The sequence below is a fragment of the Rhinoderma darwinii genome, chromosome 7 (assembly GCF_050947455.1).
Source record: "Rhinoderma darwinii isolate aRhiDar2 chromosome 7, aRhiDar2.hap1, whole genome shotgun sequence".
Lineage (NCBI taxonomy): Eukaryota > Metazoa > Chordata > Amphibia > Anura > Rhinodermatidae > Rhinoderma > Rhinoderma darwinii.
The window spans coordinates 70,472,875-70,729,425 of NC_134693.1; the positions used below are offsets into that span (position 1 = coordinate 70,472,875).

General features: G+C 43.3%; 1 protein-coding gene across 3 annotated transcripts; it reads right to left on the bottom strand.

Annotated features, from left to right (window-relative positions):
* Nucleotides 1-80,379: 80,379 nt before the first annotated feature.
* On the bottom strand, nt 80,380-238,745 carry CENPM (centromere protein M). 3 transcript variants are annotated; one of them, XR_012849847.1, is made up of 7 exons: nt 238,580-238,745; nt 200,428-200,507; nt 137,302-137,400; nt 106,997-107,076; nt 106,721-106,815; nt 98,972-99,182; nt 80,547-80,619 (listed from the first exon to the last, which is right to left on the bottom strand). XR_012849847.1 is itself a non-coding variant. In XM_075832275.1 (6 exons), exons 1-6 carry the CDS (start codon nt 238,646-238,648, stop codon nt 80,503-80,505), a joined length of 540 nt encoding a protein of 179 aa, XP_075688390.1. In that variant the 5' UTR covers nt 238,649-238,736; the 3' UTR covers nt 80,380-80,502. The 3 variants fall into 3 exon arrangements, 2 of the variants coding, with proteins under 2 accessions (XP_075688390.1, XP_075688391.1); XM_075832275.1 differs by lacking the exon at nt 98,972-99,182 and having other exon boundaries at nt 80,380-80,619; nt 238,580-238,736; XM_075832276.1 differs by lacking the exons at nt 98,972-99,182; nt 137,302-137,400 and having other exon boundaries at nt 80,380-80,619; nt 238,580-238,736.
* Nucleotides 238,746-256,551: the final 17,806 nt, after the last annotated feature.

The window sequence follows — 256,551 nt, forward strand, 5'->3', positions numbered from 1 at the left end:
CCATACGATCCCCCAATTCACACTTAAGAAAAATATATCGTGCCTCCGCATCCATGAGAGAATCTACCATCTTACCCTGAAAGGATTTATGCAAAAATATGGAAACCCCTCTAGTCTTACCCATCGAATTACTACAATGATAGCCTACCGGGTAGTACTTATTTTTAATTATCGGCATATGATCAGTTTGGAAGTGGGTTTCCTGTAAACAGAGAACCTGGGTTTTAAGTTTATGAAAGGAATATAAGGTCTACGACCTCTTCTCTGGAACAGTAAATCCCTCCACGTTCAGGGAAGCAATATTAAATTCAGCCATTGTCCAAAAACGCGAAGGAATCCAAAATTGGACCGGCAAAGAAACCAGATTCGAGCAGACCAGTCGCCTCGATGCCCACCCCCCCCCCACAACTAACATAATTTCTCCACATCGTGTGCCATGTACAGGGGCGTAGCTAGGGGGGCAAGTGCCCCGGGCGCAACCCGGTGGTAGGGAAGGGGGGGGCGCCGAAGAGGAGCTGATCGCTGCTGACAGGCGCCCCGTATGTCGGACACCTGCAGCAGCTTAGGAAGAGCCAGGAAATTACGGCGTTCTGACTGGGGTCTGTGACGGCCAGGGAGTGGACCAGTCCAGTCACCTTACCTGTCACCTGACCTCACGTCAGATGACACAGGTCAGGGGACAGGTCCACTCCCTGCTGCACACTAGCCGAGAAGCAGAAGAGGAAGCTCCGTCCACAGCCCGTCCTGACCTGTCAGCAAAGAGACATGGTGAGTGTCTGTGTGTATATGTGTGTGTAGTGTGAATACAGTGTGTGTCTCTGTCTTTGTATGTGTATATGTTACAGTGTGTGTGTGTGTCTGTCTGTCTGTCTGTGTCTCTGCATGTGTTTGTCTCTTACATCTACTACATTATCTGTACTCAGAGAGGTATCACTGTGTTATCTGTGGTGTTACATAGGACTGCAGGTAACATTTACTACATTATCTGTACTATGTAGCAGAGCTGAGATTATAATTTAGCACAATGTGTTATCTGTGGTGTTACATAGGACTGCAGGGGACACAACTACATTATCAGTACTCATCACTGTTATCTGTGGTGTTACATAGGACTGCAGGCAACAGCTACTACATTATCTGTGATCAGAGTTATCACTGTGTTATCTGTGGTGTTACATAGGACTGCAGGTAACACTACTATCTGTATTTAGAGAGTTATCACTGTGTTATCTGTGGTGTTACATAGGACTGCAGGTAACATCTACTACATTATCTGTGCTGTGCTGTGTACATATGTGCCTGTGTGGGTATATATGGGTCTGTTTTGTACCTTTTATGTATTTGCATATGTTCCTGTCTGTGTATTTATCTGCCTGTGTGTGTGTGTGTGTATGTGTGTGTTTGTACGTCTATATATTTACCTGAATGTATGTATTCCAGAATGTGTGTATGTATATTTGCCTGTATGTCTAAATATCTGTCTTTATGTATGTACAGTATATATGTTCCAGCGTGTCCATATATGTGGTTAATTTTTGGTTTGTGTAGGGGGCGGCAATAGAGAGTCCCGCACAGGGCGCCATCCAAGCTAAGACCGGCCCTGGCTGTCACCAACGCTTGTCAGAAGGAACTCCGTCGCTGCCTGCGCCGAATGACCTCCTCGGCTTCTCCGGTAAGTCACACCAGGCAGAGCGGAGAGTGGTAGCGGTAGGCTACCGCTCACTGCTCTGTTCACAGTGTGGCGCTAAGTACAAGGGGGAGGAGTGTGGCGCTATTTAAAAGGGGGGGAATGTGGCACTATTTACAAGGGGGGAGTGTGGCGCTATTTACAAAGGGGCAGCGGGCTGTGTGTGGCGCTATCTACAAGGGGGGCTGTATGTGGCACTATCTACAAGGGGGGCTGTGTGTGGCACTATCTACAAGGGGGGCTGTGTGTGGCACTATCTACAAGGGGGGCTGTGTGTGGCACTATCTACAAGGGGGGCTGTGTGGTGCTATCTACAAGGGGGGCTGTATGTGGCACTATCTACAAGGGGGGCTGTGTGTGGCACTATCTACAAGGGGGGCTGTGTGTGGCACTATCTACAAGGGGGGCTGTGTGTGGCACTATCTACAAGGGGGGCTGTGTGGTGCTATCTACAGGGGGCTGTGTGTGGCCTCTTTAATTTATTTTAATTTATTTTTATGTTAATTACATTATAGAACTACATCGCTTGTAAAATGTAGAAATGCTTTTATACTCGAGTTACATTAAAAAAATTGTGAAAAAAAATGACACCTCATTGATTGGTAGGGAAAGAAAACATGGCGAGGGGGAAGGAGATGTTGGGAAATAAGTTGGGGGGGGGCGCCAATCTGAATCTTTGCCCCGGGTGCAGGAGAACCTAGCTACGCCTCTGGCCATGTATACATGTCAAGCAAATAGATAAGCATAACATAAATGAAAAAAACAAACCATAAAGACAGGCAAAACATCCTGTCTACAATGGACTATTATATCGTGCCTCTAAGCACTCGAATCACTAATGAGAACCCAAGGATTCTATGTGAAAACCTATGTGGAGAACACAGAAGACTGCTGTCAAACAGAAAAAATCCACTCAGAACAGTGAAAATCGTGTATGGGCCTATACTCAGCCTATCAAACCACTTCAACCTGAAAAAAGAAAGGTTAGAAACATACATCCCAAGGGACAAACCACCAATACCATGAAAGCTTCTAAGTAGGGGAAGCAACCAAGTCCGTCATGGGGCCTCAGGAACGCAGTCAAAACGTCAAGTCCAAGTATCTCAGTCAGCAACACCCCCACCCAGTCTCTATGGAAAGAAAACACAGTGATACAAAAATACACCTGTTGAAAAAATACAAGCATCACAGATGGACTAAAAGGGAGGACACTTTAACGCTCCCCTCGACCTGGAGGAGATGCTCTTTGCCTCCAACGTTGTCTCTGCAGCAGCGGAGATCCGGACCTGTCCCTCCGTCCAGATCTGATACTCTCGATGAACGACGGGCCAGGCAAAGGCAGACGATCAACTTGGAAGGACTCCCAATTCGGTAACGATACATCAGGCAGGCCCAGAGCCCGTAGAAAAGCCTGCAGATCAGCATAAGCAGACAATGAAACTGTTTTGTCCTCCAATCTCACATGTAGCGCAAAGGGGAATCCCCAACAATAGGAAATACCACGTTGTTGCAAAATGGATAAAAGAGGACGCATCAAACCTCTCTGCCGAAGTGTTCTTGCCAAATCTGGGAACAGAAGTAGCTTTGCACCGTCAAAATCGATCTCATTCTGCAATCTCGCTTTCTGCATAATATTCTCCTTCAATCCGTAATAGTGGATCCGACAGATAACGTCACGCGGCCTCGAAGAATCAGCGCATTTAGGCGTCAAGGCCCTGTGTGCTCTATCAATCTCAATGTGGGTATCCACAGGTCAGCGTAGCAAGGTGTTGAAGATACCTGTCAGTGTAGGAATCAGATCTGTAGTACGCGTTGCTTCCGGCAAACCGCAAATTCGTATATTATTCCAGCAATTTCTGTTCTCCAAATCATCCAATTGCGACTGCAGGTTGACATGCTGCGAAGCGGACACCTTCTGAGCTTCCTATAGTGAGTGTAAGGAAGCAGACATAGACTCCTGCAGGGATACCAGCTGCACGACTTTAGATTGCTGAGTAGAAACCTCCACTTTCACCACATGTAAGTCACGTCTCCACGCCAATTTCAAGTCCTTGGCCAAAGTGTCCATATCCCGTTTGGAGGGAAGGAGCGGCAATAGTGCTTGCAGTTCCAGGTGCCCTCTGAGAGTCTGAGCACTGATGTCAGGCGTCGGCAAATCCACCATCAGATGTCCCTGGAAATAAGGCAATGGAGACGTTACCTCTACTGGAACTGCCCGAGATCTTTGAGGTAAGCACATCACTGGGGGTACAACCCCATCATCCGAGGATGTGAGGTCTCCATATCCAGCAGAGCAGTACCCGGTGTATTAGGGGACAGAGATGGAGCCTGCAAGAACAGTCGCCCGGGCACCAAAGCATAAGACAACAGAGCTCCTGCATGAGCACGTGGTTTGCCTCCACACCATCTCCCTCCATGCTCTCCTCTCCCACCTCCTCCGCTCTCAGCACAGGGCGGCCACCATCTTGATTCGGCCTCGTGGAGTCTCGAGCATCTCTAGGTAAGTGTCTCCCCAGCTCTCCAAGCGGATCCTCACTTGCCTTGTCTGTCGGGATCCCATCCATCCACTCTCCGGTCCCAAGGGACCCGGTCTGCCCCTCCAGACGAGCATTCCGTACAGCATTCTGCTCAGCACACACTGCCGGAGAGTGCAGTAATGGCAGCGGTGCTGGTCTGTCTGACCCTGGATCGTTCTCCCCCATGTCGCCGAGCGGCTGAAAAAAGTTTAAAATCGGGGCATCCGAACCCCCTGCCATCTGGGACCCTCTGGGAGTCTTTTTGGTGCGGGTCTTCCCCATTTTGCAGTGGGTTTGTCACCGGAAAGCTGAGGCCTAAGCGGAGCTCACCTCACCCACGTCTGCTCTCCAGCGCGCCTAGCCACTCCCCAATGTTTTCTTTTTTATATACTATGTCTTTTTTTCTTTATACAAAATCAAATACACTTGATACAAATTTCATGTCATAGAGAGTACTTCCAATCTGCCAATACTTTATCACCCCCTTTCCTCCCTCCTTTCCACTCCGCACCCTATTTGGGCCCTATGGTCCTCATTGTTTTACGTCTCAGCCATATTAAATTGAAAAGGTCTAAAGTTATTTACTCCTCCGAAAAGATTTCCTCAATTAGTCTCATCCACCTCATATAAAACTTTCTACTTTTTTGGGGGTTTTTCTATCATTTATTGATTCAATCATTATAAGTTTCCTTAAAGTGTTAACAAAATGAGCATATGTAGGATGTACTGGTAAAATGGTTCATGATTACCTTCTTAGCTGCCAGTAGTATCAAATGTAGACTTTCATTATTATAATAACAGTGCTCTATCTTTCCATATTCAGTGTAGTCAGAAAATCAGAATTCGCTGGCAGGGATTATTACCGATATTTAGGCCAGAAATTCTATTGACTAAATTTGCCAAAATCTCTTGCCAAAATATCTGTATAATGGGGCCTTCTCATATACAATGAAAGTAATCTGCTTTATGTAGGTCGCATTTCAGATACTTGGCTGCGTATCCGGTTACATATTTCTGTAAAGGCAGCTTAAAGTCATATGGAGTTTGATGCATAGTCTTCCATCCTAGTTCTCTCCATTTTTCGGAACTTATTATCATTCTGATTTTTTCTATAACCCTAAATGATTCTATCATATACTTCTAGCTTCAAGCTATTTTTTAAAGAATCTTTAAGTGAGAATATACATTAGACATGTTTCTCTAACTATGACCTATTTCTATTATGTTATTAAATTTTAAGTAGTTATTGCTCATTGGTCTTTAATTTTTATGAGTTAATTCTTTAGAGATTGCTCATTTGCATATTGCAGGAAGTGTAAGGATGGAAGACCATATTTATTTTGTATTTCACTAAAATATACGAGTTTTCCCCTTCTATCAAGTATATCCTTTAGCGTTTTGAAACCTTTATAAGACCATTGTTTTTTAGTCTCCTTGTGAATATAATGATATGTTTAAAACCTGGGCAGGCGTAGATCCTCATATTAATCTCTAAATGAATTGGTAAATTATATAGTTTACATATTATTTTCCAGGTTATATTGGTGTCTCTAAAGATCATTTTTTTTCTTGCTCATTAAGGTTTCCGGCCTTTCTTCTAAGAGGTAGGCCTTCTAGTAATATAGGCTGGGCTAGTGCTTGTTCTATGGGCAGGTTGGTGGCACTGCCCCTCAGAGGGTGGTATGAACCCATTTTGTCACCAAAGGATTTGATGTAGGGCTAAATCGGTTCACCCTTTAAGGCCTCATGCACACGACCGTAGCAATGTTCACGGCCGTGATTTTCGGGTCGGCCGGCAGCGGAGTGTCACCTGTGGGCCGTGCAAATTCCATTACAGTCCATTATTTCCTATGAGCCTGGACTGCAGAATACGGCCGTAATAAGACATGCCCGTTCTTTCTGCGGTCCGGGCTCCTGGGCCATGCACGGACCCTGGAAAACACGGTCGTGTGCATGGCCCCATAGGAATAAATGGGGCCGCAATTCTCCCGTGGGTTTTCGGGGAATTGCAGCCGCAAAAGCACGTTCATGTGCATGGGGCCTAACCACTATACCAGAATCTGGACTTCGCTGCAGGTGAACCCCAGGTCGCTACCCCCAGAGTAGTCCCCAGTGGTGGCAGCCAACGTAACAGGTGAAGTGTAAGTAAGCAGGGTCAGGAATAGCAAAAGGTCAGGACAGGCAGCAGGCAAGGACTGTCAAATGTACAGGCACAGGTCAAACACAAGTGATCCGATAAACAAAATAGCAGAGATACGCTAGGAACAGTAGGAAGTAACAAATGCAACAGTAGGAAGTAACAAACACATGAAGAGGAGGACCTGAAATACGCAGGAAAAGCTAGGTAAATTCTTTGGTGCACACTGACCCTTTAAGAGGTTGAAGGTCTGTGAGAACGTGTATACTAGAATCCAGGGCAGAATTCCGGGAGCAGGTAAGTGAAGCACAGTGGCGGGGTGGTGCTGCCAATACAGGATGGAGAGATGGAGCATGAATATTTTCTACAGGTTTCCCAGGATCTCTCCTTCGGACCAAAATTCTTCCAATCAAAACGATACAACAGTTTAACTCTCGCCCTCGTGGCACCTAAAATTTTGTTTACCTCGTATTCGGTGTCTGGACAAGAGGTTGCAGCAGAAAGAGGAGTCTTTTTAGAAAACCTATTCAGGACCAGCAGCATAAGGGAAGACACATAAAGGGATTTTTAAACACTGAAAAGATGGAGTTTGTAGGAGACAGGATTGACTATAGTCAAATGTTTTCAACTGAAGGAGACTGGTCCAATTGTCTTGCAGGCAAGAGATAAAATTCCTGAGAAAGTTCTGTAATACCTCGTTGATCCATGCCAATTGTCCATTAGATTGATGGTGGTAGGCAGATGGTATAGGTTGCAAAGTTCTACTTAAAGAGACTCTGTCACTAGTTTAGTAGTGCCCTATCTCCTAGCTAATCTATTAGGAGCTGTCACACTGATAATGTTAGTGAAAATTGTGTCCCAAAACGTTTATTATTTTAAAAGTTATGAGATTTTTTCTAAATATTTAAATGAGCCTTTATTAGACAACTGGGAGGTAACAGCAGTAATTCTCCTGTGGTGGAGCTACCTCACAGTCACGGACGCTGTCCTATAAGCATGGAGCTGCTTCACACAGTGTGAGAGACTGAGGCTGGAGGGAAGGGGGATCACTTCAAATAGCCATATCTCGGGCTGTGGACCACTTAGAACAGTGCTTCTAATGGCATATGAAAGATGGTCACCGTGCTACGCTGTTTCAGTAACTCCCATTCACTTCTATGGGAGTTACGGAAACCGTGTAGTTCAGCGAGCACTCAGCTATTCCTGTAACTCTCGACCACCTAACCAGGAAGTGGCCAGGAGCCGAGTAAGCTAGAGAGGTGTTTAGGTGTTTTAGACATAGGTGCGGGTCCCAGAGGTGGGACCTGCATCTATCTGACCTTTATGGCATATCCTGTGGATATGCTATAAATGTCCAAGATGGGAAAACCCCTTTAAGTAAATCTCTCTATTCTTCAAGAGCCAATTTAATGACCAATAAATTTTCTCGGCAGAAGTGAAGGCCCGGAGAAAAGTCCACATGAGATGGTTTTTCCCTTATCTTTTTTCTGGTCAAGAACTGTGCCCACTCCTTCAGATGAAGTATCCACTTCCAGAATTAATGGTTTACTTGGGTCTGGTCTATGAAGAAAGGAAGCTGATGGGAAGGCCTGTTTGAGACTGAGAAAATCGGATTTAGCTTCAGGTTTCCAAATTTTAGCATTAACCCCCTTTTTGGTTAGAGCTGAGATGGGTGCCACAAAAGAAGATTAATGATGAATAAATGGAGGGGTGTAGCTATGTGAGCGGGTGTGCGTAGGTCCGCTCTGCTTTAGCTCTATTCAGCCTGGGATATAGCACACCATGTGACAGCGATCACGTGACCCTCCACGGGACACTCCCTGTTAGCATTACCAGCCTTGCTACCCGCCTTGCTACCAGCGCTGCTCTTGCAAGATTCTGGTTCTCCCAGTCATGCCTCAGATTCGACACTACTTATCCCTCTGCTTCTCCCTTGGCCTCGATTTTGGGCTGCTTGTCTGGGAAATAAGATTTTAGTGCTGGAGCTGTTAGCACTATTGAGCATTATTGTTGGTGCTGCGGGTTCAAGTGAGCATTATGTATTGAGTACCGTTTATTGAGTGCTATCTCTGTTTATTGTCGGTTGTTGGATGCCCCTTAGATGACTGTCTGTTGTTGATTTTGACTACCATTGATTACCAGGAGGTTACAGGAGGAGGCTGCATGGGACGCTCTGACTGTTACTGCTGCTATATTGCCATTGCTTTTGCCACGTTGTTAGTAGCTTCTTGCTACATAAGGATTTTTGGATTTAGTATTAAAAAACTTTGAAAGTGCTAAAGCAAGAAAAAAATAAAAAAAAAGTGGTGGTTGACGTTTTCACAGCTAAAGCTAAGTACTAAATTTACAAAAAAATAAAAAAACATCTTTAATCTTTTATTTTATTGTGTTTCGTGGGTGGCAGCGGTATACAACAAATGTGCAGGCTGTGAGATAAAGTATAGGTGGGAGAAGTGAATATGACATGGCAGAAAGGGACTAGGAAGGGTAGATCGTCCATGCCTACTCCAGTCACCACCCCAGTTACCACGCCTGTAATGGTTAGAAGAGTGGATAAAGTTAAAAAGGCGGCTGCCGCAAAACTGGGTAGATTTGCATTGGTATCCCCAGCTGCGGTTTAAAAAAAAAGGGGCTTGAAGGAGGCAGATGGGAAAATGTGGAAGCTAGAACTTCTCAGCTGGAAGATACAGTAGATGTGTTACAAAAAGAAATGAAATCACGAAAAGGAAGTAATAAAGACATGAAGCTGAAAATTTAAACCTGGGGAATAGGTCTAGAAGAGCTAATTTGAGGTTTCTAGGTTTTCCAGAGGGGGCGGAAGGCTTTGAAATGTTTTCCTTTTTGAAAAGGTGGATTACAGACAGAATGGGAGAAGAGGCATTTTCTATTTCCAATTTTATAGAGAGCACATAGAGTTCCATTCGGACGGATCATTTCTGGAAACAGACCAAAACAGATATTAATAAAAATGGTGTCATCTAAAGATAGAGACCTTGTCAGAAGATCGTTCCGAAATGTGATGAATGTGGAATTTGAAGGGCAGAAAATTATGTTTTTTCCGGATTATGCTGTGGAGACACAAAAAGATTGTGCAAAGTTCATTGGGACAAAAAAAGTGCTGCGAGAACATGGGGTTAAATACTCAATGATGTTTTCTGCTAAACTGAAAATAATATGGAAGGATTCATTTCTGTTTTTTTCTGATCCAGAGGAGGCTAAGGAATGGGTGTCTGTAAATTTAAAATCAAATAAGTTGGCAGAGGCAGTTAGTATATTGTTACGTCTATGGCCGCGGCCCGCCGTTCTGACTTACCCTCCAACGGCCGTGGCCATGGACACGTGAGTTCTCTGCGGCGTCTGTGAGACGCCGGCACTCACTTCCTGGATCTGAGACTGTCTCCCGCAGGGCGCCCGTGCGTGCGCAGCCTTAAAGGGCCAGTGTGCGTACAATTGCAGGAAGTCTGCAATCAGTCTAGAATGCTGCGGGACTATAAAAAGGGCTCTGCTCTCTTGATCATTGCCTGAGTGTTGTTGTTTACCTAAAGTTTGTCTTGAAAATGGTCTCCTAGTGTTTTCCAGTTCCCAGTATTACCCATTCCCACTGCCTGTACCCTGTATTCCGTGCTACCGTGCCTCTGTGCCGTCTAGAATTTAAGTCGAGTTGTGTCTTCCGCTGCATCTACTGTGTCACACCCCGCCTGGTGTCAGTCTACTGCCGGAGCCTTATCTTCAGCCTGAATCACTGCTACTGTCTGCATTGCCTCAGGTACCCTTTCTGGACTATAGACTTTGTACTGTACCTGTTTGGCCAGCTGCTATCCCGCTACGCGGTACGGTGCAGTGGGTCCACACCCTGAGCCGTGACATATATGAGGCAGGGGTATAATGGTTGGTGCGTAGATTTAAAAAAATTGTATCAAATAAATTTACTAAAAGTAAAAAAAAAAGTTGCATGGAGTTAGAGTTAGATAGTTAGATAGTGAAAAGGAGTCTGTTTAGTGATACTTGGTATGGGTGGGATGGGAGTTTTTTTTTGTCTCCAATTATTTCTCCTTACCCTCATCTGCTTGTCGTCTCTTGGAATATTAGAGTTATGGGCTCTAGATTAAAAAGGGTTGCTATATTTTATCTTATTAGGAATTTTCGCCCTGCCATAGTTTGTCTTCAGGAGACCCATCTTGATAATAACTCACTTCATGTAATAGAAAAAAAATGGGCAAAGAAATCTTTCCACTCAGTATTTTCCTCTCATTCAAGAGGTGTATCAATTTTGATACATAAAGATATTGGAGTGGAGATTATCTCAGTTAAGAAAGACTAAGAGGGAAGATTTGTGATCTTGCATTGTTCTTTGCATGACGAACCTTGGGTGTTCGTTAATATTTATAACCCACCACCATTCACGATGGAAGTGTTTATAAACATCAATGAACTTATGATAGATAAAAGACACTGTGCACTTTTGATAATAGGAGATTTCAACAGGGTTATTGATGCATCCCATGATAGAACTCATTTATTAAATAGACACAATAAACAGGATAGAAAAGGTTTGGGAAATGTACTAGAGGAATTTGGGTGGATCGATGTTTGGCGTAGTAGATACCCGGTGAGTAGGGTATATTCCTGTTACATAAAATCGCACAATACATTATCACGAATTGATATGGCTATATGTAATCAAAAAGCACTTCAAGATATTGTTAAAGTTAAATATAAAGCGAGTGGAATTTCGGACCATTCACCTCTGACAGTGGTATTAAGAAAGGGGGATAATTATGGGGGTAGGAGATTTAGAGTAAACAATAATTGGTTTGTTATGGTGGATCATTGTAAAATTAAAGATTAACTTATCTGGTTCTTTAAGGAAAATGAAGGTTCAGCATCTACTGGGATGGTTTGGGATACTGCAAATGCAGTGATGCGAGGGTTCACTTTGAAAGGGATTTCTGAGATTAAGAGAAAATTAGTAAAGGTGGAGAGGGATGCTGCAGAGAGGGTTAGGCCTGATTTACACGAGCGTGTGCGTTTTGCGCGCGCAAAAAACGCTGCGTTTTGCGCGCGCAAAAGGCACTTGACAGCTCCGTGCGTCATCCGTGTATGATGCGCGGCTGCGTGATTTTCGCGCAGCCGCCATCATAGAGATGAGGCTAGTCGACGCCCGTCACTGTCCAAGGTGCTGAAAGAGCTAACTGATCGGCAGTAACTCTTTCAGCACCCTCGACAGTGAATGCCGATCACAATATACACCAACCTGTGAATAAAAAAAGACGTTCAAACTTACCATGAACTGCCTGCTTCCTCCACTCCGGTCACCCGGCCGTTGCCTTGGTGACGCGTCCCTCCCTTGTCATCATCCGGCCCCACCTCCCAGGATGACGCTGCAGTCCATGAGACCGCTGCAGCCTGTGATTGGCTGCAGCCTGTGCTTGACCTGTGATTGGCTGCAGCTGTCACTTGGACTGAATTGACATCCCGGGAGGTCGGACTGGAGGAAGGAGCCGGGACTTATCGGTAAGTCCGAACTTCTGTTTTTTTTTACACGTATATGTATATTGTGATCGAAAGTCACTGTCCATGGTGCTGAAACAGTTTAAGTCTTTCAGCACCGTGGGCAGTGACTGTCTCCTGACGTCGCGTACCCGAACATTTTTTGCCGGGTTCGGTCAAAACGAGTTCGGCCGAACCCGGTGAAGTTCGGTGCGCTCATCTCTAATTTGACACTCCGTTTGGATGTTTGTAAACAGAAAAGCACGTGGTGCTTTTCTGTTTACATTCATCCTTTTGACAGCTCTTGCGCGAATCACGCAGTTCGCACGGAAGTGCTTCCGTGCGGCATGCGTGGTTTTCACGCACCCATTGACTTCAATGGGTGCGTGGATGCGCAAAAAACGCACGATTATAGAACATGTCGTGAGTTTTACGCAACGCACTCACGCTGCGCAAAATTCACGCATCGTCTAAACTGCCCCATAGAGTAAATATAGGTGCGTACGACACGCGACACGTATATTACGCTCGTGTAAATGAGGCCTAATAGTGGAAGAAAGAGCTATTCTGTTGGATCGGTGTGAAGTAATTAGAGAAAGTTGGGGAAAAGCCCAGACTCTGTATAAAGATATCTTAAATGCCAAGGCAAATAGATAAATGTTGCAACAAGATCAGAAATATTTATCAGAATCCGATCTACCAGGTAAGCTCTTTGCATTAATGGTCCAGGCTCAATATAGTCAAAAAGCGTGGGGGTAATTGAAAAATCCAGGGGGGGGGGGTTTGGTCAAGGACCCAAAATTGATAGTTGAGGAATTTGCTTGTTATTACGCCAATATCTATAAAACAAGAAAACTGTTGGAGATGGGGGAGATAAGTGAGTGTCACGGGCACAGCGTATGTGAACCCACTAGGTCGCTCCGCCGTAGCGGGGAGGCAGCTGACCAGGTCACAGTCTATGCGAAAGTCAATGGCAGACAGTAATGCTTGGGTACCTGAAATAGTCCAGATGGTGGCTGTGGCTTCAGCACGGATGGAGGCTGGTGCGGCAGGTGGCGCCAGACGTAGCGGGCAGTATCCGATATAGCAGAGGACACTGGACGTGGCAGAAGACACTGGACGTGGCAGAAGACACTGGATGTGGCAGAAGACACTGGACGTGGCAGAAGACACTGGACGTGGCAGAATACACTGGACGTGGCAAACGACACTGGACGTGGCAAACGACAGCAGGTACAGTAGACACGACTCCAACGCTGGTAGGCACAGGAACTAGAACAATACGGAATACAGGAACGGGTAACAGGGCACGGGTAACAACTGGAACGGGGAAACACTAAGGGACCATTTGCGAGACAGACTGGGATAGACTAACAACGCTCAGGCAAGGATCAGAAGGCCTGGGTCCTTCTTAAAGACCAGGAAATCATGGCAGTTGATGATGATGACGATCCTTTTGTGCGCGCTCTGGCCCTTTAAGGCCGTGCGCGAGCGAGCGCGCGCACCCTACGGGACACAGCAGGACAGAGCGGAAATGAGCACTGGCGTCTCCTATGAAGGAGACAGTGGCCAGCGTTCACGGATCCATGGCTGCGGGCGTCGGGAGGTGAGTAAACCCGATGGCCCGCGGCCATGGACGCTACAGTATCCCCCTCTTACGCCCCCTCTTCTTAGAACCAGAGCGAGAGAGGAACTTTTTAATGAGAGCAGGAGCTCTGAGGTTCTCTTCTGGCTCCCAGGACCTCTCCTCAGGACCAAACCCTCTCCAGTCCACTAGAAAGTCCAGTCCAACTAGAAAGTCCTTCCTCCTACCCTTTTGCAGTCCAGGATCTCCTTTACCTCGAATACTTCAGAAGGACCGCTGGGAGCAACTGTGGAACTAGAAGTCTTGCTGTAGCGGTTCAGGACCACTGGTCTCAGGAGGGACACACGGAAGGAGTTAGGGATTCTTAGGGTAGGAGGCAGCCGCAGTTTATAGGAGACAGGGTTGATCTGTTGCAGAATCTCGAAAGGACCAAGGAACCTGGGAGCAAACTTGTATGAGGGTACCCTCAAGCGAATGTTCCGAGAGGAAAGCCAGACTTTAGTCCCCGGAAGATACTGAGGCGGCTCTCTTCTCTTAGTATCTGCCTTTCGCTTCATGCGATCTACTGCCAGCAAAATAGAGGACCGGGTCTGTTGCCAGATTTGCAGGAAGTCCCCAAATGCAGAGTCAGCAGCGGGTACCTGAGATGAAGTCGACACAGGAAGAGGGACTCTAGGATGTTGACTGTACACAATATGGAACGGAGTGGAAGTGGTGGACTCACTTGTGTGGTTGTTGTATGAGAACTCGGCCCATGGAAGAAGCTGTACCCAGTTATCGTGCTGTGAAGAGATGAAGTGGCGGAGATCATTTTCCATGATCTGGTTGATACTCTCAACTTGCCCATTGGATTGGGGGTGATAGGCAGAGGAAAAGTCCAAACTTACATCCAGGAGTTTACAGATGGCTCTCCAGAACTTAGAGGTAAACTGAACCCCCCAGTCGGACACAATGTGAAGAGGCAAGCCATGCAAGCGAAAGATGTGTAGAATGAAGAGACTCGCCAGTCGGGGAGCAGAGGGTAGGCCGGTCAGCGGGATAAAATGTGCCATCTTAGAGAACTGGTCCACCACCACCCAGATGGTGTTGCATCCTGCTGAGGGAGGAAGGTCTGTGACGAAGTCCATCGCAATGTGCTGCCAAGGGGCACTGGGTACAGGCAGAGGTTGAAGCAGACCGGCAGGCTTGGAGTGAGTCACATTGTTAGAGGCACACACCGTGCAAGAAGAGACAAAGTCCAGAACATCTTTAGGTAGCATGGGCCACCAAAAGTGATGAGCAATCAGGTCTTGTTTTTACGGATACCAGCGTGTCCAGCCAGTTTAGAACTGTGTCCCCAGCGGAGAATTCTTTTTTTGTCTGCCACCCGAACAAAAATTCTCCCCGGAGGGATGTCTCTAAGCTGCAGAGGATTAGCGGTGACAGTGCAGGATGGGTCTATGATAGTCTGAAGGGACTCCACCGTGTCCTCCGTCTCAAACGATCTGGACAGGGCATCGGCCCTCACATTCTTGTCAGCGGGACGGTAGTGGAGCAGAAACTGGAAACGAGTGAAGAACAGTGACCACCTGGCTTGACGAGGATTCAGTCTTTGAGCGGACTGAAGGTAGGTGAGGTTCTTGTGGTCGGTGAAGATCAGGATGGGGTGAGCTGCGCCTTCTAGAAGATGTCTCCACTCCTCCAGGGCCAATTTGATAGCCAGTAGCTCCCGATCTCCAATGGAGTAATTGCGCTCAGCAGAAGAAAAAAGTCTTGAGTAGTAGCCACATACCACTGCTTTTCCTTTGGAGCTCCTCTGGAACAGAAGTGCACCAGCACCAACAGAGGAGGCGTCCACTTCCAGTGAGAACTGCCGAGATACGTCAGGGTGATGGAGGATTGAAGCTGAAGTGAAGGCTTTCTTGAGGCTAATGAATGCAGACTCTGCCTCTGGAGTCCACACCTTGGCGTTCACATCCTTATTGGTAAGGGAAGAGATGGGAGCCGACAGAGAAGAAAAGTTCGGAATAAACTGCCTGTAGAAATTGGCGAATCCCAGGAACCGTTGTATGGCCCTTAGGCCTTGAGGACGTGGCCATTCCAGGACAGACTTTAGTTTCTCAGGGTCCATCTTAAGGAAATGGTCCGAGATGACGTAGCCCAGGAAGGGCAAAGACCTCTTTTCAAAGGTGCACTTCTCCAACTTGGCATATAAGCGATTCTCTCTTAGTCGCAGAAGAACTTGACGAACATGCCTCCGATGGGTCATCAGATCTGGGGAGAAAATTAAAATATCATCGAGATAAACTACAACACACATATAGAGGAGATCTCGGAAGATATCATTAACGAACTCCTGAAATACTGCTGGAGCGTTACACAGTCCGAAGGGCATCACTAGGTATTTGTAGTGCCCATCGCGGGTTTTAAATTCCGTCTTCCATTCGTCACCCCAGCGAACCCGGATTAGATTATAAGCCCCCCGCAGATCTAGTTTAGAAATTTTTTTGGCTCCTTGTATGCGATCAAAGAGCTCGGAAATAAGTGGCAACCGGTATTTGTTCTTGACCGTGATCTGATTGAGACCACGGTAGTCAATGCGGGGTCGAAGAGATCCATCTCTCTTCTTAACGAAGAAGAAGCCTGCCCCAGCCGGGGAGGAAGATTTTCTAATAAAACCCCTCTCCAAGTTCTCCTTGATATAGGCTGACATCGATAAAGTCTCTGGCAAGGAAAGAGGATACACTCGTCCACGGGGAAGAGAAGCATTAGGAACCAGTTCAATGGGACAGTCATAATTCCGATGTGGAGGCAACGTCTCAGCCTCTCGTTTGCAAAAGACATCCGCAAAACTGGCGTACTGAGATGGTAGGCCGGAAAGTGACTGAGGCAGTGGGGGCACAACAGGACGGACTTGTGACAGGCAATGGCTATGGCATCTGGAACCCCATTGAAGAACCTCTCCAGAATTCCAGTCAAGGGTCGGGGCGTGTAGACGGAGCCATGGCAGACCCAGCAGGATAGGATTGATAGCCTTAGGTAGTACCAGGAAGGTGATCTGTTCTGAATGAAGAGCTCCGACCCGTAGTGTCAATGGCTTAGTGATGAGCATGATCGGATCAGGCAATGGTAGACCATTCACAGAGGCAACTGCCAGGGGTCTATCCAGACGGACTGTGGGTAGATGAAAACGATCCACTAGATCCTGCTGGATGAAATTAGCAGCCGCTCCAGAGTCGAGATAGGCGGAGGAAGGATGTGATATCTCTCCAGTGACGATGGCCACAGGAATCGATAATCTGGAAGAGGTTTTAATGTTTGGAGACGTTCCACCTAGAGTTGCCTCTCCAATCAACCCTAGGTACTGCAGTTTCCCGGTCTCTGTGGGCATTGGCGCACAAAATGACCCTTGAGGCCACAATACATACATAGTCCAGAGGAGCGTCTTCGCTGCTTCTCCTGTTCAGATAACCGGACTCTGTCTACCTGCATGGGTTCTTCAGGTAGCGCACTAGGAGAGGACAATAGTGGTCTCTGGACCGAGGGTGCTGGTCTGTGGACCCGGCTCTCCTGTCGAACCTCTTGAGAGCGCTCCCGGATTCTCATATCAACCCGGGTGGCTAAGAGGATGAGGGCATCCAAGGTAGAAGGAAGGTCGCGGGCTGCCAGTTCGTCCTTGATGTGAGAGGACAGTCCCTGCCAGAAGGTCGCCACCAGTGCCTCATTGTTCCATGCCAGCTCGGCTGCTAGGGTACGGAAGGAGATAGTATACTCCCCTACTGTGGAGCCTTCTTGCTTGAGGGTCAATAGAGTGGCTGCTGCAGAGGATGTTCGACCCGGCTCCTCGAACACGGCACGAAAGGACTGCAGGAACAAGGCTAGGTCCGAGGATACAGGTCCTTGTTGCTCCAAGATTGGGTTCGCCCATGCCAGGGCCTTGCCAGCGAGGAGGGAGATAATGAATGCCACTTTGGCCTCCTTGGAGGGGAAAAGATGAGGCCGTAGCCTAAAATGAACCGTGCGTTGATTGAGAAATCCTCTACATGCTCAGGGATCACAGTCGTAGCGAGGAGGAAGAGGCAAAGGAACTGTGGATCCGGAACAAACAGGAGGAGCATTGGCAGTGGCACAGCAACCGCCTCAGAAGGAAGAACCGGAGGTGGAACAGCGAGTAGATCCAGGCGGACCATGATAGAATTCACTGCCTCAAGGAGTTGATCCTGATGTGTGCATAGGTCATGCATCTCTGTCTGAATCTTCTGGACTGCGGTCTTGGGCTGGCCAGCGGGTTCCATGGCCTGAGCGTACTATCACGGGCACAGGGTATGTGGACCCACTAGGCCGCTCCGCCGTAGCGGGGAGGCAGCTAACCAGGTCACATTCTATGCGAAAGTCAATGGCAGACAGTAATGCTTGGGTACCTGAAATAGTCCAGATGGTGGCTGGGCTTCAGCACGGATGGAGGCTGGTGCGGCAGGTGGCGCCAGACGTGGCGGAAGACACTGGACGTAGCAGAAGACACTGGACGAAGTCACTGGACGTGGCAGAATACACTGGACGTGGCAGCAGACACTGGACGTGGCAAACGACAGCAGGTACAGTAGACACGACTCCAACGCTGGTAGGCACAGGAACTAGAACAATACGGAATAGAGGAACGGGTAACAGGGCACGGGTAACAACTGGAATGGGGAAACATTAAGGGACCATTTGCGAGACAGACTGGGATAGACTAACAACGCTCAGGCAAGGATCAGAAGGCCTGGGGCCTTCTTATAGACCAGGAAATCATGGCAGTTGATGATGATGACGATACTTTTGTGGACCCACTAGGTCGCTCCGCCGTAGCGGGGAGGCAGCTGACCAGGTCACAGTCTATGCGAAAGTCAATGGGATGCATTTGCGAAACGCGCGTCGGGTTCAGCAGCGGACCCCCGGTCTTTGATCTCCCGGCTATTCCCGTACTCTTCAGGTGTATGTATATTGCCGTTTAAATGTGATTATTCTGATTGTATTCACTTCTATTTATGTATATATGTCAATCCGTGCAAAAGTTTCATACTTAGTACCTGCTCTAAAATTATTCATGCACTTTAGCATTTTGGGGGATCGTTTGACCGGATTACTATTTGGTTGTCCTGCTGCGCTATTGTTCCTATTCCATCTTTTATCCTGCGAGGGTTATGCTATTTTATTATGTTTAATGTTGTCTGTTTGTATTTGTTTAATCGATATTAATAAAGGATTTTTTGTATTTTTTCAACTATATGGTCGTGACCATTTTTTCTTCTTTGGTTTATTCACTTGAATAGGAGCAAAGCAGCAGTACTGCAGCTCGGCCGTTATTCCATGACCGGAGCCATCTGCTTCCGGCATGGACGTTCGGTGCCCAGAGGCAGCTGGAGCAGCTGATCGGTGCAGGTTCCAGGTGTCGGACACGCACCGATCATATACTGATGACCTATCCGGTGGATAGGTCATTAATTGTCCGGTAGTGGAAAACAACTTTAAGTATTGTGGATAATTTAGCTAGATCCATTTAACCAGTTCAGGACCAGTCTATTTTGAGCCTTCAGGACCAGACACTGTTTAGCCATTTTTAGCACGCGTTAGTTAAATGGCTATAACTTTTTGATTTGTTGGGCTAGCGACGTGATTTTTGCAATGTTTTTTTCATAGACAATGTAGGTTTTTTTTTAATCATTTTTATACACATCCTTTTTGCTATTTTAGAATTTTTATTCTTAAAGTTTGAAAATAATAGTAAAAAAAATAAGCTTTTTTTTACTTTCCAGCTATTTGTTTTGCTAATAACATAGTTTAACCCTAGAATAGACCTATTATTTGTGATCGTCATTGTCTACCGTAAATTTTAATATATTACATGTCTATATTAGGGTAATTGGGTCCGGGCTAGCTTTACGGGAATGATTGGTGTGGGAGGGGACGTTTTTTTGGGGTGGGTATTTTATGTGTATTTATTATTAATTTTTTTTGCACTTTACTTTACTTTTATTTTTTTATTACTATGGTCTGTCCCTCAAAGGTCAAAAAAGACCTTTGGAGAACTTTATATATATTTTTTCTTTCTTTTACCCCATGTTTTTCCACTGTAACTGGAGCTGCACAGCAGCCCCAGTTACAGGGGAGATCAGCCCTCTCATAGTGATGATTGTCACTAATAGGGCTGTGCTGGGTCTAGTAAGACTCAGCAGCAGTCTGTCACTAACAGCATCCGGCGATCATGTGAGCAGTCACATGAACACCGGGACCAATAGAGATAGCGGCGCGGCCGCTGCCTCTATTCCTATACACAGCGTTCATTGAGCGCTGTGTAAAAGAGATCGGAGCAGACAGAAGCAGCGAAAGCTGCTTCTATCTTCTCCTCAGGGTCCCCGGCAGTCACTGACTGCCGGAGACCCGACATTCAGCTGCCCGATAGCTCGGGCAGCAAGTTAAAACCCGCGCCGCAACAAGTCTATGACGTGGGTTTTAAGGACCCTGACCGCTGGACGTAAATACACAGCCAGCGGTCGGGAACTAGTTAAAGTCCGTGAGCAAAGATAATATATCTAAGGGAGACTGTACCTCTCGAAGAGTCCATTTTTAAAACTTGGCATAAAGATGATTCTCTTTTAAGCCAGGGTCACAAACACAGTTTTGATGCAGTTTTTGTGGCAATTTTTTGAGCCAAGTCAGAATTGGATCCAAAAGGAACAAAAGGAAAAAAGAAAAGACTGATGCATCTCCTTTCTTTTGTATTCACTACTGTTTTTGGCTTAAAAACCGGAGCCAAAAACTGCCATAAAAACTGCATCAAAACTGTGTGCGTGATCCTGGCCTTAGACTTTGCAAGACCAGACGTACTTTTTACAATTAGTATAAACATCTGGGGGACAAAACAATAAAGTCATCCAAATAAAGGACAACACAGCAGTATAAGGGTATGTTCACAGTGAGTTTTTTGCAGGCAGAAAACTCTGCCTCAAAATTCCGTTTGGAATTTTCAGGCAGATTTTGATCTGCCTGCACGCCGTTTGCCGCGTTCGTCGCTGCATTTTTCACCCGCGCTCATTGAGCGCCGCGGGCAAAAACGCTGCGAAATGCGCTTTCTCTGCCTCCCATTGTCGTCAATGGGAGATCAGAGACGTAAACGCCCAAAGATAGGGCATGTTGCTTCTTTTTCCCGCGAGACGGTTTTCCTGCTCGCGGGAAAAAAACGCCTCCGCCTCCCATTGAAATCAATGGGAGGCATTTTTGCCCATTTTTGAAAGTTGCAAGTTAGGCTTGAACATTGTTCAAGATTGGATTGTTCCATTCCCATAATGGTAATGCCCAGGCCAGCGCCCCACCAGATAGCAGAGGCAAGATGCTTATCTTAGTTCTGTCAGAAGCAAATTGATGTGGCATCAAAATGAAAACTCATATGACATTTAGACTAAACATTCTGTAACAGTTGGTACAAGTGATCCGAGCAGACAGGTTGTCTAGATAGTTCTTGAGCCAGGTCTGAAACTTCAGGCAGAGTTACTTTTGTGGGGTCAATGGCCAGAGCAAACTGTCATGGGGCCAGCAAAGGGGGGTGAAAAAACCACTTTGTCACCAAGGGTTTGAAGTAGGGGTAAACCGGGGAGCAGATTCTAAGTTAACCCCTGGTATTCACCATTTAACCCCTATACAGGGATCTAGACTTTGCTGCAGGGAAACCCCAGGTAACTACCCCCAAAGTAGTCTCCCTTGGTGACGGTCAACCTACCAAGTGAAGTGCAAGTTAGCGGGGTCAAGAATAGAAAAAGGTCAAGGCGGCAAGGTTCATAATGGGTCACATAGCAAGTGGTTAGGGCAGAGGTTTGTCAGTAGTCACTAGCAAGAGGTCAGGGCAGGCGGCAGGCAGTAAAGGTCAAAAGTACAGGCATAGGTTAAACACAGGTAATCCAATAAACAAAATAGAAGAGATACTCTAGGCAGAACCAAACTGCTCTGGCAAAAAGCACAGGGAGGGAAGGACGTTAAATACCCTTGGTGAAATAATTTGGCCCACACTGGTCCTATAAGAGAACGAGGGTCAGCGTATGCAGGCACTAGGACCCAAGGCAAAATACCAGTGGCATGAGAGAAGGTAAGTAAATTAAATAAAATTCATTAAAAAATGAAAAAAAAATTCACAGTAAAAATAAATTTTTTTTTTTTTTACATAAAGTGTAGAAAATAACACTCATAAATGGTATTTTCGTGATCATAACGACACGAACCATAAAGTTAGCACGTTATTTAAATCACATGATTAACGCCGTACATAAAAAAAATAGCAAAAAACGACGGGGTTTCTTTTTAGTTTTTTCCCTAAAAATGTATAATAAAGTGAATCAATAAGTCTCATCTACCCCAAAATGGTACCAATGAAAACTACGCCTTATGCCACAAAAAACAAGCCACCCCTAATTCCCCACCTTTCTTTTTATTCCTCCCCTTCGTACCTTTCCTAGCTTTTCATTACCAGAATGGTAAACACAATACTAGGTGTTTAACCCCTTAATGACCGGCCTATTTTAGACGTTAATGACCAACCCATTTTATAAGTTTTTCCATCGTCGCATTCCAAGAGCTATAACTTTTTTATTTTTGCGTCGACATAGCTGTATAAGGTCTTGTTTTTTGCGGGACAAGTTGTATTTTTTAATAGCACCATTTTGAGGTACATATTATTTATTGATTAACTTTTATTAACTTTTTTTGGGGGGGGGGGGGGGAATAGAAATAAATCTGAAATTTCGCCACTCTTTTTTGCGTCCTAAATCTACGCCGTTTACCGTGTGCTATAAATAACAAAATAACTTTATTCAGCGGTTGTTACGATTGCAACGATACCAAATTTGTATAGTTTTTGTATGTTTTACTACTTTTACACAGTAAAAACGCTTTTTTTTCAAAATTATTTGGTTTTGTGTCTCCATATTTGAAGAGCCGTAACGTTTTTATTTTTTTGCCGATGCAGTTGTATGGGGGCTTTTTTTTTGCGGGACGGCTTGTAGTTTTTATTGGTACAATTTTGGAGTAGATGCGACTTTTTGATCACTTTTTAATCACATTTTTTTAAAGTCAGGATTCACAGAAAACAGCAATTTTTCCAACTTTTTTTATTAAATTTTTTACGGCGTTCACCGTGCGGGTTAAGTAATGTAATAGCTTTATAGTCGGGGTCGTTACGGACGTGGCGATACCAAATATGTGTAACTTTTTTACTTTATTTTGGTTTTTTAATACTAAAGCAGTTTGTAAGGGGAAAAAGTGGGTTTTTCATTTTTTTTTGACATTTTTTTTTTATTAACTTTATTAAACTTTTTTTTAACTTTTTTACTAGTCCCACTAGGGGACTTCACTATGCGATCCTCCGATCACTATTATAATACACTGCAATACTTCTGTATTGCAGTGTATTATGCCTGTCCGTTTAAAACGGACAGGCATCTGCTAGGTCATGCCTCTGGCATGACCTAGCAGGCATTCGCTCCAGGCAGACCTGGGGGCCTTTATTAGGCCCCCGGCTGCCATGGGAGACACAGACACTCGGCGATCTTATCGCTGGGTGTCGGTGGGATGAGAGGGAGCTCCCTCCCTCTCTCCAAAACCACTCAGATGCGGTGCTCGCGATTGAGCACCGCATCTGAGGGGTTAAACGGGTGAGATCGATACTAATATCAATCTCACCCGGCAGAGCAGGGACGCTCCCAGCCCTCAGCTACCTCTGGCAGCTGAGAGCAGGGAGATTTGACAGCTCCCTGCTCTGTTAACTTATTCCGATGCCGCGACGTAAAAAGTTTATGGCTTCGGAATAAGGCCCGTTAGTGACCGACGTAAAAACACTATGGGCCGGTCACTAACGGGTTAACTAATGAATATGTAGACCCAAATGTGAATCAGTGAATTTTTTTTGACGCAAGGTCTGATATAATTATTGATATTATATTGCACCTAAATACTGGAATAACTAAGTTATTTCCTTGTAACTCTTGTTTAAAAAAAAAAGAAATTTGTGAAAATCTTAATAAAAACATTTACAAAAAAACAAGCCACATATGGCTACATCAACTGAAAAATACAAAAGTTATGGCTTTTGGAATGCAGCGATGCAAAAACAAATAATTTTTGTTTAAAAGTGTTTTATTGAGAAAATATATTAAAACATAAAAAATCTATACATACTTAATGTCGACGTAATCATACTGACCCACACAACAAAGGTAACACCTCATAGTGAACAGCGTAAATTAAAAATTCCAAAAACAATGCTAGAATACCTGTTTTTTTCCACTCCCTCCCAAAAAAAGTTAATAAAAGCTAATAAATATGCCATTGAAAAATTCAACTTGTTATGCAAAAAACGAGCCCATTGCATGTATGCCAATGTAAGGCAACACCAAAATGATGCAAAGTTAAAGACATAAAGACACATGGATACATCCTGTCCTCGCCCTTTTATATCAAATGGAAATTTTCTTACAGTCAAAGAAATCCAACCAATAATGCTACATGTCTTTAAGGGCTTATTTAGGCGAACGTTATATACGTCCATGCGACGCGCGTGATTTAAAAAAAATAAATACATTTCAATGTTTCAGGTGAAAAAAACAAAATCCGCCTTTTTCCCATAATACTTTTTTTAATATTAAAAAAAGGAAAAAATAAAAAAACTTATACATAAATGGTATCGCTGCATCCGTAACAACCTGAACTATAAAACCATCATGTAATTTATATGGTAAAACGCCATAAGAAAAACATTTGAAACGCAATGGCAGAATCGCTGTTTTTAGTTATCATCTCCTCCCAAAATAGAACCAATAAAAACGAGCCATTACATAGGTAAGTCGACGCAAAAATAAAAAAGTTATGGCTCTTAGAATATGGTCAGCAAAAATAGTAAGGGGAAAGGGGAGGATAGTATGTTGTTTTATTTCGTTTGAAAAATAAAAAATAACTTATTGAATATAATTTGACAAATTATTAAAATGTCTAACGTGGGTATTCATATACTGAGTGCAGTTCAAGGTAGTCGTTTAGATCTTTCTTCTACAGCGGCAGAAATTAGGTAGAATCTTTATTGTACAGAGAGAATTGTAATCTAGCTAAAGAGGAAGAAAAAGCACTTTATTCCCTAGCAAAAAGGGATGATATTATTATAAAAAGAGCAGGGAATACTATTCTTATGACTAAGGAATACTACCTGTTTGAGGCTTTACGACACTTGTCGAATAGAAATACATACTCTAAACTGAAAAGTGATCCCACCCGTTTCAAGTAAAGTTACAGTCATTTTTGCGTAAAAATTTTGAAATCAGCTTTTTATCACATAAAACTGCCGCAAAATTATATCCCCTCTATCCACAGAGACTAAGTTGGTACTTCTTACCCAAAATACACGAAACCTTAAAAAATCCCCAGGCCGCCCGATTATTTCAGGAGTAGGCTCCTTATGGGAGCCCTTCTCTAATTATATCGACTTGCTTTTGAGACCTAACCTGAAGAATATCCCCTCCTATCTCAAGGACACAAACTATTTCCTGAATGTCATTAGAACATTTAAATGAGAAGAAGACATTCTTCTAGCATCAATTGATGTTGAAAGCCTCTATACAAGAATTCCACATGACATAGATGTCGAGACAGTTAGGAAAGTCCTTAAAGAGGCTCTGTCACTAGATTCTTAAATCCCTATCTCCTATTGCATGTGATCGGCGCTGCAATGTAGATAACCGTAACGTTTTGTTTTTTTTTAAAACTTTCATTTTTGGCCAAGTTATGAGCTATTTTATATATATGCAAATGAGCTTTGAAATGGACAACTGGGCGTGTTTTTTTTCGTATGTCCAAATGGGCGTGTATTGTGTTTTTAACTGGGCGTGTTTACGTGTATGACGTTGACCAATCAGTGACCAGTCAGCGTCATACACTCCTCTCCATTCATTTACACAGCACATAGTGTTCTTACTAGAACGATGTGCAGCCAGGACAAGTGTCCTGATAATGAATACACATGACCTCCAGCCTGGACGTCATGTGTATTCAGAATCCTGACACTTCTGAATCTTTTCTGTGAGATTCCAGCAAGCCGTGCGTAATCTCGCGAGATTACGAGGTAAACGAGATTTCGTTTCCCTTGCTGGAAATCTCACAGAAAAGATTCAGAAGTGTCAGGATTCTAAGTACACATGACGTCCAGGCTGGAGGTCATGTGTATTCATTATCAGGACACTTGTGTATGTGGCTGCACATCGTTCTAGTAAGAACACTATGTACTGTGTAAATGAATGGAGAGGAGTGTATGACGCTGACTGGTCACTGATTGGTCAGCGTCATACACGTAAACACGCCCAGTTAAAAACACAATACACGCCCAGTTGGACATACGAAAAAAAACACGCCCAGTTGTCCATTTCAAAAGCTCATTTGCATATATATATATATATATATATATATATATATATATATATATATATATATATAAAATAGCTCATAACTTGGCCAAAAATGAACGTTTAAAAAAAAACAAACATGTTACTGTTATCTACATTGCAGAACTGATCACATGCAATAGGAAATAGGGATTTGAGAATCTGGTGACAGAGCCTCTTTAATTCAGCGAGTAAATGTGAAAACTACACAACATTTGTATGTGATGCCATCAATTTTATTCTTACACACAATGCCTTTAAAGCATAACTAAACATTCGATCAACTTTTTATTTTCTAGCAGCATGTGTAATATAAATATATTTTGTAATATACTTTATTAATGAAATTGGGGTCCTTTTTGTGTTATATGTGTTTTAAATGGCCACTCTGACACTTTTCTACCACATTTTATTTCTTGTATTTCTCCTGTTGCTAGCAGAAATCCGTACACCGTTTGAATGTATCAGTGTATGGATTCTGCTGCCTAGGAGTACGGGTGGGTGGTGGCCCCATCCTGACTCAGATGTGCACGCCCCCATAGTGATGTCAGGAAGGTCTCTCTGCCTCTATACACTACACAGTTCTCTTTAGTGTAACCTGCAGCAGCAGAGCGCATGGAAGAGACTGCGCACTGGTCTCTGTGCCTGGATGATTCTCCCCCTTCCCTCAGACAAAGAGTCTCACGACACTGTAATCTGAGCTGCTAATTAGCATCAGAAAAGACTAGGACTGCTCCGTCCCTCCCCCGTACCCCCCCCCCCAATCACCCTGCCGTCCTGTCTTACCTTCCCTGCACTTGCCAAACTCTGATTCCTTTCTTCTGGAGTGTGCAGAGATATTTACATCTCTGTATATAACGTGTTTTGCTGTGCATAACTCTGTGCACGCTCACAGTAGTGTAGTTATCACCTCAGAGTTCACTGCCCATGAAAGATACAGATAAATCGTAACATCACACACAGTAAGACACGCCCCTAGCAACTGCCAGAATCAGGAAGTATGAGAAAATAGATGTGGACGGTTTCACAAGAAAAAAATCTGCAAAAAAGGTACTTTGAAGTGAAAAAAAGATCAAGTCCTGAAGCCCTACAGCGCCATGCGGTGTGGTAGAAGAAGCTGGCCATGCACCTCATACAGATGGCATTGTACAATGCGTACATGCCACGTCGATGTGCAGGCCAGACGGGAACTTTCCTGGAATTTCAAGAGGTGATTATCAAGAACCTAATCTTTAGTGACCAAGAAGGGGGGGAGGGGGCACCCAGTACTTCTGGAAGCGAGGCCACACGCATCGTACCAGGGCAACACTTTCCAGGAGAAGTTCCCCAAACTGCAAAGAAGGGAAAAAGTCAAAAGAGGTGCAAAGTCTGCTATAAGAAGGGGATAAGGGAGGACACAATATATCAATGTGACATGTGTCCCAAAAAACCAGAGCTCTGTATGAAAGAGTGTTTTAAAATTTATCATACATCCCTTGGTTTATAATTTACCCCAATTTTACTTACCCAGATGTACTCCGCACAGCTCATCCCCCCTCGTCTTTCCCCTCTGGGCCCTGCTGTGTGCCCAGGCAGCTGATAACAGCCACATGTAGGGTATTGCCGTAACCAGGAGAACCCACATTACAGTTTATGGGGTGTATGTCTCCGGTCAAAATTCTCACTACACATCTAGATGAATGCCTTAAGGGTGTAGTTTTTAAAATGGGGTCACTTCTTGCGGGTTTCAACTGTACTGGTACCTCAGGGGCTTCTGCATACATGACTTCGCACCAGAAAATCCCCAGTAGGTCAAATGGTGGTCTTTTCCTTCTGAGCCCTCCCATGGGCCCAAACGGCAGTTTATCACCACAAATGGGGTATTGCGGCACTCAGAACAAATTGTGCAACAGAATGGGGTATTTTGTTTCTTGTGAAAATAAGAAATTTTCAGCCAAAACGACATATTATTGGAAAAAATTAATTTTGTTTTAATTCCCAGCCCAATTCAAATAAGTTCTGTGAAAAAACTATGGGGTCAAAATGGTCACATTACCCATAAATGAATTCCTTGGGGGTCATTTCTGGTTGATTTCCATTGCTTTGATACATCTGGGGCTCTGCAAATGCGACATGGCAACCAAATTTTACCACGAACATGAAGCCCAATGTGTCACGAGAAAACAATCTCAGAATCGCTTGGATAGGTTTAAGCATTCCGACGTTATTTCCACATAAAGTGAAATATGTCAGATTTGAAAAATGGGCTCTGAGCCTTAAGGCCAAAACTAGGCTGCGTCCTTAAGGGGTTAAGGAATATCAAAATGTTTTTGAGATTTGTAAACAATATCTTCATAGTATGTTCCGATACAGAGACAAAATTTTATCTACTTGTTGATTATCTGAATACAACAAATATGATGAATATGAAGTTCATGTCGAAAATCAGCTCTACAGCAATAGAATTTTTGGACGTTAAGATCAGAATTAAAGAGGGTAACTTGCACACAGAAGGTTTTAGAAAACCAACCTCAACAAATTCCCTGCTTCATTACGACAGCTTCCATCCACATCATGTCAAAACAGCCATCCCCTATGGCCACTTTATAAGATTGAGATGTATAAATTACATAAATTACGTTCCTAGAACAGGCCAATGATTTGAAAAGTCGCCTTCTGGAAAGTGGTTATCCGAACCCCCTTTTAGAAAAAGCCTTAGAAAAAGCCTTTAAGAAAAATTAAAAGGATCTGCTGAACCCCAAAATAAAAAGAGAAACAGAAATACTGCAGAGGATTGTAGATTTACATTCACCTTCAAATATAATTCCCAGGCTCAAATAATCAAAACACTATGTTTAGACATTGGCATCTAATTGAAGATGATCCAATTTTAACCAGTTCAGGACCGGGCTATTTTGCGCCTTCAGGACCAGACACCGTTTAGCCATTTTTAGCACGTGTTAGTTAAATGGCTATAACTTTTTTATTTGTTTTACTGATTTTTGCGACGTTTTTTCCGTAGACAATGCAGGTTTATTTTTTTAATCGTTTTTATACACACCTTTTTTGCTATTTTAGAATTTTTATTCATAAAGTTTGAAAATAATAGTTAAAAAATAAGCTTTTTTATGTTTCACCTATTTTTTTTTGGTAATAACATAGTTTTACCCTAAAATAGACCCTTTATTTGTGATCGTCATTGTCTACCGTAAATTGTAATATATTACATGTCTATATTAGGGTAATTGGGTCAGCGCTTGCATTACAACAATGATTGGCGGGGGGAAAGTTTTTTTTTGGGGTGGGTATTTTATGTGTATTTATTTAATATTTTTTTGCACTTTACTTTACTATTTTTTTATTACTATGGTCTGTTCCTCAAAGGTCAAAAAAGACCTTTGGGCAACTTTATATATATTTTTTTCTTTCTTTTACACCATGTTTTTCCACTGTAACTGGAGCGGCACAGCAGCCCCAGTTACAGGGGAAATCAGCCCTCTCATAGTGACGATTGTCACTAATAGGGCTGTGCTGGGTCTAGTAAGACCCAGCAGCAGTCTGTCAGTAACGGCACCCGGCGATCATGTGACCAGTCACATGATCACCGAGAGGAATAGAGACAGCGCCGCTGCTGCTGTCTCTATTCCTATACACAGCGTTCATTGAGCGCTGTGTAAAAGAGATCGGAGAAGACAGAAGCAGCGAAAGCTCCTCAGGGTCCCCGGCAGTCACTGACAGCCGGAGACCCGACAGTCAGCAAGTTAAAACCCGAGCCGTAAAAAGTCTATGGCTCGGGTTTTAAGGACCCTGACCGCTGGCCATAAAAATACAGCCAGCGGTCGGGAACCAGTTAAGAGAAGTAGCTCTGAGAAGACCCCTAGTCTCATTTATGAGGAGTCATACAATTAAAGATAAGCCGATTCACTGATTCCGATAGCACTTGGCTAGAAAGATTAATCCCGAAGGGGAATCATCGTTGTGGCAACTGCACGCAGTGTAGATACAACCTCCAAGCAAAAAAACACTTAACTTCGGAGGGATAATCCATAAAGTTCAGCAATTTATTAATTGTAAGACACAATTTGTCATCTAAATCATCTTTTGTCCTTGTGGACATCTATTATGTAACCGAGAAGGATGTGGTTGTCGAAGCTCACATAGAGCTCCACCCATATAGAGCTCTGTCCACAGCCCAACCGCCAGATAGCTCCGCCCACAGCCAGAAGACTGTGGAAGGAGATGTGAGTGATTAGTGGCGTAGCTATAATGCCCCCCTCTCACACACAGTATAATGCCCCCCTCCCTCCCATACACAGTATAATGCCCCCTTCCCACCCATACAAAGCATAATGCCCCCATCTCCCTCCCATACACAGTATAATGCCCCCATATGTACGGACCTAATAGAAAAATAATAACATACATACTTACCTATCCCCGTTCCCCTGCCAGGTGGAGGATATTTCTCTTCCGCGCTGTGCGATGTGAGTGACTCGTGCAGACAGGCGCGATTACGTCACTAAATTGCGCCTGCCTTCTCCGACCTGCTCACAGTGCACAGGAGGCAAAGGATCCTCCACCCGTCATGGGAACGGGGATAGGTAAGTATGTATGTTATTTTTCCATTTGGTCTGTACATTTGTGGGCATTATACTGTGTATGGGAGGGGGCATTATACTGTGTGAGGGAGGGTGGGCATACTGTGTATGGGAGGGAGGGGGCATTATACTGTGGGGGGCAGCTATGGGGAGCAATATGCTGTGTAGGGGCAGCTATGGTGAGCATTATCCTGTGTGGGGGCAGCTATGGGGGGCATTATACTGTGTGGGGGAAGCTATGGGGGGCATTATACTGTGTGGGGGAAGCTATGGGGTTAATTATACAGCGTGGGGGCAGCTATGGGCGGCATTATAATGTGGGGGCAGCTATGGGGGCGTTATACTGTGTGGGGCAGCTATGAGGAGCATTATACTGTGGGGGCAGCTATGAGGGGCATTATACTGTGGGAGGAGCTGATAAGGGGGCATTATACTGTGTGGGGGCAGCTATGGGGGGCATTATACTGTGTGTGGGGGCATCTATGGGAGGCATTATACTGTGTGGGGGCAGCTATGGGGAGCATTATAATGTGTGGGGGCAGCTATGGGGGGCATTATACAGTGTGGGGGCAGCTATGGGGAGCATTTATATATATTAACAGACCAATGCATTCCTTTTGTTAGCAAACTCGTGTAACAGGTTTTCTATACTAGTTACTATATAGGTAAGACCATAAGATGCCTGTATGTCGGATATAGGGAACACTGTAAGTCAATTGCAACATGAGGGGGAGCTCCCCGGTTAATTGATCATATGAGAAAAAATCATGGGGGAGACTTCTCATTTCTTAGGTTTGCAGGAATTGAATAGGTCCCAGTCAATGGAGGGGAGCACCACAAAATAAAAGATGGGTTATGCGCGCCAATGCGGTGGGAGCGGACGATCTGAATGATAATAACAATATGGCAGTTTGATGCGCGGTAACGTTTTGGGATTCTCCCATTGGATTGGCTCACACGAAAGGGTTGGTCTGCTGGGACTTTCAATGTTGTTTACATATTACTATGGTGATAGCAGCTGGTGGGGGTCTAAAAGGATGTCGGCAGCGCCATATTTTAGGTCAGAAACAGCGTTGGTTAGCACGAAACAGTCTGTAACCTATCATGCTGTCTGCCTTGTCCACCCTAAGAAGCACTATTTAACCCTTTGCATGGCAAAACAAAAATGTTTTTTTTCATCTGGATGGGTGAGTGCCGCTTTTCCATCTTTCTCACTACAATATATGTCAGTATTCCTTGCCTTTATGCTGAGCACCACACATAGTAGATACAGGAACCCCTGATCCAAAATTACTTCACACCATATCTGTGGATATATCACCCAGTGGTGCCAACTTCTCCTTACCCACGATTGAGCGCAGATGAACCCTAATCCTGCACTCACTTGTGGGACAGAAATCCGCCAATATTAACAATTGTGACTTAACAACACCAGAATATAGCCATCTATCTGTGTCAGATCATCTAAATTTCTTATCAATTTCAACAAAATGAAACAATAAATGGCTTACATAGCCAAGGAGACCATGATTTATATGCAAATATTGAAAACAAGCTGTCTTGCTTGTAAAGGAATGTCTCACTGCGCTGAGAGTGTGACCAAATGGACTAAAAGCTATAGCACACCACTCTACTACATAATATGTAAGTTGCACAATACCCATATGTCTATTATCTTAGTTTAATTAATTATAACAACTATGGAGTATCACGTTGGGTCCGTGGACCCACTGGGCCGTACCGCCTTGACGGTATGGCAGCTGGCCAACAGGGTGCAGGTCACAGTCTGTAGTTGGGATAGTGTACCTGTGGCAGCTCGGACAGAAGCAATGACAGGCTCGGCTGGGACTTAGGCAGCAGGCAGACGTCAGGCGTGGTGTAGCAGGACAGGCGTGGAATACAGCACAGACGACTACAGCTCAGCACGTCACTTGACTAGGTAGCACGGGATACAGGATACAGGTACAGGAACGGGGAACACTGGTAACTGGGAAACACTAGGAGACCATTTGCTTAGATAAACTTAGGGTACGACAACAACGCTCAGGCATGGGAGGAAGGGGCTGGGCGCTTCTTATAGTCCAGGGTACTCATGGGCTAATTTTGACATTAAACTGCGGTGCGCATGCTGGCCCTTTAAGAGCGGGCACAAGCGTGCGCGCGCACCCTGCGGGACCCGACCAAGGTAAGTGGAGGCGAGTGCTGGCGTCTCCTGAGGAGGAGACTGGGGCCAGCGCTCGCAGACCCATGGCTGCGGCCGTCAGGAGGTGAGTGAGCCTGATGGCCCGTGGCCATGGACATGACATGGAGAATGTAGTGAGATTAAATTTCTAACTACACCTATGTATGCATATGAGCTGGCAGCGACACCTCACTGGGCCACGAGTTGTAAAGCCCAGCAGTGGAGCGGCGCTGTCAGCACTAGCAATAGCTGTTTTAGATTACACATATAGATACACTTCCTGCGGTCTACGCTGCATGCACAGCTCTCCCTCGTACGTTCACCCTCCGTCTCAAAGAGTGAGAGTGATGGGAGAAACAGCACTAGTCGTAAGGTCCGCTGACCGCTATGTGGCAGAGCGGAAGGTACAGCTCTCCTATTCACAAACTCAGTCCGCTCTCGTTGGTTGCGGAAGAAGCGGGGAGAAAGGGACATTGTGCATAGACATAGGGAAAGGGGGTGTGCTGATTTGATAACTGTGCTGTTAAATATTGAACTTGTACCCTAACGTTAGACACATTAAAACTAAGCACCCAACGCACGTTTCACCGGCATTTCCGTCTTCTAGGGGTGGCGACCACTGGACTAGCAGCCCTTACAAAGTTTCATTATCGATTGGCAGCTACAAGAACATATATATTTTAAGAATATATTTTAGGGGCACCATGTCAGGTTTGAAAAGGTCTTATGGTGCCAAAACATAGGAAACTGCCCCAAAAATACACTATAGAGTAGAAAGCGACTATACATGGGAACGTTTCGCCCAAACCTTTTCCTTTGTCATGGTTGCTGTATGAAGTATAGTAAAAGGGCCTGCTCGCTGTGATGGCGTCTGCCAGACGCTCCCTGTGGAGATCAGGGTTTGGCCGAAACGTTCTTATGTATAGTCGCTTTCTACATGACATGAAACTAATGTGTGAATAAATCCACTTTTTTGCAACAAAATCTCTACGTATTACTTATATCCAGAGTAAACTAAGCAGTGACAGATCTAAGCTGTCATTGGTTTGTTTACATCACGTGGTTCCAGCTTATCCCCAGGTCACTGGCCCACTTTTATAGGTAGGCCAATGAACGGAGTTAACCAGGCACCACGTGATGTAAACTCATTAATGACAGCTTAGAGCTGTCACTGTTTAGTTTACTGAGGCTTGTAAGGGGCGCAGGATAACCCGAGATGCACCAGAATTTTGGCGCATCTCAGGGTGTGTTTGCCACTAAATGAACCTAGTGTGGGGAATACTTCAGATACAAAGGAGTCTTTATGCTAGGAGTTATTAGTGGTCATTCACCTAATTTATAAAGTAGGTAAATGATCGCTACTAACCAGTTTACTAGCGATCATTTACCTTGTTGTTGGCGTTCCTACGCCATCCTCTAATCTAGTGATGCAGGCCCGGTCTCTTCTGACCAGTCCTGCTCCAGCGGAACGACGCAGGTGGCGTGATGTCGTTATAGCGCCGCCTGCATCACAAGAAAATGGTGAGGCAGGGAACAGATGGTTTCCTTGCCTCACCAGCGCTTTCAATTGTATCCGCATCGAAGGATGTGGACATAATAGTGTGTGCCCCCTTCTTCTGTGAGTGACTTGACCGTCGCTCATTCAGATCATATAGTTTATTTAAAAAATAAATACATATATATGTTCATATATGTACAGGTGTATGTACGTGTATATATGTACATGTAGGTGTGGTATATATCAGTGGCTTTGCTATCACCGGGCATCCAGGGCCTAAGCCCCGGATTTTTGGCCCAGTGTTCCGGATCACCCGGGCGACTGCCACATTTAATTGAGGATGCAGATAGATTTGAATACTATGACAGAGCAGGAAACTATCCGCTTTCTGCTCTGCCATTCACTAGGCTGCAGCCTATAAGACGCTGGGATAGAATCCCTGCTCATACTGGCACGATGACATCACTGGATTGCGCCGGCCTACACAAGGTTCCAGTCTCGGCGTCTTGTAGGCTGCAAGTCTGAGGAGGCTGTGGAGCTCCGTTTATCATGGGAACGGGGTTAGGTGAGTTTTTTTTTATTTGTTTGGGGGCACCCAGGCAGTATATACAGCGGGGTGTGACACTATCTACAAGGGGTGTGTGTGTGGCACTATCTAAAAGGGGGGCTGTGTGGCACTGTCTACAGGGGGCTATGTGTGGCACTATCTACAGGGGGCTGTGTGTGGCACTATCTACGGGGAGCTGTGTGTGTGGCACTATCTACAGGGGGCTGTGTGTGGGGCACTATCTACGGGAGCTGTGTGTGGCACTATATACAATCGACTGTATGGCACTATCTACAAGGAGTATATGTGTCACTATCTACATAGGGGTGTGGATAGCAATACCTACAGGGGGACTGTGTGTGGCACCACACGGGGGGGGGGCTGTGACACTATATATAGGGAGCACTTTGTGGGGCACTCTCTTCTGTCTTTGATTAGATACCCTAGACATAACATTGCTTGGGGCCTCAGAAATGCAAAATTTGCCCCTGAGGGTAAGTACAAGGATACTTACTGCTGGGACCCTGCATCTAAGCCTATCATGTATGATACTGACCGCTGGGACCCTGTATCTTAGCATATAATGTCTAATACGTCAATAGCCACCATGCCAGCTTCAGGTAAGCGATATGCAACTATGTCTTACAATGATGTATGTTAACTAGTATTACAACAGGGATATACCTATACTTGGATAGTGGGTAGACTGATACCATATAACTCTGCACTAGGTTGTAGACTTCTAAACTCCCACTTTGTGGTGCTATTTACCTGTTGTTAGTATAAATTGTTACAACATATAGGCTATGGTGGTGAATTGATCATCTCAGAATGTCTGATTTTAAGTATGTTTTAAATTGTATGATTTTTGTATAGATATCTTTGGGAGGGTATTCCATCTGTGGAACAATAAAATTATTTTGGACTTACATATGTCTGTATGACAATTTTTTCTTGTGTATACATGTATATGAGACGTATATAGGTTTTCTAATGTCTAATACAGTCTGCTGAGGCAATTTATCCAATTATATCCAGTGGTGCAGCTATAGGGGCCGTAGTCTTATGAAATCTCTGATAGATACATACATATATATATATATATACATATATATATATATATATATATATATATATACCTCCCAACTTTCAAGTTTCACAAAGTGGGACAACCGATGCAGCGTGGGTAGCAAGGCAAATTTTGTCCTTTTAAGCCATGCCTCTAATCCCGCCCAATTCCCGCTCATACACACCCAATTCAGCCCGCACAATATCATGCTCCTATAGTGCCTCCCACTCAGTATAATTGAAAATAGATATCCCTACACAGTATTAAGCCAACATCAAAGCCACCAAAGAGTATAATGCCCCCATAAATGCACCCATACAGTATTAAAGGAACAGTGTCAGTTTGATTTTAGTGTTTTATTACAAACTTTTATATTTATTTGTGTGTTTGTGTTTTACTTTTTTTTATTTTTGAACTTTTTCTTCCCTATGGGGGCTGACATTTTTTTTTCCATTTCTGTATGTGTCGATTAACGACACATACAGACATGGAATACGGCAGCTACAGTCCCATAGTGAATGCGAACGGGGCCCGTTCCATCCACTATGCTGTACGCCGTCTGTGTGGGAACGGCGCATGCGCTGCTCCCACACAGTCCAAGTTGAACTGTGCGCCATTTTCCTGTAGACCGGAAGTCGCGGCCGGACAGTAAGATTACTACTTCCGGTCGCGGCTTCCGGACTTGTGCACTTGGAGCGGTGGTAGCAGACGGAGCGGACGGACCGGAGGGAGCGGCGGCGACTGGAGCAGGTAAGTTATTTCTGTGTATGTAAGTGTTTTACTGTGTGTTTACTAGTGTATGTAAACCTACTACACTGTGTGTTAGCTCAAAAAATGGCGACACACAGTGTAGGAGGTTTGACCGTTCAAGCCCCTCGTTTCTCCCGGCACTAGCCAGGATAAAGGAGGGGGGGATTCTGAGAGCTCACTAGAGCGAGTGAGTTTTCTCAAATTTTGCAGCATAAAGCAATGTGGTTGCTTTACCACATGCAATGCTGCAATTTTGGGAATTGCTCCATCTAGTGACCAGCACTGGGAAATATTATAAATTAGAATCTAATTTATAATATTTCCTGACTCGTGAAAATTTTTTAAAAAATTAGAACAATGTTTAATCACCTATACACTAATTGTTTAACTAAAAAAAAAATACATTTTTTTCTAGCGTCACATTCCCTTTAAGCCAACACAAATGCCCCCATACCGTATGATCCCCACACTCATGCCCCATGCAGTATAATGCCCACACAAATGCCTCCATATTGTATAATGCCCACACTGATGCCCCCATGCAGTATAATGCCCAAACAAATTCCCCCATACAGTATATAGCTGCCCCATACGGCATAGTGCCCCCATAGCTGCCCCATACAGTATAATGCCCTTATATATTCCCTCATACAGTATAATGCCCACACAGATGGCCCCATACAGTATAATGCCCGGAGAGATGGCCCCATACAGTATAATGCCCCATAGCTGCCCCATACAGTATAATGCTCCCATAGCTGCCCCGACAGAATAATGCCCCCATAGCTGCCCTTATACAGTATAATGCCCCATTGCTGCCTACAGTATAATGCCCGCTTAGCTGCCCTTATACAGTATAATGCCCCTATAGCATCCCCCATACAGTATAATGTTCCTTTAGCTGCCGCCATACAGTATAATGCCCCCTTAGCTGCCACCATACAGTATAATGCCCCCACAGCTGCCCCATACAGTATAATGCCCCTATAGATTGCTCTATACGGTATAATGTATATACCATATTGTAACCTTAACTCCCAACCACCCAACCAAAAACCAAGCCTCTGAAAGTTGTTACGCGGCTGACGCCATCCACAATTACTCTAATCCCATCCCCCAAAAAAACAGAAACAAAGAAACAAAAAATAAATAAAAAAGGAACAAACAACATATCCAACTCTCTCCTCCCATCCCCCCACCCCTCCACGAATGAATACATCCAACATCCTATTGCAACCAGCTTCCCCACAACTCCTCAAACTCTACCTTCCTACTGTTTGCTAGGTAGATTTTTTTCTAATCTAATCTAAGGGGATTCCACTCCTAGCGGGATCCCCAATGGAGATAACAACAGTGAGGGGGGTGTAGCACTTTCAACAGGGTAGGGTGTGTGGGGTGCTATCTACAGTGGGGATTGCACTATCTACAGGGGGCTGTGTGGCCATTGCTACCTACCACCAATGATCCAGCAGCATGTAAGGGACTGCGCTCCTTCATAATGTCACGAAGGAGTGCCAGCGCGCTCCTCCTTCGAACTGCTCTCTCCTCTCCCGAGGGAGCTTCGGTGCCCTGCGGGCTGTAGTTGACAGCCTCAGGGGCCATGTGTTTGAGAGCCCTGATATACACACATATATCTATACACACACATATATACATATATGTACACACATGCATATATATATATATACACTACCGTTCAAAAGTTTAGGGTCACTTCGAAATTTCCTTATTTTTGCAAGAAAAGCACAGTTTTTTTCAATGAAGATAACATTAAATTAATCAGAAATACACTCTATACATTATTAATGTGCTAAATGATTATTCTAGCTACAAACGTCTGGTTTTTAATGCAATATCTACATAGGTGTATAGAGGCCCATTTCCAGCAACCATCACTCCAGTGTTCTAATGGTACATTGTGTTTGCTAACTGTGTTAGAAGGCTAATGGATGATTAGAAAACACTTGAAAACCCTTGTGCAATTATGTTAGCACCGCTGTAAACAGTTTTGCTGTTTAGAGGAGCTATAAAACTGACCTTCCTTTGAGCTAGTTGAGAATCTGGAGCATTACATTTGTGGGTTCGATTAAACTCTTAAAATGGCTAGAAAAAGAGAGCTTTCATGTGAAACTCGACAGTCTATTCTTGTTCTTAGAAATGAAGGCTATTCCATGTGAGAAATTGCCAAGAAACTGAAGATTTCCTACAACGGTGTGTACAGTGTGGACAGCACAAACAGGCTCTAACCAGAGTAGAAAGAGAAGTGGGAGGCCCCGCTGCACAACTGAGCAACAAGACAAGTACATTAGAGTCTCTAGTTTGAGAAATAGACGCCTCACAGGTCCTCAACTGGCAGCTTCATTAAACAGTACCCACAAAACGCCAGTGTCAACGTCTACAGTGAAGAGCCGACTCCGGGATGCTGGCCTTCAGGGCAGAGTGGCAAAGAAAAAGCCATATCTGAGACTGGCTAATAAAAGGAAAAGATTAATATGGGCAAAAGCACACAGACATTGGACAGAGGAAGATTGGAAAATAGTGTTATGGACAGACGAATCGAAGTTTGAGGTGTTTGGATCACACAGAAGAACATTTGTGAGACGCAGAACAACTGAAAAGATGCTGGAAGAGTGCCTGACGCCATCTGTCAAGCATGGTGGAGGTAATGTGATGGTCTGGGGTTGCTTTGGTGCTGGTAAAGTGGGAGATTTGTACACGGTAAAAGGGATTTTGAATAAGGAAGGTTATCACTCCATTTTGCAACGCCATGCCATACCCTGTGGACAGCGCTTGATTGGAGCCAATTTCATCCTACAACAGGACAATGACCCAAAGCACACCTCCAAATTATGCAAGAAATATTTAGGGAAGAAGCAGGCAGCTGGTATTCTCTCTGTAATGGAGTGGCCAGCGCAGTCACCAGATCTAAACCCCATAGAGCTGTTGTGGGAGCAGCTTGACCGTATGATACGCAAGAAGTGCCCATCAAGCCAATCCAACTTGTGGGAGGGGCTTCTGGAACCATGGGGTGAAATTTCTTCTGATTACCTCAGCAAATTAATAGCTAGAATGCCAAAGGTCTGCAATGCTGTAATTGCTGCAAATGGAGCATTCTTTGATGAAAGCAAAGTTTGAAGGAGAAAATTATTATTTGGAATAAAAATCATTATTTCTAACCTTGTGTGGCGGAACGGGTGACGGTTACAGGCATTGTACCCAAATAAAGGTTAAGCCTGCCGCAAACCGTCGCACTCCCGCCATCCGGGTGCCATAGCTTAGATGGCGCCCGGTGCTAGATGGGGATATGTCCCCTCAAACTGCATTACGTTATGTTTGATAACCAGTTGATTTATATTATATTGTATTCAGTGCTGCTTCACTGTCCTCCCCTCTAGGGTTAATCTTACACTGTAGGAGAATGAGTCACAGGCTGCAAGCGGGAACTTGTCTGAATGTAAATAAGAAAAAGGAGGGGGCAAGAGCAGAAAGCACATGGCCTGATTCCTGAGGGAGGGGTGAGTGAGGGAGATAGTGGTGCTGTGTGAGATCTCCGTTAGTTCCTGTCCAGGAGAGGATGAGATAGCAGTGTGAGCTGCAGGCAGGGGCTATCTACCTCAGATATGGTACCTGACCTAGGGACAGTAATAGAGGGCAAGTGCTGGAGTCCCATCTAACTAAGGAGGATCTGGAGACACCCCAAAGGATGAAAGGTACAGTGGAGAGACCCCATAGTGAGGTAGCCTGTCACATCCAGCCCAGAGGGGAGAAGCAACGGTGCATTGTTTCTGTGTGTGTCTGTCCCTGTTAATAAACGCGCCTCTGTGGCTTGTCCCCTGTTAATCTGTGTCGCCTGAATCTATCGCCCACATTCTCTTGGCGTAAACCGACCCCCACTGACCCGGTTTCACCACACCTTGTCAATGTCTTGACTATATTTTCTAGTCATTTTGCAACTCATTTGATAAATATAAGTGTGTTTTCATGGAAAACACAAAATTGTCTGGGAGACCCCAAACTTTTGAACAGTAGTGTATATATAGATATATACAACATATATATATATATATATATATATATATATACACACATATACTGTATATACATATACTGTATATATAAATATATATACTCAGGCGTGGAGAAGCAGGACAGGCGTGGTATACAGCACAGCACGGCTACAGCACAGCACAAGATCAGGATACAGGTTACAGGAGCAGGGAACACTGGGAGCAGGAAACACTAAGGGACCATTTGCAAGATAAACCTGGAATACGACAACACCGCTCAGGCGTGGGATGATGGGGCTGGGACCTTCTTATCGCCCAGCGTGCTCTGGGAGCAATTAGCTCAATCTCAAACATGCATGCGCTCTGGCTTCTTAAGTCTGGACTGAGCTCGTGAGCACACCCTGGCCGTCACTGTGGAGCAGGACGGCCATATGTGGAGACATCTCTTGAGAGAAGGGCGTCAACTGGATGGAAGGAGTTCGTGGTCAGCGACCACGGACGTTACAATACATATACATATGTAAAAAACCCTCTAAAAACAAGGGGGCACTCCCTCCGTCTGGAGAAAAAAAGGTTCAACCTGCAGAGGCGACAAGCCCTCTTTACTTTGAGAACTGTGAACCTATGGAATAGTCTACCGCAGGAGTTGGTCACAGTAGCTACAGTAGATGGCTTTAAAAAAGGCTTAGATAATTTCCTAGAACAAAAAAATATCAGCTCCTCTGTAGAAATTTTTCCCTTCCCTTTTCTCATCCCTTATTTGAACTTGATGGACATGTGTCTTTTTTCAACCGTACAAACTATGTAACTATGTAACATTATATATATATATATATATATATATATATATATATATATATATATATATAGCAACAAAAGAAAACAGCAGCACTCACTAGACCTGTGTGCGAGTGTCCCTATTGAATATCTGAGCTCGAGGTTGTTTATCGTGTCTGGACGATATATAATTGTGATCGTAGGTGTTATCCCACGTATATACACGACCCGCTTGGTAATCCGATTGATCACGGTGCCATTTTCTCTTTTTTGTTTCTTCAATCTCAATTCTTACTTTACCCAGGGTTGTATATAATTTCTCCATGTGCATATTATAATCATCAGAGGAGATGAGAGTCTTTAACCCCTTAAGGACGCAGCCTAGTTTTGGCCTTAAGGCTCAGAGCCCATTTTTCAAATCTGACATATTTCACTTTATGTGGTAATAACGTCGGAATGCTTAAACCTACCCAAGCGATTCTGAGATTGTTTTCTCGTGACACATTGGGCTTCATGTTCGTGGTAAAATTTGGTCGATATATTCAGTGTTTATTGGTGAAAAATTGCAAAATGTAGAGAAAATTTTGAAAAAATTGCATTTTTCAGAATTTAAATGCATCTGCTTGTAAAACAGACGGTTATACCACCCAAAATAGTTACTAGTTCACATTTCCCATATGTCTACTTTAGATTGGCATCGTTTTTTGAACATTTTTTTATTTTTCTTGGACGTTACAAGGCTTAGAACATAAACAGCAATTTCTCATATTTTTAAGAAAATTTCAAAAGCCTTTTTTTTAAGGTACCTCTTGAGTTCTGAAGTGGCTTTGTGGTGCCTATGTATTAGAAACCCTGATAAAACACCCCATTTTAAAAACTAGACCCCTCAAAGTATTCAAAACAGCAGTTAGAAAGTTTTTTAACCCTTCAGGCATTTCACAGGAATTAAAGCAAAGTGGAGGTGAAATTTGCAAATTTCATTTTTCTTGCTGAATTTCAATTTTATTCATTTTTTTTTCTGTAACACAGAAGGTTTTACCAGAGAAACACTACTAAATACGTATTGTCCAGATTCTGCAGTTTTTAGAAATGTCCCACATGTGGCCCTACTGCGCTCGTGGACTAAAACACAAGCCCTAGAAGCAAAGAAGCACCTAGTGGATTTTGAGTCCTCTTTTTTATTAGAATATATTTTAGGCAGCATGCCAGGTTTGAAGAGGTGTTGAGGTGTCAAAACAGTAGGAATCCCCCAATAGTGACCCCATTTTGGAAACTACACCCCTCAAGGAATTCATTTAGGGTTGTTGTTACCATTTTGACCGCACAGTTTTTTCACAGCACGTATTTGAATTGGGCTCTGAAATGAAAAAAATGTCATTTTTTCCAATAAAATGTCATTTGTGATCAAAATTTCTTATTTTCACAAGGAACAAAATACCCCATTTTGTTGCCCAATTTGTCCTTAGTGTGGCAATACCCCATTTGTGGTGATAAACTGCCGTTTGGGCCCATGGGAGGGCTCAGAAGGAAAGGAGCGCTATATGTTTGTTGGAGTCCAGATTTTGTTGGATTGGTTTTCGGGTGCCATGTCGCATTTGCAGAGCCTCAGAGGTATCAAAGCAATGGAAACCCACCAAAAGTGACCCCATTTTGGAAACTACACCCCTCAAGGAATTCATTTATGGTTGTTGTTAGCATTTTGACCACACAGTTTTTTCACAGCACCTATTTCAATTGGGCTGTGACATTAAAAAAATGACATTTTTTCCAATAAGATGTAATTTTTTACCAAAATTTCTTATTTTCACAGGGAACAAAATACTCAATTTTGTTACCCAATTTCTCCAGAGTGCATCAATACCCCATTTGTGGCAATAAACTGCCGTTTGGGCCCATGGGAGGCCTCAGAAGGGAAGGAGCGCTGTGTGTTCTTTGGAGTACAGATTTTGCTGGTTTGGTTTTCGGGTGCCATGTCGCATTTGCAGAGCCCCAGAGGTATCAAAGCAATGGAAACCCACCAGAAGTGACCCCATTTTGGAAACTACACCCCTCAAGGAATTCATTTATGGGTAATGTGACCATTTAGACTCCATAGTTTCTTCACAGAACTAATTTGAATTGGGCTGGGAATTAAAAAAAAATATATTTTTTCCAATAATATGTCATTTTAGCTCAAAAATTCTTATTTTCACAAGAAATAAAATACTCCATTCTGTTGCCCAATTTGTCCTGAGTGCGGCAATACCCCATTTGTGGTGATAAACTGCCGTTTGGGCCCATGGGAGGGCTCAGAAGGAAAGGAGCGCTGTGTGTTCTTTGGAGTCCAGATTTTGCTGGATTGGTTTTCGGGTGCCATGTCGCATTTGCAGAGGCCCAGAGGTATCAAAGCAATAGAAACCAACCACAAATGACCCCATTTTGGAAACTACACCCCTCAAGGACTTCATTTATGGGTGTTGTGACCATTTTGACCCCATAGTTTTTTCACAGAACTTATTTGAATTGGGCTGGGAATGAAAACAAAATTATTTTTTTCAAATAATATGGAGTTTTGGCTGAAAATTTCTTATTTTCACAAGAAACAAAATACCCCATTCTGTTGCGCAATTTGTTCTGAGGGCCGCAATACCCCATTTGTTGTGATAAACTGCCATTTGGGCCCATGGGAGGGCTCAGAAGGAAAGGACCACCATTTGGCCTACTGGGGATTTTCTAGTGCGAAGTCATGTATGCAGAAGCCCCTGAGGTACCAGAACAGTTGAAACCCCCAAGAAGTGACCCCGTTTTAAAAACTACACCCTTAAGGCATTCATCTACATGTGTAGTGAGCATTTTGACCGGAGACCTACACCCCATAAACTGTAATGTGGGTTCTCCCGGATATGGCAATACCCTACATGTGGCTGTTATCAGCTGCCTGGACACACAGCAGGGCCCAGAGGGGAAAGACGAGGGGGGATAAGCTGTGTGGAGTGCATCAGGGTAAGTAAAATTGGGGTTAATTATAAACCAAGGGATGTATGATAAATTTTATAACACTTTCATACAGAGCTCTGGTTATTCGGGACACGTGTCACATTGATATATTGTGTCCTCCCTTACCCCCTCTTATAGCAGACTTTGCACCTCTTTTGACTTTTTCCCTTCTTGCCAGTTTGGGGAACTTCTCCTGGAAAGTGTTGCCCTGGTACGATGCGTGTGGGCTCGCTTCCAGAAGTACTGGGTGCCCCCCCTTCTTGGTCCCTAAAGATTAGGTTCTTGATAATCACCTCTTGAAATTCCAGGAAAGTTCCCGTCTGGCCTGCACATCGACGTAGCATGTACGCATTGTACAATGCCATCTGTATGATGTGCCCGGCCAGCTTCTTATACCACACCGCATGGCGCTGTAGGGCTTCAGGGCTTGATCTTACAAGTCCATCCCTCCCATGTACCTATTGTAGTCCAGGATGCAGTCTGGTTTGGGGGTGGCCTTTCCTTCATATATCCTAAATCTGTAGGTATACCCTGATGCACTCTCACAGCTTATACATCTTCACGCCATACCTTGCCCTCTTACCCGGCAGGTACTGGCGGAATTGAACCCTCCCTTTAAAATGTACCAGGGACTCATCAATAGAAAAACACTTCTCGGGGGTGTATGCTGGGGAAAACCGGGCACTGGAACGGTCTAATAGGGGTCTCCGTTTATACAAACGGTCAAAACTGGGGTCATCTCGGGGTGGGCACGGCTCATTATCAGTATAATGTAAGAAGCGAAGTATTGCCTCATTTATTTATTTTTTTAGGTTCCAGTTCAGTTCTGAAGTTGCTTTGAGGGGCCCATATATTAGAAACCCCTATCAAACACCCCATTTTAGAAACTAGACCCCTCAAAGTATCCACAACAGCATTTAGAAAGTTTATGAACCCTTTAGGTGTTTCACGGGAATTTAGAGCAAAGTAGAGGTGAAATTTACATTTTTTTTTTGTCAGAAAATCCTCTTTATACCATTTTTTTTATAACACAAAAGGATTTATCAGAGAAACGCAACTTAATACGTATTGCCCAGATTCTGCAGTTTTGAGAAATATCCCACATGTGGCCCTAGTGCGGTAATGGACTGAAGCACCGGCCTCCGAAGCAAAGGAGCACCTAGTGGATTTTGAAGCATCTTTTTTATTAGGCACCATGTCCGGTTTGAAGAGGTCTTGTGGTGCCAAAACATTGGGAACCCCCCAAAAGTGACCCCAATTTGGAAACTAGACCCCTTGAGGAATCCATTGTAGTTTTCTTGGGGTGCATGCGGCTTTTTGATCAGTTTTTATTCTATTTTTAGGTAGCGTGGTGACTAAAAAACAGCAATTGTACGATTGTTTTTTTTTTCGTTTTTTTTTACAGCGTTCACCGTGCGCTATAAATGACATATTCACTTTATTCTGCGGGGCGATACGATTACGGCGATACCAGATGTTTATAGTTTTTTTTTATGTCTTATGGCGTTTGCACAATAAAATACGTTTTGTAAACAATCATTCACTTTTTGTTTTACCTTATTCTAAGAGCCAGAACTTTTTTATTTTTCAATCAATAAAGCCGTGCGAGGACTTATTTTTTGCGTAACGAACTGTAGTTTCGATCAGTACCATTTTTCGGTACATGCGACTTTTTGATCTCTTTTTATTCCATTTTTTGGGAGGTGAAGTGACCAAAGAATTGTGATTGTGGTTCGGTTTATTATTTATTTTTTTTACGGCGTTCACCGTGCGGGATAAATAATGAAATAATTTTGTAGTTCAGGCCGTTACGGACGCGGCGATACCAATTATGTATAGTTTATTTGTTTGTTTATATATTTTTATTAATAATAAAGGACTGATAAGGGAAAAAGGGGGATTTTTACTTTTAATACTTTTAAATCTTTTATTTTCTTATTTTTACACAACTTTTTTTAACTTTTTTTTTACTTTATTACTTTGTCCCACTAGGGGACATGAGGGCAGGAGGCCCTGATCGCTATTCTAATACACTGCACTACTCACTGACAGCAAGCATAGTGGGTCCTGACGTTGTCAGGACCCACTAGGCTTCCGTCGATGGCAGAGCCGGACGCCATTGTTTGGTGTCCGGTTGCCATAGTCACCATCGCCGGCCGCTATCGCGTAGCAGGCCGGCGATGGCAGCTTAACCCCTAAAAAGCCGCGATCTCTATAGAACGCGGCTTTTAAGGGGTTAATCAGCGGGGACACAGCGATCGGTCCCCGCTGTAGGAGCTGTGACAGCTGCTGAACAAGACAGCAGCGTCACAGCTCCTGTATGTGTCGGGAGGACGGCCGAAACGGCCGTTACTCCCGAGACGTACTATTACGGCATGGAGCGCGAACGATACAGCTGCCATGACGTAATAGTACGTCAAGGAGCGGGAAGGGGTTAATGTTTCTTCTAAGCTGTTGATTTTGACCTTAAGTGTAGCCAAATCTCTTTGTAGAAAATCCATATTGAGTAATATAGTGTCAAGTGCATATTTACTTGCCAGTTGTTCATATTTATTGCGAAACTCCTCATGCTGCATGTGCATAGTTGGTTTCAGTTGAGACCTCATGCCGCGGGGAACCATGCTTGATAAAGGTCCTATTGTTGGACAGAAACGTCGCTGTTTGTTGGCTGAATAAACCACTTTATTTTCACCACTTTGAGTGCTGCAAGATCTCTACTTATATATATATATATATATATACACACACACACACACACACAAAGTGTGTCTGTATATATATATATATATATATATATATATTCACACACACATTTATTTATATATATATATATATATATATATATATATATATATACATACATATATATTAGAATAATGCAGGTATCCAGTGATGGCAGCTTTCAGCACTTGTCTGTCTTTACTCTTGCCTTGCGGATGATATCTGTAGAGATACCAGGGGATTCTGTGACCTGGTTGGTTAAGCCACTGTGCTAGTTCATGAAATGTAAGCTCTGGCACGGCTTAATAGGAGCACAAAGATGGCAGACCTGGGGGTCTTCATTAGGCCCTTGGCTGCCATGACAACCATCAGCACCCTGCGATTGCGTCACGGGGGAGCGGGTAGGACATCAGAGGGGTTTAGATGCCACGGTCGCTATTGACTGCAGCATCTAAGGGGTTAAACTAGTAGGATCCTGCTCATTGCAGTGAAGTGCAACTTATGAAGCAGGCTCGGGCCACAAACCCGCCACATACTTTCATTCACAGAGTTTGCCGTAGATGTCGGGAAGGGGTTAAGGAAGGCCTAATTGTGTCTTAATCACCGCAGGACACACCTCTTAATCAGTGAATTCAGGTTTTTCATTCAGTTTCTTTACCCCAGGTGTATAAGATCAAGCACATAGCCATGCAGTCGCCTTTACAAACATTTGTAAAAGAATGAGTCGTTCTAAAGAGCTCACTGAATTCAAGCGTGGTACTGTAATAGGATGCCACTATTGCAACAAGTCAGTTTGGAAAATTTCTTTAATTCTAGATATTTCACATTCATATGCGACTGGTATTATTGTAAAGTGGAAGTGTTTAGGAACCACAGCAACTCAAGTTACAGAGTGGGGTCGCGAAGTGGGGTGCTAATAATGCATAAAAGTTGCCAACGCTCTGCTGACTCAGCAGAGGCGTAGCTAGGTTCTCCTGCACCCGGGGCAAAGATTCAGATTGGCGCCCCCCCCCCCTCAACTTATTTCCCGACATCTCCTTCCCCCTCGCCATGTTTTCTTTCCCTACCAATCAATGAGATGTAATTTTTTTTCACAATTTTTTTAATGTAACTCGAGTATAAAAGCATTTCTTCATTTTACAAGCGATGTAGTTCTATAATGTAATTAACATAAAAATAAATTAAAAGAAAATAAATTAAAGGGGCCACACACAGCCCCCTGTAGATAGCGGCACACTCCCCCCCCCCCCTTGTAGATAGTGCTACACACAGCCCGCCTCCCCCCTAGTAGATAGCGGCACACTCCCCCCCCCCTTGTAGATAGTGCCACACACAGCCGGCTTCCCCCCTTGTAGATAGCAGCACACTCCCCCCCTTGTAGATAGTGCTACACACAGCCCGCCTCCCCCCTAGTAGATAGTGATACACACAGCCCGCTGCCCCTTTGTAAATAGTGCCACACTCCCCCCCCCCCGCTTGTAAATAGTGCCACATTCCCCCCCTTTTAAATAGCGCCACACTCCCACCCCTTGTACTTAGCTCCACACTGTGAACAGACCAGTGAGCAGTAGCCTACCGCTACCACTCTCCGCTCTGCCTGGTGTGACTTACCGGAGGAGCCGAGGATGTCATGCGGCGCAGGCAGCGGCGGAGTTTCTTCTGACTAGGGTCGGTGACAGCCAGGGCCGGCCTTAGGTTGGATGGTGCCCTGTGCGGGACTCTATTGCCGCCCCCTACACAAACCAAAAATGAACCACATATATGGACACGCTGGAACATATATACTGTACATAAAGACTGATATTTAGACATACAGGCAAATATACATACACACATTCTGGAATATATACATACATGTAAATATATAGACATATAGACACACACATATATATATATATATATATATATATATATACACACACACACACACACACACACACCGGCAGATAAATACACAGACTGGGACATATACAAATACATAAAAGGCACATATATGCAAGCACAAAGACACATTCACAAACAGACCCATATATACGCACACAGGCACATATGTACACAGCACAGATAATGTAGTAGATGTTACCTGCAGTCCTATGTAACACCACAGATGACACAGAGATAACTCTCTAAATACAGATAGTAGTGTTACCTGCAGTCCTATCTAACACCACAGATAACACAGTGATAACTCTCTGAGTACAGATAATGTAGTAGCTGTTGCCTGCAGTCCTATGTAACACCACAGATAACACATTGTAGCAGAGCTGAGATTGTAATTTAGCACAATGTGTTATCTGTGGTGTTACATAGGACTGCAGGCAACAGCTACTACATTATCTGTAATCAGAGTTATCACTGTGTTATCTGTAGTGTTACATAGGACTGCAGGTAACACTACCATCTGTATTTAGAGAGTTATCTCTGTGTTATCTGTGGTGTTACATAGGACTGCAGGTAACATCTACTACATTATCTGTACTGTGTAGCAGAGCTGAGATTGTAATTTAGCACACAGTACAGATAATGCAGTAGATGTTACCTGCAGTCCTATGTAACACCACATATAACACAGTGATAACTCTCTGAGTACAGATAATGTAGTAGATGTTACCTGCAGTCCTATGTAACACCACAGATAACACAGAGATAACTCTCTGAGTACAGATAATGTAGTAGATGTAAGAGACAAACACATGCAGAGACACAGACAGACAGAGAGACACACACACACACACACACACACACACACACTGTAACATATACACATACAAACACAGAGACACACATTACACACTCACCATGTCTCCTTGCTGACAGCATCACAGGTCAGTACGGGCTGTGTGTGGGCGGAGCTTCCTCTCTGCTTCTCGGCAGAGCACAGAGTAGAGGCAGATGCTGGAAGGCTGCAGCACGGGAGTAGTCCTGTCCCCTGATCTGAGTCATCTGACCTCATGTCACTGACGTGAGGTCAGGTGACTGAACTGGTCCACTCCCTGGCCATCACAGACCCCAGTCAGAACGCCGTAATGTCCTGGCTCTTCCTAAGCTACAGCAGGTGTCCGACATACGGGTCAGCTGCGATCAGCTGCTCTTCGGCGCCCCCCCTTCCCTACCACCGGGTTGCGCCCAGGGCACATGCCCCGCCTGTCCCCCCCTAGCTACGCCCCTGGACTCAGTAACTGCAGAGTTCCAAACCTCCTCAGGCATTAACATCAGTACAGAAACTGTGCCCGGGAGCTTCATGGCATGAGTTTTTATGGCCGAGCAGTTGCATGCAAGCCTAACACCAAGCACAATGCCTAGCATCAGATGGCGTGGTGTATAGCACGCCGCCATTGGACTCTGGAGCAGTGGAAACGAGTTCTGTGGAGTGAGAAATTACTCTTCTCTATCTGGCTATCTGATGGATGAGTCTGGCTTTGGTGAATGGCAGGAGAAAGTTAGCTGCCTTACTGCATTGTACCAACGGTAAAGTTTGGTGGAGGAGGGATAATGCTATCGGGTTGTTTTTTTAAGGGTTGGCATAATGCTTCAGCATACCAAGACATTTTGGATAACTGTATGCCTCCAGCTTTGTGGGAACAGTTTGGGGTTGGTCCTTTTCTGTTCCAGCATGACTTTTCAGTTTGGTGTGAAATAACTTGACTGGCTCGCACAGTTGAACACCTTTGGGATGTACTAGAACGGAGATTGCGGGCAGGGTCCAGCCATCCAACATCAGTGTCTGACATCACAAATGCTCTTCTGGATGAATGGGCAAAAATTCCCACAGACACACTCCAAAATCTTTTAGAAAGCCTTTCCAGAAGAGTGGGAACTGTTTTAGCTGCAAAGGGGGGACCAACTCCATTTTAATACCTATAAATTTAGAATGGGATGTAATAAAAGCACTTGTAGGTGTAATGTGTAGGTGTCCCAATACTTTTGTCTATATAGTGTAGCTTGTTTTTTTGAGGAATGAGTTGTATTTTTAATGACACCATTTTAGGATACATTTAATGTACTGAATAACTATTATTAGTTTTCTTTGGGGGAATGGAAAAAAATACAGCAATTCTGCCGTTGTATTTTGGGACTTGTTTTTATGATGTTCACCATGAAGTATAGATCACATGTAAACTTTATTCTGTGGGTCTTTACGATTATGGCGATAACAAATTTATGTAGTGTTTTTTTATGTTTTACTAGTTTTTCACAATAAAAACATATCTTTTTAGTCATAGCAGTTTAATTTTTTCGTTGTTGAAGTTTTATGTTGGCTAGCTTTTGCAGGACGAGCTGTGGTTTTCACAATTTTGGGATGCACACCACTACTTGATAAAATGTTGTTTTGCTTTTGTTGGGATAGGGGTTGTGCAAATTTAAATTTTGGCAATGTTTACTAATTATTTTATTCTGCCGTCCACTGTATGGGATAAATAACTTGGTAATAGTAACGGTCGTTATGGTTGCTGCGATGCCAATTATGCCTATTATGTACATTTTTTATATAATAAAACATTTTGTTTTTTTACATTGGATTTTATTTTCTGTAAACGATATCTTTTTTCAACAATTTGTTTTTAGTCCCACAATAGGACTTGTGATTCTTTGATTTATGTAGTGCAGTGTTATACTGACAGGCAACCTATAAGGCTTAGGCCCTATTCACATGACAGGGATTCTCAGCCATGTTACGGACGTTTTTTGAACGGCCGTCACACGGCCGCAGTAGGAACAGTAGACCCAAAATGGGGCTATTCACACGAGCAATTTTTTGACAACCTATTTTTGGCCGTTCTCTCGGCCGCACGACTCCCAAAGAAGTCCATGGGGCCATGTAAAGCACGGCGGTCACTCAGTGCGAAGTGCATGCGAGGAGGAGGGTATTTTTTTGCTCCCTGTAGGAGCGGAATCCCTAATCCCCCGGCCACAGTGAAGCAACAGAAGCAAGGTCTGTGTGGCAATAGAATTGACCGCTTGCAGAAGCTGATTCTGGCGTGATCGGAGATCTCGAATGTCCGCTTGCATTGCTTGGACTGCCATCTTGGGTTAACCAGTGGGATCCATGGCCTGAGCATATATGGGCAGTCATGTCAGAGACTTCTCCTGGAGCGGTCCCCTACTCCTAAAGTGGAATCCCCGGCGCGGTGGCCGGTGTTTCCGCTCCAGAAGAAGTCCCTGACTTCACTGTCCATATATGCTCAGGCCATGGATCCCACTGGTTAACCCAAGATGGCAGTCCAAGCAATGCAAGCGGACATGTGAGATCTCCGAGCACGCCAGAATCAGCTTCTGCAAGCGGTCAATTCTATTGCCACACGGACCTTGCTTCTGTTGCTTCCCTGACTACCTCTCAAGTTGCTGCTTCATGTACTCCTAAACCCATTATAACTCCAGTCAGTTCTCTGAATTTATTTGCCACTTCCACCTCGTTACGATGGAGATGCAGGAACCTGTCAAGGCTTCCTCAACGAGTGCAAGATCCATTTCCAGCTGCATGCACAACTGCTCCCTTCTGAACAGACCAAAGTTGCCTTCGTTGTCTCCCTACTGTATGGCAGAGCTCTGGCATGGGCGAACCCTATCTGGGAATGTGAGGGGCTGGAGTGTTCCAATCTGCAGCTGTCTTAGAGACTTTTCACACAGTGTTTGAGGAACTGGGCCGTACATCTTCAGTCTCTGCTTCACTTCTGACAATCGGCTAACGAGAGTCGACAATAGGAGAGTACGCCATACAGTCGGCACTTTGGCAGCTGAGCTCTCTTGAAACAACAAGGCCTTGGTGGCAACCTTCTGGCAGGGATTAGCCAGGGAAATCAAAGATGAACAGACAGGTCATGATCTCCATTCTACCCTTGATGCCGTGATTCTTCTGGCTACAGGTATCGACATGAGGTTCCGAGAGCACGCCCAGGAAGCCCATTGAGAAAGAAGGTCCTACAGACATCTTCAGTTGTCGTCCATGAAGACTTTATTCTTGTGGACAGAGTTAGACTGTCGGACCAGGAGCGGCAGCGCAGACATTCCACTAATTTATGTATGTACTGTGGCTGCAAGGGTCATTTTGTGCGCTAATGTCCCCAGAAGCTGGGAAACTGCAGCACGTAGGGTTGATAGGAGAGACTACCCCTGGTCTGAAAAATTCTCTTCTAAACTATCAATTTCTGTAACAATCTCATCAGGTGAAGAATTGCATTCTGTTTCCGCTTATCTGGACTCTGGAGCGGCTTCGAACTTCATCCATCATGCCTTAGTAGACTGTCTCCACTTGCCCACGACTCTGGAGAAAAAACTAAAAGGGTCTGAAGATTTTGCGAATGCACTGTACCTTGTTCCAGCGGCAATAGGCGAGTACAGGGGACTGACAACTGCATTTTCTCCCTGTATATACATGTCTGTATATTTCTACATTGTTGTATTCATATGCTATTATGCTCAAACTGTTCTATACTACATTTGACTTGGCATTTAATATGGTAGTGAAGGACAAAATATTCAGCACCATTAGTAATTCCTTGGGACTACTTACATGTACAGCAGATGTTTTTTTATGATTTTGTTTTCCTCTGCTGAACTATATTTACCCTTATATAGGGTTTTGAGTATATATTATGGACTCCTCTAGTCCATGTTACCCTGGCCTTCATTATGTTATTTTGAATTCGGACCCCGTTTGGTCTACTTCTAACTTATGTGAATTTTCCTAGAGTCATATGGAATATACACTGGCTTACAGGACATCACTGTACCACCGTTTACTTTGAATTTCACATTGTATTTATGTATATATTTTGAATATATTATTTATTGCATGCATCACTGATGTACTTTCTGCATTTGGTGCAGTGTTTTAGAAAGGCCATATTTGTAGGCCGAAACGCTACACACAATTCTGCCACTTTCTGAATAAATCCTTCTTCTGCATATCAAATGGAGTACTCAAGTTTATGTTAATAGTCTTGGTGACACTTTCAGAGGTCTTGTGAAATCCATGCATTGTTGAATTAGAGCCTGGGACAGATTAACAATGAGGCAAATGGTGCTATAGCTCCAGGCCTTTTCAAAATAAATGGGCCCATGGACTGAACAGCCCTCCGGTCCTTCCCAACCAGTTATTAAAAAAAACATAGCTTCACGGAATCAGGAAAAAGCAGGATCCTGACTCGGTTCCCCCTTTATTGTATTTGCGTCCTTAGGCTGCAGAAACAATTGAATGGTCTCACTTTGCGCTGGTGGGTGCAAGGAAATCATTAGCTTCTTGCCCCACTATTCGGTGCTTGTTTTGCAAATGTGTGATGATGTAATCACGGCACATGCGTTGTTCTGCTGGAGCAGGTCTGGCCAGTAGAGGCCAGGAATTAGTCGCTTGATGACAGCATTGGAATGGGGACAGAAGAGTATGTAATGTTTATTTATTTTAGCGTGCACTCTGTGGCACTATCTACAGGGGCACTGTGTGTGGCACTTTCTATGTGGGGCAATGTCTGACTATCTACAGGGAGCACAGCATGTGACACTACAAAGGGCACTGCATGTAACACTATCTACAGGGGCACGGTGTGGAAACTTTCTACAAGGGGCACTGTGTGGCACTTTCTACAGAGGGCACAGCATGTGGGCATAGTGCATTTCTTTCAACGGGCACAGCGTGAAACACGCTTTAGCAGGTATTGTGTATGTCTCTTTATTTTCACGGGGCAGTCGTGATTGAGGTTTGGACCGGATGGAGAAGAAAAGGAATCAGAGAAAATGTCACCTGTGAGTCACTGATTGTAAATGTTTATTCTGCCTCTGATTGATTAGTACTGAATTCACCGTATGATCTGAAGTGAGATGAAGGGTGGTACAGTTATTTTTTTGTGAAACAGCAACTCTCAACATATTCTTACCATTGTTCAGGCTATACTGGGAGCTGTAGTTTCACATGGTGCAAATTTATATGGCAGGGGCTAACCAAATAATTTCTGCACTAAGCTGTATTTGTGCTGGTGCTGTATATATGTACTAAGTTTAGTTCTTGTTCTGTATTTATGTACTGAGCTTGCTTCTGGTGCTGTATTTATGTACGGAGCTTGGTTGTTGTGCAGTATTTATGTACTGATCTTGGTTCTGTAGTTGTGTACTGAGTGGTTCTGGTACTATTTTTATGTATTGAGCTTAGTTCTCATACTGTATTTACATACTGAGTTTGGTTCTGGTATTGTATATATGTAGCGAGCTTTGTTCTGGCACCATATCTATGCATTAAGCTCGAGTCTGGTATTGTTTTTGTACACTAAACTTTTGTGCTCACGGGTTGTGTCAAATAACCTGGAGATTTGCCGCAGCATGGTGCGCACAGTGCACTGCTTTCCACTTTTCTCACAGAGCACAGCCGAGTCTACAGAATGTGCACTATTAGGTCTATACGTAATTGAGGAGTTTAATATAACATGTGTGGGTGGAACTCTAGAGACCAAGCGGGAGAGGGTGTGCGGACACAGAAATAATACAAGAAGAAAGAAGTAAAACTGCCAGTTGTTTCACAACAATTGTACTTATTTACTGCACACAGTCAAATGCAAAAAAAATATTTTTAAGTCGAACAGTGGAGGAGGAGCATGTAGGAGCGTGACGAGACTCCGCCCTGTGTTCCGGTGTGTGCGCTTATGCGGAAGCATGTGAGTGCTGACCTCGCTGACTGCCTTGGGTGAACACCTGAAGGCTGATGCTGGATACAAAACTATCATCCGGACATGGGAGATGGGTAAAACGGACGGTGGTATATCACTATTTGCCGTCTTAGTGCCTCTTAACCTGCTGCAGGACTTGCAATTGTGCAGGAAGACGAACGGAGCATGGTAAGGTTGGTGGAGTGCTCTATGACTAGTGCAGTAGAGCCTTTACGGGCTTGTATCTTTTGCTGAGGCTCGTCTCCCATGAGATGGAGTTTGTTATGTGAACGGTGGCGGTGGGAGCAATAGACTGTGAAAACTGTCAAATGCCGCCGAGCTAGAACTGATACATGTTGAGGCGGCATTATTTTGAGGAATGTAAATGGCCTGGATTATGAGATCAAGAAATATTCTTTTTGGATGTGATTGTTTTATGTATTCCTCTTGGAGATATATGAGCTGTTAAAACAGCTGAAACTGGACCTATTTGCTGTTATTTGGACACTTGATATAGAGTTCCAGGTTTTTGTTGAACAGAAGGTTTGATCCAGTTATATATATACATGCTTAACCCCTTCCCTCTTTAGCCACTTTTGACCTTCCTGACAGAGCCTCATTTTTCAAATCTGACATGTGTCACTTTATGTGGTAATAACTCCGGAATGCTTTCACCTATCCAAGCGATTCTGAGATTGTTTTCTCGTGACACATTGGACTTTATGTTACTGGCAAAATTTGCTCGATATGTTCAGTATTTAATTGTGAAAAACACCAAAAATTAGCGAAAAATTTCAAAAATTAGCATTTTTCTCAATTTAAATGTATCTGCTTGTAAGACAGGCAGTTATACCACACAAAATTGTTGCTAATTAACATCACCCATATGTCTACTTTAGATTGGCATCGTTTTTTGAACATCCTTTTATTTTTCTATGACCTCACAAGGCTTAGAACTTTAGCAGCAATTTCTCACATTTTCAAGAAAATTTCAAAAGGCTATTTTTACAGAGGCCAGTTCAGTTGTGAAGTGGTTTTGAGGGCCTTATATATTAGAAACCCCAAAAAAGTCACCCCATTTTAAAAACTTCACCCCTCAAAGTATTCAAAACAGCATTTAGAAAATGTCTTAACCCTTTACACATGTCACAGGAATTAAAGCAAAGTAGAGGTGAAATTTACAAATTTCATATTTTTCTGCAGAAATACATTTTTAATACAATTTTTTTTATAAAACAGAAGGTTTTACCAGAGAAATGCAACTCAATATTTGTTGCCCAGTTTCTGCAGTTTTAGGAAATATCCCACATGTGGCCGTAGCGTGCTACTGGTCTGAAGCACCGGCCTCACAAGCAAAGGAGCACCTAGTGGATTTTGGGGCCTTATTTTTGTTAGAATATATTTTAGGCACCATGTCAGGTTTGAAGGGCTCTTGCGGTGCCAAAACAGTCAAAATCAACCAAAAGTGACCCCATCTGGGAAACTAGACACCTCAAGGAAATTATCTAGGGGTGTAGTGAGCATTTTGACCGCACAGGTTTTTTACAGAAATTATTGGAAGTAGGCCGTGAAAATTAAAATCAACATTTCTTCAAAGAAAATGTAGGTTTAGCGATTTTTTTTCTCATTTCCACAAGGACTAAAGGAGAAAAAGCACCGCAAAATTTGTAAAGCAATTTCTCCCGAGTAAAACAATACCTCACATGTGGTAATAAACGGTTGTTTGGAGACACGGCGTGGCTGAGAAGGGAAAGAGCGCTATTTGGCTTTTGGAGTTCACATTTAGCAGGAATGGTTTGCGGAGGCCATGTCACATTTACAAAGCCCCTGAGGTGACAAAACAGTGGAAACCCCAAACAAGTGACCCCATTTTGGAAACTATACCCCTTGAGGAAATTATCTAGGGGTATAGTGAGCATTTTGACCCCACAGGTTTTTTGCAGAAATTTTTGCAAGTAGGCTGTGAAAATGAAAATCTACATTTTTTTCAAATAAAATGTAGGTTTAGCTAATTTTTCTTCATTTCCACAAGGACTAAAGGAGAAAAAGCACCATAAAATTTGTAAAGAAATTTCTCCCGAGTAAAACAATACCCCACATGTGGTAATAAACGGCTGTTTGGACACACGGCGAGGCTGAGAAGGGAAAGAGCGCTATTTGGCTTTTGGAGTTCACATTTAGCAGGAATGGTTTTCGGAGGCCATGTCACATTTACAAAGCCCCTGAGGGGATAAAACAGTGGAAACCCCCCACAAGTGACCCCATTTTGGAAACTACACCCATTGAGGAAATTATCTAGGGGTATAGTGAGTGATTTGACACCACAGTTTTTTTGCAGAAGTTATTGGAAGTAGGCCCTGAAAATAATAATCTACATTTTTTCAAAGAAAATGTAGGTTTAGCTAATTTTTTCTCATTTCCAGAAGGACTGAAGGAGAAAAAGCACCACAAAATTTGTAAAGCAATTTCTCCCGAGTAAAACAATACCCCACATGTGGTAATAAACGGCTGTTTAAACACACGGCAGGGCTTAGAAGGGAAAGAGCACTATTTGGCTTTTTGAGATCACATTTAGCAGGAATGATTTGCGGAGGCCAGGTCACATTTGCAAAGCCCCTGAGGGGACAAAACAATGAAAACGCCCAAAAAGGGACTCCATTTAGAAAACTACACCTCTTGAGGAATGCATGTAGGGGTGTAGTGAGCATTTTGACCCCACAGATGTTTCATAGAATTTATTAGAATTAGGCAGTGAAAATAAAAAAACAGTCCTTTTTCTTCAATAAGACGTAGCTTTAGCGCAAATTTTTTCATTTTCTCAACAAATAAAGGAAAAAAAGAACCCAACATTTGTAAAGCTATTTCTCCCGAGTACGGCAATACCCCATATGTGGTCATAAACTGCTGTTTGGGCAAACCGCAGGGCTCAGATGGGAAGGACCGCCATTTGGAGTGCAGATGTTGCTGGATTGGTTTCTGGGCACCTGTGGGCCCAAAACAGTGGAAACCCCCCAGAAGTGACCCCATTTTGGAAACTACACCCCTCAATGCATTTACCAAGGGGTGTAGTAAGCATTTTAACCCTGCAGGTGTTTTGTAGAAATTAGTGTGCGCTCAATGTTGCAGAGTGAAAATGGGATTTTTTTCCATAGATATGCCAATATGTGGTGTCCGGCTTGTGCCACCATAACAAGACAGCTCTCTAATTATTATGCGGTGTTTCCCGGTTTTAGAAACACCCTACATGGGGCACTAATCTTTTGTCTGGACATATGACAGGGCTCAGAAGTGAAGAGTACCATGCGGAGTGGAGGCCTAATTTGGCGATTTACAAAGTATTGGTTCACAACTGCAGACGCTCAGATGTGAAATAATAAAAAGAAACCCCTGATAAGTGACCCCCACTATGGAACTGCACCCCTCAAGGCATTTATTAAGTGGTGTAGTGAGCATTTTCACCCCACAGGTCTTTTCCATAAATGAATGCGCTGTGGATGGTGCAAATTAAAAATGTATATTTTTCCCTAGATATGCCATTCAGTGGCAAATATGTCATGCCCAGCTTATGACGCTGGAGACACACACCCCAAAAATTGTTAAAAGGGTTCTCCCGGCTATGACGATGCCATATATGTTGAAGGAAACTGCTGTTTGGGGACGCTGCAGGGTTCAGGGCCGAGGGAGCACCATTTGGCTTCTGGAGAGCGGATTTTGCTTGGCACTATATTTGTTTGAGTATTGCTGGTGTTTTATAATGTGGGGGTACATGTAAGCGGGGCGGAGTATATAAGGGGCATAGTCAGGTGGTATAAAAAAATAAAAATAATCCATAGATGTGTGTTACGCTGTGAAGCAATCCTTTCTTCACAGGCCGGTGTCGCACTGATAAATGGTGTCATTTCTTATCCCCCTTTTGGTCCACACTCCGCGCCTTTGTAGTTTGGGGGAATTTTGCTGGGAAAGTATTATCCTGGTATAATACGGGCACCGTCGCTTCCAGCGGATATGTTTGGGCCCTCCCCTTCCTGGTTCCCTAATTTTAGGTCCTTGATAAATCGCCTCTTGAAACTGAAGAAATGTTCCCCTCGGGCACAACTGCATATTTTTTTATTTCCTGACTTATTGGAGCCATAACTAATTTTATTTTTCATAGACGTAGCGGTATGAGGGCTGGTTTGTTGCGGGACGAGCTGTAGTTATTATTGGTACCATTTTGGGGTACATGCAACTTTTTGATCACCTTTTTATCCTATTTTTTGGGATGCCAGGTAAACAAAAAAACGCACAGCTTTTTTCGTTTTTTTATACAGCGTTCACCACGCATTATAAACTACATGTTAACTTTATTCTGCGGGTCAGTACGATTCCGGCGATACCTCATTTATAGCACTTTTTTATGTTTTAAAACTTTTTGCACAATAAAATTACTTTTGTAAAAAGAATGTATTTTTTCTGTCGCCAAGTTGTGAGAACCATAACGTTTTAATTTTTTTGTCGACGGACGTGTATGAGGGCTTGTTTTTGCGGGACGAGCTATAGTTTTTATAGGTACCATTTTTGGATACGTGCGACTTTTTGATCACTTTTTATTGTAATATTTGTAGGGCAAAGTGACCAAAAAACAGAAACTCTGGTAACGTTTTTTACGGGTTTTTTTTACGCTGTTCACCGCGTGCAATAAATAATATAATATTTTGATACCTCAGGTCGTTACAGTCGCAGCGATACCAAATACATATGGTTTATTATTATTTTTCAATAATAAAGGACTTGATAAGAGTAAAAGGGGGATTGTGTTTTATTTGATTACTTGAAACTTTTATTGTTTTCAAACTTTTATTTTTTGCACTTTTTTTTACACTTTTTTATACTTTTTTTACACTTTTTCTCAAGTCCCACTAGGGGACTTGAAGGTCCAACGGTCAGATTTTTTTTTTTCTAATACATTGCACTACCTATGTAGTGCAATGTATTAGATCTGTCAGTCATTCACTGACAGCAAGCCGTTTAGGCTTCGCCTCCCGGCGGGGCCTAAATCGGCTTCCGTAATGGCAGAGCAGGAGACCATTGTGTCTCCTGTTGCCATAACAGCAGTCGCCAGTCCCGATTGCCTGTCAGGGCTGGCGATCTGCTAGTAACCGCTACGATGCAGCAATCGCTTTCGATTGCTGCATCGAAGGGGTTAATGGCAGGGATCGGAGCTAGCTCCGGTTCCTGCCGTTACAGGTGGATGTCAGCTGTACAGTACAGCTGACCTCCACCGCTGATGACGCCGGATCAGCTCCTGACCCGGCGCCATCTTGCCGGCAGCTACGGAAGCCGATCAGGCTCCGCCGCCGGGCGGATCTTGACCGGCTTCAGTGCTAGGCAGACCGGGAGGCCAGTATTAGGCCTCCGGTTGCCATTGCAGCCACCGGAACCCCGGCAATTTCATTGCTGGGGCTCCGATGAGCTGCAAACACCTTAAGTGCAGCGATCGCGTTTGAGCGCTGCACTTAAGGGGTTAATGGCGGGGATCGAAGCTAATTTCGGTCCCCGCCGTTACAGTCGGATGTCAGCTGTAAGATACAGCTGAGATCCGACGATGATGGCACCGACTCCGCTTCTGAGCCGGTGCCAAACGTTTGACGTACATGTACGCCATTTTGCGGGAAGTCAATGCTTTCCATGACGTACATGTACGTCAAATGTCGGGAAGGGGTTAAACGGTATGTAAAGGAAAAAGGAAGTGAATTAAAGTGGAGCAGGCGAATTATGAGGAATTGGATCAAAATGTGGACTAATTAACGGTCTGGAACTTCTTCTAATATAACATTGTATGTTAAGTGTCATAAACATTTAATTATTAGTTTTTCAATTAAACTCATGGATGGTATTGTGTCTTAGGGCTCTTTGGATCATTGTAATCAATCTCAGACACCTGTGATAATTAGTTTGCCAGGTGTGGCCATTCAAAGGAAAACTACTTAAGAAGGACGTTCCACATTATTAAGCAGGCCACAGGTTTCAAGCAATATGGGAAAGAAAAAGGATCTCTCTGCTGCCGAAAAGCGTGAAATAGTGCAGTACCTTGGACAAGGTATGAAAACATTGGATATTTCAAGAAAACGTAAGCGTAATCATCGTACTGTGAAAAGATTTGTGGCTGATTCAGAGCACAGACGGGTTCGTTCAGATAAAGGCATAATGAAGAAGGTTTCTACCAGACAAATTAATAGGATTAGGAGAGCAGCTGCTAGAATGCCATTGCAAAGCAGCAAACAGGTATTTGAAGCTGCTAGTGCCTCTGGAGTCCTCAAGGTGTAGGATCCTCCAAAATGTTTGCAAGTGTGCATAAAGCTATTATTCGGCCACCCCTAAACAATGTTCACAAGCAGAAACGGTTGCAGTGGGCTCAGAAATACATGAAGACTGGGGGCGGAGCCTGACCGCGGAGAGTGATGACAGCTTAGTCTCTCGGCTCCTCACACACATGATCCAGGATCACTAAAATAGCAAGGCACGAACTCGAGAATGGTGAAGATTGGTAAGCCTGATACCAGGGAACAATCAGGGACGCCAAAAACCCACAAAGGTCAGGCAGACCTGGACAAATTCTTAAAAATGAAGCCGTCCCAGAAAGCCAAAATGGCGCCGCCCGCGACTATAGAACCCAGACAGGAAGATGACTCGGATGATGATAGCGATCAGGAGTCCGTCGCTGCCTCCACATCCTCACGCCAGGAGAAAGCTCCGATCTCCCGAGCATACCTAAAGAAAACTATAGTACAGGCTCTAACGCCGATGATGAAGGAACTTGCAGATATCAAGGCGGACGTCCGCCATATTGGAAACCGCGTGGAGCACCTGGAGTCTGTGGTCACTGACTCGGTCAATTACTGTGACTCACTGGGCCACAAAGTGCAGCAGCAAGAGGCTCAACTTAATAAAGTGATGACACTCCTGGAGGATCAAGAAAATAGGAGCAGGAGGAAGAATGTAAGATTCAAAGGCATACCTGAATCCGTGACATCAGAGGCACTACAAGCGGTGGCCAGGAAAATATTTGCTGATATGCTGGGACAGGAACGTGCTTCCGCAATTGTGATCGAGCGGATCCACAGGGCACTACGCCCTGCACCGAGGGCGTCGGAACCCCCAAGAGATGTTGTATGTGGCTTACTCAGCTTCTTAGATACCTCGGCTATCCTACAGGCAAACAGGACACGTGCGGACATCATGCTGGATGGCGCGAAAATTCAGCTCTTCCAGGATATCGCAGCCTCCATACTAGCAAAACGCAGAATGATGCAGCCTCTCCTTCTTAAGTTACAGGACATGCGGCTCACATACAACTGGATGTATCCCTTTGGCCTGGCCATATTGAAAAATGGTAAACGCCTCATCATTCACACTCCAGAGGATTTACAAGACACCTGGGAAAAGCTAGGAATCGCTCCTATGGAAATCCCTTCCTGGATGCCGGCCCATACGGACTTACATTTGCCGAGTCTACCACAGCTCACACCATGGGCGACGGCGGGAAAGATGCGATCTCCCAGGTCCAAGAAAGGTCAAGCGAGAAATGAAGATGGAGATCTTGCTTGAGTATGGACTTCCATCATTGACCCCACATGGGATTCGTATGATATATTTGCCTACTGTATACTATGCATGGGAACAGTGAGTATGTTATGGCAGGTTTGCTGAGTTCTCTTCATGTGTCACATTGATGCTTTCTACTAGTATCAAATAGTGCATTAAAAATAATAAGAATATGTATATTGCCATAGTGATCCTGGATCAGGTATCGGCTCAGGGTTGATGTTTCTCTGTACCCCACACTCTAAGATGAGATACGGCGCCTCCAATGTTATATGTGGTTTGTGTTTCATTAGGATACTTGGTGCTGTGCCTTCTTTGAGCTATGCATATCTGGATGCCCCAGGGCCTAAGGGTCGTGAGCTCCCACAGGGGGGACTGATCCTTGGTCCCTGGCTGCACTCCTTTTCATTGTTCACTCGATGTTTCCCCCTTTTGTATGTCTCCTATGCTACCTCTACCTTTCACTCCGGTCCTTGCAAGATAGATGTGATATTGCTACAGTTCACTATGATACAAAGATACTCTGACACCAAGTGGTGGGTGAATCCTGCCCACCCATGTGGCTGTGTACTATATGATCCTTGACATTCCGCCCCCGTCTGAATGTTATCAGGGGGGAATCTCCTACCAGGTTCCCTATGTCAGGGTCAGCTTTTAGGATCCCCCAATACCGTTGTAAAATTGATCTCACCTCTGCACTGGCAGAGTCAAACGTACCAATGACCCTAATGAGATCATCATCTTTTTGCTTTGGTCTGGGGTTCAATAAGTCATCCCGATTGCACCCCAAGGCATGCTGGTAGGCCTGTCTTAGGATGTGTCTAGGGTATCCTCTATTCATGAATCTATTCTCTAATTCACGTGCTGATGTTTGGAAGTCAGATAAAGTTGAGCAATTCCGTCGTGCCCTCAAATACTGACCCTTTGGGATCCCCCGTTTCAAGTTCATCGGATGGCAACTCTCCCATCTCAGTAGACTATTAGTAGCTGTTTTTTTACAGTGCATACTAGTTTGAATATTGCCAGTAGCAGTTTTAGATATCGATATGTCAAGAAATGTAATTTTGTTAACATTTATCTCTGAGGTAAAGAATATACCCTTGTCATTCACATTTAGTATTGCCACAAATTCCTCAAATTCACTTTTAGTCCCTTTCCACAGTACCAAAATGTAATCAATGAATCTAATCCACAATATGACATGAGATGTCCAGTGCTCCATCATCTCACTAAAGACACATTCCTCTTCCCACCAACCCAGATATAGGTTGGCATAAGTGGGTGCACATGGGCTCCCCATCGCCACTCCTCTGAGTTGGTGGTAGTATTTCTGGTCGAACAAAAAGAAGTTATGCTCAAGAATAAATTTTAGCAAGGAGACAATAAATTCATTATGGGCTTTAAATTGTGTTCCTTTCCCTTTTAGGAAATGTTTAATCGCCATGCATCCCTGATATAGAGTGCCTCAACGTCCAGGGACGCCAATAGTACATCATGATCACATCTTATGCCATCCAACCTTCTAAGAGCGTCCATCGTATCCCTAATATAGGACGGAAGAGACACTACAAATGGTCTAAGAATCTTGTCTATGTACAAACTCGCATTCTGCGATAGACTATTGATTCCAGACACGATGGGCCGACCCTTTAGTGGAAAGGTCCCCTTGTGAATTTTCGGCAAACTATAGAAAGTCGCAATTTGAGAGAATTCAGTCAATATGAAGGTCATCTCCTTTTCACTAATAAGATCCAGAGATCTCGCTGGACCTAAAATCCCCTTTAGTTGGTTTTTAAAGATCACAGTGGGATCCGATTCTATCACCCTGTAGCACTGTTGATCATGCAGAATTGCATAAGACATTTTTTTATACATCATCCTGTCCATGACCACGATATTGCCACCTTTGTCAGATGGTTTAATAATAATCGTGTTATCATTCTCAAGAGAGCGTAGGCCTGCCATTTCCTCCCTAGTTGTATTGAAATCAACTAGCCTAGAGTCCTCCAGCAAACGAAGTTGGTCCTCCACCACCTTAACGAACACGTCAATCGGGGTGTTAACGTTTAGGGGTGCAAATTTAGTAGATGGAACCCTTAAATCAGTGAAAGGACCTCTTTCTTCCTCCCATAGTCCCTCAAGTAGTCTAAGATCAGTCAGATCTTCTTCCGATATACCCAACTCCATACATTTACGTCTATCATGTGTCCTAAAGAATTTCTTCCATTTTAATTTCCTCGCAAACAGATTCACATCCTTCACCCAGGTGAACAGATCGAATCTGCCTGTTGGGACAAATGATAGACCCCTCCTCAGGATGTCAACCTCTTCTTTCGATAAGAGACGTGAGGACAAGTTAATCACCTGAGATTCCTCATCATCCCTGAAAGACCTAGAGGCTACCCTTGCCTCTCCCTCTTTGATTAGGCCGAGTGGGATACCGACTCTGTTCCATCCCCCCTCTTTGTCTCCTTGGGTGATTCCTCCCATATTCGGAATCAGAGTACTCCTGCTCCGATGATGAAATATCTGTGTCAGGTTCATGTGAGGTTGTCATTTTCGTGCTATAGTCGAACACCCTCCCCTCTTTAAAGTTTCGAGTGTCGCGCACAAACTGGAAGTGTTTCCTTTCCTTTATGTGTCCTGTGAATTTTTCCACTGCTATTTGTAAAACACTTTCTTTCCTCTCATATTCTGCATTGCCTGAGAATCTCTGTGCAGATGCTATACTGTCTTTTAATTCTTGGTTAGTTCTAATCAAACAGTTTATCTCCTCCTCTAATAATATATTCATGAATCTGAGGGAAGATTCTATTGACTCCTTTTCCCATTTCCCGAAAATCATGGCCATGCACATGGCTCCGGTCATGTGCATGAAGCCTTAGGTTTTCCAGAAGGGGAGGAAAAAGAGGGATTGGAAACTTTTGTCCAGAATTGGATAAAAACTAAAAATAGAGCTGATAATTTGACTCCCTTTTTTAGGATAGAGAGAGTTCATAGAATTCCCACCAGAGCCCCCTTGTCCGGCTCTAGACCTAGGGCAATCATTGCGAAGGTTCAGAATTCCTGAGATAGGGACAATATATTGAAGAAGTCCAGGGAGCTGGAAAATCTTTACTATAACAACTCAAGAATAGCCATTTATCCAGATTATTCATAAGACACCCAAACCAAAAGACAAGCACTCAGTCAAGTTAAAAACAAAATTACAAGAGGCAGATATAAAATATTCTCTGTGTATCCGGCAACGATGAGAGTTTCTCTTCACATGAAGACATTACTAAGTGGTTGGACTCTGAAGGCTTGAAATAGTCAGGAAATAACTAATAGGAACACGTGGGATCATGCTTGGATGAGAGACTTGTTAAATAAGACATGTCAATATGGAGGGGGGAAAGGGAGATGGTGGCCGGCCTGGTAAATAGAAATAATAAGCACACATTAGTCGGTATGGTGTATAATATTTTTGTATGTTACAGCCGACACTTCACAGTAACTAGCGGGATTGCAATCGAGCGCAATCCCGCTCATTTAACCCGTTAAATGCTGCGTCAATAGCGATCGCAGCATTTAAATCACTAGAAAGACGGGGGCGACCCCCTCTAGCAGCTCATCGCGCCCCCCGTAATGCAATTGCGGGGTGGCGATGGTTGCTATGGCTGCCTGGGACCTAATGAAGGCCCCCAGGTCTGCCGTCTTTGTGCTCCTACTAAGCCCTGCCTCTGGCAGGGCTTACTAGAAGCCTATCAGAAAGACGATATACTGCAATACATTGATATTGCAGTAAATCGTGCAAGCGATCCAACGATCGTTGGTTGAAGTCGCCTTGGGGGACTAAGAAAAAAAAAGTAAAAATTACTAAAATAAAAAAAACTACTATGTAAAAAAAAAAATTTTAATTTAAAAGTTCCAAAAAAAACCCTTTTCTCATTTCCCCCCAGAACATAGTAAAAAAATAAAATGAAACATAGTTGGTATCGCCGCATACGTACAAGTCTGAACTATTACAATAGATCATTACTTAACCCGCACGGTGTACGTCGTAAAAAAAAAAAATTGTAAACACCAGAATCTGTATTTTTTGGTCACCTCATCTCCCACAAAAAATGGAATAAAAAGTGAAAAAAACCTTGCATGTAATGGTATCATTAAAAACTACAGCTTATTCTGCAAAACCACTTAATCGACGGAAAAATAAATAACCTATGGCTCTCAGAATTTGGCGACACGTAAATCGTATTGACCCGCAGAATAAAATTAACATGTTTTAATTGCACAGTGAATTCCGTAAAAACAAAATCGGTTTTCATTTTCTACCCTACAAATTCTTTTTTCCCCGTTTCCTAGTACATTATATGGCAAAATAAATGGTGCTACGAAAAACTACAACTTGTCCCGCAAAATTCAAGCCCTCATAGGACTATATAGATGAAAAAATAAAAAAAAGTTATAGCTTTTGGAAGGTCGGGAGGAAAAAACTAAAATTTAAATCTGAAAGTTGTTTACGACGGGAAGGGGTTAATGTCCCTTGATAAAAAGGATTTAATACTGCATGATGAAATCAAGGTGAATTTTAAATATCTGGAGATACAAATATCAAAGGACTTTAACCCTTAAGGACGCAGCCTTGTTTTGGCCTTAAGGCTCAGAGCCCATTTTTCAAATCTGACATATTTCACTTTATGTGGTAATAACGTCGGAATGCTTAAACCTACCCAAGCGATTCTGAGATTGTTTTCTCGTGACACATTGGGCTTCATGTTCGTGGTAAAATTTGGTCGATATATTCAGTGTTTATTGGTGAAAAATTGCAAAATTTAGAGAAAATTTTGAAAAAATTGCATTTTTCAGAATTTAAATGCATCTGCTTGTAAAACAGACGGTTATACCACCCAAAATAGTCACTAGTTCACATATGTCTACTTTAGATTGGCATCGTTTTTTGAACATTCTTTTATTTTTCTTGGACGTTAACAAGGCATAGAACATAAACAGCAATTTCTCATATTTTTAAGAAAATTTCAAAATCCTTTTTTTAAGGTACCTGTTCAGTTCTGAAGTGGCTTTGAGGGGCCTATGTATTAGAAACCCTGATAAAACACCCCATTTTAAAAACTAGACCCCTCAAAGTATTCAAAACAGCATTTAGAAAGTTTTATTAACCCTTCAGGCATTTCACAGGAATTAAAGCAAAGTGGAGGTGAAATTTGCAAATTTCATTTTTCTTGCTGAATTTCAATTTTATTCATTTTTTTTCCTGTAACACAGAAGGTTTTACCAGAGAAACACTACTAAATATGTATTGTCCAGATTCTGCAGTTTTTATAAATGTCCCACATGTGGCCCTACTGCGCTCGTGGACTAAAACACAAGCCCTAGAAGCAAAGAAGCACCTAGTGCATTTTGAGTTCTCTTTTTTATTAGAATATATTTTAGGCAGCATGCCAGGTTTGAAGAGGTGTTGAGGTGCCAAAACAGTAGGAATCCCCCAATAGTGACCCCATTTTGGAAACTACACCCCTCAAGGAATTCATTTATGGTTGTTGTTAGCATTTTGACCACACAGTTTTTTCACAGCACCTATTTCAATTGGGCTGTGACATTAAAAAAATGACATTTTTTCCAATAAGATGTAATTTTTTACCAAAATTTCTTATTTTCACAGGGAATAAAATACTCCATTTTGTTGCCCAATTTGTCCTGAGTGCGGCAATACCCCATTTGTGGTGATAAACTGCCGTTTGGGCCCATGGGAGGGCTCAGAAGGAAAGGGGCGCTGTGTGTTTGTTGGAGTACAGATTTTGCTGGTTTGGTTTTCGGGTGCCATGTCGCATTTGCAGAGCCCCAGAGGTATCAAAGCAATAGAAACCAACCACAAATGACCCCATTTTGGAAACTACACCCCTCAAGTAATTCATTTATGGGTGTTGTGACCATTTTGACTCCATAGTTTCTTCACAGAACTTATTTGAATTGGGCTGGGAATGAAAACAAAATTATTTTTTTCAAATAATATGTAGTTTTGGCTGAAAATTTCTTATTTTCACAAGAAACAAAATACCCCATTCTGTTGCGCAATTTGTTCTGAGTGCCGCAATACCCCATTTGTTGTGATAAACTGCCGTTTGGGCCCATGGGAGGGCTCAGAAGGAAAGGACCACCATTTGGCCTACTGGGGATTTTCTAGTGCGAAGTCATGTATGCAGAAGCCCCTGAGGTACCAGTACAGTTGAAACCCGCAAGAAGTGACCCCGTTTTAAAAACTACACCCTTAAGGCATTCATCTAGAGGTGTAGTGAGCATTTTGACCGGAGACCTACACCCCATAAACTGTAATGTGGGTTCTCCCGGGTACGGCAATACCCTACATGTGGCTGTTATCAGCTGCCTGGACACACAGCAGGGCTCAGAGGGGAAAGACGAGGGGGGATAAGATGTGCGGAGTGCATCAGGGTAAGTAAAATTGGGGTAAATTATAAACCAAGGGATGGATGATAAATTTTAAAACACTCTTTCATACAGAGCTCTGGTTATTCGGGACATGCGTCATATTGATATATTGTGTCATCCGTTATCGCCCTCTTATAGCAGACTTTGCACCTCTTTTGACTTTTTCCCTTCTTGCCAGTTTGGGGAACTTCTGGAAAGTGTTGCCCTGGTACGATGCGTGTGGCCTCGCTTCCAGAAGTACTGGGTGCCCCCCCTTCTTGGTCCCTAAAGATTAGGTTTTTGATAATCACCTCTTGAAATTCCAGGAAAGTTCCCCTCTGGCCTGCACATCGACGTAGCACGTACGCATTGTACAAAGCCATCTGTAGGATGTGCACGGCCAGCTTCTTATACCACACCGCATGGCGCTGTAGGGCTTCAGGGCTTTATCTTACAAGTCCATCCCTCCCATGTACCTATTGTAGCCCAGGATGCAGTCTGGTTTGGGGGTGGCCTTTCCTTCATATATCCTAAAACTGTAGGTATACCCTGATGCACTCTCGCAGCTTATACATCTTCACGCCATACCTTGCCCTCTTACCCGGCAGGTACTCGCGGAATTGAACCCTCCCTTTAAAATGTACCAGGGACTCATCAATAGAAATACACTTCTCGGGGGTGTATGCTTGGGAAAACCGGGCACTGGATCGGTCCAATAGGGGTCTCCGTTTATACAAACGGTCAAAACTGGGGTCATCTCGGGGTGGGCACGGCTCATTATCAGTATAATGTAAGAAGCGAAGTGTTGCCTCATTTATTTATTGTTTTAGGTTCCAGTTCAGTTCTGAAGTTGCTTTGAGGGGCCCATATATTAGAAGCCCCTATGAAATACCCCATTTTAGAAACTAGACCCCTCAAAGTATTCACAACAGCATTTAGAAATTTTATGAACCCTTTATTGCCCAGATTCTGCAGTTTAGAGAAATATCCCACGTGTGGCCCTCGGGTGGTAATGGACTGAAGCGCCGGCCTCCGAAGCAAAGGAGCACCTAGTGGATTTTGAGGCCTCTTTTTTATTAGGCACCATGTCCGGTTTGAAGAGGTCTTGTGGTGCCAAAACATTGGGAACCCCCCAAAAGTGACCCCAATTTGGAAACCAGACCCCTTGAGGAATGCATTGTAGTTTTCTTGGGGTGCAGGCGGCTTTTTGATCAGTTTTTATTCTATTTTTAGGTGGCGTGGTGACTAAAAAACAGCAATTCTACTATTGTTTTTTTATTCTATTTTTTTTACAGCGTTCACCGTGCGCTATAAATGACACATTCACTTTATTCTGCGTGGCGATACGATTACGGCGATACCAGATGTTTATAGGTTTTTTTTATGTCTTATGGCGTTTGCACAATAAAATACGTTTTGTAAACAATCATTCACTTTTTGTGTTACCTTATTCTAAGAGCCAGAACGTTTTTATTTTTCAATCAATAAAGCCGTGCAAGGACTTTTTTTTTGCGTAACGAACTGTAGTTTCCATCAGTACCATTTTTAGGTACATGCGACTTTTTGATCTCTTTTTATTCCATTTTTTGGGAGGTGAAGTGACCAAAGAATTGTGATTGTGGTTCGGTTTATTATTATTTTATTTTACGGCGTTCACCGCGCGGGATAAATAACGAAATAATTTTGTAGTTCAGGTCGTTACGGACGCGGCGATACCAATTATGTATAGTTTATTTGTTTGTTTATATATTTTTATTAATAATAAATGACTGATAAGGGAAATAGGGGGATTTTTACTTTTATTACTTTTAAATCTTTTATTTTCACACATCTTTTTTTAACTTTTTTTTTACTGTATTACTTTGTCCCACTAGGGGACATGAGGGCAGGAGGCCCTGATCGCTATTCTAATACACTGCACTACATGCGTAGTGCAGTGTATTAGAACTGTCAGCTACTCACTGACAGCAAGCATAGTGGGTCCTGACGATGTCAGGACCCACTAGGCTTCCGTCTATGGCATAGCCGGACGCCATTGTTTGGTGTCCGGTTGCCATAGTCACCACCGCCGGCCGCTATCGCGTAGCAGGCCGGCGATGGCAGCTTAACCCCTAAAAAGCCGCGATCTCTATAGAACGCGGCTTTTAAGGGGTTAATCAGCGGGGACACAGCGATTGGTCCCCGCTGCAGGAGCTGTGACAGCTGCTGAACAAGACAGCAGCGGCACGGCTCCTGTATGTGTCGGGAGGACGGCCGAAACGGCCGTTACTCCCGAGACGTACTATTACGGCATGGAGCGCGAACGATTCAGCTGCCATGACGTAATAGTACGTCAAGGAGCGGGAAGGGGTTAAGGAATTTGCTGAAAATCTATCGCCGTTGGTTAAGGAATTGGAAAAAGTCTGGGGCGAACTACCGATCTCCAAATCAGATAGGATTATATTGATCAAGTCAGAAGTTATGCCTAACCTATTATGCATATTTGGAGTTACTCCGGTATGGATACAAGATAGGAAATTTAAGAAAATTATAGCAATCTTTAATAAACTGATTTGGGGACGGAAAAGTGTGAATTAAACTGGATTATCTTTGCCCTATAAAGGATAAGGGTGGTTTAGCATTTCCAGATATACGGTTATATTATCTAGCTGCCCAATTACAATATATTCAAGAAGGTGATCAGGCTGAATTCCTGCAGTGGATTTTGGCAAAAGCTATAGGTTGTTTTTCAGATTTTTTGGGAAATGCTAGAATCAGGGCAACTAGACATTGGCATAATGGAAAATATACCTACAGCTGATCATTTATATAACTGTTGGAAATGTTTAGGAAAAGTGATCGGTAGAAGTGGGTCAATAGAATATTATCCTTTATGGTATAACTTGAGAATAGGGGATTGTGAAGACTTTCAAGAGCTAGCTCTAATGAGATCCAAAGGGATTAACTATATCGTGGATGTAGCCTAAGATGGGAGAATAAAAACTTGGGAAAAATTGGCAGCCAAATTCAATTTAACAGGAAAAGAAAAGTTCCCTTATATACAATTAAAACATGTATTTGACAATCCTGAAAATAAATTTATTCTCAGTAGGGACCCTTTAAATAATTTTTATAAGTGGTTGAGAGAACATAAGTATGGGAACAAAGCTATTTCAAGAATATATAAATCACTTTTGGAGATAAAAACGGGGAAAGTTAAATTCAACATGTTTGGAAAATGGGAGAAGGATCTGTTTGGACTAGGAGAGATTAAATGGTAAAACTATATATAAAGATATTCCAAAAGTATCACTAATTATGAACCATCAGTTGATTCAGTTCAACCTAGTTCATAGATTGTATTATACACCAGCTTTTTTGGAAAGATATATAAAAATAAAATAACATGCTGCCATAGATGTGGTGAAGTTATAGCTGATTATTTGCACGTTCTTTGGAAGTGCACTAAAATTGTTGATTTTTGGGAAGCTGTATTAAAAGCTATTTTGGAGACAGAGTTATAATTTTGTTCCAACCACGATTGGTTATATTTGGGGATAATTTTGAGCTGAATATCTCGAGAGAAAAAAAACAAGGACTATTGAAGTTAGTTTATCACTAAACTGTTAATAGTTAAAAAATAGATATCTAGTTCAACCCCAGACATTAACGAATGGACACAATATGTTAAAAAAAAGAAAATAAAATATGAGCAATTATATGATAGTAATTATGATCAGATGCAGTCTAAAACTTACTGGGGAAAATGAAATCGACTGATTGTTTTTTTGAAATATGTAATTTGTTTAAATCCAGACCAGTCTAAGGTGGGTGGTATGGGAGGATAGAAAGGGGGGGGGGGTTGTAAATATAAATGTTATGTTAAGATTGCATTTGTATGTAAAGTGTTTTATATGGAATCGAATAAAAATATTAAAAATTAAAAAAATATAACATGCGTGGGTAGGTAGGTAGGTATGTTTATCTAATTATATATGCAGTGTGGGAATCCAGTTAAACATTCTGGACAGGGAGCCATACAGGTTAAGAAAGTTTAAAGGGTATAACTGATTAAATAAATGTTTCTGTATGTAAGTCCATATTAATATATAGTGTATTTGAAATATTGTAATTGTTTAATTTGATAAGGGGCCCAAATTTGTGGAACACCAAGGGAACTATGGTTACCTAATCTGTCACTGGCAGGTAAATGTCAAGGAAAATGTTCTACATTTTTGGTAATAGGCCGGCTTGGAGTAGTGGTAAAATAGGATAAGAAACCTGTATAATAGTAGTTATACATTTACATATTTTCAGTATTATAGAAGTTGTAGTTATATTTTCGTACAAAGGGGCAGTATAATAGTTATATTCCTGTACATAGGGGGCAGTAAAGTCGTTATGTATTGTGCCCCCTATGTACAAGAATATAAAGGGTACCATTGGAAACAAACAGTAATAAAACAAGACTGGGTAATAACATATAGACAACGAGGTAAGAGTGCCCTGTTTGCAAACTGACAATGTATATCCATGCCCCCCATGGTGCTGGCCACACCACCATAACACTAGTCACCTCCGCTCTGGCACGGTGCTGATCACAATAGTCCTGTCATAATTTTTAGCTCCAGGCTTACGTGACCCTTAATCTGGCACTGTTCACAGCTGTTTTGGCAACATGAGCGAGGCCTATACAATATTAGTCAGGTGGTTTTAATGCTATGGCTGAACCTTAAAAAAAATAACAATTGTTACATAATATTACTCAATAAAAATGTTTGTGTAATTAGGTTTTTGCCCTTTATGTGCCGTTTATGTTTCAATGTTAACCACTGTGACCACATCTCCTCATGAGTGTAATTGCCCCACGTTTTTAAATCCTATTTTATGGAATACTTGCATACCTGATGAATGCACCAGATTGGCACCATAACATGTATACAAACAAAACATATGCTTATGTATCTTTGTAATATTCTGGCTCATACCCAACAGCACCCGTGATTCCTGTAATTTTTTCTGAATATTCATTACTGATTGGCGGACATACTTGACTTACGACGCACGAGACACACACACACACACGTGGAGCAGCAGCTTGATCCTTATACAACTGTTAAAGCTTTAAAATGGTGGTATGCCTGGTTTTCACAACCACATCACATGAGCATATTGGCTAACAACATGCAAAATAATACTGTATTATTCTTTACAGTTTGCACTATGGAGCACTCCGTCCACTTTTTCTTCTTATAGATTTCTCATTGTGTGGCTACTTTACTCACAACCAAGTCTGCTCCACATCTCAAGTGCCAGCCACTGGGTGCTGGATAAATGAGTCATGACAGTATTACATTTGTATCACATTCAAATAAACAAACCTGATATCACAGATGGAGCTGTACATTAACCCCTTAATGACCAGCCTATTTTAGACCTTAATGACAAAGCAATTTTTCACGTTTTTCCATCGTCGCATTCCAAGAGCTATAACCTTTTTATTTTTACGTCGACATAGCCGTATAAGGTCTTGTTTTTTGCGGGACAAGTTGTACTTTTTAATAGCACCATTTTGGGGGACATATTATTTATTGATTAACTTTTATTAACTTTTTTTTGGGGGGGGGGAATAGAAAAAAACCTGAAATTTCGCCACTCTTTTTTGCGTCTTAAATCAACGGCGTTTACCGTGTGATATAAATAACACAATAACTTTATTCAGCGGGTTACGATTGCAACGATACCAAATTTGTATAGTTTTTGTATGTTTTACTACTTTTACACAGTAAAAACGCATTTTTTTCAAAATGACTTGTTTTTGTGTCTCCATATTTGAAGAGCCGTAACGTTTTTATTTTTTCGCCGATGCGGTCGTATGAGGGCTTTTTTTTAGCGGGAAGACTTGTAGTTTTTATTGGTACCATTTTGGAGCAGATGCGACTTTTTGATCTCTTTTTATCACATTTTTTTAAAGTCAGGATTCACAGAAAACAGCAATTTTTCCATAGTTTTTTATTCCATTTTTTACGGCGTTCACCGTGCGGGTTAAATAATGTAATAGATTTATAGTCGGGGTCGTTACGGACGCGGCGATACCAAATATGTGTAACTTTTTTACTTTATTTTGTTTTTTTAATAGTAAAGCAGTTTGTAAGGGGAAAAGCTGGGTTTTTCATTTTTTTCACTTTTTTTTTTTAAATTAACTTTATTAAACTTTTTTTTCACTTTTTTACTAGTCCCACTAGGGGACTATAATATGCGATTCTCCAATCGCTATTATAATACACTGCAATACTTTTGTATTGCAGTATATTACTGCCTGTCCGTTTAAAACGGGCAGGCATCTGCTAGGTCATGCCAGAGGCATGATCTAGCAGGCATTCGCTCCAGGCAGACCTGGGGGCCTTTATTAGGCCCCCGGCTGCCATTAGAGACACAGACACTCGGCGATCTTATCGCCGGGTGTCGGTGGGGAGAGAGGGAGCTCCCTCCCTTTCTCCAAAACCACTCAGATCTGGTGCACGCTATTGCGCACCGCATCTGAAGGGTTAAACAGGTGAGATCGATACTAATATCGATCTCACCCGGCAGAGCAGGGACGCTCCCAGCCCTCAGCTGCCACTAGCAGCTGAGAGCAGGGAGATTTGACGCTCCCTGCTCTGTTTACTTTATCCTGATGCAGTGCCGTAAAAAGGCATATGCATCAGATTAAAGCCCGTTAGTGGCCGCCGTTAAAAGGCGTATTGGCGGTCACTAACGGGTTAAGCTTACGTGAAGTACATTCTATGTTATTTGGGGTAGTACATTATCATGTTACCCATAGTAATAGCTGTGATTACGCTTCAAACCCACACATGAAAACATGATGACTTTAAAAAAAAATAAAACAAAAAAACAAAACCGCTAAAATAACTACTCAATGTTATGGTGTTAATTAACCCCTTCCCAACATCGTATATGTATGTTGGAAATCGGAAGGGGAAGTATAAAGTGGGCTCAGGAGCCGAGGCAATTTAATACGCAGTGGGGCTCAGCTGTATATTGAGGTGACACCCTGCAATAACGGCCATGATTGGAGATAACGCCGGTCCCAGACGCTTAACTAGTTAAAGTTGGGTTTTGACCACAGCATCTATCATCCCATTGCCCCGCTCATGGAGCGCTCATGGGTTGTCATGCTTTCTAATTGATGAGGGGGGTCCATTACATGATACCCCTCCCCCTGGGGTCATCAAAAGGCATACAGGGAAAAGAGGAGGATCATAGATCCTCCTACTCTCCCCTGCACCCTGGGGGGTTAAAGTGCTCTTACTTAATTATGGTTTGTCTGTACATGAGTCAATAAGGGTTGGAACTTAATTGTGATTGGCTCACAAAATCCAATTGTAGTTTAAACCAGAACTTTTTTGTGTCTGAATGTCCTGTGTGCGTACACTTGAAGCGGCTTAAAATGTCATTGAATGATACACTAATAAGAGGTAGGAATAGCAAGTGAAATACCCACTGAAAGTCTAATATAGTTAGCTGAACTAAATCTGTCTCTAGTCCATTGTTGTAAAACAAAGTAGATGCCCTGATTGGCTTAGCAATAAGAAATGTCTAGTTACATGAAATGTTTGGGGCTGTGAAAAATTTAGCTTGAAAGTTAAAGTGTATGTTCACAAATGCCAGACGTCTAGCAAGCAGAATGGGGGAAAAGAGGCCTTGATACTGGAAGAAAATATAGATATAGTTGGTGTTGCCGAAACATGGCTAGACTCTTTACATGACTGGGCTGTAAATCTACAGGGTTTTACACTTTTTAGGAAAGACAGGACATACAGGAAAGGCGGTGGTGTATGTCCGTATGTGAGAAGTGATATGAAGGCGAGTGTGAAAGAGACAATAGTGGGTGAAGACTGCGAGGAGGTTGAAACCTTGTGGGTGGAACTAGAAAGGGAGGTAAACACTGAAAAAAATTACTTTTGGTGTAATCTATAGACCCCCCAATATAACTGAGGAGATGGAAGGTCAGCTATATAAACAGATGGAGCGGGTTGCACAGGCGGGTACTGTAGTAATAATGGGAGATTTTAATTACTGGGATATTAATTGGTGTCATGGTTCGGCTTCAACTGCAAAGGGGAGACATTTCCTCAACCTGTTGCAGGAAAATTTTATGGGCCAGTTTGTGGAAGACCTGACTAGAGGTGAAGCTCTGTTGGATCTGGTCATTTCTAATAACGCAGAGCTTGTTGGGAATGTCAATGTTCGTGAAAACCACGGTAACAATTACCACAATATAGTTACATTTTACCTATACTGTAAAAAACAAACAAAGGCTGGAAGGTCAAAAACACTTAATTTTAAGAAAGCCAATTTCCCCAGGATGAGGGCGGCAATTCAGGATATAGACTGGGAAGAACTAATGTTAAATAATGGGACAAATGATTTTCAAATCTACTTTGGGTAATTATAGTGCAAAATGTATTCCTATAGGTAACAAGTATAAACAACTAAAATTAAATCCCACATGGCTTACACCTTCTGTAAAAAGGGCAATACATGACAAAAAAAAAAAAGGCATTTGAAAAATACAAATCTGAGGGTACAGCTGTAGCGTTTGTAAATTATAAAGAGAGTAATAAAATCTGTAAAAATTTAATACAATTAGCAAAGATACAAAATAAAAGGCAGGTGGCCAAGTATAGTAAAACAAGTCCCAAAAAATTCTTCAAGTATATAAATGCAAAAAAGCCAAGGTCTGAACAGGTAGGACCCCTAGATAGTGGTAATAGGGAGTTGGTCACAGGGGATCAAGAGAAGGCAGAGTTGCTAAATGGGTTCTTTAACTCTGTATATACAGCAGAAGAAAGAGAAGCTGATATAGCTGGTGCCAGTGCTGTTAATATATCAGTTGATATACTGAATTGGATGAATGTAAATATAGTCCAAGCTAAATAAAATAAATGTGCACAAAGCCCCGGGACCAGATGGGATACACCCTAGAGTTCCTAAGGAGCTTAGTTCAGTTATTTCTGTCCCCCTTTTCATAATATTCAGAGATTCTCTAGTGACTGGTATAGTGCCAAGGGACTGGCGCAGGGCAAATGTGGTGCCTATTTTCAAAAAGGGCTCTAGGTCTTCCCCGGGTAATTATACACCAGTAAGCTTAACATCCATCATGGGGAAAATGTTTGAGGGGCTATTGAGGTACTATATACAGGATTATGTGAAAAAAATTAGTATTATAAGTGACAGCCAGCACGGTTTTAGTAATGACAGAAGTTGTCAAACTAACCTGATCTGTTTTTATGAAGAGGTGAGCAGAAGCCTAGACAGAGGGGCCGCTGTCGTTATAGTGTTTTTGGACTTTGCAAAGGCATTTGACACTGTCCCTCATAGACGTCTAATGGGTAAATTAAGGACTATAGGTTTTGAAAATATAGTTTGTAATTGGATTGAGAATTGGCTCAAGGACCGTATCCAGAGAGTTGTGGTAAATGATTCCTACTCTGAATGGTCCCCGGTTATAAGTGGTGTAACCCAGGGTTCAGTGCTGGGACCACTATTATTCAACTTATTTATTAAGGATATAGAGGATGGGATTAATAGCACTATTTCTATTTTTGCAGATGACACCAAGCTATGTAATATAGTTCAGTCTATGGAAGATGTTCATGAATTGCAAGCAGATTTAAACAAACTAAGTGTTTGGGCATCCAGTTGGCAAATTAAGTTTAATTATAGATGAATATAAAGTTATGCATCTGGGTACCAACAACCTGCATGCATCATATGTCCTAGGGGGAGCTACACCGGGGGAGTCACTTGTTGAGAAGGATCTGGGTGTACTTGTAAATCATAAACGAAATAACAGCATGCAGTGTCAATCAGCTGCTTCAAAGGCCAGCAGGATATTGTCGTGTATTAAAAGAGGCATGGACTCGCAGGACAGGGATGTAATAGTACCACTTTACAAAGCATTAGTGAGGCCTCATCTAGAATATGCAGTTCAGTTCTGGGCTCCAGTTCACAGAAAGGATCCCCTGGAGTTGGAAAAAATACAAAGAAGAGCAACGAAGCTAATGAGGGGCATGGAGAATCTAAGTTATGAGGAAAGATTAAAAGAATTAAACCTATTTAGCCTTGAAAAAGATGACTAAGGGGGGGGGGGGACGACATGATTAATTTATATAAATATATTAATGGCACATACAAAAAATATGGTGAAATCCTGTTCCATGTAAAACCCCCTCAAAAAACAAGGGGGCACTCCCTCCGTCTGGAGAAAAAAAAGGTTCAACCTACAGAGGCGACAAGCCTTCTTTACTGTGAGAACGGTGAATCTATGGAATGGTCTACCGCAGGAACTGGTCACAGCAGGGACAGTAGATGGCTTTAAAAAAAGGCTTACATAATTTCCTAGAGCAAAAAAATATTAGCTCCTATGTGTAGTGTGTTTTTACCTTCCCTTCTCCCATCCCTTGGTTGAACTTGATGGACATGTGTCTTTTTTTCAGCCGTACTAACTATGTCACTATGTCTTCAGCCTCAACTGTATATTCTTTTAAAACAATGTTGGGATCAAGTACATTGACCGAATAAATGAATACATAATTGAGAATTGAGGTTAGTCGGATAAAGAGATTTATAGCAGACTTTTCTGACAGATTTGATATTTCCTTATAGACTATGTAAATTTACCCTCTTCTTTGAGTAGATGACCCTCCCTAAAATAATCGGTGCTGGTCTTAAATACATTCCACTTTACTTTTCTATAATCATCCGATAATCAAGTAAGAGTATAAAACACACAAAAAGGTACGGTTAAAAAAAAACTAAAAAAACCCTGTTTATTCGGTATACAAAATAATTGTCTGTTCTAGGTACATGACACACAGATATGTTTAGATGAGTTTTCTGCTTGTCTTTTGGGCACCAAGTGTTATTCATATTTGGCTATTGATCCAGTATAGAGTGAAGAAATACCAGGCACCAGTCCTGCACATATTCTTAACATGTTAAGCAGGCGCTTGGCTGTACACACAACATCATCTTCATTCTGAAAAAGAATAACACAAACAAGATAAGTTCCCAACTTTTATTTTGCCATTAATAAATCATACACATGGATACACTGCATGGCAAAGCATGTTTGCTTAATAGAAATCATTCTAGGGTAAAATAGAATTGAGAATATTTTTTTACTACATAAACCCCACCCATAGAGGCCATGTCTCAATAACAGCCAGAGTGCCTCCATAAAGGGTGCCAGCAACAGAGGTCAAAAGGTAAAAAAAAATTAATTAGTTCAGAAAATATATTTAGAGGTATTAAAGCGGAATGTTTCTGAACTCCAAATACTCTGCCTTCCATACACAGTGACATAGAATTAAGGCAGTGGTAGGAAACCATAGTAAGGCAGATATCTACTATAATAATGGAGAGGCATATGGTATGTGCATCTTACAGTCTGTCAAAATTTATGGAAGTTACAGAAACAGCGGAGCATGCTTTTTTTGGTATTGATTGTAATGAAAATGTATTGTTTTACACATTAGATATACTGGAGTATATTTTGATACAGGAGTTCCCAGGGGGTCAGGGTCTTAGCCGACCGTGAGTATCCAATCATATCTGATACGACTGGTGTGGCTAACCGGCTTGATAGATGTTTGCCGCCCTGAACCGCGTACTGGTCTGCTTTAGAATCTTAGAACTCCTTTTCATGGGACAAATACTATGTAATACATGGGAATGCCCCCTCTTATTGTGACATAATGTATGTTGAACTCATAAGAGCCCATACAAATGAGTGCGGTTAACTCCATAACAGGGGCCAGGCCGGCACCTTACACTGCTTAGCAGTATGTAAATGGGAAACAAAGTTTCCCTAGAAATTGCCACCTTGATGCTACTCTATAGATACAGCATCATTTAAAATTGTTTATCTACATTGAAATTGGTTGTTAGTATGGTTTCTATGACTTCGGTGGGAGTTTCTATGAATGACCAATCAGCAGCTGTCAAACGACGACGCGTAAATGACAGGTCATCGGCACAGTACGTCGGCAAACCCATTCAAATGAATGGGCAGATGTTTGCCGACGTATTGTAGCATAATACGCCTCGTTTACGTCTGAAAATAGGTCGTGTGAACCCAGCCTTACATTGTATCCAATCAACTTTTCTCTAAACAGGAGCAGCTGGTTTGTATACAAACGGAACACATGGATCGTGGGTATGACCCTCTCCTTAGCGCCATAGCCATTTTTTATTTTTTCGTTTCTCCGTCAATGGAGTGGTGTAAAGGCTGATTTTTTGCAAGAAGAGTTGTAGTTACTATTGGCACTATTTAAATTACCATATAGTTGAAGAAAATTTCTTGGTGGGGTGGAATTGGAAAAAAACTGCGATCCCTCCGTTGCTTTTGGGTTTCGTTTTTAAGTCTTTCACCGTAAAAACGACAAACTTAACTTTAGGCCTCATGCACAATTCCATCACCGTTTTCACGGCCGTTTTTCACGGATCCGTGTGTCCATGATTGGAACAGTGTGCTTCCCGTGTGTACCCAGTGTACACTACCGTGTTTCAGTTTCCGAGAGGAAACTGAAACCCGTTCACACTATGTACACAATATCGTGAGTGCCGCACATGCTATTTCCCTGTCCAGTGGTAGTCACTGTCCAGGGTGCTAAAAGAGTTACTGTCGATCAGTGCAGCCCTTTAACTCTTTCAGCACCCTGGACAGAGACTAACGCTGGACAGGGAATATCATGTGCGGCGCTCACAATATAGATTATTAATGTTTCATTTTACCACCAATATTTTGATTTAAAATTTTTCACGATAACAAATATAATACACAATAACCACAGACACATGGTTGTACAAGAACGCAGTATAGCACATAATATACTCAGTACATAGAACTGGCATAGCGTCATAAATGGGTAACTCAGAATCATTCTAAGCACCCCCACTTTTATATAAAGTGATAACCATGCGGAGAGAGAACATACATTACAACATGTTGCATGTGGTCAACACACACAAAAAAGCCCTGAAAATAGGGCAGAAAACATATATACAGAAAATAAAATAAATAGAGTTTCAGGTTTAAATACATCAGTTTCAAACATGCATGCATTACGGGGATATACAATTCTGAGGAAAGAGATGCCAATTCTTCCAGGTCTCCACATACTGCGGGTATCTGTGATCTTTATATGCCATAATTTTTTCGTAAGCACATGTAGTATTTAGCATGTCACATATTTCCCCAACAGAGGGAAGGTTCACACTCTTCCAATACCTAGTTATCCCCAACTTAGTAGCCAAGAGGATATGTGCCACAAGTACCCTATTTTCTATAGGCATCTCATTTATTCCGAGAAAAAGAAGTGCTAAAGATGGTGATAGCTGAATGACCCTGTTGCACAGCCCAGAGAGCAGTTGAAAAATCGATGACCATAGAGGAGCGAGACAAGGGCAAGACCATAGTATATGTATGAGAGTGCCTCTGTGCCCACAGCCCCTCCAGCAAAGATCAGAAGAACCCGGGTACATACGACTCAGTTTATCGGGTGTATAATACCATCTAAGAGCTGTTTTAATAGCGGCTTCATAATGAGATACGCATTTAAAAGTAGAAGCAAGAAATTTCAAGGAGTATATCCATTGGGATACAGCAAAAGTCTGGCCTATATCCCTCTCCCAAGCAAGGAAGGGGGACGTTTTAACAAACGAGGATTTAGAGCCTAGTACAGAATAAAAGGGGTAATGTTTCATTTTAAAAAAAACAGCAACAAAAAAAAAAAAGTTACTACTTACCCAGAACTCCCTGCTTGCCTGCTTCTTCCTCCTCATGTCCGGCCTCCTGAGATGATGTTTTAGACCATGTGACCGCTGCAGCCAATCACAGGCTGCAGTGTTCACATGGAATGCCGCGTCATCCAGGGAGGTCGGACTGGATGTCAGAAGAGGGACGTGTCACCAAGACAATGGCCGGGGAACGTATGAACTTATTTTTCTTTCTAGCGCTGTGTTCCAGCACTGATCAGCAGCCTCTTCTCTCTATCAGTGCTGATAGAGAGAAGGGGCTGCCGATTAGTGCAGTGCAATATCTGACTATGTGTTTACCGCTGCCCCCCCCCCACGGCCGTTGCTAGACAACGGTTCTGTCACATACGACCAGCACACGGATGCCTTCAATGTGCCTCCAGTTTTTTTGACTGACCCATTGACATGTATGGGCCACACGGTCACGAAATCTCAGACAAAAGTAGGACATGCTCTACTTTTGTCAGAACGGAACAACGGGACCGTCAAAAAAACTGAAGTGTGCCTGGCACCATTGAAATGAATGGGTCAGGGTGCTAGGCTTCAAAAAAACAGCTAGCAACCTGAACGATAAGACTGAAGTGGGCATGAAGCCTTATTCTGCTGGTACCATATTTATTTAGTTTATATTATGTTTTACTACTTTTACACAGAAAAATCTATTTGTTAAAAAAATAATGGTTTTATGTCGCCATTTTCTGAAAGACATAACTATAGTTTTTTCATCGATTGTGCAGTATGAGGACTTATTTGTTGCAGGATGAGCTGTAGTTTTTATTGCTATATTTTGGTACATACAACTTTTTGATCACTTTGTATAACTTTCTTTTAGCACCAAAGTGACCAAAAAAACGTGATTCTGGCATTTAATTATTATTTTTTTTTTAATGCCGTTCACCATGCGAGTTAAATAATGTTATATTATAATAGTTCAGACTTTTACAGACGCGACAATACCAATTTTTTTTATTTTTTTTTAGAGTAAAAATTAGAAAAAGGGTGTTCTTTTAATATTTTTTATACACTACTGAAAACTTTAACTATTTTTCCCCCGAGCGGACTTGAACCAGCGATCATTAGACTGCTGGTACAATAGTAATGTGTCGCAGTGAACTGTAATTTTTACAGGCTCATTTTAAGTCCTGCCTGAGGCAGGCAGACCTTAACAGAAGCCGAAAGAAGGCAGATCTGGGGGCCTTCATTAGGCCCCTGGGCTGCCATGACAACTATCGGCACGCCACAATCGTGTCTCAGGGCGGGTGATAGGCTGTTGCAAGGGGCCACCCCCTGTTTCTAATGGTGTAGATGCTGTGGGCACTATTGACCACTGCAAGTAAGTGGTTAAACGGCCAGAATCAGAGTTCTCTCTTTTTCTGGCGGTTAGTGCGAGATGTCAGCTGTAATACACAGCTGACACCCACAGCGTATGGAGCTGGCTCAGCGCATGAGTCTGCTCCATACTTCAATCCCCGGATCAGGATGTACGGGGACGTACTGATGTGTAAAGTGGTTAAATTGAATAATGGTCACATTGTATCCAATCAACTCGTCTCCTTTGAGCATAAGCGGTTGGTTTGTTTACAAACTGATTTATTCCTCTTTCCTAAAGCCGTAACTTTGTTATTTTTTCATCGCCGTATGAGGGCTTGTTTTTTGCGGGACAAGTTGTAGTTTCTCATGGCAACATTTAATGTAACATATAATGTACTGGGAAACTATAAATTATTTGTGAGATGAAATGGACAAAAAACAGCGAGTGCATCATTTTTGACGATGGTTTAGCGGTGTGATGGTTACGTTTTGCGGTACAAGCTATAGTTTTTATTGATACCATTTTGGGGTAGATGCAACTATTTGATCACTTTTTATTCAATACTTTATTAATTGATTTGGGCGTTTGTTTTTTTTTGTTTTTTTTTTTACAGCGTTCACCGTGCAGGTTAAAAAGCATTATATTAGTAAGGTTTGAACTTGTACAGATGTGGCCAAACCCCTTGCATTATTTTTATTTTTATTTTTTATATTTCTCTAGGGGAAAAATTGGAAGAGGGGTGTTTTTTAAAATCGTAATATTTTTTTGTACATTAAAAAAGCTACGTTTATCACTTTTATTAATCCCCCTAGAAGAATTCAACTAGCGATTGTTGGATCACGTGCACAATATACTTCAATACTTATGTTTTGGGGGGCTGTCGGAGGGGGTCGTCACCTTTTTTCATACTGCTTAGATGTCACTGTTGCTATTGACCCGGCATCTAAGTGGTTAAACGTCAGGGATTGGAGTTCTATCCGATCTCGGCCGTTGCAGAAGTGAGGTGTCACCTAGCAGGTCAAATAACGTTCTATTGTAATAAAAGTTTTTTTTCTTTAACTTTAAAGATTTTTTTTGACACATTAACAAAAACTCTTAACTGTTTTTTTATTTTTTAGAAGTCTCCCTAGGGGACTCGAACCAGCGATCATGGCATGTTGTTAAGGAGTTAAATGGAATGCACAGTTTTTTTGGTTAAATCTGTACGACCTATGAATGGATGTTGGTTTGTGATATTGTAATATAGAAGTATAGTATATCATATACAATATTTTAAGTAGTGTAATTCACTGTTATGACTCTTGTGATTGCTTGATAGAAGTGTAACAATTGGCTATCACTCACATAAATACGTGGAATTTGTATACTGACATTTGAGCTTCAAAAAGAGCCAACCACTATAACAGGTCGAAATGTTGCTTCTATTTTACAGTGAAGAAAATAAGTATTTGATCCCTTGCTGATTTTGTAAGTTTGCCCACTGTCAAAGACATAAACAGTCTAGAATTTTTAGGCTAGGTTAATTTTACCAGTGAGAGAGAGATAATATTTAAAAAAACAAAACAGAAAATCACATAGTCAAAATTATATATATTTATTTGCATTGTGCACAGAGAAATAAGTATTTGATCCCCTACCATTAAGAGTTCAGCCTCCTCCAGACCAGTTACACGCTCCAAATCAACTTTGTGCCTGCATTAAAGACAGCTGTCTTAAATGGTCACCTGTATAAAAGACTCCTGTCCACAGACTCAATTAATCAGTCTGACTCTAACCTCTACAACATGGGCAAGACCAAAGAGCTTTTTAAGGATGTCAGGGACAAGATCATAGACCTGCACAAGGCTGGAATGGGCTACAAAACCATAAGTAAGACGCTGGGTGAGGACACAACTGTTGGTGCAATAGTAAGAAAATGGAAGACATAAAAAATGACGGTCAATCGACATCGATCTGGGGCTCCATGCAAAATCTCACCTCATGGGGTATCCTTGAACCTGAGGAAGGTGAGAGCTCAGCCGAAAACTACACGGGGGGAACTTGTTAATGATCTCAAGGCAGCTGGGACCACAGTCACCAAGAAAACCATTAGTAACCCATTACGCCGTAATGGATTAAAATCCTGCAGTGCCCGCAAGGTCCCCCTGCTCAAGAAGGCACATGTACAGGCCCGTCTGAAGTTTGCAAATGAACATCTGGATGATTCTGAGAGTGATTGCGAGAAGGTGCTGTGGTCAGATGAGACTAAAATTGAGCTCTTTGGCATTAACTCAACTCGCCGTGTTTGGAAGTAGAGAAATGCTGCCTATGACCCAAAGAACACCGTCCCCACTATCAAGCATGGAGGTGGAAACATTATGTTTTGGGGGTGTTTCCAAGCTAAGGGCACAGGACTACTTCACCGCATCAATGGGAGAATGGATGGAGCCATGTACCGTCAAATCCTGAGTAACAACCTCCTTCCCTCCACCAGGACATTAAAAATGGCTCGTGGCTGGGTCTTCCAGCACGACAATGACCCGAAACATACAGCCAAGGCAACAAAGGAGTGACTCAAAAAGAAGCACATTAAGGTCATGGAGTGGCCTAGCCAGTCTCCAGACCTTAATCCCATCGAAAACTTATGGAGGGAGCTGAAGATCCGAGTTGCCAAGCGACATCCTCGAAATCTTAATGATTTACAGATGTTCTGCAAAGAGGAGTGGCCAAAATTCCATCTAACATGTGTGCAAACCTCATCATCAACTACAAAAAACGTCTGACTGCTGTGCTTACCAACAAGGGTTTTGCCACCAAGTATTAAGTCTTGTTTGCCAAAGGGATCAAATACTTATTTCTCTGTGCAAAATGCAAATAAATATATATAATTTTGACAATGTGATTTTCTTTATTTTTTTTTTATATAATCGATCTCTCACTGGTAAAATTAACCTAGCTTAAAAATTCTAGACTGTTCATGTCTTTGACAGTGGGCAAACTTACAAAATCAGCAAGGGATCAAATACTTATTTCCTTCACTGTATGTATGAGGATGATGGGCACAATAAAATAAATTCATAGTCAATGTAGTCGTGTTGCGGTAATTTTACTTGTGATATAGGCTACTAGAAAAAGGACAAAGTGATTTTTGGCCGTCCGACCTGTGTTGCAGCCAAAGTTGCCGTGTAGTCCCAGCCAGGGCTGGCATCAGGATAGATGGCGCCCTGCGTGAAATTATCTTTCGGCGCCCCTCCCCATCATAAAAAAAGGGCCCATAAAAAAGTATAATTCCCTATATAGTGCCCCCACACAGTATAATGCCCCTTTAGTGCCCCCCACACAGTATAATAATATAATATATTCTAACCCCTTTAAGGAAATAGTATTTTATCCTCCAATCGTGCCCACACAGTATAATGCCCCCTGTAGTTACCCCAAACTGTATAATGTCCGCTTAGTTGGCTCCACACCGTATAATGCCCTCCACACCTGGCTGCCAGGGGAGGGGGCATATTGTAGATCATCCCCCGTGTAGATTGTGCCATATAGCCTCACCTGTAGACCGTGCCATAATCCCCCACCTCCTCCTTGTAGACAGTGCGATACATCCCCCCCAAAAATTTTTTACTCCCACGAGGAACGGAGCTGCTCCACGACTTGATACTTGCGTAGCCTGGCGTGATCCTGTAGCCTAGTACAGAGTCTCCCAGCCATTTCGGATTCGAGGCACCCCTGGACAAAAACATTTCCTCAGGGCACCCCTACCAAAAATTGTTTTGAGAAAGACAGAAAATGGCTAAAAACAAGCACTACACTCTTCGGGTATGTGCACACGAGAACGGTCTTTTACGTCTGAAAAGACAGACTGTTTTCAGGAGAAAACAGCTGCGTCGTTTCAGACGTAAAAGCTCCTCCTCACATTATGTGAGGCGTCTTTGATGCCCGTAATCTTGAGCTGTTCTTCATTGACTTCAATGAAGAACGGCTCAAATTACGTTGCAAAGTAGTACTTCTTTGCCGAGGCAGTCAATTTACGCGTTGTCGTTTGACAGCTGTCAAACGACGACGCGTAAATGACAGGTCGTCGGCAGAGTACGTCGGCAAACCCATTCAAATGAATGGGCAGGTGTTTGCCGACGTATTGGAGCCGTATTTTCAGACGTAAAACGAGGCATAATACGCCTCGTTTACGTCTGAAAATAGGTGGTGTGAACCCAGCCTTAGGGTATGTTCACACAGCATTATAAATTGACAGCGTTAGTTGTCTTTTTTTGGCGTTTTTTTTAAGCTGTCGAAGGCAATGCAAAAGTTGCAGGCAAAAAAGCACTCCAAACGAGCGCCACAGGTATTTTCTGCCTCCTATTAATTTCACTTGGAGGTCAGAGGTGGAAACCACTTGAAGACCATCAGCCCCCCACTCACACTAAAATGACCATTAGCCCCCCACTCACAGATTACAGCCCCCTCGTAGGTAGTGCCACACAGCCCCCTCGTAGGTAGCGCCACACAGCCCCCTCGTAGGTAGCGCCACACAGCCCCCTCGTAGGTAGCGCCACACAGCCCCCTCGTAGGTAGCGCCACACAGCCCCCTCGTAGGTAGCGCCACACAGCCCCCTCGTAGGTAGCGCCACACAGCCCCCTCGTAGGTAGCGCCACACAGCCCCCTCGTAGGTAGCGCCACACAGCCCCCTCGTAGGTAGTGCCACACTCACCCCTCGTAGGTAGTGCCACAAAGCCCCCTTGTATGTAGTGCCAGACACCCTTGTAGATGACACCCCCCCTTCCTGAAGGAGCGGAATCCCACTATGGGTGGGGATTCTGCTTCTGGACGGAGCGCTTGATGTTTCTGTCCATATATGGACAGTGACATCAAGGTCTTCTGCTAGCATGGAATCCCCGGTCACAGCGTCGGCAACGCTGTGGGCGGGGATTCTGCTTCAGGAGTTGCCCCTGATTCCATTGTCCATATATGGACAGAGAAATTAAGCGCTCTGTCCAGGAGCGGAATACCCGGCCATACAGGGTTTCCGCTTCTTCAGGGAATTACAGTGGTGCTCCTAAGGACGCAGGTACTATTGAATGTGGCGTCGCTAGCACTGTAGCAGGCTGCAAAAGCAGTAGCGACGCAACTGAGATAAGAAACGAACAGGCGGAAAGGAAGCTGCTGAGTCGCCGGGCCCGGGGGCTTCTGAAACAAGCAGGGGAAGAGAGCCAGCGCCCCCTTCCACCTGCTGGAATGATGTGCCTTTTGCACAGCCTAAAACTATACTATATATATCAATATATATGAAATAGATAGACAGGAGATAATAATCTTTATCTATATGACACAAAAAAAAAATATGCGTTTAGATAGACACATACAGATAATTATCATGATCTATATATGTAAATGCAGGTTTTTTTCGTGTCATACAAATAAAGATTATTAGTATGTCTATCACTCTCATATCATCTATATTGATGTATTGTACAGTTTTAGGCCTGATTCCCACGAACGTGTTAAACGTCCGTGGGATGGCCGTTGAAACAGCGGCCATCCCACGGACCTATGTTATTCAATGTGGCCGTTCACACAGCCATGGTTACAATGGACCGTGTGAAGGGTCCGTGAGAAAATAGTACATGTCCTATCTTTTCACGCATCACGCACCCCTCCATAGACTCTCAACTATGGGGGATGCGTGACATCGCGTCCCGCAGCGCTGAGCACGGATGCACCTCGTACATGAGACACGGCAGTTTTTCATGTTCGAGATGCGCAGTGCCTGTGTGAATCAGGCCTTAGGCTGGGGCTGCACAGCGACTTTGGCCAGAGGGTCATCAACGCTCTGGCCGGGGATTCCACTCCCGGAGGGGTCACTGACGTCACTCTCCATATATGGACAGTGACATCAAGGGCTTCGCCAAGACAGGAGTCCCCTGCATTGAAATGCATATATAGTTGACACTGGAACGTACCACAGGCCGCCCAGAACAGCGGGACACCGCCCGGAATCCGGGACTGTCCCGCTTAAACCGGGACGGTTGGGAGGTATGCCTGTCAGCTCCCCTGACATGTCCGTTTTAGTAATTACTTGAAGAGAGATAGAGACAGGCTGATAAAAGACTGCAACATGGTGCCGCCGGAGACTCCAGCTAAAGATGAGGCTGCTGAAGTGGCTGACCAAATGGAGCAATTTGCCCGTTCCGCAAGCACGTAGCCCCCAACAACATTTAGGGGCTTCAAAGATCTAGAGGACAGTGAGGATAAACCCAGGGAGGTGGATGGAATAGTACTGGCAAGATGACACCCACCCACTCTGCAGAGTGTTGCCCTGCTTCTCCTATCAAAATAGCAGAAGCTAAAAGGTTGGCAAGGACCTGTTGCAGCCCCTAACAGCCTCCCAAACCATGAACCCACTCTCAAAGACATGTTTAAGGCAGTCTTCTAGTGTAATGCTAACGCTGCCATCTTAAGGCTGGGTCCCCACGTAGCGTAAGCGCTGCGGAATTTCCGCAACGGTATTCTCTGCGGAAATTTCTTAGCATATACAGTAGCAGCAAAGTGGATGAGATTTAGAAAAATCTCATGCCCCCGCTGCAAAAAAAACCCACAGCATTAATGTTAATAAATTTACCTGCGGTGCAGAATTTAATTCTGCAGCATGTCAATTTATGCTGTGTTTTTGTTGATTTTCTGTTGCAGAACAGCAGGACACTAAGCACCTAATAGCAAATAATTGCTATTTTGATGAAGCTGGTGTTCATGACAGAAAAGTTTGAAGGGCAAGTTGTAATTGGCAATTCCTAGCGCTAGTGCTGCAAGCACAGCTTTCTTTAGTGATTTGAAACAGCTTTCAGTTTCATCAGTTATTTTTAAAAAGGCCTCCATCATTACAGGTTGCTATTAGGTTATAAAGAGGCTGCATCAGGGATGAAGCTGAAGAAATCCACTTGTGGCACTAGGAAGGTACGCAATTCCCTAACCGTAGTCTATGGGTTTACCTTGGCAAGTGCCTCCTTCCATGACATTCCCCAAACACCAGTGGGAAAGAGTGAATCAGTTGTACAAGAAGTATAACTCAACAGGTCACTGCGTCCGCACACTATTTCGGCATAGGATGTTTGTTTGCCCTTATTCTTTCTGCAAGATGTTCTGTGGCTGTTTTTTATTCGGTTGGGAAATCTTTTCAGAACAAGACACTTAGGTAGTTGAGCCACACTGTTCATGCATGACTACTTTATATTTTACCCTGTCATGCCATTAACCTATTTTGTAATATGGTTAAAAATGTAGAAATAATTACTTGGAATATGAGCGGCATGTGGGACACAACCAAAAGATATCCTATGCTTTTGTGGTTACACCATCAACCCGCTATTACGTACCTATTTGAGACACACATGAATAAAAGGCGTTGTACCACTTTTAAATGTTACTGCAATATAAGTCAGCATTAAAAAATTTATTAGTTTTGTAAATTTACCTTGTAACAAATGATCCAACGGTGAGAAATTCACTTTATTATAATGGCGCCCCCTGGTGTTTAATCAATTTAGTAATGTGCACGTCCCGCTACTGAGCTGATTAAAGAGGCTCTGTTACCAGTTTATAACTTCACTATCTCCTACCTAATCTAATAGGCGCTTTGATGCAGATAACTACTGTGTTTTTAAAAAAAATAAAAAATAACATTTATTATTGACAAAGTTATGATAATTTTGAGATTTATGCTAATTTTCTTTAAAAAACCAACTTGGCGTTCTTTTTCCCTTTCATCATGTGGGTGTTCTTAAGAAAAGTGTATGATTCTGAACAATCAGCGTAATACACTTCTCTTTAGTCCAGCTTGATTCACAGCCCAGCATGATCTCCGCTAGAATCGCGAGATCATGCTGTGACATCACTTCCTGCCGCAGGCCCTTCACCGGAGCGACGGAAGACTGACCAGACAGCCTCCAGCTGTGCCAGGACGTTTCTCCGAATCTGCAGCAGCATCATAAAGTGGTAAGTATAGAAAAACCCCTAGAGACGAGCACATCTATTTTTTACATGTGTCCCTCACGGGAACGAGCATTAGAGATTTAATTCACAGAGCAGACATCCCCCCTTGGCAACGAGCACTTGAGGGCATTACCACCAGTACACACATCCCCTTGGCAACAAGCATTTCTGGGCATTACAACCAGTACCCATAGCCCCTTGGCAACGAGCATTTAAGTGGCATTACCACCAGTACCCATACCACCCTGCTAATGAGCATTTCAGGGGCATTACCACCATTACCCATATCCCCTTGGCAACGAGTATTTCAGGGGCATTACCACCATAACAACGAGCATTTCAGGGGCATTCCCACCAATAACCATACCCCCTTGGCAACGAGCATTCCAGGGGCATTATCACCATAACACATACCCCCTTGGCAACGAGCATTTCAGGGGCATTACCACCTATACCCATATCCCTTTTGGCAACGTGCATTTCAGGGTATTACCACCAGTACCCATACCCCCTTGGCAATGAGCATTTATGGGGCAGTACGACCAGTACCCATATCCCCTTTGGCAACGAGTATTTCAGGGGAATTCACACCAGTACCCATACCCCCTTGGCAATGAGCACTTCAGGGGCATTAGCACCAGTACCCATATTCCCTTTGGCAACGAGCATTTCAGGGCATTGCCACCAGTGCCCATACCCCCTTGGCAACGAGCATTTCAGGGTATCACCACCAGTACTCTTCCCCACATGGCAACAAGCATATCAGGGGCATTACCACCATAACACATTCCTCCTTGGCAATGAGCATATCAGGGGCATTACCACCAGTACCCATTCCCCCTTGGCAACGAGCATTTCAGGGCATTACTACCAGTACCAATACCCTTTTGGCAACCAGCATTTCAGGGGCTTTACCACCGGTGCCCATACCCCCTTGGCAACGAGCATTTCAGGGCATCACCACCAGTACTCTTCCCTCACTTGGCAACAAGCATAGAAGGGGCTTTACCACTAGTACCCATATCCCCTTGGCAATGAGCATTCTAGGGGCATTTCTTCTGTGAATTACTAAAAATGTAAGGTTTTTTTTCATTTGAATGTTGAGATTTATCAATAAAAATGTTCTAATGCTAAACAATGGCTTCAACATATGGGCCAACACTTTCAAAATATAGGGGTCCTAGTGCAAACGATATTGAGCACAAAAAAAAGCAAACCACAAGTATAGACTTTGTTCTCTTCATTTTACAGATGACAATTTTATTGTTAACGCAACTGGTAGCAACTTCAAACGCAACTTCATCAAAATGCTATTGCAACCTTATTTCAAAATGCATCAAATTCAACAATTGTCAATGAATATTTATCGAGGAAGGTGGTTACAAAGAGAACAGCTCCAGCTCAAAATCCAAATAGAGAATTTGAGTTAAAAGCCCTCACAAGTATTAACACCACAACTACATCCTGCTCAACACCATATGCAAGTTTAACTTCTATAGAAAACCGTACTTCAGAAACACAAATTATTGTCTCAAAATCAGTCAGAGATGTGGAGACGCAGACAGATTTCACTATTGAAAATTCGGTCATCCTTTCCTGTGAAGAATACCTGGAAAGCATTCATCAAGGTATTGTTCTGCAACAAGAAACATCAAACATATTACATTCCACTCCATTTCATTTCCATCAAGCAGCAGCTCTTTGCAGATTTTTGAAAATGGAATTTAAGAGATATTGTGGAGCCATTCCATTCCCCCATCCAAAGCGTTAAACTGCCCCTTGAAAATGTAATGGAAATCGAAGATCTAGAGGTGGACAAGGTAAGTGGTGTTTTTCCCTTTCACAGTTGACAGTGCTGAAGAAGTTTCCAAACATGCTTCATGCTTGGTGTATGAGAATGATAGAGCGGTTTACAATTCGAAGGATCCCTCGTACAATCCATTCCTGGTAAGTGAATGCTCTTCGGAAAATACTGCCATGCGCTCCATCAATGAATCTCCTGTTGACGCCTCTTAATAGTCTTTGAAAGTTGTCTAAATGTCCCAATCAGGAAAGTGAAGTGCCAAGAAATAGATGGATGCCCTTTCACTGTAAGCAAAATTGTCAAGGAATGAAAGGGAAGTGCATTAATCATTCGTGGAATATGCACACAAGGACATAATTCTCTTCTGCTTTGGAATACTCAGCCCAAAACTGGAAGATTCTACAGTGGAAATATTTTGTTTGCATCTTCCATATTGTGCAGTGGACTCAATTTCCATAAAGTTGCAGAGCTTTGTAAGATTTTTAGACTTACAATGTTTTCAGAGAAGACCCTCTACAGCAGGGGTCTCAAACTCGGCAGGGTAAGTGGGCCGCATATAGAAAAAATGGGAAGTCGACGGGCCGCATTACTTTCAAATTTGATACAACACAAAATTATTGTTAACCCCTTAATGACCAGCCTATTTTAGACCTTAAAGGGAATGTGTCGCTAGAAATTTTTTTATTTTTTTTAGTTAAACAGTTAGTGTATAGGTGATTAAACATTGTTCTAATTTTTTTTAATTTTTTCACGAGTCAGGAAATATTATAAATTAGATTCGAATTTATAATATTTACCAGCGCTGGTCACTAGATGGAGCAATTCCCAAAATTGCAGCATTGCATGTGGTAAAGCAACCACATTGTTTTATGCTGCAAATTTGAGAAAACTCACTCGCTCTAGTGAGCTCTCAGAATCCCCCCTCCTTTATCCTGGCTAGTGCCGGGAGAAACGAGGGGATTGAACGGTCAAACCTCCTACACTGTGTGTCGCCATTTTTTGAGCTAACACACAGTGTAGTAGGTTAACATACAGTAGTAAACACACAGTAAAACACGTACATACACAGACCTAACTTACCTGCTCCTGCTGCCGCCGCTCCCTCCGGTCCCTCCGCTCCGTCTGCTACCTCCGCTCCAAGTGCACAAGTCTGGAAGCCGCGACCGGAAGTAGTAATCTTACTGTCTGGCCGCGACTTCCGGTCCACAAGAAAATGGCGCCGGACGTCGCACCGTTCAATTTGGACTGTGTGGGAGCGGCGCATGCGCCGTTCCCACACAGACGGCGTACAGGATAGTGGATGGAACGGGCCCCGTTCGCATTCACTATGGGACTGTATGTGCCGTATTCCATCTCTGTATGTGTCGTTAATCGACACATACAGAGATGGAAAAAAAAAGGGCAGCCCCCATGGACAAGAAAAAGTGAAAAAATAAAAAAAAAAGTAAAACACAAATAAATAAAAAAATGTTTAATAAAACACTAAAAGCAAATTGGTCTAAAAACATTTTTTTTTCGTGACACTGGTCCTATTTTTTACGTTTTTCCATCGTCGCATTCTAAGAGCTATAACTTTTTTTTGCGTCGACATAGCTGTGTAAGGTTTTGTTTTTTGCGGGACAAGTTGTATTTTTTAATAGCACCATTTTGAGGTACATATTATTTATTGATTAACTTTTATTAACTTTTTTTGGGGGGGGGGGAATAGAAAAAAAATCTGAAATGTCGCCACTCTTTTTTGCGTCCTAAATCTATACCGTTTACCGTGTGGTATAAATAACACAATAAGTTTATTCAGCGGGTTGTTACGATTGCAACAATACCAAATTTATATAGTTTGTGTATGTTTTACTACTTTTACACAGTAAAAACGCTTTTTTTTCAAAATTATTTGTTTTTGTGTCTCCATATTTGAAGAGCCGTAACGTTTGTATTTTTTCGCCGATGCAGTTGTAGGAGGGCTTTTTTTTTGCGGGAAGACTTGTAGTTTTTATTGGTACCATTTTAGAGTAGATGCGACTGTTCGATCATTTTTTAATCACATTTTTTTAAAGTCAGGATTCACAGAAAACAGCAATTTTTGATTTCATTTTTTACGGCGTTCACCGTGCGTGTTAAGTAATGTAATAGCTTTATGGTCGGGGTCCTTACGGACGCGGCGATACCAAATATGTGTAACTTTTTAACTTTATTTTGTTTTTTTAATAGTAAAGCAGTTTGTAAGGGGAAAAAGTGGGTTTTTCACATTTTTTTTTTATTAACTTTATTAAACTTTTTTTTAAACTTTTTTACTAGTCCCACTAGGGGACTTTAATATGCGATCCTCCGATCGCTATTATAATACACTGCAATACTTCTGTATTGCAGTGTATTATGCCTGTCCGTTTAAAACAGACAGGCATCTGCTAGGTCATGCCTGCGGCATGATCTAGCAGGCATTCATTACAGGCAGATCTGGGGGCCTTTATCAGGCCCCCGGCTGCCATTGGAGACACAGACACTCGGCGATCGTATCGCCGGGTGTCGGTGGGAGAGAGAGGGAGCTCCCTCCCTCTCCAAAACCACTCAGATGCGGTGCTCGCTATTGAGCACCGCATCTGAGGGGTTAAACGGGTGAGATCGATTCTAATATCCATCTCACCCGGCAGAGCAGGGACGCTCCCAGCCCTCAGCTGCCTCTGGCAGCTGAGAGCAGGGAGATTTGACAGCTCCCTGCTCTGTTTACTTATTCCGATGCCGCGACGTAAAAAGTCTATGGCATCGGAATAAGGCCCGTCAGTGACCGACGTAAAAAGACTATGGGCCGGTCACTAACGGGCTAATAAATTACTTATTTGAACTACTATAACACTATATTACATTACTATAAAATTAATACTACATTACTATAATAATACCGCTAGGTTTAAAATTTGAGATATTTCTCCACGTGCTTATTTCAACAATCCAGTTTTCCAGTTTAAGTGTCGCTAAATGCAGTCCGGCGGCTCAGTTGGCAGCGTTTGGCAGACACACGTCAATTGGGCAGCCCCTTTTTAAATAGTGCCACTGTGCCCTCCGTGGATGCTGCCGCAGTGCCCTCCGTGGATGCTGCCGCAGTGCCCTCCGTGGATGCTGCCTCAGTGCCCTCCGTGGATGCTGCCTCAGTGCCCTCCGTGGATGCTGCCTCAGTGCCCTTCTAGCACTCTGGTTGGGATTCCAGCTCTGCTCCTGACATCACTGTCCATATATGGACAGAGATGTCAGGGGCAACGCCAGAGCTGGAGTCCCAGGCAGAGCGCCAGTAGGCTCTTCTTGAGACTCCAGCTGTGGTCCTGACATCACTGGGACTCCTGCTCTGGGGAATTCCACAGAGTCCCGGAGCAGAGCCTGTACTAGCGCTCTGCTTGGGACTCTGCTCTGGGGAAGACCCTGACACATTGTCCATATATGGACAGTGATGTCAGGGATTTCCACAGAGTCCCGGAGCAGAGCCTTTACTAGCGCTCTGCACGGGACTCTGCTCTGGGGAAGACCCTGACACACTGTCCATAAACGGACAGCGATGTCAGGGAATTCCACAGAGTCCCGAAGCAGATCCTGTACTAGCGCTCTGCTCGGGACTCCGCTCTGGGGAAGACACTGACACACTGTCCATATATGGACAGCGATGACAGGGAATTCCACAGAGTCCCGGAGCAGAGCAGATACTAGCGCTCTGCACGGGACTCCGGCTCTGGGGAAGCCCCAGACATCGCTGTTCATATGTGGACAGCGATGTCAGGGAATTCCAGAGTTTAGCGGCTCGGTATCCCGCGGGCCGCAGATGACAGCCCCAGGGGCCGCATGCGGCCCGCGTGCTTGAGACCCCTGCTCTACAGGTACCAGTCAACATTTATTTTTCCTGCAATTGAAGTCGCCTGGCTTGAAGAGAAGAATAAAATAAAAAAAACGAACAATCAACTCTTCCTATATGTTTCACTGGAGATGGGCAGTGTGACAGTCAATGACATTGCGAAATACTGTACGTACACTGTAGTGGATTTGTATACAGAAAAAATCATGGATTTTCAAGTTGCCCAGAGGAGCCCGTGCACTTCTTCCATTGCAATGGAGAAATTTGTATTTAAAATGGTTATGGATAGAATTTTGTCTGAAGGATTTGATGTTTGCATTTTTGCCTCTGACAGTCACGTCAGTATCCAAAAGTTGTTGCGAGATGTGTGCCACGACCTAGACCATCAGTATGAAATCTGTCATTATGTAAAGACATTAAGAAAAAAATTGCTGAAGGTAAGTAGTGGAATCCTCGGCAGACCTATCATACCATGGATTGATAAAGTCGTGAACCATTGCTGGTGGAGTCTAAATGAGGACTTTTTCAAGGAACGTTGGAAGTCTGTCCTGAAACACATCATCAACTGTCACTAATGGGAAGATGCCGTTCTTTACAAAAAATGTGCTCATGATGATTTGTCCACCTAACCACAAACTTCAGTGCTATGGCCTACCCCTGGAAGCATTGCTTATCGAAGAGTGGAAGAAGTTGTCTGTAATCCACAGCTGTTGACGGATGTTCCACACCTCATCAGAAATTGCCACACTGGACCGTTACAGGCCTTCCACAGATTAGTGTTGAAATATAGATCAAAACAAATTCACTTTGGCATTGATGGAATAGAAGCTAGGACCAAACTTGCTATCCTGGCGCATAACCACAACCTTGAAAGAAAATAAGCTGTTCATGTACAAAAAACAAATTGTGACACTATTGGTACTCAAAGGACAAAGTTAATGCTACCAAACGGAAGAAAAGGTGTTTAATCAAAAATGTATTTTAACCGATGAGCATCTACCATACTGAAAGAATACTGGAGGACTGTCTAAAAATTGCACAGGGTGAGGCAAATCATACATGGCAAAGCAGAGTTACAACGCTTCCACCCAACATTGCCAATGTAGAAAGACCAATCAAAAGAGAATTTTTGGAGCAGCACTTCAGTAGGTTTTGTAAGCGACAAGATTGCTGCTGTTCAGGAAAAAATAAAAATGAATGGTTTGTATAGTTGTTATATTGCTGTAAGTAGTTCAAGTTTGTTTAGTTGTTTGGCAGTTTTATTAATTATTTTAATTCGATTTTACAGGACACTTTTAAAGGAAACTTACTACATGTGTCTACTCAAAGATGTCGCTTGACTAGAGTTGTGGAAGTCCTCTTGTGTAAGACAAAATGCCGATATGAGTGTAGACCCAACGTAGTATGTGGATTGTCCTATATTATTTACATTTTCTCCACAGGTTCACTAGTCTCCCCGCGTTTGTCAGGGTAAGTGTTGACCCAGGCACTGTAACGAGGCTTCTACTGTGATATGTGTCTTTGGTACACAGGAGTTGTGGTCTGTACGTGTGTCTACTTCTAGCTGTCTACATTATCTCCACAGACTCAAACAGTCGCCCTGTCTGTCTGGTGTTCCTTCCTGCTGGATAAGGATTGTTATTTCTTATAGCGCTGGAGACAAACGGTAAAATGTTCTTGCAGATTTCATTACAATTTGTATTTGGACCCAAAGGCAAGATTGTGTAATAATTTATGAAATATACAGTTCGGATTTATAGTACTTACTTTGCTCAACCCACCACAGATTTGATTTTTAAAATCCCATATCAAATTGAGAAAAATTTATAATTTATTCAACGTGTGTCATGATGATTAAACTTCTAACATGTTTTGATTTAATATTTTTATCTAAATCAGTGTGTATGCTTAATAAAATAAAATATTTTGGATTATATTAAAGTTTTATTGTCATTTTTTTGCTAATTATTAATTGTGGAATAATATTTTTTTTAAAGTGTTTATAGAATTTGTTAGCAAAGTTATATTAAATCGGAAAAAAATCAAGATAAATACAAAATAAAAAAAGTTTTAAACTCAAATTTTAATCTTCAAATTTGAGATAATAAATTTACAAAATACTATTCCAAGGCCAAATATTCAGAGGGTTCTTCCCTGAACATTAGAAATCCACAATTTTCATCCTCTGGATCATAGAAGACTTCTCTTATAATTTTAAGTGCAAGAGTGTATGGGTGCTGGTGGTAATGCCCCTGAAATGCTCGTTGCCAAGGGGGTATGGGTACTGGTGGTAATGCCCCTGAAATGCCCGTTGCCAAGGGGGTATGGGTACTGGTGGTAATGCTAAACCTAAAGCAGAGATCAACCATAAATCCCCTCTACCATGATGGGAATGATCCCATACTTATAACCAGTATGAGGTGGGAGGTATACATATGCCCGATATTATGCAAGGATAACAATGATGTCATTTAACTCAATAGAGAACAATAACTTACAACGAAATAGAGTCTGACACTCAAATATTTGTAAAAGTATAAATTTTTATTCAATCCAAAAATTTAAAAACACATATCTCAGTATAAAATTCAGGGATGACTAACCACAGTGAGGTAATGGACACCAAATAGCAACTGTAATGGCAGGAAGGAGGTGAAGGGAACAAGTGAGCCCTAATCTACCCACCGCCCTGTCCCTGCCTACTTGCAACGACCCGCCCTAGGCGACGGGGTACAACTTGGCGGCGGTCCCTACGCTGTCTAAGTGCAAGGGAGTACAAACAGGGAACACGCAAGGGAAGGGGCGGTAGCCCACGGAACGCCGCGAGGAAACGGAGCGGTGAATGAGTCAGTCAGGATCAGGATGTAGTGGAGTATACCAACGAGAGCACGGAGCAGGAAGCAAGCCAGGGGCAAAGCGAAGCAGGAGAAGCGGAACTGAAGCAAGGCAGAAGCAGGCTGGAGCAAGGCAGCAGTGGGGCCAGGAATCCAAGAAGAATAACAACCCTGAGGAAGAGAACACGGCAGGTATAAATGGACAGGGGGCGGAGCTAACTCCGACTGACCAGGCCGCGATAGGCTCTCCCACTCCTGAGCCTGCCACCCTGGTTGGTGGGAGCCGGTGTCAGTCTAAGAGGTCTGGCCTCAGGTGTCGACTGATTAATGCCGGGAGTATACACAGACGTAGTACCTGGCAGATCCTTTACAGCAACAGTCATTATTTCTGTACCCATGCTGTGATTTGTTTAAGTTTTTGTACCTTCGTGCATTAAAGTTTATGCCTTTAATTAAAAATATGTACATAAGCACAGAGAGATAATGTCATCGCAATCTCCATGCATACTCCTACAACTAACTTGTAATTGTTAGGTGAGATTTAGATGACATTTAAAGAGCATTTTTTTATAAACTATAAGAATGAGTGGATGGCATATATAGTTATATAATACCTTACCCATGAAATCAGTGATGGCTACCTGGCGTCACATCCCGACGCGCATTTCGGCTCCAGGCCTTCATCTGGGAACGGTGCCAGAGAGTCACAAAAAGACATTTAAAGGTCCATAGACCAATCAGGAGCAGTTGGCTTACCATGTAATAGCTGAAGGATGTAATGAGCAGATAGCCGGTATGAGACGCGTGTCTTCCCCGCAGGGACAAAAAAAGCGCGACACCGGGCCAACACCGATGAAGTCAGACACGACGCCGCGAAGCGTCAGACGCTTCCATGGCAACGGAGGCCGCCTCCAGTAGCCTGCGAGTGCGAACGTGTCAGCCCCACCTCCTGGATAAACAAGCACAAGGGAATTGTGCCAGTCTCTCCAGCAGGGGGAGCAGCCGTATAGTGGTCAATGACCCGACGTTTAACTCTGCATCTGCCCAAATTAATTTAATCTCATTGCATCTTTATTTAATGGCCCAAGATCGATACAACTTGTGGTAATGCCCCAAAATGCTCATTCCAAGGGGGTATGTGTACTGGTGGTAAAACCCCTGATATGCTTGTTGCCAAGTGGGGAAGGGTTCAGCTTGTAATTCCACTAATAAGCTTGTTGCCAAAGGGGATATGGGTACTGGTAGTACTGCCTCATAGATGCTCATTGCCAAGTGGGTATAAGTACTGGTGGTAATGCCCATGAAATGCTCATTACCAAAAGGGATGTGTGTTATGGTGGTAACGCCTATGAAATGCTCGTTGCCAAGGGTGTATGGGTACTGGTGGTAATGCCCCTGAAATGATAGTTGCCAAGGGAGTATGGGTACTGGTGGTAATGCCCTGAAATGCTTGTTGCCAAAGGGGTATGGGTACTGGTGGTAATTCCCTGAAATGCTTGTTGTCAAAGGGGATATGGGTACTGGTGGTACTGCCCCATAAATGCTCATTGCCAAGGGAGTATGGGTACTCTTGGTAATGCCCTGAAATGCTCGTCGCCAAAGGGGGTATTGGTACTGATTGTAATGGCCAGAAATGCTCATTGCCAAGGGGGTATGGGTACTGAGGTAATGCCCCATAAGTGCTCGTTGCCAAGGGGGTATGGGTACTGGTTGTAATGCCCTCAAATGCTCGCTGCCAAAGGGGATATGGGTACTGGTGGTACTGCCCCATAAATGCTCGTTGCCAAGGGGGTATGTGTTATGGTGGTAAAACCCCTGAAATGCTCGTTGCCAAGGGAGTATAGGTACTGGGGGTAATGCTCCTGAAATGCTCGTTGCCAAGGGGGAATGGGTCCTGGTGGTAATGACCCGGAAATGCTTGTTGCCAAAGGGGATATGGGTACTGGAGGTACTGACCCATAAATGCTCATAGCCAAGGGAGTATGGGTGCTGGTGGTAATGCCCTGAAATGCTGGTTGCCTAAGGGGGTATGGGTACTGGTTGTAATGGCCAGAAATGCTCGTTGCCAAGGAGGTATGGGTACAGAGGTAATGCCCCATAAATGCTCATTGCCAACTGGTGGTAATGACCTGAAATGCTTGTCGCCAAAGGGGGTATGAGTACTGGTTGTAATGCCCAGAAATGCTCATTGCCAAGGGAATGTGTACTGGCGGTAATGCCCATAAATTATCGTTGCCAAAGGGGATATTGGTACTGGTGGTACTGCCCCTTAAATGCTCGTTGCCAAGGTAGTATGTGTTGTGGTGGTAAAGCCCATGAAATGCTCGTTGCCAAGGGGTATGGGTACTGGTGGTAGTGCCCCTAAAATGCTTGTTGCCAAGGGGGTATGAGTACTGGTGGTAATGCCCTTAAATGCTCGTTGCCAAGGGGGTATGGATACTGGTGGTAATGCCCTGAAATGCTTGTTGCCTAAGGGGGTATGGGTACTGGTTGTAATGGCCAGAAATGATCATTGCCAAGGGAGTATGGGTACTGGTGGTAATGCCCCATAAATGCTCATTGCCAAGAGGGTATGGTTACTGGTTGTAATGCCCAGAAATGCTCGTTGTCAAGGGGATATGTGTACTGGCGGTAATGCCCTCAGATGCTTGCTGCCAAGGGGGGGATGTCTGCTCTGTGAACTAAATCCCTAATGCTCGTTGCCGTGGGGGACACACGTAAAACATGTGCTTGTCCCTAGGGGGTTTTCTATACTTACCTGCACGCTATGATGCTGCTGCAGATTCGGACAATCGTCCTGACACGTCTGGAGTCTATGTCTGGTCAGTCTTCCGTCGCTCCGGTAAAGGACCTGTAGCAGGAAGTGATGTCACAGCGTGATCTCGCGATTTTAGCGGAGATCACGCTGGGCTGTTAATCAAGACTGGACTGAAGAGAAGTGTATGAGGCTGATTGGTCAGCGTTATACACTTTTCTATACAACACCCACATGGTGGAAGGAAAAAAAAACAAAGTTGGTCTTTTAGAGAAAATTGACATAAATCTAAAAATGATCATAACTTTGTCAATAATTAAAGTTTTTTGATTTTTAAAAAACCAGTAGGTATCTGCATTAAAGTGCCTGTTAGATTTGGTAGGAGATAGTGAAGTTATAAACTGGTGAAAGAGCCAGACTGCTGCTATTTGTTAATTGCAAGGTGACGTGGATTCTTCTTATCATGAATGATTGATACATTTTTAGCGGAAAATGTACTTTTTGCTTAAAATTTATGTGAAATCTCATGAGGGGTTGGGAGTGTATATGAAATAAAAGCTATATTTCAGTACAGCTGCTTGTGTGTGCAATATATATTTTAAATATTTGCAGATGTTGCATATGCCCTCTGTCTCAGCTTTTTTGCTCGAATGATATTCTTTGTCACAAATACTATACATTTTTTTGTTTTTTTAATATGTTATTTTTCACAAAGTTGTATGAAAGTGACTATGGCTGTAATGAGCGGTATGAACTGACTGAAACCATCAGGTTATTTAATTATTTTCACATAATAAAATCGGGGTCTGGTGGTATACTGACTTTTCAAGAGATCCAGCTTTTTTTTTTTTCCTGGGGGGGGGGGCGGGTTTATTTGTTGCCTAAAACCAGATTTAAATTGTGATGATTTGGTTAAGCTATAGTCATGAGCGACATGTATTACCTCTGCATGAGTTCTGTATGATGTTTTTATGAGGTGTTGTGCACTAAGGTTCTGCTTTAGGTCAGCTTTTTAGCCACCAGCATGAATTGTATACATGCTTTTAATTTAAAAAAAAATTACACTGATGCCAAATTTAATGAACTTCTATGAGTGTAAAGTGCTGGGTAGCACTTTGACAATGTGCCAGGTGTCTAATTTCAGATAAATATATGCGTATGGGTGTATAATATGATCTAAGAAGTGTCAAAATTGTTCTGGCGACCATAAAGTCTGGAAACTTATAGCAGTCATGGGGTTCATTTTATAGAATGGTCTTTTGTCCCTTTTTTTTTTTATAAATTTGCCGTATACATTTTAATGTTACAACATGAACCTTGTGTATTGGAATACTGGTTTCATTTTTTTTTCATAGTTTTTGTTTACAATTGTACTAGCGATAGAGAATTTCAATACACTTAGACCACACCTTAGATCTCTTTGCTTAGCTGAATGCCTGGCTTTTCTACTGCAAAAGTAATTCCCATGAGGCCACTAAGCTGGATGAAACATAAAACAGCTTTATTGCTTAAAAAAAGACACGTGTATTGAAATTGCATATGTCTCTGTATGTGATTCATATACAGAGACATATGCGGTTTCAATACACGTGTCTTTTTTAAGCAATAAAGCGGTTTTATTCTTCACCCACTGAGAGGCCCACAGAGTTTCTTTGGACTGCTTTCCTACATCGGATCCTGCTGATTATTTAGCTCCGAAGGCCAGCACACTACCTATGTTTGGAGCTCAATGTCTCCACATGCTAGATGATAGAGTTGTGCCGACTGTCCAGCACAACCACAGAAGGTGACGTAGTTTCCTAAAACACCTTTGCTAGTACCTTCTGTCTTTGAATCTACAGTATCACCTTCGAGGAGCGCTCTATGTCTCATTTTTTTGTTCTCGTATACCTGGATGAAACATGCTTTGGGCCACCTTTATGAAGAGTGATGACTCAGACTTCCACAATAAGATAGATGGTGAATGTAACTACGCCTGGAGAAAAAGATGGGCCTGATTCACACCTGTCTCACGCACAGAAACTGTGTGTTTGACCCTTGTATATGCACACAGTACACAAATGCCGAAACATGTATGCCTAATAAAAACAGTAACATGTATGCCTAATACATGCTTATTTATGATTAGCTGGAAATATCTACCTTTTCAAACAATAAAAATTAAGTTTTTGTTTTTTTTCAAAATTAGGTTCCTGACTGACATAATTAACTGAATAATCATTTGTAATTAAGGAATCTATCAGCCCTCACGTTTGGCTTGTTATTTATCACCTCTATATATCTAATTTTTCATATATAATGATTTATTTTACATGTGACTAAGTAATCATTGCATAAGTTATCATTCTATCATCTCTTCACCTTTAACCTGTATGATGTAAGTCACTTTGGCAACATTTTTCTTTATATATAAGTTTCTCTTCTGATTTTCTTTTTAACATGTCTCTGTGAAGAATATGATACTGTATACCCTGAAACACATTACATATTTATGGCTGCTCATTCTTTGTTTTACTCGTCTGTTGGCGACCTGAAGAGACATATGCTTGTTCCATGTTTTTCTTCACTATCTGAACACCGTATTACTTGCAATTAGTCAGATGTACCATGAAGTGTAGTGTTTGTGTTGCGTGTTTTGTTTTTTTCCCATTTTTCTTTTTTATGTGGTTGCTTAATAAATTAAAGTAGTACAAGGAAACATAAAACACATACACTGCTTTAAAATAAAAACTTAAAAAAACATTGCTACTAATAAATTTACAGGCAAAAGTGTTTATATTGAAGTACGGTACTTAAAACTCTTTACACTACTTACGTCAAGTTCAGTCTGGATTAAGAGACTCAGATATTGGTCTGCAAGATCTTTTACAATGCTTATATCCACTGCATGCTGAACATTCCCATGCCTACCTTAAAAATAAAAAATAAAAGAATTACAAAAATATGTAAGATTTTTAGTCTGGATCAATAAATTATTTATACACAAAACATACAATATATATCTATATATATATATATATATATATATATATATACACACGCACACACACACAAATATATATGGACACATACATACATATAGCGTCTGTACCTTTTGTGGCTAGAAAACACACCTTCCCAAGGAAAAAGTTGGCATCCAAGATTGCAATAGAAGAAACAACAGTAGACAGGCTGAAAAAAAATATTTGATATACAGTATCAATCAAGAGGCAAGGATAGTTAAATGTGCAAAAAGAGGTTAAATACAGGAAATTCAACAAAGTATAACACGAGGAATCACTAGACTAGCTAGGATGAACCTAATTGCTCAGGCAATGTGCAAAGGAAAGGGAGGTCCCTTTATACACTGGGAAAGCGGGGTATAAAACTTTGCACATGCTAGTGCTTTAGGACCGCAAGGATCAATGCTCACGCACACTAGGAAATGCAGAAAGAGAGTGGCGGCGATGGAGGCCGCAAGCAAACCTGACGGAGGAAGGCACGTGGCACCGACCAGGCGCAAGGGATTGCCGCGACGAGAAGTATACAGCGGTGGTGGGGAATGGCGGCCGTTACAATGACCAGTCCTCTTTAAACACAATTATAGACATAACAAATATATTACAGCTTATCTGCCAAATAGTAGATTTGTGAAGGGTGTGTCTCCAATTATATATATATATAATATAAATCAGAAAATTTAAAATCAGGTAATAATAGAGTCCTATCTATAGAAGATATCTATCTAGTCTATTTGATTTTAAGAAATCAATCCGTTTACTCCAGGTTTCGATATATCGATTCAACTTTGACTTGTGTTATGGAATCTCTAGCTAACCACAAGCTACCTATACTCCAACACCACTCCGGTTAGCAGAGTCTAAGGCTACCTCTAGGTGTTCACCAGAGCCCGCTGCAAGGAGGGATGGACTTGGTAGCTATGGACCTAGTCCCCTTCCCCTTTTTTTTCCTCTATTTTCTTTTCTAAAGGTCTGCCATCTCTCTGCCAACGATTATGCTTTCTCAATTCCTATGGTATCCATTTCACCTAATGGGAGTCTTGTGTTAAATAGGCGCATACTTTCCCCTTCACAATGGCATCCACTGTAGTTAACTAGGGCTTGACATTACTATCTCATAACGCACATGGGCTAAATTCCCAGAATAAAAGGAACAAACCCTTCGTTACTATAAATCTATACATGTTGAGGGTTTTTTTCTACAGCAGACTCATATCTCTTCGGTTTCATACCCGAAATATTTCCACCTATTTTCAAGCTAATGCTCTGGATAAAACAAGAGGGGTTGGAATATGGATCTCGGTGGTGCAATTCCGCTCTCAAGAGGTAATCCGCAATACTGATAGGTCTTCTCTCTTGGTCTCAGGAACTAATCGAAAGTAAACCCCTTACTTTCCTTAACTAGCATGCCCATAATAGAGAGATGATCTTTTTTTCACCAAAATGCTGGATTCGGTCTCCCTTACATCTTTGCTTCCCTCATAATGGTAGGTTATACCAATTTGGGTATTGACCTTTCCCTGGGTAAATCTGATCCCTTACATACTAGACAGGCCACTCCGTGCAAGACAGATACCAAATTGGCTCTGTTGCTACACTCTAAGGACTTGGTGGATAGATCATGTGTGGGTATCATCGTCCCTTCTGCCCCTATTAACCAAGTCGACTATTCTTACTACACCTTGGTCTGAACGATCTCCCATTTCTATACTTTTGCATGACCTATTTACTCGGGATATGGCTTCCATTGGCTTAATGAATCCTTTTTGAGAGATCCTGAGGTATGCTTGGAAATACAGTCAGCCCTCTAATTATTTACGTGGAAATCCCCCTTCCTAGACATCCCCAATCATTTACTGGAAAGCTCATAAGGCCACTATTAGAGGTCTGTTCATTTAAATTGGGTTTCACAAGAAAAAAAAATGCAACAGACATTGATCGTACAAAAATATTACTTGAAAGACTTACATCGAGCACACAAAGTAAATCCCTCCGTAGATTTGCGTTCAGACATTGAGGCAGCTCATACTCATCTGAATCTATGTCTGACGACTTACGCAGAAAAGAGTTTACGTTGAACTAAGTGTCGATTTTAAATGTTGAAGGATAAACCTAAATGTCCTTCTTGCATGTGAACTTTCTCCCAGAGTGGGTGTCTAAGCGCTTCCTAGGTTGCCTATATAATCGGGGAGGGGGGACCTCATCCAAGACCCTAAACACATTTTAAAAGTAATTTTATAATTTTTATTCCCACCTTTATGCCCCTCTTGCTGCTTTCTCTACAGCCCTTGCTTATGAAGTCCTATCCCTGGACATTGTCCTTAGCCTATTCTATGAACATCAGGATTTAATGGAAACATCTCCCCTTGGACGAGGGTCTCCAGGCTTCTGCGGCCATTAAACCTTCCAGGCTCCAGGGCCGCAAGCCCGGATTGGTTTTCTGGAATGTATTATAAGAAGTATGCTCCTACTCTGGCCCCTCCCTTAGTCTCCTATATTTCTATTCAACAGGGTGGACACCTGGGCCTTTTCTCTAATATGGCCCACATTAATGTGATTCCCAATTCTCAAAGAACATTCGGATAAAGAAAATTAAAAATCGCCCCATCGTGATATGAAGATATTGACTAAAATTCACCTTAATGTTAGGGAACCAGGAAGGGGAGGGCTCAAAACACATCTGCTAGAAGCAAGGGTGCCAGTATTATACCAAGACAACACTTTCCCAAGAAAATCCCCAAACTGCAAAGGTGCAGAGTGTGTACCAAAAGGGGGATAAGAAAGGACACCATTTATCAGTGCAACACTGGCCTGTGCATAAAGGATTGCTTCAAAGCGAAACAATATTTTTTTTACCCCATTATTATACCACTTGATTATGCCCTGCTTACCTATGCCCCCACATTATAAGCTGAAATAACAGTAAAACACCAAACAAAACAAAATCTGCACTCCAAAAGCCAAACGGCGCTCCATCCATTCTGAGCCTTACACTGTGCCCAAACAGCTGTACACTTCCACATTTATGGCATCGCCATACCAGGAAGAACCCTTTTAACAATTTTTGGGGTGCGAGTCTTCAGTGGCATAAGCTGGGCACAACATATTTGCCACTGAAATGACTTCTCTAGGTAAAAAAAAAATGACAATTTTCACTTTGCACCATCCGTTGTAAAGGATCTGCCAGGCACAGCTGGGTTAACTCCCAGAACTAATCAGTCAGCACCTGAGAATACATCCCTGAGACTGACTCCTGCTTCCACCATTCAGGCTGGCAGGCTTAGGAGTGGGAGAGCCTATCGTAACCTGGCCAGACTCAGCTAGCTCCCGCCCTCGGTTTATTTAAGCCTGCACTTCCTGTCCCTCGGTGCTTGTTATTGCTTTTGTTTCTTTCCTTGTGGTTCCTGGCCCAGCTACAGCTCCTGCTATTTTTGATCCTGCTCCATACCGACCCTGGCTTACCGACTACTCTTCTGCTTTTCGTTTTGTACCTCGCACACTCCTGGCTTGACTCGGCTCGTTCACCACTCTGGTTGCTCACGGTGTTGCCGTGGGCAACGGCCCCTTTTCCTCTCGGTGGAATGACCCTGCCTTAAGGTGCCAGTTTAGGTTGTGTCTGTCGAATGCCCTGAAAGACCTGCTAGTTAGCTATCCCTCTTCTGACTCCCTAGACCAGGTTATGGCTTTAGCGATACGACTTGACAGACGTCTCAGGGAACGACAACGTGAACGTTTGTGTTTTCTCCTCCGACTCCCCCATGATGCCTCCCGAAGCTCCGTTGCTTCGTTCCTCCCCGAAAGATTCAGAGATACCTATGCAACTCGGGGCCTCCGTGTCCCCCCAACAACGTAGAGAATTCCGCAGGAAGAATGGTCTCTGCTTCTACTGTGGGGACGACAAGCATCAAGTGAACAACTGTCCTAAGCGTAAGGTTGCAGCCAGAGAACTTCCGCGTCTAAGTGATCATCGGGGAGGTCACTTGGGCGCACAGGTATTTCCCGTAAATATGAAACGTACTAAGATCTTGCTTCCCTTTCAGGTCTCTTTTGGTGGTAGGTCTGCTACCGGCAGTGCTTTCGTGGATTCAGGGTCCTCTACTAATATCATGTCTGTGGAATTTGCTATGTCCCTTGCTATGCCTCTTATTGATTTGCCTAAACCTGTCCCGGTAGTGGGTATCGACGCCACTCCTCTTGCTAATGGTTATTTTACACAGCATACCCCTGTTTTTGAACTCCTTGTTGGCTCCATGCATTTGGAGCAATGCTCTGTACGGTTGATGCAGGGATTATCGTACGATTTGGTTCTAGGTCTTCCCTGGTTGCAGTTGCATAATCCCACGTTTGACTGGAATACTGGGGAGCTAACCAAATGGGGTAATGAATGTTGTACGTCATGTTTTTCTGTTAATTCTATTTCTCCCCCTAAGGAGGCGAATACGCTACCCGAGTTTGTTCAGGACTTCGCTGATGTTTTCTCTAGGGAGGCCTCCGAAGTGTTACCTCCTCATAGAGAATACGATTGCGCCATCGAATTGGTACCAGGAGCTAAGCTTCCTAAGGGTAGGATATTTAATCTTTCTTGTCCCGAACGTGAAGCTATGAGAGTGTATATCCAGGAATCCCTGGCCAAGGGTTACATTCGTCCCTCTTCTTCTCCGGTAGGTGCTGGCTTCTTCTTCGTGGGGAAGAAGGATGGTGGTCTTAGGCCATGCATTGACTACCGTAGCCTGAATAAGGTCACGGTAAGGAACCAGTATCCCCTTCCTTTGATTCCTGATCTCTTTAATCAGGTTCAGGGGGCCCAATGGTTTTCTAAATTGGATCTACGGGGGGCGTATAACCTTATTCGCATCAAAGAGGGGGATGAGTGGAAGACTGCGTTTAACACGCCCGAAGGCCATTTCGAATACCTCGTCATGCCCTTTGGGTTGTGTAATGCCCCTGCGGTCTTCCAGAATTTCATAAATGAGATTTTGAGAAATTACCTGGGGATTTTTCTGGTAGTGTACCTTGATGACATACTGGTGTTTTCCAAGGACTGGTCCTCCCACGTGGAGCATGTCAGGAAGGTGCTCCAGGTCCTTCGGGAAAATAAACTGTTTGCCAAAACCGAAAAATGTGTGTTTGGGGTACAGGAGATTCCATTTTTGGGTCAAATCCTCACTCCTCATGAATTCCGCATGGACCCCGCCAAGGTTCAGGCTGTGGCGGAATGGGTCCAACCTGCCTCCCTGAAGGCGTTACAGTGTTTTTTGGGGTTTGCTAATTATTACAGGAGATTTATTGCTCACTTCTCGGTCATCGCTAAGCCCCTTACGGACCTCACTCGCAAAGGTGCTGATCTCCTCCACTGGCCTCCTGAGGCTGTCCAGGCTTTTGAGGTCCTTAAGAAGTGCTTTGTCTCGGCCCCGGTGCTGGTTCAGCCCAATCAAATGGAGCCATTTATCGTGGAAGTTGACGCATCTGAGGTGGGAGTGGGGGCTGTCTTGTCCCAGGGTACCAGGTCCCTCACCCATCTCCGCCCCTGTGCCTACTTCTCCAGGAAGTTTTCGCCAACTGAAAGTAACTATGATATTGGCAACCGCGAACTCTTAGCCATTAAATGGGCATTTGAAGAGTGGCGCCACTTCCTGGAGGGGGCTAGGCACCAGGTAACGGTCCTTACCGACCACAAGAATCTGGTTTTCCTAGAATCTGCCCGGAGGCTAAACCCGAGACAAGCTCGATGGGCGTTATTTTTTACCAGATTCAATTTTTTGGTTACCTATAGGGCTGGGTCTAAAAATATTAAGGCTGATGCACTGTCGCGTAGCTTCATGGCCAGCCCTCCTTCGGAGGAAGATCCTGCTTGTATTTTGCCTCCAGGTATAATCATTTCCTCGATCGATTCTGATTTAGTCTCTGAAATTGCTGCTGATCAAGGTGCAGCTCCCGGGAACCTTCCTGAGAACAAGCTGTTTGTTCCCCTGCAATTCCGGCTAAGGGTACTTAGGGAAAATCATGACTCCGCACTATCTGGCCATCCAGGCATCCTGGGTACCAAACACCTCATTGCCAGAAACTATTGGTGGCCTGGGTTGCCTAAAGACGTTAAGGCCTACGTCGCCGCTTGTGAGGTTTGTGCTAGGTCCAAGACTCCCAGGTCCCGACCAGCGGGCTTACTGCGTTCGTTGCCCATTCCCCAGAGACCTTGGACACATATCTCCATGGATTTTATCACCGATTTGCCTCCATCCCAAGGCAAGTCGGTGGTGTGGGTGGTGGTGGACCGCTTCAGTAAGATGTGCCACTTTGTGCCCCTCAAGAAACTACCCAACGCCAAAACGTTGGCTACCTTGTTTGTCAAACACATCCTGCGTCTCCATGGGGTCCCTGTCAATATTGTTTCGGACAGAGGGGTACAATTTGTTTCATTGTTTTGGAGAGCCTTCTGTATGAAGTTGGGGATTGATCTGTCCTTCTCCTCTGCCTTCCATCCTGAAACCAATGGCCAAACGGAGAGGACTAATCAATCTCTAGAACAATACTTAAGGTGTTTTGTCTCTGACTGTCAATTTGATTGGGTCTCTTTCATTCCCCTCGCCGAATTTTCCCTTAATAACCGGGTCAGTAACTCGTCAGGGGTCTCTCCTTTTTTTTGTAATTTTGGGTTTAATCCACGGTTCTCCTCCGTTTCACCTGGTAGTTCCAACAATCCTGAGGTAGAGGTCGTTCATCGGGAACTGTGCACAGTCTGGGCCCAGGTTCAGAAAAACCTAGAGGTGTCCCAGAGCGTACAAAAAAGCTCAGGCTGATAAAAAACGTTCTGCTAACCCCGTTTATGGTCGGGGATCTGGTGTGGTTGTCGTCTAGGAACTTGCGTCTCAAGGTTCCGTCCAAGAAGTTTGCTCCCCGGTTTATTGGGCCGTATAAGGTCATTGAGGTCCTCAATACTGTCTCCTTCCGGCTGGAGTTACCCCCGTCTTTTCGGATACACGACGTGTTTCATGCCTCCCTCAAACGCTGCTCCCCGTCCTTGGCTCCCTCGAGGAGACCTCCTGTTCCCATCCTCACCCCGGAGGGGGTGGAATTCGAGGTGGCCAGGATTGTGGACAGCAAGATGGTCCAAGGCTCCCTCCAGTACCTGGTCCATTGGAGAGGATACGGGCCCGAGGAGAGGACTTGGGTACCCGCCCGGGATGTTCACGCTGGGGTATTGGTCAGGAGGTTCCACCTGCGTTTCCCCAGTAAGCCAGGTCCACTTAGAAAGGGTCCGGTGGCCCCTCATAAAAGGGGGGGTACTGTAAAGGATCTGCCAGGCACAGCGGGGTTAACTCCCAGAACTAATCAGTCAGCACCTGAGAATACATCCCTGAGACTGACTCCTGCTTCCACCATTCAGGCTGGCAGGCTTAGGAGTGGGAGAGCCTATCGTAACCTGGCCAGACTCCGCTAGCTCCCGCCCTCGGCCTATTTAAGCCTGCACTTCCTGTCCCTCGGTGCTTGTTATTGCTTTTGTTTCTTTCCTTGTGGTTCCTGGCCCAGCTACAGCTCCTGCTATTTTTGATCCTGCTCCATACCGACCCTGGCTTACCGACTACTCTTCTGCTTTTCGTTTTGTACCTCGCACACTCCTGGCTTGACTCGGCTCGTTCACCACTCTGGTTGCTCACGGTGTTGCCGTGGGCAACGGCCCCTTTTCCTTGCTTGTGTTCCTTGTATGTTTGTCGTGTTTGTCGTGCACTTACTGAGCGCAGGGACCGCCGCCCAGTTGTAACCCGTCGCCTAGGGCGGGTCGTTGCAAGTAGGCAGGGACAGAGTGGCGGGTAGATTAGGGCTCACTTGTCCGTCTCCCTACCCCCTGCCATTACATCCGTAGTGCATTAATTTCTGGAAAACCCCTGCGTGGTCAAAATGCTCACTACACCCCTTAATAAGTGCCATGGTGGGTGTAGTTTCGAAAATGGGGTCACTTCTCAGGGGTTTATTTTATTATTTCAAATGAGAACCTTGCAATTGTGAACCAATACTTTGGAAATCGCCAAATTAGGCCTCAATTTCGGATGGTACTATTTCACTCCTGAGGCCTGTCGTATGTCTAGGCAAAAGATTAGTGCCACATGTACACTACCATTCAAAAGTTTGGGGTCATCCAGACAATTTTGTATTTTCCATGAAAACTCACACTTATATTTATCAAATGAGTTGCAAAATGACTAGAAAATATAGTAAAGACATTGACAAAGTTAGAAATAATGATTTTTATTTGAAATAATAATTTTCTCCTTCAAACTTTGCTTTCGTCAAAGAATGCTCCATTTGCAGCAATTACAGCATTGCAGACCTTTGGCATTCTAGCTGTTAATTTGCTGAGGTAATCGGGAGAAATTTCACCCCATGCTTCCAGAAGGCCCTCCCACAATTTGGATTGGCTTGATGGGCACTTCTTGCGTACCATACGGTCAAGCTGTTCCCACAACAGCTCTATGGGGTTGAGATCTGGTGACTGCGCTGGCCACTCCATTACAGATAGAATACCAGTTGCCTGCTTCTTCCCTAAATAGTTCTTGCATAATTTGGAGGTGTGCTTTGGGTCATTGTCCTGTTGTAGGATGAAATTGGCTCCAATCAAGCGCTGTCCACAGGGTATAGCATGGCGTTGCAAAATGGAGTGATAGCCTTCCTTATTCAAAATCCCTTTTACCTTGTATAAATCTGCCACTTTACCAGCACCAAAGCCACCCCAGACCATCACATTACCTCCACCATGCTTGACAGATGGCGTCACTCTTCCAGCATCTTTTCAGTTGTTCAGCGTCTCACAAATGTTCTTTTGTGTGATCCAAACACCTCATACTTCGATTCGTCTGTCCATAACACTTTTTGCCAGTCTTCCTCTGTCCAATGTCTGTGTGCTTTTGCCCATATTAATCTTTTCCTTTTATTAGCCATTTTTCTTTGCCACTCTGCCCTGAAGGCCAGCCTCCCGGAGTCGCCTCTTTACTGTAGACGTTGACACTGGCGTTTTGCGGGTACTATTTAATGAAGCTGTCAGTTGAGGACCTGTGAGGGGTCTATTTCTCAAACTAGAGACTCTAATGAACATGTCTTGTTGCTCAGTTGTGCCGCGGGGCCTCCCACTTCTCTTTCTACTCTGGTTAGAGCCTGTGTGTGCTGTCCTCTGAAGGGAGTAGTACACACCGTTGTAGGAAATCTTCAGTTTCTTGGCAATTTCTTGCATGGAATAGCCTTCATTTCTAAGAACAAGAATAGAGGGGGCGTGGCCTAGCGGTGAATGTGAGGACGTGTGTGACCGGAGCTCCTGCTGTATTCATCCTGTAAGGTCCATATATCCCGCAAAATTTGGGGAAAACAGCTTCCCCAGGGTCCTACCAGAGTATAGAGGTGGAGGAGCACGAGTGCCCGTCCATAATGACGCGCTCTAAGAAGCAGAAATCGCCACCAGCGGGTCCCGGGCTCAAGATGGCGCCGGAGAGACGGAGGGCCGCACTAGAGGCCTCCGGCAGGAAGTAGCAGAGAAGCTGGAGAAGTTCGCCCGCACGCCGAGAGCAGGGGGGGCGGCAGCACAGCAGAGAACGTCGGCTGGAGATCAGGCTGCTGGAGGCTCCTCTTATGGATCAAGGTACTCTCCTTTGGCGGGGGACATGAGAAGTGAGGATGAGGAGGAGGAGGAGGAGGAGGAGGAGGAGGAGGAGGAGGAGATGAGCGGCGCCATGCAGGATCAGCCAGGTGCTGGAGGGAAAAATGGAGCAAGGAAGGGGGAACCCTCCTTAAAGGACATTTTGGCAGCGGTGAAGCAAAATTCTATGGTCCTTAATGCCTTATCATGCCAGATGGGTGGATTGAAGGAGGACATTTTGTTGCTCAGGAACGACTTGCAAAAAGTAGCGGAGCGCACCACGGCTGTGGAGGGGAGAGTCTCAGACATGGAGGATGTGATTCCTAACATAAGGCAAGATGTGCAAGCACACTCTCAGGCAGTGGCGGCATTGCTGGCAAAGACAGATGACATGGAGAATCGGTTGAGACGGAATAACGTTCTCCTAGTGGGGGTTCCGGAAAGAGTGGAGGGAGCGAATCCGGATGATTTCTTTGAAAAATGGCTGATAGACACATTCGGCAAGGATGAATTGACCCCTTTATTTGCTGTGGAAAGAGCACACAGGGTGCCGACCAGACCCGGCCCTCCGGGGAGGCCGCAGAGACCAGTGCTGATAAAAATTCTACATTACAAAGATAGGGACAAGATCCTGAGGAAAGCTAGAGAACGTCAAGACATCTCCTTTAATGGGGTGAAGGTGTCCTTCTTCCCGGATTTCTCTATGGAAGTACAACGGAAAAGATCGCAGTTTATGGATATAAAGAGACGCTTAAGGACGTTACAAGTGCAATATTCGATGATGTATCCTGCCCGCTTGAGAGTGGTGGCGCTGGGCACAACTTCCTTCTTCGAGACACCGAGAGAAGCGGTTAGATGGTTGGACAGCCATGAAAGTCAACTGAGACCGGCAGAGGCAGAGGGACGGCGTTGATCCGGAGTGGACCGGCTGGAAAGATGAGGCCGGGGAATGCGGGATTGAACCAGGTGTCGTAGACCATTGCAAGAACTGGCATTGAGGGTTCCTGGTTATGTTTGGACTCCTGTTTGAACCCCTGGGGGCCTTGAAGGGCCTGGCTGCGGTGCACGCGGAAGACCGGGAGTGGAGGAATTTGTTTATGGACATTGAGGGGTACTGATATGTTGAAGGGATGGTTGTTTATTTGCAAAAAAAGGCAGCGGGAGTAATGGTCAGTTAAGCGGGAAAGGTGAATAGCAAGTTATGGTATTGCTGAATGTAAGGTGGGCGGAGTTGACCTGCCGACGCTGGTTGTTATGGGTAATGGCAGATACGGTCTGTCGCCCCGACCCTTGGAAAGGGGTAGGTTTACGGGGGAAGTTACAGGGTGGGGGAGGGGAGGATGACCCAGCCGGTCGGATACGTAAAAGTACGAGTACAGGAAAGGATGTGTTGGGATATGTTGCAGGATGATGGGATCACTTAATTGTTTGTCCTGGAATGCTCGGGGCTTGCGGGACGCCAGAAAACGGCAGGCGGTATTTGATTTTGTCAAAAAGCAGGAGTCGCGGGTGATAGGACTACAGGAGACGCATATGACTAGGGATTCCATCTCCATGATGAATAGGGCATGGGTAGGTCATAGTTTTCATTCTTATCATACTACATATTCAAGGGGGGTGAGTCTTCTCATACATAGGGCAGTGCCATTTATATGTCATGACTCCTTCCAGGATGGGGAGGGGCGGTATGTGGGGGTACACTGTACTCTGTATCATTGGAACTGTGTGTTGGTGGTGTTGTATGTCCCCCCTCCATTTTCTAGCGGGTGTATCAAGAAAGTGGTGGAGGAACTGGCTAGATTCCCGGAGGTGCCGTTACTAGTGATGGGGGATTTTAACGCGGTACTAAATACGAATATGGATAAATTTGGCATGACAGGGGGAGGTATAACAGCATTTGGTCATCTTGTTCCTGAAATGGGTTGGCGGGACATATGGAGGGATAAGCATCCAAATAAGTTTCAGTACTCTTGTGCGTCTTCCACGTATCAGTCTCTATCCAGGATAGACCTAATATTGTGCTCGTCGGCAGCAGTACCCTTTGTAGCCCAGATAGAATACCTACAAAGAGCCTTATCGGATCATTCTCCTTTGTTAATGAAGGTAGAGACGGAGGGGAGAATAGGGCGGGGGCAAGGGTGCTGGAAACTCAATGCCTTTTGGCTGAAGTTGATAGATAATAAACGAATTTTAGACCTCATAAAGGAATATTTTCAATTCAACTCAGGTACGGTACCGCAAGAGATACTGTGGGATGCGATGAAGGCGTGGCTGAGAGGGGTGTTCATACAGCACATTTCGGCAGTAAAAACTAGATCCAGACAATTAGGGGAAGCGCTGTTGGAAAGGGTAACGGAGACAGAAAGGCTACATATTGCGGATAACACACCAGACACATTGAAGCATTGGGTGGAGGCACAGCGGTTGTTGAAACAGCATCAGTTGGAGAGGGCAGATAATAAATGGATGTTTCTAAAACGCCAATATTATGAGGAGGGGAAAACCACAGGACGGTTACTGGCAAGGATGGCACAGGCTCAGAGGGAGAATAATTATATACACACTATCAGGGGGGAGGGGGGAAAGTCGGAGACTGATACAGGACAGATTTTGAAAGTTTTTCAGCAGTTTTACTCAGATTTATATGCCTCTAGAGCAGAGCACACACCCCAACAGTTGGAAGAGTATATAGGGGAGACTGAAATTCCCAGGTTGGGAGGGGAGGAGAGAGGGACATTGGAGGAACCAATATCTCTGGAGGAGCTCCAGGCAGCCATAGGGATACTAGCCAGTGAAAAGGCGCCGGGGCCGGATGGTCTTCCGGTGGAGGTTTTTAAGGAATATGGGGAGGAACTCACACCTCAGTTACTGACCACTCTTCTGGATAGTTTTGATAGGGGGCGGCTCCCGGACACAATGTACGAAGCAACTATAGTAGTTCTGCCTAAAGAGGGGAAGGATCCGCAGCTCCCGGGCTCCTATAGACCAGTTTCTCTATTGACGGCGGATATTAAAATCTTAGCAAAGGTATTGGCGCTTCGACTGGCCAGGGTAGTGGCTGGGGTGGTACATGGAGATCAGGCTGGCTTTATGCCATCCAAGTCGACGGCGGTGAACCTGAGACGGCTGTTCTTGAATTTGCAAGTTCTTCCGGATAATAACAGGGGGAGAGCCATTCTGTCCCTAGATTCGGCTAAAGCGTTTGATTGCGTGGAATGGGAATATTTGTGGTCAGTTCTGGGAAAAATGGGATTTGGCCCTAATTTCATAAAATGGGTAAAGTTGTTATATGTAGCCCCGACTGCAAGGATTAGGGTGAATGGGGTACTCTCTGATCGGTTTGCGCTGGAGCGGGGAACGCGTCAGGGATGTCCATTATCTCCGTTGTTGTTCGCGTTGGCAGTGGAACCATTGGCATGTGCAGTAAGACAACATGAGCATATCCAGGCGTTGAGATATGGGGGGGTGGAGGAACGAATTGCGTTATACGCGGATGATATGCTGTTATTCATGGCGGATGCCGAGCGCACACTCCCGTTAGTGATGGCCCTGATTAAGCGGTTTGGGAAATATTCGGGATTGCTCATTAATTGGTCAAAATCGGCTCTAATGCTCATCGACCCGGGGGTTATCCAGACTGGGGAGGAGGAGGTGGAGATACCGGTGGTCACGGAGTTTAAGTACCTGGGGGTCAGGGTGACGGCAAAAGCACAGGATTATATGTCTCTTAATGTAATGCCACTGTTAACAACGATAAAAGCCAAAGTAGAGGCTTGGAATAAGCTACCGCTATCTGCTCTGGGTAGGACGAATCTGATTAAAATGATCCTTATGCCCCAGGTGCTGTATGTCCTACATAACTCCCCGGTATGGATTCCCAAATATTGGTTTAGAAGGTTGCACAACTTGTTTAGGGACCTAGTATGGAAGAAGGGGGTACCCAGGATTAAACTGGAGAAACTCCAACTGCCTAAGGAGGAGGGGGGCCTGGCGGTGCCCAATGCGTGGGTGTATTATTTGGCTGCCCAATGTCAGCCTTTCTGGGGGTGGGAGCAGGAAGAGACATGGGGGTCCAGTGCGCGCATCCTATCATATCTGGGGGGGGGGAGAACCCGTTGGCAGGACTGGAAGCACACAGCTATAAAAGGATGGCGAGTACCAGACCCACCCTGCTTCTCATACATAAGGTGTGGTGGCAGTGCAAACACTTGCTGGGGATAGGAGAGTGTACTAAATATACACCACTCTGGAGGAATGCATATCTGGGGGAACTGGGTAAATTGGAAGGGATGCAGGGGTGGGAGCAGCAAGGCATAATACGATTGAGTCAGTTGTACGAGGGAGGCATACTCAAATCCTTTCAGCAATTACGGGAGGGGTTTCAGTTGGATTCCCGCATGTTCTATCAGTACCTGCAGATTCGGCACGCAGTGCAGACACAAGCGGCCAGTATAGACATGGCAATACATGCCACGGGAGTGTTGGAACATATTGCAAAAGCAGTAACGTCAAAGGGATTCATTTCATTGGTTTATCACAGGTTGCTGTCGGAACATCTGGGAGATCCTATGGCATCAGTCAAAGCTGCATGGGAAAGAGATGTGGGTCCTATTTCTACAGACCACTGGGAGGCGGTCTTGGCAGCAACATGTACTTTGTCCATCAATGTAGCACAACGGAGAGCTCAGTTGTTTCTGATACATAGGGTGTATAGGACCCCTTGGGTGCTGAAACAAATGGGGTTAAGGGCGGACGCCAGGTGCCCTAGGTGTCCGGAGGAAAAGGCAGACATCCTCCATATGTTCTGGTCCTGCGGGAGGTTGGGGACTCTGTGGACAGAAATGTCAGAGCTACTGGGGAGAGTGTTTGAGGTACAGATTCGATGGGATCCAGTGGTAATGCTGCTGGGATATGTTGGAGACTTGGAGGGGGATAGGATGTCAGGTTTGGCAATTGCAAAAATAATATACCAAGTCAGGAAAGGAATAGCGAAACACTGGCTGGATACAGAGCCACCCTCAAAGCAAGAAATTATAGGGGCACTTAACTCACAGGTTCTGATGGAATATAGGATATACTCCAAGAGGGGGTCCAAGGCAAAGTTTGAAAAACAATGGGCTAGGTGGATTGATGATTCTGGGTACGCTTCGGCGGAGCTACTTACATTACGGTCCCACATTCAGGTATAGGGCTACTGACGGTGGGGTACATACGGGGAGTAGACGTAAGAGGGGGAATGGAAAAGGGAAGGAGAAGGAGATAGGATTAAAAAAGTGGTAAAGAGAAGACCGGCTGGGGGGGGGGGTACAAGGGGGAAGGCAATGTTTTGTTGAAAATGCATACGCGGGTCTGTGGAAATTTGCTTATACACGGTATGAGAATGTATAATGACCTGTACAGTTGTGAATTTTGTTGAATAAACTTGAACTGATTAAAAAAACCACAAAAAAACGAACAAGAATAGAGAGACTTGAGTTTCACATGAAAGCTCTCTTTTTCTAGCCATTTTAAGAGTTTAATCGAACCCACAAATGTAATGCTCCAGATTCTCAACTAGCTCAAAGGAAGGTCAGTTTTATAGCTCCTCTAAACAGCAAAACTGTTTACAGCGGTGCTAACATAATTGCACAAGGGTTTTCAAGTGTTTTCTAATCATCCATTAGCCTTCTAACACCGTTAGCAAACACAATGTTCCATTAGAACTCTGGAGTGATGGTTGTTGGAAATGGGCCTCTATACACCTATGTAGATATTGCATTAAAAACCAGACGTTTGCAGCTAGAATAGTCATTTAGACATTAACAATGTAAAGAGTGCATTTCTGATTAATTTAATGTTATCTTCATAGAAAAAAACTGTGCTTTTCTTTCAAAAATAAGGAAATTTCTAAGTGACCCTAAACTTTTGAATGGTAGTGTAGGTGTTTCTAAAACCGGAAACACAGCATAATAATTAAAGACAAGGGAGAAAAGAAAACCTGGACCGCACATCCACTTGCTATACTTGATCTATTGCGGCTCAGCAAAATAAAAAAAACTTATGAACATTAGGTTCTTAGTAAACATTTTGATCAAACTCTATAAACCCACTTGACACTTCACCGCAACCTCTTTCAAGTGTGTCCCTATTCTACCAAGTGTAGTATCGCATGGCAACCAATGCCGCTGCAACACCGCATCAGCAGAGGAAGCAATCCAGAAGACCAACAGCACCCATGCTCCCAGTCTAAACACAGGGAGCGTCCGCCCTCCCTGTGTTGTTAATCCTGAATTCATCATTGGTACGCTATGCCTCCATGCATTTATTAGATTTATTTTTGCTCTTATTCATACCCTGACTATTTTTGCACTGTCTAGCCATCCATTTATGTCACTTGCCATTTATAAACTACTTATCACGCGCAAGTTGTTGCAATAATGGAGTTACATGTAACTATTATTTGTCCAGTGAGTTGTCCTTTTTCGCTGTAGGTCTGTGGATTCTTTTTAATTGTACTGTAACTTAGCTTTTATTGGTCATTTCAATAAAGAATTTTTCAATATTCTATACCTTTTGTTTTTGGTAGCCTCAATTCTTTGTAGGTTGGATATATGTTAATTGATGCATTTTGAATTTATCCCGAGGATCATCCCATATAGGAAATGTATGACGCTCTCTTGCACTTGCATTTGGGGTATTGGATCCTTGCTGTTTTTTGGTTTGTAAAAAAGACATCTTATTGGAAAAAATTATAGTTTTTCATTTTCACGACCAAATTCTAATAAAACCTATGTAACACAGGTGCTCACTACAGCACTAGATTCCCTTTCTAAAAAGAAGCTGGGCAATAAACATTGAGTTGTGTTTCTCTGGTAAAACCTCATGCGTTAAAGAAAAAATGGGTTAAAATGTAATTTCTGCAAAAAATATAAAATTAAAATTTGTATATTTCACCTCCACTTTGCTTTAATTCCTGTGAAACGCCTAAAGGGTTAATAAACTCTCTAAATGTAGTTTTAAATACTTTGGGGGATGCAGTTTGTAAAATGGGGTGATTTATAGGGGTTTCTAATATAGAAGGCCCTCAGCCACTTCAGAACTGAACTGGTCCATACAAAAAAGGCTAGTGAAATTTTCTTGAAAATGTTAAAAATTGTTGCTAAACCGATAAGCATTATTACATCATAGAAAAGAAAAAGGAAGTTCAAAAAACAATGGCAACACAAAATAGACATATGGGAAATGTTGACTAGTAACTATTTTGTGTGGTATAACCATCCGTCTTAGAAACAGATGTATTTAAATTTTGAAAAATGCAAATTTTTGCAAATTTTGGTGTTTTTCACAAATAAGTAAAGAATGTATCGACCAAGTTTTATCCCTGACATAAACAATCTCAGAATTACTTGGATAGCTGAAAGCACACTAAAGTTATTACTGCACAAAGCTAAATGTCAGATTTGAAAAATTAGGCTCTGTTATGAAGGTCAAAAGTGGCTGTATGGGGTTTTAAGAATAGGATCCCAACTGTGAAACATCAAACAAACAAAATCTATTCCTGGGACCTTTTGTTCAGTACTGCTCTAGAAAACAAGATATCAGCCAGTGGATAAGTGTTAGAACAGCTTTTTTATTTACCTATTGTAAAACGCATTTCTACGCCACCCTGGTGTCCTCATCAGGAATATGTAAAGCATGGTGATAGAAGTATCATGTTCTGGGGGTGTTTTGTTGGAAAAGGGACAGGTACACTTCAGAAAATAGATGGTATCGTGAGGAAGGAGGTTAGTCTAGATGTACTGTAGCAAAATATCAAGGCATTAGCAATGAAGTTGTACTTGGTCTTCCAGCATGACATTGATCCTGTGTATTTCTCCAAAGTAGTGACAAAATGGCTTTTACTTGTTAGCTTGACATGTCTGTTTTAGTACATACTTGTATTCCCCAAAAAATAATTATGGTCTTAGAACTTTGCATTGTGTCGCTCTTCTGTCTTTCCTCCCACAAATTTATGAATAAATTAACAACTAGGAGTTAGGGGGTTGTCCCTACACAGTTGGACACTGAAGGGACTGTACAGGAACAAGTCCCTTTGACTTGAGTAACAACAAGTTGTCAATTTATTCATAAATCTCTAGGAGGAATAACCGAACCGACAATACAGAATTCTAGGAAAATATGCTCCATATTTGTGATTTTGTGAACACAAAACCCTGCCCTTAACCCCTCACTGACATTTAATGTAACTGTACATCATAGCCTGTAGGGAAGGGGAGGGGAAGAGTATGGAGAGGGCCAGGGATTACTCGGGACCCGGTTGTTACACCACTTATGTGCCATAGGCAATAGCGACCGCAGCATCTAAGCCATTAGAAGGAGGAGGCCCCTACATCATCATGGTGCCAATGGTTGTCATGGCAGCCTGGGGGTCTAATTAAGGCCCCCAGTTACAATACATTGCTTGCTCAGGTCCCCTAAGAGGAGGCTAATCTTTTTTTTTTTTCTTTAAATGTTCAAAAAACATTTCAATATTAAATTGAAAACTATTTTTTTGCCCATTTTTCCCCTAATGTAATGAAAAAAATAAACATAATATTTGGTATTGCTACAGCCATAAAACTCCAAACTATTATAATAGATTATTGATTAACCCAAAGGGTGAACGCCTTAAAATTAAATAAATTTAAAAAATACCAGAATTGCTGTTTTTTTGGTCACCATAGCTCCCCCCAAAAAATGGAACAAAAGTGATAAAAAAAAATTATATGTAAAACAAGCCCTCACACCACTCCATTGATGGAAAAATACAAAAGTTTTGACTCAACATATGGCGATACAAAACAATTTTTTATTTTTAAACACATTGTTTGTGCTTTGTAAAAGAAGTACATCATAAAAAACAACATAAATTTAGTATTGATGTAATCACATTGATCCGCAGAAAGAAGTTACCATAGTTTTTACCACTAAAATATAGCCATTAAAAACTACAACTTGTTCCACAAAAAACAAGCCCTCATACGGCCATGTTGAAGTAAAACTAAAAACAGTTAAGGCTTTTGAAAGGCTGAAAGGAAAAAACTAATTAAAAAAGCCCATAGAAAATCTGTGTACTAAAATTCGTGTCCTAGCAAGGAGGCAAACAAACCTGACTGACTTACATCAAATCTGGCAAGAGTAATGATCAAAATTTCCAGTAAAGTATTGAGAAAAGCTTGTGTTATGCTACCCCAAGCGCTTGATTCAAGTTAATTAAAAGGAAATATTACATAATACTAACAAAATGCTTCTAAACTTCTGACCCATTGAGAATCTGATAAATAGATAAAGCTGAAATAAATTAGTCTCTAATGAATTGTTCACATTGGGGTAAGGCTCCACAACTGATAAACGTGGCAGCGTGCTGTTTGGCGCACTAGTCAAATTAGCCATTAATGGCAGCACGCTGTTGCGGTTAAAACTGTATTTACCAGCAAAATCATATGGATATAAGGGCCTTTTCATTAATGGCAGCGCAATTTTGCAGATGAACAGCAGTTTTACCTGCAACACCATACAGCCATTAATAAGCAATTTGACATCTGCGCCAAATAGCACACAGGCTCGGTTTTCAAATGTAACTCGTCAACGTCGCCCCGTGTGGTCTTACCGTTAAGAGTTCATTTTAGATTCTTCATCTGAAGAATGAAGATTATACTCATCAGTAATTCGATTTTCCAGTAACCAGCCCAACAGTGCTCACTAGGAAATTTCCTAATCTTCTCAAAAAATTTGATAACCGGTAATTAGCCCCCTCCACTTACCTTCACAGTAATATTTTAGTCCTCTGGGGTGCCTCAAAAAACACTAATTAATAATAAATAATTCAAAAATACTGCAGCGAAGACACCAAACAAGAATAGTGTAGGGAACTCCATCCTGTCATGGCGGTTACAGGAAAACAAACTACAGTGAATTCGGAAAGTCTTCAGACCCGTTAAATATTTTCAAATTTTGTTATGTTGACACTTTGTACTAAAATAAGAAAAACAATTTCACGTTTTTCCCCATCATTCTGAACTGAATACCCCATAATGACAAAGTAAAAATAGATTAGAAATTTTTGCAAATTTATTAAAAATTCTAATTTCGTATGGACAAGTATTTAGACCCTTTGCTATGACACTTAAAATTTAGCTCAGGGGGCCTCCCATTTCTCTAGATCATCTGTCAAATGTTCTATGCCTTGATTGGAGTTTACCTGGAAAGACACAGCCCTGTCTATATAAGGTCTCACAGCGGATAATGCAGATCAGAGCAAAAACCAAGCCATAAGGAGGAAAGAACTTCCAGTAGAGCTTAGAGACCGTGAGCTATGCCGATTCCGTAATTCATTGTCGGAAATCACATGCTTCAGCCACAACACAGAGCAGTAGAATGAGGTTTAGGTGCCCTGTTCTAGAGATAGGTGTGGGTCCAAGAGGTGGGACCCGCATCTATCAGACATTTATGACATATCCTGTGTATATGTCATAAATGTCTCTGATGGGAAAACCCTTTTAAGTCCCATGTGGGATAAGTTGAGTGTAACGGAGGTTGAATTCTGTATGTTGCAAGAAATGTACTCCGCTTTAAAAAAGGTACTGACTTTGATACCCACGTCTAGACCTGCTTGCAAGAAATGCAGAATGAGTGAAACATTTGGTTAATCCGTGGAAAAGGATAGGAGCCTAGAGTCCACAATAGAGAAGCACATTCCAAATTTTGGGGTATAACTTGGAAGTAATCAGTTTACTACTATGTGGAAGGGAACTATCTATTGCCTCAGAAAATTCTCTGTTTTAAGACTAGCGTCACAACATCATGCCATTAGCTGAAGTTGATTCATTTTTGGGTATAAGATTAGACCCTGGTTAAAAGGAAAGGTGTAAAAAAACAAAACAAAAAAAATTATTATTTTATGTGTTTTTAGTTAATAAATTTTTTCACATTATGTTTTTTTTTTTATTTACACTTTTTTTTTTTTATGGGAGCGCGGCCATTTTTATGTGGGGTGTGCTTGTGTGTGCGCGTGTGCGTGTGTGCGTGTGTGTGTGCTATATTGCTAACTTTATTTTTTTGTTTTGCAGGTTCCGCTGGACCTATTGGACTACATCGTAGATTTGGTGGACCAATGCGATGATCTACGTTTTTTTTTTTTGTTTTTTTAAAATAAAATGGTTAACGAGGGTCCTGTGGGGGAGTTTTTATTTCAATAAAAATATTTTATGTCTGTTTTTTTAAATATTTTATTAGCGCCTTAGTAATGGCAGTTGTCTCTTTGATGGTGTCCATTACTAAGGCGGGGCTTAGTATTAGGCTAGCACTAACCTCCAATTATTACCCCGTACCCACCGCCACCAAGGGTATCGGGAAGAGCCTGGTACAATCCAGTAACCGACCATCTGGAGTGATCGTCGGGCACTGGGGCGGGCGCAGGCTGGTATTCGGAGGCGTGGAAGGGCCAAAACCTGTAGCCCTTCCCACCCTTGTAATGCTAGACTGCAGATGCTTTATTTTATCTGGCAGATTATGAAAAATAGGGGGGAGGGACCAGTTTTGTTTTTTTTTAAATAATAAATAATTGACTAAAATTATGTGGGGCCTCCCCATTTTCATAACCAGTCAGATACAATAAGGCAGCAGCAGGCTAGCATTACCAGAGTGGGAAGGGCCATGATTTTTGGCCCTTTGGCATTGTATGTACTAACGGCTCAATTTCCCATTGAAGAAGATGGGAAGCTTAATCAAGCGTTTGATGCATTTTTCGGCACGTAAAATGCACAAAAAAACACGTCAAATACACGCCGTGTGAACCGGTCAACTGAAAAGTCATTCACCACAAGGTCTTCCCTCTTGACTTTCAGCATTCTCAGCTGCCAGATACCATTTGTAAAATCACTCCAAAATGGACCTGTCCACTGCTTGACAATTTGAAGACACCTCTTCCTGGCTTGTAGCCAAAAATAGGGAGGGGGAGTCTCCCTCTCACATTTACAGCAGCTGTGAGTCAGGTTGCTTTGCCCGATTCACCTTGATGTAATTCTAGGAAGTGCTCCCTCTGGTGGCTAACATAGGAAAACATTTCTAATTATTATTTAATTTTTAATACTTCCCACCTTGTTGAAGAAAAAAACCAAAACACACCAAAAATAAATAAAAAATAAGTAACTTACGGGAATTTTTTTTTTAATTTGTGACACATTCCCTTTAAGGTGGTCTTTCCTTCTGAAGCAGAAAGGTCCAGGATCTCCTTGGTCAGTAGGGACTATAAGAACCTTTCGGGTACTTAATTTATCATCTTTTTTACGACTTGTGGCAATAGGAAGGACATATTTTTTTAATGACGGAGAAAATGCATCCGGATTGTCCTGCTAGAACAACATCATTTTCTGGTTTGACTGTTCTTTTTTTGTAGGAAAAAGATTGATCACACGTGTAACCCATTTTTCTCTGACACCTGGAGAATTACTTCCCGGCTAATTTTTTCAGGGTTTGTCTGCTAGAACATTCTCCTTACCCTTGAGATAAACTGCGGAGATAGAGGACAGGTTTTTTCTGCCAAAGAGAAAATGGTGCGGGACATACGACAGTCTCAGACTTTTCGTGCTCCCGTTTGTTTGGATTGGCCACCTGTCATGAACGTCTCCACCAGCTCCCGCTGTATACTTACCTCTACTCGGTGTCTCCTCTGTCCAGTCCAACGAGGGGCCACGCGGCTTACGCACTGCCCAGGTCCTCAGCCGTCCACTAGTGTGCGCAGGCCCGGACTACTCCTCCCATAAAAGGGCTAGCAAAAGTAAATCCACCCAGCTTTCCCAAGGTACAAATGGTATCCTTCACTTTTGCTTTGCGCCTCACTAGCCTGCTAGTTTGTCTGCTGTATTGCCTTTTGGATTATCAATTACCAACTCTGTTTGACCTTGACCACGTTCTGTTTGCTGCCTGCCCTGACCTTCTTACCATCTTTTATAAAAGCCATACTCTGCACTGGCCTTCTGACTCTAACCGTGACCATCTGCCACCTACCCTGACTTCTGCTAGTATTGACCGTGTATCTTGCCTGCTATATTTGTACCTTGTCTGTTAAAGTCAGTCATTGCCAACGTGTGGGTAGTGACCTGGGGATTCCTAACAGCCAAATCCACATCTCTTCACAGCGTTTAAAGAGGCTCTGTCACCAGATTTTGCAACCCCTATCTGCTATTGCAGCAGATAGGCGCTGCAATGTAGATTACAGTAACGTTTTTATTTTTAAAAAACGAGCATTTTTGGCCAAGTTATGAGCATTTTTGTATTTATGCAAATGAGGCTCGCAAAAGTCCAAGTGGGCGTGTTTAAAGTAAAAGTCCAAGTGGGCGTGTATTATGTGTGTACATCGGGGCGTTTTTACTACTTTTACTAGCTGGGCGCTCTGACGAGAAGTATCATCCACTTCTCTTCAGAACGCCCAGCTTCTGGCAGTGCAGACACAACCGTGTTCTCGAGAGATCACGCTGTGTCGTCACTCACAGGTCCTGCATCGTGTCGGCCACATCGGCACCAGAGGCTAAAGTTGATTCTGCAGCAGCATCGGCGTTTGCAGGTAAGTCGATGTAGCTACATACCTGCAAACGCTGATGCAGAATCAACTGTAGCCTCTGGTGCCGATGTGGCAGACACGATGCAGGACCTGTGAGTGACGACACAGCGTGATCTCTCGAGAACACGGCTGTGTCTGCACTGCCAGAAGCTGGGCGTTCTGAAGAGAAGTGGATGATACTTCTCGTCAGAACGCCCAGCTAGTAAAAGTAGTAAAAACGCCCCGATGTACGCACATAATACACGCCCACTTGGACTTTTACTTTAACCCCTTAAGGACACGGGCAATTTTAGCCTTGAGGACAGAGCAATTTTTTTTACATTTCCCTCTTTGCATCCCGACGCTCAGAACGCTTTTATTTTTTGTACGATGTAGTTGTATGAGACTTTGTTTTTTGCGGGACGAGTTGTACTTTATGTACGTACCATTTTTTGGTACAAATACATTATCGTTTAATTTCTATAAAATTTTTATTAGATTAAAATGCAGAAAAAAAGCAGTTGCGCAGCAGTTTTAATATTTTTTTTTTTAAAAACCATACACCGATCATCATAAATAATGTAATACATTTGTTGTACAGGTTGTTACGGTCGTGGCGATACCAAATAGGTCTATATTATTTCATGTTTTGGGACTTATATTTAAAAAAGTTTATTTATTATAAAAAATGTGTGTTTCTGTGTATTTTATTTACTTTTTATTTATTTATCATAATTTTTTTTTTACATTCATTTAACTTTTTTTTTTAATCCCATAAAGGGATTTATCATTTTGATTTTGATTTTGTAACTGTAATGTACTGGCATAGATCTATATGCCAGTACATTAGCCTGTGTACTGATTGTACACAGGCAGCTGTTAGGGCATACCTCAGTATGTCCTAACAACAGGAAATAAGTTCAGACAGCCCTGGGGTCCTTCAATGGACCCTGGGCTGTCTGGCCATATGAGTTGTGGGCTTTGATCGCGTCACAGTTATTTTCTGTGACGCGATCAATGTGCAGTCCCCTCTCTTTGAACGTCGCGATCAGCTGTCATCGCGGCGTTCAAAGGGTTAACAGCGGAGAGATGATGTTTCTCTCCTCTCCGCTGTCAGAGCGGGGCCGTGGCTGTGTATTATAGCCGTTGCCCGGCTCTCGATCGCACACACAGAGACGGCAGAGACTGCTGTCACACAGGACGAGTATGCTCGTTCTAATGCGCGAAGTGCTCGCCGCTCAGGACGAGCATACTCGTCCTGTGTCGGCAACCAGTTAAACACACCCACTTGGACTTTTGCGAGCCTCATTTGCATAAATACAAAAATGGTCATAACTTGGCCAAAAATGCTCGTTTTTTAAAAATAAAAACGTTACTGTAATCTACATTGCAGCGCCTATCTGCTGCAATAGCAGATAGGGGTTGCAAAATCTGGTGACAGAGCCTCTTTAAAGGGTGAACACCTGGGAATCCCTTAGACTCTGCTCCCTGGATGAGTCAAAATTTGTTAGCGACACTGAGGGCTCACATCATCCTTTGCCGACCTGTGTCAGTTTGCTCAGGCTATGGACCCCGCTGGTGTTCTCGTGCCTGAAGTTTACGACCTTGCCCAAAAACTTTCCAGACAATGTGTCCACCAGGATCAGTTATCCCAGTTGCTGCAAAATGTGTTTATTCGACTGGATGTCTGGTCAACTCCAGTTGTACTTTCTACCTTGCCGGAGGTACAAACGCCCCCTTCACAAGAATCTTTTTGCAGCCCTGGTTTACTTATACCAACGCTTTCCTGTAATGATGGCAACTCCAAGTCCTGCAGAGGATTTTTGAACCCGTGCACGATCCAATCTTGGGAGCATTGGCACATCAGTTTGCTTCTGATATGGCCAAGGTGGCCTACACATCTTGTCACTACTATCTAAAAACGGGTTTGCTTGGTCATCATCTTTATGGAAACATAACAATCCTATAATCAGGCGTTCCTATCTTTGAAAAAAAGTATTTGAAGAACTGGGTCGGGTACCATCTGCGACATTCTTCTTACTCCGTGAGACAATATACTTCCATACCCTGCCTACTGAATTGCCATGGAATAACGAGGCAATAATGGCCAATTTTTGGGAAGGCCTGGCAGTCCGCATCAAGAATGATTTAACAGGCTGGGATTTAGCTGCTTTGTTAGACTATATAATCTCCTTGGCCATCCGTATTGACATCTGGTTTCATGAGAGGTGCGCAAAACGCACCATATTTGTCGAGTACACGAGCTGCCATTCATTTTTCAGAAACTTCTTCTGACCCACGCGCTCCTGCTCACCTATGCATGTGAAAAGACAAAATCTCTATGGAAGGCGGCGGAGAAGGAGATTTTTTCGCCTCCAAAAATTACCAGCCAGTCTTCCTGTTTACCTCTTTGAGACCACTTCTCCATTCAAGCATTTCTGGATTCTGGTTCCGCTTGGAATTTTCTTTGTCAATCTCTAGTCTCCTCATATTGGATTTCTGTGACTCATCCGGACAAGCCTACTATTGCCTCCATTGATGGCGAATTACTGCCTGAAGTCATATCTAAAATATCACTACTATTGATGACTTAGTGTCATATTTGACTTATGTATTATTATATCATAAGCGAACTCTCCATGTACATTGCTTGTGAGTAGGTATTTACCAAAGTTGGTTCTGTAATCCTCTATTTAAAATGTTGCCATTCTGCTTCCCTGCTTTAACTCTTATCTTGTAGATACTCTTTTTGAGCTCCGTGATGACGGGTTTGGCATGGAGAGAAGCAAGAACGGATATTTTGAGTTATATGTATTTACGGATAATGGTGGGTTATACCTTTAATGTATTTAGTTTGATGGTTGCTGAATATCCCCTTAACCTTCCTAATAAAATGAAGGGTTGTGAATTCTTTAAATGCCTTTAGATATTATCTTCAACATGGTTGTTGATCTGCGCATGCGCGTGACTGGCTGGCCCGTGCGTTGTGCCGGAAGTTGTTAGAGGTGGGACGGAAGCACAGACGATTGAGGAAATTCCCTTGTCTGCGCCCTCGCCCTGGACACGGAAGGCACACGCAGGTCGGCCTCATCATTCTCTATGTGCCATTGATCACCACCATATTGAAGCAGTATTTAACCCCTTCCCTCTTTGGCCACTTTTGACCTTCCTGACAGAGCTTCATTATTCATTATTTATGTGGTAATAACATCGAAATGCTTTTACCTATCCAAGCGATTCTGAGATTGTTTTCTCGAGACACATTGGACTTTGTGTTACTGGCAAAATTTGCTCTTTACATTCAGTAGTTAATTGTGAAAAACACCAAAATTAAGCGAAAAATTAGCATGTTTCTAAAGTTAAATGTATCTTGTAAGACAGGCAGTTATACCACACAAAATTGTTGCTAATTAACATCCCCCATATGTCTACTATAGATTGGCATCGTTGTTTGAACATCCTTTTATTTTTCTAGGACGTTACAAGGCTTAGATCTTTAGCAGCAATTTTTCACATTTTCAAGAAAATTTCAAAGGGCTATTTTTACAGGGGCCAGTTCAGATATAAAGCGGCTTTGAGGGCCTTATACATTAGAAACCCCCAATAAGTCACCCCATTTTAAAAACTTCAACCCTCAAAGTATTCAAAACAGCATTTAGAGAGTTTCTTAACCCTTTAAATGTTTCACAGGAATTAAGGCAAAGTAGAGGTGAAATTTACAAATTTCATTTCTTTTTGTTGAAATGCATTTTTAATGCATTTTTTTTTGTAACACAGAAAGTTTTACCAGAGAAATACAACTCAATATTTTTTTGCCCAGGTAATGCAGATTTAGGAAATATCCCACATGTGGCTCTAGTGTGGTAATAGACTGAAGCACCGACCTCAGAAGCAATGGAGCACAGAGGATTTTGGGGCCTTCTTTATATTAGAATATATTTTAGGCACCATGTCAGGTTTGAAGGGCTCCTGCGGTGCCAAAACAGTGGAAATCCCCTAAAAGTGACCCCACTTGGGAAACTACACACCTCACGGAAATTATCTAGGGGTATAGTGAGCATTTTGACCCCACAGGTTCATTGCAGAAATTATTGGAAGTAGGCCGTAAAAATTAAAATCTAAATTTTTTCAAAGAAAACGTAGGTTTAGCTAATTTTGTTTAATTTCCACAAGGACTAAAGGAGAAAAAGCACTGCAAGATTTGTAAAGCCATTTCTCCCGAGTAAAACAATACCCGACATGTGGTCATAAACGGCTGTTTGGACACACGGCAGGGCTCAAAAGGGAAAGAGCGCTATTTGGCTTTTGGTGATCAAATTTAGCAGGAATGGTTTGCGGAGGCCATGTCGCATTTGCAAAGCCCCTGAGCGGACAAAACAGTGGAAACCCCCCCCCACAAGTGACCCCATTTTGGAAACTACACCCATTGAGGAAATTATCTAGAGGTATAGTGAGCATTTTGACCGCAGAGGTTTTTTGCAGAAATTATTTGAATTAGGCCATAAAAATTAAAATCTAAATTTTTCAAAGAAAATGTAGGTTTAGCGAATTTTTTTTTTATTTCTACAAGGACTAAAAGGAGAAAAAGCACCGCAAAATTTGTAAAGCAATTTCTCCCAAGTGCGGCAATACCCCATATGTGGTAACAAACTGCTTTTTGGGCACACAGTAGGGCTCTGAAGGGAAGGAGTGCCATTTGGCTTTTTGAGTGCAGATTTTACTGGATTGGTTTCTGGGCGCTATGTCGCATTTGCAAAACCCCTGTGGGACCAAAGTAGTGGAAACCCCCCAGAAGTGACAACATTTTGGAAACTACACCCCTCAAGGTATTCACCTAGGGGTGTAGTGAGCATGTTAACCCCGCAGGTGCTTTGCAGAAATTAGTATGCACTCGATGTTGCAGAGTGAAAATGGGATTTTTTCCATAGATATGCTAATATGTGGTGCCCAGCTTGCGCCACCAGAAGACAGCTCTCTAATTATTATGCTGCATTTCCCGGTTTTAGAAACGCCCTACATGTGGCCCTAGTCTTTTGCCTGGACATTTGACAGTGCTCAGGAGCGAAAGCGCACCATGTAAAATTGAGGCCTAATTTGGCGATTTACAAAGTATTGGTTCAGTTACAGAGCTCTGATGTGAAATAATAAAAGAAACCCCTAGGAAGTGACCCCGTTTTGGAAACTGCACCCCTCAAGGCATTTATTAAGTGGTGTAGTGAGCATCTTCACCCCACAGGTCTTTTCCATAAATGATTGCGCTGCAGCTGGTGCAAAGTAAACATTTTAATTTTTCCCTAGATATGCTATTTAAGTGGCAAATATGTCATGCCCAGCTTGTGCCACTGGAGACATACACCCCAAAAATTGTTAAAAGGGTTCTCCCGGGTATTATGATGCTATATATGTGGAAGTAAACTGCTGTTTGGGCACACTGAAGGGTTCAGCGGGGAGGGAGCACCATCTGGCTTTTGGAGCATGGATTTGCTTGGTAGTAGATTTGGTTGAGTATTGCTGGTGTTTCCGTTTATAATATGGCGGCACATGTAAGCCAGGCAGAGGACATCAGGGGCATAGTCAGGTGGTATAATAATTGGGTTAAAAAAAACAAACAGTAAAATAATCCATACATGTGTGTTACGCTGTGAAGCAATCCTTTATGCACAGGCCAGTGTCGCACTGATAAATGTCCTTCCTTATCCCCATTTTGTTCCACACTCCGCACCTTTGCAGTGTGGGGAATTTTGCTGGGAAGTGTTGTCCTATTATGTTATGGGCGCCCACGCTTCCAGCATATATGTTTGGGCCCTACCCTTCCTGGTTCCCTAATTTTAGGGCCTTGATAATTCGCCTCTTGAAACAGGCTATTGGGCCTGCACAACTGCATGTTTTTCTTTCCTGACATATTGGAGCCTTAACGAATTTATTTTTTCATAGACGTAGTGGTATGAGGGCTGATTTTTTGCGGGACGAGCTTTAGTTATTATTGGTACCATTTTGGGGTACATGCGACTTTTTGATACCTTTTAATCCTATTTTTTGGGAGGCAAGGGACCAGATAAACTGCGATTCTGGCATGTTTTTTTTTATACAGTGTTCACCATGCATTATAAATTACATGTTGTTATCTTTAGTCTGCGGGTCAGTACGTTTCTGGCGATACCAAATTTCTAGCACTTTATGTTTTATAACTTTTTGTACAATAAAATTACTTTTGTAAAAATAAATTATTTTTTCTGTCGCCAAGTTGTGAGAACCATAACGCTTTAATTTTTTAGTCGACGGAGCTGTAGTAGGGTTTGTGTTTTGCGAGACGAGCTATAGTTTTTATTGCTAACATTTTTGGATACATGCAAATTTTTTATCACGTTTTATTCCAATATTTGTAGGGCAAAGTGACCAAAAAACGGAAAATTCCAGTATAGTTTTTTTTACGCCGTTCACCGCGTGGAATAAATAACAATGCATTCGAGCGCTGCATTTAAGGGGTTAATGGCAGGGATGGCGCCACGTGCGGGCCCCCCACCCCCAGTAGAAGAAGCTGAGTCGGTGCCACCATCGCCAGATGTCAGCGGTATCTCACAGCTGACATCCGGCTGTAATGGCGGGGACCGAAATTAGCTTCGATCTACGGGGGGGCTGCGCGTGGCGCCATCGACAGAGGGGGCCGTGCGTGGCAAAATTATATTCAGGGGCACAGTGTTTGGTAGTGTGGAGCAGTGTATGGTGTACATATTATAGGAAATCCTTCTATTTCACAAAAAGTCCAGTACTGATAGACAAATGGGTGTTACCATTCCCCTTGTCAGGAGGATGTGTCCCTGCTCAGTGTGATACTGTCAGCAATGGTTGGAGACTGTCAGTATGTAGGGACACAGCCCTTTGAGGGAAATCGTAACAACCAGCTTGCGCAAAAAGGTAGGTTTAAAGATAGTTATGGCGCAGCATTGCGGCGGTGGAGAAGGAGTGCCCAAGTTTGGCTAACAGCCCAGGGCCTATGGTCTACTTTATACGAACCTGCTGGCATGCAGGCATGCATTTATTATAAGGAAGGATATAGAGTTGGTTAGTAGTTGCATCTGGCAAAAGAAAAAACTTAAAACGTGATAACGCCTTATCTTGTTGAATTAAAAAAATAAATATTACACCACCTCAAAGAGATGTGCACTGTAGCAGCATTATCATAACTATGGCAAACAAAGGCATTTCATGTCTCCTACCTGTACTGACTGTGTAAATTTATTAAAAATACAATCATGTCAAAACGCGGACGGAGGTGTTCTCTTTCAAATGCCAGAGGAAGAGATGCTGTCATGTGGCTAGAAAAAAACAAATGGAAATAAAAAATTTTTAAAAAAAATTAGACAAAAATGTATGAAAGCATTGTATAAGCGTTTGTGATCAGTATATAAACAATCTAATGACCATAAAGTACAATCCCTGAACTGCAAAAAATAATCTAAAAGGGAATGGGTCATCAGAAAATGACTTATTGTTTCACGTTAAACAGATTTTTTTAAGCATTTTTGTTAATTATTTATTTTTCAGAATCTATAACCTTGGCTTTTTTCCTCTGGCCACTTAGGCTTCTTTCACATCTTCGGCAGGATCCCGTTCCATCTGAGCTTTCTGTTGGAACAGGACCCTGACTGACAAAAGGGAAACCATAGGTTTCCGTTTCCATCACCATTGACTTCAATGGTGATGGATCCGGTGTGAATGGTTTCCGTTTGTCTCCGTTGTGCAAGGGTTCCGTCGTTTTGATGGAATCAATGGCATAGTAGACTACACTATTGATTCCGTTAAAATGATGGAACCAGTGGCGGATTAAGAAGACCATGGGCCCTGGGCTGTTACCCAAACTTGGGCCCCCCTTCTCCACCGCCACCCTGCCGTAACTATTGCGAACACTACCTTTTTGCACAAGCATTAACAAATGGGTGTTACGATTCCCCTTTCACAGGGATGTGTCCCTACATACTGAGAGTATCACACTGTGCAGGGAAACCGCGCCAACCCCACATGTAGACAGCGCCACACACACACACACACACACACCCCTGTAGATAAAGCCACACACCCCCCTATAGATAAAGCCACACACACACACACACACACACAAACACCATATGACTGCTGCAGCCTGTGATTGGCTGCAGCGGTCACATGGGGTGAAACGTCATCCCAGGAGGCCGGCCCGGACGAAGAAACAGAATTCTGGGCAAGTAGAATATTTTTACTTTTTCTAAATTGCGTTACATAACATCTGTTATTTGTTGCAGGTTTTACCTCCGCATTGAGTTAAATGGGGAAAATCCGAAACAAATGAGCAGCGTTTACGCAAATACAATTGACATGCTGCGGAATAAAAAACTGCACCGCAGGTTAATTTCTGAGCTTTTTATTTCCCGCTTATCATTTACGCAGCGTGTGGAGGAGAATTATTCACATCTAATCTACTCTGCTGCTACTGTATTAGGGCTTGTCCACACTTAACGGAATTGCTGCGTATTTTCCGCCTGGAAAATACAGTAGTGGCAAAGTGAGTGAGATTTACCAAATCTCATCCAGACGCTGCGTAAAATTTCCAAGCAGACATTTTGTCCTGCGGTGCGTGTTTCTTGTACTGCAGCATGTCAATTCCTGCTGCGGAAAGTGGACTGAATTGCTGCGTTTTTTCGGAGATGTCACCATGCCCCAACACTGAGAAAAACGCAGCAAAATACGCACCACTTACTGCAGTAAAAACCACAGGAAATTGTGCTTTTTTTCTGTAGCGGAATTTCTGCGGAATTGCTGCTGAAATATATATATATACATACACATACATACATACATACATACATACACACACTATACATATGTATATATACACTCTATCTCTATCACAGACACACAAAGTACGCACAGTATGCACAAAGTACCCACCATATAACGCCCTTATAGCTGCCCCCACACAGGATTATGCCACTATAGCTGCCCCCACATAGGCTAAGGCCCCAATAGCTGCCCTCCCCATAGTATGATGCCCCCATAGCTCTCGCCACACAGTAAAACGCCCCATAGCTGTCCCCACAGAGTACCGCCACCATAGCTGCCCTCCGCACAATTTAAAATCCCTCAAAGCTGCCACATCACAGTTTAATGCTCCACAGCTGTCCCAACGCAGCATAATGACACCATAGCTGCCTCCACACAGCACCAATAGTGCCTAATAATAATAAAAATACATACTCGCATATGCCCTTTCCCACGACAGGTGGAGGAGATCCTGCTGCTCCTCCGGTCTGTGCAGTGTGTGGCCCAGCGCAGACAGGCGCAAAGACGTCACTACATCGTGCCTGTCTGCGATGACCCGCTCACAGCAGTGAATGCTGGAGCAGGGAGCCATCAGCTCCTTGCTCCAGCTTTGAATTCAACTGCATCTGCGTCTTCTGGACAACTGTCAAGTCAGCAGTCTTCCCCATGATTGTGTAGCCTACTGAACCAGACTGTTGGACCATTTAAAGGCTTCGGAAACCTTTGCAAGTGTTTTGTGTTGATTAGCTAATTAGAGTGTGACACCATGAGTCTACAATCTTCAACTTTTACCCAATATTTTAATTTTCTGAGAGACTAAATTTTGGGTTTTCATTAACGGTTAGCCATAATCATCAGCATTAAAATAAAAAAATGCTGGAAATAGATCACTCTGTGTGTAATGAATCTATATAATATAGGAGTTTTGCTTTTTGAATTGAATTACTGAAATAAATTAACTTTTCGATGATATTCAAATTCATTGAGAAGGACTAATATACAGCACCAGAACAAAGCTCATTACATATATACAGAACCAGAACAAAACTCAGTACATATATACAGCACCAGAACCAAGCTCAGTAAATATATACAGCACCAGAACAAAGCTCAGTAAATATATACAGCACCAGAACAAAGCTCATTACATATATACAGCACCAGCATAAATTCTGCTCAATTTAGTGCAACCCCTGTCGTATAATGCACAAAATTATATACAGCTCCCAGCATGGCCAAAACAATGTAAGTATATGCTGGGAGTTGCTGCTTCACAAAAGAAAAATCATACCACGAATCTCGCTGCAGATCATACAGTGACTACAGTGCTGATTAGAGGCAGAATAAACATATACATTAAGTAAATCACAGGTGACGTCAGATTCTAGTTCTTTTTCTCTTTTCTTCTCCATCCGGTCCAAACCTCTATGACAACTTCTCCCGGCCACACCCCATTTCTGCAGTTTTCAAATCTGATGTCTTCAGCTTCTCACTTTTCAAACATTTCTGCACCTATAAAAAAAAGATACATTTCTCATGGTACCAGACACTGTGTCCCTAAATATAATAGCGCCATACACTGCACATCTAATAATAATAGCACCATACACGGTGTCGCGCACACACACACACCGTGCCCCCTGTAGATAGTGCCCTACATGTAGCCCCTCCTGTAGATAGTTATCTACATATAGCCCACTCCTGTGTAGCGTCCATGGCCACGAGCCATCGAGTTTACTCACCTCCCGACGCCCGCAGCCATGGATCCGTGAACGCTGTTCCCCCATCTCCTTCCTAGGAGACACCAGCGCTGACTTCCACTCCGGTCTGATGTGTCCTATAAAATAATCATCATCATTAACCACATGACTTCCTGGTCTATAAGAGGGCCCCAGCCCTTCTGATCCTTGCCTGAGCGTTGTTAGTAATTCCTAAGTCTGTCTTGCAAATTGTCCCTTCGTGTTTCCCGTTCCAGTTGTTTCCCGTGCCCGGTTACCTGTTCCTGTATCCCGTGCTGTGTTCTTGTTCCTGTGTCTACTAGTTGGAGTCGTGTCTACTGCATCTGTGTCATCCACCACGTCCAGAGGGATTCGCCACATCTGGCGAAACCTGCGGCACCTGCTGTCATCCACCACGTCTGGCGTTACCTGCTGCACCCATCTCCATCAGTGCCAGAGCTGTGGCCACTGTCTGGACTATCCAGGTACCCTTGTGCGGGACTTTGTATTGCTGGGGTTCCCTGTTTGGCCAGCTGCCTCCCCGCTACGGCGGTACCGCCTAGTGGGTCCACAAACCGTGACACCCTGTAGATAGTGCCCTACATATATCTCCCCCTATAAATAGTGCTTCACATATAGCCCAGCCCTGTATATAGTGCCTCACATATAGCCCCCCCCTGCAGATACAGCCACCCCTGTAGATAAGGTCACTCATATTTTATTTGGATAAAAAAAATTATTTTTTTTGACACACTCACCTTAATCCCATTCCCTTGTCTGGTGGCAATGCAGACCTGCTCTCTTCTGAGCGAGTCTTCCAGGGATTAAACGACGCAAGTGGCATGATGACCTCATCGCCCCGCTTGCGCCGATTGACAGGGCAAGTCATTCTGCCCTGCCAATCAGCACCTTTCATAGCGCAGCCTGCTGCGTCTCTAAAGGGGGCGGTGGCGCCACTGAAACCAGCCACCGCCAGCTCCTCCTGCACTATAGGCGAAGACTGGCCAAGTACATTCCGTGCCTGGCCATTCAGTGCCTCTCAAGGTGCGATTACTTCTTACCACCTTTCATAGACACAAGTGGAGCAAATTGGCAGGACACTATGACTTGCCCTGTCAAGCAGTGCCTCTCAACGACACTAGCGGCGCAAAGAAGTAATCACACCGCTTGAGTCGGTGAGAGGCACGGAATGGCCGGGCATGGAACGTACCCGGCCGGTCATCGCCTATAGTGCAGGAGGGGGTGGTGGTGGCTGTTTTCAGTGGAGCCGCCGCCCCCTCAAACGCAGCAGGCCGCCGTCATGGACGGTGCGACCCTAGCGCCCCACTTAGTTGCGCCCGGGGCACCTGCCCGCCCCTAGCTACGCCCCTGTATTAAGCTATAAATGTACCTATACCTTAGAAGCATATATATTTTATAACTCAATGGTATTATAAATAAACGAACAATGCATGAACTAGAAACTTAGGTTGGTACCAACAGGTGATAGATATGAGACTCTAATTTTCCTCTGCTTTGTGATATGTATATAAAAGTATATAATATCTACTAATGTACCTGTAAAATTATTGCCCTAGAATTATATAGGCATAAATATACTTTACTATTCAATACTTTTAACTCTAGCACGTTTATACACTTATGCAATGGACTATTTCCATTTGCACATGTACACAGCTAAAGTGTAACAAGAATGCTATTAGGTGGCCTGATTTGCATATTAGCCAACAGTGACAACCAGTGGCCTGAATAGCAATAGCAGACCTGATTTGTATATTAGACAACCGTGACATCTAATGGCCGGAATAGCTATACAGTGAATTCGGAAAGTCTTCAGAACCTTTCACTTTTTTCACATTTTGTTATGTTGAGGCCTTGTGATACATTTAAAAATAAAAATAACGTTTTTCCCATCATTCTGCACTCAATACCCCATAATGACAAAGTGAAAACTGAATTTGACATTTTTGCAAATTTAATAAAAATGAAAAATTCACATTTTGTATGGACATGAGTATTCAGACCCTCCCATTTCTCGAGATATTCTTTGAAATGTTTCTACACCTTGGAGTCCACCTGTGGTAAATTCATTTGATTGGACATGATTTGGAAAGACACACACCTGTCTATATAAGGTCTCACAGCTGACAATGCACATCAGAGCAAAAACCAAGCCATAGGAGGAAAGAACGGTCTGTAGAGCACAGAGACAGGATTGTCTGGATTCAATAGATAGGAGAAAAACAAGTGCAGCATTCGGGACATAGCGCCTGGCAGGTAATTATTCCAAAAGAAGTATGTTTTTCTTAGATATATGTTTTGTCACACTACGCGTTTCAGGACTGGACAGGTCCCTTCCTCAGGTTCATACATTGGTACAGAGAATGGTAAATCCTTTTATACATACAAAAAAAAAAAAAACGGGAAAAATAATGCGTTTTTCCTGGAAAGTAGTTACATTTCATTTTGAAAAAAGTGGGAGGAGTAAGAGATTTATCAATTAACTGACGTCAGTTTTCAGTGTACATAAACAATGGGTAGTAGTCGCCCTCTGCATGAATGAAGAAGTTGTCTGCGTGGCAGTCATTCTGGCAAGGCAGTCATTTACCGCTGCAATAAGTGTTCATCACACTGTTGTGCTGTTATTATGTTTATATTATATTTATATTCTTCCTATATGTATTACTTAAAAATGTAGATAAAAAACAATTCAATGGTTACTCTTCTTTTTAGTAGTACCGCAAAACTAAAAACGGTGTAGAAGCAGTTCCACTTCGTATGAAAAACAAAAAAAAACAAAAGAATTATTAAAGAAATTAGCATGAGGATGAAACTAACGAAATGTTAACGAAATCTAGTGTTTTTAAAATGAAAAATTCTATAAAATCATTCCATGGTGTCTGGTGTGCCATTCATTCAGAGATCATCACTTGTCATGTAAATTCATGTACTAACACATACATGAAAAAAGTTATATATTTCGTTAGTTTCAAATTATTAGGAGTAATATCCACTATCATTAGGAGTGTATTCAACGCCCTGTATTTTTAAAAAGGGGTGTATTATAAAATAAATGAAATCTTTCGGAGTCTTCTCCTTACACATCCGTGACAAGCAGGGAAAGCTTGCAATGTTTTTCCTTGCATTATGCCTATTGATCTCTTAGGGATAATACAATTTATCAGATTCTTCATCACCTTTAGTTGGACTACATTAATTTAATTGCATGTACACCCTACAATTAGTTGGCATTTTCAAGGGTCTCATTGAGCCCATCCAAAATGATTCTCTATTTTTTAGTAATGAGAATCGATTATTGGAATCCGTTGGAATTTGCTCTAGTTGTGTTAATTTAACATCAAAATGTCCCCCGTGATGTTGATGCAGGTGCCTGGAGACGCTGTGTTTTTAAAAATGGTTATTTGTGTTCGACCTGTGCTTATTTATCCTTGTTCTCAGCATCGGTTTAGTCCTTCCCATATACTGCAACCCACAGTCACATTCAAGGAGGTACACTACATAACTAGAGGAGCAGTTTAGGAATTGTTGAAATCGGGAATATCTCCCGTTATATTACATTTTGATGTCAGCTGTCTGTATTTGATATCACAGCACTGGCACCTAGCTGTGTTACACCTGTATGATCCAGTTATTTTTGGGTGAAAACAAATCCCGGTTTCTTCTTTTACCATTTTCTCTCTCAACCTACTGGGAGCAACAATGTTTTTGATATGTCTACCCCTTCTATATGTGAAACTCGGTTTGCTTGGTAAAAGTGTTTTTAAAACTGGATCATTTGCTAAAATTCCCCAGTGTTTAGTCAGAATATTTCTTAGGGTCTTATGTCCGCTGTTAAAATCTGTGATAAAATTGTATTTTCTTTTATTGGTTGGTAACATGGCCCTATCTTTTTGTTTGTGTAGTAATTGCTTTTGTTGTGTTAGCAGTGATTTGTGGTAGGCCGATTTGACAAGCGGTCATGGGTAATTCTTCTCTAAAAACCTCTTTTTAAGAATATTTGCCTGCTGTCGGAAATCTTTCTGGGAACTACCATTTTTTTTATTCATTTTAATAGATTTGGAATATTTGTGAGTCGGCTTATAATGTGCACTGAAAAAATGTACGTAGCTATTGATATCTATGCTTTTAAAGTGTGTTTTACTGCTGATTGTTTGGAGGAACAGATCTGGAGAAGGGTACAAAAAAAAGGTCTGCTGCACTGAAACTTCCCAAGTGTACAGTGGCCTCCATAATTCTTCCATTTAAGAAGTTTGGAACAACAAGGACTCTTCCTAGAGATGGCCGCCCCATCAAACTAAGTAATCGGGGGAGAAGGGCCTTGGTAAGAGAGGTGACCAAGAACCCAACGGTACTTTGGCTGAGCTCCAAAGATCATGTGTGCAGATAGTTGACCTTCTGGAGGTTTCTCCCATCACTGCAGCACTCCACAAATCTGGGCTTTATGGCAGAGTGGCCAGAAAAGCCTATCCTTTGTAAAAATCACATGGAGTTTGCAAAAAAGCACCTAAAGGACTCTCAGACTGACCAACAATATTCTGTCGTCTGATGAATCCAAGATTGAACTTTTTGGTCTCAATTCTAAGCATCATGTCTGGAGAAAACCAGGCACTGCTCATGACCTGCCCAATACCATCCCTAGAGTGAAGCATGGTGGTGGCAGCATCATGCTGTGGGGGTGTTTTTCAGCGGCTGGGACAGGGAGGTTGGTCAGGGTTGAGGGAAAGATGAATGGAGCAAAGTACAGACATATTCTTAAAGAAAACCTGATAAAGAGTGCTCTGGACCTCAGACTGGGCAGAAGGTTCACCTTCCAACAAGACCATGACCCTAAACACACAACTAAAATGAACAAGAGTAACTTAGGAACAATGTCCTCCTGTGAAAGTCCTTGAGTGACCTAGCCAGAACCCTGACTTGAACCCAACCGAACATCTCTGGAGAGACCTGAAAATGGCTGCCACCGATGGTCCCCATCCAACCTGACAGAGCTTGAGAGTATTTGCAGAGAAGAATAGCAGAAAATCCCCAAATTCAGCTGCGCAAACCTTGTGGCATCCAATCCAAGAAGAGTGGAGGCGGTTATCGATGCCAAAGGTACTTCAACTAAGTACTGAGTAAAGGGTCTGAATACTTATGTCAATGCAAGATTTTAGTTTTTCCTTTTCAATAAATTAGCAAAGATTACTAACATTCTGTTTTCACTTTGTCATTATGGGGTATTGAGTGCAAAATGATGGGGAGAAACTCGAAATTTCTTCTATTTTTTGCCTGTGATTCTGAGCATGTGTGGGGGGTCTGTGTCACACGCACAATGGCGTAGGCCCCGACACGTGGGCAGTATACAGATGTAGCCAAGTTTATCTTGACTCATTACTTGCTGCAGTGTGATATCACACAACAAAGGCTATTGAAAAGCCATTAAAATAGTCAAGTTAAAGTTTCTTGCCACTGTGTATTTAAAGTGTTAAAAGTCAAGATAAAGATGCCGTTATGAGCGTCGGCATGGCACACGCTGGGAGGGAAGTTAAGTGTGCTAGTGTGGCTGCACACAGCTAATACCAATTAAAATACCTCATGTCCTATTATTTAGAGTTGGACCCGTGCACGATACTCTTTGGGTGTAGCAAAATGGTCATGGCAACTGTACTGCTAAGTTTGCAGGAACATCTTTCTATGCACGATAGCACACAAGTGGAGGTAGAATTTAATGCTAATGAATAAAGATAACTTTTGGAATACAGCCAATGAAGGGGCACGACCGGACTGGAGACTTAATCGCTTGGATGCTGGAGCTCTTGCATTCAGACTACTCCCAGACCTAGAGGACGACCCTGATGGTTTCAGAGATGATTCCAACAAAGATGAAAGGTCAGACAAGGCTTAGCTGGAGGGGAAGCTGCAGAGAAAGGCCCGTTGCTTTAGAGCAGGGGTCTCAAGCACGCGGGCCGCATGTGGCCCCTGGGGAAGTCATCTGCGGCCCGCGGGACACAGAGCCGCTAGTACAGACTCTGCTCTGGGACTCAGGAATTCCCTGACATCGCTGTCCACATATGAACCCAGAGCCGAGTCCCGGGCAGAGCGCTAGTATCGGCTCTGCTCCGGGACTGTGGAATTCCCTGACATCGCTGTCCATATATGGACAGTGTGTCAGGGACATCCCCAGAGCCGGGTCCCGGGCAGAGCTCTAGTATAGGCTCTGCTCCAGGACTCTGTGGAATCTTCCGACATCGCTGTCAACATATGGACAGCGATGTCTGGGGCTTCCCCAGAGCTGGAGTCCCGGGCAGAGCGCTAGTATAGTCTCTGCTCTGAGACTCTGGGGAAGCCTCTGACATCGCTGTCCATACATCGACAGTGATGTCAGGGGCTTCCCCGGAGCGGGAGTCCCAGTGACGTCAGGAGCACAGCTAGAGTCCCAGGAAGAGCCTACTAGCGCTCTGCCCGGGACTCCAGCTTTGGGGTTGCCCCGGACATCCATGTCCATATATGGACAGTGATGTCAGGAGCAGAGCTGGAATCCCATGCAGAGTGCTAGAAGCAGCTCTGCTCCGGGACTCCAGCTCTGGGCAAGCCCCTGACATCACTATCCATATATGGACACTGATGTTAATGGCTTCCCCAGAGTTCCGGCGCAGAGCCTATACTAGTGGTCTGCTCCGGGACTCCGGCTCTGGGGTTGCCCCCGATATCACATTCCGGTCCAGGAGGATTCCCTGATGTCACTGTGTATGGAAAGTGACGTCAGGGGCTCCAACAGTAGAGTAATCCCCAGCCAAAGCGTAGGCAATGCTCTGGCTGGGGATTCCACTTCTAGAGGGATGCCCAATGGAGCTGGGGTGTGTTTGGCATAATCTGCAGAGGGCACCGTGGCAGTCTCTACAGAGGGCACCGTGGCAGCATATACAGAGGGCACTGTGGCACTATCTAAAAAGGGGCTGCCCAATCTTGACATGTGTGTCTGCCAATTACGGCTAACTGAGCCGCCGGACTGCATTTAGCGACACAAACTGGAAAACTGGATTGTTGAAATGAGCACGTGGAGAAATCTCTCAAATTTTAAACCTAGCGGTATTATAGTAATGTAGTATTATTATAGTAATATAGTGTTATAGTAGTTCAAATAACTAATTGATTAACAATAATTTTGTATTGTATCAAATTTGAAAGTAATGCGGCCCGTCAACGTCACATTTTTTCTATATGTGGCCCTCTTACCCGGCCGAGTTTGAGACCCCTGCTTTAGAGGATGCTGTATGACATGGCCATAAAAGTCAGTCACTATACTCCAGTGCACAAGTGAACTACACCCAGAGCCCACATCCAGAGATGTATTTTTGGTAACACCATGCAGCTCTACGCTCACCTTCCTAAACATACAAGTTGGGTCACTCAGAGGATATCAACTTCATCATATATGTAAAAGATAAATCTTTGATGTACGAGGGGCTGTGGGGGGGGGGGTGAACCAGAGGATCAAATGGCACCTGTTCCAAAGAGATATGTGCACAAATAGGTAAATAGATTGCTGCTATATTGGCTGAAAAGGATGATATGGAAAAAAAAAAAACCTGTGCCGCAACAACGTGGGCAGTGTGGGACTCCCCGAAAAGATGGAAGGCGCTAAATTCTCAACACTTGTTTTAGAACAGTTTGCTAAACACCTTTGGCAAAGAAACTTTATTCAATATTTGTACCGACAAGACCCCTGCCACTCCACCATTCTCAGTCCTAGTGTAACTACGTAGATATAAAGATAGAACATTCATCTTACAGAAAGTTTGAAACATGAAATACCTTGATGTTGATCAAAATAAAATCTTATTCCCAGATTACTCGGTGGAGGTACAGTAGAAGTGGGCTCAGTTTTAAGTAGTCAAGCAGCGCCCAAGGAATCTGTACATATATTTTCAAGTTAATTGGAGCAGAGTTGAAGTACTGCAGTACAGCCGCTATACAGTGGATGGAGCCATCTGCTTCTGACATCGGCCATCGCATAACAGCCGGTGCCCAGAGGCAGCTGATCCGTGTGGGGTCCGGGTCCAAGACTCTGACTGATCATATACTGATTACCTATCCTATGGATAGTATCAGTATGAAGAACCTCCCCGTCAAGGACAACAGTTTTAATATCATATGTAAAGATTAAATTTTTACTTTATAAATGACCTTGCAGAAGTCTAATAAAAATATTAAAAAGAAAAAGGGCCCAAGAATAACTAGTAATTGTGACCCAACTTGAGTATTTTACATTAACTCCTTCATGACAGCCATACAGCTATATAAGTTCCAACTGCCGATACCCCATACTGTTGTCACGTATATAAAAGTCGGCGGCGAGGAACGTGCTTTAATGTGTGCAGCACTGCACTTTCCGGTCAGCCGGGTCTTTCCCCAATGGAGTGCACTGCCAGAGCATCGAAAGCGCTCTGGTTGGGTATTCCAGTCTTGGGAATGCAATTGACGTCACTTATATATATATATATATATATAATGTATCAGACAAAAAATGGCGACGGCACCCTGCAACACTAATGCCACCTAAACCACTAAATATAAATAAATATGCACTAAAGCTAAATCTACTTACAAATAGGGAGGTTCTTAGTGCACATTTTGATCAAAAAGTGTTAGCCCACCTGCCACGACAAGGCGACCTCTGTAAGGTGGGAACCTACGCTGCACATACACCCAGAACTGGGACTAAGCCTACATATATACCTGGGGATGGTAGGATCCAGCATTGAACTGATTAAAATCACCCAGGGCAGAATGGGAGGAGTGCAAGAACAACAAGTGGAGGCAGTCACTAACCCCACATATATGGATCACATAAACACAACAAAAAGTTGAACAGCACATTCCAACTAAATGATACAAAATGTATGCAGGTGCAAGAACACCTGTGACTGCAGAAATACAGCAGACAAAAAATGGCGACAGCACCCTGCAACACTAATGCCACCTAAACCACTAAATATAAATAAATATGCACTAAAGCTAAATCTACTTACAAATAGGGAGGTTCTTAGTGCACATTTTGATCAAAAAGTGTTAGCCCACCTGCCACGACAAGGCGACCTCTGTAAGGTGGGAACCTACGCTGCACATACACCCAGAACTGGGACTAAGCCTACATATATACCTGGGGATGGTAGGATCCAGCATATATATATATATATATATATATATATATATAAAGTAACGTTAGGGGCTTTGAGTAGCCAGAAGCACCCCCCCCCCCCTGTCGATCGTGCTACCAAAGCTCTCTAGGAGCGGAATCCCAGAGTAGCCGCTGATGTCACTGTCCATATATGAACAGTGACATCAGGGGCTCCCTCTAGGAGCAGAATCCCCAGCCAGAGCGTCGGCAATGCTCTAGCCAGGGATTCCGCTCCTAGACGGAGCTTCAGTGGCGCTATGTGGGATTGTGGCGATTTCTACGTGGGCACTGTAGCACTACATGGGCACTATCTAGAGGGGACACTGTGGTGCTATCTACATAGGCATTGTGTGGCGCTGTGTGGGCACCATCTACAGTGGGCACTGTGGCACTATGCCGCTATCTACAGTAGGCACTATGTGGCCACTGGAACTATCTACAGTGGACAATGTGGCCCTATCTACATGGGCACGGTTTTTTCAGGGGGTTGGGACTAAAAAAAAAAAAAATAATGAAATTCATCCATTTTTTAAACGGGCATGAAAAACTGTTGGCAAACGGTGGTTAAAAATGGTCAGACTGCCGGGAATGGATGAAAATTTTGACACACTGATGCAAAACGGCCCAAAAAAACGGACAGTTGATCCGTTTTTAGCGGTCTTTTTGATCACGGTCATGTGAATATAGCCTTATAGCCTTCTTCACTCTCCCCTCACAGCGATCCAGGCTGGCCGCGAGAGAAGATGACTAATTGTAACAGAGCAGAAACAGTATATACATCTACATACATATAACAAATACAGTGCATTCGGAAAGTCTACAGGCCCTTTCACTTTTTTCACATTTTATTTTGAAGCCTTGTGCGAACATAAAATATTCAAGTTTTTCCCCATCATTCTGCACTCAATACCCCCATAATAACAAAGTGAAAACAGAATTTCAGAAATTTTTGCTAATTCAGAGACAGGATTGTGTGGAGTAACAGATCTGGAAAAGGGTACAAAACATATTCTGTTACACTGAAGAGCACAGTGGCCTCAATAATTCTTAAAGGAACAGTGTCATCACAAATAATTTTTTTATATGTTAAAGATGTTAGTGCTTTAATAAAAACGTTTATTTTCATTTGTGTGTTTGTGTTTTACTGTTTCTTATTTTTACACTTTTTTTCTTCCCTATGGGGGCTGCCATTTTTTGTTCCATTTCTGTGTGTGTCGATTAACGACACACAGACATGGAGTACGGCAGCCACAGTCCCATAGGGACTGCGAACGGCTCCCGTCCCATTGACTGCCGTGTACGGCGTCTGTGTGGGAACTGCGCATGCGCCGCTCCCACACAGTCCTATTCGAAATTGGCGCCGTCCGGCGCCATTTTCCTGTGGACCGGAAGTCGCGGCCGGACATTAATATTACTACTTCCGGTCGCGGCTTCCGGACTTGTGCACATGGAACAGCGGCAGCAAAGGGAGCGGACGGGCCGGAGGGAGCCGCGGCGGCAGGAGCAGGTAAGAGATTTCAATGTATGTTAGTGTTTGTGTGTGTTTACTACTGTATGTAAACCTACTACACTGTGGGTTACCTCAAAAAATGGCGACACACAGTGTAGGAGGTTAAACCTTTCAAACCCCTCGTTTATCCCGGCACTAGCCAGGATAAAGGAGGGGGGGATGCTGAGAGCTCACTAGAGCGAGGGCTTTTAACCCAATGTTGCAATGCTGCAATTTTGGGAACTAGCTCCATCTAGTGACCAAAAATGGGTAGTATTATAAATTAGAATTAATTTATAATATTTCCTGACTATTTCCTGACTCGTGAAAAAAATAAAAAAAATTTGAACCATGTTTAATCACCCACACACTAAATGTTTAATTTTTAAAAAAAAAACATGTTTTTCTGGCAACACATTCCCTTTAAATGGAAGAAGTTTGGTACAATCAGGACTCTTCCCAGAGATGGCCGCCCCACCAAACTAAGTAAATCGGGGGGAGAAGGGCCTTGGTGAGAGAGGTGATTAACCTCTTCCCGCGTTGCTCCGCAATAGTACGTCCTGCAGAGGGGTTAGTTCCCGCATCAGGACGTACAGTTGCGGAGTAGTTGCCAGCGCACACTGTCTTAACGGACAGTGTCCGGAAAACGGTTGGTCAGCTGTCCCCGACAGCTGACACTCCAGCCTTGCCGGTCAGCGGACCATTGCCACTGTTTTCGGCAATTAACCTCATAAACGCAGCAACAGATTGCCGTCGCCGCATTTAAGTGGTTTGAAGCACATCGGTAGCCCCCACGAAGTGATCGTGGGGGCTACCGATGCTTGTCGTGGCAATCGGAGGTCAGACCATGACCTCCGGGTTGCCATGTACGGAAGCTTCGGAGGAGCAGCCTCCGCCGATCCTCCGAGGCTTCCTGTCAGAGTGACTGTCACGTCACATTGACAGTTGGAATGCATTACACTACGTGTGTAGTGTAATGTATTCCAGCAGCGATCAGAGCTGCAAGTTTAAGTGTCCCCTAGTGGGACTATTGAAAAAAGTAAAAAAAAGTCCTAAAAATGTTTTAAAAAAGTGTAAAAATAAAAGTTAGAAATTATCTAAACAAACACTGCATTTTTTTCCTATAATAAGTCTTTCATTATAGGAAAAAAATGAACACGTTAAAAAAAGTACACATATCTGGTATCAACGCGTTCGTAACGACCCCAACTATAAAACTGTAATGTTATTTTTCCCGCACAATGAACACCCCCAAAAAAAAGCAATAAAAAACGACACCAGAATCGCTATTGTTTGGTCACCACCCCTCCCAAAATAGAGAATAAAAAGTGATCAAAAAGTCGCATTTACCCGAAAATAGTACCGATAAAAACTACAACCCGTCCCGCAAAAAACAAGCCCTTACACAGCTTTTTTGACTGAAAAATAAAAAAGTTACGGCTCTCAGAATATGGTGACCCAGAAAATAAATTATTTGATAAAAAAGTGATTTTATTGTGCAAACGCTGCAAAACATAAAAAAAACCTATATACACATGGTATCGCCGTAATCGGATCGACCCGCAGAATAAAGTAAAATCACCATTTATAGTGCACGGTGAACGCCGCAAAAAATAAACTAAAAAAACATTATCAGAATTGCTTGTTTTTGGTCACCCGGCTTGCAAAAAAATTTAATAAAAAGTGATCAAAAAAAATAAATAAATAAAAATAAAAAAAAAATCGCATATAACCCAAAATGGTACCAATGAAAAGTACAGATTGTCCCGCAACAAATAAGCCCTTACGCAGCTCTGGTGGTTAAAAAATAAAGAAGTTCTGGCTCTCAGAATATGGCGATGCAAAATGTGCAGTGTTTTCTAAAAGCGGATAGGATCAGGCGCAATTTATCAGTGCGACATCGGCCACACATCTATGAATTATTATTTATTTACCGCATTATTATACCCTCTTATTATGCCCTGATGTTCTCCGCAAAGATTACATATGCCCCCACATTATAAATTGAAATACCAGCAAAACCCAACACACAAAAACTACCAAGCAAAATCAGCGGTCCAAAAGCAAAATGGCGTCCCTCCCTTCTGAGCCCTGCAGCGTGCCCAAACAGCAGTTTGCGTCCACATATATGGCATCGTCATACCCGGGAGAACACGCTTAACGTTTTATGAGGTATTTATCTTCAGTGGCACAAACTGGGCACAACATATTATGCACTAAAATGGAATATCAGTGGAAAATTGCAATATTCACACCATCCGCTGTGCGTTAACCCCTTTGCGCAGCATGACTTAATAGCACGTCATGGTGCGGGGGTTGATGTATGTACGCTGCGGGTGTCGGCTGTGTATTACAGCTGACACCTGCGACTAACTGACAGGAACAGCGATCGTGCGGTTACAGAAGCCTGTAAAAATAACAATATACTGCAATACATTAGTATTGCAGTATATTGTACCAGCGATCCAATGATCGCTTGTACAAGTCCCCTAAGGGGACTAATAAAATGTGTAGAAGAATTAAAGTTATTAATAGAGAGAAAGAAAATATTTTAAACTTAAAAAAAAAAAAAAAAAACCTTTTCCCATTTTTCTTCTAAAGTAATTAAAAAAAAAAAAAAAAAACTGAATTGATATCGCTACATCCGTAAAAGGCCAAACTATTACAATATACCATTATTTAACTCGCACGGTGAACACCGTAAAAAACTTAAATAATTTAAACCGCCAAAATCGTTGTAGTTTTCGTTTTTACTGCACGGCGAAAGCTGTAAAAACGAAAACCCCAAAAAATTGGAATCAGATTTTTTTCCTATATTACTGTATTTTCCTATTTTTTTTTTCAGTTTCCCAGTACTTTTTATGGCACTTTAAATTGTATCAATAGAAACTACAATTCCTCCAGCAAGAAATAAGCCCTCACATCACTACTCACATCCACTGACGGAAAAATAAAGAAGTTATGGCTCTTGGAAGGCGGGTAGTGAAAAACGAAAATAAGAAAGCAAAAAAATGGATCAGTCCTGAAAGGGTTAATTAATTTCTAATGAAAAAAAAATGTATGACCACATGTGGTGTATTTCCATACCCGGGAGAAATAGCTTTGCAAAAATTGTTTATTTCTCCTTTATCCCTTGTGAAAATGAGAAAATGCAACATTTTAGTGGAAAAAAATTGTGATATTAATTTTCTCCGCCTAATTCTAATAAATTCTGCAAAAGACCCATGGAGTCTAAATGCTCACTATACCCCTAGAAAAATTCCTTGAGTAGTGTTCCCAAAATGGGGTAACTTGGGGGGTTTCCACTGTTTTGGTCCCTCCAGTGCGTTGCAAAGGCTGCATGGCACCGAAAAACAATCCAGCAAAATCCGTGCTCCAAAATCCAAATGGCGCTACTTCCCATCTGAGCGCTGCCATGGGTCCAATCAGCAGTTTATTACCACGTATGGGGTATTGCCGTAATCAGGAGAAAATGCTTTGCAAATGTTGTGGTTCTTTTTTTTCTTTATTCCTTGTAAAAATTTAACATTTCTATGCTTTTTCAGGAAAAAAAAGTAGATTTTCATTTTCACTGCCTAATTCCACTAAATTCTGCAAAAAACCTGTGTGGTCAAAATGCTAACTATACCCCTAGATAAATTCCTTGAGAGGTGTAGTTTCCAAAATGGGGTCACTTTTGGAGGATTTCTCCCGTTTTGGTCCCCCTTAGGGGGTTGCAAACGCGACATGGAACCGAAAACCAATCCAGCAAAATCCGTGCTCCAAAATCCAAATGGCCTCCTTCCATTCTGAGCCTTGCTGTGGGTCCAATCAGCAGTTAATTACCACATATGGGATATTGCCGTGATCGGGAGACATTGCTTTACATATGTTGGGGTGCATTTTAAACATTTCTATGTTTTTTCAGAAAAAAAGTAGATTTTAATTTTTACAGACTAATTCTAATAAATTTAGCGAAAAACCTGTGTGTTCAAAATGCTAACTGTACCCCTAGATAAATTCCTTGAGGGGTGTTGTTACCCCATTTTGGAAACTTTTGGGGTGTTTCCACTGTTTTGGCACCACAAGACCTCTTCAAACCTGACAAGGTGCCTAAAATATATTCTAAAAAAAAAGGAGGCCCAAAATCCACTGGGTGCTCCTTTGCTTCTGAGGCCTGTGCTTCAGTCCATTATCACACTAGGGCCACATGTGGGATATTTCTAAGAACTGCAGAATCTGGGCAATAAATATGGAGTTTCATTTCTCTGGTAAAAGCTTGTGTGTTACAAAAAAAAATAAAAATATTAGAAATGAATTTCGGCAAAAAAAATAAAAAAAAATTACATTTCACCTCTACATTGCTTTAATTCCTGTGAAACGCCTAAAGGGTTAAAACACTTTGTGAATGCTGATTCGAATACCTTGAGGGGTGCAGTTTTCAAAATGGGGTGACTTCTGGGGATTTTCTAATATATAAGGCCCTCAAAGCCACCTCAGAACTGAACTGGTCCCTGAAAAAATGGCCTTTTGAAATTTTCTTGAAAATATGAGAAATTGCTGCTAAAGTTCTAAGCCTTGTAACGTCCTAGAAAATAAAAGGACGTTCAAAAAACGACGCAAATATAAAAGTACACATATGGGAAATGTTAACTAGTAACTATTTTGTGTGGTACGTTTAAATTTAGAAAAATGCAAATTTTTGCAAATTTTTTCTAAATTGTGGTGTTTTTCAGAAATAAATACCAAAATTATCGACAAAATTTTTTCACTAACAAAGTACAACATGTCACGAGAAAACAATCGCTTGGATAGGTAAAAGCATTCCAACGTTATTACCACATAAAGTAACACGTCAGATTTGAAAAAAAATTGGCTGGGTCTTGAAGGCCAAAACAGGATGGGTCCTGAAGGGGTTAAGAACCCAATGGTCACTCTGGCTGAGCTCCAAAGATCGTGTGTGCAGATGGGAGAAACTTCCAGAAGGTCAACCATCACTTCAGCACTCCACCAATCTGGGCTTTATGGGAGAATGGCCAGAAAAAAGCCTCTCCTCTGTAAAAGACACATGAAAGCCTGCATGGAGTTTGCACTGTGTGTGTGTGTGTGTCACTCCACACAATCCTGTCTCTGAGCTCTACAGACCGTTCTTTTCTCCTCATGGCTTGGTTTTTGCTCTGATAAACATTGTCAGCTGTGAGACCTTTTATAGACAGGAGTGTGTCTTTCCAACTAATGTCCAATCAAATGAATTTACTACAGATGGACTCCAAATCAAGGTGTAGAAACATTTCAAGGATAATCTAGAGAAATGGGAGGCCTGAGAGATAAATTTGAGATTTGTATTCTTAGTATACCGTATTTTTCTGACTAGAAGACAAAGTTTTTAGCAAGAATAAAACTTGCTAAAAAGTCTCAGCGTCGTATAACCGGCAGTGCCTGGCCCCCTGACGGCTTCCCGACCCATGATGTGTCCCGGCACATCATGGAGTGGGGAGGGGATGAGGTTTTGAGCGGGCTCACGCGCTGAGCACGCTCCATAGACTGCAGGTGTCAGCTGTGTTTTACAGCTACCATCTGTTCTAATTGATTCAATGGGAGGTCAGAGGCAGAAACCACGGCTAGATAGGACATGCCGCTTTTTTCCCTGTGAGCAGCCAAAAGCCGTCCAGGAAAAAAAACAACAAAAAACGCCTCTACCTCCCATTGAAAGCGATTTTGGCAGTTTTTTTGCGCGGATTCCGACGCAGTTTCTTCATCAAAATCAGCGTAAAAAAACTGTGTAAACTGAATCTGTTTTTTTTTAGAGACCAATTCAGTTCTGCCTTGGCTTTGAGGGACCTATAAAAATCTCCATAAAGCACCCCATTTTAAAGACTGCACCCCAAAAGTATTCAAATGCGAATTTGGTAAGTTTGTTAAAGCTATATATTTTTTTTTTTTCCTAGAGCAGGAGTAAACAGAAAAACGCTACTACATATTACCCTGATTTTGCATTTAAAAAAAAAAAAAAAAGGAGGGAACACCTTGTGGATTTTGGAGCCTCCTTTCTTTTAGGCTGGGTTCACACGACCTATTTTCAGACGTAAACGAGGCGTATTATGCCTCGTTTTACGTCTGAAAATACGGCTCCAATACGTCGGCAAACATCTGCCCATTCATTTGAATGGGTTTGCCGACGTACTGTGCAGACGACCTGTTATTTACGCGTCGTCGTTTGACAGCTGTCAAACGACGACGCGTAAAAATACAACCTCGTCAAAAGAAGTGCAGGACACTTCTTTGGACGTTTTTGGAGCTGTTTTCTCATAGACTCCAATGAAAACAGCTCCAAAAACGGACGTAAAAAATGCTGCGAAAACGGCGCGAAAAATGCCGCGAAAAATGCGAGTTGGTCAAAAAACATCTGAAAAGCAGGGTCTGTTTTCCCTTGAAAACAGCTCTGGATTTTCAGACGTTTTTTGGTCACTACGTGTGCACATACCCTTAGAATGTTTTCCAAGAACATTATAGGTTTGCAGAGGCCTTGAGGAGCAAAACATTAGAAACACCCCCAAACAGGCCCTATTTTGGAAACTACACCACCGAAAGGAATTTATTTAGGGGTGCAGTGAACATTTTGAACCCACAGGTGTTTCATAGATTTTATTGGAATTAGGCTGTGAATTCAAAATTTTATTTCTTACAATAATATGTAGTTTTAACCCAATTTTTTTCATTCCTTACAAGGATTATAGTAGAAAAAGCACCTCAAAATTTGATACTCAATTTATCCGGAGTACGGCAATACACCACATGTGGTCAGAAACTGCTGTTTCGGCACACAGCTTTTGGGGGCAGATTTTGCTGGATTGGTTTCAGGGCGCCATGTAGCATTTGCAGAGACCCCGAGGTACCAGTACAGTGAAAACCCCTGAGAAATTACTTAATTTAGGAAACTACACCCCTCAAGACATTTGTTTAAAAGGTGTAGTAAATATTTTGACCGCACAGTTGTTTTTCAGAAATTAGTTTGCATTTGATGCTCCAGAATGATAATGGCAATCTTTCCATCGATATGTTATTTAAGTACCTAATACGCTATATGGACTAGAGTATTGGAACACCTGCACATTACACCTACAGAAGCTTTGATGACATCCACTAAACTATGCAGTTGGAACAATGCATTCAGACAGGTAACGTTCTCCTGGCATTTGCCAAACCCAGAATCATCCATCAGACTGCCAGATAGAGTGTCACGATGCGGGGTGTGGACCCACTGGGCGGTACCGCGTAGCAGGTTAGCAGCTGGCAAACTAGGTACAAAACAATGTCTATAGTCCAGAACGGGTACCTGAGGCAATGTAGACAGTAGCGGAGACACAACTTGACTTTCACGGTAGAAGGCTAGTAGATGCAGCGGAAGAAACGACTTGACTCTCACTGTAGATACGATAGCATTGGATACAGGGTACAGGCAGCAGGAACGGGTAACACTGAACTGGAACACACTGGGAGACCATTTGCAAGACAAACTTAAGGTAGACAACAACGCTCAGGCAAGGATCAAGTGGGCAGAGCCCTTTTATAGTCCAGCAGCATTCTGGGCATATTATTGAGTGATGACAGCTGGACACGTACTGGCCCTTTAAGGCCATTCGTGCTCCCTGCGGGAAACAGTCCCAGAACCCACAAGGGAGTGCCGGCGTCTCTATAGAGGGAGATGTCGCCGACAAGACAGATGTCCATGGCCGAGGCCGTCAGAGGGTAAGTTTGAGCGATGGCCATAGACGTTACATAGAGAAGGGTGATTCATCACTCCACATAACACTTTCCATTGCTCCAGAGTCCAGCGACAGCGTGCTTTACACCACTCCATTCTATGTTTAGAATTGCGCTTGGTGATGTAAGGCATGCATGTAGCTGCTCGGCCATGGAAACCCACGTCATGAAGCTACCAGCGCACAGTTTTTGTGTAGCTATTGAGTCAGCAAAGCCTGGACGTCATGTGTACTCAGAATCCTGACACTTCTGAATCTTTTCTGTGAGATTTACAGCAACGGATACGAAATCTCGTTTACCTCGTAATCTCGCGAGATTTCGTATCCGTTGCTGGAATCTCACAGAAAAGATTCAGAAGTGTCAGGATTCTGAGTACACATGACGTCCAGGCTGGATTTCATATGTATTCATTATCAGGACACTGTAGTAATGTTAGGGCTTGTGTATGAGGCTGCACATAGCGATATAACTATATCGCTAGTGCAGTGTAAATTAATGGAGAGGAGTGCATGATGCCGATTGGTCAGTGTCATGCACTCCTCTGTACAACGCCCAATTGGTCGAAAGTAAAAGTACGCCCACTTGGGCATTAAGAAAGCTCATTAGCATAAACTAAAACCGCTCCTAACGTTGTGAAAAAAGATCGGTTTTTAAAATAAAAAGCATTACTGTCACCTACATTACAGCGCCCATCTCCTTATGTAGGAGATAGGACACTTATAATGTGGTTACAGAGCCTCTTTAATGCCTTAGCATTTGGCAACCCCGTTCTGTAACTTTACGTGGTCTCCGAAATACTTTTACTTTACAATAATACCACTCACAGTTCATTGGATCGTGGCACATCTAGGAGAAAAAAACTTTAAAGAACTGACTTGTTGCAACGGTGGCATTCTATTACAGTACTACGTTCAAATTCAAAGCACTCTTTAGAACGACCCATTCTTTCACCAGTGTTTGTAAAGGCAGACTGCATGGCTAGGTGCTTGATTTTATACATCTTTGGCAATGGAACTGGCATCATCTACCACGCCAAGCATCACCTGTGCCATATGTCTGCTACTCCAAGCATCTGCCGGAATATCCTTCCAGGTACTCATACCCTAGAGACTGTAAACGGTTATTGATTGTAGTTGACAGCTGCTACTACGTTACGGCAGAGCGGCCTAGTGGTTCCACATACCCAACAGGCGTGACAAACCTCATGGGGTTTTGCCTTCCTCTGGATTACCATGGTAGGATTATAGGCTGGACTTGATGGACCGGTGTCTTTTCTTCAATCTTACCAACTATGTAAGTATTTATCAGTGCTACACTGGCCTGTGCATAAAGGATTGCTTCACAGTGTACCACACATCTATGGATTATTATTTTAATAATTTACCAAGCTTGCATATGCCCCCACATTACAAACCAAAGTACCAGTAAAACGTCAAAACTACTACCAAGCAAAACTCGTGCTCCAAATAACAAAATGGCGCTCCCTCCCTTCTAAACCCTACAGTGTGACCAAAAGCCAGTATACTTCAACATATATGGCATTGCCATAACCAGCAGAACTTGCTTAACAATTTATGTGGTATGTGTCCCCAATGACAAGCTGGGCACAGCATAATGCGCACTGAAATGGCAGTGAAAAAATAGCAATTTTCACTTTCTATCATCCGCTGTGCATTAATTTCTATAAACATCTGCAGAGTCTAATTGCTCACTACACCCCTTGATGAATGCCTTTAAAAGTGTAGTTTCCAAAATAGGGTCACTAGGTGTTTATTTTATTATTTCTCCTCAGAGACCTGCAATTGTGGGCCAATGCTGTGTAAATAACCAAAATTGGCCTCAAATGCACACGGTGCTCTTTCACGGCTAGGCCCTATTTGTCCAGACGAAATATTATGGCCACATATAGGGTGTTTCTAAAACCAGGAAACACTGTATAATCATTAGAGAGCTATCTTTTCACAGTGGCACAACATATTGGGCACTGAAATGGCATATCTATGGAAAAATTGCCATTTTCACTCTACAAAATCCACTACACACCAATTTACACCTGCGGGGTCAACATGCTCATTACACCCCTAGATTAATACCTTGAGGGGTGTAGCGTCTAAAGTTGGGTCACTTCTTTTTTGGGGACTTTGCAAAGGCGACAGAGCGTCCACAAACCACTCCAGCAAAATCTGCGCTTCAAAAAGCCAAATGGCACTCCTTACATTCTGAGCCCTGTTGTGTGTCCAAACAGCAGTTTGCAACCACATACAGGGTATTGTTATGCACGGGAAAAATTTCTTTATGAATGTTAGGGGGCTTTTTCGGCTTTCTTCCTCATAAAAATGTATACATTTTAAGCGAAACGATTTTTTATTTTTTTTTAATTTTCACTGCTCAATTCAAGAAATAACCTGAGGGTCAAAATGTTCACTATATCCCTAGATGAAGTCCTTAAGGGGTGTAGTTTTCTAAATGGAGTCACTTCTCAGGGGTTTCCACTGTACTAAGGGGCTCTGCAAATGCGACTTAGCACACGAAAACCAATCAAGCAAAATTTGCATTTCAAAAGCCAATTGGCGCTCCTTCCTTTCGGAGACCCGCCATGTGCTCAGTGAGCAGTTTATGACCACACATGGGGTACTGCCGTACTCTGGAAAAATTGCCTTACAAATGTTGGGGTGCTTTTTCTTTTTTATTTCTTGTGAAAATGAAAAATTGAGCTAGAACTACATCTTATTGAAAAAGAAAATGTATTCTCCTGGCCCACTTCGAATAAAATCTATGAAACACCTGTGGGTGAAAAGGCCCACTGCACCCCTAGATTAATTCCTTGGGGGTGTAGTTTCCAAAATGGGGACTTTGTTTTGGGGTGTTTATGTTTTGTCACCTCTACAAACTTATAGTAGTAACTAGTAAACATCCTAATGAAAAGACGACCCCAAAATCCACAAGGGGCTCCTTCAAAAACTGCAGAATCAGGGTACTGAATATTAAGTTGTGTTTCTCTGTAAACATTTGCGGTGTTACGGAAACTAAAAAAAAAAAAAAAAAAGGACCAATATTAAATATCTGCAAAAATAATGACATTTTAAAATTTCCCCTTTACTTCGCTTTAATTTCTGTGAAACGCCTAAATGGTTAAAGAGTAACTGAACTTTCAAACTTTTGATAGGTCATAGAGACAAAGTTTGGATCAGTGAGGGTCCGCGTGCTCAGACCCCCACCATTGCTGAAACTAAGGTGCAGAAGCACTCAGCTGAGCGCTTTGCACCTTTGACTTTAATCTGCGCTCGATGTCAGGCTGAAGACGGCTCTCATAGAACGTCTATATTAAATAAAAACAAAAAACCTAAACATATTAGGTATCTAAATAACCTGAAAAATTAATCTAACAGGTTATTTAGTGTAAAACATGAACGGGATAAAAAAAAATAAGAAAACAATGCAGAGAATAGATTTTTCGTATATTCACGCCGTAAAATTATTATTTTTTCTATCCCCCCCAAACTGCGAAAAAAATAAATAAATTCCCCCGCATGAAACAAGGCCACATACTGCCAAGTCAATGAAAAAATAAAAACGTTATGGCTGATGAAAGCCAGAGAGGTAAAAACTTAGCTGGTCATTAAGGCCTTTTCTGCCCCTGGTCATTAAGGGGTTAAAATGCACTTCACAAGAAACGCTAGTGTATTTGACCCGTCTACACGTCTGCTTTTTTTTTGGAGCGTCGAGTGAACATGCCCTTAGGGATTTATTTTTCATTGGCCCCTAGTTTCTATTGCGGTGCAGGGGAGAAGACAGAAGTCTGCTGTAGGTGAGAAGATTTTTATTTTTTATATTACTAACTTTATTTTTTTGTTTTGCAGGTTCCGCTCGACTGTTTGGACTACATCGTAGATACGCTTGACTATTTCTATGATCTATGTTGTTGTTTTTTTAAATAAAATGCTTAACAAGGTTTGTGTGGGAGAGATTTATTTGAATAAAAAAAATATTTTCTTAGGGTGTATTCACACAGTGCGGTTTTGCCGCGTTTCCGCCACACAGCCAAAAACCGCATCGAAAAAATTGTGGTAAAAAAACACAAGGTTTTGGCCGCGTGGGAAAAACGCGGTGAAACTGCATTTGTGAATACACCCTTAGGTCCTGTTCATACAGTTTTTTTGCAAGCTGTTAGGGATCTGCCAGGTACTTCATCTAGCTATACTCCTGGGATTAATCAATCCACACCTGAGGCCAGACCTGCTCGACTGACACCATCTCCCACCAACCAGGGTGGCAGGCTCAGGAGTGGGAGAGCCTATCGCGGCCTGGTCTCTCGGAGTTAGCTCCGCCCCCTGCCCTTTATTACCTGCCCTGTGCTCTCCCTCAGTGCTTGTAATTCTTTTGGATTCCTGGCCTCTGCTGCTTGCTCCAGCCTGCATCTGCCGTGCTTCTGCCTTGCTGCAGTTCTGCTTGACCTGCTTGCTTGCCCTGGCTTGCTTCTGTCTCTGTGCCTGCTCGGGTGTACTCACTTCGTCCTGGTCCTGACTGTTCGTTCGCCGCCCCGTTTCCTCGTGGCGTTCCGTGGCTACTGCCCCTTCCCTTGCGTGTTCCCTGTTTGTCTTCCTGTGCACTTAGCCAGCGTAGGGACCGCCGCCCAGTTGTACCTAGTCGCCTAGGGCGGGTCGTTGCAAGTAGGCAGGGACAGGGCGGTGGGTAGATTAGGGCTCACTTTCCCTTCACCTCCTTCCTGCCATTACACAAGCAGAAAAAGAAAATATGCCTCAGAATTCCTTCAGGAATTTTGAAGCAGAATTTAAACTGCCGGCACTTTTTCTCCACTGCAAGAACCATGAGCAAAAGCGCCACGAAAAACGCACGTAAAAGATTCCAATGGGAGGTCAGAGGCGAAAGCCGCAAGAAGGGAAACACCGTTTTTTTTTCTCCCCGCGAGCGGTCAAAAGCCACCCGGGAGAAAAACACCTCTGCCTCCCATTAAAATCAATGCAGGCCGATTTTAGGGGGTTTTATGGCGCCGATTCCGACGCGGTGTCCGCATCAAAATCAGCACCAGAAAGCTTTGTGTCAACAGGGAGGTTTATGTTTGTTTTTTAATACTTTATTAGCACCTTAGTAATGGCAGTTGTCTGTTTGACGACGTCAATTACTAAGACGGGGCTTAGTGTTGACCAGTAAAAAGGCTGCAACTAACCCCCCCCCATTATTATCCCGGTTTCCACCGCGACCAGGGGTATCGGGAAGAGCCACGTACGATCCAGTACCCGATTGTCTGTAGTGATGTTCGGGCACAATAAAAACAGCCGCAGTCTAGCATTACCAGGGTGGGAAGGGCCAATGTTGTTGGCCCTTCCCAGCCTGGGGCGGCCTCAGTGCCCGGCCATCACTACAGATGGTCGGGTACTGGATCATACCTGACTCTTCCCGATACGCCTGGTGGCGGTGGGTACCGGGGTAATAATGGGGGGTTAGTGCTAGCTTTTTTATTGGCTAACACTAAGCCCTGCCTCAGTAATGGATGTCGTCAAACAGACAACTGCCATTACGAAGGCGCCAATAAAGTATTAAAAAACACAGACATCAGAAAATATATTTCCCCATTTTATTTAAAAAAAGTAAAAAAAAAAAAATTGTGGATTGAAGTAGTCCAAAAAATCTACGACATAGTCCAAACGATCCAGTGGAACCTGCAAAACAAAAAAATATAACGTTCGTAATATGGAGCTGCTTCTCCATTCCTTGCTCCTACTGTGAATCACCATGTAGTTACACAGAGATTCACAGTAGGAGCAAGGAATGAAGGAGCAGCGGCGTATAAGCACCATTGATCCTTCAAAGCCGCCGATCAGCTGTTTAGAAAGATCAGCGGTGCTCATATGCCGCTGCTCCTCTATTCCGTGCTCATACTGTAAATCGCCCGCTAGCGGCGGTTCACAGTATTACAGCCTATTCCTATTCACTTGAATGGGAGAAGGCTGTAATACTGTGAACCGCCGCTAGAGGGCAATTCACAGTAGGAGTAAGGAATGAAGGAGCAACGACGTATGAGCACCGCTGATCCGTCAACACAGCTGATCGGCGGCTTTGTAGGATCAGCGGTGCTAGTACGCCACTGTTAAATTCAAAAAAGGCTGCCTGCCGGCAGAAATAAGCCCTGTTTTCCAACCATTATTAAAGAGTAAAAATAAAATAAAAAAGTCTTTATTCAATTTGCAACAAGGACAGACTACATGAAATTTAAAAGTTAATGTCCATTTCTGACAGCAATTAGCACAGTGCCAGACGTAAGAGCTCTGTCTAGAAAGGGTTAAGTACCACAACCACAGAGCGCTAGTTATTAGTTAGATTCAAAGGTGTCAATAGGACAATTATTAAAATAAAGGTAGAAGCCCCCCCGACATGTTTCACTACGATGTAGCGTCCTCAGGGGTATCGGGGCCAATGACAGCGAGCGGCGGTGTCCAGGGGCGTAACTAGGAAAGACTGGGCCCCATAGCAAACTTTTGACTGGGCCCCCCCCCCTCTGCTGGGTATCACACAACCCCCCCCCCCCTTGTAGATAGTGCCTCCCTATAGATTCCACCACACAGCGCCCCCTATAGATAGCACAATACACAGCCCCCTGTAGATAACGCCATACAGCCCCCTCTGTAGATAACGCCATACAGCCCCCTCTGTAGATAACGCCATACAGCCCCCCTGTAGATAACGCCATACAGAACCCTCCTGTAGATAACACCATACAGACCCCCCTGTAGATAACGCCATACAGCCCCCTCTGTAGATTACGCCATACAGACCCCCCCCAAAAAAAAACGGCCTATAGTTTGTCCTACAAAAGACATGCATCCCCTATCCACAGGATAGGGGATACATGTGTGATCGCTGGCAGCGATAAGGAGAACGGGGGACCGAAAGTCCCCCGAAGTTCTCCATGACTAACCTCTGACTTCCGGCGTCTGCGCAGTTCAATAAAAATGAAAGGAGCGCTGGTCACGCATGCGCACAAGCACGACCGGTGCGCAAGTCATTTCCATGGAGCTGCCGACACAGACACCGGAAGTCCGAGGTTTGTCATGGAGAACTTAGGGGGGACTTTCGGTCCCCCGTGCTCCTCATCGCTGGGCGTCCCAGCGATCCCACATGTATCCCCTGTCCTGTGGATAGGGGATGCATGTCTTTTGTAGGAACAACCCGTTCAGTGGCGTTGCGCTGTAGCAGCCATAGCGGCTGCTAGCGGAGCCTGCGGCCATGGGAGGGGCCGTGCCGGCGGGTGGCACAGGCCCCCTCATGCTGCAGGCCCCGTAGATGTCGCTACGGCTGCTATAGCGGTATTTACGCCACTGCGCATAGGTTTGTACGGCGTAAAACTACAGCTCCCAGCATGGCCGAAACAATGATAAGGATATGCTGGGAGATGCGGTTTCACAAAAAAAAACATACCACCATCATCTCGCTGCAGATCATACAGTGACTACATTACTGATTAGAGGCAGAATAAACATTTACATTAAGTGACTCATCGGTGACGTCTCAGATTCTAGTTCTTTTCTTCTCCCTCCGGTTCAGACATCTATGATGGATTTCTCCCGGCCATGACCCACTTCTGCAGTTTTCCGTTTAGATGTCTTCAGCTTCTCACTTTTAAAACATTTCTGCACCTGTAAACAAAGTTACAATTCTCAACACATCTAAATATAACTGTCTCACACACACACACACACACACACACACACACACCGTGCCCCCTGTAGATAGTGCCCCCTGTAGATAGTGCCCCCTGTAGATAGTGCCCCCTGTAGATAGTGACCTACATAGAAGCCCCTGTAGATAGTGCCCACATATGGACTCCAGAGCTGCAAGGCAATAGTGCTAACCACTGAGCCACCGTGCTGCCCTACATATAGCTTCCCCTATAGTTAGTGCTCCACGTATAGCCCACCTCTGTAGATATTGTCCCACATATAGCCCACCCCTGTAGACTGTGCACTACATATAGCCACCCTGTTGCTAGTGCCCCACAGGTAACCCACCCCTGTATATAGTGTCCCACACATAGCCCACCCCTATAGAAAGTACCCTAAAAAATAGCTCCCCTATAGATAGTGCTCTACATATAGCCCACCCCTGTATAGTGTCTCACATATACTGCCCCACATATAGACCCCCCTGTAGATAGTGGCCCACACCCCCACATATAGACCCCCCTGTAGCTACTGCCCCACATATAGACCCCCCTGTAGCTACTGCCCCACATATAGACCCCCCTATATATAATAGCCCACATAAAGACGACCCCCCCCCCTGTAGATAGACCCCCCCACTATAGATAATGCCATTCACATTTTTCTGAGGAAAAAAATATATTAAGTTGACATACTCACATTCTCCGGTTCCCACGCTGTTCACTGGCGATGCAGACATGCTCTCTTCTGAGCATGTCTGCAGGAGCTGAATGAGCGTCCTTCAATGACGCTGATTGGCGGGGCAGAATGACTTGCCCCGCCAATCAGCACCTTCCAAGCATGGAAGCGGCGCGATGATGTCATCGCGCCGCTAGCCAATCAGTGTCATTGTAAGGCACTGGATGGTCAGGCACGGAACATGCCCGGCCATTCAGCGCTAATACATGTATTTGGCTGCCGCTAGCACCGGGGCCCCCTCCGGTGCTAGCGACACCTACAGGCATGAGAGTGCCTGTGTAAGGCTCGGCGGCGCGGGCCCCACAGTAGCGGTGCTACCCCTGTAGCAGCCATAACGGCTGCTAGCGGCGCCACCGGGCATTTGGGAGGGCGTGTCGGCTGGCGGCACGGGCCCCCTCAAGCCCCGGGCCCCGTAGCAGCCGCTACTGCTGCTACCGCGGTAGTTACGCCACTGGCGGTGTCAGTTTCATTAAGTATTCACTGCAACTAGCTGAACATGTGTCCACAATCAGTCGATAGCCTATCCAAGGAGGAATAGAGGACCGAGCCTCCTCCTCCGTTGATTGACAGATTCTGCCACCAATCACTTACTAGTTAGATGCCACCAATGAACAGCACTCAAGTGCACAAGCACACCAGGCTGCTTGATGGTAATCGCTGTACATATAATTATAACATTACTATAATACAAGAAAGAGGTCACCGATGAGTTTATAGATAAGTGCACAGAGGCACAAAGTGAGAAAAGTGATGGGATAGTAACGAATGTGATTAGTAATAGTACCATTCTAGGTACAAACGCTGTGCCCTGATTAAAGACGATATTATAGTTGCTGTGAGCGGCACAACAATATTACTATGATCTAAAGAAGTTATTAGTGGGCTTATAGATCAATACGTTTATAGGGTAGAAAGACATAATAGGCAGAGTTATCATGGACACTGTAGATAAGTGTACGAGTCTACACACGGAGACAGACACACTGGTGTACTGGCATGACTGAATCAGAATGCCGTATATGCCGGACAGCAAGATAAATCGCTATACACAGTATCGGGACACTGCTACTATGCAAAAAATAAATTAAAAAAAAAAAAAAAAAGTTTACTGGAGAGTTTGTAAAACGGTGCACAAACGCACAATGTGAACAGAGTGATACAATAATAATACAAGTTCATTCCCTACTCCTACTGTGAATCGCAGTGTAGCGGCGGTTCACAGTATTACAGCCTTCTCGCATTCAAGTGAATAGGAGAAGGTTGTAATACTCTGAACCGCCGCTTCCGCAATACACAGTAGGAGCAAGAAACGACAGAGCAGCGGTGCTCAGCGCCGTTCCTTCAAAACTGCTGATAGGCGGCTATGAAGGATCAGGTGCGCACGAGCGCCCCCCCCCCACACAGACCCCCCACAAACATGCAACCGCGCCACGCACAATCCCCCCTACAAACACGCAAAGCGCAAAGCACACACACACACACACACCCACCCCTTAACTGCAGTGCAGCCGGCTTTCACCCTACAAACCAGCTTCTATGCCGTGTCGTTCTGAACTGCACATGCCACAGAGCATGCGCAGTACAGAGTTAGACAGCAGAAGCACATGCTATGCCCTGTAGCTGACATATTTAATTTTTGTGTGTGTCGCGAAGAGACACATACACAGATGAAACAAAACATGGCAGGCCCCGGTACAGTAAAAATAACAAAAATAAAAGTAAATATTTTATTAAATAAAAACACAAATTTAAAAAAAAAGGCCCCTTTTCCTTTAAAAATGTGAAAAATTGCTGCTAAAAGTTTTAAGCCTTGTAACATCCTAGAAAAATAACAGGACCTTAAAAAAATTATGCCAACATAAAATAGACATGGGAAATGTTAATTAGTAACTAGTTTGTGCGGTATATCAATCTGTCTTACAAACAGATAAATTAAAATGGAGAAAAATGCTACATTTTTCCAAATTTTCTCCAAATAATTTTTTTCACAAATAAACATTCAATGTTTGACCAAATGTTACTACTAACAAAGTACACTGTCATAACAAAACAATCCTGGAATTGCTTGGATAAGTAAAATCACCGTAGAGTTATAAATACATAAATTGAAGCATGTCAGATTTGAAAAATGAGTCGATTTCATACCTTACTAAGGGCATCTCCGACCACGCTCCCATGCTTTTAGATTTTGTTTAGACAACAGACACCCTAATTTTGGCCGGAAAGTTCTCCCATTTTGGCTGACTTACTAGTAAGCAAGATAGAATTCCAGAACAATTGCAAATCTTTCATACGAACCATGATACCTTTGAGAGTATCCCATAATATGGAACGATTCTCGAAGCGTATTTAAAGGGATGATTTCTTACCTAAAAAAGACCTTGCCTATTGACAAAACTGAACTAGCTGCTAAATGCCAGACCCGGGAGGACAAATTTGTGCAGAATCCCTCACCCAAACATGGAAACGAATGGTTGTTGGGACCTATATATACTGAAGGAAAAAGTAAAGAGACATTTGTTTTTTCTACTAAACAAACTTGTCATGTCCCACAACTTGTGTTTCGCTTACTGTCCTGTCACTATTGCAAAGTTTGCAATAGTCTTTTTACATGCTTCAGTTGAGTTGACACTGTTGGACAACGTTTTTTGGTGGGAGTACGGCTTCAATACAGACATACATGGAGGAACGGTCTCCGTAGTCTCACACTTACAGCCTGGTTATGGAGTCAGAATAAAACTTATTTTGTGATTGGTAACCGGTCAAGTAAATGATTGGCCCATATAACAAAATAATTCTTCACTAGCCATTTTAAGAATAGCTTCTCCCCAGGATGCTATCCTTACTGATGCGGACTCAATGGTTAGTAGATTTAATCAATTCTACATTGATATGTATAGTTCTCAATTGCTCTTATAAGAGAGACTGATAAGGACACTAATCTGGATGGTATTTCTTTTCCCCATCGGTCATCTGATAATGTGCAAGCCTAAAGACCCTATTACACGGGCCAATGATCGACCAAAGGAGCCTTCACATGAACGCTCGTTTCCAATCATTGCCCTTTGTAATAAGGGCAACGAGCAGCCGATGAACGAAGAAACACTAGTTCATCGGCTGATCTGCTCTTTTATGCAGCATTAAAAATCATCATTGTCGGCAGCACATCTCCCTGTGTAATCAGTGAGACATGCTGCCGACTTGATGAAAATGTAGGAGGATGAGCGATCGGAGTAGCGATCACTCGTCCCTATACATAAGCAATCAATGCCGTGTGTGAAAGCAGCCGTCTCGTTGATCAACTCTCGTTTACACGGCCAAGGTCGGGACTTTTAGACACTCCTCTTACATGTGAAGAAATGTAACAAACTATATCGGATTTAAACCCTAGTAAAGCTCCCGAGTACTGACGGCCTGATCTCGAGAGATCACGCTGTAAGCGGTCATTTACAGCGTGATCGCGATGTGCTGTGCTGCAAGTCCCACACAAACGTTACCAAAGTGTCGGGATTGTGAATAGACATCCTGTCCTGGCTGGAACTGATGTCTATTCACTGTCAAGACACTTCAGTAATGTTAATGTGTGAGTATGTGACAGCACATAGTGAACAACGCAGGATCACTATGTGCAGAGTAAATGAATGGAGAGAAGTGTATGACGCTGATTGGTCAGCGTCATACACTTCTCTCCACAACGCCCACTTGGTCAAAAGTAAAAACACTCCCAGTTGTCCATTAAGAAAGTCATTAGCATAAAGCTAAAATATATCATAACTGGGTGAAAATAGATCGTTTTTCTAAATAAAAAACACTGCTGTATATTCCTCCCCTCCGCCATTTGACTCCTTGAGGGCAGAGAGCTGGTTTGCTGATCTGACCTTTCCGGATATCATTCCTTCCAATCTTGAAGCCTTGGAGGCTGAGATATCTGAAACGGAGGTTCAGGCGGCCATCAAGGAGCTGAAACCCTCCAAATCTCCTGGCCCAGACGGTTTCTCCCCATTAGATTGTAAAAAAAACTCTCCCCATTACTAACTCCGTATTTAATCCAACTCTTTAATGCTCTTAGATCTGGCACAACCCCTCTCCCACCAACCCTCCATGCCCATATCGCAATGATCCCCAAACCTCAGAAGGATTCCCTCCAAATTACTTGACGCGATTATCCATGGGGACCAGGCTGGCTTTGTCGAGGGCAGACAGACTAGTGATTGCACCAAGAGAGTTATATCTCTGATCCATGTGGCTCGTAAGAGAAATGTGGCTTCGATGCTTCTTTCACTCGATATTCAAAAAGCCTTTGATACGATATCCTAGTCCTACATGGATTTCGCCTTGGGGAAGTGGTTCTTCCAGAGCCACTTTATATCCTGGGTGCACGCCCTCTATTCTAACCCTACAGCCAAAGTTTGCTATGCTGGATATCAATCTGCTCCCTTTAATATTGAACGAGGCACAAGACAGGGATGTCCTCTGTCTCCCAATCTATTCATCCTGGCTCTTGAGCCCCTGACTATGATGATTCACCAAAACCCGAACAGAGGACTGGAACTAGCGGGTGTGCAACATAAATTGTCCCTTTTTGCTGATGACATGTTACTAATGCTCTCCTAACCCACTGTTTCCCTTCCCAACTTATTGAACACACTGTCCGATTTTGCCTCAATCTCTGGGCTCGCTATAAACCCTTCAAAATCTATAGCATTGAACATCAATCTTTCCCCTCAAGTCCTGCATTCTCTTTGTAGTCACTTTCCCTTTCCATGGGCCAAACACTCACTGGAATACCTAGGCATTCACCTAACCCCCTCCTACGACCAGCTATATTCTGCCAATTATCCTTCCCTTATTCGTTCTCTCACCTCTTCTCTGGCATCGTGGCAATCTACCTATCTCTCTTGGGTTGGGCGTGTATATGCAGTTAAAATGACTATCCTTCCCAGGCTTCTTTATCTGTTCCAAACCCTGCCAATTAAAGTCTCGCCCACACATATTACGTCTCCTTCAGAATCGTATTTCTTCATTTATATGGCGTGGCGCGCGTCCTAGGATATCCAGGTCTACCTTATGCTCGCTGAAACCGGACGGTGGACTAGGTGTTCCAAATATCAAGCAGCTATGATCGCATCCTTAACTAGATTACACGTCTCTGTGAACATGCCTCTATGGGTGTACTTGCATATTCTATGCGGTGGTATTTGGTCCCTAGCCGAATTGCACGCGCATTCCCTACTTATTCTGCCTCCTGCTTTCGTGGTTGCCCCTCACCCGGCGACATGCTCCACATATGGTGGTCCTGTCCTAAGCTTACTAGATTCTGGAGCAGAGTCTTTGGCCTTGCTCAGTCTGTTTGGCATAATTCTACATAAAGATCCCAAGTTAGCTCTCCTTCACCTCAAACCCCCTGAGCTTACGCACGCACAATTTCGGTTGTTTTCCTACATTCTTTTGGCCGCTAAAATGACTATTGCCCACTCCTGGAAAAAACGCTCTGTTATTTTTGCAGGTGTCAAATCCAGAATAGATCAAATATTTGTTAATGAAAAGCTTACGAGCATTCTACTTGACAAGATTGCCGGATTTGAGTCGCTCTGGCAGCCCTGGATCAAATACGCCTACTCTCACCTACCCGCCGCCATAATTACTGCTTTTTCATTTACTACCTTTTATTTTTCTAGATCTCTGACTGATCTCTCCTATACCCCTCCCGGTTTTCCATCCCCCCTTTCCACTCCCTCTCTCCATTTACTAATTATTATTTTTGTTTGTTCTTATCATTATTGCGATGATTATTAGATATATATTCTGGCTCACTGATGTATCATTCGCTGCATGTTGCATACCTTTCTTTTGTGTTCATGATTTGCACTTCCCTATTTTGTTGTAAAATCTCAAAATTTGTTGAAAAAGAAAAAGAAAATTTAAAAACACTGCTGTAATCTACATTACAGCGCCGATCTCATTATGTAGGAGATAGGCCACTCATAATGTGGTGACAGAGCCTCTTTTACATGCTGAGGAATTTACCCCTCCCCCTTTAGCTATGTATGAGCATGCATTTCAATCTGGTCAGCTGCCTTCTTTATATGAGGAAACAATTATCCTCTTACTCAAAGACTTTGACTGTGGTTCATATCTGGCAATCTCATTGTTAAACCTGGATTATAAAATCCTCACAAAATTACCGAAGTGTTGGGATTGTGAATAGACATCGCGTCCTGGCTGGAAACTATGTCTATTCACTCTCAAGACACTTCAGTAAAGTTAATGTGTGAGTGACAGCACATTGTGATCTCGGAAGATAACGATGTCGGAGTACATGAATATAGAGAAGTGTATGACGCTGGTCATTGATTGGTCAGCGTCATACACTTCTCTTTACAATGCCCACTTGGTCAAAAAGTAAAAACACTCCCAGTTGTCTATTAAGAAAGTAATTTGCATAAATCCAAAATAGGTCATAACGGATAGTTTTTCTAAATAAAAAACACTTATCTACATTACAGCGCCTATCACATTATGTAGGAGATCGGGCACTTATGTGGTGACAGAGCTTCTTTAAGTGACACAGATACTTGGGACCACTACCATAGAATTTTTCTCAAAGAAGTTTTATTCCTTGCCAGAAAAAAGATGGACCCAAAGCCCCCTACCTAACGTTTGTTTATACAATTGGTGAATCAGATTATTCCTTTTGAAAATAGTTAACAAAAACAGTAACTGCACTACAAAATTTCATAATATTTTGGATGAGTGTGTAGCTCCTAGTTGACGCGTTACTCCCCTGGCACAATGCGTACTTCTCTTACATCTAACTTACAAACTTCCAGTTAACCTTGCAAATCAGTGACCACTGCACTCCAACATCTGATTAACCCTCTGTACTGTTCATTTGACTATCACGTATGCACTTTATTCTGTACACTCGTGAATGGATTTTTCTAATATTTATAACGGCATTTTATTTGTATTATGCCTAATTCTCTATTTGCATTTTGTAGCCATTGTTCTTCCAAGAAAAAGGAGTGAACAATTTTTTTAACTAGACCAGATTTGTATTTTGTTTTATTCTTAAAGTCTTTTGTCAAGATCATTTGTTTTTATCATACTTTAAGAGCCAGAAAGTTTATTTTTCAGTCGATGGAGAAACGAGCCGTGTTTTTTTTGTGCCATTTTGGAATACATGCAAGTTTATCACCATTTTATTCCATTTTTTGGGAGGCAAGATGACCAAAAGCCTTTGATTTAGAACTTAAATACCTTTTCCATTAGTCCCGTCATCAGCACAATGATAGGGATGTAGCACGTAGAATTCACAATGGGGTGGGGGGTCCAAATGCACTGATCTTAAGACAGACCTCCCAAAGGAAGTCTCTTCCAGAGATCTCTAACAAAGTCTATAGTAAAAAACAAAAAAGGTGTTAGGTGTAGACCATGTGGTTGCACTCTAAATCTGTTCACAGATACTAAAGAGCGTTCAGCCATAGAGGTAGAGGGAGCCCTGGTAGAGTGAGCTTCTAGAAAAGGTGGAGGATCCAACCTCTCTGCTGAGTAGGCTTTGAAGATGGACTCCCTGATCCAGCGAGAGATGGATGTCTTGGAAGACCTTGGCAGCCTTTGTTGGGACCTGAAAATGAGATGAGAAGATTCTCTTCTTTCCGAATAGATGCTTTCCTATCTAGGTAAAAACGAAGACTGAGGGAATAGTCCAGTCAGGCAGGAATACATTATGAATCTGAAGAACCAAAAAAGCCTGAAGCTTGCTTACTTTCTTTGCAGTCACTGCTAGAAGGATGGATACATTTAAAGAGAGGAGGGCAAATGAACAATCCTCCAATGGCTCAAAGTGGGGGGCTCAGTTAATTCTTAAGGACCAAAGGAAGGCCCCATGCTGAAACTGGCCATAGGACTCTAGTACTAAGCTTGGACACTACAGTGATCTTTCTAATAATCTTTTTACACCCAGGACTGCAAGAACGACAAGGGGGCATCCTTCTTGTCTAGAGGAAAAAAGGTTTCACCATCATCACTGATGGGAGTTCTTTACTGTAAGAGCGGTGAGACTCTGGAACTCTCTGCCATAGGATGTTGTGATGGTTGATTCATTAAGTTTAAGAAGGACCTTGATGCCTTTCTTGACCCAGTGGTTTATTCTGCTTGAAATATTTAAAGTCAGGAAGGAATTTTCCCATGAATGAGTAAATTGGCATCTACCTCATTAGGTATACCTTGCCTTCCTCTGGATCAACACAGTAGGATCATAGGTTGGACGTGATGGACCGGTGTCTTATTTTAACCTGATCAACTATGTGACTATGCAATTCTAGGACTGAAGCCGCAGAAGGCAAATTGGTGGGTAAACAGCTCAAAGCTATACACCAATTTTAGAACAACACTATCAACATTGAAACTGCAACACCAAGAAGGGCAAGCTGTAAGGTTATACAAGTCGAAGAAGCAGGTGTCGCTAAGATCTGCAAATGATCACATTTTCCAGCACATAGCTCCAATCTGTGGCATGTGGGAGGGGCATAAAATCCAGATTGAAAGCAAAGTTTTTTAGCCACATGAAAGCTCAAAAATAAGATCAAGTGGTGAGGGATGATTGTGCGATGCCTCCTGTTAGTCGACATGCCACTTGGCGCAAACTGAGAGGAACAGAATCCTTGAACTGAGAGAACTTGGTTTATCACTCCGGCAGATGCTATGTCACAGCGCCTAGGCAGAGATATCAGCACTGTTGAACGTTGTATGCCCCAGAGTTTGGGAGAACAACAATGAACAGTCATGACAGAAGGAGGTGTGCCGAGCCGAACCTCTGCATGGACGCATCGTCTGATTGGAAGAATGGCACAGTGATTTCTGTATTGCAAGTGAAATTGGATGTCACATCACAAGCCGTCACAAACAGTCAGAAGGCGTTTGCATGACATTGGGCTACAAGTCAGATGTTCAACTACAGGTGTTCGATTGACCACACGTCACCACTCTCAAAGGCTATCATGGTGCACAGCAAGACGACAATGGAGGCGAACATGGAGATCTATCCTCTTCAGCGATGAGTCCCGCTTTGGTCTCGGACGCAATGATAGCCAGAGATTTGTCTGGAGACCATAGGGGCAAAGCCATGAAGAGGCCTTCACAAGGGAACATCACACCGGTCCTACTCCCGGGCTTATGGTGTGGGGTGGCATAATGTATGGTAGCCGGACCCCTTTTGTGTTAATTTCAGGTACACTAACAGCTTGGTGTTACATTGATTTGGTCGTGGAACCAGTGGTACGGCCATTTCTCCAAAGTGTCCCAGAAGTAGTTTTTCAACAGGATAACAACAGGCGGCATGTTGCTTGTGCTACTGTAAGCAGCCCGCGTGGCCTAAACGTGCTACCATGGCTGAAACGTCGATACTGAATAAGTCAAGATGTTTGGAATAGTTTGTTTCCATTTTTTTTATTATTTAACTAGCAGTAACATGTCTATCGATCCTGTGATTTCCACAATACCCAAACTTTCCCTTCTTGGTGTTGCAATTTTAATGTTAAGTGTAGATCTGCTACCAATAGGATCTACTCTAAGATTAGATCCTCTGGACTGGCTCAATGTGTTTATAAAAGAGCCTAAAGATAATCCTTTGGGATCTCAAAATGCACCTGTCAATATCAGGCAATGGAGGTTGTGGCACTATTGGCTTCCCTGAGGGGGGGGGGGGGGGGAGTATTTAAAACTGGCCATGGCTCAAGCGCATCAGCTGAGAGAACCATACGTTCTTGGTTTAGTAAGGGAATAGGACTATGAGAGAGGCCTGATACTGTTGCGCCTTGGAAAGCACTCTGGATCATCGCTACTGGTGAAAATATATGTATGCCAGAGGGAAGTCTGATGGAATTGACATGTCCTCTTTGTAGAGGGAACAGGAAGTTAGGAGTTTGGCATTCCCGTGAGTTGGCATGAAATCCATTACATGTACTCCACACTTCAAAGTGATCTGCTGAAAAATCTCTGAATTCAGAGACCATTTGGCTGGAACTGTGCCTCTGCTTAAAGTGTTAATCTGGGGGGCGTGGCCTGACTGTTGAACGGGCTGGCTCTGTGAGTGCTTAGCTCCTGCACCACTAAGCAACTAAAGAGACTTTCAACGGTATTAAGCTTTCTCCTTTTCTACCTACACCCAGCTTAATACTTTCTCAAGATGCCTAGGAGAAAAAGAATATTGAAGAAACCGGAGAAACTATTAGATTTCTTCTTTCCCGCGACTTCGGGCAAAATCCAAAATGGCGCCGGAGAAGAATCCCGAGCAGAGTCCATGACTTCAGAGCCTGCAATGGAGTATGCAGAGCGGAGAGGGGATGAGGACGAGGTGCACGGTAGGAGGAGTACATCCTTACCTCCTAGACCGAAAACTCCAGTCTTGCTTCCCTGTGTCAGAGGTTTGACAGACCGACATCCATCCGGAGAGGAGGAAACCACTACAGACCAACAGGGTGTCGGCAGACGCCGTCCACAAGATGGGAACTCACCAACCTCTTCATCTCCTCGGCCGTGCAGTCCTGAGTCACGGAGACCGAGGATGCAGCTACAGGACGTCCCTCTGACACAGGTGAGAGATACACCCTCGCCGCTGCTATCTATGGCACATGAGCTCCCTGACGGGTTTGATGATTTACCGGCTTCTAATATGGCGGTCACAGAAGCTACTATGAAACATATGTTACAGGCCTTGCGCCAATCTTTGCAAACAGGGTTTGCTAATCTTTTACACCCTATTTCAACATCTTTACAAGAAGTTGAGACTAGAGTCAACCACGTGGAAACTAAAATGGGGTCGTTTGCTACTTCACACAATGATCTGATAGACGCTCACTATGGCCTTGAAACGGAAGTTCAGCAGTTGCGCGCTAAAGTTGCCGACTTGGAGGATAGATCTAGGCGTAACAATGTGAAGTTCCGAGGTATCCCAGAGTCGGTCATGCCACAAAATTTGACCTTGTATATACAGTCTCTGGCAAAAAGCTTACTGCCTGAATGCACTTCGCAGGACTTGATTATCGACAGAGCACACCGGGTGCCACGACCTAGACATTTAGGGGAACATATCCCGAGAGATGTATTGGTTCGTGTTCATTTTTTTCAAACTAAGGAAAACCTGATGTATGCGGCTAGAAAGATTAATCGCCTGCCGGAGCCTTATCAGATGGTTACTCTCTATACTGATCTATCGGCTGCAACATTACAACTTCGACGCCAACTATCTCCCATCACCTCTGCGTTGAGGGATCAGAAAATATTGTATAAATGGGGCTTCCCGGTTCGCCTACTCATTAACCAAAATAATATTCTACACATCATCAGATCGATGGAAGAGGGCTCGGCTCTATTACACCAATGGAAGATTCCGCTTTCATCAAAAAGTATTCCGCCACCAACATCCTCTAAACGTATCATGGATGGCTGGCGCAAAGCGGGCTCTTCGAAACACCCACACCGTTGAGGTACTTTCGTTATATTTCAGGTGCTTCCTCAGGATGGTTCTACCGAGTCTTGAGGATACTCACAGACTGTTCTAACCCCCTTTTGTATAAGACGGCTATAATGCTGTTACGGTCTAACAAAATTTTGTTTTATTGCTGGTATATCAGCATGGTTCTATATATGTTTGTTTATTTTTCTTTGTTAGTTAGTATGTGGAATGATGCATCAACAAATTTCTCATTTATGGATGTAAATGTAATGTGGTATAGTGATGAGGGAAGTAGTCGGCCACCAGGTGACATAGGCATAAATGTGAATAGTCAAAATGTTATTATGCACTTATTGACATGTCCTAATGGTATTACGAATTGCATCCCTTAACCCCTTAATGACCGCCGATACGTCTTTTTACGGCGGTCATTAGTGGGCTTTATTCTAGAGCGCCGCCAAACTACGTCGCTGCTGTAGAATAAAGTAAACAGAGCAGGGAGCCGTGAAATCTCCCTGCTCTCAGCTGCCAGAAGCAGCTGAGGGCTGGGGGCGTCCCTGCTCTGCCGGGTGAGATCGATATTAGTATCGATCTCACCTGTTTAACCCTTCAGATGCGGTGCACAATAGCGAGCACCGCATCTGAATGGTTTTGGAAAGAGGGAGGGAGCTCCCTCTCATCTCACTGACACCCGGCGATAAAATCGCCGAGTGTCTGTGTCTTCTATGGCAGCCGGGGGTCTAATAAAGACCCCCAGGTCTGCCTGCAGCGAATGCCTGCTAGATCATGCCGCAGGCATGACCTAGCAGATGCCTGTCCGTTTTAAACGGACAGGCAGTAATACACTGCAATACAAAAGTATTGCAGTGTATTATAATAGCGATCGGAGGATAGGGAAGTCCCCTAATGGGACTAGTAAAAAAGTGAAAAAAGTTTAATAAAGTTCATTAAAAAAAAAAGTGAAAAAAAAAAAAAATGAAAAACCCAGCTTTTCCCCTTACAAAATGCTTTCCTATTAAAAAAAAACTACAATAAAGCAAAAAAGTTACACATATTTGGTATCGCCGCGTCCGTAACGACCCCGACTATAAAGCTGTTACATTATTTAACCCGCACTGTGAACGCCGTAAAAAATAAAATAAAAAACAATGGAAAAATTGCTGTTTTCTGTTAATCCTGACTTAAAAAAAATGTGATAAAAAGTGATCAAAAAGTCGCATCTACTCTCAAATGGTACCAATAAAAACTTCAAGTCGTCCCGCAAAAAACAAGACCTTATACAGCTATGCCGACGCAAAAATAAAAAAGTTACAGCTCTTCGAATGTGACAATGGAAAAATCTAAAAAATGGCTTGGACATTAGGGCCCAGAATGCCAGCAGGGGGAAGGGGTTAATGTGAAAGGGCTTAATAGTCCGCAAAAGAGAGCATATATGTGGGCAGAAGCCCGGGATTTGTCATGTGATGTTCTCTGCGTGCAGGAAACGCACATTATTCAGAAGGATGCGGATAGGATCAAACACCCTAATTTCCCAGTAATATACCAGTCGCACTATTCCTCTAAATCCAGAGGGGTTCTCATAGCGGTAAAAAATACCATTGCGTTCCAAATTATCCAGGAGAAAATAGATACTGCAGGACGATATATTATTTTGGTGTGTTCTATTAATAATGTCACATATACAGTGGTGTCGGTTTATGCTCCAAACAAGGGACAAATTCGATTCTTTAATAAGGTAATGCGCCTGGTATCTAAAATAAAACAAGGAAATATCCTCATATGTGGTGATTTCAACACAATAGCGGACACAAGTTTAGATACTACCTCTAGTGTGAGGAGACAGCCCAACTCATTGGGTGAGAGTTTGTGGAAAGTGGAATTATACGATGCCTGGCGTGTTCTACACAGCACAGAGAGGGATTACTCGTATTTGTTCTACGGTCCATAATAGTTATTCTAGATTGGACATGTTTTTGGTGGACAGAGCATTATTGTTCAGGTCTAAAGCTTCTACCATTGAAACTAACACATGGTCTGACCATGCGGCCATTACACTCCACATAGAAGAAAAACATCAAGCTCCAGACACATCTCTGGCGTTGCAATCCATATTTGATCTCTAATCCTATACATAAAGCTACGATAGAGAGGGACCTTCAGGAATTTTTTAGTTTAAATGCCCCTTCAGTTACTAAATCAGATATTTTATGGAATGCTCACAAGGCATATATCAGGGGAACGTTCATTAACCCCTTAAGGACGCAGCCTAGTTTGGGCCTTAAGGCTCAGAGCCCATTTTTCAAATCTGACATATTTCACTTTATGTGGTAATAACGTCAGAATGCTTAAACCTATCCAAGCGATTCTGAGATTGTTTTCTCGTGACACTTTGGGCTTCATGTTCGTGGTAAAATTTGTTCGATATATTCAGTCTTTATTTGTGAAAAATTGCAAAATGTAGAGAAAATTTACAAAAAATAGCATTTTTCAGAATTTAAATGCATCTGCTTGAAAAACAGACGGTTATACCACCCAAAATAGTTACTAGTTCACATTTCCCATATGTCTACTTTAGATTGGCATCGTTTTTTGAACATTATTTTATTTTTCTTGGACGTTACAAGGCTTAGAACATAAACAGCAATTTCTCATATTCTTAAGAAAATTTCAAAAGCCTTTTTTTGAAGGTGCCAGTTCAGTTCTGAAGTGGATTTGAGGGGCCTATGTATGATAAACCCCCATAAAACACCCCATTTTAAAAACTAGACCCCTCAAAGTATTCAAAACAGCAGTTAGAAAGTTTTTTAACCCTTCAGGCATTTCACAGGAATTAAAGCAAATTGGAAATGAAATTTGCAAATTTCATTTTTTCTGCTGAATTTCCATTTTTTTCCATTTTTTTTTAGTAACAGAGAAGGTTTTACCAGAGAAACACAACTAAATATGTATTGTCCAGATTCTGCAGTTTTTAGAAATATCCCACATGTGCCTCTAGTGCGCTCGTGGACTAAAACACAAGCCCTAGAAGCAAAGAAGCACCTAGTGCATTTTGAGGCCTGTTTTTTATTAGAATATATTTTAGGCAGCATGCCAGGTTTGAAGAGGTGTTGAGGTATCAAAACAATGGAAACCCACCAGAAGTGACCCCATTTTGGAAATTACACCCCTCAAGGAATTCATTTATGGTTTTTGTTATCATTTTGACCGCACAGTTTTTTCACAGCACCTATTTGAATTGGGCTGTGAAATGAAAAAAATGATATTTTTTCCAATAAGATGTCATTTTTGATCAAAATTTCTTATTTTCACAGCGAACAACATACCCCATTTTGTTGCCCAATTTGTCCTTAGTGCGGCAATACCCCATTTGTGGTGATAAACTGCCGTTTGGGACCATGGGAGGCCTCAGAAGGAAAGGAGCGCTATGTGTTTGTTGGAGTCCAGATTTTGCTGGATTGGTTTTCGGGTGCCATGTCGCATTTACAGAGGCCCAGAGGTATCAAAGCAATGGGAACCCACCAGAAGTGACCCCATTTTGGAAACTACACCCCTCAAGGAATTCATTTATGGTTTTTGTTATTATTTTGACCGCACGGTTTTTTCACAGCACCTATTTGAATTGGGCTGTGTAATGAAAAAAATTATATTTTTTCCAATAAGATGTCATTTTTGATCAAAATGTCTTATTTTCACAAGGAACAACATACCCCATTTTGTTGCCCAATTTGTCCTTAGTGCAGCAATACCCCATTTGTGGTGATAAACTGCCGTTTGGGCCCATGGGAGGGCTCAGAAGAAAAGGACCACCATTTGGCCTACTGGAGCTTTTCTGGTGCTAAGTCATGTATGCAGAAGCCCCTGAGGTACCAGTAGAGTTGAAACCCCCGAGAAGTGACCCCATTTTAAAAACTACACCCCTTAAGACATTCATCTAGAGGTGTAGTGAGCATTTTGACCCCACAGGTACTGTGTAAAAGATAATGCGCAGCAGATGGTGCAGTGTGAGATTTGCAATTTTATATATATATATGCCATTTCAGTGTCCAATATATTGTGCCCAGCATGCGCCACCGGAGATATACACCCCTTAAATTGTAATGTGGGTTCTCCTGGGTACGGCAATACCCTACATGTGGCTGTTATCAGCTGCCTGGGCATACGGCAGGGCTCAGAAGGGAAAGATGAGGGGGGTAAGCTGTGCGGAGTGCATCAGGGTAAATTAAAAATCAAGGGATGTATGATACATTTTAAAACAATCTTTTATACAGAGCCCTGGTTTTTCGGAACACGTGTCACATTGGTATATTGTGTCCTCCCTTATCCCCCTCTTATAGCAGACTCTGCACCTCTTTTGACTCTTTCCCTTTCCACCGGTTTGGGGAACTTCTCCTGGAAAGTGTTGCCCTGGTACGATGCATGTGGCCCCGCTTCCAGAAGTACTGGGTGCCCCCCCTTCCTGGTCCCTAAAGATTAGATCTTGAAATTCCAGGAAAGTTCCCCTCTGGCCTGCACATCGACGTAGCACGTACACATTGTACAAAGCCATCTGTATGATGTGCCCGGCCAGCTTCTTCTACCACACCGCATGGCGCTGTAGGGCTTCAGGACTTGATTTGACAAGTCCACCCCTCCCATGTACCTATTGTAGTCCAGGATGAAGTCTGGTTTTGGGGTGGCCTTTCCTTCATATATCCTAAATCTGTAGGTATACCCTGATGCACTCTCGCACAGCTTATACATCTTCACGCCATACCTTGCCCTCTTACCTGCCAGGTACTGGCGGAATTGAACCCTCCCTTTAAAATGTACCAGGGACTCATCAATAGAAAAACACTTCTCGGGGGTGTATGCTTGGCAAAACCGGGCACTGGAACGGTCTAATAGGGGTCTCCATTTATACAAACGGTCAAAACTGGGGTCATCTTGGGGTGGGCACGGCTCATTATCAGTATAATGTAAGAAGCGAAGTATTGCCTCATTTATTTATTTTTTTAGGTTCCAGTTCAGTTCTGAAGTTGCTTTGAGGGGCCCATATATTAGAAACCCCCATCAAACACCCCATTTTAGAAACTAGACCCCTCAAAGTATTCACAACAGCATTTAGAAGTTTATGAACCCTTTAGGTGTTTCACAGAAATTTAGAGCAAAGTAGAGGTGAAATTTACTCTTTTTATACCATTTTTTTTATAACACAAAAGGATTTATCAGAGAAACGCAACTTAATACGTATTGCCCAGATTCTGCAGTTTTGAGAAATATCCCACATGTGGCCCTCGGGCGGTAATGGACTGAAGCGCCGGCCTCCGAAGCAAAGGTGCACCTAGCGGATTTTGAGCCCTCTTTTTTATTAGGCACCATGTCTGGTTTGAAGAGGTCTTGTGGTGCCAAAACATTGGAAACCCCCCAAAAGTGACCCCAATTTGGAAACTAGAGACCTTGAGGAATCCATTGTAGTTTTCTTGGGGTGCATGCGGCTTTTGGATCAGTTTTTATTCCATTTTTAGGTGGCGTGGTGACTAATAAACAGCAATTCTACTATTGTTTTTGTATACTTTTTTTTTTACAGCGTTCACCGTGCGCTATAAATGATATATTCACTTTATTCTGCGGGGCGATACGATTACGGCGATACCAGATGTTTATAGGTTTTTTTTATGTCTTATGGCGTTTGCACAATAAAATACGTTTTGTAAACAATCATTCACTTTTGGTGTTACCTTATTCTTAGAGCCAGAACGTTTTTATTTTTCAATCAATAAAGCCGTGCGAGGACTTATTTTTTGCGTAACGAACTGTAGTTTCAATCATTACCATTTTTCGGTACATGCGACTTTTTGATCTCTTTTTATTCCATTTTTTGGGAGGTGAAGTGACCAAACAATTGTGATTCTGGTACGGTTTATTAATATTTTTTTTTACGGCGTTCACCGCGCGGGATAAATAACAAAATAATTTTGTAGTTCAGGCCGTTACGGACGCGGCGATACCAATTATGTATAGTTTATTTGTTTGTTTATATATTTTTATTAATAATAAATGACTGATAAGGGAAAAAGGGGGACTTTTACTTTTATTACTTTTAAAACTTTTATTTTCTTATTTTTACACATCTTTTTTGAACTTTTTTTTTACTTTTTTACTTTGTCCCACTAGGGGACATGAGGGAAGGAGGCCCTGATCGCTATTCTAATACACTGCACTACATGCGTAGTGCAGTGTATTAGAACTGTCAGCTACTCACTGACAGCAAGCATAGTGGGTCCTGACGTTGTCAGGACCCACTAGGCTTCCGTCTATGGCATAGCCGGACGCCATTGTTTGGTGTCCGGTTGCCATAGTCACCATCGCCGGCCGCTATCGAGTAGCAGGCCGGCGATGGCGGATTAACCCCTAAGAAGCCGCGATCGCTATTGAACGCGGCTTCTGAGGGGTTAATCGGCGGGGGAGCTCCGCGATCGGTCCCGGCACATTGAGCAGTGATAGTCTGCTGTCGGAAACAGCAGCTATCACAGCTCATGAACGCGCCCCGCGCGAACGGCGCCGTGTTTACTCCATGACCTACTATTAGGTCACTGAGCGCGAACGCTACAGTTAGCATGACCTAATAGTAGGTCATGGAGCGTTAAGGGGTTAAACTTGGACATAGGGATAGGAGGGAACAGGCGAAACGGAAGATGGATCTTATAGATAACATCAAACAGCTAGAAATGCTAAATAAAACCCAACAAACCCCGGATCATGCTAAGAAACTCATAGATCTCAGACATCAATTAAGAGAGTGCTTGCTACAAAAATATGAGAAGAAGGTTAGGAAGACTAATTCCCACTATTACTCAAAATAATAAAGCGGGTAAATTATTGGCCTCTAGACTTAAAAGGCAGTATATGAAAGCCAGAATTCCATTTCTATTAACAGAGGGAACGAATGGAAAGATATATGACCCAAGGGAAATTGCTAACAAATTTAAGACTTATTATGCGGCGCTTTACAATTTAAAGGAGAACTCTGATTCTCTCCAGATGACGGAAGAAAACGTTCAGAAATTCTTACAATCTATGAATCTCCCTACACTGAATGTAGAACAGCTGTCCACCCTTAACTGTCCCATTACTGACGCGGAGATCTTGACTGTAATTAAAAAACTCCCCTTGGGGAAATCACCAGGTCCCGATGGGTTAACGAATGAATATTATCGAACCTTCCAAAATATCCTTATTAAACATCTTAGACAGACATACCAAGATGCGAGTATATATGGCAGATTCCCCAAGGAGAATCAATCCGCATTGATGGTCACCCTTCCTAAACCAGGAAAGAGCCCGGATGTTCCTCAGAACTTTCGGCCTATTTCGCTGTTAAATACTGATTTGAAGATATATGCTAAATTGCTAGCATCTAGATTGGCCCCACTACTACCGAATCTGATTAAGGAAGACCAAGTGGGATTTATAAAAGGTAGGCAAGCTACTGATAACACTAGAAGGGTATTAAATATCACTAATTACCTAGCTACACGAGAGATACCTGCGATTCTACTTTCGCTCGATGCCGAAAAGGCTTTCGACCGCATCAATTGGATGTATGCCTTTTCCGTGTTGAAGCGGATGGGATTTTCGGGACAAATTTTATCCGCAATTCAAGCTTTATACTCAGATCCTTCGGCCAGGGTATTTACAAATGGCTCATTATCAGAAGATTTCCGTATTACTAATGGCACCAGGCAGGGATGCCCTTTATCCCCTCTCATTTTTGTCTTATCTATTGAACCCCTTGCGCAGGTTATACGGGAAGATAGCTGCATAAAAGGTATAGGAATTGGAGATCGTACGCATGTTATATCGCTATATGCAGATGATGTTATACTTACTATGAAGGACCCGGAAGTATCGTTAAAAAGAACTCTTGATATCATTAAGGAATTCGGAAGTATCTCAGGATATAAACTGAACGCGCAGAAATCACAGATACTTCCTTTCCAAATTACCCCTGATCGTCTATCCATTTTGAAACAGAGATTCCCTCTGGATTGGCAATCGGAGGGTATACAATACTTGGGACTCACGTTAACTGTCTCATACCAAAAACTATATAAGGCTAACTATTTGCCACTCCTAGAAGCCATCTCCACTGAAGCATGTCGACTTTCAGCATTTGAGGTTTCGTGGATTGGCAGAATAGCGGCTTTTAAAATGCTTCTGTTACCAAGACTTCTTTATATATTCAGAACACTCCCAATTGAAGTTCCGGGATCCTTCTTTACTTCCATACGTCGGGTTGTTTCTTCGTTCATATGGGCTAACCGCAAGCCACGAATTTCATATAAATTACTCACTAAAGATAAGAAGAAAGGTGGCTTGGGGGTACCTGATGTATACGATTATTTTATAGCATGTCAGGTTTCGCAATTGAAATATTGGTGGCACCTCGAAACTGCTAAACACTGGGTACATATTGAAAATGTTTTATCGGCTCCTATTAATTTGAAAGCGCTATTGATAGCTAACCTATGGAATATTAGAGAACCTAATTATTTCCATAGGCACTGGGATGTAAACATTGGGATATCAAGATCATATGTACCTTTGGAAATGATGAGTGCTGCTATACCAGAGTTAAATGTCAATTTATGGGTGAAACATGGGATTGGTTCACTGGCAGATTTATACGACAATAATCTCCTCAAGTCTTTTACGGAATTATCGGCTAGGTTTTCTCTGCATCGAAGTGAGTTCTATAAATATTTACAAATAAGACATTTTTTGTCTAGCACCAACATTGGTCTAATTAGATACAATTCTCAAATATTTCATATATTTCAGAAAGGCTCCAAAGGCCTAAAGCCAATCTATAGTTTACTAAATGACCATCAAAATTTTAAGAAAGCATATCCTTTTAGAGTGTGGGAAAGAGAGATAGGTGTCACTTTCACTGAGAAGGAATGGACAGACGCATTAACTTTAATTCATAAATCATTTAGATGTAGCTCGCACCTCGAGGCAGCTATGAAAACTATGTTGAGATGGTATTTTACACCTGACCGATTACACAGTATGTATCCGAATACCCCATCTACTTGTTGGAGAAAATGTGGATGCAGAGGGTCTCTATACCACACCTTGTGGAGTTGTCCTATACTGAAGCCATATTGAGAAGATATTTTCCAATTGATATCTGATATATTAAAATGCAATCTCACCGCCATACCTCAATTGGCATTACTGTTTATAGGTACCCAGAATATACCGGCACAATGTAGAGTTTTGACATGCAAAATTCTGCTTCTTGCTAAATTAGTTATAACCCGACATTGGAGGAGTGAGAGGGTTCCGGTTATTGAGGAGGTGTTCTCGCTATTGAATACCACATACATGTATGAGAAGATTATCGCGTATGGTGCAAATACGGCCCATTCTTTCTCGGCTATATGGAAGGCATGGACTCAAAATGCCAATTTCAAAGGTGATGCATTATTTCCACAGTGATTTCATTGTTGTTAAAAGTATGTATGTTTGTTATATTATGTTGTGTGTGTTTCTTTGTAAGATGTCTAAAAACGGATGTAACTATACAAGATGAATCTGAAATGTTTGTATATGATGTGACATCGAAATTCTTAATAAAGACAAATTTAAAGAAAAAAGTGTTAATCTGGAGAACATTTACATTTGAATATCAATTCTATAAATACATTTAAGCATGCTTCCTAATTTACTGTTATTTACAATTTTGCTAAATGGAACCTGATACTTCTGTCACGTGATCCCACACACTGTAGTTTTCTGCTTCCTGATGACACACGACACAGCCACACGTGACTGCTGAAGCAGGAGCAGGGGGGAAAAAGACACAGGCTGCTGGTAAGATTTTTGTTTCCCCAGTACTGGATTCTCACCTACTGTTGTATAATGTCGTATAATGTCCTCCAAACTGTATCTCTATATATAACAGAGATAGGATAGGAGAGCACAGTTCTTTTCAGAGAGGGCAGTGTAAAGAAGACATGATAGCCGTTAGGCTCCGCTCATATCTTAGAGACAACTGAGAATTAGAAAAAAAGAGCAAGCAGAAAAGGAAAACTGCTAAACAAAAAAAAAAAAAAAAAGGGCATACACAAGTCACATAATGATGGCTAATTCTGAAAACTTGGATAGATGTATGGAAGGAAAGAGAGGAAGGAAAGGAAGAAAAGAAAAAGGAAAAATAATTATCTTTAACACAGCCTAGTACCTATATAAGACTTTATGAAATCCAACGGTCTTGCGCCAGGAAAAAAAAAAAAAAAAAGGGTGGAGTTTATGGGTCCATTTTATAGGCTCGCTCTTATTAAAAGTCCCATCTGTCCTATCAGCCCGCAGGGCGGAGGAACCACCATCATTTTGCTGCGTGTGCCATATTTTTTAGGTTTTTGTTTTTACGAGGTTCATCATGAAGGTTAAATAACATACCAATTTTATAGTACAGGTCGTTGCGGATGCAGCGATAATTATGTATAATTTATGTAATGTTTTTTCCCAGTAACAAAACGTAAATTTTTTTATTTTTAGAAAACTTTTTTTTTTACGATTTTTTTTTTTATCTCGTCCCACTTGAAGATCTGAACATTTGACAGGCACGCTATTAGGGCTTGCCTCTGATAAGACTTAATAGGCTTCAGTGATTGACAGACCAGGAGGCAATTGTTAGGCCTCCGCTTGCCATATCAACCCATTGGCATTCCAGGGTGTGTGATAGGGTACAGACCACCTATTGTCACATCCACAGCCAATTATCCCAAAGCCAGAGTAATCTGCATGGGACATTTCAATATGTTATTAGATTATACTCAAGATAAATTCTATCTAATAGAATAATACTCAAATGGCTGCACCAACACTGTTTTCTCTGCAACGCCTACTGTCAATAGTAGAATAGTGAGATATATGGAGGCTGCATTACCCAACCGAGGGCGCTTTCTTTTGCTTGGAGGGAAGAGTAATTGGCCACAAACGACCATTCACTTTAATCCAGATTAATTACCCAATCCCGGTGACTCTACTAGGCATACATGGTTGTGGGGTACCTCCTATTAGAGAAACATAATGGCCAATGAGATCTAGAATGTAACATGTGTATATTATTAAGTTTTACAATACATCTTTTCCATCCTTGAGTAATATAGGCCAATTTGTTATCTATCTGAATACTGCACCACTGTTTTTTGTTTTTTTTTGTATTTACCTTTGACCTATTGGTATCACACCAAATCTCACTGTTTGCACCCCATCCATTCCCTAGACTATTAAATCGAACAGACCATTAACAGGGAGTCTAGGGTATAGGTTGGAGATAGGGGCATTGCCCCGATTGGGTAGGGTGACCTGGTATTTTTTTAACAGGGTCAGTTTGTTTTCCTTACAGCATTTTTTGACCCACCCTCTATTCTAAAGGATAACCTTTTTTTTTTTTTATCAACAAAGTAAGTCACGTTTATTGTGTTTTTTTTCATCAGTCGTTTTTTCCCCGTGACCAAATGTTTTTCTTATATAACCGCTGGCTATTATCTGGCCTACAAAAGCTGTTACATTTGTTTGGCTCTGTGCAGTGCGGGACTGCATTTTTTACGAGCGTATATCATCCGTATATCACACGTTTTTTACGTCAGCAAAAAAAAAACTGAAGGTGTTTTTCTTTTTCTCATTTCTTTAGCAACTGTTGCGTGAATCACGGACAGCATACGGATGACGTCTGTGTGCTGTCCGTGATTTTCACGCACCCATTGATTTCAAAAGGAGGCGTGATGCGCAATAAACGCAGAAGAACAGGACATGCAGTGAGTTTCACGCAGCGGACACACACTGCGTGAAAAACACAATGTCTGAATGGCCCCAATGAATTGCATAGGTCCGTGGGACGTCCGTTGTTTTAACGCGAAGTAACATGGACGTGAAATACGCTCATGTAAAGAAGAAGTTGGTTGGACGTAGATATTGTACATCAGGTAATCATACCCAGAGCTATGTCTAGAACCAAGTTATCAACCTTTTATTAAAAAAGTTTCTCTTTTGCTAAAGATAGTGCAATCCTATTCGGTATAACTGTCGCGGTCACGGACTGCAGCCCTTATTTACCTGAGGACCTGCCGACGTCTCCCTCCGCGGAGACGTCAGCACATGCGGCGCCCTGCCCTGTAGTGTCCACCCTGAACTATAAAACTCTTTCACTCCTTGCCTGAGCATTGTTGTAGTCTTCCCATGTCTGTATCACAAATGGTCCCATAGTGTTACCCTGCTCTGTGTTCCCGTGCCCTGCTACCTGTATCCCGTGCTGTGTTTTGTTCTTGAGCCTGTCTAGTGTTGGAGTCGTGTAGTGCCGCCTGCTGTCATCCGCCACGTCTGGCGCAACCTGCTAAGCCTACTGCTATACGCCACGTCTGGTGTCATCCGCCACGTCGGACGCAACCGGCTATGCCTACTGCTATACGCCACGTCTGGTGTCATCTGCCACTCCTAGTATCATTCACCACGTCTGTAGCAACCTGCCACATCTAGCCCCATCCATGTTAGAGCCTCTACCATTGACTGGGCTTTCTCAAGTACTCCTGTGCCACGAACTTTTTGTGTAGACGTTTGCATCGACTGTGACTTGGCCAGCTGCCTCTCCGCTACGGCAGAGCGGCTTAGTGGACCCACATACCCCTAGATTTTGACAGGCGATTAATTGCTTTACTTTTTTCTACTTACTATTATTTCTTTCTGAATAAATCGCCTACAGGGCATTAGCATTTGTTAATAGGGTATGTCCTGAAATACACTGGCACTACCAGCACGTACAGGACCGTGTCAGAGTGTGAAGGGGCTCGCCCCATTGAGAAGGGAGAACACCCAGTCGTCAAATGATTCATATTTATTTATTTTTTTTCCAACATTACATACATACATACTTGTTGTTAGCTAAAAATGCATTTCAACACCACCTTTTTCTAAATTTTATATTTAAACACCCCTTCCCTCCCACGAATGAAGATACCGGGTGGTGAAGGGGGAGCAGACAAAAAAATAAAAAAAAATTATATAATAAAAAACGAAATTCTATAGTATCTCATTCTAGAGGGTATAAAATATTAGTATACCATGGGAATTTTATGCATGCGCTTCAAGCCAGGTTCCCCATACTTTATTAATTCCCATCAATGTTTAATTTCTCATAGCCCAATTTTGTTCCTGCTGTATGTATACCTTTATTAATTGTTTCCAGGTGCCAACACTTGGTTCTACTTCTGAAATCCATTGTTTTAAGATATATTTCCTATATTGTGTAATTCTATGCGATACGTTTTTAGATACCTTGGGAATCAATTCTATCATTTTTCCCCATTCAATTTCACGTCTGATTTCTCCTAAATCTTCGTGCCAATGTGCAATACATTTCAATTGTGTATTTTTAACCTGTGCATCCATTAACTTATTATACGAAAATGACAAACCATTCCTATCCCCCACATCTTCTATACATGTAGATACCCTTTCGTCCTCTAAATTCTTTTCATATATTTTCCCCACATCTTTTAGTATCCACTTTAATCTAATATATAAGGAATGGTATTTACTATGTAACCCGAATTCTCTTTGAAGAGTCTCAAATGATTTAATTCTGTTTCCTTCCATTATCTGACACAAAAAACATATACCCAATCTTATTAATTCCTTATACCCCTCTATTTTTTTGGCTTATGATGAATAGGTTATCCCAAATAAGTGTCTTTTTAAACCAATGTTTTATGCCAATAATTTGTTTTATTTTTTACCAGCATACAGAAGAGGTATACAAAATCGGCAGCCGTGAGCGGATACGGTGTGAACTTGCCTCTAACACTTCCATCTTTCTATCCAGAAAATTGATAAACCCATTTATGTATTTCTGTTACTCCTTTTGGAGTTTCCCTCAGTGTTGCTGACCCTTGTGCTGCCAAATATGCTTTCCAATTTAGGACTGCCAATCCCCCTTTGCCAACCGGAAGTTGTATATATTGCTTCCCAATTCTAGCATTGCCATCTTTCCATATAGGTTCCCTCATCAGGGTATCCATGATTGAGAAAATAGTTGCAGATATCTCCAACAGGCAGTTTTTAAAACAGTACAACGCTTGGGGTAACCACACCATTTTGATGAAGTTTATCTTAGCGGCCATAGATAAATTAATTTTGGACCAAAGTTGCTCTCCAGCTGTGGACCAAGTGGACCACATTCAGTTCCACATATCGCTCCACCTCACTGGATATATTAATTCCTAAATATTTAAAGGATTCTCTCTTCCAACACTCTCAGTTTTGGTACTATTCTTTTAATTCTATCCTTGTCCAATTTGCCCATAGGATCAATACTGATTTTACCCAATTAACTATGAACCCAGAGAAATCTTGAATAATTCTCAATTATCTCCCCTACGTTTAGGGATTCATTAGTATGATCCAAAAACACCAGATAGTCTGCATAAAGAGAAACCTTAAATCCTTTCATATCTCTACTATTCCTTATTTGGTTAGCTAGTACCTCTATCCCCAATGCAAATAACAAAGGCGACAGAGGATAACCTTGCCGTGTTCGTATCAGCAGGAATGGAGGCGATCTATCGCCATTTATACACACTGAGGCCTCTGCTTTCCTATAAATCAGTTTCATCCACCTCATGAATTGTGGTCCAAACCCCATTTTCTCCATTGTTGTCCACAAAAAGGGCCATTCTACCCTATCAAATGCTTTCGGTGTATCCAGCGAGAGGATTGGGCCTCCATTCCTGCTGACCTCCTCCGACCCCATAAGTGAAAATAGATTGAGAATATTATATGATGTTTTGCTTGAAACAAATCCTGTTTACTCTTCTCCAACAACCTCTTGGATCACACTGGCCAGCCTCTCCGCCAATACCTTCCCATGTCTACATTTAGCAGGGAGATTGGCCTGCATGACCCGGGGTCCAGTATATCCTTTTCTTGTTTACATACCAAAGTTATGTCTGCACCATACATTGGCTCCGGGAGTATCCCACCATCATAAGCCTCCGCCAGCGTGTTTATTAATTCTCTGGACAATAATTCTTGATATTTTTTTATATATCTCCATCGGGAGCCCATCGGCTCCTGGTGCTCTATTTTTCCCCAGGTCCTTTTTAATTTCTTCCAGCTTCAGTGGGGCATCTAGTATGTTACTAGCTTCTGTTGAAAGATTTCTCAACCTCGCGGAGTCTACATAGGCTGACAAGTCTGCTATTGTATCCCTATATTCTGTTGTGCTATTTTAGGTATTGTTTTTATAAAATATATACAAGATTTCATTCTCCTTCCGTAAAATAATTCCATCCGTGCTTCTTAGAGCCCCTCTATAGGCATTTTTATTTTCATTATTTATCAATTGTACTAGCAGCTTCCCTGGGTTCTCTACCCACAAGCCAGTTGGTCTTACATGCTGCTGAGGAGCTATATGTTTTTTTGCAGAATATGTTCCTCCAGCAAATTCTGTGTATCTATCCATCCCTTTTTATTTATTTAAGAAGGATCCCTAACATATGTTGCTTCAAGTTACGCACTTTCTTCCATCAATCTCTTCCTTTCCCTGTGATATTTAGATTTAAGCTGTGATATTTCTTTCTTACATAAACTTCTAAAAAAGGCTTTAAAAGTATCCCATACTATGATTTTTTTTTTTGGGCAGTGTCATTCATTTCAAAGAATTCACACACAATATTGTCTCATTGACGGTTATTGCATTAGTCCAGTATGAGTTAATTTTCCATCTTACTACACCCGTTTCCCCTGTTTTTTTTTTTGTTTAATTCCACTACCAGTGGTCTGTGGTCAGAAAGACCTTTGGTCCATAGATGGCTCTCTCTACCTCCATTACCATCCTCCTATTACCCAAGGCTAAATCTAGCCTCGAAAATGTACCATATGATTTAGAACAGGAGAACTGTTTTTCCTGGATTACTAACTCTCCATATATCCAGCCAATCTATTTCCGGACACCATTTAAACCAAGGAGTTGTACCGGTTTGTCTTTGGCTGTTACCTGGTGAAGGGTTAAATCTATCCTTTTGAGTATCCATTACACCGTTAAGATCACCCACATTCCAGATTGAAAAATTCAAAAAGATGTTTCTCCTCCAAGAGGTTATATATTATACTCGATATTTCATGCTTAAACGGTGGCGGTACATATGCTATTATCATGACATATTCAGAATTTTGAATCAGACAGTGAAGTACAATAAATCTTCCTTCCGTATCTTCCCAATGAGCATAATATTCAAATTATTATTTTTTTTTTTTTTTTTGCAATTATTTTTATTATAATTTTCAAATAAACAACAAATGTTACATAAAGTGCTTCATATACAAGTATATATCAATGCTTCAAAGTAGTCCATCTTGCACGCAAAACTTTTAACAGAGAACCAGAAACAAGGGGAGGTACAGGGGGGAAGGTTAGGAGGGAAGGGAAATTGCTGATATCTGTGTTATCTCCATCTCCACTTTATGATATATTATCCAGGGATTCCAAAAGGCGATATAAGAAGCATATCTCTGTTGTCTTAGATAAAAAATGCGTTCATATACACAATGCGTTGACACCCTAGCTATTACCTCCTCTTGTGTGGGTGGTATTGGAGACTTCCAGGCTTTAGCTATCAATAACTTCGCTGTGAGCAAAACATGGCACACTAAGGGTCGGTAAATCGGCGGGAACTTTTCTATCTCCAAGGATAACAATGCTACCCCTGGCTCCTGGACAACAGGAATCTTCAAGACCTCTGATAGTAGTTGAAAAATGTTGGCCCAAAAGGTCCTCAGGTGGGGACATCCCCAAAATATATGATATAGCGAGCCCTCTTGACCACAGTTACGCCAACATAGGTTAGAGGTTTGAGGATATATCCTCGCCAGTTTGGTCGGAGTATAGTACCATCGCAACAGAACCTTATGGAAAACTTCCAAAAGGTTCATGCAAACTGAGGACTTCAAAGTCCATTTAATCGCTGTTTCCCATTGTGCCATGGAGAAAGATTTCCCCATGTCCCTTTCCCAGTTCAGAAAGTGTGCTCGCCTAGAAGTCTCCACATCCCCATTCATTGCATCATATATTCTCAAATTATTATTTTTTTATGCATTAGTATGCTTACCCCCTGGAATAGGTCGAATTAAATTAATTATATTGTTCTCCTACCCATATTTTTTTAACCCCCTTCTCTTTCCCCTTTAACAAATGTGTCTCCTGTGTACAAATGAGATCAGGATTATATGTTGCTAAATAGTTAGTTAAATACCGCCAGACGCTTAAGAATGTCTCTCAACCCTCTAACGTTCCAAGAAATAATCTTCACCATTAAAAAAATACTGAATCTCTCCGCTTCCCCTTTTTGTATAGACCCCTGTGTCCTATCTAAATTACACCAGAGAACCCCTTCACTAGCATGATTCAAAACCCCTCCACCCCACCGAAACAGTTCTCAACTGTACATTTATACATACACCAGTTACTAGCTGCAAACATATTATCCTCCTCCAAAATATATATACACATATACACACACACACACACCTCTCTATACATGTTTGCAGCCTTATCAGAAGACCCTGCACAACTCATAAACCGACTTTACAATTCAGGAAGAGACTATTATCCATCCAGTCCGTAACCTCTTCAGCATTAGTAAAAAACAATACTTTCTTTATATACAATCCTTAATTTAGCTAATAATAGGAGAATATTCAATCTTTTGTTCCCTCAGTCTCTTTTTACACTCTCTAAATGTACGTCTCTCTTTTTGTGTCTGTTGAGCAAAATCCGGAAAGAGCCTTATAATATTACTATACCAGGGCAAATCCTGGTATTTTTCTCTAGAACGCATTATTTTAACTCGATCCAGTGAACTAAACATTTTAACCAGTACCGACCTGGGTGGTGTACCTGGGATGGGGGGGGGGAGGTTTTAAGTGGATCCTATGGGCTCTTTCTATAAAATGTTCAAATGAAATACAACCACTTAAATTTTAAAGATGTGTCCACATTTACCTTTGCTTGAATTTGGTTAAGGGCCGCAACTTCTCACAAAACAAATTCAATAGAAAATCGTTACATGCTAGCAAAACCTTTGACAGGCTGCAACATACATCACAACCACTGGGTGGCCATATATAGACCCATATAGCCTAGGCTTCATTCACATTTCCGTCAGGGCTCTCTTCGGACGTTCCGTCTGAGCTTTTCGTCAGAATGGAGCCCTAACAAACAAACGGAAACCATAGGTTTCAATGGAACAGGCTGAGGACCTAAAGAACCGGTTCCTCAAACCGTGGATACAGTATGAGGTCTATTAAGAAAGCATATTACAGGGCCAAACATACAGCTAGAGAAGATCTCCTATATCCGAAAAAAAGGACACACAAACACAGGTGAGATTTGTAACCAACTATCACTCTAGGTGGTCGCAAATAAGAGAAATCTTCAAACGTTATTGGCGGATACTCTTTACAGATTCCATACTAGAACAATACATTACTATATATACCGGTATCACAGCTAGACGTTCAAAGAACTTGAGGGATCACCTGGTGGGGAGCCGCTATGACCTCATAAAGGCAAAATACCTTTTTGGGACCAAGGGTCCTAAATGGGGATGTAGCCCCTGTGGACACTGCATAGCATGTCCTAATATTGAAAAAGCAAATACTTTCCTTAATGCAACATGTATGAAAACTTTTACCATCACGCATTCAATCACATGTACCACGAAAGCGGTTGTATACTATGCGACATGCCCGTGTCCAAAAATTTATGTTGGTCTTACATCTAGGGAACTGAAGGTACGTGTAAGGGAGCACGTATGTGATATTATGCGAGTAGTAGAGGAGGATGTCTTGGAAGCCCCGAAACCAGTGGCTCGACACTAAGGTGCATCATTCTTGTGATCCATCAAAACTTATGGTGAGAGGGATTGACCGTATTGTGTGTGACATGAGGGGAGTGGCTATAAGACAAAGTTTGGCACAATGTGAAGCCCGATGGATTTGGACTCTTGGGACAATGCATTCACTTGGCCTCAATGAGACGGAGTTATGCTCCGTTTTGATAACCATTGACTTCTTGCAGGTCCATGTTTTTATTATCTTTTATCTCACTAATTTCTTCAGATCAGTAACTACCCTCCTTTTTTCTTCAAATTGTTTTGATATAGGCATTTCCAGTAGATGCTTGATTGCTGGATGTACGAGAAGGGTGTGGAAGTGTATATACTGAACAGAACGGACCAAGAATTATGTGATTCATCAGTAATCTATAGATCCGTGATTTGTGTGTACGATGTGTATTTAGATGCACATTTTTCTATTACTTTTGTAATTTTCATAGATTGTGACGCTCATTACTACTATTATCATCCACTGCGACACTTATTATTATCATCATCATCATGTTATTTTAGTCCAGTATTTTGATTCACCGTTTACATTCGTGTTTACCATTCACATCTTGGTTTATTACACTTCTTGTGTTTATGTGTTCATGCATGCGTGGACACATGTACACACATTATTTTTTCTTATTTTTCATCCTCCATATTTCTATATGGCTGAAGTATGTTTTTTCACACAATGCATTTTATTTGTTTGAACCACAAATCGGTCCTTTTTTCTCTGACCCTCTCCCCACCCCCACCCCCACTTTCATTAGCTTCACATCACTGTTCACTTATTTGTTTTTCACAGTCTCTTCCCCATTTTGAGTTTTGAATCTAGTGGTATTATTTTTCATATACATCGATCCCTGCATTATGTTCGTACACATAGATTTACCAACTTTTTGCACACAGACATCCTACCATCACTGGTTGATTTGCACACATTATGGGGAGATTAATAACCTGCATCCAATATCCCCACATACGTTTCTCCATACATGAATATCCATACATTTCTTACACTCTGTTGCCTATGTGAGCACCACTTGTAGATCCTGGCGGAGGGACAGTGCGCTTGTGTGGGGGGGGGGGGGGGGGGAGTGGTCTACACACCTTTTGTCCGCCGTCTCCAATCGGGGTTGGATGGGGGCGGTGATGTCAGACACCGCTGCGTCACATCCTCTCGGATGACGCGGTACTGGAAGTGGGGCGGCGCCATCTTTGTACCCCCGGCTTGATGCCACTCTATCTCCCTCCTCCGTGATCCTCTGACTGGTGCCTGCTGAGTCAGACCATAAATAGGGAGGTTCACACCAGGATGACGCCACCCCCGGACGAACGCATCTGCCGAAACGCACGTCGGGTTCTGGCGTCTCTCCTGTGCAGGAACATGAATATAGGTATGTCCTCTACTTTGTAGGGCCTTTGTTTTGCACTTTTCAGGCCTGTGATAAAATTTGACTTCATGGTATATCGATTGTTGCCTATGCCCTGTTTCTTGTTACACACGTATGCACCTTTGTGCCTTCATGCCTTCTTCACTATTATACATGGTCATTGACGGCAGTATATAAGTGTTACATATCATGTGCTGGGCATAGTCGGTATCCTCTTATTTATCCTTATATCCACATGTCTGTATACTTCTATTTATGCATGTACATGCCTTGACTTTACTATATTTTGTCCTGTACAGACTGATGCCATGTTGTTTACATTGCGTGACTCATCTTTTAATGTTTTGGATCTATTCCCCAATAAAGTGATTTTTTTTATGACAAATTATGATCTTTTGTGCTAGCATTGACCTCTTGTTTGTAGGTTTATCGATATAGTTTTGGTCATTGCACCAAGTTACGCTTGGTCTATATATTTGGAAGTCTCTACTTAGATACATGTAAACTTTTCTATTATTACGGTTTGATATATGTTGCATCTTGAGACAATCCTCTAGTTCCCTATATGTACAGATAGGCTGTGTTTGCCAATGATTTCCGTTTGTCTCAGTTGTGCAAGGGTTCCGTCGCTTTGACGGAATGAATAGCATAGTCGACTACGGTATTCATTCCGTCAAAATGACGGAACCTTTGCACAACTGAGACAAACGGAAACCATTGACACTGGATCCACCACCATTACCTGACTGATATGTGAATGAAGCTTTAGACATCTAGTGAAAGATTATAGCAAAATCAAGTTTTTTTGGGGGGTTTTCACAGCTGGTCATCTTGCACCACACATCTTAGGATATGTTGAGAGTAGAGGAAAAGTAAAGTACACGTCTGTACAGTGGATGGGATAGTTATAGTGTATATCCTATTTAGCAAAACTACCATCTTTATTAGATGTTAATAAAAAAAGTATAGATTTTCCTTAACTTTCTTTATGAAAGTCTATCTGTGATTTACCGACGTTTAAAAGGCCCTTAAAAACCTGAAGGACTTCACATATATATTTAGATTAATATTAATCAACTGCTCTTGGTTTTAATAATTTTTAGCAAGTTTACAATAGGGGAGATGGTTTACCAGCAGAGTATTGCTTCTATCAATGTGCAATCGCTAAGTAAACAATTTAAACAGTACTTTAAACAAAAAACTTTACATACTCACATTTTAACTTCAAAAGTTCCCATCTCTCTCAGAATTGCCTTGGCAATTAGTTCCCGATAACCCTCCTCTGAGCCGACCAACTACATAAATTGAACACAGATAATATATATTTTACATATAAAAAGAAAAAGTTTCATAACGTGTGGGAATCGAGCATACCATACTTTATGTATACGTAGGTTTAACCAAGCACGTGGACACAAAATCACCAAAAGTACAAGGCAAAAAAAAAATGTAAGTAAAATTTTAAGTGATTAAAACAAGGATTAAATCCCATAACTATTTGCTGAAACCCTGAAAGCCATATATTTTCTGACATGATGTAGATTGTAAAAACACCACTCAATGCTTTGCTATCCAAATTGCCTTCATTTTAGGCTGGGTTTACATCATTAAATTTTTTTTTAAAATTTCTATTCCATGAGTAACACCAATGGCGTCTGAAGAAAACTATTAACTTTAATGGGTTCCATTGGGTTTCCGCCACTTTACTGGAAAAAACAGCTAAACAAGCTGCGCCATTTCTTCTGGCATCTCTGGCGCAGATGTGAACTAAGCCTAAATTAGTGAAAAATTAATTTCCCTCAAAAAATACAGGACAACGCTCTGACGAGTATAAACATGCCATATACGGTAAGATTCACAGAGGCATACAAGATTACCAAAATCACAGTAACGTCGTAATACACACTGATATTACGGCTCTTTACAGGAGACATATTTAGGGTAAAGAAGGAGATCGAAACCTTGCAGAATTTTCAGTCATACATCTCTATGTTAAAGATTATCTAAAAAAAAACACACACATTATATATATATATATATATATATATATATATATATATACACACACACACACTGTATATGTATGAAAACTCATTATATTGGACCACCCATCAATAACAAACAAAAAAACTGTTTATATTGTAGTAAGTTCCAGCATTTGGTCTGAAATGACATGTATACGCAAATGTGCCAAAACCGTACAGAAATAGTACTATTATATACACACGAAAAAAATAAAATAAAAAAAAAAATCGCAGCGCTCTCAGGGCCTTTCTTAACCCCTTCCCAACCACCCCATGTAGATTAACGGGCTGCAGCACTGGTCCTTGTGCCTGCAGCCCGTTAATCTACGTGTGCTCCTAATTTTTCCCTTCTAAAGTCCTTTTATTATTAGAAAAAAAAAAACAAAAAAAAAAACAACAACTATGCATAATTGGTATCGTTGTGTCTGTAATGGCCTGAACTATAAAAATATAATGTAATTTATCCCGCAAGTGACCGCCATAACAAAAATTAAAAAACGATACCAGAATCGCTATTTTTTTCACTTCAGCTCCCAAAAAAGATAATAAATAGGGATCAAAAAGTCAAAAGTACTCAAAAATGGTACCAAAAAAACCTCAGTTTGTTCCGCAAAAAAACAAGCCCTCACACAACTTTCTTGATGGAAAAAGAAAAAAAAGTTGTGGCTCTTAGAATATGGCGACATAAAAACAACAATTTTCTTTTTTAAAACCGTGATTTTATCGTGCAATCACCGTAAAATATAAAAAAAAAAAAACCTATGTACATATGGCATCGCCGTAATCGCATCGACCCGTAGAATAAGTTAAATATATAATTCATAGCGCACGGTAAACGCCGTAAAAAAAAAAAAAAAAAAAGAACAATTTAAGTTTTCACTGCCTAATTAAACTCAAATTCAGCAAAAAACCTATGGGATCAAAATGCTCACTATACCCCTAGATAAATCCTTTTTAGGGCTGTAGTTTCCCAAATGGGGTCACTTCTGGGGGATGTCCACTGATTTGGTCCCGCAGGGGCTTTGCAAATGCGACATGACACCCAAAAACCAATCCAGCAAACTTGAGCTCCAAAAGCCAAATAGCGCTCCTTCCCTTCAGAGCCCTGCCGTGTGTCCAAACAGCCGTTTATTACCACATATGGGGTATTGCCGTAAACAGGAGAAATTGCTTTACAAATCTTGGGGTGCTTTTTCTTCTTTATTCCTTGTAAAAATTTATAATTTCTACGTTTTATTGGAAAAAAAAAATTGATTTTAATTTTTACGGACGAATACCACTTTATTCAGTAAAAAACCTGTGTGGTTAAAATGCTCACTATACCCCTTGATGAATTCCTCGAGGGGTGTAGTTTGCCAAATGGTGTCCTTTTGGGGGCTGTTTCCACTATTTTGGCCCCACAAGACCTCTTCAAACCTGACATGGTGCCTAAAATATATTCTAATAAAAAGGAGGCCCCAAATACCTCTAGGTGAGCCTTTGCTTCTGAGACCTGTGTTTTAGTACATTACCATACTAGAGCAACATGTGAAATATTTATAAAAACTGCAGAATCTGGGCAATAAATATTGAGTTGCGTTTCTCTGGTAAAACCTTTTGGGTTACAGAAAAAAAAATGGATTTTCTGACAAAAAAAAAGTGTAAATTTCCCCTCTACTTTGCTTTCAATTCCTGTGAAACACCTAAAGGGTTAAGAAACTTTCTAAATGCTGTTTTGAAAACTTTAAGGGGTGCAGTTTTCAAAATTGGGTGACTTATGGGGGTTTCTAATATATAAGGCCCTCAAAGCCACTTCAGAACTGAAACCTTTAAAAAACGGTTTTGGAAACTTTCTTGAAAATGTGATAAATTGCTGCTAATGTTCTAAGCCTTGTAACTTCCTAGGAAAAAAAAAAAAAAAAAGGATGTTCACAAAAATGATGCCAATTTAAAGTAGACATATGGGAAATGTTAATTAGTATTTTAGTGGAGTTATTTCCTTCACTTTATAGAGTTACTTCCCTTGATACAGTTTACCATATGAATTGCCACACAGGGTCTGACTTCTGACGTGTAGATAGTTATTGGATCGTGCTGCCAGAACACGCATGCGCATAACAAGCAACAGGATGGCATATCCTTGTTGCGATTCTAAGTCTGCGAGATACTTTAGGTACACAGGCGCAGGTCAGACAATTTAGTACTGTGGTTTAGACAACGGGATACGCTGATCTTTAATTGGCCAGCTATGTAGGTAGCCTTGGCAATGAGGGACACTCTTCCCTCATTGGCTTTTTGACTGTTCCACGCGTTGCGATTTGATATTAGTGGTGCATGTGCAGTTTGTTTCTGAAGACGCTGTATAATTATGAGACCGTAGTTTATTAATATAAAATTGTGTGGCTGTTGCTTCATGATAGGTGAGTGGCTCCATTGCAAGGAACCTACACAATTGATACGTTTTGTATCATGTTTTTAAGACACGATTCATTGTTTATTAATGAGAATTTTTTGTACGACGGACACAAGTGCATTACATACGTGTAATTTAGGTCTATGTATTTCATATATTTTATAGGATATTGGATGATTTGCATTAAAATCACAGTTGATGATGAAATTGCCTTATGTGGGGTATAAAACCCAGGCTGTTTGTATATCACATTGCTTGAGAGGGGGCTGAAACGTACCATTCACATGGATGAATAAACCACTCTTTGTACTTCAAATAGTTATTGGAGTGCTGTGTTTTTTTCGTGTACCTAGTGGACCCTGGTCAAGTTCACATAGCAACCGGAATTATACATAGAAGACACATATATATATATATATATATATATATATATATATAAAATAATATACACATACACTTGTGTCTTTAGATCTTGCACAATTAATTAGGGATTTGATTAAGGACTTCGTGAGAAGTGTTTAGAATTTTAAATTAGAAATAGGGGTCTGAAGACCAGTTTTAGGGACTGGGGAGATTATGTGAAAGTGTTATTGTGATTGGTTTGTTCCCTCTGCAGTCTCTGTTATTAGAGTTGACTGTTATTACTAACAGGGGGTGGGCTGGGTGGTAATTGTGGCTGTATGCAGTTTTTAGGGTAAATACACACGGAGCAGTAACAGTGTGTCAGAACCACATCATTACTGCACCAATGCAAAACTGCACTCAAGTTTTTGTGACCATCATTGTAAACATGCAGATAAAAAAAAAATATATATATACAATTAAACCTTGCTCTTGGGAGGAAACTTCTCCAATCGTACCTACCTAAGCATGTTATTTGGTATTTTCCTATGGTGCGGTCATGGAGTTTGAACTAAGAAAATACAATTAGTTCTGGTCGTCAATATGAATTCTCCATGACCGCAGTGCAGGTGGTTGACTCCTTGCGCTAATAGGGACAGGAAACACAAAGGTTTAAAGCCCCTTCCTACCTCCATTCTTTGGTGTATTTTAAATAGCCAGACAGGTGTAGAATGCTCAATAAGCTTTCTTTACACTATAGAAAGAAAAATAAAGCGTGCGTTCATGGAAAATTCCTAGAAACCGAAATAAGAATGAATTAGATTTACTCAATTCATCCTCCATGACATCACCACAGGAGAACGCCATATAAAATTCTTGGAGAACTTCCCATGCATAAGCAAGGTCTTTTGCAGACGATAAATCAAGTCTATAGTATTTTGAAAATGTGTGGACCCAACGCCAGGCTGCAGCTCAGGAGATTCGAAGCGCTAGCTTTCATGGCCCAGGTGACAGATAAACCCCCAATGGTGTGGGCTTTAAGCTTTTCTGGTGGTTACAAATCTTGGGCTTCATAAGATTTTATTGATCCAGTGATAGAGTGCTTTATGTAGGGATGTGGAGTCGAGTCAAAACAAAAATAATAACTATTATATCTTATGAATATAGCATTGTTTTATTAAATGTACAGTGTGCTGCATATTTACTCACAGGAATTCCGAAAAGTTTTTTTTTTGTTCAGAAATATTATATTGGAGACTTGGAATGAGGGTAAAAGGAGGGCTCAAACGTCAATATTAATGAGGGAGGCTTTGATTAGCCGTAGCTTTAAAAAGGACCCAATAAAATTAAGCCGAATTCGTTAATGCCGATATAAAGTTCTTGCCAAAATATTGGCAAGCAGGCTTAACGGGGTTTCCAGTTTAATTTTTACTTATTTGTAGAATAGGAAATCATACTGTTTTCTAATACACATTTATTAAAAATTCTGCTCACATCCATTTCTTAAAGTGCATGATGCCCTTGTCACAGTAGAACAGTATAGCCCACAGACCAGTCCTATGTAATGTATCCACAGGCTAATGGAGTATGAACAAACATGGTGTCAGTCATGTGAGCACCACAAACACTCACACAAGGTGTTTGGCAAGCGGTTCTTGAAATAGCGAAGCAATAGAAGCCTTTTATTTCACCATAACAAAGCGACGTTTCAATCCAAGAATGGGTTTTTCTTAACCCCTTCCCCCTGCTTGCATTCTGGGCCCTAATGTCCAAGCCATTTTTTACATTTTTCCATTGTCACATTCGAAGAGCTGTAACTTTTTTATTTTTGCGTCGGCATAGCTGTATAAGGTCGTGTTTTTTGCGGGACGACTTGCAGTTTTTATTGGTACCATTTGAGAGTAGATGCGACTTTTTGATCACTTTTTATCAAATTTTTTTTAAGTCAGGATTAACAGAAAACAGCAATTTTTCCATTGCTTTTTATTTTATTTTTTACGGCGTTCACAGTGCGGGTTAAATAATGTAACAGCTTTATAGTCGGGGTCGTTACGGACGCGGCGATACCAAATATGTGTAACTTTTTTGCTTTATTGTAGTTTTTTTTAATAGTAAAGCATTTTGTAAGGGGAAAAAGTGGGTTTTTCATTTTTTTTTGTTTCACTTTTTTTTTTTTTTATTAACTTTATTAAACTTTTTTATTTTTTTTACTAGTCCCACTACGGGACTTCACTATCCTCCGATCGCTATTATAATACACTGCAATACTTTTGTATTGCAGTGTATTACTGCCTGTCCGTTTAAAACGGACAGGCATCTGCTAGGTCATGCCTGCGGCATGATCTAGCAGGCATTCGCTCCAGGCAGACCTGGGGGTCTTTATTAGACCCCCGGCTGCCATAGAAGACACAGACACTCGGCGATTTTATCACCGGGTGTCAGTGAGATGAGAGGGAGCTCCCTCCCTCTCTCCAAAACCATTCAGATGCGGTGCTCGCTATTGTGCACCGCATCTGAAGGGTTAAACGGGTGAGATCGATACTAATATCGATCTCACCCGGCAGAGCAGGGACGCCCCCAGCCCTCAGCTGCCTCTGGCAGCTGAGAGCAGGGAGATTTCACGGCTCCCTGCTCTGTTTACTTTATTCTACAGCAGCAACGTAGAATGGCGGCGCTCTAGAATAAAGCCCACTAATGACCGCCGTAAAAAGGCTTATCGGCGGTCATTAAGGGGTTAAGCCGTTAAAACAGTGCTGTATATATATATATATATATAGAAATATGTAAACAAGTTACAAAGATCAACACAGCCAATCAAATAAGTGAAAATATACGTAATTATTCAACTAGTGACTCACATATATATTACAAGATGGAAATCTGAACTATAGTTCCTAAAAGTACCTTGATCACCTACAAACACTAGCTTTACTGAATCAGCGTCCAGCCAACTCCACTGCCCATGCGCCAGAATAGGTGTACGGATACCACGCCTAGACCTCTAGAGCGTAGAATGTCATCATGGCTACCATTAGTAAATTGCGGATGAAGGCAGAGGGGACAGGATACCTGACTACACAATATCTTTCAAAATTAAGAACATTCCATTATTTCACACAGTCCATACACCATAGGATATCTATAGCCTTAGATCAGGGGTCTCAAGCACACCGCCTGCGGGCCGCATGCGGCCCCTGGGGCAGTCATCTGAAGCCCGCGGGACACAAAGCCGCTAGTACAGGCTCTGCTCCGGGGCTCTGTGGAATTCCCTGACATCGCTGTCCATATATGGACAGTGTTGTCAGGGTCTTCCCCAGAGCGGAGTCCCGAGCAGAGCGCTAGTACAGGCTCTGCTCTGGGACTCCACTCTGGGTAATCCCCAGACATCGCTGTCCTCATATTGACAGCGATGTCTGGGGCTTCCCCAGAGCTGGAGTCCCGTGCAGAGCGCTAGTATCGGCTCTGCTCCGGGACTCTGGGGAAGCGTCTGGCATCGCTGTCCATACATCAACAGTGATGTCAGGGGCTTCCCCAGAGCAGGAGTCCCAGTGATGTCAGGAGCACAGCTGGAGTCCCAGGAAGAGCCTACTAGTGCTCTGCCCGGGACTCCAGCTCTGGAGTTGCCCCCGATATCACATTCCCGTCCAGGAGGATCCCCTGACGTCACAGTGTATGGACAGTGACGTCAGGGGCTCCAACAGCAGAGGAATCCCCAGTCGGCGACGCTCTGGCTGGGGATTCCACTCCTAGAGGGAGCCCCAATGGAGCTATCTACTTGGGGTGTGTGGCAGCATCTGGGGAGGGCACTGTGGCAGCATCTGGGGAGGGCACTGTGGCAGCATCTGGGGAGGGCAAAGTGGCAGCATCTGGGGAGGGCAAAGTGGCAGCATCTGGGGAGGGCAAAGTGGCAGCATCTGGGGAGGGCAAAGTGGCAGCATCTACAAGTGAGTGTGTGGCAGTATCTGCAGAGGACACTGTGGCATTATCTAGGGGTGTGTTGCATTATCTACAGAGGGCACTGTGGCACTTTCGAAAAAGGGGCTGCCCAATCTTAACATGTGTGTCTGCCAAACGCTGCCAACTGAGCCGCCGGACTGCATTTAGCGACACAAACTGGAAAACTGGATTGTTGAAATAAGCACGTGGAGAATTCTCTCAAATTTTAAACCTAGCGGTATTAGTATTATAGTAATATAGTGTTATAGTAGATCATATAACTAATTGATTAACAATAATTTTGTATTGTATCAAATTTGAAAGTAATGCGGCCCGTCAACTTCCCATTTTTTTCTATATGTGGCCCACTTACCCGGCCAAGTTTGAGACCCCTGCCTTAGATCAACCACCACTATATAAGTGACAAGATAATCACTTCGGTATGGAAACCTCTAAGAAACCCAATGCGAATCTCAGTCAGCATCCCCAAATTGGAGACACACACACACACACTAAGAGAGAAAGGAAAAAAAGTGAAGTGGCCCAGCGGCAGTTATATCACCAAATCGGCAACACCCTGTCACATGGAACAAATACCAGGAATATGTCCGTGCACAGAAGTTCGATACATATCTCAAAAGGTCCATCTCACATAAAGATTATTACATACATAAATTCCTTGGCACAGTAGCCATATACATAATATATTCAAATCCATATTAAAATATTTTCTACAGCGGAGATTTGTCACGTATGGCAGTAGAGTGCTGTACGTAGAAAAAAAATATTCTCTATATTAATGTTCGGAGTTCCATCTGGTCCTCATTAAGTTCAAATGTTAAAAACTGTAGCACATAAAATAACATAACTGACTGGTCTACGTAACCGTTCAGTAAGGCACATCCTTAATTCCTCAACACGAATGTTGTCTCTTATTCTAGAGCAATGGGAATCGCACACAAATACGGGGGGGGGGGGGGACACTAAAAGAGTTCCGCTCTTGAATTCCTGGTTTTAACCTTTTGGCTCTAAACTGTCCAATTCATATATCCAACGGAATTCGAATCTTGTTAGCATAGCTTCCCTGTCAAAACCCCTTCGGGCGAAAGGAATACCATCTATAATCCTGAATATCAATTGAAACGCGTTAATGTCTAAACTTACCAAAATGTTCTGGAATGGATAACCCGATCATATGTTTATAGATAGTGTATTTAGGTTTAATCCTATTCCTGCATTTTTTAGTGGTTTCACCCACATATTAAAGGTTATTCCTGCATTTTTGAGTGGTTTCACCCACATATTAAAGCCCACAAGGGCACTGTAATAGGTAAATAACATTCTGACTTGCATTGAACTTAGATACAGGGCCCATGTGTGATACTGTGGGACCCTGTATCTAAGACTACCACAAGGTAGGCTTAGATACAGTGTCCAGCAGACAGTAATCTTATACAGTAATACAGGATCACACATGGGCCATGTTTCTAAGCCTACCATGTGATTGGCTTAGATACAGGGCCCAGCAGACAGTATCACACAATCTGTGATCCTGTCTCATGGGCCCTCTAAGCCTGCTACATCTTAGGCTTAAAGGGGTTGTCCAGTCCCTAAACATTGATGGCCTATCCTCAGGATAGGCCATCAATAGCTGATGTGTCGGGGTCCGACTCCCGGGAGCCAGCCAATCAGCTGTTTTGAAGGGGCCGCAGCACTCGTACGAGAGCTGCTTCCCCTTCATTTCCCTTACTCGCTCACACTGTGAATCGCCGACACAGATTCACAGTGTGAGCAAGTGACCGGAATGAAGGGGAAGCAGCTCTCGTACGAGTGCTGCGGCCCATTCTAAACAGCTGATTGGCCAGCTCCCAGGAGTCGGACCCCGCCAATCAGCTTCAGCAGACAGGGATATTAATCTTACCCTCCTCTTCAGCCGCGGCGGAAGTTCTGTCCTGACCCTATCCAGGGTCACGAGGTTGTGCGCATAGCATAGCATTGTGACGTCATGCGCTGCACACAGCGCTGTGACGTCAGGACCTCCGCTGCGCTCAGGAACCAGGAAGGTAAGTGCTGTCAGTTACTATAGTAACAGGGGCCCGCGGCCCGAGTTACTATAGTTACTTTTTATTGATGTTTTCGCGGGGGGGCCGCGGGCCCCCTGGCTTCGGGGCCCGGTCGCAGTTGCGACCCCTATAGCTACGCCACTGGCAACACCCCAGACATGGAAAGCAACTGGTCTTGTTAATAACTATTCTGTGTTGTCTTTCAACATCACTCCTAAGCAACCGATTTCTTATATTCCTGGACCTCATCATAAAGGACATCAGAGGAGGAGAAATGTCTGGGTTAGAATAGACCAATTATTGGTGAGTACATTTCCAATCTTCCTGCTCAAACCAGAATAAGTGGATACAAATATACTCCTAGGATTGTGTTTGATCAAGTTCCTGTCTCGTAGTACCCCTTCGCTAGTGCATGCTTTTACTGCTTCTATGTCTATTGACCAAATTTTTAGGATAACGACGATCCATAAGACGTCTACACATTCCACTCAGCCATTCCTTAACCAGTGCTCCCTCAGCAACTTTTCTCCTAGTACGTAGTAATTGACTAAATGGTAGGGCCTCAAATCTTATATTTTGGATGTAGCCTCTCATATCTCGAAGTGTTAATCCTATCCGTTTGAGTACAGATTTATATGTTAAACCAACGGTCATATAGAGACTAGAGTACACCATCATAAACTAACTTCATCAATCCCATTGAGATAATTTAACCACTCATTGAGGCACTCTTCTGTCACTGACGATACAAAAAATAGATCTAAATATCTCATCCAGTCCTTCATACATTGGAAAGGACTGGATGAGTATACAAAACTACGCTCAAACCATAAAAACCTTTGCATATCTAGGACCCATGTTCAATCCCTTCGCAGTACCCCTACATTCTACAAACTATTTATCCTGAAACAGAAAGTAATTGCATCTATTCCAATAGGGACAGTAAAAACGGTCTACAATCCTCACTATACTCAGAGTCCACCAACCCCTTGACGCATTATCTCGTACATGTACATGATAAGTGTCATAGGGAAGTATGGAGGCCACTCATTGGTTGAGCACCCTCCATACCCTGCGGGTGTCAGCTGTGTTTTACAGCTGACAGCCCAGACTAACGGCCGGGAACAACGATCGCGCTGTTCCTGGCCATTTAACCCCTCAAACACTGCGGTCAATTGCGACTGCTGCATCTTAACCCCTTAACGCTCCAGGACATACTATTATGTCATGGTAAGTGCATCGTTCGCGCTCCATGACATAATAGTATGTCACGGCGCCGGTCGCGCGGGGCGCGTTCATGAGCGGTGATAGTCTGCTGTCGGAAACAGCAGCTATCACTGCTCAATGTGCCGGGACCGATCGCGGAGCTCCCACGCCGATTAACCCCTCAGAAGCCGTGTTCAATAGCGATCGCGGCTTCTTAGGGGTTAATCCGCCATCGCCTGCCTGCTACACGATAGCGGCCGGCGATGGGGACTATGGCAACCGGACACCAAACAATGGCGTCCGGCTATGCCATAGACGGAAGCCTAGTGGGTCCTGACAACGTCAGGACCCACTATGCTTGCTGTCAGTGAGTAGCTGACAGTTCTAATACACTGCACTACGCATGTAGTGCAGTGTATTAGAATAGCGATCAGGGCCTCCTGCCCTCAAGTCCCCTAGTGGGACAAAGTAATAAAGTTAAAAAAAAAGTTAAAAAAAGTTGTGTAAAAATAAGAAAATAAAAGTTTTAAAAGTATTAAAAGTAAAAATCCCCCTTTTTACCTTATCAGTCATTTATTATTAATAAAAATATATAAACAAACAAATAAACTATACATAATTGGTATCGCCGTGTCCGTAACGGCCTGAACTACAAAATTATTTTGTTATTTATCCCGCACGGTGAACGCCGTAAAAGAAAATAATAATAAACCGTACCAGAATCACAATTGTTTGGTCACTTCACCTCCCAAAAAATGGAATAAAAAGAGATCAAAAAGTCGCATGTACCGAAAAATGGTATTGATGGAAACTACAGTTCGTTACGCAAAAAATAAGTCCTCGCACGGCTTTATTGATTGAAAAATAAAAACGTTCTGGCTCTTAGAATAAGGTAACACAAAAAGTGAATGATTGTTTACAAAACGTATTTTATTGTGCAAACGCCATAAGACCAAAAAAAAAACTATAAACATCTGGTATCGCCGTAATCGTATCGCCCCGCAGAATAAAGTGAATATGTCATTTATAGCGCACGGTGAACGCTATAAAAAAAAATTGAATAAAAAAACAATAGTAGAATTGCTGTTTTTTAGTCACCACGCCACCTAGAAATAGAATAAAAACTGATCAAAAAGCCGCATGCACCCCAAGAAAACTGTAATGCATTCCTCAAGTGGTCTAGTTTCCAAAATGGGGTCACTTTTGGGGGGGGGGGGGTTGGGGGTTTCCAATGTTTTGGCACCACAAGACCTCTTCAAACCGGACATGGTGCCTAATAAAAAGGAGGTCTCATAATCCACTAGGTGCTCCTTTGCTTCGGAGGCCGGTGCTTCAGTCCATTACCGCCCGAGGGCCACATGTGGGATATTTCTCAAAACTGCAGAATCTGGGCAATAAGTATTAAGTTGTGTTTCTCTGATAAATCCTTTTGTGTTATAAAAAAAATGGTATAAAAGAGGATTTTCTGACAAAAAAAAAAAAGTAAATTTCACCTCTACTTTGCTCTAAATTTCTGTGAAACACCTAAAGGGTTCATAAACTTTCTAAATGCTGTTGTGAATACTTTGAGGGGTCTAGTTTCTAAAATGGGGTGTTTAATAGGGGTTTCTAATATATGGGCCCCTCAAAGCAACTTCGGAACTTAACTGGAACCTAAAAAAATAAATAAATGAGGCAATACTTCGCTTCTTACATTATACTGATAATGAGCCGTGCCCATCCCGAGGTGACCCCAGTTTTGACCGTTTGTATAAACGGAGACCCCTATTAGACCGTTTCAGTGCCCGGTTTTCCCAAGCATACACCCCCGAGAAGTGTATTTCTATTGAGGAGTCCCTGGTACATTTTAAAGGGAGGGTTCAATTCCGCCAGTACCTGCCGGGTAAGAGGGCAAGGTATGGCGTGAAGATGTATAAGCTGTGCGAGAGTGCATCAGGGTATACCTGCAGATTTAGGATATATGAAGGAAAGGCCACCCCCAAACCAGACTGCATCCTGGACTACAATAGGTACATGGGAGGGATGGACTTGTCAAAATCAAGTCCTGAAGCCCTACAGCGCCATGCGGTGTGGTATAAGAAGCTGGCCGGGCACATCATACAGATGGCTTTGTACAATGCGTACGTGCTACGTCGATGTGCAGGACAGAGGGGAACTTTCCTGGAATTTCAAGATCTAATCTTCAGGGACCAGGAAGGGGGGGCACCCAGTACTTCTGGAAGCGAGGCCACACGCATCGTACCAGGGCAACACTTTCCAGGAGAAGTTCCCCAAACCGGTGGAAAGGGAAAGAGTCAAAAGAGGTGCAGAGTCTGCTATAAGAGGGGGATAAGGAAAGTCACAATATACCAATGTGACACGTGTCCCGAAAAACCAGGGCTCTGTATAAAAGATTGTTTTAAAATGTATCATACATCCCTTGATTTTTAATTTACCCTGATGCACTCCGCACAGCTTACCCCCCTCATCTTTCCCTTCTGAGCCCTGCCGTATGCCCAGGCAGCTGATAACAGCCACATGTAGGGTATTGCCGTACCCAGGAGAACCCACATTACAATTTAAGGGGTGTATATCTCCGGTGGCGCATGCTGGGCACAATATATTGGACACTGAAATGGCATATATATATATATATATATATAAAATTGCAAATCTCACACTGCACCATCTGCTGCGCATTATCTTTTACACAGTACCTGTGGGGTCAAAATGCTCACTACACCTCTAGATGAATGTCTTAAGGGGTGTCGTTTTTAAAATGGGGTCACAACTGTACTGGTACCTCAGGGGCTTCTGCATACATGACTTAGCACCAGAAAAGCTCCAGTAGGCCAAATGGTGGTCCTTCCCTTCTAAGCCCTGCCGTGTGCCCAGGCAGCTGATAACAGCCACATGTAGGGTAGTGCCGTACCCAGGAGAACCCACATTACAATTTAAGGGGTGTAGATCTCCGGTGGCGCATGCTGGGCACCCTATATCGGACACTGACATGCCATATATATATATATATGAACTAGTAACTATTTTGGGTGGTATAACCGTCTGTTTTTCAAGCAGATGCATTTAAATTCTGAAAAATGCTATTTTTTGTAAATTTTCTCTAAATTTTGCAATTTTTCACCAATAAACACTGAATATATTGACCAAATTTTACCACGAACATGAAGCCCAAAGTGTCACGAGAAAACAATCTCAAAATCGCTTGGATAGGTTTAAGCATTCCGATGTTATTACCACATAAAGTGAAATATGTCAGATTTGAAAAATGGGCTCTGAGCCTTAAGGCCCAAACTAGGCTGCGTCCTTAAGGGGTTAAGGTTGAAAAGAGGGGGCGGCCCCCTCCGACAGCGCATCGGCACCCCCCACCATAATCGGGGGCGCCGGGGGTAGTCACAGCAGCCCAGGGGCCTAATGAATTCCCCCTGGCCTGCCTTTTGACTGCCTCTGTTAAGCCGGGTCTCTGGCACGGCTTAACAGAAGCCCGTGAAAATGACTATATACTGCAATACATCGCTGCTTTAAGTCCTCTAGGGGTCTAATGAATAAATAAAAAAATTATAATAAGAAAAGTTGAATAAAGTTATCAGTAGTGAAAAAAATATAATATATATATATATATATATATATATATTAGTCCAATTGCAAATGAACATAGCACTCCAAGCAGCTAGAAATTAGGCCATGTGCACGTTACCCAGAGGATGAATCACTTCCCTGACTTGAAATATACAAAAGTAACGGCACCAGGACTTAAAGATTGATGAAAAAGGGTGGATTTATTCATCTCAAGTGAGCAGCGACGTTTCGGTCCGTCAAAGAACCTTTCTCAAGCTGTGACACACTGCACACAGTGTGTCGTACATATAGGAAGTATAACTAGCAATTAACAAAAATCTAGTTAACATACAATATATAAAAATAAACTGTATGAACATGAATTATAATCCATAGTGCTAGACATTCGTTCATAGTGCATTATTCCACAATTACATAAACCAAATGTGAAATCTATAAATACATAGTGTATAAAAATATTATATAGTGACATAATGAGCAATTGAACGAACTCAAGAAAGCTGCAGGAGCCAATCTAAGAATTGCAAACATATGTTACATAACGTAGTAGGTTGTATAATCAATTACCTTTGCTGGACACCACGAGGAGTCGGCATCCGTGTGCATACACTATACAAGTCCCAGAATGACGACCAGACGGGAAGCGCAACCAGTGGAACGCAAGCGGCGAGTGAATCATCCTAGTGCATGCGCAGACCCAACACGAGCGTTCCAGTCAGTCTGCGCAAGCGCGAACCGCGGAGCTAGTCTACATTGGTTAGTATATAACTATTGGAAAATATTGTACATAATATGTGGAATATTTCTAAACACTGCAGAATCTGGGCAATAAATATGGAGTTGCGTTTCTCTGGTAAAACCTTCTGTGTTTCCGGGAAAAATGTATTACAAATGAATTTTGGCAAAAAAGAAAAAAAAATGAAGTTGGTAAATTTCACATCTATTTTGCTTTAAACTCCTGAAAAACACCTAAAAAGTTTAAAGACACTTTCTGAATGCTGTTTTGAAAACTTTGTTGAGGTGCAGATTTTAAAAAGTGTGGTGATTTATGGGGACTTTCTAATGTATACGGCCCTCAAAGCCACTTCAGAACTGAACCTTGAAAAAATTCAACATTTTCTTGAAAATGTGAAAAATTGCTGCTAAAGTTCTAAGCCTTGTAACTTCCTAGAAAGATAAAAGGACGTTCAAAAGACGATGTAAACAAAGTAGACATATGGGAAATGTAAACTAGTAACTAGTTTGTGTGGTATTACTAAGGGTATGTGCACACACACTAATTACGTCCGTAATTGACGGACGTATTTCAGCCGCAAGTCCCGGACCGAACACAGTGCAAGGAGCCGGGCTCCTAGCATCATACTTATGTACGACGCTAGGAGTCCCTGCCTTGCTGCAGGACAACTGTCCCGTAGTATAATCATGTTTACAGTACGGGACAGTTGTCCTGCAGCGAGGCAGGGACTCCTAGCATCGTACATAACTATGATGCTAGGAGCCCGGCTCCCTGCACGGTGTTCGGTCCGGGACTTGCGGCCGAAATACGTCCGTCAATTACGGACGGAATTAGTGTGTGTGCACATACCCTAACTGTTTTACAAGCAGATACATTTAAATTTCCAAAAATGATAATTTTTGCTAAATTTTGGGGTTTTTACACAAATAAGTATTGTATTTATCAACCAAAATTTTCACTAACAAAGTACAATATGTCATGAGAAAACCAATTTCAGAATCAATTTGATATGTAAAAGCATTCCAAAGTTATTACCACATAAACTAACGTCAGATTTGAAAAAATTCAGCTGTGTCCACAAGGCCAAAATAGGCTGCGTCCTGAAGGGGTTAAAGGGAATGTGTCACGAATTAAACCATTTTTTTCAGTAAGTTTTCTTTTTTAATTATATTTATGTTTTATTTTGTGTGTGTTTTTTTTTTTCTTCCACAAGGTGGGAAGTATTAAGAATTAAATAATAATTTGACATGTTTTCCTATGTTGGCCACCAGAGGGATCAATTCCCAGAATTACAGCTAGGCGAATAAGGCAAAGCAACCACGTCTGAATCAGTGGCAAAAAACTGCCAAAACCGCCAGAAGCGTTTTTCTGACCGAGGCGCTCAATTGCCGCAGGCATAGAACGCAGTGAAAATCGTGGGAAGAATTTGCAGGCTGGTCAAAATCTGCCTAAATATTCCTGAAGGAATTCTGAGGCAGATTTTTCTGCTTGCAAAAGAACTCAGTGTGAACGAGGCCTAAGAATGCCGAAAGTCAAGAGTAAAGATCCTGTGGGGAATGACTTTTCAGTTGACAGGTTTACGCGGCGTGTATTTGACGCATGTAAAAAAAGCGTTGGGTCAATTCTTTGGCACGTAAAAACTAACCAAATGTTCCCATAGTCAATGGGAGTCCTAATTATGCGGCCAAAGAGTGCAAAAAGCATGTCAAAACTCACCCAAAAAAACACCAAAACCGCCTGTATTTTATAAAGCGCTTTTACAAGAAACGCTAGTCTATTTTACACGTTTACAAGTCGTCTTTTCTTACCTGCATGTGAACATGTCCTAAGGGAATTATTTTTCATTGACCTCTAGTTTCTATTGCGGCGTTTGGAGAAGACAGTACTTCTGTAGAGGAGTAGAAGGGTATGTTCACACGCGGAGTCAAAAATGTCTGAAAATACGGAGCTGTTTTCGCAGCGTTTTTTCGAGCGCGTCTGAGAGCAGAGAGATTTATTTGCTCCCAGCGTTTATTTATTCAGATGCAGCCCCAAAAAAGGCTTCTGCAATCGGAATAAAGCCTGTTAGTGGCCGCCGTAAAATAAATGGTTAAAACAGATTTTCTGCCAAAAATATTGAATTTGTAAATTTCACCTCCACTTTGAAAAAGGGTTAAGAACCTTCATAAATGCTATTTTTAATACTTTGAGGGGTGCAGTTGTTAAAATGTGGTGATTTATAAGGGGTTTCCAGTAGGGCTGGGCAATTATGACCTAAATCAAAATCACGATTAATTAAATATGTAACCTCGATTACAATTATTGAATGATTATTTAGGCCACACCCTTTTGTTTGCCATACCCCTTTTGCATGCTCTGCCATTAAATGAATATTTGTCCCCTGAGCCTGCTGTATACTACTGTCTATACCTCCAGACACTGCCCCAATACAGTATAATGCCCCCACACAGTATAATTAGAATGCCCCTATAACTGCCTCCACAGTATAATGCCCCTACAGTTACCCACACAGAGTATAATGCCCCCCATAACGGTCCTCCACACCATATAATGCCCCATTATAACTGCCCTTCACATAGTATAATGTCCCCATAGCTGCTTCTACATAGTATAATGCCCCCATAACGGACTTCCACCCAGTATAATGCCCCCATAGCTGCCCTCCACACAGTATAATGCCCCCATAGCTGCCCTCCACACAGTATAATGCCCCCATAGCTGACCCCCACGCATTATAAAGTCCCCCATAGCTACCCCCATGCTGTATAATGCCCTTACAGTTGACCCCAATAGTACCTGATAAAAAATAATAATATACATACTCAGCTAACCCCGTTCCAACAACAAGTGGAGGAGATCCCTCTCCTCCTCTGGCCTGTGCAGCTCGGCGCAGACAGGCACAATGAGGTCAGTGCCTCGCGTATGGGTTATGCAAGATTATGAAAACTACAGAAAAGTACCTGTAGGTGTCTGAATGTTCACCATACGATTCTACCATCGCTCAGAGTTCGTCATTATTATTTATTTTCATTATGTTACTCAGCTCTGTTTTGATGCTGGCAAGGCTTACTGTGGGCAGAGTTACCAGGTAAAGGACTACAGTACAGTTCCCATGACTCCCCTCTCCTCTTACAAACATTACCTCTATAAAAGTTGGGGGGGGGGGGGGGGGTAAAAAAAAATATATATATATCTTTTTACAGCGTGAAAATAGGAAAAAGCGAGTCTCTGCATTGTTTTTCTTGTTTCTTTTTTTTATCCCATTCACGTTTCACGCTAAATAACCTGTAAATTGATCCCTCAGATTATTACGCTCGTGTAGATATCGAATATGCGTAGGTTTTTGTTTTTATGTAATGTAGGGGCAATAAAATATATTTTATGCGAAATAATAAAATTTTTTTTGGGGCACAACTTTCCTTACAACTTTAGCATTTACTCGTAATGCATTAGAATACTCTTGTATGCTAATACATTATACTTTGTCACAGGCTGCTGTTAGGGCAGCACATAGTGTGCCCTAGCAGCAGCAGGCCCTAACAGCAGGCTAACTGAGCAGACAGCCCTGGGGTCCTTTCTAGGTCCCCAGGGCTGACTGCAGAGGGATTCCCCGGTCTTTGATCAAGTCACTGACTTTCTCGTGACGCGATCAAAGAGGAGAGTTCCCTTTGACCATGCCACGGTCACGGACAAAGGGTTAAACAGCTGGGGTCGGAATCAGCCTCTTTTACAGTGAGACCAAAAGACATCGCTGTAGACGAACCACCGGCACCACCTGCCGCCAAAGATGGTGGGTGGTCATTAGGGAGTTAAGGAACTTTGCCCACTAACCCAGTGCCCGAGCAATGTTTTTACTAACCCAGTGTTAGTCTGCGAAGATTCCGTATCCTGTTTTCTAAAACCTGTGTCCGTAACTAGTCCTGTTTCCAGCGATCCAGCACCAGCCTGCTTCTACTACCTGCAATCTGTGTCCACCCTGCCACCAAGGTACTATCTACCAGTGAGTGTCCTATATCTGTCTGGCCAGCAGCTACTCCGTTACGGCAGGGTAGCCAAGTGGGTCCACAGCCCCAGTGGACGTTACAATGTGACTGCATATGAGACTGGTTTACAGAGGCATTTCACCTACAGGCAATACATAAGTAAAATATCTTCCTGCATGTAAACCATCGGCATTTTTTTTTTTAAACTGGATAACCCCTTTAAAATAACCTCCGGACAAAAACGCATCCCCAACATTATTAGTAGTGCCCGAAATACCACATTTAGCCATTAGCTAATTCAGGAGGTCAAACAGCTTTTACAGGGAGTAAGCTTAAATTTACTATTTTATGCAAAGATTAACAAACCTCCAGATAAATAGCACTAATTTAGCGGTCTTATATTTATGAAGGGTTTAACCCCTTAATGACCAGCCTATTTTAGACCTTAATGACCAAGCCATTTTTTACGTTTTTCCATCGTCGCATTCCAAGAGCTATAACCTTTTTAATTTTGCGTTGACATAGCTGTAGAAGGTCTTGTTTTTTGCGGGACAAGTTCAACTTTTGAATAGCACCATTTTGGGGGACATATTTATTGATTAACTTTTATTAACTTTTTTTTTGGGGGGGGGGGGGGGAAATAGAAAAAAAACCTGAAATTTTGTCACGCTTTTTCGCGTCTTAAATCAACGGCGTTTACCGTGTGATATAAATAACACAATAACTTTATTCAGCGAGTTGTTACGATTGCAACGATACCAAATTTGTATAGTTTTGGTATGTTTTACTACTTTTACACAGTAAAAACGCTTTTTTTTCAAAATTATTTGTTTTTGTGTCTCCATATTTGAAGAGCCGTAACGTTTTTATTTTTTCACCGATGCGGTTGTATGAGGGCTTTTTTTTTGCGGGACGACTTGTAGTTTTTATTGGTACCATTTTTGAGTAGATGCGACTTTTTGATCACTTATCACATTTTTTTTAAGTCAGGATTCACAGAAAACAGCAATTTTTCCATTCTTTTTTTAATTAAATTTTTTACGACATTCACCATGCGGGTTAAATAATGTAATACATTTATAGTCGGGGTCGTTACGGACGCAGCAATACCAAATATGTGTAACTTTTTTACTTTATTTTGTTTTTTTAATAGTAAAGCATTTTGTAAGGAGAAAAGCGGGGTTTGTTATTTTTTTTTGACATTTTTTTTAAAATTAACTTTATTAAACTTTTTTTTTACTTTTTTACTAGTTCCATTAGGGGACTTTAATATGAGATTCTCCGATCGCTATTGTAATACACTGCAATACTTTTGTATTGCAGTGTATTACTGCCTGTCCGTTTAAAACGGACAGGCATCTGCTAGGTCATGCCTGCGGCATGATCTAGCAGGCATACACTACAGGCATACCTGGGGGCCTTTATTAGGCCCCCGGCTGCCATTGGAGACACGGACACTCGGCGATCGTATCGCCGGGTGTCGGTGGGAGAGAGAGGGAGCTCCCTCCCCCTCTCCAAAATCACTCAGATGCGGTGCACGCTATTGTGCACCGCATCTGAAGGGTTAAACGGGTGAGATCGATACTAATATCGATCTCACCCGGCAGAGCAGGGACGCCCCCAGCCCTCAGCTGCCTCTAGCAGCTGAGAGCAGGGAGATTTGACAGCTCCCTGCTCTGTTTACTCATCCTGATGCAGTGCCGTAAAAAGGCATATGCATCAGAATAAAGCCCGTTAGTGGCCGCCGTTAAAAGGCGTATTGGCGGTCACTAACGGGTTAAGAAGGAAGTTCCTTATCCAGAGATGGCTTGTTCAAAAGTATTTACAAAGTTACACAAAACACACTGATGCAATTTCGTTTTTTGTTTTTTATAAATTCTTTTATTTTCATTTTTGAAACACAAATTATACACAACACAATTGGAGTAAGCCAGTGCAATACAATCAACTGACCACAGGTCAACTACCGGTAATACAGAAGTGCATCGGATCACAAGAACAATAGAACATCGTTCAAATCTAGAAGGAAAGAATCTCCGATATGCACCCTGAACCTGCAGCCGTGCATAGTATTCCGTAGGCTAACAGAAAAACAGTAAAGGAAAGAAAGAACAGCAGAGACACTAAGGGAAGGGAGGAAAGGAGAAAAACTAACCTGACATACTGAACCTAGGTGAGAAATCAAGAGGCCATGATGGCCTTGTATTCCGCAGTGGTTTGAAATCTGATCCAATCACGCCATGTTCTGATGAAGGAAGAATGGGATCCTTTCATTGATGCCGTGAGGTACTCCATTCTCATAATCTCCTGAATCTTACCGAACCACATGCCCACTGACGGGGGGACAGGTTTGTCTCCAAAGTGCAGGGACACACGCCCTAGCCGCGTTCACCAAATGGCGAACCACCGAGCGTCTATACGTAGACAGGGGTACCTCACACAGATGGAGCAGGAAAAGGCCCGGTGATCGTAGAAGGGGAAAATCTGTAAATTTCGAGGAAATGCGCCACACCTCTGACCAGAAATCAGTCAGGAGTGGGCAGTCCCAAAAAATATGCATGATTGTACCCACATGGTCACCACATCTCCAGCATAGTGGCGAGGCCGCTGGGATCATTGCATGCAATCTGGAAGGCACCCTATACCAACGAGACAGAATCTTGAACCCTGCCTCCTGGAATCTACTGGCCATAGAAGACTTATGCGTCATGGTGAACAGGCTATCCTTTTGTTCAGAAGTTAAAGTCAAGCCCAGGTCTCTTTCCCAACCTGGCAGGTAAGGTGGTTGCGGCAGATTGGAGGGTAAAATCAAGAGAGTATAAAGACTGGACAACGAATGCTGAATCGTGCCCGTGCCTGTACATAGGAGCTCAAACGGGGAGCTACCCCACGAGTGTGCCGCTGGATGTTCTAATGACACCAGAAAATGTCGCAACTGGGTAACCTGCCACGCCGTGAAAGAGACCGGGTCCGACAAAGACTGTAGCTGAGCGCTATTCATCCACATCTCGTCCTGCAAAAAGTGTACGGCCTGCCCCTTACCTGCCCTCAACCAAAGCTGGAAAGGGCCACAGTCCATTCCCGGCGGAAAGGTTGGATTGCCCAAGATCGGGAACAGCGGGGAGGGGGGACGGTGAGATCTCTGCCCGAGGAAAAATCTGCGCCGCAACTGCCAAGGTGGGACCGATTGTCGGGTGCGTCCGAGCTACCAGGGGAACATGTCTACCCAACCAAGGTAGGGCCTGTATAGGGACTTTCATGAAAGCCTGTTCCATTGACACCCATTCTTTAATCCCGCTATGTCGGAACCAATCTAAAATTCGTGTCAAGTGAGAGGCATGATGATAGGAGACAAAGTCCGGAAGACCAATACCCCCCTCACACTTTACACAAAAAAGCATGTATCGGGCAATACGCGCAGGTTTTCCTGCCTAAATAAATTTGTGCAACAGAGACAGCAGGGATTGAAAGAACGGGCGTGGGATATGTATCGGTAGGGCCTGAAAAAGATACAGAATCCGTGGTAAAATATTCATTTTGAATATCGCGCACCTACCAAACCAGGTAAAGGTGCCCAACGTCCAGGTCAGCCTTTACCCATTGAAGGAGTGGAGGAAAGTTCACAGCATAAAGGCGAGACAGTTCACTAGGAAGGTGGATCCCCAGGTATTTAAGGGAGTCCCCAGCCTACTTAAAAGAAAAGGACTCAGACAGAATTTTGTTTTTTTTAATAAAAAGATGTCTTTCAAAGATTTACATGGCCTTTAACCCCTTCCCAGCGTAAACAACTTTCAGATTTTCATTTTAATTTTTTCCTCCCCACCTTCCAAAAGCCATAACTTTTTAATTTTTCCATCGATAGTCCTATAAGGGCTTGATTTTTGCGCGACAAATCGTAGTTTTTCGTAGTGCCATATAATGTACTAGGAATCGTGAAAAAAATAATGTTTTGTGGGGTAGAAAATGAAAACAGGGATTCCTCCATTGTTTTTTTGCGCTTGTTTTAATTGCACAGTGAATTCCGTAAAAACTAACACGTTAACTTTATTCTGCGGGTCAATAGGATTATGGTGATACCAAATATATATAGTTTTTTCTATGTTTTACAAGGGAAAAAAAACAAAGCGTAAGAAATAAAATTTATTTCATGCTGCCAAATTCTGAGCCAGAACTTTTTTTATTCTTCCGTCTATTAAGTGGTGTGAGGGCTTATTTGTTTGAGGGATAAGCTGTAGTTTTTAATGCTACCATTTTGGGGTACATGCGAGGTTTTGATCACTTTATTCAATTTTTTGTGGGACAGTAGGTGACCAAAAAATAGCGATTCTGGCATGTACATTTGATTTTTTTTTTACAGTGTACACTGTGCGGGTTAAATAATGATATATTGTAATAGTTCAGACTTTTACGGATACGGCAATACCAATTATGTTTATTTTTTTATAATGCTCTAGGGGGAAATGGGAAAAGGGGTGTTTGAGCTTTTAATATTTTTTTTTACATTAAAAAAAAAACCTTTACTGTACAAATTTACTACTTTTTTTTTATTTTTTTATTAGTCCCCCTAGGGGACTTCAACCAGCGATCGTTGGATTGCTTGCACTATATACTGTAATACTAAGGTATTGCAGTATATCGTCTTTCGGACAGGCTTCTTATTAAGCCCTGCCAGAGGCATAGGAGCACAAAGATGGCAGACCTGGGGGCCTTCATTAGGCCCCCAGGCTGCCATAGCAACCATCGCCACCCCACGATTGCATTGCAGGGGGCGCGATGAGCTGCTAGAGGGGGTCGCCCCCCTTTTTCTAACGATTTAAATGCTGTGGTCGCTATTGACCGCAGCATTTAACGGGTTAAACTAGCGCAATCCCACTCGTTACTGTGAAGTGTCGGATGTAACATACAGCCGACACCCGCATCGTATAGAGCGGGCTCACGTTCCATACTTCCCCTACCCGGCTATGACTTAGCCATATGTCAAATGTCGGGAAGAGGTTAAAGGGGTTTTCCGGAAGTAAAAAAATTACTTTTAATTAAACTAAGCAATGGAAAACATTTAAGTTTGTAATGTACTTACTTTTGATTAGCTGGATGTATCGTCGTATCCCCTCTTCCGTCACGTGACCGCTTGTCCATGTAAAATTTGCACTTCCTGTGCATACCCGTCCATTTGCGCCTAACTTCCGGTTTGCGGTTTTCACATTGTACGGTTACGTCATAAATGACGTAACTGTACCACGTGTTTTCCCCATCTGCTTAGAGCATGCATGGTTGACACTACCACGCATGCTCTGTTAAATGATATGGCTGCGTCTTCAGCAGCCGTGTGTTTCATTGCGCATGCGCAAGTTTTAATATGTGGAGACGTGTGTACTGTGACGGCCGTGTCTGCCGTCGCTCGCTCTCTCCTTCTCCTCCTCACAGTCCGAAGCGCATGTGAGGAGGAGGAGGAGGAGGAGGAGGGTGTTTATTTGCTCACTGTAGGAGCGGAATCCCCAAGCCCGGGATTGGGGATTCCGCTCCAGGAGAAGTCACAGACTTCACTGTGTCCATGTATGGACACAGTGACTTCTGAAGCGGAATCACCGGCGAATTGGCCGGGGATTCCGCTCCAGGAAAAGTCACTGACTTCACTGTGTCCATATATGTACAGTGACGTCAGGGACTTCTGAAGCGAAATCCCCGCCGATGTGGCCGGGGATTCCGCTCCAGGAGAAGTACCTCACTTCACTGTTCATATATGGACAGTGAAGTGAGGGATTTCTCCAGAGCCGTCCCCTACAGGAAAGTAGGGGGGTGGCACTACCTACAGGGGGGGGCTGTGTGGCACTACCTACAGGGGGGGGGCTGTGTGGCACTACCTACGGGGGGGGGGGCTGTGTGGCACTACCTACGGGGGGGGGGGGCTGTGTGGCACTACCTACAGGGGGGGGCTGTGTGGCACTACCTACAGGGGGGGGGGCTGTGTGGCACTACCTACAGGGGGGGGCTGTGTGGCACTACCTACGGGGGGGGGCTGTGTGGCACTACCTACGGGGGGGGGGGCTGTGTGGCACTACCTACAGGGGGGGGGCTGTGTGGCACTACCTACAGGGGGGGGGCTGTGTGGCACTACCTACAGGGGGGGGGGCTGTGTGGCACTACCTACAGGGGGGGGGGCTGTGTGGCACTACCTACAGGGGGGGGGGCTGTGTGGCACTACCTACAGGGGGGGGGGCTGTGTGGCACTACCTACAGGGGGGGGGGCTGTGTGGCACTACCTACAGGGGGGGGGGCTGTGTGGCACTACCTACAGGGGGGGGGGCTGTGTGGCACTACCTACAGGGGGGGGGGCTGTGTGGCACTACCTACAGGGGGGGGGGGCTGTGTGGCACTACCTACAGGGGGGGGCTGTGTGGCACTACCTACAGGGGGGGGCTGTGTGGCACTACCTACAGGGGGGGGCTGTGTGGCACTACCTACAGGGGGGGGCTGTGTGGCACTACCTACAGGGGGGGGCTGTGTGGCACTACCTACAGGGGGGGGCTGTGTGGCACTACCTACAGGGGGGGCTGTGTGGCACTACCTACAGGGGGGGGCTGTGTGGCACTACCTACAGGGGGGGGCTGTGTGGCACTACCTACAGGGGGGGGCTGTGTGGCACTACCTACAGGGGGGGGCTGTGTGGCACTACCTACAGGGGGGGGCTGTGTGGCACTACCTACAGGGGGGGGCTGTGTGGCACTACCTACAGGGGGGGGCTGTGTGGCACTACCTACAGGGGGGGGCTGTGTGGCACTACCTACAGGGGGGGGCTGTGTGGCACTACCTACAGGGGGGGGCTGTGTGGCACTACCTACAGGGGGGGGCTGTGTGGCACTACCTACAGGGGGGGGCTGTGTGGCACTACCTACAGGGGGGGCTGTGTGGCACTACCTACAGGGGGGGGCTGTGTGGCACTACCTACAGGGGGGGGCTGTGTGGCACTACCTACAGGGGGGGGCTGTGTGGCACTACCTACAGGGGGGGGCTGTGTGGCACTACCTACAGGGGGGGGCTGTGTGGCACTACCTACAGGGGGGGGCTGTGTGGCACTACCTACAGGGGGGGGCTGTGTGGCACTACCTACAGGGGGGGGCTGTGTGGCACTACCTACAGGGGGGGGCTGTGTGGCACTACCTACAGGGGGGGGCTGTGTGGCACTACCTACAGGGGGGGGCTGTGTGGCACTACCTACAGGGGGGGGGCTGTGTGGCACTACCTACAGGGGGGGGGCTGTGTGGCACTACCTACAGGGGGGGGCTGTGTGGCACTACCTACAGGGGGGGGCTGTGTGGCACTACCTACAGGGGGGGGCTGTGTGGCACTACCTACAGGGGGGGGCTGTGTGGCACTACCTACAGGGGGGGGCTGTGTGGCACTACCTACAGGGGGGGGCTGTGTGGCACTACCTACAGGGGGGGGCTGTGTGGCACTACCTACAGGGGGGGGCTGTGTGGCACTACCTACAGGGGGGGCTGTGTGGCACTACCTACAGGGGGGGGGCTGTGTGGCACTACCTACAGGGGGGGGGCTGTGTGGCACTACCTACAGGGGGGGGGCTGTGTGGCACTACCTACAGGGGGGGGGCTGTGTGGCACTACCTACAGGGGGGGGGCTGTGTGGCACTACCTACAGGGGGGGGCTGTGTGGCACTACCTACAGGGGGGGGCTGTGTGGCACTACCTACAGGGGGGGGCTGTGTGGCACTACCTACAGGGGGGGGCTGTGTGGCACTACCTACAGGGGGGGGCTGTGTGGCACTACCTACAGGGGGGGGCTGTGTGGCACTACCTACAGGGGGGGGCTGTGTGGCACTACCTACAGGGGGGGGCTGTGTGGCACTACCTACAGGGGGGGGCTGTGTGGCACTACCTACAGGGGGGGGCTGTGTGGCACTACCTACAGGGGGGGGCTGTGTGGCACTACCTACAGGGGGGGGCTGTGTGGCACTACCTACAGGGGGGGGCTGTGTGGCACTACCTACAGGGGGGGGCTGTGTGGCACTACCTACAGGGGGGGGCTGTGTGGCACTACCTACAGGGGGGGGCTGTGTGGCACTACCTACAGGGGGGGGCTGTGTGGCACTACCTACAGGGGGGGGCTGTGTGGCACTACCTACAGGGGGGGGGCTGTGTGGCACTACCTACAGGGGGGGGCTGTGTGGCACTACCTACAGGGGGGGGCTGTGTGGCACTACCTACAGGGGGGGGCTGTGTGGCACTACCTACAGGGGGGGGCTGTGTGGCACTACCTACAGGGGGGGGCTGTGTGGCACTACCTACAGGGGGGGGCTGTGTGGCACTACCTACAGGGGGGGGCTGTGTGGCACTACCTACAGGGGGGGGCTGTGTGGCACTACCTACAGGGGGGGGCTGTGTGGCACTACCTACAGGGGGGGGCTGTGTGGCACTACCTACAGGGGGGGGCTGTGTGGCACTACCTACAGGGGGGGGCTGTGTGGCACTACCTACAGGGGGGGGCTGTGTGGCACTACCTACAGGGGGGGGCTGTGTGGCACTACCTACAGGGGGGGGCTGTGTGGCACTACCTACAGGGGGGGGCTGTGTGGCACTACCTACAGGGGGGGGCTGTGTGGCACTACCTACAGGGGGGGGCTGTGTGGCACTACCTACAGGGGGGGGCTGTGTGGCACTACCTACAGGGGGGGGCTGTGTGGCACTACCTACAGGGGGGGGCTGTGTGGCACTACCTACAGGGGGGGGCTGTGTGGCACTACCTACAGGGGGGGGGCTGTGTGGCACTACCTACAGGGGGGGGCTGTGTGGCACCACCTACAGGGGGGGGCTGTGTGGCACCACCTACAGGGGGGGCTGTGTGGCACCACCTACAGGGGGGGCTGTGTGGCACCACCTACAGGGGGGGCTGTGTGGCACCACCTACAGGGGGGGCTGTGTGGCACTACCTACAGGGGGGGCTGTGTGGCACTACCTACAGGGGGGGCTGTGTGGCACTACCTACAGGGGGGGCTGTGTGGCACTACCTACAGGGGGGGCTGTGTGGCACTACCTACAGGGGGGGCTGTGTGGCACTACCTACAGGGGGGGCTGTGTGGCACTACCTACAGGGGGGGCTGTGTGGCACTACCTACAGGGGGGGCTGTGTGGCACTACCTACAGGGGGGGCTGTGTGGCACTACCTACAGGGGGGGCTGTGTGGCACTACCTACAGGGGGGGCTGTGTGGCACTACCTACAGGGGGGGCTGTGTGGCACTACCTACAGGGGGGGCTGTGTGGCACTACCTACAGGGGGGGCTGTGTGGCACTACCTACAGGGGGGGCTGTGTGGCACTACCTACAGGGGGGGCTGTGTGGCACTACCTACAGGGGGGGCTGTGTGGCACTACCTACAGGGGGGGCTGTGTGGCACTACCTACAGGGGGGGCTGTGTGGCACTACCTACAGGGGGGGCTGTGTGGCACTACCTACAGGGGGGGCTGTGTGGCACTACCTACAGGGGGGGCTGTGTGGCACTACCTACAGGGGGGGCTGTGTGGCACTACCTACAGGGGGGGGGCTGTGTGGAATTACCTACAGGGGGGGGGCTGTGTGGAACTACCTACAGGGGGGGGCTGTGTGGAATTACCTACAGGGGGGGGCTGTGTGGAATTACCTACAGGGGGGGGCTGTGTGGAATTACCTACAGGGGGGGGCTGTGTGGAATTACCTACAGGGGGGGGCTGTGTGGAATTACCTACAGGGGGGGGCTGTGTGGAATTACTTACAGGGGGGGGCTGTGTGGAATTACCTACAGGGGGGGGCTGTGTGGAATTACCTACAGGGGGGGGCTGTGTGGAATTACCTACAGGGGGGGGCTGTGTGGAATTACCTACAGGGGGGGGCTGTGTGGAATTACCTACAGGGGGGGGCTGTGTGGAATTACCTACAGGGGGGGGCTGTGTGGAATTACCTACAGGGGGGGGCTGTGTGGAATTACCTACAGGGGGGGGCTGTGTGGAATTACCTACAGGGGGGGGCTGTGTGGAATTACCTACAGGGGGGGCTGTGTGGAATTACCTACAGGGGGGGGCTGTGTGGAATTACCTACAGGGGGGGGCTGTGTGGAATTACCTACAGGGGGGGGCTGTGTGGAATTACCTACAGGGGGGGGTTGTGTGGAATTACCTACAGGGGGGGGCTGTGTGGAATTACCTACAGGGGGGGGCTGTGTGGAATTACCTACAGGGGGGGGCTGTGTGGAATTACCTACAGGGGGGGGCTGTGTGGAATTACCTACAGGGGGGGGCTGTGTGGAATTACCTACAGGGGGGGGCTGTGTGGAATTACCTACAGGGGGGGGCTGTGTGGAATTACCTACAGGGGGGGCTGTGTGGAATTACCTACAGGGGGGGGCTGTGTGGAATTACCTACAGGGGGGGGCTGTGTGGAATTACCTACAGGGGGGGGCTGTGTGGAATTACCTACAGGGGGGGGCTGTGTGGAATTACCTACAGGGGGGGGGCTGTGTGGAATTACCTACAGGGGGGGGGCTGTGTGGAATTACCTACAGGGGGGGGGGCTGTGTGGAATTACCTACAGGGGGGGGGCTGTGTGGAATTACCTACAGGGGGGGGCTGTGTGGAATTACCTACAGGGGGGGGGCTGTGTGGAATTACCTACAGGGGGGGGGCTGTGTGGAATTACCTACAGGGGGGGGGCTGTGTGGAATTACCTACAGGGGGGGGGCTGTGTGGAATTACCTACAGGGGGGGGCTGTGTGGAATTACCTACAGGGGGGGGGCTGTGTGGAATTACCTACAGGGGGGGGGCTGTGTGGAATTACCTACAGGGGGGGGGCTGTGTGGAATTACCTACAGGGGGGGGGCTGTGTGGAATTACCTACAGGGGGGGGCTGTGTGGAATTACCTACAGGGGGGGGGCTGTGTGGAATTACCTACAGGGGGGCTGTGTGGAATTACCTACAGGGGGGCTGTGTGGAATTACCTACAGGGGGGCTGTGTGGAATTACCTACAGGGGGGCTGTGTGGAATTACCTACAGGGGGGCTGTGTGGAATTACCTACAGGGGGGCTGTGTGGAATTACCTACAGGGGGGCTGTGTGGAATTACCTACAGGGGGGCTGTGTGGAATTACCTACAGGGGGGCTGTGTGGAATTACCTACAGGGGGGCTGTGTGGAATTACCTACAGGGGGGCTGTGTGGAATTACCTACAGGGGGGCTGTGTGGAATTACCTACAGGGGGGCTGTGTGGAATTACCTACAGGGGGGCTGTGTGGAATTACCTACAGGGGGGCTGTGGCAGTATCTATAGAAGGTAGTGTGTGGCATTATCTACAGAGGGCAGTGTGTGGCAGAAAATTGACAAATGAAAAAAACGGGTGCAAAACGGGGTAAAAACGGAAGCATGGCCTGGAACGGAACAGATGCAAAACGGCCGAGAATACAGACCAAAACCGCCGTTTTTAATAGGCCGACACTCAGACCCTCTCTTGTGAGTAGAGCCTAAAGGTAGTAGATGACGCGCCGTGTCTTTACACAGTCAAAAGTGCTGTCTTAGCAAAGACACGGAGCGTCATCAATCACAGAACACGCCCCCTCCTCTGACAATCTCGGCGTCCACACCTTCTCATCCTTCCTTCTTCACACTTGTAGTTCCCGCAGTGTGTGTGTGTGTGTGTGTGTGTGTGTGTGTGTGTGTGTGTGTGTGTGTGTGTGTGTGTGTGTGTATATATATATATATATAAATAATTTTGTGTGTATGTATATGCGTGCGTGTGTGTATATAATTTGTATGTGTTTATATATATATACACATACACAAAATGTTATATATAAAAATATATGTAAATAGTGAGACACACTAAGGCCTCATGCACACGACCGTAGCCATGTGCACGGCCGTGATCTTCGGGTCGGCCTGCCCCGGAGTGTCTCCCGCGAGCCACCCGCAAATCGCGGGCCGTGCACATGGCACGGCACCTCGAGCCACCCGCGTCCATTATTTTCTATGAGCCTGGACCGCAGAGCACGGCCGTACTAAGAAATGTCTGTACTTTCCGCGGTCCAGGGTCATGCACGGACCTTGGAAACCACAGTCTTTTGCATGGGCCCATAGAAGTGAATGGGGCCGCAATTCTCTCGTGGATTTTCGGGGGAATTGTGCCCACAAAAGCACGTTCGTGTGTATGGGGCCTTACATACATTTATAGTAAATTATGTAAAAAAAAAGGAATGTTTTACCATTGTTTGGAGTAGTGTTTGCTTCACTGTAAGGCGCTGTTCACACAGAGTTATTTGCAGGCAGAAAATGCTGCCTCAAAATTTCGCTTGAATTTTCAGGCAGATTTTGATCTGCCTCCACGCCGTTTGCCACGATTTTCGCCCACGGGCATTGAGCGCAACGGGCAAAAACGCTGCGAAAAACGCTTTCTCTGCCTCCCATAGATGTCAGAGGGAGGTCAGAGGAGTAAACGCCCGAAGATAGGGCATGTCGCTTCTTTTTCCCTGAATGGCCACGGGCAAAAAACGTGGCAAACGGCGTGCAGGCAGGTCAAAATCTGCCTCCAAATTCAAGACAGAATCTTGATGCAGAATTTTCTGCCAGCAAAAAAACTCAGTGTAAACAGGGCCTAATACAGGATCTATTGGAACAGATCCAGCAGCAGGTGAGGTAAATGTGCTGACTGGATTGTGTGTACCAAGATGTCTGACTTAGGTGGAGTGGGCAGACTTAGGGCATGTTCACACGGCCTATTTTCGGGCCGTAAACTCCCGAAAAATCCGAAGCAGAACGCCTCCAAACATCTGCCCATTGATTTTAATGGGAAAACTGCGTTCTGTTCCGAAGGAGCGTTTTTTATGTGTTTTTTTACGCATAAAAAAAAAACGACTGCGAAAAAGAAGTGCAGGAAACCTCTTGAGACGTTTTTGGAGCCGTTTTCCATAGACTGTAGTGAAAAAAGCTCCAAAAAACGGACATAAAAAAAAACACAGCGAAAATCGCGATTTGCACAAAAAACGTCGGAAAATCAGGAGCTGTTTTCTCTTGAAAACGGCTCCGTATTTTGAGACGTCTTTGCCTGTGAACATACCCTGACATTTATCAGGCTGTGGAAGGGGCGGGGGAGGGAGACGGGTGCCTGGACTTGGATCAGGGATAGATGGAGACACAAAGGATAATGATGATGATTATTACTGTGTAAGGGCTTATTCAGACGAACGTGTAATACGTCCGTGCAACGCGCGTGATTTTCACGCGCTTTGCACGCAACTATATTAGTCTATGGGGCCGTGCAGACTGTCTGTGAGTTTCATGCAGCGTGTGTCCGCTGCGTAAAACTCACGACATGTCCGATATTTGGGTGTTGTTCGCGCATCACGCACCCATTGAAGTCAATGGGTGCGTGAAAATCACGCGCAGCACACGGAAGCACTTCCGTGGTACGCGCGTGATTCGCGGAACAGCAGTAAAAAGTATGAACATATAAACCGTGTCATAATGATGGCGGCTGCGCGAAAATCACACAGCCACGCATCATACGGGGCTGACACACGGAGCGGTTATGTACCTTTTGCGTGCATAAAACGACGCGTTTTTTGCGCAAGCAAAAGGCACACGCTCGTGTAATCCGGCCTCAGACAGTGTGCAGGGAGGGAGCGTCTGCCTGTTATTTGTAATTAGAGCAGGGAGAGACCTGTGACCATAGAGGGGCGTGGCAGTATGCAAATAGCTGGGGTGCTTTTGAGGAAGGGGGAGGCTGCAACTGTCTCCTCAGATGCAGCCGGGGATCATGGGTATAGTGGGTTACAAGACAGGAAACAGACAGCAAGGGATGTAAACAGACAGCAAGGGATGTAAACAGACAGCAAGGGATGTAAACAGACAGCAAGGGATGTAAACAGACAGCAAGGGATGTAAACAGACAGCAAGGGATGTAAACAGACAGAAAAAGCAGCAGTGATGATGGAAATCAAACAGAAACTGGTTAGAAGTTTAATAGGGGGTATTAGGGAAGGCAAATCAAGGCTGGGGGACATTTTTTAGAAAAATTTTTTTTCCTGGACAACCCCTTTAACCCCTTAATGACCGGGCCATTTTGCACGTTAACCCCTTCCCCCTGCTGGCATTCTGGGCCCTAATGTCCAAGCCATTTTTTAGATTTTTCCATTGTCACATTCGAAGAGCTGTAACTTTTTTATTTTTGCGTCGGCATAGCTGTATAAGGTCTTGTTTTTTGCGGGACGACTTGCAGTTTTTATTGGTACCATTTGAGAGTAGATGCGACTTTTTGATCACTTTCTATCACATTTTTTTTAAAGTCAGGATTAACAGAAAACAGCAATTTTTCCATTGTTTTTTATTTTATTTTTTACGGCGTTCACAGTGCGGATTAAATAATGTAACAGCTTTATAGTCGGGGTCGTTACGGACGCGGCGATACCAAATATGTGTCACTTTTTTGCTTTATTGTAGTTTTTTTTAATAGTAAAGCATTTTGTAAGGGGAAAAGCTGGGTTTTTCTTTTTTTTTTTTTCACTTTTTTTTTTTTATTAACTTTATTAAACTTTTTTTACTTTTTTACTAGTCCCACTAGGGGACTTCACTATCCTCCGATCGCTATTATAATACACTGCAATACTTTTGTATTGCAGTGTATTACTGCCTGTCCGTTTAAAACGGACAGGCATCTGCTAGGTCATGCCTGCGGCATGATCTAGCAGGCATTCGCTGCAGGCAGACCTGGGGGTCTTTATTAGACCCCCGGCTGCCATAGAAGACACAGACACTCGGCGATTTTATCGCCGGGTGTCAGTGAGATGAGAGGGAGCTCCCTCCCTCTCTCCAAAACCATTCAGATGCGGTGCTCGCTATTGTGCACCGCATCTGAAGGGTTAAACAGGTGAGATCGATACTAATATCGATCTCACCCGGCAGAGCAGGGACGCCCCCAGCCCTCAGCTGCTTCTGGCAGCTGAGAGCAGGGAGATTTCACGGCTCCCTGCTCTGTTTACTTTATTCTACAGCAGCGACGTAGTTTGGCGGCGCTCTAGAATAAAGCCCACTAATGACCGCCGTAAAAAGACGTATCGGCGGTCATTAAGGGGTTAATGACCAAGGATTATTTTTTGTTCTTTCATGGTCGCATTCCAAGAGTCGTAACTTTTTTTTTATTACGTCGACATAGCCGTATAAGGGCTTGTTTTTTGCGGGACGAGTTGTATTTTGTAATTGCACCATTTTTAGATGCTTATAACATATTGATTAACTTTTATTAAACTTTATTTTAGGAGAGAATTGAAAATAAGCAGCTATTCCAGCATTAATTTTCACGTTATAAATTTACGCCGTCTACTATGCAGCATAAATAACATGTTAACTTTATACTATGGGTCGGCACGATTACGGGGATACCAAATATGTAAAGGTTTTATATGTTTTCCTACGTTTGCACAATAAAAACCCTTTTAGAAAAAAATTACTTGTTTTTGCATCGCCGCATTCCAAGAGCCGTCATTTTTTTATTTTTCCGTCGATGTGGCCATATGTGGGCTTCATTTTTGCGGGCCAATGTGTAGTTTTCATTAGTACTATTTTGGGGTACATAGGACTTATAGATTAACTTTTATTTTATTTTTTATGGGCGAATGGGAGAAAAGAGAGAATTTTGCCGTTATTTTTTGCGTTTTTTTTGGACGCCGTTCATCCGGCGGTTTAATTAATGTGTTCATTTTATTGGTCAAGTTGTTACGATCGCGGGGATACCATATATGTGTATGTGTTATTTGTTTTGACACTTTTACTGAATAAAACCACTTTTTTGGGCAAAAAAAAGTAGTTTTATTTGATTTTGACTGTAATTATTATTATTTTTTTTTAAACAAACTTTATTTAACTGATTGACATTGTTTTTTTAAGTCCCACCAGGGGACTTCACTATGCGATGTGACGATCGCATATATAATGCTTTGGTATACTTAGTATACCAAAGCATTATTGCCTGTCGGTGTAAAACTGACAGGCAACCTGTTAGGCCATGCCTCCGGCATCGCCTAACAGGCAGTTGCGGAAGACAGACCTGGGGGTCTTTGTTAGACCCCCGGCTGTCATGGTAAACCCGACGGCGACCCGCGATTTTTTTGCGGGGGCGCCGATCGGGTGACAGAGGGACCTTTAATGTCAAACACATTAGATGCCGCTGTCACTATTGACAGCGGCATTTAATGGGTTAAACTGCCGGAATCGGAGCGCGCTTCGATTCCGGCAGTTGCAGCAGGAGCCAGGCTGTGTATAACAGCCGTGCTCCTGCCGCTGATCGCGTGGGTACACTGGCAGTACCCGCGCCATCACAGGACGGATATATCCGTCCTCCTGCGCGAACTAGCAGCTGCTGAGGACGGATATATCCGTCCTTCGGCGTTAAGGAGTTAAGGGGTTTAAAGTACTGATTTGTGACATATGAATGGAATGTAGGCGTGTCACACACAGGAACACAACCCACCTCGTGCTACGCAGGATGCATCGAAATAACGATACTACTGCGACACCGTGCACCCTCATACGGTTCAATACCATATTGAATGCATTTCGATACGAAGGCTTCGTTCACATCTGCGTCTGGGTTCCGTTTATGGGTTCTGTCGGACCTTCCTGTCAGGAGAACCCATGAATGGTAACCAAACGGAAACTATAGCTTTTCGTTTGCATTACCATTGATTTCAATGGTAACGCATCCGCTGCAAATGGTTTCAGTTTGTCATTGTTCCGTAAGGTTTCCTCTGTTGGCGGCGCTATCGATTCCGTTAAAACAACGGAAGCCTTACAGAAAGGTGACAAATGGAAACCATTTGCAACGGATGCGTTACCATTGAAATCATTGGTATTGCAGACGGAAAGCTATGGTTTCCGTTTGTGGGTTCCCCTGACGGAAGGGTCCGACGGAACCCATGAACAGAACCCTGACGCCGATGGAACGAAGCCTTAGTATTGTAATACATGAATGTAGTCAGAGCGGGGCTCCTGACAAGTGTGTGCGCGGTCAGCATGATGTGATGCGGCCGGTGGTGCACTAATGAGCGCCAACACTGGAAACAGAGAACATGGAGGGCGCACTGCAAAACAACCTCAAGTTGTCTTCAGTGCGGGCGCCGCCGCGCATTAGTGAATATCATGCTGACCGCGGGCACACTTGTCAGGAGCGGGGCAATGGCTGTATTACAGAGAAACCTGATCTCCGCCGATATTCCCTTGAACGCTACAATCAAAGCTGACCGAAGAACTCAAGGGGAAAATGAGAAGGGGGATGCCCCTTGGATTGCGTCACAGGGAGTCCATATATGGGCAAACAGCCCAGAGTCCATTGAAGGACCCCAGGCTGTCGGACCATATTTCTTGTTGTTAAGGCATACTTATGTCCTAACAACTGCCTGTGTACTGTCAGTACACAGGCTAATGCACTGGCATATAGATATATGACAGTACATTAAAGTTTAAAAATAATGTTAAGAAAACACAAATTTTTTACAATAAAGATTAAAATAAAAGTCCAAATACATAAAATATACACATTCGGTATTGTCACAACCGTAATAACCTGCACAACAAAATTGATAGCGTCATTTATGATGTGTACACTGTGAAAAAAAAAAAAACTGCTTTCTTTCACTTAATGTGAGGCACGAGGTGTTATGAATTTTATATTTCCATGTGCCCCCATTAATAGTAACTAACCCCATCATGTACCTCACACATTAACCCAATGTTGTCCATTAGGACTGTGAGAAACATGATGGGGTTTACTATTAATTTGCAGCACATGAAAATTAATCTCCCCCGTACCTCACATCAGAAAAGGAAGGACTTTTTTTTAATTATTATTGTTGGCAAAGTATCGTTTTGGTATCGAGAATCACAATACTGCACAAAGTATTTGTGTCGAAGTCCAAATTCTGGTATTGTGAGAACCCTACCCTGCATTACGTTTGTTTACAGAGACAGTCCCGGCAAATTACTGCCCTGGGACGTGTCCCGGCAACTGCCACATTTAATTGTACCTGCGTCCTCAGGATAAAATTGAATACTATGGCAGAGAAGGAAACTATCCGCTTCCTGCTCTGTCATTCACTCCTCCTGGAGCATAATCCCCAGCAAAGCTGTGGCCGGGGATTCCGGCGCTCCAGGAGGAGCCCGACTTCACCGTTCACATATGGACAGTGTCATCAGGGGTTCCCTCTAGGAGCGGAATCCCCAGCAACGCTCTGGCCGGGGCTTACACTCAAAAGGGAGCCCCTGACGTTACTGTCCATATAAGGACAGTGACGTCAGGGGCACCTCCTCCAGCAGAACCACAATCAGGCGGGGTGGCACAGTCTACAGGGGCTGGTGCGGCGCCAGCTACAAAAGGGGCAGGTGCTGCGCCAGCTACAGAGGGGGCTGGTGCTGCGCCAGCTACAGAGGGGGCTGGTGCTGCGCCAGCTACAGAGGGGGCTGGTGCTGCGCCAGCTACAGAGGGGGCTGGTGCGAAGCAGCAGCACAATCTACGCTGGTTTTTACACTACCAGTAGTGGTGATCACAGATCACCTGGCCCTAGTGATAAAGTGAGACATCACCTGCCTGTGTACAACTGGGTAACCAGAGAGATACTGGCCACCATAGTAGTCTGCCAAACTAGTGTAGAAATTGGTTTGTTTATATGCAGAAATTCTGGAAAGAAAGCCACACCCACATAAGCCACACCCACCAAAGACACCACACCCTCAGTGTCCCTTGAAAAAAAAAAATCTAAATAATATTAGCAACTACATAGTAGTTATATTAGCTCCTACTCAACTTACCGTATAGTAGACTTCCATACGTGCGATATCACTACATACTCATATCTTTGAATGATATATAGTATATGTATTATACTCCAAAACATAAAAACCAAACCACTAGTTAAACAGGCTTTCTAAAAATTGTTAAATAAAACAAAATGTGACACTGTTCTAGAAGTCGTTCTAAATTATCCCTCTACCCAATAGAAGAAACACAAGTTATGACAAACTGCACAGCTGAACTGCGACATAGCAAAAGAAGCGTCACATTTTTATACTCCAAAACCAACTTACCAAGAGAGTTGCAACGTTTAACACAGGCATCTTGTCAAACGGCTTAAGCGTTACAGTATTACATGCCATACCAACAGAAGAGATGCAAGATTCTAGTGAGCTAAAGGACCTTTGATGATGTCATGAGCATGTAATGCGTCACGTGCGTAGGAGGAGTTAGACTGATGCTAGATTCTAGTGAGCTAAAGGACCTTTGATGATGTCATGAGCATGTAATGCGTCACCTGTGTAGGAGGAGTTAGACTGATGCTAGATTCTCGTGAGCTAAAGGACCTTTGATGACGTCATGAGCATGTAATGAGTCACGTGTGTAGGAGGAGTCAGACTGATGCTAGATTCTAGTGAGCTAAGGGATAGTTGTTTATGTCATGTTCATGTAATGAGTCACGTATGTAGGAGTATTAGGCCAGAGTTTTTTGCAGGCAGAAAAATTCTGCCACAAAATTCCTTCTGGGATTTTGAGGCAGATTTTGAACTGCCTGTGCTTTTTTTTCTTGCTTTTTTTACACCCGCGGCAGTTGAAGCTAATGCAAGGATCGCGGGCGAAAAACGTTCAGAATCAAGAAAGAACATGCGGTTGTTACTTCCCGCGGGATGCCAACAACCCCCCCCGGAAAAGAACTCCTCTGCCTCCCATTGAATTTAATGCGGGCGATTTCATATTTTGGCGCGGATTCTGACACGGTTTCCGCATAAAAAACAGCTCCAAAAAACTCAGTATGAACTGATTCTTAAGCTATGTTCATACGGCAGAACATAGCCTTAGGCCTTATTCACACGAACGTGTGCGTTTTGCGCGCGCAAAAAAACGCTGCGTTTTTTGCGTGTTGCAGTTGCGTTTGTCTTCAGTATGTGCTGCGTGGCTGCGTGATTTTCACGCATATGCCATGCTTATGACACGCGGTTTTGACGTTTAGAAAAAGAAATGAAGGAAGTGCTTTTATTTTTCCCTTCATTTCTTTATCTACTGTTGCTAAGCGCTTCCATGTGCCGTGCGCGATTTTCACAAATCCATTGACTTCAATGGATGCATGATGCGCGAAAAAAAGCCAAGTATATGACATGTCGTGAGTTTTACGCAGCGGACATACGGTGCGTGAAAATCACGTACTGTCTGAACGGCCCCATTCGCTAACATAGGTCCGTGCGACACGCATGATTTCCACGCGCGTATCACGGACGTAATACACGTTTGTCTGAATAAGGCCTTAGTCCGACTTCACACGTTACGTAAAGTCTGCAGTTTTTCTGCAACGTATTTTGTTGTGGAAAATCCGCAGCATAATACAGTAGCAGTAAAAGTGGATGAGATTTAACCCCTTAATGACAGTCGACATACTATTGCGTCGCTGTCATTAAGGCTTTATTCAGACGAATGGGAAAAACGTCCGTGCAACGCGCGTGATTTGCACGCGCGTTGCACGGACCTATATTTGTCTATGGGGCCGTGCTGACATGTCCGTGATTTTTCCTCAACGTTAGTCTGCTGAAAAAAAGTCACGACATGTCCGTTCTTTCTGCGTTTTTCGTGCATCACGCACCCATTTAAGTCAATGGGTGTGTGAAAACCACGCATGCCGCACGGAAGCACTTCCGTGCGAACTGCGTGATTCGCGCAAGAGCTGTCAAACTCTGAATGTAAACAGAAAAGCACCACGTGCTTTTCTGTTTACAAACATCCAAACGGAGTGTCTTTTGAGATGAGCGAACCCGGACAACCGAACCGAACTTCACCGGGTTCAGCCGAACTCGTTTTGACCGAACCCGGCAAAAAAATTTCCGGTACGCGACGTCAGGAGATAGTCACTGTCCAGGGTGCTGAAAGAGTTAAACTGTTTCAGCACCCTGGACATTGACTTCCGATCACAATATACATGAACGTGTAAAAAAAAAAGAAGTTCTGACTTACCGTTAACTCCCTGCTTCTTCCTCCCGGGATAACAATTCAGTCCAAGTGACAGCTCCAGCCAATCACAGGCCAAGCACAGGCTGCAGCGGTCACATGGACTGCCGCGTCATCCATGGAGTTGGGGCCAGATGTCAAGAGAGGCGCATCACCAAGGACGCGTCACCAAGGCAACGGCCGGGAGGGAAGTTCTCGGTAAGTACGAACGTCTTTTTTTTTTTTTAACAGGTTGCTCGATATTGTGATCGGTAGTCACTGTCGAGGGTGCTGAAAGAGTTACTGCCGATCAGTTAACGCTTTCAGCACCCTGGACAGTGACTATTTACTCACGTCGACTAGCCTCATACACTGATGGCGTACACCATAATGAATAGAACGGCTCCCATTCGCATTCTCTATGGGGATGTATATGCCGTATTCCATCTCTGTATGTGTCGTTAATCGACACATACAGAGATGAAAAAAAAAATGGCAGCCCCCATAGTGAAGTAAAAGTTAGGAAAAAAAAAAGTAAAACACAAACACACAAATAAATAAAATGTATTTTAATAAAACACTAAAAGCAAATTGATATAAAATTATTTTTTTTCGCGACACCCGTCCTTTAAGGACTTAACTCAATACAACATATAGGTATGTTGTGTTGCTGGTGTGGGCTCAGAAGCTAAGCCCACACCATCGCCAGCGGGTGTCAGCTGACACCCTGCTGCATGGCCAGGAACGGAGCTAGCCTCCTATCCGGCCGATTAACCCCTTAGATGCAGCGCTCAAAAGTGAGCTCTGCAATCGCAGTGTTCCATGATTGCTTTGGTAGACTGGAGGCCTAACAATGTATGTTACAGCTGACACCCTGCTGTAACTGCAGGAAACGGAGCTAGCTGGGATCCCTGCCATTAACCCCTTAGATGCCGCGATCATATTGTAGCGATGCCGATCGGCTTCAAACCACTAAGATGCCGCGATCGCTAGTGTGACGATCGTTGCTATGGCAATCGGAGGACTAGCAATGGCCTCCTGGTCTTCCATGTACGGAAGCTCGTTAGGCCCCGCCCAGAGGCGTGGCCTAATATGCTTGCAGTCAGTGAATAACTGACAGCTCTAATGCATTGCACTACCTGGGTAGTGCAATGTATTACAGTAAAGATCAGAGGTTCAGGCCTTCAAGTCCCCCAGTGGGACAAAAAAAAAGTTTATAAAAATGTTGAATAGAAGTGTAAAAATGAAAGTTTCAAGTTAAAATAAAACAAACACTGCCTTTTATCCTATAATAAGTCTTTTATTACAGGAAAAAAATGAAAATATTAAAACCAAGTACACATATTTGGTATCACCGCGTCCGTAACGACGCAAAATATAAAACTATAATGTTATTTTTCCAAGACTGTGAACACTGCAAAAAAAACAAACAAAAAAAACTGCCAGAATCGCTATTTTTTGGTCACAACCCCTCTCAAAATATAGAATAAAAAGTGATCAAGAACTCACATGTACCCCAAAATTATACCAATAAAAACTAAAACCCGTCCTGCAAAAATATACCAATAAAAACTAAAACCCGTCCCCAAAATATGGCGACACAAAAAAATACATATGGTATCGCCGTAATCGTAACGACCAGCAAAATAAAGTTAAAGAGGCTCTGTCACCACATTATAAGTGCCCTATCTCCTACATAAGGAAATGGGCGCTGTAATGTAGGTGACAGCAGTGCTTTTTATTTAAAAAAAACTATCTGTTTTCACCACTTTATGAGCGATTTTAGATTTATGCTAATGAGTTGCTTAATGCCCAAGTGGGCGTGTTTTTACTTTAGACCAAGTGGGCGTTGTACAGAGGCGTGTATGACGCTGACCAATCAGCGTCATGCACTCCTCTCCATTAATTTCCTCAGCACATAGGGATCCTTTTAGATCAGTATGTGCTGTCTTAGGCCTCATTTACACGAGCGTATTATACGCGCGTGCGACGCGCGTGCTTTTCACGCGTGTCGTACGCACCTATAATAGTCTATGGGGCTGTTTAGACGATGCGTGAATTTTGCGCAGCGTGAGTGCGTTGCGTAAAACTCACGACATGTTCTATATTCTTGCGTTTTTCACGCAACACGCACCCATTGACTTCAATGGGTGCGTGAAAACAACGCATGCCACACTGACGGTCCTGCGTTGCATGCGCGAAAATCACGCAAGAGCTGTCAAACTCCTGAATGTAAACAGAAAAGCACCACGTGCTTTTCTGGTTACAAACATCCAAACGGAGTGTCAAATTAGAGATGAGCGCACCGAACTTCACCGGGTTCGGCCGAACTCGTTTTAACCGAACCCGGCAAAAAATGTTCGGGTACGCGACGTCAGGAGACAGTCACTGCCCACGGTGCTGAAAGACTTAAACTGTTTCAGCACCATGGACAGTGACTTTCGATCACAATATACATATACGTGTAAAAAAAAAAAAGAAGTTCTGACTTACCGATAACTCCCGGCTTCTTCCTCCAGTCCGACCTCCCGGGATGACAATTCAGGCCAAGTGACAGCTGCAGCCAATCACAGGCCAAGCACAGGCTGCAGCCAATCACAGGCTGCAGCGGTCTCATGGCCTGCCGCGTCATCCTGGGAGGTGGGGCCGGATGACAAGAGAGGGACGCGTCACCAAGGCAACGGCCGGGAGACCGGACTGGAGGAAGCAGGCAGTTCATGGTAAGTGTGAACGTCTTTTTTTATTCACAGGTTGGTGTAGATTGTGATCGGCATTCACTGTCGAGGGTGCTGAAAGAGTTACTGCCGATCAGTTAGCTCTTTCAGCACCTTGGACAGTGACGGGCGTCGACTACCTCATCTCTATGATGGCGGCTGCGCGAAAATCACGCAGCCGCGCATCATACACGGATGACACACGGAGCTGTCAATTGCCTTTTGCGCACGCAAAACGCAGCGTTTTTTTGCGTGCGCAAAACGCACACGCTCGTGTAAATGAGGCCTTAGGGCGGATTTACACAAACGTGTAATACGTCCGTGCAACGCGCGTGTTTTTCACGCGCGTCGCACGGACCTATGCTAGTCTATGGGGCAGTGCAGACTGTCAGTGATTTTTGTGCAGCGTGAGTCCGCTGCGTAAAACTCACGACAGGTCCTATATTTCTGTGTTTTTCGCGCATCACGCACCCATTGAAGTCAATGGGTGCGTGAAAATCACGCGCACCACACGGAAGCACTTCCATGGGACGCGCGTCATTCGCGCAACAGCAGTCAAAAGTATGTTTGCAAACAGAAAAGCACCACATGCTTTTCTGTTTACAAACATCCAAACAGAGTGTCATATTGATGGCGGCTGCGCGAAAATCACGCAGCCGCACATCCTATGTGATGACTCACGGAGCTGTTAAGTGCTTTGTGCGCACGCAAAACACTGCGTTTTTGCGTGTGCAAAAACGCACACACTCGTGTAAATCCGCCCTTATACTAACACATTAACGATACTGAAGTGTTTAGACAGTGAATAGACATTCCACGGGATGTCTATTCACAATCTCTGCACTTCGTTACTCTGTCTGTGGCAGTTACAGTAGAGGAAGCGTAATCTCGTTGTAACCTGTCATCTACAGTGTAATCTCGCGAGATTACGCTTCCTCTACTGTAACTACCACAGAAACAGTAAGGCCTCATGCACACGACCGTATTTTTTCCCACCCGTAAATACTGGCGTAAATACGGGTCCGGTGTCACACGTATTCCACCCGTTTCCACCAGTATTTACGAACCCGTGCCCGTAAATATGGGTCCGGTGTCACACGTATTCCACCCGTATTTACGAGCACGTTTTTGGCGGTAAAATAGAACTGCACTAATCGGCAGCCCCTTCTCTCTATCAGTGCAGGATAGAGAGAAGGGACAGCCTTTTCTGTAATAAAAGTTAAAGAAATTCATACTTACCGGCCGTTGCCTTGGTGACGCGTCCCTCTCTTCACATTCAGCCCGACATCCCTGGATGACGCGGCAGTCCATGTGACCGCTGCAGCCTGTGCTTGACCTGTGATTGGCTGCAGCGGTCACATGGCCTGAATCGTCATCCAGGACGTCGGATGTCGGATGTCGAGAGGGACGCGTCACCAAGGCAACGGGCGGGAGACCGGACTGGAGGAAGCAGGAAGTTGTCGGTAAGTATGAACGTCTTTTATTTTTATTTTTTACAGGTTTATACTGATCGGTAGTCACTGTCCAGGGTGCTGAAAGAGTTACTGCCGATCAGTTAACTCTTTCAGCTCCCTGGACAGTGACTATTTACTGACGTCGCTTAGCAACGCTGCCGTAATGACGGGTGCACACATGTAGCCACCCGTCATTACGAGAGCTCCATAGACTTCTATGGACTGTCCGTGCCGTTATTACGGCCTGAAATAGGACATGTTCTATCTTTTTCAACGGCACGGGCACCTTCCCGTGAGAAAACGGGAAGGCACCCTTCGCCAATAGAAGTCTATGAGCCCGTTATTAGCGGTCGTAATTACGACCCGTAATAACGGGAGTTTTTACGGTCGTGTGCATGAGGCCTAACGAAGTGCAGAGATTGTGAATAGACATCCCGTGGAATGTCTATTCACTGTCTAAACACTTCAGTATTGTTAATGTGTTAGTATAAGGGTATGTGCACACACACTAATTACGTCCGTAAGTGACGGACGTATTTCGGCCGCAAGTCCCGGACCGAACACAGTGCAGGGAGCCGGGCTCCTAGCATCATACTTATGTACGATGCTAGAAGTCCCTGCCTCACTGCAGGACAACTGTCCCATACTGAAAACATTATTACAGTACGGGACAGTTGTCCTGCAGCGAGGCAGGGACTCCTAGCGTCGTACATAAGTATGATGCTAGGAGCCCGGCTCCCTGCAGTTTGTTCGGTCCGGGACTTGCGGCCGAAATACGTCCGTCATTTACGGACGTAATTAGTGTGTGTGCACATACCCTAAGACAGCACATACTGATCTAAATGGATCCCTATGCGCTGGCTAAATGAATGGAGAGGAGTGCATGACGCTGATTGGTCAGCATCATACACTCCTCTGTACAACGCCCACTTGGTCTAAAGTAAAAACACGCCCACTTGGGCATTAAGCAACTCATTAGCATAAATCTAAAATCGCTAATAAAGTGGTGAAAACAGATCGTTTTTTAAAATAAAAAGCATTACTGTCACCTACATTATAGCGCCAATCTCCTTATATAGGAGATAGGGCACTTATAATGTGGTGACAGAGCCTCTTTAAATTGTCATTTATTATGCATGGGGAATACTGTAAAAAAAAAAAGAATAATAAACTTGGAATAAAAAGTGATCAAAAAAATCACATGTACCCCAAAATGGGACCAATGAAAACTACAGATTGTCCCGCAACAAATAAGCCCCCACACAGCTCTGGTGGAGAAAAAATAAAAAAGTTCTGGCTCTCAGAATATGGCGACACAAAATGTGCAGAATGTTCCAAAAGCGGATAAGATCGGGCACCATTTATCAGTACGACCCATTACTGTACCCTCTTATTATTCCCTGATGTACTCCGCACAGATTACATATGCCCCTACATCATAAACTGAAATACCAGTAAAACCACAAACAGAACAACTATCAAGCAAAATCTGCGCTTCAAAAGCCAAACGGCGCTCCCTCCCTTCCGAACCCTACAGTGTGCCCAAACAGCAGTTTACGTCCACATATATGGCATCTCCATACAAGGGAGAAATAACTTAACAGTTTATGAGATATTTTTCTTCAGTGGCACAAACTGGGCACAACATATTGTGCACTAAATTGGCATATCAGTGGAAAATTGCAATTTTTACTTTGCACCATCCGCTGCGCATTAATTTCTAATGAAAAAACACCTGTGGAATCAAAATGTTCACTACACTACACCCCTTAATATGCCCTAAGGGGTGAAGTTTACAAAATAGGGGTTACTACTTTGGGGTTTGTTTTACTATTTGACCTCAGAGCCCTGCAATTGAGGGCCAAAGCTGTGAAAATCACCAAATAGGCCTCAGACGCGCATGGTGCTCCTTAAGGGCGGATTTACACGAACGTGTAATACGTCCGTGCAACGAGCGTGCTTTTCACAGGTCCTCAGTTTTAATGGGTCAATGGGTGCGTGAAAAGCACGCGCACCACACGGAAGCACCTCCGTGGGACGCGCGTGATTCGCGCAACAGCAGTCAAACTATGAATGTAAACAGAAAAGCACCACGTGCTTTTCTGTTTACAAACATCCAAACAGAGTGTCATAATGATGGCGGCTGCGCGAAAAGCACGCAGCCGCGCACCATATGATCATGACACACAGAGCTGTTAAGTGCCTTTTGCGCACGCAAAACTCTGCGTTTTTTGCGTGCGCAAAACACACACGCTCGTGTAAATCCGCCCTAAGGGCAGATTTACACGAACGTGTAATACGTCCGTGCAACGCGCGTGTTTTTCACACGCGTCGCACGGACCTATGCTAGTCTATGGGGCAGTGCAGACTGTCAGTGATTTTTGCGCAGCGTGAGTCCGCTGCGTAAAACTCACGACAGGTCCTATATTTCTGCGTTTTTCGTGCATCACGCACCCATTGAAGTCAATGGGTGCGTGAAAATCACGCGCACCACACGGAAGCACTTCCGTGGGACGCGCGTGATTCGCGCAACAGCAGTCAAAAGTATGTTTGCAAACAGAAAAGCACCACGTGCTTTTCTGTTTACAAACATCCAAACAGAGTGTCATAATGATGGCGGCTGCGCGAAAATCACGCAGCCGCGCATCCTATGTGATGACTCACGGAGCTGTTAAGTGCCTTTTGCGCACGGAAAAAATGCTGTGTATTTTGCGTGCGCAAAAACGCACACGCTCGTGTAAATCCGCCCTAAGTCTGAGCCCTGTCATTTGTCCAGGTAAATGATAAATGTAGTGAGGTGTGTAGTTTCTAAAATGGGGTCACTTCTTGGGGGCTTCCACTATACTCTGGTACCTCACGGTTTTGCAAACGCGACATGGCGCACAAAAAACAAATCAGCAAAATCTGCATGCCAAATAGCGCTCCTGCCTTTCTGAACTATGCCGTGTGTCCAAACAGCAGTTTATTACCACATGTGGGATATTGCCATAATCAGGAGAAATTTCTTTTCAAATGTTGCTGTTCATTTTGTCCTTTATTCCTTGCAAAAATGGAAAATTTCCACGATTTATCCACAAGTTTCTATTTCACGGCATAATTACACTAAATTCTGCAAAAAAAATGCTCACTATACCCCTCGATAAATTCCTTGAGGGCTGTAGTTTCCCAAATGGGGTCACTTTTGGGGGAGTTTCCACTGTATGGGCTTTGCAAATGCGACATGGCACCTGAAAACCATTCCAGCAAAACTTGAGCTTCAAAAGCCAAATGGTGCTCCTTCCCTTCTGCAGTTTATGACCACATATGGAGTATTACCGTAATAAAGAGAAATTGGTTTGTTGGGGTGCTTTTTCTCCTTTATGCCTTGTAAAACTTTTAACATTTCTATGTTTTATTGAAAAAACTGATAATTTTCATTTTTACGACCTAATTCAACTAAATTCATGAAAAAACATGTGGGGTTAAAATGCTCACTATACCCCTGAATAAATTCCTTGTGGGGTATAATTTGTCAAATGGTGTCTTTTTGGGGGTGTTTCCACTGTTTTGGCACCACAAGACCTCTTTAAACCTGACATGGAGCCTAAAATAAATTCTAAAAAAAAGAAGGCCCCAAAATCCTCTAGGTGCTCCTTTGCTTCGGAGGCCGGTGCTTCAGTCCTTTAGCATACTAGGGCCACATGTGGGATATTTCTAAAATCTGAAGAGTCTGGGCAATAAATAGTGAGTTGCGTTTCTCTGGTAAAACCTTCTGTGTTACAGAAAAAACAATAGATTAAAACAGATTTTCTGCAAAAAACATATTTATTTGCAAATTTCACCTCCGCTTTCCTTTAATTCCTGTTAAAAGAAACTTTGCAAATGCTTTTTTGAATACTTTGAGGGGTGAAGATTTTAAAATGGGCTGATTTATTGGGACTTTCTAATATTTAAGGACCACAAAGCCATTTCAGAAGTGAACTGGTCCATAAAAAAAGGCTTTTCAGATTTTCTTGAAAATTTGAGAAATTGCTGCTAAAGTTCTAAGCCTTGTAAAATAAAAGAATGTTCAAAAAACGTTGCCAATCTAATGTAGACATATGGGAAATGTTAAGTAGCAACTATTTTGTGTGGTATTACTATATGTCTTAGGGTATGTTCACACGGCCTATTTTTGGCCGTTTTTCGGGCCGAAAAATAGGAAGTAGAACGCCTCTAAACATCTGCCCATTGATTTCAATGGGAAAACGGGGTTCTCTTCCGACGGAGTGTTTTTCGCAGCGTTTTTTTTACACGTAAAAAAAGGCAGTGAAAAAAGAAGTGCAGGACACTTCTTGGGACGTTTTTGGAGCCGTTTTCCATAGACTCTATTGAAAAAAGCTCCAAAAACGGCCGTAAAAAATGCAGCGAAAAATGCAGCTAAAATCGCGAGTGGCACAAAAAACGTCTGAAAATCAGGAGCTGTTTTCTCTTGAAAACCGCTCCGTATTTTGAGACTTTTTTGACTCTGCGTGTGAACATACCCTTCCAAGCACTTACATTAATCAAAAATGTTGGTGTTTTTCACAAATAAAGACTGACTGTATTGACCAAATTTTACCACTAACTCAAAGTACAATGTTTCACAAGAAAACAATTTTAGAATTGCTTGAAAAAATAAAAGCATTCTAAAGTTATTACCACATAAAGTAACACAAGTCAGATTTGAAAAAAATGGGCTGGTCCATTAGGTGAAAATAGGCTGTGTCCTTAAATGGTTAAAGAAATCTCATCCACACGGTGCATAAATGATGCGCGGAAAAAAACGCTCTGAAATTGACCTGCAGTGCAGTTTTTTTAATCCGAGGAATGTCAATTGCATTTGCGTAATCGCTGCTCTTGTGTTGCAGATATAGCAGATGTTGCGTTTTTTTGCCCACCGGAAAAGCTGTTATTCCGCCGCAAAAAACGCAACTCAGAAAAAAAAGTCTTATACTTAACCAGAATTCTGTGCTTCTTCGTCCAGGCCGGCCTCCTGGGACGACATCTCATCCCATGTGACCGTTGCAGCCAATCACAGGCTGCAGCGGTCACATGGGATAAAACGTCATCCCAGGAGGCCCGTCTGCAGGATGTCAGAGGGTAAGTATGTGTTTCGGGTTTTACTTACGTGCAGTTTTTCGCAGCAGACATTCAGGCTGAAAAACTGCACCACAACTTGGTGCGGTTTTTCAACCGTACTTCCCTGCGGCGGACAGGGTGGATACGCTGCGTACCTTTATGTAGGGTATCCGCTCTATTTGAGCGTAGCCTTAGGATTGTGAATAATCTCCATACTCCAGAAGGACCTGGTTCTTGTGAGTGATGGGAAATAACCAACTCTATGTACAGCAGCTGTCTATTTTCCATCACTGGGAGCGACCGATTTGTGCTTTAGTGGTCAGGTCCTAAATACATGTAGTATTATAGCCCCATTCACATCACGTCCCCCGACGTATGCCAAAGACTAAAGTCCCAAAGGCCCAAACGTATCCCACTGTACAGCATACATACTGGCAAGATGGGCCCTGGTGCAGTGCTCTGCCCTGGTGCTCCAGCACTGCTCCTGACCTCACTGTCCATGTATGGACAGTGATGTCTGGAGTTTTCTAGCATTGAAGTCCACAAGGTATACGGGGTGCTCCGCAAGGTATACTTTTAAAATATACCTGCGACAGATGCCATACAATGGCATTCGCCAGCCACAGCCATGTTAAAAACTTATGCCGTGTAAGATACGTTTTTCATTGTGGGATCCCTCAGGACGGAATATCGTAGTCAAAAAAGGTATACCAACTTATACCAGCCTCAGGGAGGCCAAAAGGACACTCTTTTGGTCTACGTCGGGATAATGGAGCCCTATGAACACGTTTATCGTGGACATCAGGAGCTTTACCCATGAGCACGTGATGTGAATGGTTCCTTAGTCAGTTTCATACTGGAGATGTCCTTTGAAGTGATGGAATCTAGCCGACTTAAATAGAAATTACTATTTCTCATACACCAGATGGACCTTTTCCATTTATTTACTCGGGTTTTATACTGAAGTTTGTTTTGTATTTAAAGAGGTTTTTTTTGTTTTTTCATTTTGGTAGAGGTTTGTTGGGTTTTTATACCTACTCACATTAATTCGTAAGCTTTCTTGTTGAAGTCAGAAAATGCTCCAGTAATGCTGTGCCTAATTATTTTAGAAGATTTTATAGGGATAATAAGATTACCTTCAATTATTAACAACAATCAATAATAATATACACCAATCAGCCATAACATTTAGGTTGCTGTAGAAAATGCTACATGCTGTAGAAAAATAGCTTCAGGACCCAGCCTGTTTTGGCCTTCAGGACACAGCCGATTTTTTTAAATCGGACATGTGTTACTTTATGTGGTAATAACATTGGAATGCTTTTACTTATCCAAGCGATTCTGAGATTGTTTTCTCGAGACATGTTGTACTTTATGTTAGTGAAAAACTTTAGTCGATAATTTTGGTATTTATTTCTGAAAAACACCAAAATGTAGAAAAAATTTGCAAAAATTAGCATTTTTCTAAATTTAAACGTATCTGCTTGTAAAACAGATAGTAATACCACAAAAAATAGTTACTAGTTAACATTTCCAATATGTCTACTTTATGTTTGCATCATTTTTTAATCCTTCTTTTATTTTTCGAAGACTTTACAAGGCTTAGAACTTTAGCAGCAATTTCTCATATTTTAAAGAAAATTTCAAAAGGCCATTTTTTCAGGGACCAGTTCAGTTCTGAAGTGGCTTTCAGGGTCTTATACAGTGGAGGAAATAAGTATTTGATCCCTTGCTGATTTTGTAAGTTTGCCCACTGTCAAAGTCATGAACAGTCTAGAATTTTTAGGCTAGGTTAATTTTACCAGTGAGAGATAGATTATATTTTTTAAAAAAAAGAAAATCACATTGTCAAAATTATATATATTTATTTGCATTGTGCACAGAGAAATAAGTATTTGATCCCCTACCAACCATTAAGAGTTCAGCCTCCTCCAGACCAGTTACACACTCCAAATCAACTTGGTGCCTGCATTAAAGACAGCTCTCTTACATGGTCACCTGTATAAAAGACTCCTGTCCACAGACTCAATTAATCAGTCTGACTCTAACCTCTACAACATGGGCAAGACCAAAGAGCTTTCTAAGGATGTCAGGGACAAGATCATAGACCTGCACAAGGCTGGAATGGGCTACAAAACCATAAGTAAGACGCTGGGTGAGAAGGAGACAACTGTTGGTGCAATAGTAGGAAAATGGAAGACATACAAAATTACTGTCAATCGACATCGATCTGGAGCTCCATGCAAAATCTCACCTCGTGGGGTATCCTTGATCCTGAGGAAGGAGAGCTCAGCTGAAAACTACACGGGGGGAACTTGTTAATGATCTCAAGGCAGCTGGGACCACAGTCACCAAGAAAACCATTGGTAACACATTACGCTGTAATGGATTAAAATCCTGCAGTGCCCGCAAGGTCCCCCTGCTCAAGAAGGCACATGTATAGGCCCGTCTGAAGTTTGCAAATGAACATCTGGATGATTCTGAGAGTGATTGGGAGAAGGTGCTGTGGTCAGATGAGACTAAAATTGAGCTCTTTGGCATTAACTCAACTCGCCGTTTTTGGAGGAAGAGAAATGCTGCCTATGACCCAAAGAACACCGTCCCCACTGTCAAGCCTGGAGGTGGAAACATTATATTTTGGGGGTGTTTCTCTGCTAAGGGCACAGGACTACTTCACCGCATCAATGGGAGAATGGATGGAGCCATGTACCGTCAAATCCTGAGTGACAACCTCCTTCCCTCCACCAGGACATTAAAAATGGCTCGTGGCTGGGTCTTCCAGCACGACAATTACCCAAAACATACAGCCAAGGCAACAAAGGAGTCGCTCAAAAAGAAGCACATTAAGGTCATGGAGTGGCCTAGCCAGTCTCCAGACCTTAATCCCATCGAAAACTTATGGAGGGAGCTGAAGATCCGAGTTGCCAAGCGATAGCCTCGAAATCTTAATGATTTACAGATGATCTGCAAAGAGGAGTGGGCCAAAATTCCATCTAACATGTGTGCAAACCTCATCAACAACTACTAAAAATGTCTGACTGCTGTGCTTGCCAACAAGGGTTTTGCCACCAAGTATTAAGTCTTGTTTGCCAAAGGGATCAAATACTTATTTCTCTGTGCACAATGCAAATAAATATATATAATTTTGACAATGTGATTTTTTTTTTTTTTTTTTTTACATAATCTATCTCTCACTGGTAAAATTAACCTAGCCTAAAAATTCTAGACTGTTCATGTCTTTGACAGTGGGCAAACTTACAAAATCAACAAGGGATCAAATACTTATTTCCTTCACTGTATATTAGAAAATCCCCAGAAGTCACCCTATTTTGAAAACTGCACCTCTCAAGGTATTCGAAATCAGCATTCACAAAGTGTTTTAACCCTTTAGGCGTTTCACAGGAATTACAGCAAAGTAGAGGTGAAATTTACAAATTAAATTTTTTTTGCCAAAATTAATTTCTAATACATTTTGTTTTGTAACACAGAAGGTTTTACCCGAAAAATGCAACTCAATATTTTATTGCCCAGATTCTGCAGTATTTAGAAATATCCCACATGTGGCCCTAGTGCTCTAATAAACTGAAACACAGGCATCAGAAGCAAAGGAGCACCCAGTGGATTTTGGGCCTCCTTTTTTTTAGAATATATTTTAGGCATCTTGTCAGGTTTGAAGAGGTCTTGTGGTGCCAAAACAGTGGAAACACCCCAAAAGTCACCTCATTTTGGAAACTACACCTCTCAAGGAATTTATCTAGGGGTATAGTTAGCATTTTGACCACACAGGTTTTTCGCTAAATATATTGGAATTAGTCTGTAAAAATGAAAATCTACTGTTTTTCTGAAAAAACATAGACATTTTTAATATTTACAAGGAATAACGAAGAAAATGCACCCCAAAATTTGTAAAGCAATTTCTCCCGATTACGGAAATACTCCATATGTGGTAATAAACTGCTGATTGGACCCACAGCAGGGCTCATAGGGGAAGGAGCGCCATTTGGATTTTGGAGCACGGATTTTGCTGGATTGGTTTTCGGTGCCATGTTGCGTTTGCAACGCCCTGGAGGGACCAAAACAGTGGACACCCCCAAAGTTACCCCATTTCGGAAACACCCCTTCAAACTAATTTTCTACTTGTATAGTGAGCATTTAGACACCATGGATCTTTTGCAGAATTTATTAGAATTAGGCCGGGAAAATGAATATCACAATTTTTTTCCTCTAAAATGTTGCATTTTCTCATTTTCACAAGGGATAAAGGAGAAAAAAACAACCAATTTTTGTAAAGCAATTTCTCCCGAGTACAAAAATACACCACATGGGGTCATAATTTTTTTTTCATTAGAAATGAATTAACCTTTTCAGGACTGATCCATTTTTTGCTTTCTTATTTTCGTTTTTCACTCCCCACGTAGAGCCATAACTTTTATCTTTTTCCGTTAGTAGAGTGGTGTGAGGGCTTATTTCTTGCGGGAGGATCTGTAGTTTCTATTGACACCATTTAAAGTGCCATCAATAGTACTGGGAAACTGAAAAAAAATTATTTGTGGACTGATATAGGAAAAAAAATCTGATTCCAATTTTTGGGGTTTTCGTTTTTACCGCACGGCGAAAGCTGTAACTTTAGTTTGCGTTACTTTATTTTGCGGCTCAATACAATTACAGCGATACCAAATTAATATAGTTTTTTTTATATTATACTACTTTTACAAAGAAGAATCGAATTGTTAAAATAAATTTTTTTTGTTTCACCACATTCTGAGAGCCGTAACTTTTTTATTTTTCGGTTGATTGAGCGGTGGGACGAGCTGTAGTTTTTATTGGTACCATTTTTTGGTACATAAAAAGTGATCCAAAAGTTGTATTTCATTTTTTTTTTTAGAGCTAAAGTGACAAAAGAAAGACAGCGATTTTTGCAGTTTAAATTATTTAAGTTTTTTACGGTGTTCACCGTGCGAGTTAAATAATAGTATATTGTAATAGCTCGGCCTTTTTACGGACATAGCGATACCAATTTTGTTTATTTTTTTACATTACTTTAGAAGAAAAATTGTTTTTTTTTTACTTTAAATTTTTTTCTATCTCACTACTAATAACTTTAATTCTTCTACACATTTTATTAGTCCCCTTAGGGGACTTGAACCAGCGATCATTGGATCGCTGGTACAATATACTGCAATACTAATGTATTGCAGTATATTGTTATTTTTACAGGCTTCTGTAACCGCACGATCGCTGTTCCTGTTCGTTAGTCCTGGGTGTCAGCTGTAATACACAGCTGACACCCACAGCGTATGGAGCGGGCTCAGCACATGAGCCCTCTCCATACATCAACGCCCGCACCATGACGTGCTATTAAATCCTAGTGCGCAAAGGGGTTAATGCACAGCGGATGGTGTGAATATTGCAATTTTCCACTGATATGCCATTTTAGTGCATAATATATCGTGCCCAGTTTGTGCCACTGAAGACAAATACCTCATAAAACATTAATCGGGTTCTCCCGGGTATGGCGATGCCATATATGTGGGCACAAACTGCTGTTTGGGCACACTGCAGGGCTCAGAAGGGATGGACGCCATTTTGCTTTTGGAGTGCAGATTTTGCTTGGTAGTAGTTCTGTTTGGGGTTTTGCTGGTATTTCAGTTTATAATATGGGGGCATATGTAACCTGTGGGGAGTACATCAGGGCATAATAAGAGGATATAATAATGCGGTAAATAAATAATAATTCATAGATGTCTGGCCCGTGTCGCACCGATAAATGGCGCCCGATCTTATCCGATTTTGGAACACTCTGCACATTTTGCAACCCCATATTCTGAGAGCCAGAACTTTTTTATTTTTTCACCACCGGAGCTGTGTGAGGGCTTATTTGTTTTCATTGGTAACATTTTGGGGTACATGCGATTTTTTTGTTACATTTTTTTGCAAGCCGGGTGATCAAAAACAAGCAATTCTGACAATGTTTTTTAGTTTATTTTTTGCAGCATTCACCATGTGCGATAAATGACAGTTTTAATTTATTTTGCGGGTCGGTACGATTACGGCGATACCACATGTATATAGGTTTATTTATGTTTTGCAGCGTTTGCGCAATAAAATCACTTTTTTATAAAATAATTTATTTTCTGTGGCACCATATTCTGAGATTGGTAACTTTTTTATTTTTTAGTCCAAAAAGCTGTGTAAGGGCTTGTTGTTTGCGGGACGGGTTGTAGTTTTTATCGGTACTATTTTCGGGTACATGCAACTGTTTGATCACTTTTTATTCTCTATTTTGGGAGGGGTGGTGACCAAAAAATAGTGATTATGGTGTCGTTTTTTTATAGATTGTTTTGGGGTGTTCATGGTGCGGGAAAAATAACATTATAGTTTCATAGTTTGGGTCGTTACGAACGCGGCGATACCAAATATGTGTACTTTTTTTAATGTGTTCATTTTTTTCCTATAATGAAAGTCTTATTATAGGAAAAAAAGCATTTTTTGTTTATATAACGTATAACTTTTATTTTTACACTTTTTTTTAAAACATTTTTATTACTTTTTTTTACTTGTCCCACTAGGGGACATTTAGACTTGCAGCTTTGATCGCTGCTAGAGTACGTTACACTACCTACGTAGTGTAATATATTCTAACTGTCATTGTGACGTGACAGTCACACTGACAGGAAGCCTCGGAGGACCGGCCGGAGGCTGCTCCTCCGGGGCTTCCATGCATGGCAACCCGGAGGCCATTGTCTGGCCCCCAATTGCCACGATAAGCATCGGCAGCCCCCACAATCACTTTGTGGGGGCTGCCGATGTGCTTCAAACCACTTAAATGCGGCGAACGCAATC

Excerpts from the sequence above, each read along its gene's own strand:
- CENPM (XM_075832275.1), bottom strand. The coding sequence starts at position 238,648 with ATGGCATGTAATACTGTAACGCTTAAGCCGTTTGACAAGATGCCTGTG. Across the intron at positions 137,401-200,427 it reads GGAACTTTTGAAGTTAAAAT|CCACATGACAGCATCTCTTC; the intron begins GTGAGTATGTAA and ends GTTTTTTTCTAG. Across the intron at positions 80,620-106,720 it reads TAATCCAGACTGAACTTGAC|AATGAAGATGATGTTGTGTG; the intron begins GTAAGTAGTGTA and ends ATTCTTTTTCAG.